At 40.1% G+C, this 288,358-nt stretch overlaps 3 protein-coding genes across 6 annotated transcripts; 2 read left to right on the plus strand and 1 right to left on the minus strand.

Moving 5' to 3' along the window:
• Nucleotides 1-2,303: 2,303 nt before the first annotated feature.
• Nucleotides 2,304-46,555, plus strand: DUSP22 (dual specificity phosphatase 22). 2 transcript variants are annotated; one of them, XM_071553340.1, is made up of 7 exons: nucleotides 2,304-2,492; nucleotides 8,589-8,622; nucleotides 16,555-16,637; nucleotides 32,699-32,748; nucleotides 38,017-38,091; nucleotides 39,590-39,761; nucleotides 42,637-46,555. In XM_071553340.1, exons 1-7 carry the CDS (start codon nucleotides 2,391-2,393, stop codon nucleotides 42,820-42,822), a joined length of 702 nt encoding a protein of 233 aa, XP_071409441.1. In that variant the 5' UTR covers nucleotides 2,304-2,390; the 3' UTR covers nucleotides 42,823-46,555. The 2 variants fall into 2 exon arrangements, with proteins under 2 accessions (XP_071409441.1, XP_071409442.1); XM_071553341.1 differs by lacking the exon at nucleotides 2,304-2,492 and adding an exon at nucleotides 2,636-2,942.
• Nucleotides 46,556-72,363: 25,808 nt separating this feature from the next.
• On the plus strand, nucleotides 72,364-87,795 carry IRF4 (interferon regulatory factor 4). Its single transcript, XM_071552982.1, has 9 exons — nucleotides 72,364-72,472; nucleotides 74,031-74,325; nucleotides 74,800-74,986; nucleotides 75,699-75,787; nucleotides 76,349-76,490; nucleotides 78,266-78,373; nucleotides 79,694-80,047; nucleotides 83,970-84,082; nucleotides 85,982-87,795. Exons 2-9 carry the CDS (start codon nucleotides 74,122-74,124, stop codon nucleotides 86,123-86,125), a joined length of 1,341 nt encoding a protein of 446 aa, XP_071409083.1. The 5' UTR covers nucleotides 72,364-72,472; nucleotides 74,031-74,121; the 3' UTR covers nucleotides 86,126-87,795.
• Nucleotides 87,796-114,829: 27,034 nt separating this feature from the next.
• EXOC2 (exocyst complex component 2) lies at nucleotides 114,830-241,096 on the minus strand. Of its 3 annotated transcripts, none has more exons than XM_071553344.1 (29): nucleotides 240,950-241,096; nucleotides 238,591-238,675; nucleotides 226,309-226,462; nucleotides 221,402-221,578; nucleotides 219,859-219,985; nucleotides 209,194-209,307; nucleotides 204,721-204,845; nucleotides 194,782-194,862; nucleotides 190,813-190,958; nucleotides 190,634-190,715; nucleotides 190,076-190,178; nucleotides 186,975-187,093; nucleotides 175,379-175,504; nucleotides 171,766-171,890; nucleotides 168,470-168,538; nucleotides 168,054-168,211; nucleotides 164,920-165,041; nucleotides 161,304-161,365; nucleotides 158,620-158,700; nucleotides 157,631-157,690; nucleotides 156,745-156,806; nucleotides 155,796-155,862; nucleotides 153,704-153,820; nucleotides 151,263-151,404; nucleotides 125,359-125,414; nucleotides 122,217-122,339; nucleotides 119,948-120,009; nucleotides 118,120-118,179; nucleotides 114,830-116,407 (listed from the first exon to the last, which is right to left on the minus strand). In XM_071553344.1, the coding sequence occupies exons 3-29, from the start codon at nucleotides 226,424-226,426 to the stop codon at nucleotides 116,314-116,316; spliced, it is 2,778 nt and encodes a 925-aa protein (XP_071409445.1). In that variant the 5' UTR covers nucleotides 226,427-226,462; nucleotides 238,591-238,675; nucleotides 240,950-241,096; the 3' UTR covers nucleotides 114,830-116,313. The 3 variants fall into 3 exon arrangements, with proteins under 3 accessions (XP_071409445.1, XP_071409444.1, XP_071409443.1); XM_071553343.1 differs by lacking the exons at nucleotides 238,591-238,675; nucleotides 240,950-241,096 and adding exons at nucleotides 230,002-230,096; nucleotides 230,186-230,300; XM_071553342.1 differs by lacking the exon at nucleotides 238,591-238,675.
• Nucleotides 241,097-288,358: the final 47,262 nt, after the last annotated feature.

Below are 288,358 nucleotides of genomic sequence, written 5' to 3' on the forward strand. Positions count from 1 at the left end.
TTTAATCTTGGTATGTTACACACTTCCACTCTAATCTTTGCTCTTTCACTGTAAAATGTTGCATGCATGCAATAAAAGTCTAACATGGGAAAGGTCTGCGGGCTGAAGTTGGCATCCTGAATTTAAAACAGAGGATCACAATTCCCATAAGGATGTGTAACACTTCCTATTCACAAAAATGTCAGATACTAAGTTAGATATACTTGTATTCCATCTGTTTTACATAATATAAAAATTTCACATGAATTTCCCATGCATGGTACTTTTCAGCACACTATGAAAAGGTCAGAAATATTGTTATTTGCAGTTTACAGATAGTACTGAGTTATGGGGAAATTAATTGATGAGTCAAGACTCATGGACCTCTTAGCACAACACAGATCCCTGCAGTTATTAAGGATATTACTTACTTTTTATCCTTCTTGCCAGTGTTGCTGACAACTTTCACTTTGGGGATACAATGTGTTTAGTAGCTATTATGGCAAGCCATGATTCATACTGTTTGGACCTCTGTCATATTTTGTGTGGCATGAGAATAAAGTAAATTACATTCTGGACAGCTTTACCAATGAAATATTAAAGCCAGTATCTGTAATAAAGCTCACTTCAGCAGCGTGGAGGGGGAAGGGTGGAGAGAAGTGCAGTATATCAAGTCAAGTGGCTATCCTTCCTGCCTTACAGAGAGACTGCTCTGATGTTTCTGAGGGTGATGATGACATGATATAGCCCTGGAAACTTTGTGGAGCCTCAGGGAGGGAGAGGTTCAGGAAAGCTTTAAGTGCAAAATCAATGCCTCCCTAGGGTTCCTGTGAAATTTAAGTATCTGTGGTGATGACATGGCTGTTTCATGGCAAGAGTTTTCTATCATTCTAGGCACTTAAACTGATGGCTTAATCTCTGTTGTCTTTCAAGAGTGTCACTGGATTCTGTGGGAATAGCACCAGTTTCTGAAGACATGACAATCCAGTGACAAGCCACTGCTGAGGTGGCTGGTCCTGGTCTTTGTCTCTGTATTCAATGGTCTGACTCCATGGCGAGTGAGTCATCATTCCCCACCTTTCTGCAGGGTTTCTTCTCTGAGAAAATTCAGTCTTGGATCACACAGGTTTCAAGGGTTGCTTAAACAAAGGGAAACAGGTGCTGGCGAGGGTAGTGTGATGACATGTGAGCACCTCTTTGGCAACAGCTGATGTTTGACTGCAACTGGAGGTTGTGAAATTGCTCCCTTAGAGTTTGTTTGCACAGGTAACTAGTCACTAGGTAAGAATCCTCCATCATCAATCTGTCTTTTGGAGAGTTCATACCTGGCTTTGCTGCTTGTTGGCTTTACCATGCTTTCCATCTTTCACCCTTCCACTGCCTACTTTGAGCTGCAGATGGCCCTGACCTGCAGGACCTACCAAGGCATGCCCAAAAAATGTCATCTTGGGACCACTTTTTATAGGCATCTCACACTGATGCATGTATAAATGCACAGGGAAGCTGATGGTGCTCACACAGCAGCATCCTTCTCTGTTTTGCATTTGAGCCACTAAGAAAAAAACAAGTTTTTTTTTGGCAGTGTTACTCCAGTGGTTAATAGGAGACCTTATGTAGTGGTAACCTGTCCCTGCTTATTTGAACTGTGTGTATCCTTTAGGTCCTTGCCTGTATCCCCTATCACATTAACTCTTGGGAGAAAATTTCCTTCACTAACTACCCAGTCCTCCATCACCACATGTCCCCAAAACACATCCCCTTGGCTAGAGGGATGTGGCTCTAATACCTCATGTTTAACTGTGCATTAGGGAGCAAAGCATAGGGTGGAAGTACTGAGGGTGGTTTTGAAACCATGCCTGCCAAGGCTCAGCAATGACCATCTTTTCCTTCTTGGACCAGGAAACGTCCAGAGCTGTCAACCAGTATGATCCTGCTATGTTTGCTTCAAACTATCTCCGTTTGTCTCAGTTAGGACACCAATGTCCTTTGTGTACCTGCCGAACCACCTTGCCTGCAGCGTGCCATGCCAGGGCACAGGCCGCTGTGCGAGGCTCTGCTCCCGGTGCCGCCCGACCCTCGCACGCCTGCATTCCGCATCCTTCATCCCGCATCCTGCATCCTGCATCCTGCATCCCGCATCCCTCATCCCTCCTCCACCCTGCGCGTGGGCACCGCCACGCCGGAGCGGAGCGGAGCGGACTGACAAACGGGAGGCTGTGACAGGCAGCCCTGGCGCCCAAGACCTGGTGCCTCCTGCCAGGGCCCACTCGAGGCCGAAACACAGGTTGCGGGGTTGGCAGAGGGGGGCGAGCGGGCGCGCAACACCTGCCGGCTCCCGCACTGCAGCCCTGCCCTCTCTGGGCGCACCGGCGGCGGGGAGACCATGGTGGAAACTGGTGCTGCGGGGGCCGATGATGATGATGGTGATGGTGATGATGATGATGATGCCGATGCCGACCCTGCCGCTCATCCATCGCTGCCGGACCGCCCGCCGGGTGCCGTGGCCATGGCAGGTGGGGCAGGTCCGCGGCGCGGGGGCCGCTGGGACTCGTAGTCCGGCGGGGCGGACGGCGGGCGGGCGGCGCGGCGGCGCGGACTACAAGCCCCAGGGTGGCCCGCGGGGGCCGTGGGGGCGGTGGCGGCGGCGGGAGGTGGTTCCCGGCGAGGTGGCCCCGCGGCTCCTGCCGCTCCCGGGGGCGGCCGAGCGGAAACCCGCCCCCAGCCGCCCGGCTTCCAGCAGGGAGGGAGGCAGCCCAGACCGGGGCGACAGGGATGCGCCTCGCCGTGTCCGACAGCGGCGAGTAGCCGACCGCCCTTAATTAGCGATTAGCTCACCCCCGTCAGCCCCCCCGCCCCGGCAAGCACTGTCCCATGCACGCCGACCCGCCGCCGGCAGCAGCAGCCGCCGCCCACGGCTCCTCCCGGCGCGGGTCGCTTAAGCCATGGGGAATGGGATGAACAAGGTGAGGCGGCGGTGCCGAGCGCGGTGCATGTGCGCGGTCCCTGCGGGATGCCGCGGCACCCCCGCCTTTGTCTGGCCCCTGCGCGCCGGGCATCCGCTCCCGGAACAAAGGCTGGGGCAGCGGGGGCTTTTCCCGTCCGCCTCGGGGGTGCCCCGGTTCGGGGCGGGGGCGGAGGGAAGGGAGCGGCCGCCTCCTCCCAGCGCAGCGCGGCCCCGGTTTCGGTGGTGCCGCCCGGGCTTCCCCGCCCCGGCCAAGGGAGTTCCCGGCGGGCGCTGCCGGCCCCGTACCCCCCCGAGCCGAACCGCAGCATCCCCTCTGTGTCCCCCTGCCCCGGGGGGGCCGAGGCAGAGCCGGCACCGCCGGCACCCCCGGCACTGGGCTCGGTCGGGTGGCTTCGCCATCGCTGACTGCGCTCCCGGGGCGCAGAGCTGCCCCTGCGGAGGGACTGTCGCTGCAAGCGCTCGGCCCCAGTGGGGATCGCAGCGAGGAAGGAAGATGAATCTGTTTTGGAAAGGGTGTTGGCCTCTTTGGCAGTGGGGGCTTATTGTGCGCACCGATTCCCCTGGTATGGCATGGTGGTTATCAAGGCACGACTGTGATTTTTGTCAGTGTTTCCACCTCTGTATTAAACCCAGGTTTGAAAGTGTGGTGGTAGCTGGCCTTTTATATATAGCTTGCTATGAGGAACAGGAGTTGAGTCATCTCTTCAGTCTTACATCCTGCTTTGAGTGCTTTGGGAGTAGCTTTGCTGTGTGCGTGGCCTGCGACAAAGCGGAGGAGAACAGCTGGAAATAGTGTTGTCCAGGTCTGACATCCTTGCCCCTGGAAGTCAGATTGGTGAATATCCAGAGTCCTGAGTGTGCCACCTGGAAGGTGAAGCCTGTGCATCCTGTAGAGACATTGAAATAGAAACTTTAGGCAGAGGAAATACCTGTCTGAGGTGGGAGTAGGGGATAAAACCTCGTCTTGGTCCTTTTCTCCATTTTTGCTTTCAAAGTATGGGGATAATGTGATATGTAGCCACTACTTGGAGTCATCTAGGAGTGGCCAGTTAGAAAGAAACACAGCTAGAGAGATTCCTTTTAGGCTTCTGGTATGTTTGTAGTATTTTTATGGGAATGTTTGAAATTATCAACACATTTAGAGGGGCAGGGTATGGGATGCTAAAGTTGCAGTCCAGGGAGGAAAAAAAAACAAAATCAAAAGGACAATTCTCAGCCCTTTGAAGCTGCATTAGGTCTTGCTGTGGTACCATGTGGGTAGGAATTGGCAATCTGTGACTGGCCAATTTGGTCATTTTAATGCTGTTAATTTTGCCCTGTCATGTACCAACCAGAGCTTTCAGGACAAGCACAACAATACTTGGATTTTTCTCCCCTTTTTTATGACTGTATCCAAGAGGAGGAGGCATTCAGCATTTGGGAGGAGCTGGCTCCTTTAAGGAGGCTGCAACCATGTTGGGTACTGGCCATCAGGGTTTATTTTTGTAGGGGTCCTGCATGTGGGTCTGATATTTGCCACCTTCAGAATGTGCCCCTGGATTGTCTGTTCCTTTTGATCCTGTGAGTCAGAGAATGCTGGAGGGGCAAGGGGGTCATCAGCATAAATGTTGGGGGGTATTTGCTTGACCCAGTGTAGTCAATCAATATAAATTGCCTTAGTTTCCAACTGAAATGTGTTCTTTGTGGTTATGCTATATATGGATGGTAGGAGAAAATGATCAGCTTATTCAGTGGTGGATTATTTCATTTAAGGAATCTCTTTGTACTGATGCCAAGGGAAGAGGATTTACGGTGACCTGTAATGGGTGTGGTAAGGAAGAGCTCCAGAGACTGCTACAGCCTGTGTGGCTGCTTTTGGATGCTGAACCTTTCTCAGTGGCATGGTTCACTCCTTATTTTTCTGTCTTCTGGTTATTGATGTATTTCATATCACTTGACTTTCTGTGGCCATTAGGGCTAGAAGTCTGTTATTCTTTTTTGGTGGTGTTTGTCTTTTGTTACTAGTTTTCTCTGTAAAATTAGCCCTGCTTAGTTTTTTGCCTTAAGACCACCCCAGCCTTCTGACTTTAGCTAAATTAAACTGAAAACATTGCTTTACACATATCCTTCTTATTCTGCTCAAAGAAGGAGAATTGGCTAGTGAATGTGCTTTGACTTGGCTGGTATTAATTTTCAGTACTTTACTTTTTTTTTCTTACATCTTTTAAGTACAGAATGAGTAATAGGGTCTGACTTAGGAAATTGTCTGGGAGGCCTAATTTGTCTTTGTGTTTAATGTCTAGCTTTGACTTATATTCAAAGTTCAAGTTGAAATCTGTGGTTGAAAAACTACAAAGATGTTTTCCAGGAGCTGAAGTCTAGCAGCTGAGATGGTGACAAGATTTGATTATCTGCAAACAGGATATGCTTAGTGAAGAGTTTTTCCTGGGTTTTAGTTGTTGTTCATTCCTGTTACAGTTAACTGCTGGTTCTTCGTGTAAGGAGGTTTGAGTGCTATCTTTACAAAAAGGGCAGATAAGCCCTGTTCGTTGTAGGAGTGGATTTATAAGAAATTTCAGGCAGTGTGGCTACTTAGAGCTGATTTAGTCACTTTTATGGAAGTCAGAGAAGTAATGCCAGTTCATGTCAGCAACCAGTACCCCTCCCTGATGCATGCCTATACTGCTGGACAAAGGTAGGCTTGTCTGCTCCTTTTACAGTGCCTGGCCTTCTCTGACAAAGCCCCAGGAATTTCTCTGGATCAGCCATCAGTATGAAAGCATCTAGAAGCAGCAAGGAGTTAGATGCTTTATTATAAGCATTTGTATAAACAGCAGTGAAGTAGCTCGTTAAGCCATTTTCCTGAAGAGGTGTGTTATCAGCAAGGACTGATGAGGAGCATGAGCAACTGTTTGGCTATGGCAGGGCTCTGCCTTCATGCAAGGTGGAGGACCTGAACTGCTCTTGTGTGAGGTGCAAACGAAGACAGGCGTTGGTGTCCTTGTCCCTGTGCGTTCTTCTGTTACTTAGTCTGTGGTCATTTGCTCAATGTTTCGGATGTATAAAGAGGCTACTGTTTTTATTCATAAAGCAGTGGTTGAGAAGTTTACAAAAACAACTACCTTATTTTTCTACTCTTCTGACTCCCACCCGTTCTCTCTCACACGCCCCTGGCAGCCATCGACCTTCATTTTGCACAGCCCAGAGTTGCAGTTATTGAAGGCAGTGTGAGATGACACAGCTGAAAGTTCCCAGCCATAGTCGAGTGCTGAAGTATTAGTCAGCATGACATGAAGATTCACTTCTTTCCAGGTAGCTTTCACCCATAGTAATGTTTCTTGCTTCTAGAATGACTAGGACAACAGGGGTAACATCTGTCCTTTGGTTGCACGGTGTCCTCATTTCTTATCTAGCATAAAATGTTGCTTCATGGTGCATAAATGCAGACTTCTGGATTTTTCCTCTTTTGCCAACACAAAACCTCATTTCTTCAACCCCCCAGTGTTTCTCAGCACCTTTAATTTCTAATGTCTAAGCTTAATGACTGTGACTGGAAATTAAGCTTTTATCCTCTCCTGAGAGTGCACACATTTGATGCAGAAATAATGTCCTGGAGTCTAAAATGCTACAGTCTGCTATAGTGGTGGTGTGATTGGAGGTTTGTGCTGCAGATAGGAAGTACCAGACAGCTATTTAAAAATATCAGCAAGGCATTTTTCTTTGTTACGTTTAAGTCGAGGCAGCTCGCTGGGGTGATCTGGTCAGTGAAATTCATTCATAACTTGACTCCCTTTTGCTTTCTAACATGATTTTGTTTGCAGAATTTGGCCTCTTTTGCAATGACTCTGGAGCAGCTATGGGTGTCTGTTTCCTTCTAGCAGAGTCATCAAGTGTGCTTGAATTATTGAATTGCCCCTTGAAACCATGAGTCTTGTGCGTGTGGAAAGGGACAGCAGGATGTTATAAAGGTTCTTTTCCTTACTCGATACCCTGACATTGAAAACTGCCCTAGGCGTTTTTGCTGTCTTTGTAAGAATGCTGAATTTCTACAGATGAAGAGGGAAAGAAAGGGGAGAAAGTTGTCTGGGCTTATGTTTGCAAAATTTACAGGTCCCTGTTTGTACCAGGCTAAGGAACTGTTTTCATGACCAGGTAGTGTTGTCAATCAGCCCTTAGTTTGCAAGGCCAGGTCTGCAAGCCACAAGCTCCAGCAAGGGTCCTGGAAGAGCTGTATTTTAGTACCAGGCGAATTGCCCCCCATGTTTAGAGCTGGTGTGACACAGCAGGCAGAGATCACCCAGCAAAGCCTAGAGAGAGGAATGTTTGCACAAACCGAAGCTGCAGGGAGTACAAGAAGTGCTGCAGCCTTTCTGTTTTCTGCAAGGTGAGATAAATAAGAGCAAACGCAAGGCTTTTATTGGATGAAAGTGCTGGAGTAAGGCAGGTCAGAAGCTATTTTGCAGGCTCTTCTGCTGGCCTGCTAACCTTTGCATGGTGAGCTAGTTCACCTTTCAGCAGGAAGGCTGCAGTGAAACGGAGGCTGTGGTGATAATCCCCGATGAAAAGTCCTTCATGACTTTCGGAACTTCGCAGCTGCCGGATCGAGCAGAATGGGTGGAGTTTTCCCTTTAAATAGCTGTGCCTGAGAAACTGTTGCTGCTGTTGTGGTGACAGTCGGCCGTTGCCAAGGCTTTAGGAAGTCAGCACTGACATATCTGTACTGGTGGTACACTCAGCATGCGCTGAAGAAAAATGGATCATATGGTTTCATCACCACAGTTCTGGTCTCTTCAGAGGATGTGAGTGTGGGTCAGAGACTTCAGGTGGCAGAGAACAAAATTCTTGGCCAGAAAACATGTGTTCAGTGTCTGTGGATTTCTTTTGATGTCCCTACTGCTGTTCCCAAGTTAGGAGGGTTATGAGAGGCTGGGAGGGGTAGCACTACAGTGTCATCTACCTCTGTGTATGTGCATGTGTCCTCAGACTGTACAGGCTGGTCCTTGGGCAGACCTTGAAACTCCCCAGTTAAAGAATGTCCTGTAATTGAGACCTGTGCAGGCTTCTGGGAGTGTTGGGGTGAGTGGGTAGATCTGGAAGAGAAACATGCAACTCATGGACTTTCAGCAGTTCCCTTTCTATGTGAACGCACAAGTTGTTGATTGCAGTGATTTCCTCCAGGAGCCCTACAGTGCTGCAGCCCTGACTTGCATGGCTTTGAGCTTCAAAAGCCTCGAAGGATGTCATTTTGCAGGGCTTTGTCCAGCTTCCTTAGCAACTTTAGGCAAATCACCTTTGCTGTGTGAAGTTTCATCATTAGTTTCATGAGGGTAACTCGTACCCTGCTGGGGGAGGCAGGGGGAAGGGTGTTTGCGAGGCCCACTTCATATTTGTAAACCACATCTGCTGTCCTTGGAGAGCCTCCATTATGTGAGTCCCCACGATTAACATCCCCTGGCTGCCAACAAACACTCTCAAGGCACAGTGTGCCTAGAGCTGTTTAGTTTGAGAAGGTTGCAAAGAAGCATGAAATGTTGTCAGCATGTTTTAGATTGCATTTGACAATAGTCTGCTAAAGTAGTATGTTCCATCCTGTATGCAAATCGAACTTTGTCAAATTGTCTTACCACAAGATATCTATATTTGATACTATATTTCTTTCTCACAGATTCTGCCCGGCTTGTTCATTGGCAACTTTAAAGGTAAGATTAGTTTTATCATTATCTCTAGGGTTACTTTGTAAGGATCTTTAAGATGTTGTTTCACAGGCCCACTGAATTCTCTGGCATCTCTGTGGCTTTTTAACTCCATCTTGGTTCTGGATTCACCTGGTAACACTTAAAGAAACTGATTTTCTCTCTCATCCCTGTGCTGTGCTGCAAGTACTTTGAGAAAAGAAAAATGATCACCATCTCCTTGGAGTGTGCTTGAGCTGGAATTCCTGAATACTGGCCTGCCTTAAATTATTCCCGTGCTTGGCTGGTAAGCCTGTGATCCAGGCAGATTCTTTGTAAGGCTTATTTCAAGCCCTCCTTATAAGTAAAGGCTTACTATGCCTCCCGCTCATTGCTTTCATTATTTTGGTTATTTATAACAACTGCTGAAGGGTTCTGTTATCACCGCTTGTGAGACTGATAGGTCTGCTGGTTGCAGTCTGACCACTGATACTCACACTGTCCCTGTTGCAGCTGTAAGTTTCTCTGGATTTTTTTTCCTTTATGCATGAGGTTTATTTTGCGCGCACAGAAAACCAGTCATATTTAGAAAACAGGAAACTTTGTGTAGCCATCCAAATAAATGGCCTGTTCTCAAAGCATTCTGTTAGCAGCAGTTCCAGCTGACACTCCCAGATCAGAAGTAAACCAGTTGTGCATGTGTAGTTTTCTTTAATAGATGTATACTCCGTATTTCTTATGGTTGGGTAAAATGGCAAAGCAGGGCTCATAGGGCTGCTGTGATATCCTGTCCTTGCTGGTCTGTCTGATACCACAGATGGTCTGTTAGGACTGCCAACATCTGCACTGGATTTAGATGGTGCTGCACCTTCTCTCTGCCTCATGTCCACCCTTCCTGCCTTGCCCACTGTCCCAAAACCTGTGAGTTCAAGTGTTTTTTGCCTGTTTTACCTGCCAGTGGATCTGCCGACCCACGCTGTGGGTCCAGTGCTTGCTGCCCCTGATGCTGATCACCTTGAGAGGCAGCCTGGATGTACATATGAAATTAAAAGCTTCCTTTTGCCACACCACAAACACAAGTACAATGGGTAGCATGTGACAGAGTTAATCATGCCATGGTAAGGAAAATGAGGGGCTGGAGGTGATTTTATACTGGTGGAAGTTGATAATGAAAGGAGAAAAAAGAACCAAGTAGGAAAAAAGGAAAATAAGCCAAAGAAGGTAGTTTTGAAAACAATTTGGAAGGACTGCTGCATGGGTTGATGGCAAAATTAATAGCTTGGTCACAGCTATGTTGCTTCCTCTTTTTTTCTTTTTCTGACACAGAAATAGAATTGGGGGGATCTTTGATAGTGGAGTCCTTTAGGTTTCAAGCAGTTTGGCAAGGTGGGCCCTGGTAACAGAGGTCTCAATCTGCCCTTCTCTCTGAGCCCTTTCTGCTGGTAAGCCCTTGACAGTCCACCCAGGGGAGCAAAGCTAAGCCAGAACATCTGTTTGCTGGTGCAGTTCTGTTTTCAGTGCAAGGGAGTTGGCCAAGGTTGTGGAGTGAGTCAGCAGCTCTGCCCATGGCAGGGCCCATGCCCCTATTGCCTGTGCTGCCCTGGTTGCCCAGCCTTGCACCTTGGAACGGTCCCTAAATGGCACATCAGGTCACTTCTGTGCATGTGAGGGTGGTGTGAGTGGGCAGTGTTTCTGAAAGCCTAGTTGAAAAAAAAGCAGAGGGTGAAATGCTTCAACTACCTCCATAAAAGAGAGTAAAGAGGAGTTGGCTTTAACCTCTGTGTTTGTGTTGTGAAATCTGTTTTCTAAATTGATTAAAAAACACAAACAAAATGTTCATTTATTTACTGCTCTGACCTTTGCTCACATTGTGTTTAATCATTGTGTTCTACCATTAGAAGCATCTGTTAAAATCTCAGATAACCCTCTCTTCCTACCATACCTGGAGAGGAAGAGAGAAGAGATCTGTTACAGCACTTCTCTAATACAAAAGCATACTTTTACAATTACCTTTTTTCTGTATCCCCTGCCCCTCAACAGCTCCCCAGCTTGCTGCTTAGGAGCAGTTGCAACAAGCTATCTGTGCAGTGAAATCATCCCATTTAGGAACAGGTGGTTGATTAATTACCAGTGTTTTTTTCTGGAGGAGTTTGATTACTGTATTCTTGGGGCATGTTCTGATTTGTGGCACTTTTTCAAAAAGTGACTAGTGAGTTTTGAGACTCCCATAAGAAATACTCAGCAGCATATGCAGTTGGGATTGGTCAGAGTATCCTGATGTGGGCGGCTGAAATAATTAGATGACTGTAAAGACACACATTTACAAAATTATTTCCTGTAATGCACTTTTAACCAGTCTCCCATTTCTTCAGCTTCTTAGTAGTTTGAATTGAATAAAGTTGGATTGTGTCAGTAAGAGGAGGAAACACTGAATCCCTGGCATTGTGCATCTCACCTGGACACAGGGCTGAGACTTCGTAGCACCATCTGGGCCTCTGAGCAGGGGATAGAGAGGAGGGAGCTTCTCCAGAAGCTGAGTCAGAGAAATGTCTAAATCGCTCTGATATGCCCTCTGGAGGATACAGCCTTTCCCCACTGGCTCCTCAGGGAGCCTTGTCAGGCACAGCTTGCAGAGCTGGATCAAAATACCATTCAACACACACTCTTGTCTCCCTGCTGGCTGGGAGACCTCTGGGGATACTGACAGACTGGGAAAAGGCACAGTTGTACCAGATAGGTGCCTTCCTGCTGAGAGAAAGCAGGGTGTTAGGGATGCTAAACTAATTCTGGAGAACTGTTGCCTGGAGAAGGCATTCAGCAGTTGTTCCAGTTGGGAAATTATTATTCAATATCCAGAAATATTTCTACTTTTAGGCCTAATCAACTTAAAAATTATCTATGACAGAGCAGTGTAAGATTTTCTGTAGTTGACTGGGACATAAACTGAGGCCCAGGAAAAACTTGTAAAATGAACCTGTGGCAGAAATGGGAGCTGAGCTTGCTGCTTCTGTTTCGTTTGCTGCTGTGCAAACCTCTTAAGAATATAGAATGAGAGAGGCTTTAATAACCACTGTACGGGTCTATAAGGTAGAAAGTTATGTGTAGTCCTGATTATGGAAAGCACTGAAGCACCTCCTGAAATCCCCTGAATCCACAGGGCTGGAACATGTATCTGAAAAACTTTCCTGAGAAAGCACAGATCTTGGCATGTGTTCAAGTGCTTTTTATCTTACAAGCTTATCAGTAGCACATTAAAATTGTGATATGATCCTGAGAGAATGTATGTGAGATCACACAGCTAGAGGGCAGAAAAATTCAAGAAGAACCATAGATGTCCATACAGAACACCAAGACTGAGTTTGGTCTGTAAGCCCAGAGCTCTTGACCTCTTCTGTGAAAGTGAAGGAGGAGTTATTTCTTGGTAAATAGGAGGGTAGGTTGCTAAGAGAGAAAAATGAGGGAAGAGAAAGAGGCAGTTAAACTTTTCTTCCCACCCCTAGTTTTGGGGAAAATTTGCCTTGTTTCAGTTGTACCTTACAGATGAAATGCCTCAAAAGAAAAAGAATTTATTGTGGGACTGCATGCCCATGTGTCTTTTGCACTGGCAACCTGATTTCCCTGAAAAGTCACCTGTCCTTACAGTGAAAATGGGTGCTTTATTCCTTCAGAGACTGAAAGGACAGCCTGTTTTCTCTGCACAAATGGAAAAAATTAGTTTCTTCTGATAAGAGGTTATAAATGGGTGCTCAGTTTGCTCCCAAGCCAAAAGGTGTAGCAGTAGCAAAACCCAGAGACCAGAGAGTGTTTCTACCTTGAATATTAAAGAGCTTGTAATCATTCAAGGTTTTTCCAATGGAATATTTGGGGGCTTTTTAATTTAAAGGGGAAGGCCACAATGTGAGGTTTAATTCCCCCCAAAGAGTCCAGTGTTGTTGTGGATGATCTGAAGAGTCTTGGGAAAGTTTCTGCCCTTCCCATTACTAAGTGTATAAAAAGGTAGTGTCCACCACGTAGTTCTAGTGTTTCTACATTCAATTAATTCCTGTTATCATCTCCTGAATATTGTTTTTAAAGTTCCATTTTCTAAGGCTTTATTTCAGGTACTCAGAAGAGGAGAGGGTGAAGATACCCTTCCCTTTTTCAGGTTCATCTTTTGAAGGAAGATGATTTGTAGGTCCTCTGAGATTAAACAGAGCACTGAACTCATTTCCTCACCTTTCTCATTTCCAAAGGAGTCCTTCTGAGAGGGTGGGTCAAAATACGTACTAGAACACAGTGTGAAGTGGAGAAAGGAGACATGGAGCTTTTGCTCATGTACTTAGTTTGTGTGTGTCTGTAAGTGCAGGTGACTGCACTGGGGAACAAAGCTCTCCTGATGGGAAATGATTTTCAGTAGGAGCTCTTAGTGCTCTGAACCACTAGATTTTGCTTTAGGTGTCCATCTCTAGGTCTCTCCAAAGCAGAAAATAAAGTGTAGACAAAATGTTGCTTTATTAAAAAAAAATACATCTGGTGATGATGAAACTGTAGTCTGTACATCTGCAGATTAAGACTTTAATACTATTGTACCTACTGGGCTGACTTGTCTGCCCTAGGCACTTTACCTCAGTTTTCCAAACTTAACCTAAATTTTACACTGAAAACTTAATGCTGTGTTATAGGAGTATGTCTTTTCAGACTAACAAAGTCAGTTTTGGAGGAAGCTTTGGAGGAGGAAGAAAGGAGGATGTCTTTAGTTTGGGATAAGTTGCTAGCGGGAAGAGGGGTGACAAAATAAACTGAAACTAATCTCACTTACTTTGTGGATATAGTTAAACTTCTAAATTCACAAGTGAGTTACAGTTAAATGTTGCAAATCAGGCCCATATCACTGTAATGCTTTTTTTACCCCCTATTCCTGGCAGCATGGTTTTGTATTTTGTTGTTACTGGTAGAGGTAGAAAAGGCTCCACAGCTGTTTCTTTCCATGTAACTCTACAGAGGGAGAAATATTTACCCCTCACCTTGCACCTCTGTGGAGGCACTAAAATACTGAGGAGAGAATGGTGGTAGATACATTTGAGACTTGACCACTCTAATCTTGGAATCCTTCAGACATTGCTGTGTCTCCACTGAAGTCACTGGAGCAGTGTTGTCTCCCCTTTGCCAAGGGGATTGAAGCACTCTGCACTAGTGATTCGCTCCCCAGCCACACAAAAAGGCTTCTCAGAGCTGCAGGGAAATAAATTTTGACAGCCCCCTGGTCCTGTTTTGATGACTTTGGCGTTGCTTTTGCAACTGAGTGTTTGCAGCTCTCTGCATTTGAGTAGATGTTAAGCTACAATGAAACTGAGGGAAAAACAGGCTAAATGTTGGAGAGGGAGGAAGATTTTCCCAGTGTGAATTGTGTCCTTTTGTGAGAGGAGAGATCTTCCAGAAGCCTTTACTCAGAAGTCTGCATCAGCTGAGAAGCATTTTGATGTATGTAATAGAATATTAGGTAACCTGCTGGGAAGAGTAATACCACATTTGAGAGACCCTTTAGAGGATGCACAAGATGGGCTCTTATAGGGAGGTTTAATCTTAATATTTGAAAATAGGGTGTTTCACACTGTAATTTCAAAATGTGAGCTTGCACGTGCTTGTACTGCAATGTGCTTTAGTAAAGAAGTCAGAATTGCTGTGGTGATGGTGGTTCTTTTGGCTTTTTGGTGGTTCTTTACATATCCCCTCTATTTTTTTTCCGTTATTTATGGTATCAGACCGTGAGTGACAGGATATCTTATTTGTACTGCTGTTTAAATAGCTTTATCTGTAGTATCTGTAGAGACTTATGGCAGGTGCTGGGGAACCAGGGGAATTTCCCCCTCGTAAACTGTTTGAAATTTAGATCCAGATAATACAGACATTGGCTGGGAAGCTTTTTCTTCTCTACTTTAGTGATTTGAATGGTTGTCTTCTAAATATATTGAGGACCTCCTGGTTATCATGGGATGTAGGTCTGGGATGGCCATTTCCAGCTTATTTCTAGGAATGTCTGAAGTCTCACTGTATGGTTTTGATTTGCTTAAATTCATTTAGGCCAAGTCGTAGTTAACTGAAGAACTAAGATCTTTCAGTACTTTTGAGTTGTACCATGACCATTAGGCCTTTCAGACTGGTTTAAAGCAGTCAATATTTAATTTGGGTCACATCTTCTTTCAAAGCAGTTTGCCTTCTGTGGGAAGCTGTTTCTTACCATGTAGGTCATACTGATAATTAAAGATTGAGGTCTCATTGTGCTAGGTATACATTAATGCCATGAGTTCCAGCCAGCAGGCTCTGGAATCTACCCTTAGTCTTTGTAAAACAGAAAACAATGATTTTTAGTGACACTTAAGCTGATTTCTGGACTTCCAAATCCTTGCCTGCTTAGGTGCTCCCTGAGGAATCATGCCCATTCTATAAACTGTTAAGAAATCTGAAGGTCAGGTGGCTTAGAAGACCTCTCCTGGCAAACATTAGTATTTCTTCTTTGAAATGTTTGCTCTGAGATTTTTAGGAAATTTTAATTGTTCTGTGAAGCTAGACCTTAATTCTGTTTCAAGCACAATTTGTGTTAATTCTTTCCTGAAGGATTAGACATCTGTGTTGATCACGCAGGCTTTACCAGTAGTGAGTAAAATCAATGAAGTTTTGACTCTCCAAGGTTTTAGTCAAAGAAAATCTTTAATTAGGATTAGGTTTAAATTTTATTGCCTGTTACTGTGCTCATGTGGATCTTGTCTGTGTAGCAGTATAATTAAATGTCCAGTTCCTCTTTGTGATGTAGAAAAGGCATTGAAACCTTATAGTAGGTGGATAAGATGACACAAGAGATGTTAATTGAACTCCTGCACGTACATAAAGAATACACAGGTGATGCTATTGTTATTTTTGTACCTAGAGAGAGCCGGTTTGAAACCTTTGTGGTCAGTGCTCTTTTTTTGTGTGCAACCAGGCTGGTGTGAACAGATTGTATGGGCAGATTTCGAAGGCAGGTGTTCACATCACAAAACCACTGCCGTAATTGGCATGGTGTGCTGTGCCATTCTCAAGCAAAAAGGTCAAAAGTAAATGGACACACACTAACTTTTACCTGTATTTGTTGTTCTTTCAGGTCATTTTCTAGCTTGCTGATAGTTTAGTGTGAGGAAAGTTGCTCACTGATGACGGACAGTCAATTTTACCTTTTTCTCTCATAGAAACAACCTTACGCTTTCACAATATCTAGCATCGAATTTTCAGTCGCCCCAGTTTTCTTTCCAGTTTTGAATGTTTGAAACCCCTTGGCTACAGGTCTAGGAACCACCTTTTCACAACTGCACTTCCTTGCTGTAGCATTTCACTTTTTCATACATTTGGTATCTTTATCATCCCGATCTCTTTAGACTCTAAATTATGGTATGTATTGGCTAAATGCACATTTTCCCCTACTAGTCCATAGGAAGTAAGAATCTAGTTATCCTTTTGGCTTGTGCATTAATAACTCCATTGAAGTGATGTGCTTGGCTTCCCTTCTCAGACCTGGATATCACAAGGTCTGTCTCTCAAGTGAAAATGCATCTCCTGAAGAGGGATTTATGGATAGGGAGGAGGCTGTAGTTCTTGTACAGCTCTGACTGCATGCTCAGATAGCCATCACCTGCACACAGGCATGCACAGACTTATATTTCAGATGCAAAATACGTGAAACTTCTGACTTAAGAACACATTCCTCAGTCACTTAAGCTTGTTCTTTATATAGTATATAATTTGTTTTGGAGTTAGAATTGTGTCTTCCTGTTACCCACTGTGATGATGGTGTTCTAGAACAGCTGCATTTGGAGTTTTGCCTTACTTTATGAAGCTTCAAAAAGAAATGTACCAATGATAAGTGTTGTTTCAACATGTGCAATAGAAAGGGGAGTGGGCTATTTCAAGAGATTAAAAAATGTCTCTTCTTTTTCCCCTCTATCACAGATGCACGAGATGTAGAGCAATTGAGTAAGAATAACATTACTCACATTCTTTCCATCCATGACAGTGCCCGCCCTATGCTTGAGGTAAGAGGTGGGGGGGGTAAATCCTTGCTTTGCAGTTGACATATCAGTCAGCTCAGGGTTAATTTCTTGTTCTCTGCAATTGGTGTTTTGAGACTGTAGTTTTGGGATCCAGTCACAGCTTTTGTTATAGCTGCTGTTGTAACAACAAGAAATCTGACTGACAAAGGAAGAGGATCAATCAATATACCACAATAATGTGATTATGTTATTAATTTAATAGTAAAGGTAAGTGTCCTTCTGTTGAAGTTCAAGTGTCACATAAACATCATTCCTTCTCTACTACCAGCCCTCCTTTGTACATGGACCCCTTTCTTGAATCCCTATAGCAGGTGGCTAAGAGGTTTGTAACCCTTTTCCATGTGAAATAGTCTTATTTAGACTTGGAGTGCAGGAGGAACCAGTGATCCCTCATATAATACATCTTATATAGCAGGGCATCTGTAGTCTCCAACACTTCAACATAAAGTATTATTCCCCATTTTGCTGAAGGGAAGCTGGTCCCAAGACCTGTGTTTGCTGCGTTACCTTGAGCTGGGACCAGACTACAGGTCTCCTTTGTTGGACTGTTATTTCTTGTTTACACCAGCTTACCTTGGAAGGAGGGGAGTTTGGCTGGGCTTTGCCACGCCCTAATATCCTGCTATTTGATTTATGTCAGGAACTATTGTCCCCTAAAACTTATTCATTCCTTCCCTGCATTCCAATTCTCATGAAACATGGCAAAATAGTGGGTAAGGCTGTTGCTGGTGTTACCCTTGTATGCTGCTGGGAATCTCTACTTTTCGTTCTCTTAATGTAAAAAGTCTCTAGTGAACTCAGTCCTTGCACCACAGAATTTTCACCTCTCGCAGGCAAGTCAGTAGGTAAGCCAAACAAAAGGTGTCCCCATTATATCACAATTAAAACCAGTATCAAGGTAATGATAAATTAAGGGTTGACCTTGAACTTATAAATGTGCTGGAGCAGAGCTTTAGCTGTTGACTTTGTTATACTGTCCATTTGAATTCTATTGCTCCTGATGCTTGTTAAGTCTGAAATAGACTGAATTTCAAGAGTGCTCTTAGTTGAAGAGGTAAACATTTCTGCTGAGTAAGGGAGATAGAATGTTGTCTCTAGGGTGCTGGTCTTTAAAATGAATAGAAGATTGTTTTGTTTTATCGTGATTAGAAAAGTAGGGAGACTAATTATGGCACAGATCAGCTGCAGCCCCAGACCAGTGTTTCTGGTGGTGGTGATAGTTCTGGCAGCCCACACACCACCTCCTTATGTATGGTGGTGCATCTGTTTGTGAGGCTGCACAGCAAATAGATCTGGGAACTTTTGAGAGTTAAATATAAAATAACCAAATCACTATTTCTTCCTCTAGCTACTACCACAAAAGCCATGAAGGATTATATTTACCCAGATCTGTTCCCAATCTGGTTCACAACAGTGTCTCAAAAGTTACAGTGTCATGGGAGCAGGCAGTGGCTGGTTGAGGGTGGACTTAATTTAATCACTCCTTCTTCCAACAATGCCTTCGATTTTTTTTTCCTTTATGTGATGGTAGTCTGGAAAACAACTGTTGAAACTTCTCCCTAGTTCATAAAGTAGTGGGAGGATTTCAAATTCCATTTGTTTGGGAGTTGAGTTAATTTTAATTGCTTTCTCAGTCATGGTCTTCTTGTGGTGATTGTTTGCAACTGAATCCTTCTGTTTAGGAACAAGAGCCTAGAAAACTTCCCTTTGGTTTTGTTACTTCCGTTGTTGTTTACATCCTTGCCAGGTTGTAGATAGGTTTGTTTCCAGCTTGTGTATCCTCTTTTTGCTTGGGGGTTGTTCTCATGACCACTGCAATCAAATGGGAATGCTTTCCCTATGTATCCCTTATCACCTTTCTCCTCAGATTTCACTCATGGAGTGGTTATATTTGTGTTCAGAAATTCACGTGATGTTATTTGGACCTTTAAACACGTAATTGCAGTGATAAGAGAATATATTTTCCCTGAGATTCCTTATTTTGTTTGTATGTATTTGTGTGAATGCTGATCACCTGTTAAAAGCTGCCTTTTCTTCAACTGTGATAGTCGCCTTTGTCTTTTGCAAACAGTATTTTATCTCAAGTATTCCCTAGTCAGCTGTAGGAAGTGCTACAAATACTTCATTAGACAAAGCTTTCTGAGGAAGTTGAGTGTTTTCAGACATTGAAAAGCCAGTAGTGTTTTTGTAACATGTCAACGAAGAGAATTTGGCCTTTTTTGGCTGCCTGTGGAACAAATAAATAGGGACGCAAAATTTAGCTCTCAGAGGTGACAATTATATATTTTGAAGTTTCTGTTTTGAGGCAATAAAACTTCTGATAGAGCAATTAAAGTGCTGTATCATAAGTGCTGATTCTGTACCCACTGCTGGTGTGTACAGAATGAAAATGACCAATCTGGCTTTGTTGTTCATAATCAAGAATTCAATACTGAAAAATTAAAAACAAATATGGTGAACACCAACTTTCTGCAGATTGTGAAACTATTTTCTGGTGTAGTAACTTTTGGCAGAGCCCCTCTGTGTGATGTTACAGACTGGTTTTACTTGGTTGTTTGAAATGCTCACAGTACCTTTTAAAAAGTGTGTTTCCTATGCGATTTTTGTACTGCAGTCTTTAGGTACAGGTTGCTTTAGTACCTCATAAGTTGGTAAGCTATTAGAAAATGATTGAAGAGTTTCACAAGGAAGTACTGTATTTGTTAAGGGTACACAGTATGTGCCTACTGAGGTATACTTTAAAGGAGTTTTCTTGCAGAAATTTGGTTTTGGACATTATCTCAATAATCATCTTCAAACCCTTATGTCTGATTCATTGGTGGCTCATAATCAAAGTTTGGCCTTAGGAAGTTATTGTGTACTTTTAAGCTGGAATAACAGGAAAAAGTAGGTATAAAAATCAGTTGGATTCTAAGACTTTTTTATAACTTTTCACATGGGCAGTTTGCATTAAGGGCAAGATAGAGAATTGTTTTGTAAGGCTTCAAGTGATTTACACTGGAAGAAATTTGCCAAAATCTGACCTGAACTATTTTGCAAGTTCTTTTTGTATAAACTGTTTCAAAGAAATTTTTCGTGTAATAAAAAACAATTTTGAAATTAATTTATATTTAGAGAGCATTCCAAGGCTATTGTTCCAATGAAGAGCATCGTTGTTATACAGGATGTTAACCACTTAGGTAAGCATTTTGTAGTTTAAAGGTGCAGGTTCCTGTGATATATATATCTATCTCACAAAAACCCCTGTAGGTAACTGGTAACATGTCCAAAAGAAAGGACTGCATGCTTTGTGGAAGGTTTGTTATTTCAGATGTCATGAGTGGTGTCCAGCAGCTCCATGTGTGCTCCCTCAGAGGCAGTAGCCTTAGTGAATCGAGTTGGCTCCTCCACAGCACTTTGGATGGTTGCCCATGGAACACTCACAGCTGGTTTTTACATCCACACAAAAGCTATATAAGAGGAGAATAATTACGTTTCTTGCCACCTGCTTTCTCTTCTATTTCTCAGCTAGTTCAGGTTTTAAAATCTGTGTTCAGAATGCGAGACACTGAAATGTGGATGGGGAAACATGTCTCTGAGTGTGCTTCAAATAATAGTGTGTGTGTATCCATCCAACGGGTTGTCATTTGTCTGGACTTCTGTTTGACCTTTGACATGGTCCCCCACAATATCCTTCTCTAAATTGACCAGATACAGATTTAATGGCTAGACTATGGCAGATGAGGAATTGGTTGGATGGTCACAGACAGAGGGTAGTGGTCAATAGCTCAATGTCCAGACAGAGATGAGTCATGAGTGGTACCTCTCAGGGGTCTGTATTGGAATCAGTAATGCTTAATATCTTCATCAGTGACATAGACAGTAGAATTGAGTGCACCCTTAGCACATTTGCAGATGACACCAATCTGAGTGGTGTGGTTGACACACCTGAGGGATGAGATGCCATCCAGAGAGACCTGGACAAGCTCAAGAAGTGGGCCCATGGGAACCTCATGAGATATAACAAGACGAAGTCCAAGGTGATGCAGCTGGGACAAGGCAACCCCAAGTATCAATACAGGCTGGCGGATGAACAGATGGAGAGCAGCCCTCCTGAGAATGACTTGAGTGTGCTGGTGGATGAGGCTGGACATGACCTGGCAATGTGCACTCACAGCCCAGCAGGCCAAACATATCCTGGACTGCATCCAAAGCAGGGTGGCCAGCAGGGTGAGGGAGATGGTGAGACCCCAGCACAAGAAGAATGTGAACATGTTAGAGCAGGCAGAGGTTGATGTGTGTAGTGAAGGAAGGAGTAGCCTGAGTCCTGGGGGAGGGAGAGGTGCTAGGAGTTCCTATGGTCAGAAGGGTGCTCAGATCCTGTCCCAGAGAGAGATTATCCAGATAGATAGGCATTCCATGGGTTCCCATGGGGAAAACCCACCTCAGAACTGCATGCCATTGTGGCTGGCAAATGATGTCACAGCTTTTAACTGAAAGTAAGCAAGACTTTAACTGTGAGGGTTAGTAATTGCTGAAATATATTTCCAGAGGCAACGGTGGGTTTTCTCACTTGCTCTGTTTTTGCGTAGAAGTTGATTCAGGTAAGGCTGAGTTATAGAAGTCTTTGAGCTTTTCATTCTACAGCCAGATCATTTCACAGCCCTTGGTCTGTCTGAGGCACTTTGAGGTGACAATTGTGATGACTTTTGAGTGCACTGCAGACACCTGTCCATAAGTCAGGAAATGTACTGAAACTACCAGCTTCTTTCACACAGTCCACCACACATTTGTCATTTACCAGTAATTTTACTGCTGCTCTTGACCTGCACCAGAGGGTTCATCTAGTAAATGTGTGAATCCCATTACCAGTCTCCTGTGTTCGTGGACTCCTTTGACATTAATTTTTTTGCAGTATTACCATTGTCAAACTGATTACTTACTGCTGCATTGCAGGAAGCTTTGTATGCTGTACTCATCTGGTAGACATTGTAACAATCACAGTAATGCAGATCTTAAATCAAAAAGAGTTTATGGGGGCCATTCCTGTCCTTTCCCTTCCCACACAAGCTTTCTATTCACTCTGTGACAAACTGCATTAAAAGTAGTTTTTTGCATGTGTGCTGGTTCTGTATGCATGACAGGGTTTTTTTTTCTTTGTTTTCTGTTGCTACAAAATATTTGTTTTGTTTTATTTTCAGTATGTTTATTTTTTCCCACTCTACCACTCTACACAGTTAACCAGAGTACCCTCAGGGCACAGTTATCTGTTTGTTTTTCCTTTGTATTCTGATGCCGTTTGTAATATCATCTTAATCTGGTACATGCTGTCTCCAGAGCAGTGGTTTTCCCCTCTTTTTTCCTGAATTGATGACTGCCTAATTAAAAGTGTTGATATGGTAGGTGGGTGGAGGGATGGGGGAGGAAGAGAAGAGCTAATTTCTGACTAAACTACCATGTACTGTTTTGGGCACTACAGTGTAAAAAAAGACATGAAGCCATGAGAGAGCATCCAAAGGAGGTCCACAAGGAGGGTGAAGGTTTTGGAGGGGAAGCTGTGTGAGGAGCAGCTGAGGTCAGTTGGTTTATTCAGCCTGGACAGAAGACTTAGAGAAGACCTCATTGTGGTCTTCAACAGCCTTATGAGAGGAAGCTGAGGGGCAGGTACTGATCTCTTCACTCCTGTGACCAGTGACAGGACCCAAGGGAAAGGCATGAAGCTGAGTCAGGGGAGGTTTAGGTTAGATATCAGAAGAAAGCGTTTCACTCAGAGTGTGGTTGCGCACTGGAACACACTCCTCGGGGCAGTGGCTGCAGCACCAAGCCTGACAGCATTCAAGAAGCATTTGGACAACACTTTCAGGCACATGGTGTGACTCTTGGGGTGTCTGTGCCAGGCCAGGAGCTGGACTCAATGATCCTGATGGATCCCTTCCAGCTTAACATAATTTATGATTCTATGGTCTTTTCTGTCCAGGCTGTTAGCTTGTGCAGCCAGCACAACTTAAATGAACTGTGTCTTTGGAAATAAAGAACTCCTTAGCTGGATAGTCTTATAAAGAATTTTAGGTACTTTTTTCCCTGCAAATTATGATTTTTTTTCATAGTAGAAATCCTCAGTATCTGAGGAATTGAACTGAAAGGGAAGAGCAGAGTTTAAAAACTTTGTGGTAATCTTTTAGAACAATCTTTCATACTCGCTGAGTAAACAGTCAAATGTAGTAACAGAATACAGGCAATGAAAAGATGCTGTAACTGGAACAAAACCCGTGTGAGGAAGAGAAGTTGTAGAAAAAAAAGGATGCTATGGTGAAGCTGTGTAAGTTTTCTGCACCAGTTTTATCTCTGCTGGATGCTTTGAAGTACCTGTTTTATAAGGTGTTAAGGATCAGAAGCTTGCAGCTGGGAAAATCACAAGAGGAAGTGCTGGATCAAGATTATAAACTAAAAAAAAAAAACAAAAAAGTGTGACTGGCTGGTAGATCCAGACATGTGGAGGAAGTGAACTAAATTACTAAACACCCATAACAAGACTGAGAAATGTTTCTCAGATCAAGTGGTCATAGCCTGCAGACCTACTATAGATAATGCATTCGTATCAGCTTGCATTAAGGTCTGGAATCTTGTTCCATATTTTTCAAGCTTGGCTGTGTGTTATAAATCTTAGTGTAGTTTTAGCTGAGCTTGATAGTCTTGCAAGTTTACAGTTGATCTTTAGACTTTACATGTTCAGATGTTTTAGGAAAGGAAAGCAAACTGAACTATTATAGAAGATCTGGCAGCTGTGGCACAATGCAAGTAATCTGCTTGGCGTAGTTTGTGGGTAGTATTTTTGCAGCTATTTTGCTTTTGACTGTAGAAACCTGTCATATCTATGTTAGCACTTAATGTGATGAGGTTTACTACTGGGGAACTTTTGCCTCATCTTTAAGTTCTCTAATTCTTTCTTTCTATCACCAGTTTGGGGAACTAGTGATAGAAAACTTTCTCTCATGGCTGCACTTTCTGGATTGACTTAATAATTTTTGTGTGTGTTTAATAGATATTAAACTGTGCTAAAACAAAAAGAAAAAACTCATGCTTCCAGCTTCCTCAGCTGATAACTTTGGAAGTGCTGAAAGCTGCATTAGTCCTTCGTTCTGTAGATTCATAGAATGGCTTGGGTTGGAAGGGGACCTTAAAGATCATCTTGTTCTAACCCCCCTGCCATAGGCAGGGACACCTACCACTATCCCACGTTGCTCAGAGCTCCATCCAGCCTGTCCTTGAACAGTTCCAGGGATGAGGCATCCACAACTTCTCTGGGCAACCCGTTCCAGTGCCTCACCATCCTCACAGTAAAGAATTTCTTCCTAATATCTAATCTAAACCTAATCTATCTCAGTCTAAAGTCATTCCCCCTTGTCCTTGTTGCATGCTTTTGTAAAAAGCCCTTCTCTTTTTCTCTTGTAGGCTCACTTCATGTACTGGAAGGCCACAATTAAGGCACTCCGAAGCTTTCTCTTCTTCAGGCTGAACAATCCCAGTTCTCTTAGCCTTTCCTTCTAGGAGAGGTGCTTCATCCATTTAATCATCTAAGTAAGCCCTCCTCTGAAGTGGCTCCAAGAGGGCCATGTCCTTCCTGTTGAGCGCCCCAGAGCTGGATACAAGTGGGGTCTCACCATAGCAGAGTGGAGGGACAAAGTTGCCTCCCTTCACTTGCTGGCCATGCTGCTTTGGATGCAGCCCAGGATGCAACTGGCTTTCTGGGCTGCAAGCACACATTGCTGGGCCATGTTCAGCTTCTAATCCAGCAGCAGCCCCAAGTCCTTCTCTGCAGGGCTGTTTTTAATGTGTTCATCCCTCACTACCTGAGGACTATCCTCACATAGATAGTAGTCCAGAAAGCATTTGTCTGGATTTAAAAGCATCACTGTTCAATACAAAATAACTAAATAGGAAAAAACTGGGAAAACAATCAGCCATACCTTTTTTTTTTAAATGCTTATTCTGGACAGATGCGGGTCAGCAGGTGAGAACAGTGCCTTCAAACTGTGTTACAATATTGGATAGCATACAGAAGAACTGTAGGAGGCCTATCCTATATGCAGATTGCATCTTGCTGAAGTCCCTGCTGGGTTATGACTGGGCAACATGTTCTCTGCAAAGGCTGTGCTGTCATCAGTATCCAACCCAAAGACTTACAGGAACTGTTAAAGAGGGAAATAGCATAACAACCTTCAAAATTAGAGTTGCTAATATCATATAGTAAGGTCATTGCTTTTGTATAAAGATCAGTTCTACAAATTAATAATTTAGTTGTCAGACTGTTATATTTCAATCCATAGCACTAAACTCTTACATCCCCAGTTAGAAGCTGTTGATTGTCAGCCATTGTGCTGAATTCAAGAGAAAGTGTACAAGCACTTCTTCTAACAAAAACCTTAACTTTCTTCTATGATGTTTCACTGCCTTTTCATGGTAAGGGTTTCCCCTTATGAGACGTTTCAGAAGACCATGCTGAGCAAAAAAGCTACCATTTTTCTTTCAGGTGTAGCGGCACCAGACGATTCTAGTTTGAAGTAATGCCCTGTCTGGCATTGGTTCTGCCTGAGAAGTTGGGAGCTCTGACTAATTTTTCAAAAATTACATCGGTAGCCCACTAAGAAGCCACCAACAGACTTCCACAAAGCCCCTTTTAAAGTGTGTCAGGCCAGGCCTTCATCATGGTGTACCCTTTGCAGAGGCTGCTGTGGTGATGCACTGAATTAGTTCACAGTTTGAATTGCTCATCACACGTGAACTGTGTCAAGGGCAGCACGTTCCTGTAGCTGCAGCGAGGAGAGGGTGAGGACTGCTTGAAGCTTTCAGTGGTGAGCTGTTTGCACGAGACATGTCTAGACCAGTAAACACCTGGTGTTTCTTATTGCTTAGGTATGGTGTTAACCAGAACAAGGACAAGTTCTGTGACCTGCCCGTGCAGAGGCCATGATGTGGAGACTGTGTTAACCCATGCTTCCAATCACAGAACCTTGGAATGGTTTGGGTTGAAAGGGACCTTAAAGATGACCTAGTTCCAACACCCCTGCCATGGATGTGCAGGATCACCTTCCACTAGACCATCCAATCTGGTCTTGAACAATTCCAGGGATGGGGCATCCACAGCTTCTCTGGGCAACCCATTCCAGTGTCTCCTCACCCTCACAGTAAAGAATTTCTTTGTATAATATGCAATCTAAACTTGCCCTCTTTCACTTTGAAGCCATTCCCCCTTGTCACTATGTGCCCTTGTAAAAAGTAATGCAAGTGTATTCCAGAGGTGTAGTAATCATGTTTCAGCATTCCCTTAAAGAAACAGGCAGTTGGGATATATTTTATTTTAGTACTCAGAAATCCCCTTGAGGGCTCAGGGATGAAGTGTGATAGGTAGTGCTCAGATGTCAGATATGCCCTGACATGCCTGGGGTCTTGAATAAGTCATGTAGTCAAGGCAGATTAACAAAGTCCTTCCTCTCAGTTGAGGTATGTAGTCCTGTAAATACTCTTGGTGTGATCCAAAGGAGATAAACCACAATTTAATACAAACTCTTTGCCATTTTCTCACACTCTTCATTCCTTCAGATGAGCCAGATTAGAATTGCAATTCAGGGTTAGAATTGGAAAAAACAAGTGCAGCTTTCCATGCAAGTAAAATAAAATCCTTAAGTTTTCAACATTTCCCTCTTTTAATTTTAGACAGGAGAGATGGGGAATGAGGGCTTTACCATGACACTTTAAATTTGTGATTGGCACATTCCAGCCTTAATTATAACAAGCTTTTCAGAAGTGTTTCTGAGATTACTTCCTAAGAAAACCATGAACCAACATTACAAAAAACTGACTTGTAAAAACTACTGTATTATTCCTGGTAACAAACCCCAAATCTATAAATTTGATTGCAGGAGCATCCCATTTGCTGCTGTTCATACTATTCATGTAATTGCAAGTTCATCTATAATATTCTTCATAACCAAACCTAAGCCTGTTGTTCACTAAAGTCGATTAGTGGTTGTTTTTGGCTGAGACACAAATGCATTTTCTGTGAGTCAGTAATAAAATCAGCGCTAATGGTGATTGCTCCAGAAAGTAACTGAAAGGACAAACAAACGGTTGAATGGTTTTCAGTTTAGCAGGTTCAGTTTTGGTGCATTACTGGACAAAACCCTTTATAAACTCTTGTTGGTTTGGCTTGAGGGAGCTTCATGCTGGCTTTTCCTACTTTAGCTTTTTAGCTGAAATGCCCTTAAACAAAAAAAAGTCCTCCTGTCCTCATCTGTTGATGTGGCAACTCAAATTAACACATGGTTTTTGACTAACCTGAAAGAACTTGCCAGGTGCTGGAGGTTTTCTATTTGCATCTCGGTTCACAAATTTAAGTTTAGGGGTTTATGTTAAAAAAGAAATTCTTGGAAGTCGTTGATGGTATCTTTACATAAATTTAAATAGAGACGTTTAATGCCAAAAATACAATCCTGCTCTTTTTATACTCTTTTTTAAAACGGACCCTTCCCCCCCACTCTCTACCCTCAGAGAACAGAAATGTTGTAATTTGAGGTTCTTTCCCCCTCTCCTTGCCTTCTGACATCTGAAATGCTAGATTCAGGCTTCCAGTGCTAACTAGAACCTCAGAAATGTATATACAGCAGTGGAGACAATGTTCTGAAAAACCTCTGTAAAAGCATTACTTGGAAAACTCACTAAACATGAAATAATGAGTAGCATTTTTAGTCCTTCCTATTGTCATGTAGACTGTCTTACTGGACATAAAAATCACTGGACAGTTTTCTTTCACATATAAGCTGTATATTAATATAATTTAGAGTGTCATCAAACTGGGCATCATTCTTAATGGCTTCAGAATATCTCTGATCATTGCAGAGGAGTAACCATCCATGTAAGTGTTGCATTTATCTCACAGTACTTTTTGTACCTTATCCTATTTGGAGCTGAAATTATTCTCGGTATTGTGCAATTAAATCTGTGTGTGCTCTTGAGAGATCCCGTTTTCAGTCACTGACCCATTATCTGACATTTAGCACTTAAGGATAAGTCATTTTGCTACTGCAAAATTCTGTATGTTCTACTGAAAAACCTAAATGAAGTTGGAGGTTTTTTAAATCGATTAAAGGCAAGTAGAATAGAAATAGTGTTCCTTAAACCAGACTGTTATGTTCCTGAGCAGTGATTGAAATACTGGGTTTAATAACAAAGATTTAATTATCTTTTTAAAAAGCTAATGATATTGGGAAAGTCTTGTTCTTTAGTCTACTGACTTTTCCAACTGTGAGATAACAATTCAGTTTCCAACCTTAGTAGATATAAAATAATTAGTAGTTTGAAAATTACTTCAATTCCATGAATACCTTAACTGTAGTGTAAAACCTCTGCCTATATCTGTAAGCACCTAAATCTGGTTTTAATACCTTGATATTCATTGCAGAAGAAAGACTTAATAATTCCAGAATCTGTGATGAAATTGTGCAAGTATTGTTGTTGTTTCTCAAATAACAGTGAATTTTAGAAATTTTACTTAACTCTCGCTTGTTTCAACTTTGACAATCTTGAAATCAGAATCCTTGCTCTAGTTTTGTTAGCTCTCACTGTATCGGTTTAACTGTAGCACTCAGTTTCAGGGCCTAAGAGAGACAGAAGTCTAGTTTTGGTGGTTACTCTGCTGAAACAGAAAACAAAAAAGTAAATTATATTTTATTTTACTTTTTTGGACAATGTCAAAAGGATGAATACATCAAAAGAAATGGGAGTGCTGCTTTTATTTGATGAGGGCATCAGTTAGAATCACCATATGAATAATAGGCAAAAGGTTTGGAGAAGTGTGTGTGTGTGTTGGAAGGTAAGGGTCTTTGGTGGTAAAAGTGATTGATGGAGAAAGGAAAGTGAGCAATGTGTTAAAAGTAACAAGTGGAAAGGAGTAGTGAATGGAGATGAGCAGAAAAAAGCTTCTCATTGCTCACCATCTCATTGACCTAGGAACTTGGATCTGTCCACATTCCATATGTATATAATGTTTTATTACCTGGGAACATACATACATTCTGTGTAATTGAAAATGTTGGCTTGATTTGTTTTTTTTAAATTGGGTAATGTGGGAAAAAGCCTGTTTGGAGAGATAAGATATGACTGACATAGCTGTCAGCTAAAGAAGTGTTTGAATAACAATATATTATCTGCAGTATTCAATAAATAAAGGTGATATATTACTTCAGTATTTAAAATAGTATTTTTCTTTTCATCATTTTCTATGCTTTGCAAGCTTTTTCCTGCACTTTGATTAAATACAAGGTTTGGGAGGAGTAGCTGTTCTATAGCATTTAATTTAATGTGTGTAGGTGAAGTGGTACAATACCTGTTTTCAGTTGTTCTGTACTTCCTTCACTGAATAAATTTTAGAGAATTGTCATTCCTAGGGAATGAAGTATAGTTAATTTATAAAGAAATAAATAAAGACTTCCATATCAGTGACATAAAATTTGTATTTGTTTTTCCATCTTTATTGATATACAGATTTGGTTCAACTTGAGATATTGCATCTGCAACCAAATTCAAGTTTATTTAATGAAACTGCTGACTAGGAACCCATTTGAAGCCTGTTGAAATTTTCCCTGGGAGCTGGTCTGCCTCATTGATTCCTCAACAGTCTTCTGATTTAGCTCTGTTTTAGTCACTGTTTCAGTGATTGTTGCAACTTAACATTTTATGCTTTGCAGTTTCAGAATGGCAAACAAACTTCCAGGTAATAAAATAGTGATGTGTCTTTCTTGCATGCTAGTACCCCACCTAACATGTTGTAGGTAGCTATTTGTTTAGTTGGCATAAACTGTTCTTCTTTGAAAGGTCCCTTTGGGACAGTTCTTCGAATTTATTTGCAGGGTATGTGCACAGGAAAGACAGCAGTGTCTTGGGGCACAAATAAACAAATATTTTGATCCTGGGTAGTTTTTTGAAAAAGAGTCACGGACAGCAGAGTTCAGTAATGAAGTATCTTCCTATTGCTAATATGTTTAAGAAAGAAAGTTTATATAGTGAGTGTGAGGAAAAACTAATTTCAGCAATCAGCATAGGAATAGCTACATGAAAAATCCTAAGTCTCATTTATGAACACCTGGCTCACATAGTCTTGATGGTGTTGTATTTGAGGTATCCAATTATGATGAATTATATTTGATCCCATTATTTTAGTTATTATTTCAACCAAGAAAAGCAAAACTTGATGGTAGGGTGGGATCCTCAGGAGTTACCACCTCTGACCAAACTGTGTTTGGTTTGAAGTCACTGAGAGTTTCACTGTTGATTTTTGTGGGAGCTGGGTTAGGTCACTGCACAGTACTTTTGAAATCCCACCTCTAACTATTTCTGAGTTGAGTGTGTGATTATTTCCTCACAGGGAGGAGTCCATCACCACAGCCTTCCAAAAACACAGGTGACACACATCGGTCAAAATACCAAATTCCAGTAACTTTAATAAAGCTTCTCAGGCAGGAGATTGTTAATAAGGCTAATAGGCTGATGCTGAGCATTTGTGAGCATGGTAGTGAAAAGTGTGCTGTGGGCTTCACTGAAAATTTTAAGTGGTGAAGATGTCCAGGATCAGGCTTTGGATGAGCCATTCAGTACCATGTGTGGTCTCTCATAGGCTGGTTTCATGCTTGCCTGCAGTAGTTGGAACTAGCCAGCCATGACAAAAAAAGAACATTGTGGGTCTTAAGCTTGAGCTGGTGCTACTTCTGCTTTTAAAGTGAACATGATCTGAAAGCCCCTCTGCACTCAGCCTGTGAAAGGCACTCAGCATGTGCCGTAGCTTCTGAAATCTGTGGAAAAACTTGCATCAGTGCGTGCTGGGGGAGCGAACCTTCTGGCACACTGCACTCCAGAGTTAACCTATCCCCTGCCCTCAGTTTTCAATTTTTCAGTGGCATGGAGTTGGGGAAAGAGTAGCATGTAAATTAACTTTCGGGTCACAGGCCCTCATTTTACTGGAGTGACTCACTTGAAGTGATACCAGTGTCCGAGGTAAACCTCTCGAATGTGTCATCCAAGGTCCTTATTATCGTAATTAATCTGTCACAATATAATTCTCATCCTTGGCTCAGCAGTGTATCAATACATGTATTACTGCTACATTGTCTTTCTAAATGAATGTGTCTGTGCAAGCTATTGTGGATCACCTTGTGTCTGTGGAGCCATCCTGGTTTCCCACACCAGGCATCCCTTCTCCTGAGACAAGGCAGGAGAGACTGCTGCTTGCTGATGCTGTTGCTTCCAGCCTCAGGCTGCTTTGGCTTCCAAAGTGACTTAGTTCTTATTCTCTCTCCTTGGCTGCATTTTCCCATGCAGCCCTGTGCAAAATGCCACGTGTGCTGTCCCTGGCTCTGTGCTGTCCTGATGGCACCTTCTGCCTCCTCAGGCGCTGCCACTTCTCCATCTCATGCTAAGTACTCTCTGCAGAGCCTTCCCTGCTCTGCCTCTGCCTGCCCCAAACCAGAAGGCCACAGACAGAAGTAATTCTCCTCTGGCTGTGGCATGCTGGGGATGGATGGACTGTGAGGAAGATTGGAAAGCATGGTGAGAACAGGGCAGGCCCTCAAATCTGTGTGTCTGTGAAGAAGACACTGGCTTGAAGGAGTTCTGCTGGGTTGAGAAAATAACTGGTGCCATGTGTAAGTGGTGATGAAGAGATGGGGGTGAGGTATCACCCCAACCTTCCTGACATAGTGGGAAAGTTCATGCATCTTGCCAAGCATTAACATGATGGTGTCAGGATCTCTTATAGAAGGGATTGCTCCTTATTGTGAGATGGCAAGTGAAGAAACAAAGGGTGTGTAGGGGAAATAAAGAGAGGTTGCTGAGCCAGCAAAGCAAAGGTGTTGGAGGAGATGCTGCCTCAGGTAGCCACGACACTTGAGCAGTGAAAATTCCTCCCCTCCTCCCTGCTGGCAGATGAAATGCCTGGTAGGTACATGTGTTCCCCCTCGTTGGCAAAGGAGCTCTTGTAGATAAATGTGTGACTTTCCATGTGTGGTGTGGACCATGTGGGATTACTACAGGGATGTGCATTGTTACAAAAACATAAAATAAGGTGCATTTTATGGTGACCCTTTTGCTTGAATTGTTATCTTTACAAGTGCATCTGAGAATTCGTAAATCTGCATCTGAGATAATTCAAAAGAGTTCCAGCGAATGATTTAGGTTTTTTTGTGACTGAGCTGCAAGCTGTTTTCTTGGAAGTCCTATTTGAGAAGTCAGCTAAGTATGTTTTCACAAGCATTCTGTTTCTTAACAGTCATAGAAGCGAAGCAAGCTTTGAAAATAAAATGACAGTTACAATGAGCGTTGACAATGCAAAGCAGTAGTGTATGATTATAGTGTTGTTTTAAATATACCCAGTAACTTTTTTTCAATGCATCAGAAATGGTTATCTGACTTCCCTAACTGATCTTATAACTTATTATGATAGCTGACTAAGAAAGACAGGCTACAAATTGTGAAAGAAAAGTATGAGTTTTATGGTTGTCCTTCTTGAAAGTTCCCAAAAACAAAAAGACAAAATCCACACCACAAACTTACTTCTTCTTTGAAATGTATTTTGTTTGGTTTATCAACTTTAAAGAAAAATTATTGCATGGGATCAAAAAAAATTGCATATCATGATTTCAGGCTGTAGATCTATTTAGAGAAAGGGAGGGCAGGAGAAGATGTAACTTCGTTTTACTAGAAATGTAAGAACAATTATGTTTTCAGAAAGAGATTTAGGCGTTTTTAATAAAAATGCTTCTGTTTTAGAAAGCTCACTATTTGGCCATGGAAGAAGAATGACTAAGCTATGTGCTGGTGTCTTAGCAACAGAAGTAATGTTCAAAACAAGTGTTTTAAAATCTGACTGTATAGAGACAATCTCTGAGTGTGTGAATGATAGTGTTCCTTCCTCAAAGTCATTAATATTGAACCAGTCTGGAGCAGGACTTGTCCCTGGGTAGATAAATGTATTTAACCTGAGTCTTTTCTTCTCATTCCTTTTTGCTTCTTTATAGGGAATGAAGTATCTGTGCATTCCTGCTGCTGACTCACCCTCGCAGAACTTGTAAGTATTTAAAAATAAATCACAAAACCCCAGAAATCCCCCAGCACTGTGATGCCTGTTTTACAATTTGCCGAAAGATCTGATTATAATCTCTCATGAGTATTACATAAATGTAGTTTTTAATTGGTTAAGAAAACACAGTAGCAGTTTATTTCACCCTCCTTTTTGTGAGTAAGGTTTGTAGGAGGCTCCGTTTGTAAACACTTTCCATTTGTGGCCTTAAAGTTGAGGAATTCCCTAGTGAGTCTGCTCCTAATTCAGGCTCGATTTATTCTAGCCACTGTTTTTGTTTTACTTGGCTCCTCTTTTGTGTTTGTGCTATCTCCAGCCATTAGCAAAAATATTTTAAAGAGGTGTGAATCACGGTGCTTCAAGGCTTGAAATAAATTCCTCAGTGGGCCTTAAAACAGTCCCAGTGTGCAAACTACCCCTGAAACTGCTCTGGACTTCTTGAACTGCCTCAGAAGTCCCTGCTCCCCTTAGCAGTGAGCTCTCATGGCAGGGAGTTTCTGCCCACACTCTCATCTTGAGGATACATGGACTGCAATTAGGGTGTCCCAGCCTTGCTCTTTCTCATCTCTGCTAATGTTCATGTAACGCTAATTGTCTTGCTCTTGGTTTTAATTGAGCATAGCAAGTCTTGATTGCAAGGAGAAATCAAAACAAGAGAACTTGGATGGTGACCAACCCTTTCTTCTAGAGCTCACTGTTCAGTGTTGGGGAGAGGTGAGAGGGGTTTCAGCTACATCCTGCACCAAGTTTCGTAGAGAAACAAGTACCTGAAAAGGGCCTGGTAGGTACGGAAGGAAATGCAGCACTGCTTTTCTCTCATATCACAGCAATATTCTGGCTCATGCTTTCGGGGGATATTTTTAGAGTATGTGTTTCTCATAATCTAGAAAGATTCCAGTGTGGCATTTATGTGTTATGATTTGCCTTATCATTCTGCATTTCTGTCATGATTTTAGGGGAAGGGGGAAAAAAAAGCACCACACCCTCACCCCCAGAAAAAACACCCAAACCCTTAAATTTCAAGTCAGGTCTTTAGTGAGAGTGAGAGTCATGGACAACTTCCATGGCCTCAATATTTAAAATGAATAAAAATAAATATTTTTTAAAAATCCTTTTGAGAGGGAAAACAAATACGAGATTAATGTAAAGAATTCATGTATCATTTATTGTTGGCATTTTGAGGTCTAGCATTTCTGAAAGCGTTTTGCAAATCTTCTTTGTTAATAGAGATGGATCAGTTGGGAGTGGATACAGAAAAGATGGCATTTATGAGAAACATTAATCAGTGTAAAATTGAGCCCCTCTCTCAGTGTTAAATATCAAGGAGTTACATTGAAAAACCACCTCCTGTGTTTGAGCTGTCTGGCACAGTACCAAGACTCTTAAAGCTTCAGTAAGAAGATAGAATATTTGCATGAGTATTGTTTCTGTTATGCTGCAGGCATCTAAAATACTTGCTTTGGTATCAGGTGGTTTCAAGCAAACGTCATTGCTTCTAATACTGATACATTCTTAATTCTGATACATACTTAAAATAAAACTTGATGAGTAACTGATTTTTCTTTTTTTTTGCTTTATACAGTCCAGGTCTTCAAGTAAAATCAAATTATGATGCTCACAAATAGCAACATTGCTTACTTCGTGCATACAATCTTGTGAAAGCAAGAGGAAGCTGTCTTTGTTCAGCCTGTGAGGACTGGGCACAGCCTTACCTAGGAGTGGTTAACCATACTGCCTGTGCCCACTGTGGAGGGAGGGATAGCTGGGGAACAGGAAAGGGAATTGATCCCTCTGCAACATCTTTACCCTATTCTTTCAAAAGAGCAATTTTGCTGGTGTCAGGAAAAAAATCCAAACAACCAAAGCAGCATCCTTTGCAAGTCTCTTAGCAATGGTTGACAGGCACAACTAACCAGATACACACTGCTGTCATGTCTGTTTGCACCAGCAAGCTTCTCAGAAGCTTTGCTAATATTTTACATGATGAGGTCCAGCTGGAAGCCTTTACCTACTGAATTTTGGGAGTGTGAGCTCTTAATGCACTTGAACTCAGTGCTTGTAAAGGAAACTTCTGGTTTCTTATGTGTATAATGCACATTTACTGCTAATAAGCTAAGTGGAATGCTCTTCCTCAGAGGGATGAATTGCCATGGAAATATAGAAAGGATTCCCCTGTTAGTGTGTGAACATTGACTAAAAGCTTGATTCTACTCCTGTGTTCTGCCCCTACCAAGCATAGGAAGCAAGCAGTTACTTTTGAGACTCAAGATACCTCCTAGATGTTAAATCAGTGTTTTCCCTGGTGTGTGAAAATTTTACCTTGGGCCAGTGACTGCTCCAGAAATGTCACCTTTTATAGGACTTGTCACTAAAAAGTTAATTCTATAGAAATCAAATCTTCCCTTCCTGTCCCAGTCCATTTCATTGTCTTCAGCTACATGTTTCTAAGGAATTAACCTCCCACAGTCAGGCAGTTATTGGTGATAATACAGAAGCCATGACCTATTGAAGGAGGAAATGTTGGTGGATTTTTATTGCATTAATGTTACCAAAGGAAAAAAAACCGAGATGCTTTGTCCTATCTGATTTGGATGCTCTCTTTTTAACCTTTATAAATATTTGTAGAAGTCTGACTAGAGACAGATGAAAATACAGCTCTGGTATTGTAAGGAGGTCTAGTTTTGGATTATGCAGCATGCTAATGTGTAAGTTTAGGTGACTTTTACAACATGCTAATAGGGGCGTTGTACTGGTGGTTCTTCCTGTGGTGTTTTCCCACTGTGAAGATGATGCAGTTCAGGACCCAGCTTTAAGCTGGGAGATGTAAGAGCCAGATACAGTGTAATAAATTGTCCTGAAGTCCAGCAAATAGGCTGCAAATCAACACATTTGTCAAGTGCTTTCCTGTTAGAGATGATAATCAACTGGTTTGTGGTTAATGTAAGACTTGCCATTCTTCTTTGTGTCTGGCATTTGCCACACAGCTAACTGGTCCTCAGTCTTAGTTTTCATGTAAATATGGCTTTACTATTACTTTGAAAATGAATTCAGGCAACTGTGTCTGCCGGCTCCAGGAGAGACCCTGATATAATGGGATTGTGAAAGAGTACATTTCTCCTTTTCTCTGACTCAAGGTGAGGAAGGGGCCATGGATCTACAGAGCAGCACTAATTCTAAATGTGGCCATTTCTCTTCTTGTTTTCAAGAATGCCTGTAAACACTTATATGTGACAGCAGACTGAGCATCAGCAATAAGGAAGGGCAAAGAGAACCAAGTGAATGGAGTTCACTATGTTTAGTACCTTACAAAGGTGTTATGCTCAGTCACAGATGTTTTTCAAATCAGAGCACTGAAGTGTCCAACCAAAACTTGTGCTAATCATTGAAGTGAATTCAGTGGAGCTTGAAGCTGCACTCTTGGCCAGAAATTCTAGAGAGAAAGAGAAAATACGGATGTATGAGAAGATTGGGATGTTGTCAATATAGACCTAACCTAAGTTGAATCTGACTGAATTCTTTCAACTTCAGCTAAACCTCCTTCATTGTGTAATAGGAACACCTCTTGCACACACAGACAAAATCTCATTTGTCCTTTGAGTTTGTTTATGTGAAGTCTTTTGTGCTCCCCTGGCAGACCTGAGTGCTGTGATTTGTTAGAACTCAGCCAGTGAAAGTGTTTTGGAGTGACAGTCTGAGTACAAATGCATTTGTAAGGCATTGTCTGTCTTCACTTATCCCACATACTTCATCAGTTCCTTGAGAAACATAAAGCCCCAAAGCTTGGGATTGCATCGTGCCTTGAGATTTTCCAAGTAAGTTCTCAAGGTTTCTCCAACTGTGCTCTCCATGTTGTATCCAGTGATGCAGGAACTGCCTTGGAGAAGGAGTCCTGGGCTTTGGGATCCTTGTGTTTGGATATTTTAGCTTTACAAGTTCCACAGGCAGTGTCACTCTGTTGCATCAGTGTTGTCCTCCAGGTCTTGAGTGTTTATAGTAGCAGCAGCTGCACTGTTAGGCAGGAAGGGGAGCTTCCTTTTATGTGGGTATTCCTGATTTTTGTGTGGCTGCTGGTGCTGGGCTGAGGTTTTTTTCTTTTACCCTTGTGGTATAGTATTCACCCAGAGAGGGGAAACATCTTGAATACAGGACGTTGTGTTTCATGGGTGTTGAGTGCAATGTGTTTTTGTTCACCTTTGCCTTTGCTAATGAGCCTGGTTGTGACTGCTCCTTAGCAAGCTCTTTCCTCTGTCCATGCTGCCCACTTTGCTACTGCTTGTGAGCTTAAATTGCAGGAGCACTTAAAGGCCATGGTGAGCTCCAGCTCTGTTGAGCTGAGTGCTGCTTGTACCTGTGATAAACTGCAGGCAGCCCCAAAGGCTTTGCAGTCCAAATGACAGGGTGAGCAACTTGAGGCTGGGATGCAAAGAGGCAGTGCTGCATGTTTACTGAGGTGATCACAGCTGCCCAGCTATTATCCTGCAGACTTGCCCCACTTAAAATCAAGGAGCACCTGTAAAGGGTAATTAGATTACAAACCTTAAGGTTTGTAAACTGAGTCTTCTCTAAATTTTCTCTTCTGCTGCTTTAAAAAGGATAGGCTGTTGGAGGGAGTTGGCTGACACCCTGAATAAGGGCAGCCAGAAGTGGTGCTGCTGTCTGAAAGAAGAAGACTGGAAGGACCTTTAGAAAGCAGGGCTTGAATTGAGAATTTTTTCACAGCAGGGACAAAAGGGAGAGATTTCATGTTGCAAGGAAGAAAGTCTTAACATTTGGAGAGATGTTGTAGCACATGGTTTGAAGGAGGAGGTAAAGTCAAAGTTCAGTGTAAGTTTGGGTAGTGAGTAGTCTCTCTTTGTGAGAGACAATATCTCTTGAGAACTGTTTCTGTAGTTGTGCTGAGTTCCATCTGACATCTGAGCATACATGAGGACATGTGAGGCCAAGTCTCTAGTTTAAAGAGAATTAAACCCAAACTAAAATACAGACTTGACAGTCATCAGAGTAAAGAGTTTGTTAATGTTTACCACACTGTAGTGCCTAAAATATTGTTTCTTATTCAGATAGAGTGGAGAATAAGTATGCCAGTGCATTTGGTGTTTCATTGGCAGACACTAACTTTTACTTTGTAGGACTTCTGTGTAGTTCTAAATTCTAGAAACAGGATTAAGTGAGCTTTCAGATATATTTCTCTCTTTCTAAGTAGTGATTTTACTAAATAGATCACTTTCTTTATTCGCCTTCTGCTTTTGTTTTCAGAGCAAGGCATTTCAGAGAGAGCATCAAATTTATCCATGAGTGCCGGCTTACAGGTGAAGGCTGCTTAGTTCATTGGTACGTATACTGCTTGCTACAAAAAATTTTTTGAGGATTTCTCTACTTTGATTTGGATGTTCATAATTTTAGCAAAATCCTCTTGGACTGAAATGCCTCCTTTATTTGCAGAGCCTCAAAAGATTGGCAAATGCTATTAAAACCTCATGCTAAGACTTTTGAGTATCTGGGGTTTGGGCAGCTGCCTGGAGATAAAAGGAACCCAAGAAATTTTTTTTGACCCTGTCTTATTTTTGTAGGATTTATTTGACTAGGAATGTGTTGACTGGAGACATATAATTTATTTTCTGTTATTTTAATCACTGCATTTTAAAATGTGATTTCTATAATTCTAATAATTTGGTTAGTTTTTGTAACAGCTGACTGTTGGAGTGACTTCAGAGTTGTTAAAAAAATTTCCACTGAAGAGAAATTGATTTTTCCTTTTTTTTTTTTCTTTCAACTGCTGAAGCATTCAAATGTTGCATTTGTTAATAGCAAGTCTCTGATTGGAGAGGTGCTCCTGGGACTGTAGAGAATAGAAAAGGAAATCCCACCCTGGGCTTTTTTCTTGCTCTCTGCTATTGGTTGTATTTTCTGTGCAGTATGTCCAAGTGACATATCTGAGTCTATATCTGGAATGAGAGTCATCCTGTGATTTGAACACTGGACTTGTACACAGGCCTTGAGCATAAATCCTCACTTTGCTATTGACTCATGGCAGAGCATGAGCCATTTGGTCAGTCTCGGTGTATGGGAAACAGGAATAGGTAGTCTGAATTCTAATAGAGTTTAAAAAAAACATATATTTAAATTTATGAAGATTTCAGAAACATAAAATGTTCTTGAAAGGCTGAGTGAAAGTCTGGTAACTCTTTCCTTTTATTCTGGTAAAGGTAACTCAAACACATTATTTATACTCTTAATAGTAATAGTTCTGAGTTTGTCCAGTACTGTCCAGGCAGGCATAATGAATGATTCTTACTCTATCCCAGCATTTCATATGAGGAAACTGAAGTTCTGAGAGTTGAAGTTGCACAGTGCAGTGGATTGCAGAAAGAGGAACTCCAGCAACCAGACATGTGCTTTTTAACGGTTCAGTTAAAGTTCATTTTGCCCCCATGAAATTGAAGCCTTTATTCATGATAGAGAGGGAATAGTCTTATTTCACTGCTCTGATCTGTATAAGTAGAAGAAAGAAAGTGGTAGGTGACTTATTTCTGCCTTCTTACAAATCGGATCTAACTTAGAATGTATGCACTGTCTCCTGCTTTTGTGACGACTTCATGTTTATTTCTACCTTTTCAGTCTCTCATGAATTACCACTCAAAACCCACTTGCTCAGTCACATTGTAGATTTGTTCTGCTTTGATTGAAAAAACAGTACCAAAACCATTTAACTCAAATATTGTAATATTTCTTCCTCATGGCAAACAGCACAGCAGTCTGCTGTGATGTTGGGAAGTGACAGGTCAAGTACAGCATTGCTTCAGGGTATTGCACCTCATTTTTTGTGCAGCCTTGCAGGTGTCTCCAGGAGTGTAACACTGGTGGTTGCCTACATCATGACCATCACAGACTTTGGATGGGAAGATGCACTGTCTGTTGTCCGCGCAGCGAGATCCTGTGCCAATCCAAACATGGGCTTCCAGAGACAGCTACAGGAGTTTGAAAAACATGATGTTGATCAGGTAAATGAACTGCAAACAAGAGTTGTGAAACACTGCTCCAAGTCAGATCATGGGCTACTTTTCATTAGTTTGTGGTCTGTGTGGTTTATCTGACTCCCTGTTTTTGCTTTGAGGGAGTGGCTTCTTAGCTCAGCCTGCTCCACTGAGGAGGTACAGATAGAGCTGAAGGTATCGGGGGATGCTCGATTGGAGAAGGGATGAAGCACAGCATCTAAACACCTGCTGCCTGGCTGTGCTCTCAGTCTAGTGATTGCTTCATATGAGCTAAGACACAGTACAAGACCGATGCCTTTAGGGGGGTAAAAACTAAAGGATAAGTTGCTCAGAACACAGCAGAAAGACCAACCTATTAGTACCAGTTGCATAAAAATAGTTGGTTTCCCCACAACATATTCCTTTGGAATAGTAGGCAGGAAAGAAATCAAAATAAGAAATCTTTGCTATCCAGTAGTTAAACTAGGTTCTCTCATTAGGGCTTAGATGTTGTTGCACCATCTACTTCTAAGACTTAATAAATTTTCTAATGTATAGGGCAGTCTCAAATCTGACCCTTTTTTTCTCTTATTAGCCTTGGAAGGCTTTGTAGGACTAGGAGAATTAAGGGAAGAGTAGGACTGCCAAGTGGTTTTCATAAAACAAAAAATAGTTTCTTACTCCGGAAAAGAACTATCCCACGCAAAAGACCATCTCTCTCCCTTGTGGGTGATTGGTGACTTATGTTAACAACCTACTCTTCATTTTCCATTGCTCAGCATGTTGCTGTTCTCTGGGCTTTTGTGACTATAGTACTTATTAAAAATCCACAACAACAACAAAGACAAACCAAAATCGGAAAGCAAAATACATGAAGCAAAGGATGTTGGGTTTTTTATCTCTTCCCTGTCATTCTGCTGCAGAAAGCTCAGAGTTTAGAAATTACCATTTGTTTTGCATGATGCAGTTTGCAACTGTAAATATTTGCGTTTTTTTAATATGTAACTGAATGTTTCCTGGATCGTTTGGAACTGATATAAATGGTAGAATAACTGATTTTTGAGAGACAAAAGTCAGAGAGGGACTTTCCAGGCTTGTCTCCTTCCTCCCTTACAGTCATTTCAACTCTAATTGGTTTGGTCTAACAGCAATGACAATTAGGGCTATATGCAAATAGCCTGATGGAGACAGTAACGTCTCTCTTTTTTCATCCACCATGGACGGCGTATTCTGTCTTTTTTCACTGAGGGGGAGGCAGTAGGTTGCAAAAAGAAGTATCCACCTGTATTCTCTGGCTGGGCTGGAGTTTCTTACTGTCTCTTAACAGCAACCACATCCTTAGCAGGTGTCTGTTTACACACCTGATTTCAGTGGAATAGTGCCATCTGCCAAGGGTGTGAACTTTTTTCAGATTTCAGCAGAATGGCTGTTTTGCTGTGCCACTACAGGGTGATGGTATTCTGTGGGCTCTCTGGAATGGTGTCCTTTAGATCTTGGTCTTACAGGGTGGGGTTTAGTCACTCGGGTCACAACATGGGTAGTACCTGTTCCAAACTTACACATGGTAGCCTGAGACTTCGGATTTGACATGGGACCTTGCAATCTTTTAGGAATGGGCGGGAGTAACTATGATGAGGTCTTGTCTCCCAATGTCCTAGTAAATGCTCTTTATGGATTAAGCTGTTCATGACCCCCAAACAGAACAAAGCTATGAAGGCTAAGGTTTGGAAAATTAATATTATTCCCTCTGGGACAAAAGAACTGGGGTCTGTGTTTACTAACTGCTTCTGCAGAGGAGCACAACAAAATTGTCAGGAATTGGACAGTTCCTCAATTGGAATTCTCCTTAGCTGGATTCAACTTCTCCTTAGATGGATTGAAATTCTTCAGCTGGCAAGGAAGTGACAGACAAGGATATGAATATGAGCAAGGTCTATAAAATTGAGTGGATAGAGAAAGTGAACATGTGAAATTTCCACTCTTTCCTGTGAGCTGTGATTATCAGTTGGCAGGTCCAAAGCATGGAAAAGGAGGGGGAGTGTTATACAATATGTACTTATGGAGCTTGTTGGCATGCAGATATCTTGTGGTAAAAATAATTGTGGGTTTAAAATGTGATCTTGCAACAAAAAATGAATTTGTTGTTATCAAACACAAAGATACTGCCTCAGCCTCTGAGCACCTGAGCTGGAAATTGGTGCAAGCTGAGGAAAAGGCCAGGGAAAAGATCCCAACATTACTGCTGTGCCATTGCTCGATTCTTTTCTTGGCATTTACATCTGGCTACTCTCATACCAAGATGTAGGTCTTGATTGACCTCCAGCTGGACCTGGTACATCTGTTGTCATGTACCATGTTCAGTCATTCATGTCAGTAACAAATAGGGTCCTATTCTGTAGCTTGTAATGCTCCTGGACTTTTTTTTCCTAGCAGGTACCTTTTGGGATATCTACAGTATATTTTTTACTAGTGGTGTTTGTGAGCTCAAGATAAAACATCTGTAGTAGTAGTTAATTTCCTGATCTTGAACCTTCTTGTAGCCTGTTGTGATTTGGGAAAGTTGGCTTATCATATTGGTTTCCACACTAATTCATCTTACTGTTTATGTGTGCAGCAGGAACAGGGAGATGTTAAGTCCAGGATTTCCTTGCCCAGCAGGTTTTCTTACTCCATATTACTCTAGTCAGCCTTGCTGTTCTACAAATATGTCATTTAGGACATGTAAGGCATCTCAGTGATTTCAAATATGTTTTCCTGTGCCTATGTGTTCTGTGCTGCTATTGAAGAACATGCAGTATTTGAAGTGCTTTTCTGCTTATAATCTTAAGGGCGCTTGAAATTCTGTAGGACAGGGAGAAGTTATTGTTTCATCATACTATTTATGTGTGTTCAATTTCTGCAGTTCAGGCAGTGGCTGAAAGAAGAATACGGGGAAAACTCTTCTCAGGATCTGCAAGAAGCCAAAACTCTTCTGAGCAAATATAAAGAGCAGGCAGAGTTGCATCAGACTACTGGAGGAAGACAGTGGAATAACAACTTCTCATCTGTGCCATCGCTCTCATACAGCAACTACACAACAGAGACCTAATCATAGGAGGTCGAATTTTTTCTTTCTACCTTTGCAAAACATCTTGCCATGTTTTCCATCCCATCTTCAAGACTTTCAGCAGTAAACCATGCAAACAATTGATTTATAGAAAGCTTCTTGATGACATTATGTGTGCGTGTGTATGAGTGTGTTTCACACAGTTTTATAATTCGGGCAGGATCAAGCTCTGTTCGTGTCCAGAGACAGGATCCAGTTGCTGTGGCTCAGGCAGTTTGTCCATGAGCCACAGCTCTTACCCCTTGTGCCCACGTTGCCTGGCATTTGCTGTGAGGTTAGCTCAACTCCTCTTGTTGTAGGCTAGCAAAGGGCTTGGAAAGATGAAGTCTGGTGATTCAAACTGTGGCAGTTTGGCATCTCTGCGCTATTAGTGTGGCAAAGATGTTATTGCACCTGAAGAAGGGAACTGAAGTCTGTGTCTGCTGCTCCTGTTCACAGTCCATTGGCAAATAATACTGTGGAGGTGGGCTTGAACTTGAATGCTAGGCTGCAAGCTGGAGCAGGTGAGATGTGGGCACACATACCCTTCTACCAGCAGTAGCTTTTAGGAGAGAAGTGGGACAGACAGCTCTGAGTAATAACACCTTCAGCCACCACAGTCCTACTTGCTTCAGTGCACGTGACACAGAGCTGTTGGTAGAACTGCCACAGACCAAGAGCACCAAGACTGTTACCACAGCTCAGCTGATGTGCAGTGATTTAAGCCGTGGTCCCTTAATTGTGCATCTGGTCTCCTAACATAAGCTGCTCTGGAGAACAGTCTATCAGGTCTCCAGTGCCGCTGAACTTCATTCCCCATGGAACACGTGCCTCTTCCACACACGCCCCTGCGCACATGATAACGTGTCTCCAAAGAGTGGGCTCGGTGTGAGTGCGAGCACTTGTTTCTTTGCTTGTGCTGTGGTTTGCTCTTTGACTTCAGCTACCTCAAAAATGCTGTTCTTGTCATTGTGGTTGTAAATGCAACCTTGAAAATTGCCTTGTGTAATCTTAATCTGACACTGAGTGAAGTAGGTGGGTGCGTGTGTGTGTGTGAGTGTACGTGTGCATGTATATTTCACAAATGTCTGTGTTTGAAAAGTTTATTGTTTTCTTTTTTAAATTGCCCATATTTCTCACTGGTTTGAAGATTGAGTTGTTGGAATTCAACTTTCTTGCCATTTAAACACCACTGTATATTTTGCTGTGATCAGATTTGTAGGAAGGTATTTGTAAATTATATTTTAAACTAGGTTAAAACTAGGGGCCATACTCTGCTCCTGGTAACATTGTGTGTTTCTGGAATGGAGCCATTGCCTCACTCAAGTGTAACTTCAAACACGTCAGCAGGGATGCTGTGCAGCGTATTGATATAATGGTGTAATGAGGGCTGTAACGAGGGGTGGCACTGATGCTAAGATAATGATTTCTTGTCTTTGACTTGGAGAATGGAAGGTCCACTCTTCTTGAAGATTCCAGAAGATAAAACATACCTCCCCAGCAACCAAGATAGAAAACCAAAACCAAACCCCTCATTTGTTCAAATGTGATGTATATCATGCTAAAACCTGAACACTGGGTGAGAAAACCAAAACCAAACCCCTCATTTTTTCAAATGTGATGTATATCATGCTAAAACCTGAACACTGGGTGAGAAGCAGTCAGCATACTGGATAGACTGTTGTCTCTTTTCATTTTCTTCGGTACTCTGACCTCCCATTCTTCACAAGGTTCCTCTACATGTGATTTTCTGCTTGCTTTGGGTGGCAGTGAATTCTTTGGAGGGGAGCAAGGCTTTTGAATCAAGTAAACTCTGGGTGTTAAATGTCTGTTGTAAAATATTTAAAAAACAATATGTTATGGCTTGTGAAATACGGGTCGTGCATATCAACAATTGCCTAAAAGGAAAAAAGGGAATGGGGTGGAACTGGCCTGTATCATCTGAGTTCAAGCCTGCATCAGTGTTCTCATTGCACTGTTGCCTAAAGTACTTTAAGTGCACTGAGTATGATGGGAGCAGGATAATCATAACTGTGTTGCAGTAAGGGGTATTGTTGGATTTGGGAAAAGTGCTGGAATTGACCTTGTTTTCAAGCTTGCAGCTAAATGAACCACTGCCTCTTTGGTATATCCAGCAATTGCTCTGTGTTTGCCTGGTAAGAGAGGTGTTTAGCTGTTCTTGAAGATGCTGATCTGCAAATAATTGACTGCCTAAGAATTCCAGCCCAACAGTGTCCACATTGGCAGTCCCTTCTGTGCTCTGAGAGCAGATGTGGTAATTGGAAAACATTTTTCTCGGTAACAGGGTCTGACACACGATCAGAATGCGGGTCCATTTGTTCAACCCTCTATTCAGAGTAGGATATGTAGGGCAACTTCAGCCCATCCCTGAAGGGCAGCTTTGTCAGAAGAATTCTGCCTATGGTCTTGCAGGCTTCCAGCCAATCCATCCTGTAGATGGCTGCTGACACTGTGTATCCCATAACATTCCTGGCACTCCTGTCTTTTCAGTGTTAATCCTATGAGTGCTGGTAAGTTGGCAGGTTTTTTTGCTGTTCTCGCAAATACAAGGTAGAATGGGAGATACCATACATATGTTGATATTCATGTGTCCAAGATTTAATCTACTGATTATTTTAAAATAGTTTGGTTATCCCCAAAGAGTCAGTCCCACAAATAGGATTTTTTTAGAGCTGAATTTGGCTTTGGGGCCATATAGCCACATCAATGTGCATTATGCTGCATCTGGAAAGCAGATACAGGGTAAATTCGAAGACGGAGGGAATGCCATATTGTCAGCTAGTGAAAGTGCTTCTCTTTTTTTAAAAGATGTAAGAGGTATTTTCTGTAGTCCCTTGCTTCAGCATCTTGTTTAGTGATCTATAAGAACATACTGGATGTAAGAGCAGTATAAGAGCAACAGCAGTCCAAGAAAACTTGTATGTGGTTTGTCCATGTAGCAAGTAGAATTATAGTTTACTCCTTAATTACCACAGGTGCAGAATAGAGAGTAACTACAGTTCTCACCTTTAGCCTTTTAGGGAGGGAGAGAAGCTAACACAGACTGAGAACATGACATGATTTGTCTTCCAACCAGCCTTTCAGTGGCAATTTATAGGACTTTCCAGCCATCTGGAACGTGACTAGACTCAATCCACCTCTTAGTAGTTGGCCTTTGTAGTGTAGATGATGCATTCAGTTATTTTGTTTCTGTACTTCAAAACACTGTCCTCATTTTGATGTTCACTGGAAAACTGTATAAAGTTTATAACACCTTATTGGATATCCAGATATGAAATGTATAATCAATTTTTTTTTGGGGGGGGGGGGCTAAACTTGATATCCATGTGTGATTATAAGCAAATGTCTAGTGTTATAGAATGTAGGTACTGGGTAAATGCATTATTAGTATTTATTACTCTGTTTTTTAACCTGGAAAAAGTTGCTTCCTTGCATTTTGTGGTTGAATGGGAAGATATGGCAAATCGTATCTCTGTTTTTTAAAAAGGACAATAATAACATTGGTTGCTATAATGGCCATCATTTATAAAGATGTCAGTGAAAAATTATAGCAATTACTTCTGCTAGTTTAAAACCTCTAAATCTGGTAAGCTTCTTGATTCTCTGTCTTCCTCTTCCTGGGCATCCTAGCGAAGCCTTGATTGCTTTTTCCAAATGTTTGTATTTAATACGTTCTACAATTTTTTTATAAATAAAATTAAATGTTAACACCTGATTTGGTTTTGTATTTCTTCAAATCAATAATAGTGTCCAGAGGGTTTCTACTCATTGATTGCGTCCCTACAGGTGCAGTAAGAATACAAGACTAACTCATTTTGCTGTTTACATTACTTTTTTCTCCTGCACACAGGCTTCTTGAAATTTCCACTCTATTCACCGAGTTCTTCCAGGTGAGTTCAAGAATTTTCAGAAGAATCTCTTAATAGTCTCTCAAGAGAGTCTTACTTATTTTTGCTGGCTCATCCTTGCAACAGGGTGAATCCAATGTCTTATTATTTTAAATACCTTTTTTTAATACCTTTTTTCTATAGTTTACACTGATTTAGGGCTTAATCAGCTGTAAAACTTAGCTGTTGTTCAGACTGCCAGTGCTTAAGACTCTCAGGAGTGTTCGGTCAGAGGAAGCTGAGGTAAGTGGCAGATGATGATTCTCAGGGGAAAAATATTTTAAAAATTGCAGTGTAAAGGAGGAGAGGCCCCATTCAAATTCCCACAGATAACACAGTGAATGGTTTGACACTGCCTCTGCAAAGAGGGTAATTCTGACTTTTGGGCAATATTAAAAAAAACAAAAAGCCAAACACAAACCAAAAAGGTCACCAGGCTGAAAGTATAATCAGTCATGCCTAAGTATCTCATGGCCAGATGTCATGGCCACTTTAGTCATTGCTGTAGGCTGAACTGTTTGAGCAGTGGGACTCCCTCATCATGAAGGCAACTAGATACTCAGGCACAGTGAGTTTTGGGTCTTTTCTTTTTGCCCTGCCCTCCTCTCCCAGCACTTGTTAGTTTATGTACTACTGGGGATGCGTGGATGGTGTTTCCTAAGGGATATTGGGGATTCCAATTAGTAAAAGCCTCCACTAGAAGAAAGCAAATGTGTCTGTAGGCAGCTTTGAAAGTGATAGATGCACCTTGTTCATAATACATTTCAGTTCATCTTCAGTATAAGTGGGATTTTTTTTAAGGTGTGTTTCAGCATCTTCCTGTCTTTCTGTGAAAAGCCTTTAAATTCAATGCAACCTGCTATGTGACACTTGAATTAGTAGTGTAATTACCTCATTTCTCCCACTATTATCCTTAGCAATCTCTTAGATGTATGTGCTATAGCTTTGATGAGAGAGAAAACATACTTAAGGTATAATCCCTTGTGATTTAGGAAAACCTTGAAGTTTTAGGGGAGGCTTTCCCCTACCCCTAAAAGAAAACAACAGTTTCCAAATGAAATATGCACTGCTGCTTTGTCTTCTTTTTGACTGCTTAGTACTTTTCAAGGGTAATTTTTAGCCAAATCACATGCAAAAATTTTGCTGCAGCCATGGTGCTGTATTACTGTTCCCAACTGTCTGTCTCATTCCCTCCAATGTTGCATGTTGTGAGTTCTAGGAAGTGGCAGTTCTGATCTGATTCCTGTAGTCCTGTCCCACCACACAGTCAATGAGGGAACTAGAGGGCAAACCTGCATGTCCTTAGATGTGTTCATAACCTGATAAGGAGTTTTGACTTTGCCAGCACATATGAGGGTCCTTCCATCTCCTCAAGAAGATTGTACTGGCAGAGGGAAAATGGTGATGGTCCTTAGAAAGCATCACTGCATGAGGAAGAAGATGTTGCACTGTGCACTGTTTCTGTAGATACCCATGGAGACACAAAGCTCGCCATAGAATTTACTGCCTTCACACTTTGTTCCCAGCAGAGCTTTAAATGTGAGTCTTGTTTTCCATGTGCCCCAGCTCATGTGCTTAACTAGTTCATTGCTCCATTTAGCTGCTGTCCAGTATTCCTGCTCTCAGCGAGGGAACAAATTCTTCTTCATACCTATTGGAATGTGTGCTTTGCTCTATTGAACTAAACCAACTGCAGTTTGTGAGTAGCCAGGTGACTTCCTGTAGTTTCCGTGTATTTTCTAGTGTAAATATTAAGAGGGGGCATCTAATGAAGTGTGAGCAGGAGGTGACTTTTTGGCATTGAACAGCTGCATAGCTCAGTCCTTTTAGGAGACTCAGTACTGCATACATGAGCCAAACAGATCTGCAGGAAACTGGCAGTAAAATAATTTTCAAGCAGTCTCAAAAAATAGGATTTTCCAGCGAGACCCGCACCCGGTTTCCATTTCAGTTGAGAAAATTATGAATGGGCAGGTCGGTACCTCCCATTATTTATTGAACCATGAATGGAGAGATCAGAACCAAGACATTGAAGCTACTTGAATTGCAAAGTGTTTTTAAGTTGTTTGCTTGATCGGTTGTTATTCACAGGGCACTGGCAAAGCAGTGATAGCAGTGATGAATTTACAAATGGACTCTTTGAAAGTCTGAGTTCTTATTCTCCTTCTTTTACTTCCCTTCGTTCTCTGAAAGCAAATTAATTTTTATTTCGTTTGTTGGATACAGGAGATGAGATTTTTGTTACAATTTATTGAATTTCTTCCCTTCCTCCCATCCTTTTACCTTTTTTCCTGTGTGTGGGTTTGGTTTTTTGTTTGTTTGTTTTTTAAAGAACTGGTATTTATCCCAGAACTCTTGAGTCAGGGTGTGGCTTGCAAACAATTTGTTTCCTGTTAATGTGTATTTACATTAAAAAAATGCTTATGTTATCAGGCTGCTGATTTCATGAATTGTGTTAACAACTACACTTCTGCTGTTTGTGTATCTGTCCTGTTACGGTTGTGATGGTTGTTTGCCAAGCCTGACATGACTTCTGTTGGATATTGTCATCTTCTGTGGCAGTCTGGCTCCTGCTTTGGATAAGTAACACTGACCCATGACAATGTTGAACCTGATGTTGAAACAATTAAAAAAGGAATATTTAACTTTTATTTGTATGCCAAAAACCAATGTTTCATTGGTGGACCAGCATCTTATGCAGGTTGCTGATTTCAAATATTTTACTTGATTCTCTCTATTCCTTCTATTTTAAGGCAAGGTCTGACTTCACTGAAAGTTTCTAAGTAGGGGAAAACTCTGCCCTGTGTTTTGAGGAAGTATATGTTGAAGGTGTCAGAATTACAACTGTGTGCCTGCATGCTCATTGCATATTTTTCCAAGAATTGTATTTTGGAAATCTTTGCATGTTAAGTCTGCAGCATTGAAGTTTCCCAGAAAAAAAGGGCTTATTAAATCTGTCACTGTGTCAAAAGATAAAAACAAACAAAAAAATTGCATTTCTGCACATCTTGAAGGCTGTGCAAACAAATCTCTGCTGTTTCTGAGCTGGGTAGAGCCATCTGATGCTGAAGGTAACCATGAGTAACAACTTTGGGGGAGAATGGTAAAAGGTATACCCACCAGTGTATATTAATGCAATATAGTAATTCATTGTGAGGGCACTCTGGGCTTTGCTGTCACTGAAAGGATCTTAAATACTCCTTGTCTTCCTTAACTATATTTTCTTTTCTTGTAAAGCTGATTTTCATTTCCCTAGGTTGATCACCTTACATCAATGTTTGGCTTGGTAGATGGGCTTTTTTTCTCCCTTAGAATTATAGCTCCCTGATAATGCACAGAAATTTTGGAAATGGCTTAGAAAGGATTACAGAAACACCTGTAATGCAGTAAGACAGGCTAGAAAGTTCCACAGTCCTCTTGGAGGCAAAGGACTTGTGGTTTTGACTTATCAAGAAAGCAAACTGAGTCAGTCACCTTTGTCCAATCCATAAAACGCTGGACTGAGAAGCATTTGGGATTCTGATACTAAATCTCCTACAATTTGCTGTGTGACTAGGCAAGCTGTTTCTGTCTGGTTTGCTTCATTTGCCTAATGAAAAAAGGGGAAGCAATGTTATGACTTTTCCTGGTACAGCTCTGAGAAGCCCCTGATGAAAACCACTGCACCAAGTGTTGGTTGTGTATTGTTAAACGAAGTACCTGCCCTCCATCTGAGGGTGTTAAAATATTTTTGTAACAGAGAGATTCTGGAGTAGGGCAAGAAGCTGTGGTGGCTTCTTGCTGATTGTCTTCACCTTCATCTCACCTGCATATGAAGTGCTGTGCTAAACAGGGTGGTGGTTGGATGGGAATAGGGAAAATTTGAGGTCTTAATCCTCCGGGTACCCATTGCTGTATCTCAACATGAATCACATGAAGAGCAGACGTCATAATTTCTATATGGAAAAAAATGGACTGAAGGGGAAGAGGCCACGGTAACTCTGGTTGTGGCTGTCCTAGATGAAATTCATTCCCCTGGTGCATTGGTCAAACATAAAATCTCAGGTAAAAATTAGATGGTAGGGATATGTAGTGTGCCTGTGATTTCAGGAATGATGGAGGTGGGGCAGTGGGCAGCAAGTAGAGGAGGAAAATAGCATATGAAAAAAAATTAAAGCATTGGAATACCTAAGGGTAACATGGTTAGAGCTGCTGATGCATGTGCTCAGACACATTCTGTGCACTCCAGGAAAAAATGCAGGAAAAAAAAAAGATTCTTTGCTATCTCCTATGATTTGGATATATGGTTGTGATGATAGAAAAAATTGTCCTGATTTTCCTCTAGACTTGCTCTCGAAAGATAGTGCATATGGTGAATACCATGATGAATACATCTAATAAAAGCTGTTCTGACATATGAGAACTGGAGAAGGAACAGAAATTAGTGCCCCCTTTGCCAAGCTGCTGCTGCTTTTGGACTTTTGTTTCATGGAAGACATGAATTTGATTCATTTCCAAAGACAGCTTGGAAACTCCAGGCAGCAGAGGAAGGGACTCCCCCTTGACTTAGCTGTTTTTCTCTGAATGCATTGCACTTGTGTGAAATGCAGTCAGTGCTGCTTCTCAGGTAATTTCTGAGGGAAGGTCAGTGCATGAGGACTGACCCTCCAATCCTCAGTTTGAGTGTTCTGGGAGTCTCAGTGTCTCAAAACACATTGAACTTCATGCAGGGTCGGGGAAATCGCAGCACCAGCTGTGGGCACCTCAGCTAAAAAGGAAAACCTTTAATTTCCAACCAGAGTAGATGCAAATGGTGTATTGGAGAAGCCTCTGTCTTTCTACTGGTGACCAAAGTCTCCTTGATGTTGCCTCCAGCACTAAGCTGAATGATTGGGATTCCTTTAGTCCCTCCAGGCTTTCTTTCCTCTCTTCAAGACTGAATGGAGACACTTGTTGGACTTGGTGTCAATCACTCATTCAACTAAGTTGAACAGTTTAATCCATTTTTAATTTGAAGCCACATATATTGGGGTGGTTAGAAGCTAATAGACGATCTACCTACTGAAAATAATTCATCTGGGGACCAGGCTGTGGAAATAACACAGGTAAGAGTAGGGAGAGCATGATTTGGTGAGTTCTCAGACTGATTTGCCAGCTCTTATGGGAAGCAATAAAGGGGAGGAAGAGACAGTAATCAGTGAATCAATCCGCACAGCTCGTGTAAAAATACCTCCTTTTTTGTGGCTTTGGTTACAAGAATGCTTTGTGGTCTGTAGAAGAAAGGCATTAGTAGCTGTTTTAAACAAGCCATATTCTAATTTCATATTTCATGAAGTCCTGTGAACCTCTGAGCAAGAGAATTTCCACTTGTGTACTTGTTAGGGGAGGGCAAATGGGCAGTGGATATTTTAACCAAGAGGTTGCATTTTAAGTAAGCAGGTGCCTTCTGCAAGTAGTGCTAGTTTGCAGTTAAGGACCACTTTTTTTGTGAAGGGATGGAACAAGACACTAGAAATAACATTTCAGTAGAAGACACCAAGATGATGCCTGAAGGAAGTAATGAAATGGCCATATTCTCCCAAGAAAACTTAATAAATAGGGTTGTGTGTCTATCACCTAGAGTAAAACCTGCACAGTGACAAGGATTGCCTGCCCTTGCATCCCAGCTGGCTCTGTGCTTTGACATGCCCTGGCTTCCCAGGGATGAGCTGGATCACAGCCATGCCTGAATGCACAGAGCCAGGCTTGGGGTAAGGTAATGACCCTGCCCAGGTCATGCTGAGCTGAGCACAGCCCCATGGCATGGTTTCCTAGTGAACTGGATGAGCTGTACCCCAGACAGCTGGGTGCTGACTGTGCATATTGAATTGGTTCTGTCTGGGAGAGAATCGTCCTGAAAACCTGGAGGGGAAGCTTTAAACATTGAGTGCAATCCTAAGATAAGCCTTGAAGGCACATATTCTGAACTCAGTGGTGCTTATGGCAGTTTTGGATTTTGGTCCCGCTTCGAAGGAAGATGATCAATATTCTTGGTCTGTCTCATGTTGTTGCAGCCTTATGAAACAGCAGCTTCACATTTCAGGGATGATTTTCATCAGGCCCTGCAGATGCAAAGTCAGTCCTGGAGGGAAGTCATAGCAGTCAGAAAAAGGAAGACCTCTGTTATGATATACCTTTCTTTCCACCTGTAAATAATAATTAGATGTGAGAAGATGAAGATCTCCCTCCAGAGAAGTGTATTTTATTTATTTAAACAGGGCTACCAATGGAGTATATCCCAATATTAAGGTTACAAGAGATCTTCCAGCAAGGTGGTGTGTTTTGAAATCCTGGCTTATGATTTAGGAACATTGAAAATGAGAGCTGTTATGCAGATGTCTGCTGCGATTGTCTTTAAAAGCAACACATTTAATGGAAAAGCTCATAATCATCGAATGACTTTGGGTTGTCATTGAATTTTTGGTTTTTTCCTACAGTCTTCTGGAGTTTTGCATCAGTAATTCTCAGTTTCTGGCACAGTTGGTGTGTTGGGCAGTCATGGTGCATGCTTGTGAACAGTCATAACAGATAAGCTGATTTTAATGGAGTTTGTAGCGGTCTGGCTCAGTGAAGGTAAGAGAAAAGCATAATGATAGTTCTAGAGGAAAACCAAGTAAGGTTTTGATTTTGGTCTGTTGGTTTATTGCCACTTTATCACAAGGGAAAAGCTCTGTAAGCAAATAGGAGCACTTGGAAGGAAAAATTGAAGGAACCTTCAGGAACTGTCTAAGTTCCCTGCAAGAGATACAATGAGGTAAAGTTTTTGTTCTGGATTTTCTGAGAGGGCAGAAAAGATGGCTAATACTGTGTGTAATCAGAATGGTGAAAGGAAAAAGATGCTTCTTGGAGACTTACACTGACTATTGTAACTCAATGCACCAAAAAAAATTCCCAAACCCAATAATGAAAACATGATGAGTAACCAAACTGATGGGTTTAGCCATTTGTGTACACACAAACTGGCTGGCAGCGAACTGCACTTGAAAGTGCAATGGCTACAGCACCACTCAGCATTTCTTGTGAGGAGCAGGAATATGAGGGGGAGCATGAATGTATCAGTAGAGAACACTGGAGCCAACAGTGCTCAATATTTTCTTAAGTGATCTGGATGATGGGATCATCTGATGAAATTTGCTGATGATACCAAATTGAGAGAGGCAGGGAGAGCCACCCTGCAGGAAGACCTGGATAGATGGGAAGAGCAGGTAAACAAGAACTTTATGAAGTTCAACAAGTGTAAGGTCTTGCATCTGGGAAAACACGATCCAGGAGTGCATCACAGGCTGGGATCTGCCCAGAAAAGAACCTGGAGGTCCTGATGGACAAGCAACTCAATGTGAGTGAGCAGTGTGCTGCTGTGGCAGGGAAAGCAAATGAGATGCTGGGCTGCATCAACAAGGACATCACCAGCAAAGATACAGAAGTCATTATCCCACAGTAATCAGCACTTGTCAGGCTGCACCTGGAATACTGTGCTTAGTTTTAGTTCCCACAATGCAAAAAAAAGCTGTGGACAGGCTGGAGAGGGTTCAGAGAAGGGCCACAAAAATTACCAAAGGCCTGGGCATCCTCATATGTGACGAAAGGCCGAGAGAACTGGGTTTGTTCAGCCTTGAGAAAAGAAGGGTTAGGGGAGACTTTTTGCCAAGAAAGGCTGGAACAGATGAGACTTGAGGTCCGTTCCAACCTGGTGTTCTATGATTCCAGGATAAGATTTAGAACTTGCAGACTTGCCTACGTGAGCCCATGCTGACTTCTGATGTTCTCATGAGCAGTGGGAAGCAAAATCCATCTTCCACTCTTGGTACTGATCTTTCATGTTTCAGGCTCCTGCCTATGTGGAGAGGTGAAAGGAACCAAAAGATGCAGCTGGAAGATGATGTTGCAGGTAGACAACCTCCCTCAAGCTCTGAGATGCTCCATGAAAGTGCACTGAGCTGAACAGTTTTCCTCAGTTCTACAGGTATAACATCAGGTCCTTTGCTTGTGCAGTTCAGTGGCACCAACAATTATCCTCACACCAAGGCACTGGAGGCACCTACACTGGTTATCAATCCCCTGTGCTGTAACTGCTTTATGTATTTCTGAACTGAAGATGAAGGTGACTCTGTGCTTCTTCTGTGCCACTCTCTACAATTTTTTCATGCTGTGACATCTTATTATGCCTTATGGACCTTCTTTGAATGGCCTCTGTGCTCTGGAAATGTGAGTTAATGTTTTAAGGTGTAAATTCACAGGTTGAGAGTTGCCAAAAGGATCCTTTTTGATCTCTGGTGAGCATCAAAATTATGGCAACTTGGCTCAAGGGGACCTTAGAGAGAAGAGGAAAGAATTGATCCCAAGCAGAGCCCTTGTAATACGGATTCCCAAATGAGCCTTGGGCAGCAATAACAATGTTCTTGAGTACCCTGTCAGATACTTTTTTTTCCTAATGAGGACAGCCTGTACTGCTGCTTCTCCAACAATATGTGCAGTGTTCCTCATTTGCCTTATGAAAAATAAGCACCAGTCCTTGAAGCTTTCCCAGGTTCTATTAGAGAGGACTTTGTCTGACTGCCTGACATGAAAGCTCACACCTACCCCAGACATGGGACAACTGGGCTGTCTAGGCACTGTTCCCTATCATACTGAGTTACATTACACATTCAATGGATATTAGTCTGGGTTTCAGGCTGGAGTTCAGGTGGAATGGGGAACAACAGTACTGAAGCTGTGTCCTGGGACTGCTGTCAGTAATATGATGCTGCCAGCACTGTGGAGACTTGGAAGTAACTGCCAGTAAAGTCCTGACCCCACAGATGTCTCAGAAGCCCAATACGTGTGCCATTTTATGTGTAACTATAACTCAAGACACACTGTGTCAGCAGGGAATTTTGTTTGCATCCCCTCAAATGCTGCTGGCTGTCCTTTTCAAAAAGTCTTTTAAAAAGTCATTGCCTTGCAGCTGGGGAGGGAAACCTCATAATTCACATCTGCCAGGGCAGTGTAGCAGCAGGCAGCCCCTTGCACTGGCAGGACTGGGACTGTCTGTCCCTGTGCAACAGGCAGCTCCCGGCCTCCATGTTTTGCTCCCAGTTAAGCCAGTGGGGAAAATCCTCCCCAGTTCAGTGACAGCAGGATCTGGCTTTTGGTGCTTTCAGTGGCAGTTTAAGGTCACCAAATGGTAATTTCTTTCTTTTATTTTTTTTCTTGTCAAGGCAACCAGCTGCAGCTCCAGAATGGGGGAAAGGCTAATGTACCAATAGAGAGATGTAAAAGGATTTTGTCTTGCATAGAGACACAATGGGATTTCATTTTACTTCTCCTATCACAAATAAGTCCCTCCATCTGCAAGGACTAAATATCTTTGAAAGAAAAGGGTTAGACAAACTTTAAAACAACCTAGCACATTTGACAATATGCCTCTTACAGCAACCAGTGGCAGCAACTTGTGTCTTTCTCAGAAGTAAGAACTGGGGAGCCCTGCAAGGGGATTTCAAAGGCCTTTGTAAGTCTGGTAGGTTTGAATATCCAGAGGTGATAATGAAGGATGAACTGTCTCACCACAGGCTTGAGGTGCTGCAGTAAAACCAGTGGCAAGCTATCCATGCCATCTTGCTCAGACCAGTAGCCCACGATGCCTTCCCACTCAGTCTCAGCCAGAATTGCATTTGCTATAAACAAGCACAACAGACAGTTGTTTGGGTTTTTTTAAGGGTTGCTGTATTTATTGACCCAATCTGCAGCAAAAGGGAAAAAAAAGAATTATGTAATAAAATGAGTAATGTTAAGTGGGTGAGGGAATTTCTTGGTGTTTTCTAGCATACAGTGCCTTCAGCAGAAGTGTGTGTGGCTAAGTTTGCATCACTGACAATGCGAAAAAATTTATTTTGCTTCAAAAGGCAAGCATTCTCCCATGCTAGTAAGTCACCCTTCTGAGCATCCTTCCTGTTCATGCTCACCAGAGGTAGCCATGCATGCAAAGATCTCTTCTTTTTTCACCATTAGAAAAGAGCAACCTGGTACAGAAGTCAATGAAAGAGGCCATCCAGGCTGCATCAGCTGTAACAGTCACTGCAGCTGTTCACTCCTCCTCAGTAGGCACCATGTGCCAGCATCAACTGTCAGGTGAAATTAAGAGAATGTTCAGAATTCTCCTGGGGCAAAGTGAAATAAAGCCATGTGGAAAATGTGGCTAAAAAGGGGAGTATTTCCCATGTCACTAGAAGAAAAGCAGCACTTCACTGCCACGGAAGATTCCCCCCTCTACCCTTGCAAATCTGCCCTTGGTGGTCCCAAATGCTGTTCTTCTGATGAGACAGTTATGGATGCAGCACTACACTTGTGATCTGTAGTGGAGAAAGATGTGAGGACATTTAATAATGCATTGTTACTATAATTTCATATATTCATTGTTCAGAGGGACATTTCAAAAAGCAGCCAAGTCTCTCTTCTGAAGTGGCACAATGTTGTGAAGTTCCCTCCTGTCTTCTGACAACGTTTCAGCTCTTGTGTATTTTCCTTCACATTTAATTTATCCTCCATCACCCACATGTTTACTTGCTTTGTACAGACTATGGTATGCTCTCAGCATCTTTGGAAAAAAGGCTCTGAGCACTGTGCTGATGGAGGAGGAGAAGCATCCCTGAACCTCCCTTTATCAGCCATAGGGGAATGGGATAGAAACACACCGGGCAGGCAGCATAGGAGTGATGCAGCCAATGGCTCCAGCCCCAGCCTGCTGTTTGAGCAGCACCTGTGCCTCTCTATTTCACCTCTTCCCTAGCAGGTTTCCATGCAGCCAGCTCCTGCATGGGGTGGAATGCAAGGTCATGAGCCCTGAGGAGTCCCACCACAACCTCCTTGTTCCACCTGCCCCCGTGTCTGCAGGGGACCAAGGACCAATGAGAAGGAGAAACCTGGTTATGCTGTACTCCTTGGTGCAGAAAACACACACCAAAGCTGCCTTAGGCTGAAAGATGCTGACATTCTAGGACGGATAAGTTACTCTGAGCTTGTCAAGCACTCTCCATGCTTCCATTGCCTCTTGTTTATAAAGGTACCTGGCAAGGAGACTGCAATATAAATATCCCAACTGCCACAGGATTGCGGAAGGATGAATTCCTCCCTGCAAGATGTTCCACCAAAGACAGCTTACACATGTAGTGCTTTGTGGGGCCTCCTGATCCAAGGGCTGGAGCTGAAACTGCTGAGCATCCAGTGGTTCATCTGGTGCTGTGCTGTAAAATGATGTTTGGCTGCATGTGGTGTTGCAGATAATAAATATGTTACATGTTTTTGAAAACTTTTAGGAGGCATTCACCAGTTTATGTACGTGCTAGACTGATCACTGATAGCAGGAGAAATTCTGACTGGACGTACTTGCTATCCCCATTCTCACCCTCCACCGAAATACTTGTTTACAAAGACTTGTTTCCTTTTAAATCATTCTTCTGCACATCTAGTAGGGCTGACAGGCTTCTTTGCAAAGTGAAATAACACTGTACATTCATTTAGGGCTTGCTCACTCCCTCTAGATCACAGCCAAACTCATGCTGTGCCCCTGTGAGGGTTATTTTTGCTGCTGCCTAAGGAAGATCAGTTGATGAGTGAATTTTTTTTAAATACTTTAGAATATAGCCCCTCTTGCTCACTAAATATTTTTCCTTTGAGGCTTTGAGTTCCTCTTTTGTCTATCAAAAAAAGAAGGTAACACAAACTGCTAGACCATCACCACCTCCTTCTCACAACTATCTATGTCTCATCACCATCTGCTCAGTAAGTCTGGATTGAGGATTTACCCCTCACTAATCAAGATACAATGAAAATGAATCCTGTTTGAAATTGTACAGCTCCTTTCAAAGGGTTGTGTGTGCCACTGAAGACCTTCCCAGTTTCTTTAAAGCAGGAAAATCTTAGTGGCAGCCACATCTATAAGTTTTGTGGAACTTCCCAAAGCTCCCTCTCACCTGAGTTCCTTTCTCTTATCATTTAAATTCCTGCTTTGCATTGTTTTTCAGAAAGATGCTCCATTTTAAAAGGAGAGAAAACTCAGAGTGTATTATATTTAATGGAGAATTGTAGTAGGGAGTAGGAGCAGAATGTATGACACATATGCAGTATATATCTTGTGGAATTTTTTTAATGTTCAGTGTTTAGTTTTCAGTGATTTTTCTTGTTGTGGCATCGAAATCCCTTCCCTCTCCAAGTCATTTTCTGATTTAACTGAGCTCCTTGCAGCTCAGTTTCTTTGAAGTGGAACCTCAACCCCAAAATATACAAAACCAAGTCGATCTTTTGAACCCAGGAAATTATGTGGGTTTGAATTTAGATACAAAGAAACCCAAACACACTCCTTACATTTGCTGGTATGAAAGCTGTCAACTACTGGTTAAAAAAAAAGTACTTAAAGTGGTTACAGCAGCAGCCTCCCTTCTCCTGGGCATGGGGCTCTCACAACATCCCTGGGTGTCCAGCACTTGGAGTTTCATCCAGTCACAGACTCTTTGTAAGCTCAAAATGTGCCAGGAATCAAACAATGTGCCAGCCAGTGTTCAGTGCTCTCCAAATCCTTGGAAAGTCACTTCTTCCTTGCTGGGGGAATGGACTCAAGAGAGTGGTCCTGGGGGTGTCTCAGCCCAAGCACCTACGTGGCAGTGCCCCTGTCACCAGCTGTATCCTTGTCCCATTTCCACAACAGCTGGCCTAGCTCTCTCCCTGTGTGTCCCACAGTTTGGAAATGGACTCCAAAGAGGGAGTGTTGCCAAGGGCATGAATTCTTTGCTGTAATAAATCAAGTTCAGATCAGGTACCCCTCCACTAGAGCAATCCCACTTTGCTACAGTGAGAGCTTGGTTTAACTTCTTTGGTGATGAAGATGCAATAATTGGTTTTGTCAGTGCTAGTCACTTTTGGGATGTCTTTGAGTGCAGTTTCTAGACCACATTTATGGGAAATACTCTGAGGACACAACATGGCTAAATAAATTTGGTCAGGTGGGCTCATAGTCTGAAATTTAACCCCAGTATGCACCTCATCATTTTACTGCAAATAAAGGAAGTTGTACATGAAAGAAATAAAAAGAATCCTACAATTAGGATTTACCTCCTCCACTGGGTGAAGGGCAACGTGTCAGGTGGCAGTGAACTGGACCTCTTACTCCAGGGAAAAGGGGACACATGGCCAGGCTGTGCCTCACATTACTGGGAAAGGACCATGTTTCCCTTGCCTTGCTATCAGCAGTCCCAGGCAGACCTCAACAGCTGCCATCCAGAGATGGAGATCTGAAAGTATTTAAGGGAAAGGCTGCTCTCAGCATTCCTTGGCCAGCACCAGAGCTGACTGATTTGTTTACTGGAGACGATTAGAAACTAATTTTTTTTTTTGCACTTAAAACCAAACCAACCAGAAAGCACAAAAATAAAGGTTGATAAAATATTTTGCCTATGATAGGCAAATAAAAACATAGATGTCAGAGTAGACCAGGAATTTATACAATGGCAGAAATACTACAAAAGATGGGTTGATGAGGACGCTGAAACACAAGATCCTGGCACCCCGAATATGGAAGCCCTGCGAGGAATTTACAAGGACTCTAATAGTTTTACACCCTATAGTGATGTTTCTTCTGTTTAAATTTTATACAGTCATCATGTCTACCCTATGTATTTCCCCTTAGTCATCCTGTCCAGGTTTTTTCTTCCCACAAACCCTTAGGGCATTTTCCCACCAACCCATTCCTGATTGGCCCCAGTTTGGTGCAATGCACCACAGTTACATATTTGGTTATGTTCTAATCCCCATTCCCCATTGGTCCTTTCCCTGCTCCTCCCCTCTATTTGCATATGGCCCAATGGGATGCTTTGCCCCGCCCTATTGCCTCCCCTTTCTCCTCCCAAGTTCCAGAAAGTTCCACCGCTCCCTATATAAGGCCAGGCCCACCCAATAAACTTGCTTCTCCTCATTGCCTCTCATCCTGCATGGTCGTCTTCTTTCAGGAGTTCAGCGCCGGGACGGGAGTGGGAGGAGCCTACCTGAGCTTTGAGGGGTTTTCCTAAAAGAGCTGCTCTTTTGAGAGCTTGATATCACTTCCCCTCGAGGCTGAAGAACTCCTCCACTGTATCGGTGGCGCATTAATCCACCGATATTGGCACCCAATGGTGGTTGGCTCAACCACAAGCGGCGAGTTTTCACCCATGGGGATGGGAGGAGTCCCCCGGACAGCGGTGGACCCCGGAGTCAGTGGATCTGTACCGGCACCCTCAGCATTTCCAGCAGCGCGCTGAGCATCCCAGACTTCGTGGGACCAAGGACCAGCTGTCACCCTGCCGCGGGAATTTTCGGTAGGTGGCACTCTGGGAAGCCCTTACCCTTCACCCTCATACTCTACGATCCATTTGTTTAAAAATGGGAGGGATTCTCTCGAAGAGAGAGAAGGCTGACTACCGCACACTTAAGGCCATCATTGCCCAAGCAAATCATCCCGTGGATAAGACGGCAGTGCGATCTCTCACCAAATGTATGTCAAGAAATTTTTTCCTGCTATTTAACCTTACATCTACTGAATGGGACTGCCTGGGACGTAAACTGTGGGAAGCAGCAAATAAAAGTGATCTCAATGCCATGCACGCAATGGTGGCATGGACATTAATCCAGAGTATCCTCGAGGTAGATCAGGAGGTGGGGAACCAGGGGGCCCCAGGCTCTGAGGTGCAGAAAGGGAGCTCTGGTTGAAGCGCGGGTGAAGCGTCGGAAAAGGCTGCCCAACTCCCACTACTTCTGAGGGCTCCACATCACGGAACATCTACTCCCAGCTCAACACTACACAAAATGGCGCTGCAGGGGCTGTGGGTGGACCTCTGCAACATGGTGGTCAAAGGAAGGAGGGGGAGGCTTTTCCAGCCACACCTTGGCCGGTGACGTCAGGAGGGGAGGAGTCAGCCCTCTGTCAGTGGGGCAGCTCCCGGGATCCCCTACGTCATGCCCCGCCCCCTTATGCAAAGGGTGGGCCCCATGATGTCCCTCCTCAAGCCCCGCCCCTTCCGGGGAACCTCAGCAACAGTTGTCAACTTCTGGCCCAAGATGGTGGCGCCCTTACTCCTGGCCTACCATCGCCGCCCAACGCGGCATCACATATCTCTCCAAAGAATCCGTTTCATCCAAATTATATGGCATCAGGTCAGAACAACACCTTCACCTCGGTTGTTCACCAGCCAACCCACCTGACTAGGATGGATGGTTGTGCCAGTAAAGCTAGTGATTTTAATGACTTACATGTGATCAAAGCATTTCTGGTGTTTATTAACGAAGAAAGAGGACCTACATGGGAGGCGATTCCTGTGCCGCTACTAAACGATGCAAAGAAGACAATCGCAGACTACGGCCTGGGATCTGCATACGCCATGGGTGTTTTAAATGCTTTGTTTCAGGCCTTTTTATTTACACCTAATGACCTTAAAGATATTGCCTGCACCCTTTTAAATAACATGGAGATTACCATGTTTTTAGATCAGTGGCTGGCTAATTTCCAGAAATATGCACATGAGACTGTGGCCAATACAGGGTGACCAGTGCCAGAAACAATAGTTATACTCTTTGGTACAGGCCATTAGCCAATATGCCTTCAACGCGGTACAGATGTATATTCCGGCACCAGATCTTATACTTACAAAGACCTTGGCATTCCAGGCCCTGCAAACAATCGCGGAGGCCTCACAGGTAACACCTTTCAGTCTGTTTTCCAGGGGCCTGATGAACCATTCCTGCAATTCGCAGAAAGGCTGAAAGAGGCAATTGCCCGCGAAACAAAAGAAAAAACTGTGCAGGACATCTTATTTAGACAATTGGCAATATCGAATGCTAATGCGCAGTGCCAGCCTGTGCTCCGTGTCCTAAAAGACCCAACCCCCCTGGAGATGGTCAAGGCCTGTAAAGACACTATGTCCATGGATAAGCTGGATAACACCCTTGCGCAGGCACAGGTTTCCAAGGGTAACCAGTTGGGATCACAACTTCCCAAAACAAATAAACAATTGGTTAAGGATGTGACCAAAGGAGTTACGCAGGCACTAACAGCGGCCCTCCAGCTTTCACAGGCAAAGTGTTTCGGTTGTGGGGAGATGGGACATTTTAAAACCCAATGTCCTAAGCTGCAAGCCCAAAAGGAGGGGCAGAAGTCCAATCCTCCTGGTTGGTGCCCTAAGTTCTGGAAGGGCAAGCACTGGGCTTCTGAGTGCCGGTCACAATTTGATCAGCAGGGGTGTTCCCTCACGCCGGTTCCAACTAGGAAAGAACAGCCTTTGGGAAACCACCAACGGAGCGCTCCGGGCGGTGCGATGACACAAAATGCCTACAATAGCGAGTCACGTTGCCTGCTGCTGGCTGTACCAGAGGGGGAACCCTCCCAGGTCGGCATCAGTTGGGGCTGGCGACTGCCAACTCCAAGTGCCTGAGTAAAGATGTTTTTGACACTGTTTTGATGACTGTGCCCAATAATGCACCTGCTCTGCAAGGACAATTTTTGGTTACCGGAACAGCACAAACAGCAGACATGGGTCTTGTCATCGCCCCAACTATTGCTACAGTAACTAATACTACTATCTTTCTGGTTTTTATTAAACCTTCCTTTGTTCCTGTTGAACTTATGCCTGAGGATAAGGTCCCACAATTGCTTTCATTACAGGATGGGCAGCCCAACATGGGCTCACCACAGATTGCATGGACACAAACTGTAACCACAGAGAGGTCGATGCTTAACTGTTCCCTTGTCTTTCCTAACTTAGATCAGCGAATCAACATCAACGGCCTACTGGACACTGGAGCTGATGTAACAATCATCGCAAATAAGGACTGGCCAAGGGGATGGCCCACCCTGACCCCCTCAATCGACATTCGAGGGGTGGAAGGGGTTCAAATCCCAAAACAAAGCACATTTCCACTTCTCATCCATGGACCAGAAGGTAAATCTGTGTCATCGTGCCCGTTTGTTTTGGACAACCTGGTCACCCTGTGGGGCAGAGACGTTATCTCACAGTAGGGCCTATCCAAATTTCAAATTTGTAATGAGGGCCATTGGGGCGTCGCAGGCCCCTCCCCTCACCTGGACCACTAACACCCTGGTCTGGGTGAACCAGTGGCCCCTAAGGGGAGAGAAACTGCGGCAGTTACATCATTTAATTGGTGAACAATTGGAGAAAAGGAGATTAGTTCCCACGGACAGCCCGTGGAACTTCCCTATATTTACAATCCAAAAAACATTGGGGAAGTGGAGGCTCCTCCATGACTTACGGGAGGCCAACGCTTTGATCGAGCCTACAGGAGCATTGCAGATGGGGCTACTGTCCCCTGCCATGCTCCCAGAGGACTGGCTGATTGTCATCATGGATATTAAAGACTACTTCTTTAACCTCTATTTGCATCCTGATGATGCCCGTAGGTTTACCTTTACTGTTCCCTCGGTGAATGCGGCGGAGCCCTTCAAAAGATGCCACTGGGCTGTCCTCCCCCAGGGGATGAAAAACAGTCCAACGATTTGCCAGACTGTGGTGTCCAGAATCCTGGACCCAGTGAGGCAGAAATACCCAGAGGATGTCATTTACCATTATATGGACAATATCCTCATCTCCGCGCCTGATTCCACCAAATTACAGCTAGTTCACAATTCAGTAGTGGAGGCTCTAACGCTCCGTGGATTGGAAGTGGCCCCAGAAAAAACACAGGTCACCGCCCTGTGGCGGTATCTTGGGTTGCTTCTTTCTAATAAGGCCTTTCAGCCACAGAGAATCGTCTTGTCCACCAAGATCAAAACTCTCAATCAGCTCCAGACACTGTTAGGAAATATTAACTGAGTCAGGAATTACCTGGGATTATCAACAGACTTTTTGGCTCCTCTATTCCAACTTCTTAGGGGTGACTGCGACCTTTCATCTCCTCGCCATTGAATGCCGGAGGCTGAGAAGGTCCTTGATATTATTAATCATCGGATTTTCGCCCAACAGGTCTGGCAGCAATGCCCGGATTGACGACTGCATTGGTCATTTTTAGAGGACTACGTCAGCCCTATGCTACAATGAGCCAAATGGATCTGGCCAAAAAGGAGTTTCTGCTATGGGAATGGGTTTCCTAAGCTTTCAGTTTAATAAGATGACTTCTACCTGCCCGGAGATGTTAGCCAAGGTTTGCCATAAAGGTCGACTGCGTTTTTGGGAAATCTCCAGGCAGGATCCTGATTTTCTTTATGTTCCCCTGACAAAATCTCAGTTACGATATTATGAAATTCATATGTTTGATTTCCAACTGGTTGTGTTGGATTATACGGGTCAAGTCATTTATCATTTGCCTTCCATTCCCTTTTTACAGTTTTTATCACTTTCGCAGCCTCAGTTAAAGTTGTTATTTTCTGTTACTCCTTTACCGGCGGCATGCACTGTCTTTACTGATGGCTTGGGAAGGACCGGAACTGCCGTGGTGGCCTGGCAAGATCGAAACAGATGGCACACTGATGTTCACCATGTACAAGGGTCTTCCCAATTAGTAGAGCTCTCAGCGGTATTGCGTGCATTTCAGTTATTTTCAGAGCTGTTAAATATTAACTGAGTCCTCTTACGTATTTGGTGTGGTGGCCAGAATAGAGAACAGTTACCTTAAAGAGTTGACTAATAAACAATTATTTCAAATGTTTTCCTCTCTCTTAAAGGTCATTCAACAGCGGGAGCATCCGTATTACATTCAGCACATTAGATCACACACAGATCTGCCTGGTCCACTGGTGGAGGGAAACAGAGTGACTGACGCCGCAGCAAATTCAGAAGTGATGGTAAATTTGGCGCCAATTCCAAACAACTTTGAGAAGGCTAAAATTTCACATAAATTTTTCCACCAAAATGCCCAAGTGCTGCGAAAGCAATTTTCCTTGTCGGCTTCTCAGGCTAAGGCTATTGTGTCCACTTGCGCTGACTGCCAAAGGGTGAACCCAGTACCATCTGAGGGTGTTAACCCCAGGGGTTTGAGCCTCCTGGACCTTTGCCAGACAGATGTAACACATGTACAACAATTTGGCCGCCTTCGCTATGTATATGTGTCAGTGGACACCTGTTTCGGGCTTATTCATGCCACGGCCCAGGCCAGGGAGAAGACTAAGGATGTCAAATGTCATCTCTCCTCAGCATTTGCTGTTATGGGCATCCCAAGACAGAATTAAGACCGATAACGGCCCAGCCTATGTTTCCTCCTTGGTGAAGGACTTTCTAAACCTTTGGGGAATTCAACATCTTACAGGAATACCGCATTCGCCCCAAGGCCAGGCAATAGTGGAGAGATGCCATTTAACGCTAAAAAATATGTTTACAAAGCAAAACCCATCGGCTTTAGGGCTCTCTCCACAGGAATGATTACACAAAGCTCTGTATGTTTTAAATTTCCTAAAGAGGCTACATGAGGACGCTCCCCCTGTTGAGCGGCATTTCAGAGTAGAAAAGTTAAAAAAGGGGGAGGCAAAGGTATGGTTTAGGGATGTCACCACGGGAGAATGGGTCGGCCCTGTACCCATACTAACATGGGGAAGAGGATATGTTTGTGTTTCTACAGGGTCCGGCCCCTGATAGATTCCATCAAGATGTGTGTGATTTCATCACAGCGACACTCTTGCAGGATGGGCAATGTTCAAGGAAGAGGATGACTAGGGGGTTGCCTCCCTCTTCGACTAATGATATGGTGGATGGTTTTCCAACCGGGCTTAAAGGAAGTTGTGGCACAGAAGGACCAGAGGGTGCCAGCAACTATGACTCCTGAGGTTGAAGCTCAGGCAGCACCAACGTGGGCTCTCACATCTTCAAAGAATATGTGGTTGAGCCTGGCCCAATCCCTTGGAATGGATTTGATTTGTTTGTCCACCCTGAATCCTTCCAATCCCTTTAAAACATGCTTGGTTGGCATTCCGTGGTCAGTAGGACAATGGGGAAATATTGTGGAGAAGCAGAATCATAGTCAGTGCGGGAACTCAGGTCATTCCAAGAATTCGGTCATTGATTGCATTATCGAGGCAGAGGATAGATTATATGATCGTATTAGAGTTCAATACCAATGGGAAAACCCGGAAGAATTAGAAATTTTAGGGAGTCTAACTTCCCCATTATGTTTTTATTTTAGACCTAATAACCAAGAGGACTCCTTACCTTGGGTTAATGTCACTTCTTCCAGGGTGTTTTCAAACTTCAGTTTTTGGTGTCAGGAAGAGCTGCCCTTTTCTATGATTTCAGTTTCCGTTTCTGTTTTGCTGCCCAAAGGTATTTTTCTAATTTGCGGAACAAAGGTATGGAAAGCAATCCCTGCATTTGCAGTAGGGGGCCCATGTACCACTGGAAGAGTGACCCTATATAATCCCATCACTTTTATACAGCCCTCTGCTGGGGGCATAACTAAAATTCAGATCAAAGATAAGGTAAATGTTTCCGAATTAGCATCTCATGTTCACAAAAGGGCCATTGGATCCCACCAGTATGTGGGATTCGACCACCCAGTAAGAAAACCACTACCCCCAGGAGAGGAGGAGAAAGAATTTCTCCCAAGACCAGTCCTGCCAGCAGTATTGACGAACCCTACTCCCCATGAGGCTCGCTCCCCTCAAGGAGGAGACAGCTGCCACAGATTTACAAAGGTTGACCATAAGGAGGCCCGTTCCCCTATAAAAGGAACAGCGGTACATGAATTTACTGAGGACTGTGACTCTGACCTCAGGCTTTGGTCCCGGGGCAGGGGTGTTGCTGGCAGTATCCTCTTCCCTCAAATTTCAACCGCCCAGGCTCTTCCTAACCTGAACCAATTAGGGTGCTGGTTGGCAAAAGAGTCCAATGCCACCAGTCAGGCATTAGAAGAATTGCTCCTAGACACTCAGGCTAATAAAAAGGCACTTCTCCAAAACAGGGCAGCCACTGATTTCCTCCTCCTTGTAAATGGCCATGGATGTCAGGAATTCGATGGTCTGTGCTGCTTGAATTTCTCTGACCATTCTAAATCCATCCATGACCATATTATGGAATTGAAGGACTTGGCACACCAGATTAAACAGGAAGGTTTCGATTTTAATGACTTTTTCAACTGGTTGCCATTCGGGGGCCTATCTAAGACAATCAAGTTATTGTTATCGCTTTCATTGTTTTGATTGCATTAGCTTTGTTTCTGTGTGTTATTCCCTGTATGTTACAGTGTTCTCAGGCTTGCAGGGCAGCCATGTCAGGTAGTTACTGTGAATAATGAGTATGCAATGGCTGCATGTAAATGAAATAATAATTTCAAAATGAAGCAAATGTACTCACAAATTTATTTATATGTTCAGAAATTTTCAGAAATTCACTTTGTTAAATGGTGGCAACCAGGCTTTCCTTATTTTTTAATTTGAAAATTGCTTACAATTTTTTTTCTTTTCCCATAATTTTTCTCTTTTCCTTTAGATGCATGACTGCTGCTTGCTGATGAAAGTCACTGGACTAGCATAGGTTAAATTGCTTTGGGGAGGTGGGGAGGCTGCTCAGCCAGGAGGTGAGGAGCCTCCTTTCCTGAGGAGTGGGAAGTCCATAAAAATTTTCCTGTTGGTTTGCAGATGTGAAGGTGTCAGCTCAGGGTTTCCAAGCTCCTGGCATGGTGACACAGCATCAGGGAAGGGCACTTTGTTGCTTGTGTGCAACACTAGTTGGATGTGCATGCCAACCTTTTCCCTTCACAGGAAAGGCACAGAAAAGCAGTTTCATTTTTTGTGATGTACAGAGACATGAAAGCAGCCTAATGAGTACTGGCTTGAACTATGCTTGGCCACAAAGCAGAGGGAAGTACAGGAAAAGAAAAAAAAACATACACCAGATCCATCCAAAATAATATCAACTGGGCTGTGAGACTTCTCTGCTTAAAAGATATAGCTATGCTTGCCAGTTTGCTTTATTTCTAATAGCTTAAAATGTCTCTGCAATTAGTATTATGGAAAATATATGACAGACTAATACTGGCTAAGGAGTCACTATTTTAAATGGAGGAACTGTAAATACCCTCCTAAAATGGGAAGAGAGCTCTTATGGCACCAGAAATTGAAGTTACTGCAACAGAAGATGTCTAAAATTGCTGTTGTGGCTCGTGTTAGACTGCTCACAGAACAGGTGCTTTGCTGGCATCAATCAAAATAATTGGGAGTCTGTCCTGAATCTCCTCAGTATCTCTGAATTCATTCAATTACATCCACAGAGGTATTTCTGATGTATAAATTACTTTTGAACTCAACCCCATGCCTCAGAGCTGTTGACTGAACTGTGGCATTGGGAGGCTTTACTAGTGCCCCTGTTTAGGGTTCAAGTTGTGCTGGTGCTCTGGGCAGTGGGCACGGGGACTTGCAACCAGGGATTGGCAAGGACTTCTGAGGGAAGAAGACCCCCTGGTAGAAACCTGTGCCAACAGCAAGATGTTGAGTCCTTGTAACACCTCCATCTCAGGAAAGGGGTTTGGGGGCAGCTAAAGACATAGACAGGTTTTCCAAAGCCACTTTTAGGGGCTTAATCCACTTTTGAAAATGCATTTACTGATGTCATTGGTCAAGAGCTTCAGCACAAGCTTTGCTGGGTTCCTGGTTAGGGTCTTCACTCGAGAGGAGAGCTGGACTGGTGGGGAAGGAGCTCACTTGCTGTGCTCCTGCTCACTGGTGGGTCTGCTCTGGGTTTCAGTAGGAGTGCAGGGGCCAGACTTTCACTGACCACTGGGACCTGCCACCACAGGCACACTCCTACCAGAGCCATAGGCAGATGGATGGCCTGTGTAACCAGTGCAGCCACCCCACCCCAGGGAACAGCGTGAGGGAATAGGCACCCTTCACTCCCCTCAGCAGCTTCCTCTTCTGCACCAGGGAACTCCCCCTGTGCTGGTGCCCAAGGGGATTTCATGGTCTCTAGTGCAGACAGAGCCCCTGAATGCTCATTCACAGTCCTCAAAAACCCTCTGCTAACAGACACATTGCCTCCAGCCTATTTCTAATATGTGCCTCTGGTTTAGAGACTGAGTCAGCCCAGTGGTATTTTAGGGAGGCAGGAGAGTCTTTGTACCCAGAGAGGAAGAGTAACCTTCCTTAAGGAAAGGAGGAGTAAACAAACTCCTGGGTGCAAGAGCATTTAATATGTGTGCCCTTTGGCTCAGCACTGCCCCTTTCCACAGGGACCCCTTTCAGAGAGCCCCCAGCAGCTGCTCTGAGCTGACATGTGTCTTTGCTTTTCTGCCTTGGGTGCAATTCCCAGGTGAGTCAGCTGGGACTTCAGAGGGGTTTGGTGAAAGCAGAACCCAACTTTCTTTGTGCTGAGGGCTTGTGAGCGACTGTTGAGAAGAAACAGTCACTTTTCCTGGTATGCCTTTAGTCAGTGTGACCTTAAGAGTGTGAAAAACAGGGGGCCCAGTGGTGACTGTCGTGGTTAAACAGCAGCAAGAGCATTTTCACAAGAGGACTTCAATTCAGTCATTAACTCAGAAAACTTCCATAAAGAAGGCACCAGGGCCTTTGGGTAAGGTCTGAAGAGTCAGGCACTCACAATGGTGTGGAAAACACTAGAAACAGATGAATAGGCTGGGAGGTGCTGAAGTATTCATATCACTAGTGCGGTTTGGGAGGAATTGTCTCAGTGTATGCAAAAAGCACCCAACAAAAGTTTACCAGAGCACTGCTGCAGCATTTAATGGAGGTACTGCATTTGAGTTATTGATCAGAGTTTTCTACTGGTGGTCCTACATATTTTTGCCATGTTAAATGGAAATGGTTGATGTCCAGAAACCCCAGGTAACAAAGTCAGCAAAGGTAATGAGATTAGCATGTCTTACTCACAAGAAGACTGATTTGAAAAGGCCGAGTGTGCATGTAGGGGTCTGGCTTTAATCATCTCCTCTAACATTTAGGCAACTGGAGATAGTTTTGTAATAGAGTTCTTGCTGCATAAAGACAGCAACCAACCAACCAGCCAGCCAGGTAATTTACTACATATGTACTCTCTGGGGTTTTTATGATTGACTTCATCTTCTTTTAATGTGCAACTCACCTACCTCACTATCTATGCATGGATTTCTTTGGACAAAACTAACTCCCCCCCCCCCTTTTTTTTTTAAGTATTTTCCACCATTTGAGAAAAAACATTTTTATTTTTCTTCTGGAGGGTTTGACCTAATGCAGATCCGATCTGAATGTTTCACACTGGTTCAGAATTTGGTGGTTTAAAAACTGCAAAACAGACTTTAGAAGTGTTCCTTTTACAGAGATGTATTTCAAGATGGTTTTATACTTAGTGAAATTACGGCTGACACCCTGAGTACTACACAATCTTACCTCTAGAAATTGAAATTTTTATTTAGAAAGTCTTTTGGTAAAGCTGTGGTTATTCATCTTGATTTATGGTGGCAATCAACTCCAATCTCAAAGATGTATTTTAATATTTCAAAGGTGCCTTAACTCCAGCCTGAAAAGATTTCAGATGGGCACTGCCAATTCTTTTTTTGGAGGATGGATGGTGTGTTATAAACCCAATACCTAAAACCGGCTCTACTTCTCACTTCTCCCTCAAAACGTGGCGATAATTACATTTAAATTTCAGAAGATGGCGTTGAAGATTTGCAATTAATATCCTAAACTCTGCGTGTACCCTCGGCACCGGCAGCCTGCCAGAGCAGAGCGCGATGACTGGTTTTTTGATCTGATACGTTACAGCAGAAAGGATGTGGATGTGTGTTGGAGACGTTAGAACAGAACAACAACAAGACAAAGTGTCGTAGCATGAAACACGTGTTTGAAACCTGAAAGGCGGTAAGAGAGACTTTCATGCACGTCTGGACCTCGCTCCTTCATCTGCCAGCTTCCACCACGTTAGGGCAGGGGGCTTTGAAGGCAGGCGAGCGAGTGGGTTTCAGCCCCGGTGCCTTAAGATGGGCTTTCCAGGGACAGCATCCCCTGAACTCAGCAGGGATGAGAATCGCTCCCGGCCGGGGATAGCGGCTCCCCCTGCTCCGGCTGCTGCCGCCCCGTCCGCGTCCGCTGCCTGCGGGGTCCGGCCGCTGCTCCTCCCCACTTTGTCCCCATTACACACCTTGTGGAATGCAAAACACGGTATAGGCTGGATGGGGAGAGCCCGAGCCCCGAGGGAACGGGGGGTGGGAGTGTGTCTCATCCCCTTCCACGATGCCGGGTCTGTGGCCCAGGCAAAGCAGGGTTGGGTCGAAGAGAGTGCGAGTAGAGGGTACCGACCCCGGACATGGCCTAAGGTGGGTGGGCGGGCGGATGCCCCCGCCGTCTTCCTGGGCATCCCGGGGGCCCGGCCGGCGCCGTCTAGGACGTTTCTGGTGGGTGTAGCGAGCTGGGTCTTTACAGTAAAAGCCGCCCGGCCCTCACAGGTAGGAGTTTCCCCGGACTATTTATGTATGTGTGTCTGTCTGTATAAATTTAAAAAAACCCAACCCAGCGGGGACGCAGAGAGGGCGCCGGGTTGCACGCCCTCCCGCCCGCAGAGCGTGTTTACCAGCAACGGGTATGTGTCACTGCCTCAGATGTTTTCCAGCTCGCCAAGTCCCCGCTCCCCTCCGCCGGCTCCACCTCCGGGCCCGGGCCCGCCTCCCCCAGCCCGGGCACGACGCCCTCCATCATATAAAGAAACTTCCCGGTGCCGCTGGCCCAGTCGCTGTGCGCCCCGTCTGAGCAGCCAGCGCGGCAGCGGCGGCCCCTGCCCGCTCCCGACGCCGCGACACAGGTAAACGGAGGCGGCGGAGCCACGCGGACCCCCGAGCCCTCCGTCCGCCCCTCGGGCACGGCGGACCCGCCGCGGGGCCGGCGGGCCGGGCAGGGAGGTGGGATGGGCGGTGCGGGCGCGCCGGCTTCCCCCCGTCGGGGCTTCTGCTGTGGCTGTGGGCACCTGAGCAAGCCCTTTGGCTTTTTAAAATTTTCTTTATTTTTTTCTTTTTAAATTAATTTTTAATTTTTAATTTTATTTTTCTCTAATTTAAAGCAAAAAACTAAAACCCGCCTGTTATTTACTCCCGAGGTGAAGGCGCGCACCCGGTCCCCGGCCGAGCCAGTTCTCCCTGCGCTCGGGAGGCTCCCGGGAATGTGTGGGAGGGACCCGTTTCGTGCTCAGCCAAACAGTTAAAAACTACTTTTTGGGAGTCTTCGCGCGGGCTCCGGCGGGTCCCGCCGGGGGACCCGCGGCCCCGGAGGCCCCTGAGACGCACCATGTGCAATGGAGGTGCTGAGGGACCGGGTTTGGTGTCCGGGGGGATGCTGCCCTTGCGGAGGGGTGTAAGGGATACGGAGCGGAGCTACCCATGTGCCCATAGTAGTGTGCACCTGTCTAGCGAGGGGCTCCGAAAGGCACATCGTGTGAAGTGGCAAAGATTCCTGGGTGAGGAATTACCTTTTTTGTTGGACGTAATAGGCGAGGGAAGCGTGGGTAGGAAGGAGAACCCATGAAACTCAGCTTTCTGGCGTTCAAGCACTTTCTCTGATCAATGAGAAAAACCTGACGCCAGGTCTCCATCCCTGGTGTCGGTGTGCTGACATTAACACCTGTCCAGCAGATGCCCGTCACTGCTCCCTGTGCGTGTGGGCACCTCTGCGTGCAGCCAGGACTCTGTGTGGTGGGCTGTAAGCTCCCACGTCTCTGGGGACAGTGCTCTTGTGCCAGGCTCAGTGGGTTGCCGTCTTTCTACTTTTAGGTCTAAGCAATGTATAGATTTGAATGTTGCTATGTATGAGTGCTGGGAGAAGTTGGAGGGGTAGATATGAATAGGACATCATGTGTTCGAATGTGTCTTGCTGAAGGGAGCTTGTGAAAACTACTTCGATGTTATAGATAGATGCCATATAAATCATAACTGCACGGGAAACCCTCCGAATTGTGTGTGTGTGTCTAGTATTACATATATACACTGTCATATGCAAAAAAAATTTTATGCAATTTTTCCCTCTTTTGGTCGAAAAGTAAACCTCCAGTGGACCTCTGAGCAGGACAAGGGATTTGTGCCTTAAGTCACTTGCTATGAGAATTTCAGCAACCGATGTGTATTCATGCAAAACAGTGTCGGGACAGGGGGAAGTCTGTCAAAGTCTGCAGCACTAGCAGTGCCTGGGGAGGGCTGTGGGGGGCTGTGCCCGGTTTCCTGAGGCTCTGTACCGTGTTTCCCGGGCTCCCCAGGGCCCCCTGCATGCACTACCTACTGTTTGGTGTGGTGTGTGCAGTGGGGACCTTGCTCAGCACTTGACCTGTGGATTTTTCTCTCCCCCCATCCTATCCATTTCCCTCCTCTCCCCAGCCCCATAGAGAGCCGGTGCTTGGACGTGAGTGGAGAGGTCAGCTTGGTGGGGCAGCCCAAAACCCCCCACCCAACCTCTGACACGAGTGGCATGAACTTGGAGCCGGGCGAGTGCGGGATGAACTCAGTGAGCTGTGGCAACGGTAAACTCCGCCAGTGGCTGATCGACCAGATAGACAGTGGCAAGTACCCTGGGCTGGTGTGGGAGAATGATGAGAAGAGCATCTTCCGCATCCCCTGGAAGCATGCTGGCAAGCAGGACTACAATCGTGAGGAGGATGCTGCCCTCTTCAAGGTAAGGCTCAGCCTGGGGTTGGGACTGTGGAACATAGGCAGGGCTGGAGAGATTCGTGGAGGCTCTGCGATGTCCCTCACCATCCTGTCCTTGTCACCCACCTCTGCAGGCTGGTTCTGCTGGTTGGCTGCTGCTACCAGCTGCCTGGCCATGCCCTGGTGTCCCCTGTGTTTGTGGGACAACCCTCCGTCTTCCACTTCTCTGTGTGGAGCTAAATGCTGGTGGGACTGCAGCACATCTGTTTCCACATTCATCTTGGATTGTTTTCTCCCCTTTCTTGTGCCTGCTATACTGTTTTTCCTACCTTACCATGCTACTTTGTTTTTAAGCCTAAACCTGTAGGGAGTAAATTCATGCACATACGAACACACACATATGTGCTGTTTCAAGCATTGTACCTTGTAGTTGATTCTTTTTTGTGTTTTTCTTTTTTTTTCTTTTTCTTGCTCTTTTGATTATCTGAAATGTTTCCAGGCTTGGGCTCTTTTTAAAGGAAAGTTCAGAGAGGGCATTGATAAACCAGATCCCCCTACCTGGAAGACAAGATTAAGGTGTGCTTTGAACAAGAGCAATGACTTTGAAGAATTGGTGGAGAGAAGCCAGCTGGACATCTCAGATCCCTATAAAGTGTACAGAATAGTGCCAGAAGGAGCTAAAAAAGGTAAAGCATCTCAAATTCCCTATGTAACAGAGTGTGAATACGTCTCATTGTAAGCATATGAGGACTGAAGTGTGCTTTTCTGGAATGGCCCTGCAGTCTTTTTAAGTCTTTTAAGGAGCCAGAATGAGGGCTCAAGTGCAGCTTGTTCTGATGACTTTAGAGGCTGCGTCTGCGGGAGGACTGCTGGCATTTAAGTCGGAGCACTGAAAGGGAGCCCTTGCAAGAAGATGCAGACAGGCACCCTGCACATCACTGGAGGAATTGCTCTTTTAGCTGGAGCCTCCCTGCCAGTTCTGTGTAGTGAGAGCCAAGCAGGCAGCCCAAGGGACAGGCAAAAAAAAAATTGCTTGCTGGATCTAGGTTCTGAATACAGGGAAGAGTTTTTTGAGGCAGTCAGTAAATACTGTGGGGAAAAGAGCTGGGAGAGAAGAGTGCCCAGTCTGCAGTCTCCAGGGCAGAGGCAGGGGCAGTGCCTGCTCTCCAGAAAGTCCTTGGTGCCAGGCAGGGCTTGTGGGAGGCAAAGGCTTGGCATTACTGGAGAACTCAGTGGGACAGATAGCATCCTGGAGCTGCCTGCAAAAGGGGGCTGGGAAGCTGATCCCAAAGGCATTTTGGTCCTCTCTTTGTTCAATGGCAGGTTGTATGGATTTGTCTTCAATGTACTGATTTCATATTTCCTTAAGATTTATTTTCATCCCTCTGTTGAACATAGGTGCAAAACAGATCAGCATGGAGGAGCAGCCATTAATGATGAACCATCCCTTTCCAATAACATCTCCTTACACTGCACTACCATCCCAGGTATGGCATTAATTAAGCATTTTTCTTGGCGCTTCTACATTGAGCAACATAACTTCTGTGCTATGTGCTATGTCTGTCCTTGCTCGTGGGGGTCTCTAGTTGCCTCTGTGAAGAAACTTTATTATGGAAACTGAGAAATTGAGAAGCAACTTTTCTAATGTCAGATGAGGCCACAGGGCAGTTGATGTCCCTTGGTGTCGTTAATCCCAGAGTAATAGCTCTTTTTTGTTGGATGATAGATACTAGTACACTGCCATTCTATTGGTGCCAGAATGTAAGCACCCAATGAAGCCTTGCTCTTTCAAGCAGACATTTACCAGCAGTGCTTTGACTGCCTTTTGTTATTCCACTCCACTTATTATTTACACCAGTGGTGGGAAACTCATTTGAAAGCCTCATTGGTGGTGGTGGCGAAATGCCATTCGTGTGGCCTGGGCAAAGCTTAGACCTCCACGAGTTTGGCAGAGTAAATCAAGGAGCTCAGATGTGAAAGCTGATGCAGTGCATTCCATTAGTTTTGACAGCTGCCTGCTAAAGAAAATATCTCGTTAAATTGAATAGGTACCGAACTACATGGTCCCCCATGAACGGAACTGGAGGGAGTTTGCCCCGGAGCAGCCACATCCTGACATTCCCTACCAGTGTGCCAGCGTCCCCTTCCCAGCCCGCAGCCATCACTGGCAAGGGCCCGGCTGTGAAAATGGTAAGGAACTCCTGTTCAGGGCTGCTTGTTGAGGAACCTCAGATTGCAGGTTTATTGTTTGTGGCTTTGATTGGAATTAACAGAAGTGGACGGAGGGCAATGTTGGGTTCTCTTAGAAGAGAGCCACAGGTCTGTGGCAAGAGCCTTTGTCGTGGCTCTTGCATTCCCTGCCACCATGTGTGTGGTGTATGGGCTGTGCAGTCTCTGAATTGGTAAAAGTCAGCCCCCAAAGTCCTCCAGAGCCTTGAGCAATAAAGAAGGCAACCAACCACGGATGAAACCCAAATGGGAACATGTGTTCTTTAGCTTTTCTTTCTGATTTTGGGCTTTTTGAGGCACATGTCACTGAGGTTTTCCCTCCAGCCTTGGTTAGACTAGCATTATTCTACTGAGAGGAAAGCTGGAATTACTACTTTATTTTAGTGCTGCAGCAGTGGGACAACTTGTCATAGGTTGAGACTCTCTTGGGGCTGGTACAGCAGAAGCGGAATAAAGGGATGTTCCCTTCCCTGAAGATCTCACAGTACCAGAGCTTAACATAATCGTGACTTTCCAAGCTCTGCATCCTTAGGAAAAAGCCTGAATTGTGAAAGCTGGCAATGCTGAAGCCTGCAGGGAATAAAGCATAAGAGAAAGAGAATCATGTGCTTTAGACCCCTCCAGGAAAACTCACCTGAGGATGCAGGCATTTACTTTGTGAGGAGAAGCAGCTGTTTCAGACGAGTGGGAAAAGATGGGAAGCAAAAGAATTCTTAGAGAGTTGCTACATTTTCAGTGGACAGTTCTCTAGGGGTTTTGGTGCAGAGAAATCTTTTGAGTCTGCTAAAAAGTAAATTCTCAGTGCACGGGAACTTTTGCTGGCAGTACATTGGAATTATTAGGCAGAATCCTTTGCTTTTAGTTGAGCAATCTGCTAATAAAAATATCAGTGTAGCAAGCAGAATGAACTCTACCCTGAAGTACATCCTCTGCAGAATGAACTCTGCCCTGAAGTGCATCCTCTGCAGAAGTTAAACATGTTTGGATGCTTTGCCGAATTTGGAGTCAGTTGTTTGTGGCTGGTATTTGGTTTCTCATTGGGCTCTAAAACATATTAGGAGATGTGTGTGTTTTTTATCTGCATCACTCCAGCTCCTGATAGTATTGGGTTCTACCACTGGGAAAGGTAGCATTTGCTGGTCTGCAGTTCACTTGCATCATCCTTCAAAGACTTTTACTGACATTAAGAAACAAGGAAAACATCACTTGCCCATGGTACAATCCACTTACTGAAAGGCATCTGTTGGAACAGTTTAATAGTAGTCCTGCTAATAAAAACCCTAATAATCTCCTGCTACACAGTTTTCTTTAACTACATTTAAAATAGTGTTAATCCCAACTTTATTGTTATACACGTCATTAGTAAAATTCCCTTATATAAAGTGGATTGTTTTATGCAGGTGACTTTTAAGAGCACTGTAGTCTAGTTAAAAATGTAAATTATTTCTCTAATAGAATGGCATGATAGCTAAGGAAGAGGACTGAGGGGAAGACTGAAATGCTAAAGGAATATTTCATACAGACCCAAATAAAAACACAGTCCAAGTAACATCTGGAGTGGTTGCTAACGTTGGCATACCTGGAAAAATTGGGAAATAGGACCTTTTTAAGAAGTGGAAAGAGAGACAGTTCCTGTTGGGGCCCAGAAAGACTCACTTTTGCATTGCTCTGATCTCTGCCCTAGCTTTTCTTTTAGGATTTAAGCTGCTGTCACTGACTTTTGTTTGTGAAAACAGGTTGTCAGGTGACAGGAACATTTTATGCTTGTGCTCCTCCTGAGTCGCAGACTCCTGGCATCCCGATAGAGCCAAGCATAAGGTCCGGTGAAGCCCTCGCCCTGTCAGGTAAGGTCTGGAACTCACAGGCTTCCTGGGAAGCTTGGCAAGAGACTCCCAGTTTTGACTTGCCTAGGAACCATCTCACTTTTTTGATGAAAGGAAAAAAGAAAAACAAACAAACAAAAAAGAAACCTCTTTAATGAAAGAATTTGGTGTATGGTCTTAAGCCTCTGATTTCCAGGATACTGAAAAAATTCCAGCCCCAGCTTCAAGGAATGGAGGTGGTTAAACTTAATGGAAGCACTTCACTGGCTCCACAGTATTAGTGCTGGGTTGCTTTGGTGGGACACCAAATCAGGCCTTCCCAGGAGAGTTTGAAAACTTTTGGGAGTTGGTGACTTCAGGCTCAGTTTTCCCTCTGGGAGGAGCCCCCAGAAAATTGGTGTTACCTGGGTACCTTTTTGTGGTCCTGCTGATGCTGTCTGGCTTCACTCTTATTTCGTTATTCCTGGTGAAAAAAAAGACATTTGGGAAAGAAAAGGGAAGTAATTTCAGCCAGGTTTGCAGGTGTCTGGATGCTGGGGGACTTTGGGAATAACTCTGGGGAAAGGTGTGTGGGAATGAGCTTTTCATGGAAATAATGGATAAAACCTGTAATGTGGTTCTTGGTGGGTTTCTTGAGCAGGATTGTTTCCCTGAATCAGGGTCAATATATATGTATGTATGTATGTGTGTGTTTGTGCATATATATAATCATATATTGTACACACACAAAGGTATATATATATTTTTTCAGTGCTCTGTGAATTCTTAGGAGTCATCCAAGTTGACCAAATGGCCACTTGAAAGTAAGGCTGGGAATTTTGAGTCCAGCCCTGTTGGAGCTGGAACCAGGAGTCGCTTCTCTTCAGGCAGCTGAGTGCAAGTTTGCAGGTCCCCTATGCAGAAGCCTCTTTTCTGCAAAATCTGGGGGGAAACACAGCTACTTCCTTATTAAATCTGAGGAAGTGCACTGAGCCAGTGGGTTTAATTGTGACGTGAACTTGGAAAATGTGACAAACATCAAATTTTATTTGTGCAGTTTTTTTCTTTTTAAATGGAAATGTGAAGTTCTTGAGATTTTAGGTCCTACCAAATTCCTGCACATAAGTGGCCTTTTTAGTACAATGCCAAATCATTAATGCTACCATGCCCAACAAGTTTTAGTATTTATATTCTTTATATTTTTTTTTGCCTAATGTGAGCTTCTGAGTGGTGCTGACCACCAGGTTGAGAAATCTTATGCAGACTTGTCTCTTAGCCTTGGTAAAGATCTGGATCATAAAACATCCATACTAATTTATCACAGTGATTGTTTTTTGTTTGTTTGTTTGTTTCTCCTTGTAGACTGTCGACTCCACATCTGCTTATATTACCGTGAAATACTGGTGAAGGAGGTGACAACTTCTAGTCCTGAAGGTTGTAGGATATCCCATGGCCAAAGTTATGAGGTCAGCAGCCTGGACCAAGTTATCTTCCCTTATCCAGAGGATAACAGCCAGAGGAAGAACATAGAAAAACTACTGAGCCACCTGGAACGAGGAGTAATACTCTGGATGGCACCTGATGGCCTCTACGCTAAGAGACTTTGCCAAAGCAGGATCTACTGGGATGGGCCTCTGGCACTCTGCAGTGACCGACCCAACAAGCTGGAGCGAGACCAAACATGCAAGCTCTTTGACACTCAGCAGTTTTTAGCAGGTAATTCCCACTATGGCTTTGATATGGTTTCTGGAGATGTCACCTGGCTGCTGTCCACATCAGCTTTATGGGGAAGCTCTTTTCATGCTACCTTATGAATTACCATAAGAATTGTCCCTCAGTTCTTCTGGTCAAGTACAGTCAAGGGCTAGTTGAATCCTGAATAGTCCTGTTAATTTCTGCATTTTGTGCACATTCAGTGCCTCTGCACAGACCAGCAGGAGTGAACTGATGCTTAGCTGGTGACACCCAATCCCCTACATTTCTACAAGAAGGAAGCATAGGGAGGAAAAATTGAGTGACGTGGAAAAGTGGATCCTGCTCTTGGATCTGCTAGTCTAAGTCCTGGGTAGGTCTGTGATCTGCACTCACACTGCTCTCAACTTGACCCAGAGCGAGCCTGAGGTCTTGCCCAGAGTATACAAATTTCGGTAGAAAGCCTTCTTTTCAGACTGTGCCAGTGTTTAAAAGATATCTTGGAAGTAAAAAGGATTTCACAAGATCTGGAATTTCAGGATTGCCTAATATTCTGAGCAAGGAAATGCATTACCTTGCCAGAGCTCTGTGGAAAGGTCTTGTTTTGCACAGACCAGTACAGAAGGACAAGGGCATGCTTCCAGTCCATGAAGGGAAGGGGCAAAGCCTTAACTCCACTTCCTAGCACAGCTGAGCAGTTAGGGAGGAGAGCTGTCCACCCAGACAAACTGGTGGGAGATGGTTACTGTCCTAGAGGACAGCTTACAAGTAGAAATGCACACTGTTCCTCTTTTGATATTTCTGGCATCATCTAGAGGTGAACTATGTGCCTGTCATTTGCTGTGTTTTCTAACTAGAAGAGAGCATCAGCACAGGCATGACACTCTCAGGGGAATAATGCCTTGCAGAATTAAAAAATACCCCAACAAACTAAACCCAAACCAGGAGCTTTAGCATACTTAATGTCCCAGAGTTGATGCACTGGCTTAGAAAAAACATCAAGAAAAAATGCATTTAAAGAGAATAAACTAGTATGAATGTGAGAATTGGCAGTTAGAAAGGGGAATTTGAGGTCAGGGTATTGGCTTGGGCTTCAATCACATGCTAATTTAAAGATGTATAATTCTGCCCCTGATGATGGTTTTGGAAATCCCTTTCCCTTTTATTCAGGTGGTTTTTTAGATCTACTCTGGGTTCTTCCAAACGGTTGACAGGACATCTCTTTTTAGACACCTAACCCCAAAGAGAAGCCCAAGCAATAGTTATTTTGCACCCCTCCTGAATTACTCATGCACCAGTGCCTGTGCAAACCCAAGCATGTGGTTGCAGTCACAGTCTGTGGTGTGTGCAAAGTGAGTTTTTGCATGTGATGATGCTCGGCTGCGTTTGTAAGTGACTTGCCATGAGTTTGTAAGTGACTTGCCATGAGTTTGTAAGTGACTTGCCATGGGTGGATCACATCTCCACGTTAATTGAATGTGCTGAGGTTCCAGACTGCAAGCAAGCTTAAGGATTCCCCCACCTTAGGAAACTGGGGCTCTGCTGGAAAGAAAGGCAAGAGGTCTTTGCCAAGAGAGGGAATCTTGAACAGCAAAGAAAGGGACAGAGGCAGAAGTATTATGGACCAGAGATGTTAGGAAACCATTGAGGAGCTGGATCCTGCAGTGCAAACTGCACTGGATCACTGGAGCCTATGTTGAGAAACCTCTACTACTGAGAAAGCTAAAATGGCATTAAATCAGACACCAGGGGAATGATCTCTTGGGAGAGAGATAAATGCATCATAAATGCAGTAAATTGGGCTGGGTGGAGAGTAAGAGGACAGAGGAAGAGAACTTGCAGTGTGAGGGTGGCAGCCAGAGACAGGTTGGATTGGCAGAAGGAGAGGTGGATCGAGCTGGAGTATCAGGAGATGGGAAAGGTTTGTGAGGCACATGGGGAGCCCTTTGGTGTTGGAGGATGTGCTTGGGCCTGGAAAGGGAGAGAGAACCAGTGGAGGGTTTTGGAGAAGTGCAGGGCTGGCCTCAAGCCATGATTATCCTGGTAGTGGGAAAGAAAGGGCTTTCCTCCCTAGGTCCATGTCCTGGGCATTCCCATAGGTATTCAGGATTTGAAGAATTGCTGAGGCCAAGTAAAATGGGGAACAGTAAAAAGTTCCCCATTAGCAGTGTGGCTGGACTCACCTTGGGTGGATCATCCTTCCCTGTCCCATGGCAGCACAGAGAGAAGCAGTGTCCCATGAAAAATATCTCTTCTCTCTTAACATACCCCCAGGAAGTTCATGGCACTTTTTATGGATTCTAGGGGAGACTTTGGGGAAAACTATGTTTTACTCCATGTTTTACGTGAGCTGCCCATTGTTTTACTGGTATAGCTGACCCTCCCAGTAACACCAGTAGTCCAAGCCAGTGTTAGGATGCTGTTGTGGTAGCCACTGAATTCACACCTTGGTCTGAAAAGTTTGCAGTTAAAGTAGAAATGGCAGGGGTGTATTTTGGGAACAGGTGCATTTGTCATGTCAAGTTCAAAGACTCTCCTTTCCCTCTAGCAGGGAGGGTGCTTCATGATAATACATTGGTTTTAATATTAATTTCAACTTTTTCCAGAAAGCATGAACAGTGTTATAAATTAAAATGAAATCTTTATCAATCAAGTATGTAGAAATACAGCAGAGTTTAGCAAGAATGTTGCTTTAGAAGGAATTTTTTCTTTACTGGATGGAAATGCAGTGTCTAAAACACAACTTTTGGTCCACAACATTGGTGATTTTGTTCCAAGTGGAAGTACCATATAAAGGCAAGGTACACACCTTTCATGGAGGACACTGACTATTGGAATAATAATACAATTTGACAATTTCACCTTGCACAAGGCTATGGGTTAGTGAAGAGAGTGCAGGAACACAGAACACACTGACTCTTTTGCTGGCTCAGTACATGGCTTAAGTACAGTCCTTTCCCTTTCCTTATCTCCATGTCCCACACTAGGCACATGTGGCTCTGTGACTGTCTGGCTGTGGCTGAATTTCATGCCTGGCAGTACTTTGAGTCTCTGGTTTTACTAAGCCATTGGTTTCAGTGCTGCTGTTGGTTCAGTGCTGCTTGAATGATTCCTGGCCACTGCCAGTGTCTGCTCCTGAGGTTCTGCTGTTGGGGTTGAATAGGATTACCAATTAAAAGATGTGTGCATATGAAATGAATTGTGAGACAAGGCAAACAGAAAAATTGCAGTGTTGTAACTAGCTCCCCCTTGGTCTGTGGGGAAGTCTCCAAACTCAGTGTCTTCTTTGTACCTCTTGTCTTTCCTGACCTCTCTCATCCTCCACTGGAGTTATATTATCTTCTCCCATTGTGATCCAGGGTCATCTACAAAGTCTATCTTAACAGCCTATAATGGGTTTGGCTGGAATAGAGTTAATTTTCTTCATAGTAGTCCATGTGGTTCTATGGTTTGGATTTGTGACCAAAACAGTGATAACACAGGGACGTTTAGGTAATGTTGAACAGTGCAAGTGCAATGTCAGGGCTTTCTCTGTTTCTTATTCTGCCCTCACAGCACGCAGTCTGGGGTGGACAATACTGGGAAGGGACACAGCCAGGATAGCTGACCCAAGCTGAGGGATATTCCTTGCCATATGACCTTGTTTTCTACAGTAAAATAGGGCATGGGGGAATTTGCCAGAGGTTGCTGTAGCTTGGGGTCCAGCTGTGCATCAGTCCACTAGTCTTGACTGACTGCTTTTTCCATCACTTGTTTTCCTTTGTTTTGTCTTTTTTCTATCTCTTCTTTTCACCCATTAAGCTGTCTTTGTCTCAACCCACAAGTTTTTTACTTTTGCCCCTCTATTTTTCTCCCCCATGCTGGTGGCAGGAGTGAGTGAGCAGCTGCAGGGTGCTTGCCTGCCTGCCATGGTTATTCCACAACACAGTGCTTTCTCTCTTCCCAGAGCTGCAAGCCTTTGCTCACCATGGACGTCCACTGCCAAGATACCAGGTCGCTCTCTGCTTTGGGGAGGAATTTCCAGATCCACAGAGGCAGAGGAAACTAATTACAGCCCATGTAAGTAGGATTTCTGCCTTACCTAAAGGAAGCATATTCCTTGGAGGATATGAATCTGCCAGTCAGGCTTTTGAGGTTGTGAGGGAGGTAATAAATTCTTGAAGATGTGGCACCATCCAGAGCAAGGTTTAATCCTCAGATCTGCCAGAGACTGACTGGTGGCCCTCAGCAGGGCAGAGCTCCTGATTTTCCCTCTGTGTAGGGCATAAGTGTCATTCATGATCTTTGGAAAATCCCATCGAAAGCTAAAGCTGAAATGCACCCTGAAACTGCTGGGCTGTGTTGTTATCATCAGACCAGTTGAACTAGTGCAGGATGTGGTACTTTTACATCCACTGCACCTGAAGGTGCTCCAGAATCCCAGTTTGCATCTCAGGGATCTCAGCCCTTAATGAGATGCAGGCACTGCCTGTGCAGCTTCAGGGTTCAGGTAGCTGGCAAGGCTCATGGGCTAACTGACCACAGTTCACACACACTCAAAGCTAGTGTTTCGGGATGCTCTCTGAGAGAGGGTGATGACGGAGACTGAGACTAGGTACTTTCTGAATTGGCTGTTTTGGCCCATAAAACCACAAGAGAGGTGATAATGCACACATTAGAGGCAGGGCTCAGCTTATGCCACCATTGGGTAGAAAACTGGTGTCTCTTAATTTTTCGAAATCCCCTTCAGTAGCAGCACAGGACCCAAGTCAGACTTTTGTCTTAAGCTGTGTGGCTCCCCTTAGCTTGTGTGGCTTTCGTGCTGCCACACTGCTGCTTGGCAAGTCTCTGGAGTGGAAGTTAGGAAACTCACAAATCCATCCTGAGCTGTGCAATGGCTGGTTAGAGATAGCTGGTCATCTCTGACTCTCCCTAAACTATTTTCCATTCCTATTTTAGCTTTCCAGCTTTTCATTTCTCCTTCCTCTTGTCAGCCCTCTTATCCATCTCCTGTTCTGGCATCTTCTCTGTGAGCCAGTACCTCCTGCTCTTTCTAGAGCTTTGCTTCCCCCTTATCAATTGCTCAACCTGCTCAACCTTCTAGTCTGTTCCGACCTGTGGGCTCATCCCATGGGAGCTGTCTGGTTCATCTGCCCTACTGCCTTCTCCCATCTCCCTTATGTCATATTTTCCCTCCTAAACCATGCTTATGTCTTAATGTGGAGGGACTGGCTGACCAGCAGGAGAGGGTTGTGAATTATCATCCTGCCTGTCCATCCCCTGAGAGTAAGGAGAGCTTCAGATGTTTGTTCTCTGTGTACAGCTTAAATATTTGTAGTCTGAGCCCAAAGCTGTGAGAGGCAATGATGGTTTCTGAAGAGGCAAAAGTGAAGGCAGTGTTAAATAATACAAATCCCACTTGGTGGTTGAACAGATTCCTTATCAGAGCTTGAATGAAGAGAAATAAGAGTAACCCTGGTGATAGGTTGAAGTCTAATTTCAAACTCAGTAATTTGGCGATATATCTCAGTCTACTTGAGGGCTCCAGCATTTCAATTTAAGTCCTGAAAGTGCTTTGCAGTGCAGGCAAGACTTGGCATGTTGCATATGTGTTTAAACACCTTGAGTGGCCATGGGCATGTGTGTCCTGTGGGCATCACTCACACTCTGAGTCTGTCTAAATGGCTGCAATGTTTTTTACATCATTTGTGTCACTGGTATGTTTCCTTCTAAATGAAGGCTGTGGAGGTAAGGAGTGTGTTCAGGTAGTAAGGCACTTGACAGCCTAGCTAGTCTAGGCTAGGCAAGACCTATCTTAAAACAGAGATTAGTGAGACCACTGAAATCGTTCTCCCATTCTGGCAAGCAGAACTGTTCTGTACCTTAACCTTGTTTTTAACTTAAACCCACAGTAAATAACCAAGGTGAGGAGGATGAAGTTTTCTCACATGTCTGATTAACATTTTGTCTGTTCTTAAGGTTGAACCAATGTTTGCCAGGCAGCTGTATTACTTTGCTCAACAAAACAGTGGACATCTGCTGAGAGGCTATGATTTACCAGAACTTGTGACTAGTCCAGAGGATTATCACAGATCTATTCGCCATTCCTCTATTCAAGAATGAGATCCTCAGAAAGAGTGTCTTTAAAGGCACTGTAAAGATTGTACAGAGTGGGGGAGCAGATCTGGGTCACGATTTGGAGATCCACATCACAACTGGATATGTTCAGGGGTTCAATGATAGGAAAGTGAACTAGGACAACTGTATTGTACAATAGAAATGACGTGTCTTCAGCACTGGATGCTACGTCTCACATAGGGTTCCACTGTTACTGAGAATAACTCAAAACTGACGAAATGATTGCTATGTTTACGTTTGCTTAATGTTCTCCTTGGGTTTTGTGGACTGATACTTATGGAAGACTTAAATCCAGAGTTTACACTGTTACCTTTGCAGGGCTATTTATTTTGGATTACTGATCTCAGGGAAAGTACATAAATTTGTGGTGTTCCCAATTTGAAACTGTAGCTACTGTAAGTGGGTAGCAAATGTAGATGGTTTCTTGAGAATAGCTAATACATGTAAGTGGTTATAATTTAGGTTCCTAAGTGTGATGCCTATATTCTTGTATAGAATATTGCAGTGTATTTTTGAAAACAGTATAATTCTTCAGAGACATATTTTTTTAATGCCTGACTGACATTTGTCCTGACAATGAATTTTGTTGTTGCCATTGTTGTTATTGGATTTGCCTCCATGATAGCAGTTACTAAAGTGATGCATTTATGGTACTATGTTAAGAGAAGTTGACCATTCAACTCCTATTACCTGTGAATTTAGTGGATTAACCACTAAAATTCTAGAGTCCCAAAGAGCAGATTTAAGCATAAATTCCATTTTTCTTATAATTGTAAGCTACTACTCATTATACATATACATATATGTATATTTGCATTAGAGTGAAGTTGGCAGACCTTGCAAATAGCACAGAAATGGTCCAGCTACTCCTTTTTTGGTGTCACATGCATGAGCCACCTCTGACATCCACAGAGCCACCTCTGCTCTTTGTGTGCACTTGCAGCTTTCTTCCAGCAGTACTAAAATGAATGTGAAGGGAGAGCTCAAGGAGAGCAGCATTTGGCCTCCTGTATTAAGATAGTCAGGGAAATACTTATTTGAACATTTGTAAAATTTGATGCAATTTTCAACTTTTAATGATAAGATGCCATTATAAAGACAAAGAGAAGAGGTCTGTTGGGTATGTGTGTCGATGAAATTTCCTCGCTGGTGACCAGACTGTGTAGTCTTAGCAGCTTTAACTCCAGAATATGATCCCCCTATGCTTAACAGACATAGTTCACTTGACTTCCTAAATGAGGAAGAAAAAACGGTACTTGGTCTGGCAGCAGACTTGTGTTCTAGGGACTTTGAATTTATACATCTTAAAGATGCATACTCTTCTGGGATATATTATCCCCCTCCTTCTCCACAGTGCCAAGCAGAATTAACAGATCATTCCAGCTTTGTTACTTGAAAGTTTTTTTCCTGGCTTAAAGATTTCCATGAGGGACACCTCTTTCTTAGACATTAAATGCAGTGCTCTAGGTGACCTTCAGAGCTCCACACGTGCTTTTGTCCTGTGCATCCATTTTACAGAAAGGGACTTTTGTGTTCAAACTTAACTGGTACAATACAAATATTTCATGGGTTTTTCAATTTTTTCTTGTGGTCGTTGCTTCATATGCTCATTGCTTCAGCTGATGTCTTAGAATAAAGTTCTATTTCCCTACCAACTGGATTTGTCTGTGTTGTTTTCAGTAGAGGGACAAATCTAACATGTGCAGTTCTGCACTGTGAGCCTGGGCAGCACTGCTGGCTGTCTATGGGGAAATCTGTTCTAAGCCAAAAGTGCAGAGAAAGGTCAAAAGGTAAGGATTTTTGCTTACAGACATGTCTGTGATATTAACCACAGGTGGTAGAAAAAGGGAAAATAGGAAGGTTACCCTTCAGCTCTTGGTTTCCAGGCCCATGGACGATGAAAGGGCGAAAAGGAGGATGGTAAACTGAACCTAAAATAGTAAAGTTACAAGTAGGAGTGAATTCACCAGGAAGCTCCTCTACTGGAAATCAAGGTCCTGAGAGGAGTCCTTGGGTGCAGAGGCTTACAGAGCAAGCAAGGTGTGAAATATATACGAGATTTGTGAAGTGTCTGAAAATAGGGGGTGGGGGCTATTTTCTCTTTTTGTGGAGACTTCCATATAGTATCAAGATGCATTATAATTTTTTGCTTTGGAATGAGCTTTTAACTGTTTTCCTTGAAGTAGTATAATTTAAAGCCAGTTGCTGTGAAGAGAGAGGGGGAAGAGCACCATCCAAGTTCTGGCCAAACACAATGTGCAGAGTTTGAGTGCAGAGAGATGCAAGTGAAAGGCTATTTTAACTGAGCAAAGAGGCTGAGATATTTCTCCTGGGGGTGTGCCTCAGAGGGAAGAGTAGAAGGAAAATCAAACTGTCATGTATTGTATGTACCATAAATTGTTTTGCATGTGAGGGCTTTAAAGCTGCATTTACTTTTGTGACCATTTCTTGCTGTTCAAAGTAACTACGGATACCTGAAGAGGGGAGGAAACAAAAAGCAAACCAGAAGAAAACCTGGAAACATTTTCTCTGTTTAGTATCTTTTTTAGAGTCACTACACGAAAGCATTTGAAGTACTTCCTACCTCTGTTAAATTCTGTTTATAGTTTCTGAGGTCTGCTTCCTTCCTGTTATGATTTCAGTGGCATTGTAAATGACACGTTTTACTCCTGTCAACACCAAAGGCATAGCAGTTTGTTTTGTTTCTTTTTTCCAAACAATATTAATGTCAGTATTGGTTTTTCTGATTTTAATATGGTTACAGTTACAACTGTTTCTTGAAAGGATTTCATCCCAGAAGAACACCTATATTCAAAATTTAGTTCTGCTAAGTAGTTCTGCCTGTTGCTGTAAACTGTGTTAGCCTTGTGGGTTAACCAGAAACGAGGAGATATATTTTAGGCTGAGATACAGCGTAATGGGGTTTGTGGAAAAAACACAGGATTCACGTGAAAACCCCTGTGGCCTTTTAGATGGGCATATGCATGGTGTTTACATCAGCGTTTGTCAGCAGCGTGGAGGTGGGGAAACACCACCCTCAGCAGAGGGCTTTCAGGAAAAAGTAAAGCATTTTCTCTTGCACACTCTCAGATCACTGTCTGTGTTTGTGGGTCGGGGGAGGGGAGGGAAGAGAGAAAGAGAAAGAGTACTCACTGGGGAAGCCAAGTAGTTCGAAACAATCCTATCTCCTTTCCCAGGCAGAACTGTCTGTCAAATTTAGATGAATTTGGACAGCAAGAGGTTAAAGTTTTTATCTGAACTCTGATCTGGCTAGTAGGAGGCTAAGAGTTACATATTTGAGACTGAGTGTTTGTGACTTTGGTGTGCTCTGAAGAGAAGTTGACAGGTCTCTGTGACGTGGGACAATTGGGAAGCAGCTGGTGTGCAGCTCATTCAAGCCCTGAACTTTCGGTGTGTAGTCAGGTAAGCACATCCTCTTTGCATCCCAGTGGAGTGGTTACATCCACTGCAACCCACAACCACTGCTGAGCTCCAGGAGCCATCTGGCCAAATGCCTGCAAAATGCCCAGTGGCCTGACTGTGCTGAAATGACAGTCAAGGAAGGAGCTCACTTAGGTGTTTCAGAATAAGACTCTGAATGTTGCCCTTTTGGCAATCGGCAAGAGGAAAAAGTACTCACCTGTGCTTGAGTGGAAACTGAAAAACAGGCCAGATACTTTAGTTCTGGACTGGGATTTGTTTTCCACTTGGCACTGGCAGAGACTGACTGCAAAGCTGATGCCTGAGTGGCTCTGCACAGGGTGATGCTCTGCAAAAAGCCAGTTGTAACAAACAGGTAGTGCCTAGTCCAGGTTTTCAGTTCTTAGACAGAAGTAGCTTCATGCCCTGATAAACAATGACAATGAAACTGAGGGATTCATTTTGCAAATGCATTTTTATTGTTTCCACACAGCACGGCTGCCATGAATGTCTCTGCAGGCAGCTGGCAGCCTCTGCCACTCCAGCTTACAGTGCTGCCAGCTGAGGCCAGACCTGGGATCGTATGCTGGGCACTTCTCTCAAATCAGTTTCCCAGGCTTCAGCTATCACTTCCTGATCCCTTCAAAAGACAGAACATGAATTATGAAAAAGTTCTGTCTTTTAAGCTAAGAGAACAGACAGACTCAGGTGACTTCTTTTCACAAGGCACAGCTAATGTGTGCCCTCCACATTCCTGGGAAGTGTTTTCATCTTTGACCCTTGTGCTCACTCTATTTTGGTTTCAAGACCAGTTTCTGAATTCTTTCTCTAGAAATGTGTGAAGTTAAAAAACTTAGAAACTCTGGTTGTCCTGTCTTTACACCACAGATTTTAATCCCTTTCCTGGCCAGGCAGAAATTATGTCTGACAAATTACCTACCAGCAGTTCTACAAATGTCCACACAAACCTGGTGAGGTTAGAGAAGATACTTCCATCTTCTCTGAAATATGCTTTCCAAGCTCTCTGAACTATGTCATTGCTAATACAATGTGTACATCCCCACGTGCATGAAGCACATTTCATTGCATCCTCACCATGTTGTTTGTTTTGTTCCTTCTCACTTCCTTCGTAAAGAGCAAATGTTTAAACCTGGATCAAGCAGCCAGATGAAAGCTCTGATTTCTTCAGTTCTGCAAGATGCAGGTTCTGTCTCTCTCAGCTGGGGATGGCCAGTGCAGCACAGCCAACAGTCAGAAAATTTCAGGTTCAAGCACTTCTGCTGTTTGTCTCCAAAATGCCTTAGCCTGTCTCCGATCATGGATAACTCCTACTCATTTATCAAGGACCATTTATTTCATACAGTCTTATGCCTTCTCCTGGTCCTATATAAGCACTGGCCTTGGCATGTGGCCATGAAGAAATTTCCTTTTTACCTGGTGGTTGCAGCTATCTAGTAATGTGCATTGCTAAATACCTTGCTGTTGGTCTGGCTACTTTTTGGCTCTCTCCTGAGTCCTGTCTCAGTTTTCCTTTACACTGACCACAAGATCTAAAGGCAGACAGGACCTCTTACTATTTGTGCAGTGTGGAGCATGATGGGGCTCAACTTTTGAAGCTTAGCCTCTAGACAACACCACAATTGCTATAATTGTGAGTAGGATGTCCTTGCATTTTGCCAGTTGTGACTCTCACCCTCAAAACCATGACCTACTCAGCAAAATACAATCATGGCAATCATTTATGCCAGGCTTTCCCATAGTAAGCTGATGTGTCGCTTCTCTCAGCTCAAGCCACCACATTCAAATTTTTCTCAGAGAGATGATAGAATCAATTGTTTCTCACACTCCTGTCACAGCCATTCATAACTCTCTCATAAAAGCAAAGGCTGAGCATTTAGTTTCTAGCACAGAGCATCTAACCTCATATAAAATTGCTCTTAGAACTTAGGTGTCCTACTTTTTTCCTTTCAAACTTCTGTGTTTCACAATTTTTATATCCTCAGAAACTGAAGTTATGGGTCAGGTCTTGTTTCATCTCCAATAGCTCATTTTCATTTCCTTTTTTCACACATGATCAAGAGGTTTAGCCCTCTTCATGACTGTCCCCTCCCACAGAAAAAACCCATGCAACGAGTAGTGAGAGAGAAAGACTTCAAAAACAGGGTGAGTGACCTCATCATGTATCTACTGTAGAGACGTCAGTCTCCAAGAAATAGGAAAGGTCAGAGCTGCTTAGAGCAACGGGGTTTTCGCAACACAGCTGAAAAACCCAGACTGGGTCTGAAGAGTTCTTGCTGTCCTTACCCTTTATCTCATTGTTTCCCAAACTTTTTGGTGACCCTCTGTCCAGAGAAGTGGCTGCTGTGTGGTTTTTAACATAGGTTACTGTCCTGTGCACCGTTGCCAGACATGGACTTTCCAAAAGAAAATGGTGAAATAAATGACAGATGTTTGCATAGGAAGAGTGCAATATTTTTTTTCCTTTTAAATGAAACAAATTTTTTCTTCCAGAGATTCTGCCACTCCTGATATAACTTAATCTTGGATGTTTGAATTGCACCATCTTTAAAATTTTATTATTTGAACTCATTAGCCTGTATGGTTGCTGAGCCTTGTGCAGCTGATGGTAGAGAGGCAGGACAAGCCTTCTCTGTGGTGGTGGTGGTGGTGGCAGGAAGGTGGAGGAGCTGGGAGCTGTCTGTGTCCCGTGGGCTGGGGAGGGAGTTTGGTGTCACTGGGTGTGGATGCAGGTCACCCATTCCCACAGACAGCCCCAGACTGAGGGGTGAGTCTAAAGTCTCACTTTCCTTTAAAACCATCACTTGACAAATAAAATGGCTTACCTACAATCCCCACACAGTTACAGGCACTGTTTAAATATAGCAAACTTCGATGTCTATCTGTAAATTACAAGGAAATGAATAAATCGAGGCGACATAAACCGCAAAAAGGAAGTTTGAAATCAGCCTGGAGCTGTGATAGGTCGGCGTCTGCTGAGGGACCCTGTCAAACCTCCACCATCCACTACAGTGGTGACACAGCTGCCAAAAATGCCCAGCCTGTCCTGGCTCCCCAGCACACAAATCCACATGGTCTAGATCTGTGCTGTGAGGGCACCTGTGCCCACACAAAAGCCAAAGGCACCCCAGGGTGTCTGGGGTCCCTACCACAGGGAGGGGACAGTGTGATGTTTTCTGGAAATGAATGAGTTCATTTCTGGGAGGCAGTGGTGGGGCTGCTTCAGCACTCAGGGGCATGCAGGGAGGATTAATGCAGGAAGTTGAAGCATGATTTCTATGCTGCATCCCACCCTGCAGCCTGCTAGGTGCACATATTTGGCAAGGTTATTTGGCCTGGCTTCATCTTTTTATTATGAGGGTTGACTACTTTTTTCTTTGAAAAATTTGTGTCAAAGCCAGAGCCATTAAGTAAAACATGAAGGTTTTGCAGTCAGAGTGGATGTGTGTGTGCATTTGTGTGTGCACAGCTGGCAAGCCATCCTCAACCCTCTGTAATGATGTTTTACGCAACTGGCAAGGTTCCTTCCCATGTGAGTGAGGTGCTAATGATACCCTAGAAGCTTCATGAAAATATTGGGCAGGGGAGAGGAGATAAAGAAGGATCAAATGATAATCTGCATCTGCTACAGGCTCCCAACACATACCAAGAACTTAATTTTTCAGACTCCACCTGGGGAAGAATGCCCATTGATGCCTTGTACCTTATTAAATCCCAGAGACTGCACTGTAGAACATGACCAGCTAATTCTACTGGTCCAAAACTCCATCTTACCTGCAAGGTCTTGTGCAAAAAAACCCACACACTCCAGGGGCTCAGTAAACCCATTTCCAATAAACTCCTTCTGCATACTTGGTGTTCCCAAGATGAAGACTTGGCACCAACAACCCCTTCCCATCGGTCACCAGGCTGGGGAGGTGGGTTGACTTTGGGCAGGGGAAGGTCAGTGCTTGTGTACAGCCTCTCCTTCCAGTTCCTCTGGCACACCCAGACGGGCTAGTACTGAAATTAGTCTGGCAGGATGCAAGGATTATCAGCATTGCTCTTTACCATTTCTGCCAAACTATTTCTTCCCCTGGAAAAACTCTCCGTCTTTGGATGGAAGAGACAGAGGAGGGTGGCTGCAGGCGTGAACCCAGTGGATGCAAAGAGAAAGTGTGGAGTGGGACAGTGGGTGGAGGACGGTTCAGTTACCAGGTATAGCTGGGGATCATTAGCGTCATTTAGTATGTGCTATTAAGGTAGATTAGATTTGCCTGTCACAAGGGAAGAGGTGAGTGGGTCTGGAGTGGAGAAGTGGGTTTTGGTCAGGAGCAGAAGTCAGCTAGTTCTCAGAAATAAGGCAGCACGTGCAGACCTGGGGAGAGGAAAGCAAGAAAAAAAATCAAAAATTAATGCATAAAAACAGCTCTCCCCCACAACTTAAAAAAAAAAAAAAGGAAGAAGAGAAGCTAAAATTGGCTGAAAAAGAGGTGGAAAGGTATGAGCTGATACTTGTGGCTGCACAGGGAATGTCAGTTATGGGGGTGGGTGGAATGGGAGCTGTGATAGGGTCTGGAAGAGTGATGAATGAGAGAGGGATACCATAAGAGAGTGGGCCAGGAACAAGCCTGGAGACCATCCAAGGGGAGGATCAGAGAGAGAACAAGGAGTGAAAGGGCTCCCCAATGGACAGCAGTGAGGCCTTGGCCGTGAGGGAAGGTGACAGGGTGGCTGCTAAGTGCAGTTTTAAATAGAGGACAAGGAAAGGCTTGAGGAATACAGGGTAGGGAGTTGTGCTTGGAATAGGGGAGAAAGTTTGAGGAAGAGCTTGGAGGGAGAAAAGGAGCAGAAGAAGGTACAGTGAGAGAGATGGAAGGTACAGTGAGATGGTGCTCTGGCAAGCAGGAGAAAGGGAGGCCAGGAAAGAGGAAGAGGATGGAGGATGGTGATGGTCAGAAGCAAGGCGCTGGTTGTGTTTAGAGTCATTGTTACATGTGGGACTAGGTCTAGAGGAGCTGGAGGAAAGAGTTATTGGACAAGCTTACCAGGAGACTTTTATCCATACTTGGAGAATGGGAAAAAGCAACTCATGAGCTGGAATAGGGCGAGCCAGAATGAACCCAATGCTTCAGAGAAAGTCAGGAATCTCAGAGCTGTTGGAGAGGCCCTGAAGGAACTGTGTTCAGAAGTACAACGGGAGACTGAAAAAAGCAGCAAAGCCATGGCCACTGATATAGCCGAGGTCATGGCAAGGCCAGGTGAAGAGACACGAAGATGATGCTGGGGGAGAGGTGAAGGTGGCCATAGAGAAGGAACTGAGAGCCCAGAGATCAGATAAGGAGCAGAGCATAGCCTGAAGAACGTTTTTAAGAGGAGTGAAAGTTAACAAGTGGTCCTGATGTGGTGAAGCCTTAGTGAAAGTGGGATGTTGAATATTTCCTCAGTTCCTCAACAAAATCAAGTAAAGCTTCCTTGGCTTCAGGTAAGCATATCCCTACAGACACCCATGTGCTCCTGCTCCTGCCCACCCATCTCCAGCTCCATGTTTGGAGGTAGAAAATGAAGAGTAATACTTTGGGAAAAAAGACAGCAATTCCTGTGCAGTCCACCAGGGAATCTCCTCATGACTGCCAAGGGTTTAATGGGCAAAGAGGGCTGATCTTAAGTAGTGAACAGTTCAATTAATGATTGATTTTATTGTCAATGATAGAAAAGTAACAACTGCCAGTTCTTTTCTGTAAAGTCCAGCTCTTTGGACTGGCAATGCCATGACCATGATCCCAGCAGTAGGCATAGCTGTGAGCTGCATGGGTGCAGGGCTGGGCATGTGTGGGATTGCTCTGAATGAGACAGTCCAGCAGAAACGGCCCTTCCTTTTCCATGACCATGCTGCCAACCCTGCACATCGACCGACTCCATCTCCCTATGAGCCTCTTGCAGTCATTCTCTGGGCTGGTCTGGGGGAACCACCACTTCTCTCCTCCATCCCATGGGTGGAGGGGAGAGGTTAAATGCACCAGGCAAAGGTCATCTACCTGATGCTTGATAAGGATTCATGCTGATGGCAATGGCTGTAATACTGATGCAAACTCACAGTCCTTGTGCTTTGAGTCATGTGCTAACATGAGGCAAACCTGGCAAGAGGATGGTAACCTGCCCCCAGTGTGTGGGGCAAACACCTGGTGAGGTTTGCTAAGGAGCAGGTAAAAGTCTAGGGTAGGTCCAGAGTAAAGGCGACCCAAAGCCACCTATCCACCCCTGAAATAATCCTGTGCTTATTTGTGAGAAATCATGTAGATTTGCTTTTAAACGCACTGGAAGCAGGTGAGTTTTAAGATAAGTACACAAAGCAAACGTGCCATTTGTCACTTCTTTTGCTGATGATTAAAGCAAAGGTTTTCTTTTCTCTCTAAGGAATATTGTGAGCTGTGTTCAGTCCTGTTAATGACAGCAGAATAAGTATTATTTGAGTGGAAACAGAGGTGTTGGGTGAAACACTTACAGTCTAACAAGCTGGAGTGCAGCAAGACTGGGGTAGAGGTTTGAAATCCTGATTCCATTGACTTTGTGAGCTGAGATGTCACTTGAGATAGTAAAAAGTCTGGGTTTTTTAAAAACCAGACTTTCAGTTATTTGGGAGTGGGTCTGTGATGTTGCCTAAATGCCAAGGACATCCCATGAACCTCACAGCTGCCCGTGTTTTGATGGCCAATTTGGAACTGAAGCAACTGATGCAGTGGAAATAATTATCTCACTGTCTGATTTAGTCACTCCAGCAAGGTGTTTGCAGAAGGTAGCTGCTTTGTATAGGATAACAAAAAAGCAATGGGCTGCCTAATTCAATTAAAAGCAAATAGCTACAGTCTAGGCACTGACAGCATGTGGGAGGAAGTGGTGTTGTTTCCACTGTGACTGGCAGCAAGTGACTAGCAAAAACAAGGTGGTTTGAGGAAGGCTTGCGTGTTAATGGCATTTCCCTGTTCTGTTTGTCAAGCAAAGGTGGGAATATAGAGTCAGAATTTACTTGAATTCATTCCTTTACAAGAATAGAAGAGGGGCCTCCATGGGAACAATGCTGAATTGCCGTGGCATGCAGGCAGCACCCTGAGCTTGCCTGCAAAGCGCCGCGTGTGTGAGTGGCAGCTACTCAAAGTCGCTGTGGGTGAAACAGAGAAAAAAATACCTCTGTGCACAGGGCAGGCTGGGGATGGCGGTTTGTCTGCTGGGAGTGCTGAGCTGCTTTCGTTCTCTCTCCCTGTGGCAGTCGGGCTCCCACTGCCTGCTGTCAGCTGGAGTCTTGTACCTAGAAAAAGTCTGCCCGTGGCGTGGCTGATTCACTTCGCACTTGCAGCAGTTGCAGGCCCACGTTGCAGCCATGGGCTCAGCAGTCTGGCTGCAGGCTTGGACCAGAGTGTTTCCAGAAGTGAATCAGACTCTACCCGATGGCTGTAGCAGGCGTGGTAACCCCAAAGTATCTAATACCACCTGACTCCGTCACTGCCTGTCTGTGTTCGTCTTTCCCTCATTATTCCCTCATAAAAAGGCTACCTGTGTTGGTTCTGGGTGCCTCATCCTATAGGACAGGTTATAGAATATTAATTCCCTTCTGACCAGCTCAGATAACTTTTCATAAGGGGAAAATATTTTTTTATCAAAGCTCATTTTAAAACAAAATTGTCAATAAGTATTAATTCCAGCCATTCAGTGGCTTAATCTTTCAGTCAGCATCTTGAGGGAGAGACAGAACTGAGGTGCAGCTCAGAGAGGAATAGTTCCCAGGCTCTACTCATCCCTTGTGGAGGGGTGGCAGTAAGCAGGGATGGCAGTTCTTGCCCATCACAGGAGTGTCTTGGATTCCTGGTGTGCTCCTCTTCTGGAAATGCTGGCTTCCTGATTTTTGAGCCTGGAGGAATCCTGGCCAGTACCATTGTTTTGGCAGGAGCATGGTTTGTTGATGCATGGGGGTTGTGTGGCAGCAAGAGGTGATGGAGAAGAGCATGATGTACATGGGAGGGAGCACTAGACAATGGCCTGAAGACTGAGCCTTCCTCATTGCTACCTGCAGAAGTGAGGGGACAGCAAAGAGAGAGCAGCAAGTCCATCACTCACTCCATGGGGCCCTGTGGAAGCAGCACAGAGAGCAGTCAGACCTGTAGCTGCCTCTGCTTTGTATCTGCAGAGAACTGAGAATGTGTGTAGAGGAGGGGGCAGGAGCTTCTCAGCACAGAAATTTGGCTGTATTGGATAAGGCACCAGCTGAGAAGTATGTGATGCCTCTTGCACCGGAGCAGGGATTCCTCTGCAGCACTACGGTCCTATTTATGGCTCTCATTGCAGTCTGAAATCTGCCACCCCTGTCTGGTACCAAACTCCTTGCTGTAGGTCAGGCTCAGAGATCTAATAGGTCTTGTTTCTCCTCAGATGTGTAACAGCAAAAATAAAATAAAATTATAGATGCTTCCCCTCCCACACCATCTATTATATTTTGGCAATTTAAGCAGAGGGGATACACTCTGGACTTACCTCTGTCATTCCAGTACAGAGTGGGGTAAATCTGGAAAAGCTCAGGCTTGAACAGGCATTACCTCTGTTTTCCCCCCTGCCCATCCTGATCTTCCCATATTGGTTTTGCTGGTTTTTTGTCTGTGTGTTGTCTCAGTTCAAATTAGACCACAATCTCTTTGGCACAGTGCATGGGCATTTCTGTGTCATGGAGCACCAGGAAACAAGAGGCTCATCTGGGAGCTCTGCATGGAGCCACACTACAAGGACTAGAAGAAGGTGGCAGGGTGAATATAACACAGGCAGTGAAGAACTAGCATCTCTATAGCACATGTTACAACGCATAAAGCACCTGCATACACTTGCTGGCATAGAGCAGAGCACGATCATCCTGGCCATGCTGGGTGTCTGGGAAGACAGAGCTTGCAAGTGTGTCCTGCAACATCCTCTACCACCAGCTGCTGAGGCATCTGCAGGAAAACAGTGAGAGGAGAGGCAGAGAGTCTCCTGTGCAATCAGAGATGCCTTAATTCTGCTAAATGAGTGTCAAAATCTGTTGAGAATGTTAAAAAAACTCCCACAACAGCATAACCCAAGGATGTGCCCAAAGCAAAATTAACAAGAACATTGCCACGTGGTGCACATGGCTGTACTCCACAGCCCGAGCTGTTCCAGGGCTTTGAAGTCCTGTGTTCTCAAACAATGTCCACAGCTGAGGTAGTGGCTGTTTTGGTTGTCTGAAATGGTTTCCATTTCCAGCTGACTCTGGGGAGGGCAACTCCTGCTGCTCAGCAGTGGGGATTGCATGATTGGGCACAGCTGGGAGGGACCAGGATGCTTCACCTCTAGGTAAAACCCTTATAGCTGTTGTGAGCCAGCCATACAGAGACAGAAGCTACTTGATCACATTTACTTTCATAAAAGGGCAGTTCCTTTTGTTCTGTGGCTGGCACCAGGAACTTCACACCAGTGATTTTTATTTTTTTAAAAATTTGTTGTTTTCTCTTACCCATTTTGCTCTTATTTCCCTGCACTCCCACTGGTCTTTTATTCTCACTTACTGCTTTAGCCCCCTTTGAATTCAGCAGCACTGGCTGAGGAGGCAAGGTGGCTTGCTAGTTTTCATTTGTTTGCAGCAGCTTCACTGTCACTGCCTGTGCTGGCTGGGCTCTGACAGACAGTGAAACAAATTCCCTGGAGTTTCCATGGCCCTACCCCATGTTAAACCCCTCTCTGGCTGCACAGAATATGGAAATCCCTTGTCCTGGGTGATGTGAAAGTTCCTGGTCCCACAGTCCCCACCACCTCATGGCTCCACAGCCCAAGCCATGCTCACAGCAGCAGCACCTCGGAAATTGAGCTGCATCCCCAGTGGGAGTGTTTGTGTTTTTTCTTTCTTGTTTGCTTTCTTTTTAATTTCCCACTGCCGTCATGGGTCTGTCTGCTTTGCCTCTGCTTGTCAGTAAGTTGGGGCTGCTGGACAATAAAATTTCTGTTTTGCAGAAGAAGCAATGAGTCAATGAGTTTTGTGACATTTGGGGTTTGGGCTTTTGTTTGTTTCTTTCTTTTTTTTTTCTTTTCAATTCAGTGAGAGATGGGAGGAAAGCAGTTGCATTAAGACTTTTCTTGGTGAAAAAAGCCTCTAACAAACAGAAACAACAGTAAGAAAGCTGGAAATCAGGATTGGGGTGTCCTGGCCCAGTCCAGTCTCCCCAGTCTCCTGCCTGGGGACACCTGTGCCATGCATGGGTGCAGCTGACTCAGCAGAGACATTGAGATACCCAGACACCTCTGTCCCAGGAGGTGGCAGCCAGGGCTGAGCAAAGCAGGCTTGAACTCAATGGAGAAGAGACTCAGTGGTGTGGAGGACACCCCTTCCCCACTGCCAAGACAGTGATTTTGAGACTTGGCTCTTTGTCCACTGGCAGTATCCCTGTAGCTGCCCAGAGGGAAGCTCAGCAGAGGGGATGCCTTACCAGGAGCAAGGCTTGGTCCTGAATGATTCAGCTGGAGTGTGGTTTTGGGTGCTTGGGCAGTGAGGCAGGGACTGGAGGGAAAACTGTACCTTGCAAGCTGGGGCCCCTGGCAGCCCTGCAGCAGGCACTCATGGCAGCACAGCAAGGCTGAGTCGGCTCAGGGGCTGTGTGCAATGCTCAGCTTCTTCTAAAAACAGAAGACTTACTCAGAAGCAGAATTGAGGTGCCACTTGCCTTTACTCCAGCTCTTTTATATATAGTCCCCATTTCTCCTGATTTTACTTAAGCAGTCACTGTATGAATCGCAGCTCAGAAGTGTGTGTGTGGGGGAGTGCAAGGACAACTGAGAGCTGCTGGCCAGGCTGGAGCTGCTGGTTTGCTGTTGGATGTGGGAGTTCCTGCTGCCGGGGGCTGTCTTGGAGAGCAGGCTTCATCTACCAGATGGCTGTTGGGGGTGTGGGGGGGCTAAAGTCACCTTAAATGAAACACTGGCCTCTTCTTTTTTCCCAAGGGATAGACTTTTCATTAGTGTTCTCCTTCCTGTGCTGTTTTGCCCTAGCATTCTTTTAAGAAACAGCCAAGCTGCAAAACTAAGGGGTTTGTTTCCCTGCAACACTGGACAATGCAGAACACTTGGAATATTCCTCTAGTCTTTTGAAGGAAGGCACCCAATGCCACCTCCAAGAAGCACGTTAGCTCAAAACCTGTGCTCAAAGGGAAGGAAAAGGAGCAATGGTGGTTTGACCTTACCTTCAGGCACCTTGATGTTGGAGGCAGCAATAGGCTGGCTTTCATCTGAAACTCAGAAGACCCCCAGATCCACCAATCAAATGTCTGAAGGAGCCTGCAGTGTTCCTGTTGCCCTTTGCCAGCACATGCCATGATGATGTAAGTTGGTGCTGCTTTTACTTCAAGGATTCCCAAACTGATGAATCAAGGCCTCTGTTTATGACACAATTCAGAACACACTTAAATGGGGGGCCACTTGCTTTCTCTTTTGGCATTTTCACAGAGCTATGGCAACATAAACAGACTCATAACATCAGAAGAGAGATCACTGGAGCAGTCTGAAGTATTTTGCTAGAAAAGATTCATGCAGACACGAGTCTTTAGCCCACATAGTTATACGCAGAGACAAGCAGAAATGTCTCTTTTTAAGCACTGAGGCTACTTTACTCAAAGTCAGGGAATTTAAAAGCAAGAGACATCTTTCCATACTGGTCACTTTATAGAACCAACCTGACTCTTCTTTTTTTCCAGCAGTAACAGTGTAACTTCTGAAAAAGCAGCACGTCCTGTCTGAAGTTTCCTACTCTGATTAACAGAAGCAGGGCACGACCAGCACACACGTGTATGCAGACAGACACACACAAATCAGGTCATCTTCATGTCAAAGTTAAAACAGGCCCAAAAAAACCCCAAACCCAACACAAACCCTTGAAAAACTCAGACGTTTGACTGCAGCTTGTGTGAAGGTGAGCTTGAGACTGTCAAACAAGAACTTTCAGGCATTTGGGTGCTCAGTTTTTATTAATGGTCTCCTCTGTCTCACTGTCTAGACACCAAACCCAAATGAGGGTGGCAGCTGCAGTGGCATCTAATAAGGGACATTTCTTGTTCTCAAAAACTTCCTATCTAAATCAATGGGGCAAGTGGCAGGAGAATGGAAACACTACTAACCAGATCCTTCCTCTACCAGAACTTTTGAAAAAATTATATAATGAAAAGGCTAATAATAAAAATATTAAGGTTCTGATAATTAAAAATAAATTAAAAAAATTACTCAGCACATGGACAGCATTTTTTGAAAGGAGTCACATGCCTAGAGGACCTGGAAATCACACCATGGACTCCTTTGCAGTCTTAAGCACCAGACCTGCATCTTCCCAGGGCAGTCAGAGCTGCTGTAACCAGCCCTGCAGATGCCCAGCCCCAGGAAGGCCCCATAACTCCCCGTTGTGAACACACAACCTCAGATATTGCCCTCCTGCCTGAGTAGGGCTGTTCTAGCTGGTGGTGAAGGGACAATTTCCGGGAGCCGGTCTCAGTGCTGTTCCCTGCTTGTCCATGCTCACAGGCATCCTAAAATTGAAGGATCAGGCACACAGATAGCTGCAGGCAGTGCTGGCAGGATACATTTCCAGCTCTATATTGACAGCTGAGGTCTCAACAGAGTGTGCAGAGATGTGTTAATGGGGAGCTTGCGGCATCAATTTACCTGTGACTTCTCATGGACTCCAAGGTGCCGGCTGGAATGGTGGTGGGATGGGGTCTCGTGGTTGTGTGGGGGCAGTGAGAGGCAGGTGTAGGCTGATGGTTGTGCTAAAAGCTGCTTAGGAATGGACTGAGCAACTTGATAATGATCATGGGGGAAACCTGGCAGCCTCGGAACTGAAGTAAGCTCCCTTGCATTTCTTCAGCACCTTAAGCGGGAGGTTTCTCCACCATGCCTTGGAAAGATGAGCCCATAGAGCCCACAGGATAGTGGTGGTGATGAAAACAGACCTATCAAAAGTAAGTCAACCAAATCCAAAAACCTATTTTCATAAGCAATTGCATCCTAATTGAGAAGGAAAATTGCAGAATTCTGGGCATGGATTGGGGTTGACTGAAGTGATTACTCACTGTCTCATTGAGGCAGGTACCTCAGTGGGTGCAAAAGGAGGGTAAAGAAGTTGAAAAATGAAAGTGTAGCACATGAAAGGTTCTAGGATAAAAGAGCAGAGATAAGGAATGGTTTTGTCACAGGCTTCAGAATATAAAAAGACCTCTTGGCCCTTCATTCAGAGGTACTGGTCACCACTGCAGCTCTGTCTGAAGTGGTGGATGTTCAGCTTCTCAGAAGGTCAACCCTTTATTTACAAACTCACTCATTATTTATTAGCCCATTTATTTACAAAGCCTGTTGATGAAAATGCCTTCCCTTGAATTCTTATAGGAGTCTCTTTATCACAGAAGCTTCACATCACTTACTTGCTTTGGGTTGGTTTTTCTTTAATTCTTATTTTGCACTTCACTTACAGTACTGTAGGGAGAGAAGAGAAAATTATGAAGGCCACATGGGCAAAAATTAAGGAATACCAGCATTTGACTTGTCTGTGCAGTGTTTGTGTGCCTGAGTATGTGATTCCCTTAGCTTAAGGAGACAGAAATGAAAGGGAGACCAAACTTAAGCAGCAAGATGAGATTCCATTTTATTGGATGCTTTTGGCTGCTGCTGCACTTCCTAGAGGTACTCCAAATTGCCATCCTTATGATTAGTCCCCACCCAGTATGCCCTGACATGCTCCAGACACTTGCTCCTTCACTGCTTCCCCTTCCCATCACAACCAGCTCTAAGGCACAATTTCTCCCTCCATCCTTCATCCCACATCTCACCCCAAGCCATGCTTGCCCTCCCCTCCAGCTCCTTCTGCTTTGTCACCAGCAGCTCCAGGGGTCAGGCTGCTGTGGCCATCACCATTGGAGCTTGCAGTAGTGAGACCTTCCTCTAACAGGACCCATCCCTCCCAGGGCTGCAACACTAAGTTTCATGCTGGGGAGCTCTGGTGCAGACCTCAGGGGATTCACAGGAAGCCCTGAGTCTGGAATAAAGCTAGAGAGGATTTTTTTAGCTGTCCAGATTTAGTGAGTGCTTGTGAGCCAGATGATTTATCTCTTCAGAGACTTATAACTTGACAAAATTTGGATGGAGGTTTTTCACAGGCAAATGGTGCATTCCTGGCACACAAGCCAAAATCCTGCCACATTTCAAGTCCTTTTTCCAAAGCCAAGAAACATGAGGAAAAGGTCACCAAGTTTCTTGAAGCATGGGCAGGGGGAAAGAGTATATTTTCTTCCAACTAAATGATCAGCAACCACTTAAAATTTCCAGGTGGAGAAAATGTACTGCAGCAGCCCCCAGCCTAAAATATTTTAGCCTAAAATTGCAAGCAACTTCAATTAGGAAACAAGAGGTAACTACTGTATTTGCTTGTGCCCCACTTTTACATTTTTCAAAGAATGAAAGCTGCTGTGCAGGTGTAATTGCTATGGTTGGGAAGAAGCAGCACTCCACTTTTCTTCTCCCCCCACCTCCCTTTTTCTGAATGAAAGTGTTTTACAAATGAAAAATGAGGTTTCCTGAAATGAAGGGCTGCCTTTTATTCTGAGTTGGCTTCCATGAAATGTACTTGTGAGCCTTTTGCCCTTATCTCTGAACTTGCTGTGGGGTGACAAGCAACGATACTGTCCTGGTCAGCTCGGCCAGGCAGAGTTCAAAGAGGCTGGGAGGAGGTTCTGAGTAGCCCCACAAAAAGGCTTGTCATCAATTTATTGGCTGACCTCATGTTCAGAGTCAAACCCCAGGCACCTCTGCTTCTCCTTGGGGCCTGTGGGACACTTGGGGAGGCACAGGCTGCAGGAGGGCTGCCTCTGTGTCATACCACAGCGATACAAGCCCAGCCAGCACACTCTTGATGACATCTTGGGGAAAGACTTGGCTGCCTGGGCAGCATTCCCCACCCTCCTTGGGCACCAAAGGGTTCTCTTTCCCCAGACTGGAGCGGGGAAGGTGTCCGTGGACTGCTCACCAGGTATGACCTGCACCTGCCCTGAGGACAGCTAGCTAACTCGCTCTGCCTTATGCTTTCTGACTCATCTCCATCACTTTCCTGCACATCTTTCTCTCCTTCTCTTCCATGAGCTGCCTTTGTGTACTTGTTCCTATTTTCCCCTTAATTGCTACTGCCTGGACTGCCACTGGGAAGGGTGAGAAACAGTAAGGAGTCCCATTCCCTGGAATGAGAAAGCACAAGTGCCTCCAGAAATGCAACCTGACCAGCACAGCCCTCATAGGCAAGTGAGAGAGTGAGAAGACATTGGATATGTATTGGAGACTGTGGGCCCAGGCCACTGGGACTGTACCTGGGAGCAGCCAATGCTCATCAGGGAAGGTTCCAACACGGGAATGGCAGCACCTCAGTATCCTCAGAGGTACTCAATAATACAGTGAGCACCAAAACTCTCCCTCACAAGGAAAAAGTGATGCAACTATATATGATAAACTGTTGCACACAGTCCTTTACATCGGTCAGGATAATAGTCTAAATGGCACACAAGCACACCAGGTAAAACTAGCAACTCTTCACTCTCTAACATCAATCTGCAGACTCACTGCCACAAAGTGTTGCTGAGGCAATAACTCCCTCTCTATATGGCTGATGGGAAGGGTGTAGAGGTACAACAAGAGGAAAAACCATCTTAATGCAATCTTGGGCAGGTTGTAAGAGCTGCAGGGAAGCTGAAACAGAATCTTCCACAAGGTAGGCAGGAAGGACAGATGATGATCCATAAAACTTACTCCTCCTCATACTCAGGAAGGCATCATGCTTTTTTAGAGCTTGAGTTTTCATGCTGTGGGACAAACATAAAAACAAAAGGCTGTGTGTTTTTGTCTGTGAGAAGGGATAGATCTACTGAGGGACAGGTTTGAAGCAACTGAGTCTTTGTGCCCCCCTATCCCTTGCTGGCATTGTGCTCACCACACATCCTCTTCTTTCCCAGGGTCAAAATGACACAGTTTCAAAAGTCACATAACAGAGTGTGTAAAACAGATTCCGTTTTGCCAGAGAGAAAACCTGTCTTATGCTGAAGCTGTGATTGAAATGATGTATTGGTGAGAAGTGCAATTTTTTTTTTTTTTAAAGAGAAGACATTGTCACTGCAAAAACCCCATGTAACGCCCCCTACAATAAATCAAATAGATTAAAAAACCCCTTCTCAATAAAAAAGCAAGCAGGACACATGAAGCACAGAACCCAAAAGGACCAACCAATCTCAAATCTCTGATAAAAGGACAGCAACTGGGTTTTAGTGGAACATGGTGAACTGAGTAGATGAAAACCTAAACAAAATGCAGATATGGGAAGCATGAAAAAAACACACAAAAACCCCAAGATGAAGAATCGGAGGAAATTAGCACTTGGAGAGATCATTCCAAAAAGCCCAACATTTTGTGGTGTTGCAAGTCTCTTCAGGTGATGCCCCACCAGCCCAGTGTGTCTTTGTTCCCCTTCCTGCCCTCTGCAGCATGACAAAAGCACAGGAAGGATGCTCAATGGCAAATTGGCCATCGGCCACTTTCAAAGGGGAGTCATTTAGTGACACTCACTCATATTTGTATAAGTTGAAACAAAAAAAAAATTCACAACATTGGTAAAACAACAGACTTATCTTGAAAACACACTTCATCTTAGACCTGGCTGATGGGAAAAACACCCTGTTACAGAGAATGTGACATTATGAATACTGATAACAGCTCCCAGCAAGCCTCAAACATCTATTTCTAGATGAGTGTTGACCACCATGTGGTCAGTCGTGGTGACCATATCAGGTACAAGTCTAATTATTACAGTCCTAGTGTTGCATTAGTTTTACTTTCCTTAAACATAGGCATGTATGGGGGGAGGGGATGTGTATTCGACTCACCTCTCATTTCTGTAGCACAATGGAGACCAAAGCTGAGACCAAAATCTGTGAACTGTTCAACCCAAAGTGGTCAACCTGATAAAAAGGCTCCCCAGAAAGGCGGAACCCTTTTTGTCAGTGAGTGTTTATCACTCTCCGTCATTGGTAAAAGCCAGCTAGTCAGACTTAAGGTCATAAGAAACAGAGGAAACCCACAGGATTTCTTCAGTTATTCGAGTGACATGCTGCTCCCCGAAAGGCTGAGAAAGCTTCTGAAGACTGAATAGCTTTTCATTCATGAGAACTGGGTTGGTTTCTTGTTTGTTTGTTTGCTTGTATTTGGGGGCATTTTTTTCTTTCTTTTTTTTTCCTTTTTAACCCGTCTTGCAGATAAAACTCGACACAATTCACCGCAGGCAGGAAACCTTGGAGGGTGCGGTCTGCTGGGTAGAGCAGAGGCCCAGGGCTTTGAGTATCTCACTTCCAACCCTGCCATGGGTACTGACTCACTGCTGGAGGTGAGTCACCTCCCTGCTCTGCATCTCCTGGGGAGATAGATGGGACAACTCTTCTCTTAAAGATAGTTAATGCCAGGCACATGATTTTGGAACTGTCAAAGCTGATGGGCGGTGTCTCTTGGCTTTCACAAGTTCTGGTGTTCATCCATGCAAAATACATTAGAAGTCAGAGATCAAAGGTCCAGTGATACTAGAAGCTACACTTGATTTGTAAAATGAGTTTTCAGTATGCACATGGATTGCACATGAGGCTGGCAGTGGAGTGAGAGCAATGCTGCCTTCACTGTAGCATCAAGCATGGCTTGTCATGTATCAGCCAACCAGGTGCACCATGACAAGGCTCAAGAAAGACTTTCAGGTTCATGTCTATGCTCTTGCATGAATGTATGTGACCACAGTGGAGGCACCAAGGATGATCACATGCCAGGAGGGGAGCCTTGGGCACTTTGTCCCACCTCAGGCAGGGCTGCTCTTGACCCATCCAGCTCTAGACCACATGTTCCTTGTCCCTACCCTCTTCCTAGCACCTTGTATTTTGCAACCATTTGCTCAGTGATTTGGTGCAACTGATGATGAATTTGAGGCAAAGGTGGAAGCCTGGGCCAGGGTGGCAATGCAGCAGTCTCAGAGTGATGAATTGAAGTGTTTCCAGCTTTGCAATGCCTCAGTCATGCAGCAGAATCCATTATGAACACTGTAAGCACATTCTGCACCTTAACAAGGTCAAGAGCACATAAGCTGCATGAAGAGGCACCAACACAAGTTGTTGGGAGAAGTCAGAAGCTCATCTTTAAACAATCCTCAGCCACAACACTTCATCAGTCTTCGAAATTGAAATGATCTTTACTTGTTCTCAGTTCTCACTCTAGGCAATGGAACACCACTTTGCTCCTTTCTTCTGACCAAAGAAATCTTGAATTCATAGATTCAGTGAGAATCATAGAATGAAAGGCACCTTAAAAATCATTTAGTTCCAACATCCCTGCCATGGGCAGGGACACTTTCCATTAGACCAGGATGGTCAAAGCCCCATCCAGCTTGACCTTGAACTCTTCTAGGGATGGAGCATCCAAAATCTCTCTGTTCCACTGCCTCACCATCCTCATGGTAAATAATTTCTTCCCAGTATCTCATCTAAACCTACCCTCTTTCAGTTTAAAGCCATTTGCCCTTGTCCTATCACTACACGCCCTTGGTAAGAAGTCCCTCTCCAGCTCTCCTGCAGGGCCCCTTTAGGTACCGCAATGTGCTACGGAATCTCTCTGGGGCCTTGCCTTCTCCAGGCTGAATGACCCAACTCTCTCAGACCATCTTCACAGGAGAGGTGCTCTCAGAGGAGCGCTCTGATCATCTTTGTGGCCCTCTGGATGTGCTCCAACAGGTCCATGTTTTTCTTATGTTGGGGACCCAAGAGATTAACACAGCACACCAGGTGGGGCCCCATGAAAGCAGAGCAACACCCCTCACCCTGCTGCCTACGCTGCTTTTGGTGCAGCCCAAGATGCAGTTGGGTTTCTGGGCTGCAAGTGCACGTTGCTGGAGCTTCTTGCCCACCAATTCCTTTCTCCACAGCGTAAGTCATGGGAATCAGGACTCCCTACCCTAGCACAACCTACAGCAGATGGGCTGAGACATGGCTGCAAAAGGCAAGAGAGGACACACAAAATGCAGGGTCCTCTTCCTGCACATATACTCTACCCAGCATTTTGTCTTAAGACCCACACTGTGGGGCTTCTGGCTTGTAGGAGGGCACCAGAGTTGCTCAGCTTTAGGGCTGTAGTTATGTTTCAGGTGGGAGCTGGATGCCTGTACCTCATCATCAGCACTCAACTGTGGGCAGAGTCAGGCAGGCAGAGTCCCACCTCCCCCTGCCCCTGCCAACACTACAGGAAACAGGCACTGTGTTGAGGAACTGCAGGCACAGGCAAGGAGAAGCCATGTGGCACTCCTGCTCTTCAACTGCTGCTTTTTGCCTACATTCCATCTTGGGTGTCAAAATCTGCTTGTGGAGCGGAGTGTAGAAAATGTTAGGATTGGTACTGGAACAGTAAATACACAAGTTCTGATGTGCTATGAAATGGGTCCCCAGTTACATTCAGGAGACTGGACCAAAGTACGGATTAACACAATTCAGATGGGGCTGTGTAATGAGCACTCTCAGGAGGAGAAATGCACATACACAGAGAATGTCTAGTGCTGGCACACAAGGCCCCAAGGGAGCCGAGTGTATCAAGGTTTATAAAGACATTTAACATTCACATATGTGGGACCATAAGAAAAATTGTGTATTTTGCTCATGAGCTAATCCATGAGCCACCTGGGTTTGTAAAGCTGTCACTGACTACATGAGCTAAAAATCAGTTTTCCTGTTTGACTAAACACTAATAATAACCCCAAAAGGTCAACCTGGGCAATGCTGCAGCACAAGGGCAAAATGTGCTTGTGAGAGATGTCTTCTTCAGAGACTGTACCAGAACTAGTCCAGCTTTGTGGGTGATTTTGGAAATTTCAAAATGTAGAATGGATTTTATTTCTTGTGAGACCGAACATTTTGCTGGCATTTGTTTTTACTCAGTTTTGTAGCACTTTTAATTACTACAGAGAATCATCTCACCTTCTGCACCCAGGTATCACCTTCTGCTCCCCAGCACGGATAGATGGAGCTGTCTGAAGAGGCAGTGATGGAGATTCCCTTCCCTGCACACGCTGCATGAAAGAGAGTTACAAGAGGTGTCTACCAACATTTTCTATCCCAATGGCTCAGAGCATTCTGGTCTCTCAATTTATTTTCAAACCTATGCCTGCCCATACCTATGTCAGGGTCTAAAAATAAGCAGCACCGTTAACATTTTGAATTTTAATTATCTACTGAATATCTAAAAAGATAAGCTGGAACGGGAAGCCCCTCTGTGAACAGAAGTACAATCTAGTTACATGAGTGAAATTTATCAGAAAAAATGAGTAATGAGGAGTGAGAAAGACTGTCTCATTTTGCTAATTTTACTTTATAAATTATCTGATTTGACATTCTGTGCTGAAAAATCTGCTTATGAACCAAGAAAAGTGAGGCATGTGCTCCTCTTGATTGAAGCAGAATCTGTAGCCACAAAAATTTTGCTGCATTAGTACTGCAGCACGAAAACCCGTGCCACCAAAATGAAGACTCTTGTGGCTGTTTCTGGATCACCATGTATTCTGAAATAACTGGGTGTACTGGGATTCAGGTTTAGTCTAGAAGGGCCTCTGGTTATCTGCAGTCACATCAGACCTGCAGTAGTTTCACCACACAGGTGTCATCAAGGCACAGAAGCATTAAACATAAGTTCTCCTCTACTCTACTTGCAAGCCCAAGCCCATTTAAGGAATGAAGGAAAAGACAATTCTGAATCCCCACCTTGTATTTAATGCATTTTTCATTAACTATATTGAGACTATCAGCCCGTTTTATTTGTGTGCTTTTGCCTGGGACTGGCAATGAACTTTTACTATTAAAGTTATTTCAGAAGAAAGGGTGCCAGAATAGGCTATAAAACTAAGCATGTGTTAATAGCATCTGTTACAAATAAGGCTGGATTCAACTTTCCATTGTCTTACTCCTTTTTCCTCAAGTTGCTTAAATTTTCCAATTCAAATCAAATTTGGCTGAAAATTTCCCTTACTTGGTCTTGATCTCAAGGAGGGCTGCTTGCAGGAGTCATACAAAACCTATTACAAGCCTTTAAATAGTGAGACTATAAGAGAAAAGGAACTCAGATATCTTCTTGGATGTTCAGACTAGGAGTAATTAGGGGCAAAAAGTACTGCCATTTGATCCCCTCAGATTCCCAGAGCAGATCTGTTAGTGCTGCTGCTCCAAAAGCAGCACTTCCCTTGCTGTTCCGTGCAGCGATAAGTGTTGCAAACTCTACTTAAGTTACTCACCAAGACACATTATTTTGAAGGACTTCAAGGTCACATTGATAACTCTCCAAAGGAAAGCCCCCTTGGGTTGTCCAGTAATACTGAAAGGAGTATGTAATTTACATGATAAACACCTTATTCTGAAATAAATAAACCATTTGGAACATGTTCTCTTAGTATCTTCATTAAAGACAAGCTTCTAGAGCTCTGAAGCGCAAACAGCACAAGAGAAATGGAGCTGAATTGCCCAAATCTCCTTTTTTTTAACCCTTGGCAGCACTATATAAAAACAGAACTTAAAAAAGGTAACGACAGAAATGGCTATCATGTTCTCTTAAGAAACTGTGTTTCCTGTTACTCCCAGTTTTCCCTTTCATTTCATGCCAAAAAACTCTAGTAAGTGATGTAAAGTCAGAAAACAGGCTATCAACCACAGGAAGCCAAAATACTCTTAACACTTAACACAGCTTGTGCAAAGTTAATTGTGCTTATAATTAACCATCTAGCCTTTTTATGGCTTTAAGAATGTTGAAAGAAACAAGTGCCCTGTGCTAGCACTGCAGCAGCAGTCCTAACTACAACCAACCTAAATGTGTGCACACTCCATACTAACATTTTATACAGAAGAACAGCAGAACTGCTAATAAAGACACAGCAGGTAAATTGACCCATCTCTTCATCACTATATAGACAGGTTGGAATGTAACTAGGGACAAATGTTCAAGCAGGATTTTTTGCTATTTATCTTTTTATCCTTGAACTATAAACACACTAGATTCTCTTCTAAAAATTTCTGAAGTGAATTTACAATAACTTTTACTTTCAGATGAGGGTAGTCACCCAGAACTCCTACAGTTGGAAGGCTAGATGAGAAATGCTAAAATGCCAAAATTCTATTTGAAGTCTATCATCACATTTAAAGAATTCCCAAATACTTCAACCTACTGCAAGCCGAATTAAAATCATATTTGTGTCTTACCAGTTAAATAATGCTGTTGCCTGTAGACAGTAGTCAGATTATTAGTAACTCCTGACTGATGCTAAAATTTTTAGTGCCATGCAGGAACTACAATTCCTAACAATCAGACTGCAGATGCTATATATCCTCAGAGGTCCCTCCTTCTGTCCCTGGATAAGATGCACATGATCAGTGAGATCCAGAGAGCCAAAGGTTGACTGTGTTAAAGATCCAGATATGATTTATGAATCTCTGGCTTCAGCAGGAGCACTGCATTCAATGTCCAGTTTCAATGTGTTCTGATGAGGTTAAGGATCTTTTCCTTCTAATTTTTAATAGATATTATAGAATGAAGAAAGCAAAATAGCAGTTATGTTTACAGTGTATAAAACATGTAAACCCCCTCATTGCTAGTGAGTCCAGACACCTGTTTGGAAACAAAGACCAGTACTTGCACCCATTGGTACAATCAATATTGTACCCCTTAATATCCTCAGGAAAAGCACAGCATTTCAGGAGTATTTTAGCTGGACACATCCAACGATGCTGGCTGGAGCTGACGTCAATATTGTCTGGCAGCAGGTTTGAAAGTATAAATCCCCTGTTGTAGCACTGTCTCTGATGATTGTGTGTAACCAGGGCAAAAGATTCTTGAAGTTGTCTTCTTCACAAGGCCAAAATTCTATCTAGGAAACTTCAATCTTCTACCTTCTCTTGGATTAGAAACAGCAAATGTCTATCAGTACATTCAATGTTAAAAAGGAGTTGAATTTCAGTACCTTCAATGTTAAAAAGGAGTTGAATTTCAGTACACTCTATGTTAAAAAGGAGGTGAATGGGTGAATTTTTTTATGATACATTTATATCCTAGGGCTTTGTATAGCTGTGTTAGACTTTTCCAAGTGAGGGACTTTCTGCATGTCTTTTAGTAGGTTCAGCAGTCAAAGATCTTCATGAAATTATTCTGTTGTGATTTTTTTAAACATTAGTTGCCATTACACCTTCCTTTATATCAACAATCAGTTCTTATTCTTGGTTTCCTTGGGTTTTTTTCTGAACATATATGAGTACTTTTAACTAAAGCAGAATCAGAATAAGCAATAATTATGTTTACCTTTTCTTTTCAGCCTCGTGCTCTGTGCAGTGTTATGCTAGTTTTCATGGGCCTATTCTACCTGCATCTCACTACTTACCAAGAGAGGAGGGAAACATGCAATTACTTCAGAAGTGTTTCCTTAGTTCTGGATGGCAACAATGGGTAGAAAACAATCTCACCTTCAGCATAAAATACTTTCTTCAGGGAGATGCAATAGCTTTGGCACAGTTTGAGAGACTGGACCTATTCTACATGGCAATAGTCACACGTTACTGCTGCAGCCAAACTGCTGCTGCAAAGCAAAACTCTACACCACAGATTTTGTATGTCCCTCTCTGTTGCCATACAGTGACATTTAACTGGTCAGAGTCCTGGTCTTTTTATGGAACCAGAGGAAGATGAAAGGGGGTTAGCACACAGAATACAACCTGCTCGATCCTCAAGCCATCTCAGGTCTACTCTTACCCTTGAAATTCAGCACAGGCAGGCCATGTGGGGGGACTATGGTTCTTTTTATATTATTAAACTAAGTGGCTTTTAATAAGTTCGAGGAAGGTGTTTGACAATGATGCACTAAGAGCACATCTCATTAAGATTTTCTCAAGAATATCAATTTAAAAAACATTTGGTGAGAATGAGCGGGATTTCTTCATGCTTCATTGGTTCATGTTACTTATTTGATATATTTCATTAACACCCAGATAGGTAATGACTTTTCCCTATTTTCTTCTGTAATTTTACTGAGGGATTTAAATACTTTTTCTGTGTTGTTCCCCAATTACATTGATGCTGCATTTGTGTTTTATTTCCTCTTTGCCTACCTCTTGGACTACTCATGACTATCAAAGCAAATGTCAAAATATAGTAATATCTCCAGAGGCTGAGTGTCTCATCACAGCATAATATGGTTGAATTTTCCTGTAAGTCTTTACGTACTTCTAGTAAGATAAGTTTTACAGCCTTATTGCTTCCTAAATTCTTCTTTTACATGAGAAACAAAGTTCTATAGATTATTTCAACGACAATATTTTTTCCAGTTTGTATGCATTTTAGATTTTTCTAGAGGTTCAAAGGTCATATAATAATTCAAGCTATTTTCTCTTGTACTGTTCTCAGCATTTACCTTGCTTTAAATGTCAGAGCCCTTCACTTCTGTTACTTTGATTTCCTTGCTGTCTCCCTTCTCTACAAGCCATAACTGACTCTGTATTTTCATGTGGTCTCCCCATCTTTTTCCACTTCTGATAATATTTTTTAAACTTAATTGTACCTTTCAACAGTTGTTTTTTTTTTTTTTTTGCAAACCCCACACTGACCACTTCTTGATTTTTGTAATCTTCTTTGCAGAGGAACAGCAGCCTGCTGTACACTGATTACAAAGTCTCAGCAGTCCCAACTCTCCTTCCACGCACAGGGATTCCACTACATCCTGTTGCAGCATGATGGTCACTGACCTCCTTAATCCACCAAGTGGATTTATTGAAATACAGTGCTCTGACTTGGTTGTGAACACTTATTTCATATCAGTTTTGGCATTTGGAATTCAAGGAATATTCTGATTGCTTACACATTATTCTTGGTTGCTTCCAATGAGATGTTCTGAAACGTAAGTTACTTTAGAGAGAGGCAACAAAACAAAACTTTGACTTCAGGTTTTAACGACAAGCAACAAGGGGTTGTAATAAAACATGAGTAAGAGAATGATATTGCAATAAATTACTCTGCCTGAATATATGTTAGTTCAGTACAGATGACAGAATATGTTTTCAATACTTAGAACAGGTGTAATATGAATGTAGAAATTGTACACTGTCAAAATTCGAAGAAATCACATTTCTTGGAAAGTGAAGAATTCAAGAAGAGCTTATGACCATATTTCTTAATATTTTATTATTGTGAAGTGAAATCTTTTACAGAATAACTTGATGACTATTTCAGTTAATATCAGCAAGTGAGACTATAACCAGCTTGGAATGGACAACATTTAACAAAACAACGTTGCTCCAGGTATTTAATGATAATGACATACATTGAAGCTTCAAACATCCATTCAACATGCTGTTACTACTTACAGTGTTTTTTAATAAGTAACTACACGTCCATCAAACTGTCTTCCATATTTCATATTACAGGAGCTGTATGCTGTATTTCTAAAGCATGTAATTGAAGAGGCAAAAACTGAACTTGGCAAAAGAAACATCTGACATCAAAAAATTGTTTGAAAACTGTGCACAGTTTCTAAAATATCTTACTCAAAATGACTGTAAATACTGAAAGAATATATTATTACTGCATTATTTACTTCCAAGCCATAATTTCAGTTATAAAATCAAACCCACTTGTTACCCCCCCAAAACAATGGCAAAAAATTTCTTTTCTCCTGAATCCCTACTCTCCCCCATCCAAATTTGGTAACTGGTGGTAAAAGAGGAAAAGAGGACTGACTAACAAGAGGAAGACAGTGGTAGTAAGATTGTAAGAACAAGAAAAAACAAGAAGGAAGAAGCAAAATAAATGACATCTTGTGATCCTCGTTACTATGTGAAAGGCTACTAACTATTCTACTCCTTAACACCAAAGAATATTTTACTTGAACATTTTTTTCTACTAATCTTATACACTTAGAGTGCTTTTCTGTTGATTGCCAATGAAAGCAGAGCTTATTTCAGATGTGAAGGTTATCATCAATATTCCAAAAGAAAGAAGAAACATGAGAGGCAGTGACAAGTTTAACTTAAACAGAAGCAAGAAAATAAAAGCCTCACAAGAAATCAGACTTCCAAACACTAAAACCATAGATGATAACAGAAAGAAAAAAAAAGTGATAATTTTTAAATGCAAAAGAAGCAATGTACTTAATATGGTATCTGGACAGTTATTAGTCAGCTCTGGGGCAAGGCTTATTACATACTACTCAACACTTTATAGAAGTTGAGCATTCCAGTCACTTCAGTATCACTCTACATCTAGAAATTAACAGATTGATACACTGAACAACATGAGTAATACTCAAATTTAAGGTGACATTTGCTAAAAATACCTTTTTAATGTATTTTTAACAAATGAAACTGAGACTACAGAACACCAATGAGTATTTCTTCATGAACAAATGTATGTAAACAAAACCGACTTAATTCCCTCCACAGAATGAAATACAGTAGACAGAAAACAATTTAACTGAAGTACAAGAGAACAGAAGTCTCACTCTGCAGGACACCCCATACCATTACTGTAAGAGTTGTATCTCAATCGATTTTTCAGTGAAACTCATTTTGTTTTCTTCAGTCTTCAAAGGAATTGAAGCAGTGCAGAAAAAGAAGAGTGATGTTTAAGCACATTTGTCTGCATTGTGTTGTCTATGTTTTCATCATGGCTGAGGAGGAAGCTTGAAAACAGGTCAGCTGCAAGTGCATGCTGCTTTTGAATTTGTTAAGTAACTCTTCCAGTAACCTATAAAAGAAAAATAATTACAGCTTTGGGAGATTTTGAAAAGTTTTGGCTATTCTGTCTGTGGCTTCAAGTACATTGTCTGCTTAAATAAAAAAGGCCTAAAATTGGATCTGTTAAAATATCTGAAGAGTATAGATATTTAGAACTACACTAAGTGTGTCAGGGTCATCTGTGGCCACAGGAGGACTTAGACACAGAGATTTTATCAAGATCATAAAATTGCCCTTTATAGGCTTTCCTTCCAGATAAAGATCATCATCTTCAGAGGTGTAGGAGCAATGGTATTGTTCAGCCTGTTGTATAAAATATTTAATGTAACAGATGCACCAAGATGTTTTACAGTCCTGGCTGTGTGTTTTATTTTCTTCAGATTCTAGGGAATACTGTGATCTCTGAACTTTCTGCACTATTTCAAAAACAAGCTGTATAGGGTAGACATGTATCACCTGAACTTTTTGGCAAGCTGCGGTTATTGAACAGCCAGTAACAGAAAAAAAACCCCCAAACTAGCCCAAGAATGCCAATTTAAACCACAAAAATCAGTATCTGCTTCCTCAGCAGGTCCTCTGGAAGATGATAATGTCGTCATTTAGCATTATAATGATGATTGTTAATGAACAGACATAAACAGCTCTCAGTCAGTGCACAAATACATGTAGATTACAATGAGCTGCCTGGAACAATGACAACTGTTGTGTAATGATCTGGGAAACAGAACAAGTTTTGCACTGTTGAGGGCTCAGAACTCTAAGGCAGATGTAAAAATTACACAGCTCTTGATTCTCACTTGTCTCATGAAGCTCAGAGGCTTGTGACTAAGTGAAAAAAAAAATTCTACAGGTGTTTTGGAAATTCTGAGTTGAAAGAACTCTCCTTACTCAAAACTGATTTCTAACTTCAGCAAAGCATAAGAGCTAAGCAATACAAGGAGATATCTCCAGACTTCTTGTGGCTGGTGAAGAGTAGGTTTGCATAAACAGACAGCAGACACCTGGAAGAAGGCACAGGCCACAGACCATGGGCTGCACAAACTGTCTCTTTATATGTCTACAGAATATTCTAAATTCTGACTGCTAAGTGTGAACTGATTTGATGCAGGAAAGTACAACAAAACCAACCTCAAGTTCAAACCATCTATACTTATACTACTATACTCCTTACAAATATGTCCTTACAAATACTACTCTTTATTAAGCTAGGCTTACAAAACAGACTACCAAAGACTAGGCTGCATGCAGCAAAGCAGCTTAGTTGTCAAAGGTGGCTAAGGGGGAGAAGGAAGAACCCAAAACTCCTCCTCCTGATGTTAAGAAAGAATCGCAGACCATTATTTGTTTTTAAAATGAAACAGACCAGTTGAGTGTTCCCCATGTTTCAGCTGGCAAGAGCCTGGACTTTGTTCTTGGTCATTTTTTATTGCTGCTAAATTCATAATGAACCTCACAGAAACTTTAACAAGAAATGCTAAAACAGACTGAAATTACAAGATAAAGACACAGCTACATTGAACTGATAAGACTAGGATGGGCAAGCAGCGTATTCCACAAAGCCACCGGCTCTTCTATGTAATTTAATAGGCCACAAACAAGGACTTGGCTTATTCTTAACTATGTCCAAAAAGGCTTCTCTGCAGTTCCAAAGTTCTCTTACAAGAGTAAAAAGCAATGTCTCCAGAAACAGAAAAGGAGACAAGAAGGTGTGACTGTACTCACTTTCTGTCAGTCCCACTAGAGAGTTGAGGCAAGGCTTCCAAAGCTTGCTTAAAGCTGGATCTGCAAGGAAAACAAAAATACTCGTATTCTACTGGTACAAGTCTCAGCATTCACAGTTTATCTCTATAAATCCTATGGAGAGATGCTGTATTTTATCCATTTTTTTCAATAAATTGACAAAATATTTACCTGAGACCTGATATTTACATGCAAATTGAACAAAAAGTAGTTCTTCTGACATTCCTAATGTGATGCAAATCATACATCAACAGGAAATGTTAAATCAGCAGCTGATTTAAGACTGTGCCTCACATCCTGGGCTCTTCAAGAATTAACAGATAGTTGTCAGCCTGCCTTCGGCCTCAAACTGAGTGGCCATAAGTGTATGAAGAACAGATAAAACACTGATTTTAGCTTTCTGTGCTCAATAGACAGGTCACAGTATTCTCCATTACAGAAGGGAGCCGACAAAGAGAATTACAGTAGGTTTGCACTAAGGTAATGTAGATTATAGAATAATTTAGGTTGGAAGAAACACCTGGAGGTCTTCAGGTCCAACCCTGCCCTCAAAGTAGGCCCAGTTTCAAAGTTAGAGAAGGTTTCTTTGGGGCATTATCCAGTCAAGTTTTGAGTAGCTCCAAAGATGGGGTTCCCAGCCCTTCTCTGGGAAACAGATGTGGAACAGAAATGCAGGGAATGATGCAGAACCCGCACATAGGTACAATCTTGTCAGCAAAGATTATGGTGACTGCTGGCAACTACTACTAGTGACATGTCCAGGAATGTAAAGGTCTCTATGAAGCTCCAGTTTTCATGGTTCACTGTTCTTTGCCCCATGATGATTAGAGACAATGTAATTTACATTTTATCCAACCAGCCAGTGACAAGTAGGTTTTTTTTAGAGGCCAGACCTTCACGATAGGGAAGTATTTTGAAATGGAATGCAGTGACACCACAGGACACTATCTCTGACACTATGAAGGCACATTAGACCCTCAAGCCCTGCAATGTCTCCTACAAACTGCTTCTTAGGTATGATGGCTAAATGTCAATCTGCAGTGCCATGCAATGCTAATCCCCAGAGAAGTGTAGGTAAATAAAATAATGAATGAACCCGTCCATATCCAGTCCCCAACACAATCACCTAGAAATGTCAGTCAACCAAAACTGCTGACAGCTACCATAGCCTGTTCTTACATGCCTTGACTGCATCAATCACTGATGCTGCTCATGCTTTTTCTTCTCCCGTGTGAGCATGTCCCACGCTACTCATCTTTGGTCCTGCACCTCAATGAGATACGATAAATTGCTCAAAGGCCTTTTGAAGGCTTTGATTCGAAGAAACAGTGTGAAGCTGAATTCCCTTTCCTTGATTAGGTGTGTGGAGAAGGCATGGGGTATTGTATAAGCCTGTGGAGAGCCCTAATTCTCCATGCCCCTATAAGGGGACCCTGCCAGTGTCTGGTTTGTAACCTCTCTCATGCCTCTGGCAGGTTATTTCTTAGATGCCTTATGAGATTACTCTGAAAAAATGGATAAAACTCAGTGACATCTGCTTGTGTCTTGCTTTAGCAGCTGTACTGCTGTTAAGAAGTGCTACTTTTTTGAGTGGCAAATACCGTCTGAAAATTCAAGTAAAAACCCAACAAACTATTTCCTCTGAACTGACAAAACCTTGCTAGTCATCTGTTTTTCCTATATTTACCTAGTAGATCACAAATTCTATTTGAAGCAAAATTTCTTAATTCTTAACTTACATTGTGTGTTTTTGCATGTTTACCAAAGATTCAATGACATTGAAAAAAAAAGACAATACAGCACATCTTACTTGCTTTCAGGTGTTAGGTATATGGCCACGGTGTCTCTCAATGCACAGATTTCAAGTTTTGCCTAAAGACAGAAATACAAACACTGAAACAATGACACAGTGCCCTTTCATCAAGCATATACCAGTATACCAAAGGTTCACCTTTCTGAGAGGCAAATACTATTGCATGCTGGAGTTGTAAGCAGCCTGAGCTTTTAACAGTTTATTTCCTGTATTTTTTGTTGCCACGCTGCTATGCCAGAAGATGCTAAAAGGAACAATTTCAGACTTTTGATTCAAGTCAAACTGTTTGCACGGTCGCTATGTAGCAGTCTGAAAACACTGGTTTGTCCCTCAGTAACAGCAATAAATCTTCAGTTCTGTTCCATCTGTACTGTGATAGAAAGATACAGGGATGCAACCTTAATTTTTTTTTGGTGATAATTAAATACAGTGACCTTAACTTCTTACAGCATTGCCTGGCCAGGGAAGAAGGAAACACAAGAGCATAAAAATCTGTCAAAACACATTTTATTCTTGGTTCTTCTGTTGAATTTATTTTTTTCCATCTGATGAGGAAGTAGAATGATTGTACTCTGTTTCTTGTCTGTCACCTGGTGGGCACACAAGCTTGAAGATTTTACCCCTGCACAGTTACTGTGTTTAGGTATTAATTTTCACTTAGGCAAACTATGGTGGAGAATGAATTCCAATATTAAACAAATTTTGCAGATCATCGTTTAGTCTCATCACAACTTTATGCAAAATAGAAACATTCGGCAAATGATCATTAAACAATCTCATTAAAAAAATCAAGTGAACTTCATAAAAATTCACATTCTGTTCTTGTTTATCATAAAGATAAAATTTAATCCAGCTAGACATTACAGTAACTGATCTACATTTAGACACAACTAATATGATACTAATCATCCAAACCAAAACTTTTAAAAATACAACACAGGCATCTAATTCCAATTCTAATGAAAGGTTTTGGCTTTTAGGTATTTCCCTTATCTCTCCCCTGGGTAGAAAGTCAGCTAAGATTTATGCTTTTTAAGAGCCAAAACCAAACACAATACACCCATCAATCTTACACTTTTTCTCACCATAGAATATTTCACCTCTTTTTGCATAGTGCTCAAAGTTCAGCATTCTTGGAGTTTTTGAAGTCCTACATGTAAGATTTTGGAGTCTTTGCTACATATTAGGAGATAGCAGTACCACAGGAAAGCGTCACATTCTCAGGTACTGCAGCCTCAATAAACCTGGTGGAAGGGTGAAACCTGCAAAACTGTGGGTCATGAGGTGTGGGAATACAGACTGAGACTTGATGAGTATTTTTGATAAGCCTGATGAGGCTCAGATCACTCCTGCACTGTCAGATAGGATTTTCTGTGTTCAGAGGAACAGAAAACGACCATGAGTGACAAATTTACAGTAAGGAGAGAAAATCCTTTCAATTAGGAGTTTAGGCAGCAAGGTCTTCCAGTGGGTTGCTTAGTCAAAAGAGATACATGGATATCTTTGTTGCTAGTCATTGATTTGGTTTTAGATAGAGTCAATCTTATTTGGCTGTGATCTTCCTACATTAATTGTCTATCCAATGCCATTACTACCAGGACCTGGAAAACAAGGCTTGCAACTGGATAATTACTTTCCCATCATGATTCAAGAATGCTGTAATGTACAATGAAATAGGGAGCTTGCTCTTCTGTTACAGCCATAGCAATCATTGATTTGAAGGGATTTTTTTAAAAAAGTGTTTTTCTTAAGAGTCCTTTAAAGCTTAGCCAGTAGCAAGTACATCTACGAATCCAGCTGTAAATGAAGAAAGTGGTATAAGAGAATCTGTTCTACCCACGCTACAACTAATGTAGAAATAGCACAGCAGACAAGTGGCCAGTTCTGCAATGACTTACAAGATCCAACTGCATGTTTTCAAGATCTTTAAATCTCAAAATATAAAAACTCTGGTTTTTTCTTTTAAAGTAATTTTTTATGTCAGGCCAAAGACAGTATTCAAACAGATATATTATGATGCTTTTTATCTCACAGGATAAAGGTAAGCCTTTTGTGCTGTCTGACATAAAGACAACACTAAAAGGTAATCAAACCCATGAACCAGTATCCCAAAGGGTATTTATCCATAAATATGAAATAGGTTGTATACTTAATCCTTTTTATCTCCTTGCTTTCCCTGCTACAATGAATCAAACAAATATACAGATTATACCTCTGTCTGTTACCTCTAGATTCAGATGTGTGACTGTACAAAGTATTCAGGTACCTGTAAAGCTCCATTTTTGCTGAAGGATGAAACACATTGCATCAGGCGACTCAGCTCTTCAGAAACAGCTTCTACAACCCTTGACATTACACGAGGAACTAAGTCTTTGGAAATGGTAAACACCTGATTTTTATGAAAGAAGAACTGTGAGCACCATAGCTACATTAACAGAAATATTTTCTATAGTAACATTTCAATAAAAAACATTAAACATTTTGACTGAGAAGACCTCTTCATTTTATTAATGGTCAAAAAACCCCAAAAGCAACTAGAATATGAAGGATGTCTTGTGATGCTTGCCTTGCACTTTGACCAATCAACTCTGTTAATAGCAAAGTTAGCTCTGTGGTATGTGATGACAACAACCTTCTTGCAATGCCAAAAAGCAGCTAGACTTCAAAATATGTGCTTCTGGCTGATGGATGCAGATAAGTCAAGTGCTTGTTGTGTGGCTGACTGACACAATTATACATTCAGCTACTTTTACCCATATATTTTGCTATTTCTTCTAGTTTCCCTTGTTTTTACCACTCTCAAATGTCTTCACGCTTTGTGGCAGAGAAAAGCATTTGAAAGGCTTTGGGAGTATGAGGCATCAATGGATTTTCATTTAGATTCTGTCACTGCCACCATTTACTGGATTCCTGGTAAAAACATTATACCTTACTGGTCTTCCCATGGATCAAGACCATCTTTTTAACTGCTTATTTATATAACTTTTCAAAGTGGTACTTGGATCCTCCTTTTGAGGTTTAGAATAGCAATTACAACACAAAATAAAATACTAAATCTATGCTTGAAGGAAAGCATGAAGAAACTAATTTTTATTTAAGGGAACTTTAAGGAAGCGAGAAATTGTTGGGGAATTAAAAAAAAAAGTATGATTTTTCTACAGAGAATTGGGGAAAAGGCAGGCCAAGAGGCTGGAATATAGGAGGAAGTGAAATTATAGGTTAGACACACCAAACTTGTGTCAAAACTTACAGGTGATGATAAAGTAGCACTAAAACTGCATAGGGCTGGGAGAGGGGGTGACACAAGGAGCTGAAGATGAGTGCAAGAAGGAAAATGAACTGCATGAAGTTTTCAAACACTTTCCTGATTTTTCTTTAAAATGGTATAAAGAATTAAGTAGTGGAATGATTTTTTTGCTAGAATATTTTTGCTCTACGCAAGGTTTAGATCTAATGTCTGATAAGGAAATGTAATGGACAGAAGATGCTAATACACGTGTGTAAAAATAAATTAAAGGAGTGAAAAAAAAGAAAGCAAGATTCCTATGCAGTTTTCAGTGATTAAATAAGGAATTATGTCTCAGGGATTTCACAAGACTGACTATTCCAAAAGGCAAGTGTCTGCAATAGGTGAAGTAAAAAGATGAAATATATGTCACCCATCAGCTGTCACCAGTGCTGGTTCCAACAGGCAGGTTGTTTTCACTTTTTTGGGTCAAAACAGCTAAATAAGTAACATACTTAGCTAAACAGTAAGAAAAAAATCAACCAGTAACGATCTGGAAGGGTGTTATCTTATTCAGCACCAAACATTGCTGAGCAATTCAGCACAAACATACCAGGAATGTGCCCAAAGATCTTCTACTGAGAAGAGAATATTTGTGCCTGCAACGAGCACTCTTGAAGTTACTTTACAAGATCCAGGAAAAATAATTCTCAGCAAGGATGAATCATCACAAATGTGCAATAAGAAGTCCTTATTTTGATTTCAGCTAAATTTAAATTCAAAGATAGAGAAACAATTTTCTTTCCACCTCAGTCTATCCTCACTGTTCATCTGATGGTTAATTTTTGCTGTTTCAAACTACAGAAACTTGCAGCTTTGCTAACTAAACCTAACCCAGACCCAGCTTACAGATTTTCACCAGTGGAAATGGGAGTTTCATCTTGACACACATTTTCGAATTTCTGTAATATTTCACATCTAGAAATTCATGAAGCAATGCTATTTGGGCCAGAATCAGTATCGGTCTCAATGAAGACAGCGAGGCAGTGCTGCAGCATTTTAATGACTATTCATGTTTACAAGACTAGCTCAGTAAGTCACAAATGCCTTTGAATGTTTTAAAGCAAAACCTCTAATTTTCCTTTTAATTGATTTCCACTGCACTGAAAAACAACATTAAAAATGATTATCATGTTGGAATATATTTTTGGTGCTGCTTATTCCCTCATCTGGAAGCATTTGGTGCGATACTTCCATGAAAGTGCTTCTGCAATATTTTACTCCTGAAATTGTATCAAAAATACTGCAAGTCGTATTTGAAGTTTCCTGAAAATATTTTAATTTATAAGAATCTTTGTAATTTAAGAAGAAATAAAATAAGTAGAAGTCTCAAGTGAATCTCATCAGATTTTAATCAAATGGGAAAGGCAGAGTAGCTGTACTTGTAGCATTTTGAAAGGCAAGAGTGATATTACTACCAAAGCTTTTGCCAGGAGCAACAGTAATCTATTGACACTTGATTAGAAGAAAGGAGCATGTAAAACAGGCTCTAATTTAAAGTACCATAGAAAATACCTCCATATTATCACAAAAGGCTAAATAACTGCAGCTCCTCCAAGTTTACTATGTTAAAAATATTATTTTAATATGCACTTCCTATTCTAAGCTGTTACCTAAGTGTTTCAAACACTATTTGTGTTGTACAGACACTATAAAACTTTTCTGGGTTTCTGTTTTCATTGTATGTGCAAGACTGACATATATTTGCTTTTCATTCTGAGTGGCATGTGTTGAACATTTCTTTCAAGGTGAAATATAAGTTCATTTACATATGTTGTGGAAAATAAAGTTAATCAGAGAAAGTGAACATCATAACCAGCTCTATATCTATATATTATCTGCATGAAAAGGGAAGAATTAAGCTCTAGAATTTTGCTTTCCTCTTTATCAGATAATGGAAACAAAAAGGTGTAATGGAGTGTTAGTGAGGATAAACAGGAACTGCTCATCTCCTGCCCGTAAAACAAGTTAGCAGTTGTGTAACTGGTTGGCTAAACCTAATCCAAAACACTTATACCTATAATAAAGACACTTCAATAGAAGGGTGAAAAACCCTGGTGAAAGCCAAAATCCATGAAATCATATGAATGTAAGCATGAAGCAATCTAAAGTTTTTCCTCACCTCTGCATGCACAGCAATGATATTCACTAATGCTTCTTTCATATAGTTTCTGACACCTGAAACAAAACATACAAAACAACTGATTACTTTTATTCTGTTGTCTCAACAACACCATGACATTCTACTGTTCAATACTGTACTTTTTATTTTCATTTTTTACTACCACTTTTGCAATCAGAAAGAGAAAGTTCCATAGCCACACCACCAGTCTATTTCCTTTTTCAAATCAAATGGAGAAAGGCACATTTCCTTACAGCAAAAGGTTAAAAAAAGCCAGTAGGTTCCTGTTTCAGTATTCTTCTTCTCTGGCAACCTAAGTTCACCAAATTTGCAATTTAATCAAAACCTAGCATTATTAAAAAATATATTCTGGATGTGTTGCTAGAATACACCTATCATGGCACAGTTTAGAAAGTTCTATAAAACAGGGAAGAGATTATGTTTGTGTAACATTCTTCAAGAAGACGTCACTACTTTATCAGCTTTTCTATCTGTAAATTATGATTATGGATAGAAATAGTAAGGACCCTTTTTTCTCTGAAAGTGGTTCAGAAGGTATTACTCATGGCAGCTTATAGGAGATGTCATGCCTTAGTAGAAATTTCCTTTTGGGGAGGGTGGAGAAGTCAAATAAGCATTTTATCTGTTAAGCATATGAAATGCTGTCAATTTATACTAAAAGTAAATTCTAAACAGAACATCCAGCAGGGTGTGCTTTAGTTGGGACAGGCTCTTAGTCCCCCTATGCTGCTGTAATTCTGATGTAACTTTCCAGACTTGCAATCCAGTTGTCTTAGATCCGAAGAAGGTAAAAATCTAGAATTGCCTCATTTGTTTTTCTGGCTACTTCACTTTGTAGGTGAAGGAAAATCAGAAAGCATTAAACTCATTAATGTATATATAAATGCTGGAAGTGCAAACAAAGCAATGAGAAAGGGTCAGTGATCCACATGACCTCAACTTCTGATTTTGATTACAAGAGAAAGTGCAATGACCCCTTCAATATATTCAATTGGCAGTAAAACACCAGAATCATGGACAAAGACTGGTGACACCACACAGCTGAGAGATCACAGTGTGCTGCTATAAAAATTACAAAGTGAACCTTTAATCAGTTCATCTTACTTACTCCACCTTTCCTCAGATAACCCTGATGCAGCTACTTAATCCTGCTATAAAAGACAGCTTAAAAGGAGTTACCAGAGAGCATCAAAATGAGTTATTTGTGGGAGAATGGAGTGTTGTCTCAGAACTACCATCTCAGTCATGCTCATTTTTTTAACCATTGGTCCCATAACTTGCCTCAAGACCCAGGTTAGAGGCACTTCCTGGAGGGCATTATGAGTCTCCTGTTGGAAGCAAGGGAGCTTGGGGAAAGTGGAGGGAGAGATGCCAAACAGCAGCTCGTGTTTCAATGCACAGTCAGGACACAGCTGAGCTCTGCACCCAGGCCTGTGTATCAAGGCAGTGTCTGTGTCAAAAGTTCATAGTGAAGAGGCAAACGTCAAGGATGACTTTACTGCTCTCACTAAAAGCAATTTAATCTCTGAACACATAGAAGAATTAGGACCTTTTTAGAAGAAATGTTCTACTTTCACTCTGGAAGAGGTTCAAATAAATGAGAAAGGTAAAGAAAAATACAAGCCCCACACGTTCTGAAACATCTCTAGTGGGTTTTTTGCTATCTTTATTCTTTGCCTTGAAAAATCTCAGTAATTTTTTCCATTTAAATTAACTATCAAGTCCAACAGGATTGTATACTAGGCTGCAAACTTAAATTTTCTTTTTATCTTTGTGATTTTTTGCAGCAAGAAAGTGAGAGAGTTATAAAGCAATACCGGATTTTTAATGAAACTAAATTTCTTTGTCGTGCCCTGTAACCTTGCAAAACAAAGCAAGAATGTTACACACCAATACTTGAACCACACCAAAAGATCACAGGTGTATGTGGAAATGCAACACCCCCTTTCTTCTTCCTCTTCTACCGCCATCCTTATTTTACTTCACTCTGCCCCAGTTTAAGTTAATGCAGGCTTCATATCACAGAAGACAAAATTTGTATCACATCCCAGAAGCAAATACAATTTGACCAGACATTGAACACTGATCTGCAAATCACATCAAGAGGTGCATTTGGGAGCTGGTTTGCAGTTAACCTCAGGGTGTAAAGTGTTGCTTTAGGTCTGCAAATCTGTGCAGTATTCAGCTTCTGGCTGCCTACCAGCCTCATCTTGTGACAGTAGATCTTTCATGTGGAAACCGTGATTTTACTTTTGCACAAATGCCACACAAGAGCAGGACTTTGATGGTCTCCCTTCCCTACGTATACCTGAGCACCGACAAGGCACATTCCTTAGTTAATCAGAATCTCACTTGTGAGCCAAGGAGCATCTCTTTGTCCCAGCTGACTGTTCCCTAATGAAGCATTTTGCTCAAATTCTGCTACCACTGGGGAGCCATAAGGAAAGCACAGAGAGGGGCCCACTATGTCAAACTGAGAGGGCACTATGTCTCCTGCAGAGAGCCAGCCAGCAGGCTGAGCTGGGAAAAGTGTTACCAAGGAGGTGAGTGGAAAGCTGGAATGGATAAAGACTGAAGTGGGTGGGTTGTGTAAGAGGGTGATGTGGTTCCAAGGAAGAATACTCATTTCCCACCCATCCCACCAAAACTCCTGAGGTAGCGTGCCTCTTCTCATGCATTCATGCAACTTGGCTCAGGATAGGAGTTGCTAATTCTGTCTGCTGCTGCAAGCACCCAGATTAAACAACTTGACTGTGCTAGTACAAGTTGCCTATCAACGTTGTCTGCAGAAGCCTTCCATAACATATTTCTTAAAGAGTTAGTCACTGAGATGCCACAATTAAGTGCAGTCAATTCCTAAAAAGCCATGAAAAACTAGTGTCAGCAACCTTAACTCCAGGGGTTGAACACCATTGTCTGGTGGTGCACAGCTACGATGAAATGGTTATTCAAGTCTTCTAACTAAAGAGCTCAGAATGAATCGACTGAATGGAACTGAGATGGAACCTATAGTAAAAATGAAGTGAGATTAGCTTAGTATTGTGCATCACTAGCCAATCCCAGCTGTATAATAAAATTGTTAACTTAAACCTCAGTGGAAGGGCACAAGCAGACTATTTTATATTCCATCCATGGACCACATACAAGGACAAATGGGTGAACTGGGAGCTTATTTCTTGCAATCCAGTAGCACTAATTAGGTGTTCCTGACCTTTCATAGCAGGTTCAGTCCTGCTGTGATTGTTAGGATCAGGGAGCTCATCACCAGCACAAATATTTTCTCAGTTTCTTGGACAGGTTTTTCAATTTAAAAGCAGATAATTCAGCACAAACTGTGCAAAACTAAGCAGCTTAGAGACAGTTCATATATATGAAACTGTAGCTGCATTAATTGCAGCACCTACTAACCTGAAAGACCTTGTCTTGGTAAGCTAAACAAACGAAAGACAGAAAGAAGACACAATTGCACTCTGAAAATGCCAAGTTAGTGGAACCAGACAGGGAAAGAAGGGAGCACTATCTCAGCTGAAGAACAATACAAGTACAAGAAAGAAAGAAAGGTATAAATGAATTGAGCATCAGTAAATTTAGTCTGGGAATTATAGGTCACTGTGTAACAGGTTTGCTCTAACTATGCTATGAACTATGTGTTTTTGTGACAACCATTGCTGTCAGGGAGTCAGTTTCCTACCATCTAAAGAACATAAGTAAAAAGGGTATTTCCCCCCAGCCCTTCTTTTTGTCTTATTTGTGAAGGATTTTAATTTTTGGATGTGGAGACAAAGTCAAACATATCTGAATGTCAGGACCTGCAGGCACAGTTAATAACTGCACTATATTTTGAAAAATTACAATAAAAATATCCAATTTCTGATTTATATCACTGCATTGTTTGTGGCAGGCTTTGTTGAAGCAAAGTATTACTTTTCTGGAGTATGATTCACTGGAACTACAAGCAGTGGCATCCAACTGTGAATTTGTTGTGAAATTCATTTAAAAATGAAAAAATTCTGTCTAGAATAGAATTTTTGTGCAGCTTTCTCTACAACTGTTCAGCAGCCCACGCAATCACAGTTTTTGGGACACCATGCTGCCAGTCCTATTATATAGCACTGAAAGCTAATGCACCATATAACTGTAGGTTGCAACTATTAGGCTAATCAACTGAAACATAACATTCTTAAATCTAAAATACCTCTTATTTAGAATATTGAAGCACAAATACAATGCCTTTCCAGAGCTTCTGACAGAAATGTGTTAAAAAAGTCTCAACAAGCCCTTGCAATTTCTCTGAGGAAAATGTTATTATTCTGTTACAGCATAAATGTGTTCCACTCCCACTCTATTCTTAATACCAAAGACTAACTTGCTGGAATTCTAGCTGCTACCAACAAAGCCCCAGTATTGCTCTAAAGAAAAATGGATGGGAAGACTTAAAACATAAAAACGAAGGACAATTTCAGCCATCAACCATCACAATGGCAGACATTTAAATTTTAAAATAGCATCTTCCAATTTTGGACCCTTCACCGTATTTTTTACTGGAGAAATCTCTAACAAAACTATCCATTAATCTCCAGTTTATATCATCTATTAATTTTTTTTTACAACTTAAATGTGCCAGGTAGTCTACATTTACGAGCAATTTTAGCCAGACCGTAAAGCTGTAGCAAGGATGACTGTGTGAACGATGGGAAAAGCAGAAGGGAAAAAGATTTGTGGTTCCTAGGAGTAACAGAAATCAAGCTTTTAGCTTGCCCATAGAGGAGTCATTCATGAGATCTTCAGATAGTGCAGCACTTACTACCAGTTGTCCCACTTGTAGTTCTCAGAGATATGTTCCCCCAAGTACTTATATGACAGCGTTATGCTGTGAAACCTCCCAAGTGACTGAACAAGCATGCGAGAGCAGGAACTCCAATCCTAAAACACAGAGAGGCTACAAAAACTTGCAGGCACAAATAGAGCAAAGGTTGAACACACAGTAAAACTGAACCCACTGGGCTCCTTTTTCTGTGCCATTAGCTAACATAGGTCTTCAAATGTTCCCAGTCCCCCTACAGTGACTTAATAGAGAGAGTACTTGAGATTCAAACATTTTTAAGCCTTCTGCAGACACAAGGGTTCAAAGAATGAGCTGAAGTTCAGCTAGGACAACTAAAACACACAGGAAATTTTAACCCAGGCAGCCCAGGTTTGACACACTTTAACTCTTGTGAGACTGGAACCCCATTTGAGACAGACAACTGGGAAGGTAACCCTGCTGCCACCTGTCACTGAACAAGCTTTTCAGCTTACCTGTTGTGCAAAATAGAGAAGGGGGAGGTAAGTGCACAGAACTGTTTAGAGAAAGCAGATCATGTCAGCAGGTACCTCTGCTTATCAGTAGTAAACTAGACAAGAGGATGAGAGGCGATGAAGGGTGAAAAGGAAAGAAAAAAGTTTGTGCCAGATTCAGTCAAAGAGAACACAGTTTGACAGCGGCCACTCAATTTTATTTATTTATTTAAAAATAAAGCAAAGAAGACTGAATGGTTCTTAATATATTGACCAAGCTACAAGTCCTGTTTCAAGACTGAGTTGACTGACTTATTAGAAACTAAGACTCTGAACGACTGAAACAGAAGTGAGTGTTGGGCAGGCACAGAGTCACCAATTTAAGGAACAACAGAGATCATTCTGGACTCTGTAGGATGTCAGCACTTAACTGGGCAAGCAACTCCTGCTGGTGGAAGCAATGTTGCTTAGTGTTTCTGAAAAGAGAGTACTAAATTTCTTGGCCTTGAGGCTTGACCATGACTTGGTAAAGCTAGGAAAACTGATGTCTCGGAGTCTGAAATTTTGAATTTTAAAACACATGCAATTGTATGCAATATTTTTTACAATTTATTGTTCTGTTTGGTGGGTTATGCCAGTAACAGTCTGAAACATCTTTTTTTCCTGATTATTTTTTAATAAAAACTTTCCTGAAAAAATAATAACAAACAGAATTTGGTGATCCAAAGAGATTAATATTTTTCATACCTAGTTGCATAATATGGATTCTTGCCAGCTCCTAGACATTTCATTTGCTATGCTGATAGTAAATTCAGAGGAGGGCAAATGGAAAGAAAAGTATTTCATCTTCCCTGCTCTAAGGAGGGCACTGGCTTTTAAAATTTTTTGATATATATTCCTTACAGTTACATGACATCCTATGGCCAGATTTAACTGAATCAATATTGGGAATGTTAATCTCCAAGCTTCAGATATATCCTACCAAACATTACAGCAAGTCACACACAAAGTGTTTTGAACTGAGTCAGTTAAGCTCCTGCAGCTCTTCTGCAAGTTTTTAATCTGCTATATGAAACTGCTGGAAAAAAAAGCTGCACACATGATACTGCAGGTCGTTAATCAGTGCTGGGTAGTGCACATTAAAAAAGAAACTAATGAATGGTATCCACAAAGCCATGTAACTTCTTTAAACAGTCTGATTTTAACTGCTAAGTTTCCTCCAGGTTCAGGCTGCATTGCAGCTGCAATAATAGTATTTAATGCCTGATTTAAGTACAATTATCCTAGCACAATTTCCAGTGTGGTCACATTTTTTTCCTCCTTGCAACTCCTGTTACAATAGCAGTACTACAGGTCTGCAGGATACCTTGTTGAATGGTGGGTGATTATCTGCATGTCTGCAGCTCTTGAGAAGCCAGACTGTGCTCTACAACACACCAAGTGAGAACTGTCCTGCCCTATGCAGTCCACTTGGGAATTTCAAGATTAGATGGATGCCTCCTGACTAACCAAACTGCACAACACACCCCACAGAATTTCACTTTTCAATCTAACCTAAACGATAACTTCCGACTAAAATCAAGTGATCTCTTTCCGAAAACTAAAAATATAAACATGTAAGGCAGAATGGGTAGGAGGGGGAAGAGGTACTACAGAGTAAAACACTGTCTGAGGTCACAGCAGGTCAGCAGAGCAGTCAGCACTGTCTCCATGAAGGAGCTGCTAGAAGAATTTAAAAAAAGGTTATCTGTCCAGATGTGTCTTGGTACAAAAATTTTAATTTAATAGATCTACAAATAGCCCCAGGCTTCATGTGCTTATGGGTGACTGCCTGACACCTCCAATGCCTGGCAAAGCTCTATTATTTTATCCCAAGAAATGAACAAGAACCAGCACAGACTAAAACTGAAAATTCAAATGAACACCAAAATATTTTATGGCCTTCCAAATAATGTAACTTACAATCTACCTTGCATGTAAAATACTTCAGAGACTTGGCTACAGAATTGAGAATTACGTATAGCAAAAAACAGTTTACATTATGTTGGTATTGTGAAGTTATTTGGAATAAATTTATTACTTGACTTTTTCAGAGCACTTTGGATTTTGAGAAAAATATACAAGCAATTTGGATTTAGAATTAAGTGCCCAGGATGACATGAAAAAGGGTGACATCTGCTATCCACAAGGACCAACAGCACACCTGAGGCTACATTAAATGCACTTGAATGAAGGTATTGGCCACTGAAACTATTCAGAAATTTAACATTTAGAATCAGGGAAAGTTTAATGTGACTGACAGTGTGTTGAATTTTGTATGTTTCCAGAACAACAACTGTATTTGCCTCATTAGAAAATGCCCTCAATTATTTAACATTTCTGGAAAATTATTTTAAAAGGTCACTAGTATTTGCAATTACTACAGTAAAAGCAATACCTCATTCAGAAAAGTAGTTTTCCAATTTCCAAGAAGCCTATACCTTTCAAGACACTTGCTTAACTGTGGAATAGACAGAAACCCAACTTGTTTGCAGACATGAGCCTTTCATGAACTACAGCACTGGTACAAGGGTATGTCATGCTATTTTACTGAAGTGCCCCCACCCACACAGTGATATCATCTACCCTGACACCCCGCAGATGTTAAAAAAATATTAAAAAAAAAAGTAGAGATGTGACTTGGAATTTCCCCATGGACATAACAAAGCAGCTCACCTCTGCTCTTTACAACAGCACACAGGTTTCTCCCTTCAAAGGCAGTTGATAGGAAATCAGCTTTAGATAAGGGTACTACCAGGGACCTGTTTTCTAAGTTAAGGTAGCTAGAGAAATCTGTTTGTTTCTTCTTAATTACCAAAAATGTATTTGCTGTCATGCTTTGTTGTTTGCCCTGGATAAAAACATTTTTAGAAAACTGTTTGTAGGATGCTAAGAGTAGAACATTTATATCTGCCAGTAGCTCTAAAAATAGAGAAGCTCCACCAGGTTATTACCTTTACCACCACTTAAGTGGCTTTATTAATTTATTATATTCCCTCCTCATTTTGACTCACAAATAATTTTCAAATTTATTTTTAAAAGCTAATAATTAGTAGCTGTCGAAAAACAAAAAATAAGGAATACAAATAATGGCTTTCATTTACTTACTGCTTCTGCTTTGCCGAAGGAAATATCTAATAGATGCCACCTCTGAGACAATTAAATGGACATTATCATGTTTAGTAAACTCCTTCCTTCACAGTAAGATTTATGTAGTCTGATCATTAACACTATTTTTACAACCTTCAAACATGATTGTATATATTTTTAAAAATTTGTCCATAGCATATTAACAAATAAATACAGCTCCATGTACAAGAAAAGGGAAAGTTGGAGGAAAGTAATTATTTTAAACCAATCTAGAACAGAAGACACAATAGCAGCATTTACAGACTTTTCTGGATTCATAAAATACACCTGAACCACCTTAAATGTCATACAACTGCTCCACTGCTATTAAAGCAGAAAAACCCACTTAAAAATAGGGATTTCAGAACCTCATTTGAATTTAACCAAGAATGTAAAATTTCTCACTAGGCCACTTCCTGCTATTGCTGGAAACATTCCCTCCTTTAAACGGAGATGGATTTCAAGGTACTGTACTTAATGTTGTTTTGAAAGTACATTAAGAAGAAAATGTGAACGTGTAGGCAAACTGGAAACTCTCTGGAGAGATTACCCACTTATTTAACCACATTTCCTGTTTTTTAACCCATTTGTCCTAAGTCAGTCCTTAGACGACTGACAAAAATAGATACAAATGTGCTATAAATAGTTCATTAGCAGGTCTTTCTCGGTAAAACTGAAAATGTTTTGATAAATCTATTGTTCTTACTAGCTCCATACTAATTAAACTGTGAATCAGGTTAATGTTTTCTTGAAATTCTTGTCTGCACAGCTCATGGTAATTATAAATGTAAAGTGCCTTAGGAACCTGAGAAAAAGTCCCAAGCACTAACAGTGACCTAGAAAATAGTTATTGATAGTTGAAATTTAATGAAGAAGTTACTGGCAATCTGTGTGGGAAAGTACTTTTAAAAGAACAGTTCTGAAGCAAGGGAGGACAGAGGTTGAGCACTGAGAATCAGAACCATCCTAAACATTTTGACATACGAAGGCCAGAGCGCTACATCTTGAATTAGTTGCCCTGCACTTATTTTCAGCCATGGCACTACACTGATCTAACACAGTGAATGCCATTTGAGGAACCTGACATTAAGTAGCCTCAAAACTACTTTTAAAAAACATTAAACATGAAGACTTTCCAGACTTACATTCCTGTAGTTTCTGAACTATTTTAATTCAAGCAACAGAAATTAAGTCATAATGTTCAAAGAACCAGAAAGTTTCTGTGTTTCAGCCCCCTTGGAGAAGCAACATCTCTAAAGACTGCCAATACTGTGATTAATACCTTTGTCTGTGAATGAACTTCAATCTACAAGAGGAAAACAACATGAGAATAATACTGGTTCTGCGTCTTTTTGCATAGCCCAAACTAAGATATCTTTAAAATAGAAGCTGCTGAGGCTTCTTTGAACTTTCTGCTACTCCGTTCAAACCACAGAATGATGGCTAGTTGAAGAGATCTACCCAATATTGCTTTCTGTTCCTTAATACACACATTTAACCCCACTGCTTCCTGGATAGAATATAATTTGTTGTATTATTAGGAAGAAGAAGAGCAAAATCTGTAATGATGAGAGACTACAACAGAAAATGTGAAGCTCAGCTGTGCTTCATTTGGGAAGGAGAGACGTTTGCTGGCCTCAAATACTTAAAAGGGGTGCAGGCAGCTGAAGGCCAATCTGATATGTACGGATGTTCTCGGGGGGGGGGGGGGGTGTGTTCAAAGATGGATTTACTTTCCTTTCTTCCAATGAACATAGTCACAAAGCATAAAGGCATTTTACCAATCCAGACATGAAGGTCATGAGCAAAGGATGACACATCCTTAGAACTGAACCATAAAGACTCTCAAATTACTCAAATTATTGCAGAATTAGCCAAATTTCAACCCATTAATCTGGTAACAAGAAAGGTAAATGGTGAAAGAAAAAACAAAAAAAAGAATGCCAAAACTGTTTAAACCCAAATCCCCAATAAGCTAATGTAAAAAAACCCAAACTACTTCAGAGCTTATACCCACTTCATCTAAGCATGCACAGGTGTCAGCTCACCCAAATCACCACTTGTACACAAATGCATCAACAACCCTCAGCTCAGCCCAGTATTTGAGATACACAACCCTTTTTGTTGTTGTTTGAGTAATAATAACACTGTCTGGCAGAGTGACAGCCACTACACCATGTTCTACCTGCACAGTGGGCCCACCAGTGTGTGGCTGTAACCCATAGACACAAAATTCTGACAGAACAGGAATACAAACACCTCACAGCCAACTGTATTGCCCCCATAAATTTAGTACCACTGAAAAATATCTTACCATTTCTGCTTCAGCATTAACTGTGTTAGGGCTGTTGAGGTGTGATTTTCTTGTTGTTGTTGAATTAAAATGCCGATACGTTTGACATAAGGGGAAATCCAACAGTAAATTAATTGGAACTATTAGATATTAAAAGAGATGGTTTGAGATAGATGAGAAAAAAATTGCACTACAAGAAAAGACATTTCACCCAGCTAAAACATCCAAACCAAACCCATTTTTCTTCCTGAGTGGAAAAAAATAGGTTCTGAAGAAGAAAATTTATGCATAAGACTCAGATATAACAGACCCTCCTTTCTGACATGAAAATGAATACATCTAAAGATGACTCAGTGCTACCCAAACTTTTTCTACCAGCAATCCATTAGCTATAGGATGCTGCTTCATCTTCCAAGAAAAATCTTTAACAAACTCCCTCCCTCTGTCCCCTTAATTTTCAGCAAATAGCAGTCATAGCACTATGTATGTAAGTTCTACTACTGTTAGACTTCCACTATAATTCTAATGCTGAAGGATTTTCTTTTGATAAAGCAGAGACGGTTAATGGCCAACATGTGAGGTGCTGAAAACCAGGCTCACATCCCTGGTATGACTGGGTTCTCACCAATTTTAGCAGTTTTTACTACAGGACTGTGGTCCTTCTGTGTGTATCCAGGAAATGTGGTAGAGTGGGAACTTAACAGCTCTTTTCTGGCCACAGAACATTCTTTAGTTTCCAGAGTCTGTGAGCAAGAGAAACACTGAGGCAAGACACAATACTGCATGAAAGAGGGAAGAGACTACTTAGTGCATATAAATATTGATATATATTGGGCATCTTTTCAAAAACCCATGTGCATCAAACTGCTCTGCTGTTTAAAAACTCTGATTTTTTTTTTTCAGGATTTGAGAAAAATTAAGAAACCATGCAACAGATCAGCTGGTGGGTGATAGACAAACTAAGAGCATCATTATCTTATAAAACTAGTACCTACATTCTTCTGAAGGCTGGCACTCATCTTTTTTCCAGTACTGTAACGTGTTTGTCATTATTTTCCAAATTCTTCACAAGTGAGCCTCTTAAGAAAAAAGCAACCAGTTGTACCCCTTGACAACTTTGACATAGGCTTCCAAAAGCCTGAGTGTGGTAAGTCATCATACTCAGCTGTCCTTGCCACTCCCAGACACCTCCCTCATTGTACAGAAGTGCAGTCACATGTCCAGTGGTGTCAGTGGGGACCAAAGACAGCAACACAGACTGACCTTCAGACTGTCCCAGATATCCCCACACAGGAGGATTTATGTAATAGCAAGAAATGCCAACTTAAAAAGATGTGTTTCACAGACAAAAGAGTGTACCTATATGCACCAGAAAGATATGGGATGACCAATTTAAAGGGAAAAGCAAGTAACTTTTTTAATATTAAGGTATACTAAAAATCAACATCTCTATCAAAACTGAGAACAGTTGAATCCAAAAATCTCAAGCAGTATTTCCTTTCATTAACACAAACGAAGCATAGTCTGCAAGAATATTCATTTATTTCTTTCAAACACATCATTTTTAAGGCACCCTGAAGGTGTCCTTTCATGATTTTATAAAACCTAAAATTATTAAAACCTTTCAAAACACAGACTCACTCAGGAAACTGTGTGTTGTTCTTGTAATTCCTGAAGCCACTGGTACTGTAATAATAGCCTGCCAAATGCAAAATGACAGCAATTTCATAAATGAAGAATGGGCTTAGAGATATACTATGTTTCTGAATTTACTTTGGTTGTCACTCAAATATTATTATTATAAGAAATGAGAAAACTGAACTCAACCATCCAAAAGAGACTAATTTCACAAATAAAGTATTTGGAACAATACAGACACTAATAATTTTAGTGTCCAGTTTTGGTTTGTATCTCTCTGACCTTCAAGGTACAGGAAAAATCTCAGTCACCAGTGAAACAAGTCCTGTGTTTGTTCAGTGACTTAAGACACATATACTTGGGTAATTAAAAAAAAAAGCAAATATGAAAAGATGAAGCAGAGTATGGCCCTTTTCAAAAGTAGTGCTTTGTGCAAAAAGATTATAAGCAGCCTTAAGATACACAATTTTCACATTTTTTTACATATAATTTTGTTAGTAGCATTAATGGTTTTTTTAAGTTGCTATTTCTATTGAATTATACCAATATACAAGGACAATGAGCAGGAGGCACATGCATAATATAAAAAGCCCAATACTTTTGGAACCTGATTCTGCAAAGATCTGTGAATCTCTCTACCTTGAAAAAAATGCAAACAGTCACCACACTGAAAGAAACAACAGACCTGATACTTAATATTTTACATACTTTCTTCCAAATTGCTTTGTGTACTATTTGTGTATACATGGAATTTTTATTTGTCCTTAGTAACTAAATTCAGCAAATTGGCAACCAAATCAAAGCCAGGTATTAACTTACAGGCAAATATTAACAAGTAGCAGTATTTTGTAGGCATGGTGGAAGTATCAAGTCATGGGAAAAAGCTGACCAAAGAAAGAGACCTTGGTTACAAATATAGTGGACTCTTTGGAAGATGTAGTAGGAGGTTGTGCTCTGCCTCATCTCTCCAAATTCTAAAATTTGAGTTATATGGTAAAATCTAGTTGTTCTTTACTTTTCCCTTCTGCAGATTTGGCAACCTGGGATGACCTTAAAGAGCCAGGCATCATTTTGACTTTCAGCCAGTCCTTCCACCAATGTCAGTATTTAAATCTGCAACATGTACTGCAGTTAAATGCATGTAGATCAGCAAATCAGAAGTATACCTTAAATTTATGGCAAAAAATGCCATAAATTCAATTTCATATACATTTTATTTATCTGTTTAAATACCCAATGAGTTGAAACCAGGTTAATGCAGCTTTTAGATGTTACTGTAGTACAAAACAAAACAACACAAAAACTCAACAAAAAAGCCACCCAACCAAAATCCATTAACTAAAACAAAACCAAACCAAACTCCCTCACCTTACTGTCTTTTATTCTGTTAGGAAAAAGTTAAAAATGACAGAAAATTCTTGCAAGACATGAACAGTATCCAGTGAAACCACATACTAATCCTACTTAATAAAAGTGAAGGTGAGAACTTGCACTGATTTTCAATGTTACTATTTCATTGTTTTTCACTTCTAAGCTTCACTGAACCTCTACAGCATTTTGAAAAGAGAACAGATTTAAAATCAAGAATGTCTTTGCATGACCTAAACAACAGATTCTTAAGAATTGTTTAGTCCAAAATCAACATTTGGAAGCTATCTTGACTCAGGAGTGACCCACAATAACTGGAAAGCTTAAGATTTTTCACTGTTCAAAGTAAAGGCTTTTATTAATTTTGAATTACTTCAACTGCTGAACAAGTCCAACACTATAATTTCATCCACACATCAATAAAGTTTAAGTGTTTCATTAAATTTAAATTGCTATTCGTTGTGTAAAGAAATTTTAAGCTAATGAAATGCTTTTTATTACATTGGATCTGCTGCACTGTGAGAAGTTGATCATATTTTCCCACTTAAAGAGTTCAAGGGCTTGATAACTTGGCTACTGAGAGAATATGCTCCAGGCTGAATTTTGTATAGAAATTCTGTACAGAAAGCTGAGGCTTTCTGTTACACTAAAATTTTTACCTTAAAAAAACACACACAACCCCTGGGTCTGCCCAGTGTTACTGAGGTACTGAGGAGACAGCTGTTTTCCCACTCTGCTAGTAAGACTCTGTTAGTCTGTCCTGTGGCAAGGTATATCTTCAGACTGCATTTTCATTACTGTTTTTAAAATGTTACAAACAACAGCATCCTTAACTACTGCATACATTTAGGGCTTAGAAAATAATAGTGTTTACTACTCCTCTTTCATCTTGAAATCAGTATTGTTTTATGCTCGACCATAAACCCCTCGTGCAACACTTTAAACTACAATCAAGTGGACTGGCCAGTGGGTTCACTAAGGACATGGAGACTTTTGGACCTTCCCTGCTGAGTTGTCTGGGGCAAATTCCAGATGTTTTAGGATGATTCTCTGCATCTGCACAGGAGGTACTAAATTTTGTATGGCCTTTGGAGAATCTTCACAAGACCTAAGCACCTTTATCAGGGGAGAATCTGTTAAGGATTGTTTCTACCTAGTATTTACATGCTAAAGGTTAATAAGACAAAACCATTCTCTAAGCCCAACAGTGTGAATTATAGGAATGATACAGGCAGCTCCATGCACAGAAAAGTCTGGCAATTTTGATAGAGTTGAGTTCACTTGATGTTTACTGATGTTACTGACCAATAGCACAGTTTTAATGTGGGACTGCCCATCTAAATGTCACACACATATCCCTGATCCTTTATAATTCGAGCTAGAGGACTATGATTTAGCTACTTTAAACAGGAGCAGACAAACCTCTACTACAGATCAACCTTAAAGGAGAGCTACATTCACGTATGAATAGGTAACAACACCACAATAAAGTTTCCCAAATATTAATCATGACCTGTAAATGCTTCTTGACCTCACAGTGCTCCCATGCACACTGTCTTCAGAAAGTGTGACAATGACTCCAGTAGGAGCTAATAAACTCTTCCCCAGTATAAAGTTCCACAGTTTCCATAGATTATTGGTTTGCCTTGAAATCAACTTTTAAAATGGATGCCTTGCTTTCCATGGAATCTTCCCTGCAGCACTGACAACCTCAAAACAGGAAATGAAATTGTATGTATCAGCCAAAACAATATGAAAAATGCAACTTCTTCAGGAGAACAAATGCATTTAAATATAAAATAAAAAAATAACCATGTAAACACAACCCCTCAGCAGACAAATTAGTTCCATCAACACAGAAGGCCAAATCCTTTACATTAATTAACAGCCACCCAACAGCACTGGATGCAGAATGCTCATGGAAACTGGCTAAGGACTGGCAAAGGAAGTTTAAAACAGTTCTGGATACAAGAAGAGAGCAGTCCCAAGATCTTTTAGCAGCTAGCGCTGCCCAATCTGATAATCTGAGGGAAGCGGCAGAGCATCTACAGTTAGCACACCTGTGGAAACAAATCTTTGTAAGAGGATAATAAATGCAAGCTAAAAAGCCTAACTAAGGACTCTGGAACAGACCTGATATCACAGGTTGGGACTACATGTAATTTTACTTTTCATATGACTTTCTTTCCCTACTCCACCTGTTTCATGCCACCTCAGTTTGTTGAATATTATCACAGAACTACCTTGAGCACTACTAAGGGAATAGAAATCTTGTTTCTAAGGGTAACAATTGAAGGAGCAGACGTACCCTAAGCCTACTCAAACACCTCATTCACAACCAAAGTTTTCATTTATTTTGGCTTATAATACAATTCGTAATCAAATAAAATCAAATAGTAGTAACAATTGACTTAGAATTCCAAGTTTTTTGGCTTGTGATCTTACCACACCTCCCTCAGCTTCCTGGTCTTCAGTTCTGGCTTCCAAAAACCCATCTAAACCAACCCCCCTGGGTTCTTCCTCTCCCACACTTTCATCCATTCATTTCTGCTCACTTATCCAACCTGCAAACGCAACAAGCCAGTGCACCAAAACTCCTCCCTGCATTGTTCTATAACATTGGGGCACCCAAAAGGATTACTAAGCCAGACAGGAAACATTAAGATGCCATTTGTGCCTATCAAACATCAAAACATGCACTATGTCAACATTCTAGACCACCAAGCACTGTTTTGATGACAAAACTTCTTACTACTTATGTTGTATTGAAGGAATTGAGGCAATACAAAACTTGTGTGGATATACCCTCATTCATTCTTGTTAAAAGGGGTGCTATAAGAGCAGGAAAAACAATGCTTGCCCTTTCTCCCCTATGCATTACCATTGATTCCAAGCCCCAATTAATTTTCTGCTTTGAGCAATGCAGAGGTCAGATCCTATTATCAAATGCAGTCATACATATAATAATATTAAATGATCCTAAGTGTTTCTCAAGGAGTGTGCTTGATGAGGGATTAAAAAAAAAATTAGGCCTCCTTGTAACAAAACCAAAACGAAACTGAAAAAAAGGTTGTTGACATGAACACATGTCTACCTGGAGATGGACTGTGAACAAGGCTGGTGAAGGGACTGGAGCACAAGTCCTATGGGGAGAGGCTGAGGGAGCTGGAGTTGTTTAGCCTGGAGAAGAGGAGGCTCAGAGGTGACCTCAGCACTGTCTAGAACTACCTGAAGGGAAGTTATAGCCAGGTGGGGGTTGGTCTCTTCTCCCAGGCACTCAGCAATAGGACAAGGGGGCACGGGCTCAAGCTCTGCCAGGGGAAATTTAAGTTGGAGATCAGAAAAAAATTCTTTCCAGAGAGAGTAATCAGGCATTGGAATGGGCTGCCCAGAGAGGTGGTGGATTCACCATCCCTAGAGATTTTTAAACACAGATTGGACGTGGCGCTGGGTGCCATGATCTAGTAAATGGACTAGAGTTGGACCAAGGGTTGGACTCGATGATCTTGGAGGTCTTTTCCAACCCAATCGATTCTATGATTCTATGATTCTAACACTACATGAACTAAAAAGTGATGAACTGATGACAAGTATCCCAGGTAAAGATCAAACTGGTCTTTGAAATGCCAAACTGCAGAGAAGTATGATGCAACTGCCTACAACGGGCTAGACAACAGAAGAGACTTCTGAGATTTCAGACATGGCTGATAATCCTCTGAAGTTGCAATAGTTATCATCTCATTTAGGTATTTGAGTGACTTGTAATACCATCAGTTAGAAAAGATCCATGAGTAGACACAGCCCTCAAGCTACAACACCACTAGGATGCAGTTTGACCAAGGAATCTTTTCTTTTTAGAGACACAAGGCTTTTGCCCTCATGCTGTTTCCAACCCTCAAGCAATATAAATGAAGTCTTTTAGGTCTTCAAACTTTTCAAATTAGAGACTCTTTTACCAATCACATTATTTGTTTTTTTTTAAAATACACCCTGCTTTAACAGGCATTTGCTGACCACTTCATTTTGTAGTTTGAGAAGGATGCAGGTTTTGCAACTTTTAATGAAAAAATACCGAAGATAAAATTTTTGGGTTTTAATTCATGGAACTTAATTGTCTTTAGCAAAGCACAGACAGGTAAAGGCAAAGAGAAGCTGGAAGGAAGATGGATTAGGCCCAACTACTGGTGGGCTTAATAGCAGAAAATGCTATAAAGCAGAACTGTGAGGGAAGGCAGACAGGTACAAAGCAGGAGGAAACCTAAAAAATAAACCAGTTAAGTTGAAGTTGAACTTCTACTGAATGCTCGCACATTGTGAAGTCCAGACTCTGACTCTGCTGAGATCAGCCAATAAAACCTCAAATCAAACTAGTAGCAGAAAATCTTGCAAGCAAGTAGTGTGGAGAAGCACAAGAAGATATCCAATAAAGTCTACATGCAAGTGCAACTCAGTATGTGGCAGGAAGGAACTAGAAAATGCCCCTCTGGGGTGGGTTTCCGTAATACTCAGAAATTAAAAACAACCTGTTGCCAGAAACTACAAGAAGGTGGAGGACCAGTTCCTTCTCCTGATCTCATCTGTTGCAACTCTTTCCAAGGACAGAGAAGGTATGATGTCCATTCCATTTCAAGAGCTAGAATGATCCTTAAAATTTGTAATTCAGACAACAATATAATACAACAACTCAATGTTGTCAGAAGTGAGAAATGTAATAAAACCTGAATGTATGAAAGTGAAATTGAAGAAAAACATGAGCTTAAAATGAAATTACATAAATGGAGGTATTTTGAAACATGCAGTGAAATTCATGCTTAGATTTCAAGCAGCAAATTATTTTTTTTACAAAATTAATTGAAAGGCTACTATAGGATGGCCTCTGACTTTCATATTTTAGCAAGATTCTACTCTGTGAAGTAAACCAAATGAAGGAACTGTAATCATGTAACTCATAATTTTTTACTTGTTGATTGAACAAGTAATTGAAAGATGCTGAATCCAGCTCATTCTAATAAACAATCTGATTGTTACGTAGTTAATATTGAATTTCTAGAATAACAAAATATCAATTTACTAATGTATGTTGCAAGTGCAGTTAGGCTTGAATGAAAAACAGCCCATAAGAACACTGTTGTGTCATAAACTGATGGCATTGTGCAATAAAACCCCCACACTGATAAGTCCTTGAGCAACTTCATTTGCCAGTGCAGAACATTTTTTTTAATGTAACATTATGTGCAATGTATCATCTCCTTCCTGTTCACATACATGGCACATCAAAGTAACAATCAAATGTAACAGAATTTGGCCTTATTAAAGCACAAAAGGGCAGACAATTTCTAAACACAGGACATCAATAGTTTTGGACTGTTGGAGTTTCAAATCATCTACCTCTATTAACATAAATTTGAAGCCACACATTTGAACAGTTAGGAGAAATCTAAAGGGTTACAGAGATTTCAAACAAACCAGTTTTGCACATTTCAGTCAAAAAGTAATTGCCTATTTCTAAAATAAAAAAAAAGGAAAAAGGAAAGACATTTGTACTATATCCAAATGTTTTTAAGATGCAAATGCACTTGTCATCTTTCATGTAAGCAGGGTGCTGGTGCCCCAAATTAAACAAAAGAAGAAAAGTTAGGGTTGACAAGTATGTTGCTGTGTAACTACAAATTAAATTTGCCTTTTGATATTTCATTTTTAACTGTTGAGTACCTTTTTATTAGGCTATTGCCAATAGAAGTTTTTTTTATTAGATTTTTAAATTAGACAAATAACAGATGAGAGATGTGACAAGTATAACAAATCAGATTTATCAGATCTGATGCACTTAATCGTTTACTGCAGTAACAGCATTTGATGTATTTGAAATGTTTCACACAATGGTCCCTTAACATGCCAAAGAAGAAGAAATTCAGATTTAATTCTACTAATTCAATTTATGCCAAGTACAAAATGAATATATAAAACCCACAAACAATCAACTTTCAGGTGAAAGTGTGAAATGACCTAAAACTTTCAAAGAAATGTGAAATTTTAAATATGGCAACCCCCCCACACCTGCCAACACTAGAGAAACACAAAAGATACACGTTTTAAAAAGATTGTTAGAATAGCATCTGGAACCCTGTGTGCTGGGAACTTTGAGTGAATGCTGGCTAGACTGAACAGCAGCCAGCATTTCACCAATCACTTATGAAGAGAGATCACCGTATCTGAATTCCTCAGAAAAAAAAAGGACATCAACTTTCTGTGTGGTAAAGAAATCCACACTTAGTACAGTCTCAATGAAGTCTTTATGTACTAAATATAGTGCAACTTGCCACATTATGAAAATTGACATTTGCATCCAAAAGCTCACATTAATAACCCAAGACTGGATGTTCACACACAGCTACTTCCACTGGTACTGCACAAACTTCCGTACACAGAAATCTTTTCTATCCAAATTCAGAGCAACACAACCACCTCATTCACTCTCCAAAGGCTGTAGGCTTGCATTCAGAAAAGATCACAAAGCCTCAATTTTTCATGTCACTGAGATGTATAATATACATTTTAAAACAGAATTAAAAAACCCACAACAAAACACAACATACTACCAAAAAAAAGAGAAGAATGAACAGGAACAAAAAAACCCCAACTTGTACACTGAACTATCAGATTGACCATGATACACAAAAAATAATCTAAAACCATACATGGCAACTGATTAACACTGTTGTTTCCTATTGTTCCTTTCATCTCTTTTAATTCTGTTAATACTGTGGAATAAATTAGAACAATGTTTCAAGTAAGAAAAAGGAACTAAACTCCATTTCAATGTTGCTGCACATTAAAATTGAAGCCTTTGTTGTAAATACTCAGAAGTCTACACTGAAGTTAAAATGAAAATTTCAATGAGTTATTTATTAACAATAAATATAATTAAGTTCATAAAACTGCCTTCTAACACCAGCAGTCACACCTTAGATCAAAATAAAGGGCCAAATGTAAAATTACTTTGAGCACAAGTTCTTTCTGGCATTCAAAACATTCATATTGAAAAGAACATGCATGTTGAAAAACTAAACAATAAAAGTTTTAGTACATAGGCTAAATGAAAATTTGCCCCATGCAAACTATTTATCCTTTTTATGTTTAAAACTGTAACAAAAAGCATATGTATAGGGAAATATCTGATAATTACAGGACAATTGCCAGAGCAAGGTATATGCTTCTTCCACACTGACAAAGACACGGTACAAGACTTGAGCATTCTGTTTTTTTCAATGCTTGCTCAAAAGGAAAGCTACTTAATTTAATTCTGAATTATTCTTCTGAACTGTTAATTTGATACAGTTCTTCTCATTCATCTGTTTTCCCATGAATTTCATGGTGCAAGGAAGTGTTTTTGGTACTCACAGCCAGACACCTGTAGAGCTGCCCATGATAAACAGAGAGTCAGTTTTGGGATAAGATTTTTCTGAATAATCTATACCTTACAAGACTTCAGTTGGTCAAATGAAACATGAATATTCAAACTGACAAAAAACCCCAAACCTGAGTCAAAGAAGGTATTTTAAAGATAAAGACAGACATGCTTAAGTGAGCTATTGACATGACACAACAAACACTGTGGACAGAAACCTGCCTCTCTTTATTCTCCCTCCCAGATGATATTTCACTCACTTCTCAAATTCTCCAATAGCTAAGGATATCAGAAAAAAATTCTTTCCAGAAAGAGTAATCAGGCATTGGAATGTCCTGCCAGAGAGGTGGTGGATTCACCATCCCTGGAGGTTTTTAAACTGAGATTGGCCGTGGCACTGAGTGCCATGATCTGGTAAAGGGACTGGAGTTGGACCAAAGGTTGGACTTGATGACCTTGGAGGTAATTTCCAACCCAATCGATTCTATGATTCTATGACAGATTTTTTGCCTGTACCAGTTCCACTTAATACAAAACTCAGTTGAATCTCCAAAAGAGCAATTTCATGAAGTCAGTCAAGTGCAGTCATGTGAGAAAAAAATACTATTAAATCACAATTATACATGATTGTGCAGTTTCTCTTTGTACATAATTTTTTACTGATATGGACAAGAAAGCAAGTCAAAAACCAGCATGGAAACCAGAAAACTCCCTTACTACATGGGCCTATTTGGCCAGAACAGAATTGGTAATAAATAAATGTAATTTCTGAACAGTAAATTCATATGGATTTGATTCACTTGGCTGATGATGCAGACCTGGACTTTTGTAGCCTTGATTCTAAAACAGAAATGCTGATAGCACTGGCAAGGCAAAACACTGAGGCTATTGCTGTGGTACTCAGTGGAATTGCCTACATACAACATGTGGCATTGCCTGCAGTGTAGGTTAAGTATACAGTAATGGATACATAACTTCTGTAAGCTGTGCAAAGAAAGTGATCAGTAATATTAATAGGCTGTTACCCCAAGAGGAAAAAAGTGCAAAATTGAGGGGATTTCTTCAATTACACAGCAGGTTCTGGAAAGCTCACTTATCCAGTGAGTATCAGATTTATCTGTCCTTCTATTTGCACTTCAAGTCTGTCTCTTGTCGGAAGAATCCCTTGCAATCCATTTAGACTTCTAAACAAATGGATTAATTAGCTGTAACTTCATTTCTAAATCGTACCCTACATTTTTACTTCGTTCATCTATGCCTGGTTTCCTTGATACCAGGCTTCATCACAAGCGTTTTGTTCCAGTCTGTTCCCTCTCTTTATTTCCTCCCCAAGAACAATTATTGTATCCTCCCCAAGAACAATTCTATCTTCCCCAGAGCATTATCTTCCCAGTAGTGCAGATCAGGTGTTCTTTGCAGAGAACTCTTCAGAAACAGCTGTCTTGAAGCTCTGGACTGGACTAGCAACACAGGAAACTCACCATCAGAAAATTCTTAATGCTATTCCTAACCAATTCACAAGTATTTTCATACTCACATTTTAAAATATGCCCTTTGCAAAAAACATACCATAGCATCAATATGCCCCTACTCTGGTCAAATTTTCACTTGCCAGATGGAATGAAAGAAAGGTTCAGACTGCCTTTTACCTTATCTTTTAAATGCGTGCAAACTCATGTCTTGGACCTTTTCTTTCCCTTCAAAACAAAACAAAAAAGACTCCAAACAAACAGAAAAAGAACTGTTCTTGCCAAAATTTGCCTCTTAACTATCATTAGTACTATTTGAAAGCTATTGCAGAAACAGCCCATAAATGAAAAGCTTCATGCCAAAATATAATGTTCTGGCAATCATCCAGTAAGGAGCATTGAGTACCTTCAGTTATGCAACACTACACATCACAGAGTGCACCACTCAGAACACAAGTGGGGTCTAAATAGTTTGCCTTGTCAATGCCATCAACACTTTTTTCTTTTTAAAATTAAGGCTACAAAAGTCAAGATCTCAACCAGGGAAATTAATCACATAAAATCGCTAAATTTTGCAGTCATAAAGATTACTGAAGAAGAGATAATCATGTCTAATACACAGATTTTTTTTTACCCCTCAAAAAATCAATGTGTCAATTTTTAACAAATCCTTGAGTGATTGGTGTGTTTGACTCAGTGGGATCCACTCCCAGTGGATGCTATTTCAGTTTAATGAAGTAGCTATTTTTCATTCTGTACTATAATATAGAGCTTTGTTTGTTTGTTTGGGGTTTTTCTAAGAGGAAAATAGAACAATAGCATGTCTACTGCAGTACTAACTGCATCGTTTAGATTTTGTAAGGGCATATTTTCTCAACTAAAATCTTATTGTACAATTTAAAATTGTTTGTGAATACCAGTTTATTGAAAAAGAAAACCAATTATATGACCTTTTTTTTTTTCAGTGAATACTGGAAAAAGTCAGATTCTCAGATGCTCCACAAAGAGGCTTTTTTTGCACCCCCAGGTCCTTTTCAATAATGAAGTTTCCTCTACCTTGTCCAAGTGGTTACATACTAATCACTTACTGATTTTATTGTCAGAGCACCAAATATTTCCAGGATCAATGAACCACTGCTATAAGCAGACAAACTTAAGGTACTCAAAGTTACTCTCTGTCCTGGTTTTGGCTGGGATGGAGTCAATTTTCTTCCTAGTAGCTGGTATATTGGTATGATTTATGTGCAGCTGAGCAATGCTTACTCTAAGTCAAGGACTTTGCATCTTCTCATGCTGCTCTGCCAAGCAGTGGACTGGGGCTCCACAAGAATCTGGGAAGGAACACAGCTGGGCAGCTGTCCCTGACTGGCCACAGGGATATTCCATGCATATGATGTCATATGATGTCATGTTCAGTAGATAAACCAGGGTGAAAGCTGGCACAGGGTTGTGCTCCTTGGGCACAGGCTGGGCATCAGTAAGTTGGTGGTGACATTTTCATTTGCATCACTTTTTTTTTTTAACCTTGGAGTTTATTTCTTTCTTCATTATTGTCATTTCCTCTAAAATGTATTATTATTATTATTCTTTTATTGCAATTATTGAACTGTCCTTATCTCAGCAGACAAGTTTTTTTACCCTTCTGATTTTCTCTCCCATCCCACAAGGGCAGTGGAGGAGAGACTGAGCAGTTGTGTGGTTCTTAGCTGATAGATGATGTTAACCCACAATAGTCTCTTATACTAATAGTCAACAGGGTGCATTTGATAGAAGAATATTAATAAGAATGATAGTTCATCAAGGTGGAGAAACTCAAGAGTGACTATATTTTCCTTTTTAATACTGTCTAGCTTGGGGATTAAGGAAAAAAAACCCCACACAACTTCTCTACTACTTCAAATTGGCCAACAGTATGATATGTAATCCTAAAGAGGAGTCTTTAATATACGTAGCTTCCACTTTGTTTTTTGCCAAGAAGTTGGAGAAGAGGAATGTAAAACCAACAAAAAATTGGATAACAAGCAGGCTAAGACCCACCTCTATTAGAAATTCAGTATTACCTTTAAACAAAGAAATACTACAGAATAATCCTAAAGGCAATGCGAGACTAGTAAGTAGATGGCAATGCACGAGATCAAGAAATGTGCATATAAAAAGCTGACATGACATTTTTGTCCTGGTTAGCTGGTAAGAAACCAAACATGCCAAGTGAAAACATACTTCAAATATGATGAGAAATTGAGTATTGTTCAGATACAAATTTGAATGTGCAAGATGAATATCTAAGTTATTTCCGCTATACGTTGTATTACAGCACATATTCTGAGCACAAAAGCAGTACCAAGAGATAGAAGAGACACTTTTCTCCAAAGTAATAAACCCTGAGATCCTTGTGCTTATAAGTGACCAAGCACTGCAGCTCTTCATTCACAGATTACCAGTCGGCTTTTTATAATTACCTGTGCATCCAATTTTTAAGCGCCACAAAATTTCTACTAAGCCTGGCACATATAAGTCTATGAAAAATTCAAAACAAGAAAGTACAAATGGATTTAGACAAGATCACCTTCAAAATGCCATCTACTATGTCACTGCAGCTGATTAATTTCTGCTTGGTATTAACCAGGCATTTATGTGGTAAGTGATTTAGATATATCAGTTTTAGATATGACAAAATACACGTTCAAAGGACCTAAGTGTGCACAGTATTCACTACTGTGGAAAAACCACTCATTTATTTAATGCATCCTTAAGACACACGCTCTTAAAGCACGTAAATAATGACGAGCATCTCTGTCATTTTAAACACGTTTACCTGCCCTTCGGTGGTTTAACATTCTTTGCTGAACTACTCTTATAATACTCATTTTTGCATAATTTTACCTTTTCAGCACTATAATTACATCTATTACCAAAGTAGCCAGATTGTCCTGGAAACAAATCCCAAACTACCTCAACGAATTTCATAAGAAAGTAGCAAAGATGGCTTTTATAATTCTTCCTATTATATATAAGCAATGAAGCAAAATAATCATAAAAAACAAGTATTAAAGAGATTATCAATAATGAAAGCAGCTTTAATCATTTGAGGGTATTTGAAAAATGATTTAGGAATTAAGTAAAGTCTGTGAGAAAGAACTTATAATGAAAACTGTCAAAAGTTAAAAACATAGATTAGAAAAAAGTTTTTAATTGCACAGTATATTTTAGCTCCTATCAATCACTGTTAAATAATTTCATAGTTTAATAAGCAGATATTTACCTGTTGGAACAAGACAATCTTTCCAATCAAAATATCCTGCATAAATGCCAGGTTCTAAAGACCCTACTATTGGATCTGCCTTGAATTCAATGTACATTTCAAACAGTCTTTGATCCAGTTCTTTCAAGGATTCCATACTAACCTAAAAAAAAAAAAAAGGCAAGAAAGAACATAATAAATAGTCATTAACTACAAGAATTAAATCACAAATGCAAAAAATTTCCTCGTCTTCTTTAATTTTCAGTAAAAAGTAGCAATTACTGACATGGGTCAATTCATAATTACATATATAAAAACCTAAGAACTTCCATATTATCTGTGCATTCTACCCAGACTATTTTTTTTGATAGTACGCAGCAAAGACATTTTTGTGAGAAGTCCAAGGAAGTTGGCAGATCATACTGTCTGCTGGCATGACTTTTTCCCCTGCATATCAAGGTCTTTATCTTACAAAGTAAACAACTGAATTTTGTCAGTGCTTTAAAATATGCTGATAATAATTTCCATCATGATACATGAAGATTTTTGTATGATAACTCATATTTATCAATTGTGATTTTACAATTTCTCATTATCCACTCTATATTTGAAAAATCCATGATTTATTTGGGAGTCTCTGCCTTCTGAAACTGAACAAATGGACTTTCCCTCTCTACTTGAAGGTAACTGTAGAGCAGAAGCAGAAGCTGCAGCTCACCAACATCTGCAGAATTTTTTGCATTAACAGCTCTCCATGCATTTTTAGTAATTCACACAAGTTAGCCATACTGAAAGCTAAAGGAATATGCACCATTTGTTCACTGTATCTGAACAACTTTAAATTTACACAAGACTTTCTATTAAATATAGGTACCCCCTGTAATTATAGCTTCTACAACAATTGTAGAACACAATGCATATCATAAAATGTTGAAGTGGAATGTCAGTACCTAAACACAGTAATGGATGTTAAATGAAAATAAAATGAAATGAAAATGAAAATTAAGATGAAAATATCATGTGACTTCAAGTTAAATGTATTTACCTTTATGAATGACAGCTTAAGCAATACCAAAGTAAAGCTTTTAAACCAATTTTCATTTTCCTCAACAACTAGCAAAAAAAACCCCCACAAAAATATATGTAAATGATAATTTCCAAAAGCAAAGGGGTTTAAATGTGAGGAAGAGGGCAGGTCTGTAGATCAGACAGGGAATTCAGAAAAGAATACCAACACCTGATTATTCCCTTCTAACCATTTAATGCTGCAAACTACTGAATAAGGAATGAAGCTTATTAACTGAAACAACCAACTCCCCACTCTAAACATCTGAGCTTCTATCCTCTTTTAAAATTAATGAAGGGCTCAAAAACTGCCCTCTTATCTAATTACCCAAATCTTCCCAGCCAGCATTACCAAGTGGTGTCCCATATATGCAGTATTGCATCAGTCAGCACTTTCAAAGGGTTAATGAAGATTTGAAATTAATCTGCCACTTCAACATTTGAATTTAGTAATTTATAGACCTACCAAACTTTTAGTGGCAATACTTTCATGTGGCTGTACCAGGCAGGGTGTTGAATACATACATAGCAGATGTCTTAGTTGCTTATACAGATAACACAAAATGTACCTTGCTCAGCTCTCAGTAGCAAAAAATGGCAAAATATCCAGAGCAATTTTCTGTATTGTACTAACCATACAAATCTTAGCAAGCCCATTTAAATCCTATTCAAAATTACTTCAGTCACAGAAATTTAAACAACATTCAGGCATAATGGGACTAAGGATGTACCATATAGTGGAACAATCAGTTTGAGTGAAATACTGTACTCTGTACTGGAAAAGGTAACATTTTACTTCCAATCAACAAATATTTCTGGAAATAAACTAGCTTTATGGTCTTAAGGATTAAGTCACAACATTTCTCATAAGAAGTGATTAATCTTTACAAAAAGGCAGGAAAATGAGACAGCTACTGCCACCCACTTTGACATTTTCGTTCTTTGAAAAACAAAAAACAACAAAAAACACCCCCCAAACACAACAAAAACCTGTGAACTAGTTTATGAACAACAGCTATCAGTAATGCAGACTGCCAGATGAAATAATTTATCAAGAGTATTTCTGAGATAACAATCTTTTACTCTCTGCATTGAAAGACCACAGTGTCATTAAACAGCTTTACTAAGAAATCTGATAAGCTTTGCCATTGAACACACAGGTCCTGAGCAAGAGGTCACATTTTCTAAACTGTTATTTAAGCCTTTTATGAACACATACAGCCAAATCCTTGTTGCAGTTGTGTCCAACTGATGCTTGGAGTCCTACTCATTTGTGGAAGGCTCAGCTCAGAGTCCTTTTGGCTACTTGACACTTGCACTTACTTTCCACAGAACGTAAACCAAACAGAAATCTGTTTCCTTCAAGCAATGATACTTATTCCAGCACTCTCACTTACTTGAGTTATTTTATCAACACCTTGAAAGCCATGTTTCTCAAAATGTTCAGCTATATTTAGGAAGGTATGACGTTCCAGGTAACGGCAGTTACTGAGTGCAATTAAAAGTCTCTGTTCCTAAAAATTTGTTTTAAGAGAAGAAAGAGTATAATAGTTAGAAAAAAAGAAACATCAGCATAACCAATAATGTAAATGTACATAAAGGGTTTTATTGACTCTCTGTGCTTGATAAACGTGCTCATAAATAAAGTGAAGTTTACAAATACTTTTGTCCATAAACCACCAAGAACTGAGTGATTATCAGGTATGATGACTGAACATGTGTGCTTTTTCTTATAGGATCTGGAGCATTCACTGGAATAGTTGTGACTAATACAGGATCGCGGTTAAGACTTCTTTACAAAAATTGGGTCTGGACAGCTTTCCAGGAAGCTGTTTCTGGCTTTTACCTTGTTTCAAGAAACATGCTAAGAATTACGACCACTGTAAAATCAACTGAAGATCATCTTCACTTTCACATGAAGTTGGCTAAGCAAGGAAAGCAAAACAAGTACTGAACAAATGCACTCACTCTAAAATACTAGGAGGTTCAGGAGCACATAACACAATTTCAGCAGTTTGAAAAAATTCTAGGTGGTTATAAATTATCTCGATTCTTCAATGACTTTTTTTTAATTACAAGGGAGACAAATATATTCTGGAGTTGAGATACCACAAATGCCCTTCCCTGACCTTGATGTAAGAAGATGTAGTTTTCAAACAAAGAACCAAACAAGACAGAACCACTATTTAAATAGATTGGGCCTTCTCTCTTCCCCTCTCCTTTCTCCAATGGCAAAATGTTTTTCTACCTCAGATGGAAGTTAAAAGTCAACCCAGAAAAAATTTTGAAAACAAAATTATTTGACAAGGAAGTCATCATAGTAGCACTGATATGATTGAAAATGGTATTGGTTTTCAGACCCACAACTCCTGGCAGTTCTGCATTTCGGTAATATGATGACTAGAATTGAGATGTGCAGTTGTCTATTACTTTAAGTTATAATCAATTAGCACACAAACTATTCAAAAAATGAGAATTTAAAAACTACAGTGACCAATCTTACTATGATCACTCACTTTTTCTGTTTTCATTCAGGAAAGACAAAATGTTCTGTGATTTATACAAAAAAATAACAATACCATGGAAGCCAAACATTATCTAAAATTCTTGATTTCTTATTTTTTATTTAAACATTCTTACCTATGAGATATGGAAGTCCCAGTCATAAAAATGTTAACTTTGTCAACAACTGATATAAAAATTTATTTGCTGCAATAATAAAATGATCTAAAGATCTAATTGTTATACTCTACAAGACAGAAACTTGCCCTAATTTGGCAATCTGTGATTTTTTACCCTGGCAGAAATCCTTATTTCTCTTGTAAATGAGGCAAAGCTGGGCTTCTGACATTTAAAACCTGTATTAAGGAATATTAACTTCACAACAAGAGGTTCTCACTAGGTTTCTTGCGGGTAAAAAACTACATTTTTTTCATCAGCTGCTGAACTAGAAGAAAGAACATTAAACCAATGTTTCAAGAGTATCAAAAACCTTTTTTCTAATTCCCTAAAAACCCAAAACCAAACAAGCCAAACAAATAATCAATACTTACTCTCAGTACATTTTCTGGGGAAAATTATGTTACTGAATATCTGTATCTTCATGGATTTTAAAAAGTAACTAATAATCAGACTGGTTCTAATTTAAAACAAGGTCAAAATGTCAAATCCTCAACTGACATAACACCAGCCCTGTTTTCGCTCTTTTCTCTGATACCATTTTAGTTCCTGAGGAGGATTTGCTTTCAAAAATCATTAGTCACTTTAAGATGGTAGACTAAGACATCACAAAAACCAGTGCTTTTAAAAAGAGTCTTATATTCAAAGCTTATGTCCTTATATTTTCTCATTTTTGTATCTAGGAAATGCCTCTAGAATACAAAATTGTTCTCTACAAAATAAACAATATTTACAATATTGCAGCAATAAAAAAGAACCACATTCCTGTACCTTTTCACATCAGCTTTTAGAAATAGAAGCCAAACTTACAGAAGAAAGACTTGAGTCTTCATGAATGCTTCCAAACAAGTCTGGAGATGAAACATCAACTGAAAGACTAAGAATATTGTTTAAAAAGTGAGTAGTGCTTTTGATTATTTGATATATGATGGATTTAAATGAACAGGAATTTAATGGAATCTCGTTTCAAACCCCCTCACACCAGATAATGAAGCAGCCCATGTTGTTCAGTTTTTCCAAGGTTTCCCCAAAGCCTCCAGGAGCCTGGTAGACTGACAGTGCTATTCTAGCTACAGGCATTTCCTTCTTTAAGCATTTAACTTTTCCTTCTATAATTTCTATTTTGCCACAAATTTTATTTCATTTTTACACCTACCCATCCAATGGTCATCCATATAGGAACAAAAAAAGCCCAAGTTAATTTGGCTTTTTCTAATGCATATTGCAATACTTGCCAAGTATCTGGCTTTTCACATGAGTCTTTTTAAAATTTTAGAAAGTCAGGCTACTCAGACATGTTTTGGTCTGTAAAATAAGTGGCTCATGAGTAATTATTAACATAACAAACTTTCATGAATTTAGCAGAAATATCAATAGCATCAGTAAAACAACAGAACGGAAGAAAAGGAAGTCAGGGGATGTTTCACCACGACTAGACATTACTTAGTTACAAGTACAAATCATTCCATGTACAGTCATGTCAAAAACAACATATCTGCTTCAAAAGCACACAACTTGTGTCGCTAAATAAAATGGTATAAGCAATATCTTATTATCATGTACAATCTTTATTACATGTCATGCAATTGTTTGGTATAAAAACTATCTGCTCTTATTTCAAAGCATTACTATTCAGAGGCAAAACTACTCACAAGAAATATGAAATACAGAAGACAAAAAGCCAAACCCCCACTGAAATGTAAGACTTGCACTCCCAATTTCAGAATACTACACCTAAATGTTATTTCTTTTTACTTACTGTGATGTATCTATGTCACCATCAGGTTTGGTGCTCAGTTGTTCCAAACAGTCAATAAAGACCTAGGAAATAATAAAGCAAGATCTATATTTTCTGTTAGAATTAAAAAAAAAAATCTTAAATTCACTTTTACTACAGTCAATAGAAGCAGAACAATCATCATCACCTTTCTTTGTCTTAAGCTTTACATAAATACAGTAAAATTTTAGCTATAACTTCTGAATGCATATTTTCTATTTTGTATGCATCATAGTTTACTTGCAGCAAAACAGAGGAATTTTTAATACTGGTAAGTCATTTTCATCATGCATGTCTAAAATTATGAAGTGATAATCTGCTGATTTGCAAAGAAAGCAGTTAATAGTTTTCATGTGTTCAGTCTGAACACTGAATCCCAAGTGAAAACTGCAGAAGCCTCACTGAAATTAATTTTTCGCTTTGGCTTATGATTTCTTATTGGAAGAGACTATAGAAGTAGAAAGAATGCCATTAAAGAATTTCAAATGATTTTAAAAAAAACCACAGATTTTGTTACAAAGAATATTGGTTTCTGATGAAAATCATCACTGGCTCCTTTTACTGCAGTGTACAGACATTAGATGGCACCAGCTCAGTAAGTGTCAATTGTCAGTAAAATCCTGAACACTCACAATCAGTAGAATACTGAACATGTCACTTACCCTCTGAGGATCTGACATCATTAGATTTAGTTGGTAAGCTCTACATGCTTTTAAAGTTAAATATTTCTCAGTATCCCAGAGTGAACCAGAGGAACAAGACAGTCATCAACTCAAGCTACCTTGTGGGAGGTAGGCAGGGTACAAAGTACACATTTTGGATGGTCACTTGCATTCCCTATTTCAGTACTTCAAAGTCCTCCAGTTACCTGCATGATCCCAATGCTCAGCTGGCACACATCCTCCTGAGTTTTCTGCTGCTGGAAAACCTGAGGAAGAAAGCATATTATTTCAGCAGAACAGCTTCACGTGGCTTTATTCTCAAGGAAGGTCTGAGTAAACCTATCCCAAAAGACATGACACAATTAGAGGAATGACTGATGGGACACAGTGTTTTCTTACGGATCAATTTCAATTTTTCCTCATCCTAAAAATGGGTGAGAGAATACACATACAAACAAATAGTTTGATAACCATGAGGAGATAACACACCAAAAGGAAGGAAGTCCTAGTACATGTGATATGTATCATTGTGGGCTAATGGAATTGCAGCAAAAGCTCCCAGGATATTCAAAGATCTTTATATCCAGGATTCATCATGCAAGTCATTTCACTGCAGGTTCTTTCGAATAATATTCATTAAGAAATTAGACAAGCTAGCCATAAAGATTTAAATAATGGAGGAGAGAGAAACAATACCTATACAGAGGGGTCCAAGGGAGTTTGGAAAAGTATTAAACTCGCTCAGAACAATGAAAGTTGAAATAAAACATCAGAATCACAACCAATCAGGGCCTCAAGGTACTGAATGGATGGGGACAGAAAGCTGAATTTATGTTCTGCAAGTAGTTTGGATTTAAGTTCTGCAACACTGAGTGAAGAGTAATCCCTAGGAATGGCTCTCCTTTCCTTTTTTTTTTTAAGATCTAACATCATACTGCTATCTGAAACTTATATTAGTAGCATATTTTTTCAAAAGAACAGCTTAAAAGATTTAAATATAGGCAATCTGCCCCATAGACAAATTACCTCTAATAAAGGAAGCACAAACAGAATTCTACAAGCTTGCAGAAATGTACATGGAAAAAAGTAAAGAGGGAAGTTATACCCTTGAATCATTCTCTGAAAATTGTTTTTATGTAAATAACTCCTGGGGTTTCAGAAAAAGAAAAAAATAGAAGCATAAATCAAAACTTACACTGGCCTCTCCAGGTTTGCAGTCCAGCACAGTTTTAAGAGATTGCAAGGAATGAATAATGCACTGTTCAAACTGGGATGGCTGAAAGTCAAATGAGTTGTTAGCTTTAGATAAGCTTGTCAAAGATATACTACACAAATATACAAAAACTTCCAGGGTATACGGTAAGTTTTTATTTCCAAATTATCCCTAATAAGGGGCAAAAAAATAATCATAATTCATATATAGCCAGAGGACCCTTTTGTAGTGATGCACTTTTCTATGTAAGTTATCTACAGAATTATTACCAAAGCATTGTGTACATTGTTTTATCTGAATGAGAGACTTTTACATCAAACAGACTCCTATTAAAGGGTCATTAAAGGCTTTTACAGCTGTTTGTGGTAGCATTACAGATGCCCCTGACACACTCCCTCCTCACCTCCTTGATCCAAGGTGGGACAGAATTTTACCTGAGATATCCAATATTTTTCTACATTCTATTTCAGCAAAAGATTTCTAAGAAAATTGGACTGCAACTGCTTTTACATGGACGAAAAAAAACTTCACTGGTTTGAGGGGGGCTTTTTTTTTACCTTCGGGTTTCCAAACGTATCAATTTCACTATGAAAGTGCAAACAAATTCACAACAGAGTCATTAGTCATTTTCCCCTTGTCTTACTCTCTTGTAAGTCACTTTATTTTTTTTAATGCACCTGCCTGTGAGTATTGGGCAGGAAGCTGTTGTGCAGGGCAACGTGAAGCACTCACTGCTCCAGATCATCCTAGTGGATTGAGGTCAAAGTGGACAAAAAAGTCTGTAAGCCATGTAAACCTGCTCTTCATTCAGCAGACAGTCTATGGCACGTCACCAGCTGGCTTAGGAGTAACTTTTATTTCTGTAAATGGTGGAGGTGGATTGTGAAACTGATGCCCACGTGGCAAAATGACAACTGTGAAAAAAAGCCAGTAAGAAAATCTGTATTTATTAATTTTGGATCCCTTGAAAGAAAAAGGCCAGCAGTAAAGTGCTGCTCTTGGGTTTTTGGTTCCACACAATAAAACATCACACCTCAGGAGAGGAAAGCTTTTCAGATATGTGATTCTCTGGATATTATGAAGGTGAGAAAAGCTAGTTCTGTGTTTCACTGCATCTTTGACCTGGAATATAAATGCTGAAGTGGTTATCCACCAGTATTTCCTGCAAACTTAAAATACAGTTTCTATCTCCAGCCTAAAATGTCCCTCAGGAGACTGCCTGGCCCTTTTTCCAAGGATTAATTTTTGCTAGCTTTTGCTGTAATATTACCACTATGATTTCTACTTCAGTAGATAAATAATGCTATCAAAAAACATAGTCAACTTCCACCACTAAAATTTGGCATATCTCAGACATGGCCTCAAAAATTACCTAGGAAAGTGAAGTATACAAGGAATTAAGAGGTGATTTCTAAATGCAAAAAAAGATTTAATCAGTTTCATAATAAAGATAAGTTAGGATACAGAACAAGCCTAAAGAAACAATGCTTTTGTGGAAGACCCTTTCCCCTGCCTCTGTTTTATAGATGAATATAGTGAAAAACAGAAAAGTTAAGGGACTTGCCCAAGCCAATGGCAACTGAAGCCAGGACCAGAAGCTGTAAATCTGGTTATAGTACAACTACCCAACAACACTCCTTCCTACAATATGTATATTGTGACTGCTTAATGCCCTCCTACTCAACTTCAAACACGTATTTATAGAAGCAAATAAGAACTACAAAAGTCTGTGGAGCATTTTCTCTTAGATAACACACACAGAGCAACTCTCCCTCCCACAGGCCTTTTCTGCTTTCGCAGATTGTTTTTAAGTCACTCCTACAACGTGCTTGCTGTGTTTTAGGCATTACTCATTACTGTTTATTTCCAGAAAGCATCTTGCTAATTTATCTGAATTTGGTTTCAAGGCAGTGGTTGTTTGCATGTAGGCACTCTCCTGAATTAGTTGCTTTTCAGTTAAATTTCTCATTGTAACATATAAGTGACCTATTTATTTTTAGCTACAGACCCATTCCATGGTAAGTGTGCCTACTAAGTTATGAAGCATTTTGATATGAACTGAACTTGTGACCTCAAACATGATTTTTTGCTTCAGTAAGCCATCCCTAAAAAAAGGTACTTAATAATTAAAGTTATTATTGTTTATCTCACCAAAAGGATGCTAGAGGTCAGTAGCAATTATACTGATACATTTAAATAACCCTATTTAAGGCAGAAAGCCACGGCACATATCAAGGTGCCAAATTCTTATTTATTTTTGCCTCTTAAAACACAGTAAAAATCTGCAAAACTCTTATTTATGCTGGGTTTTATTTTGTTTTGCTTTGTACCTTCAAAAATAGCGCTGTTCAGTAGATCTATTATCACTTAAAGTTACTTCACACGTAGTAGTTTACAAAGTATAAACAAAAACTTTGGAAAAGGAAGCAACAAATAAATTTGTGTTTGGTGATGGCATCTGTTAAGATTGTTGTAAAAACACAACCATTCAATTTTTCAAAAAATTGTTCTTCTTACTATATTTGCATAAAAATTATAGACACCAGTATGAGCACACATAAAGTTCAAACTAATTAAGTTTTTAGACAATATAGAAACCAGTTTTGATACACATAAAAAAAAAAATCCAGCAAAGGAAGTGCCTATCAGACACCAAGTATACCCACCAACGATGTCAAACCTTCATTGTCAACAACCCAGTCTTCCTTTTCAGCTAATCTCTTTATATCTGCAAGACAGAGTAAGAGGGGAAAGGGGGGTGTGGGGAGAGAAGGTATTCATTTACATTATTAAAAACTCCTTGAACTTGAAAAGATAAACCACAGACACTGGGACTGCAATGACTAGGCATACAGGCAAATAGCACTAAAAGCTTCAAAGCTTTCAACACTCTCAAATGACTCAGAATGGAACTCATACATGGTATGCTGGTGACACCACACAGAGAAACATATCTATGATACATGGCAAGAGTTGCATGAAGTACATTGTCTACTGGAAAGCTTAAAATTAAAGGATGAGGGCTTTGGGTTTGTTTTTAATTTGTAATTTTTTAATCATAACATAAAATACTGCGTTTAAGAACCCAAGCCTCTGGTCTATTATATTGCAGTTCTTAATTGAAAATGAAAGAACAATTCCATAGAATTTTAGCACAGACAGAAAGGACAGCATATAGTTCATATTCAGAACTACAAAAGAAGCACAAAGTCCCCCATCCAGGGTGAAGGATCCACAGTGCTAGACTTTAGTCAAAAATCCAGGAAGGCATATGCAAAATGCACTCTCTTCCACTAGTCTGAAGGTGTCAAGTTCTGCTGGCTTACTAAAGCTAAGAGGAGCTAAGTTGGGATGTGAATCCAAAGCTCATGCACTATGAACAATTCTCCTATGGACACGTGCATTATGCACCATCACTGTGTTTTGGGCTTAGTTGAGCTATAAACAGAACAAAGGAACTGTGTGCAGTTCATGGGGCTTTGACCCACAATCTTCCCACGCACAAACTGCTCATCAGAACTTCTGTACATCATGAAACATCCTTTTAAATGAGTAAAAATTTCAGTGAATTACCATCTCTCCTTAAAATCCCAGAAAAGAGGATAACTAATGCATGCTGAAAGGTATCTTTGCTATCTTGGGGGTTTAATGAGCTAAATTAAGAAGCTTGGTTATAGCTTCTGCAATTCTGCATCTCATGGAAGTATAGACTCAGTGAGGATAAAAAGCATTAAGGGGTTGTGCAGAATAATTACTCTGTTCATCTTCCTACTTAATAAACCTCTCAATTCAGCTGATACTCTTGTGAGGGTTTAGATTACACTGGTCAGTCTTTGCGTGTTTTTGTGGCTGCTCACTGTTGCATTCTGTTCTTAGCTAATGCAAACATAAAAACCCCCAAACTTCTTTCCCACATTTCACTGCTCATCAAATTCCAGTCAAACACATTCATGTAAACCCCCTGTCTACTCTGGCATTCACATAAGTTGTCTTTCATGACCTTTATGACCAGTGATCACATATGTGAGGGGAAGAACACAGTCTGCCTCTCAGGGTCAGTTTATCATAAGGCAAGAAAACCCTGTGCGTGGGCTGAAGTGCTCTATTGAACATTTTAACTACATCTGAATGCCTTTACCAGCTTACAACACGCAGCAAGAAATGAGACTGGACTTGATATCAGCACCTTATGCATCTTACGTTTCAAAGATATTAGAGAGGTGGAATTCAAGTCCAGGAGGAGCCTTTTGGACTTCTGTATTACAGATATAGCTATGTCTGAGATACATTTACATAGTTCCATGAGAATATCCATTACTTGTTCTTTCACTCATTCCCTAATAACGACTTCTCCAAGGGCCCAAATAACCTGGTTGTGTGCAGAAAAAAAATCCCACTATCTAAATACATTCAAGAGTTACAATTTTGCTTTAGCTGGCAAAGAACAAAAAAAAGGGTCCCACAGACAAGGCACAGAGTGCAGCAGTACAGAATGAGAGTTATGATGCATGCAGAGATCTTTTCTCCGGTTTGAAGCTACAGCCAACACATAAAACAGCTTCACTGACAGGGGATGGGAGCAGCATTGAGAGGGCTGTGGTTATGGCTGCACAAAAGAGAGATACATTCTCCAGCCAACACCATACACTGAAATCTTTAGGGATCCGATTTCTTTTGATTAAAGGAAAAATAGTATGAATAAAGATGTTCAGATCAAACAGAGAATCATTCCCACACAGACTTGTAAATCTGCTTTTATAAAAATCTAAAGGTACAGACTACCACAAGATATTTTCCTGTACTGAATGTGTATGGCCAGCAATCAGAACATATGGGGCAGAAGCTCTGTATCCGAACAAAGAGCCGGGCTATTGCCATGATGCAACAAGTAGGGAAAACTAGTAAGACAGAAGACTTTTTTCATCATTGATCACATGGAGGTCTCTGGACTATGATAGAGAAGCTACACAGGTAGCTCGATTTGATAAGCTGACTGTCAGCAAAATGGTTCAGAGCTAGATGTTTCCTTCCTTTGAAACAGCAGGACAGATGTTGTGAGAATCACTCACAATTCCTAGACAGAGGAATAAGTCGGCACAATAAGACCATCCTCATGTCACAATTAAAAGAAAAAAAAATCTTTTTCACCTACTATTAAGAAAAAATAATTCATTTCAATTGTGCTAAGCAAAAAAAAGTAAAAAAGACTTTCTTATACTTTAAGTGAAATCTGAAATAGTGGGAACACAGAGTTTTAGAGAGATAAGACAACGCATGTACTTGTTGGCCAGCTAGCTTGATATTAATATGGAAAAAAGAATGTTAATAGAGAAATGGGATTAAATAATTAAGAGCCAAGAATACAAATAATATCAATATTATATCAAATAAACCAGAGGCGTAATGATTTGTTGTCACCAAAAGTTTAAAAATTTGCTTAATATAGCCACCTATGCTGGCCTTCAGTAAAACTCTTGGCTTCATGTCAGCCTACAAAACAATCACATCAAAGATTAAAAAGTCCTCAAATAGTAAGATTAAAAAAGGCTTAATTTTTTAACATTGAGAGTAGTTGGTCTTTTTGAAAAAAGAACCCTGCCAAGTGACTTATTGGATTAATCTGCTCTGATTTTAAGAGACATTTATTTCTGAAAGATTTTCTTCATTTACATGTAAATAATTTAAGTTTCAGAGCTGAATACAAGATGGCAAGATGAATGGCCTCTGATGGCATAGAGTCACATTAGATTTAGCGAATGTGTTACTGGCATTCACAATCCAGACATTTATGGCAGAAGTTGTGTACAGAGCAGGAAGTCCAGGGGATTACAATGTTAGTAAAAAGCCTTGGAAAACACACAACTAAAATACTTTTTAAAGGGGTGTGGATTGTTTGGATTTTGTTTTTGGTTTTTTTTTGTCCTTGAGAGTGGGACACTGCTTATTTAATTCTTCATGTTACAGAACAACCCAAAATGGAAAATATATTTCCAGTATGGAACAGCTGCATCATGAGCTAAATTACCTGCACCATAAAACTGTTTCAACCCAAAGGAAACAAGTCTAACCTACTCTATTCGTGAGACTAAGGGGAGAAAAGACTCGCATTTCTGGCAGAAAAGTGAAATATGTGAGTAACTCTTGTGAGACATTACAGAACTCAGAGGAATCCACTGCCACTACAATATCTGTAACAAACAGTTATTTTTCAGAACATGGCTTGGCCTAATCAGAGGCAAAAAAGAACCAGAGTAAGCAAAGAGACCTGCAGCCTTCTATTACCTTCAGCTGTGTGTTGTAAGGTCACTATAATGCAACGTACACGAAGGTCCAAAATAAGATCCTGGATGATCTGCAGCATATCATTGGGTATCTCGAGCGCAGTAAGAGACTCAGAACTAAGCCTGAAAGCAAATACAGTTAGACAGGAGTGTAAATCTGCAGGGATTTTAAAGCTGATATAACTAACGTCATTAAATTTTTTAGACATTTTCTGTGTATGTAAATAAAACAGTTCCATTCTCAGTGAATCTTTGTAAACCAACTACGCCATTATGAGAAGATTAATTATTTACTTAATTCAGCAGATCGCAAATGCAGATTTATTTTTCTCTACTATTACAATAATGTCATCACATGAACATGCCAACTTTTTCTACAGTTTTCTTCCACTTCTCAGCCTACCTTTCTGCATCCATCTCTTTTCCTATGATCCAAAAATAATCTTTTTGGAGAAGTAGCTTTTTTGCTGTTTACAGGTTAATGCATAGATCAAATACAAGATCCACAATGGGGTTCTTGAGATATTTTTTACCTGCATGGCAACAGTAGCAGTGATTAAGCTGCTATAAACGGTGATATGTCTGTGCATCAGATTAAGAGTATACACATTTAAGGAGCCAAAATGTAGCTACTGCATCATGTGCAGAGTGATTTAATTCACAGTTTTGTTTCCAACTCTGACCAGGCACAAGATCACTGGCTACTACAGGTGAGGATGGAGACATTAATTTCTGTTTTTTCCTTTAGAAATAGTAACACACCAAGTGCTTTCAAGAAATAGTATTTCAGCTTTCAGCTAACAGGCTGCAACTGTACTCAGAGTTAGGGGCATAAAGTAAGGTTCACTGCTTCTATCCAATTCAAAGGCCAATTCAAAGGCAGTCATTGCCATTTGCCCTACTGGTAATACCGAGCAAAGCACAGGTGATAGAAAGTGCCGAAGAGGAGGAACAGGAAGGCACAAACAAACAAGTGGCATAAACTATCAAAACTCCATCATTAAGGAGACTGCTCTCCACTCAACACAACCACTGAAATAGCAGATTACAAAACTCTGTACTATGTCAGCCAGTCAGGAAAGACAGAGTGTAAATACCCATCTATGAGCAATTTAAGCTACCTTAGACTGCACAGAAGCCCTGTAGAGTTGAGTCCATTTCTTAGGGAGCACCCAGCTGTCAAACCCCTAAGATCATCTTTTTCCTCATGTAATTCACCCAAACAAATACATACCTTTTACATTTTTATAATAAGGCAAAAGTATTGCCAATTATGGTTCGCTTGATCGCATACTTCTAATTCATTCTCTGGAACCTATTCATGCTGGGTGATGAGACAATGGGGTACAAGAGAAGGTCTGTGCTACCACCCCACTTCAAGGTGTCTGATACATATAAACCATCAGATAACTTAAGATCACACAGATATAACAACAATTCCTTGTTAAGGAACACTGTGAATCTTATCATTATTAAATACAAGCAGAAACAATAAAAAAGACTTAAGCTATTACATAACTCAGCAACAATCAGAGGTTTTATGCAATGTGCAGATACTTCTTGGGAACAGCCCACCTTCATCACTGGTGTGAGTCACAAGAATTTACTAGATTGCCAAAGCATGGGGGCTTGAAAACAAAAGTACTTGAAGCGCTTGTATAAACTCCTGACCTGGCCACCACTGGTCAGTACCCTCTTTGATATGTTCAGTTCCTCTTCTCCAGACTGTCCCTTTTCTTCTATGCTTTTGACTGCTTTGCAGTGAAGTCTAGTTCACTTCACTAAAGTGCTACCACAGGCATTGATAAGAACATGAGGTGGGGAAAAGAGTGGGAGGCAAAGAGGATTTCCCCAGCTCTCAGTTCAGTTGTTCATTACCACGGCAGTGCCCGGAAAGCAAAAGGATATTCTCTGAAAAAGCACCTCCATATATCCTATAACCTCAGCCTGGATCTTATCTCAGATGGCAGGAGCACAACTAACCTTTAGAGAATCTATTGGTTATATTTCCAAGCCAGTATTACAGATGTGCAAGTGCTAAATTCTAGAATTTTATAATTTGAGTAAAACTTGATTGCTTCCCATAAAAGGGCAACAGTGCTGTCTCTTTACATCTTTTTTTATGAAATATCAAGTCAGCTCTTTTTTAAATTGGAAGCTTTCCATAAAATTCAGCCAGAATACTGAACCTCTCATGGGAACTGTTTTCTAAAAGGGTACAGGACAGATAATGTAAGTGACAACAGACTTCAAGAAAGTGTTAAACAGACTTGACAACAGGTATGTATCACTGTGAGCTCCATCTGCACTAAGTATGTATCTGTAAGTGATTATGCCACTCTCTTTTCTTCATCTGTGCTTTGCTTGCTACCTGCTTTGAAAATTCTAAAGCACAGTATCATATCTAGATATTACTCAAGTTTCCAAAGGATAACAATTCTTGTAGCCCCCTAAGACACATGGAAGCAAATTCTCTGTATTAGTGAGATGTTTTCTAATTTATGAGATGCACATTACTAATTTGATAAACAAATATAATTATAAGCAGAATGACATTCTAAGCAGAAGCATCACCTTCCATAAAGTAACTGTAACAGTAAATTATGATCTAAGAATGATACGGTCATCAGAAACATGGTATTTTCACCCATCTTGGCAGACATGGGAAGACATAGCTAAGGAAGCAAATAATTGCTTTCTACCCTAAAGAATCAAATCCTGATTCATTCATTCAGTGTCTATGCTGTGCAAGGCAAATATTTTACTCTAACATTTTCATAAGATGCTATGGGGAAAAAGGAATATATTATTACGTAATAAGGCTGCATCATAGAGGATTTCACAGATTATTCTGAGTTGGAAGGGACCCACAAGGATCATTGAGTCCATCTCTTCTGTGAATGGCCCATACAGGGATAGAACCCACAACCTTGGTGGGATCATGAGGATCATTAATTACACCTGCACAAAGAATCTGAAATTTGCCATAAGCAGCTATTTGCAATGCTATTTTTGAAAATGTTCACATTCTCACAGCATTTAATGCAGTATTTAATGCAATGAACAACACATGTTCTCCTAAAGCACAGACATTCCAGGGACAGCAGGACTTTGTAGGTCCACAGATCCGTTTACCTTACAGTCTGGATAACGTGTGTTAGCCACTGGCCAGAAAGTTCAGCCTTCATCTCCCAGCCACCGTACTGTCTTAATTCTCCTTCTCTGAGGCTGAATGGAAGCAAGGCTCCACGGATGAGTTTGACCAGAGAGTGCATGACTTCCTGAATCATTTTCTGCATCAGAAGAAGGCGAAGAAAAATCAAGCAAAAAGCTCTACCGATATGCTTAAGCAGCCATGTACTTTCTATACACAAGAGCTAGGACTGCATGATTTACAGGTGGCTCAACATGATAGAGGAGAAGGATGCATAAGGACACACAAATGATTAAAGAAATCTGATTTTCAAGATAGTGACATTAGAGTACCTTGCTATGAAGGACAACTGATAGAAAGTAAGATTTTCCCTGCCACATCTCCCCCAACTACTTACCTTGAAATCATTTTGTCTTTGCCTAGCGTTTTTCTTTGATCTTTCCATTTGGCCAGATTTTTCAGCAGTCTTGTGAAAATGAGAAAATTGAAAAGTGTAAGTACCTTATAACCACTGTTAAAATAATTCTGTAAAAGGGGGTTTCGAAGTGAAGAAGTGAAAACTTGATGAGTTTATGATGCAATTATAAAAACCAACTCATGGCATTTCAATAAGCAAAGACTATTTTTAACTCAATAAACTCTATTTACTGTAGGTTAGTAAGCTAAACTTTAATTCTAAGGAATAACATGCATTTAAAACTAAGAGACAAGGATAAGAGTAGCTCAAGCAATACAAACTTTCTGAGGTCACAGTTTTCTCATGGCATGTTAGTGAGAGCTAAAACATGTAAAGCCCAATTGTGCATCAAGTTTGTTGGAAAAAACTCTGTTTTTCAGCATGGAAGATGATCACAGAAAGACATCAATGAAGTGGGAGACAACTTTTGCAACGAGGACAATTTGGAATTGCAAGATATGAGGGAGATGGTTGCAGGACTTTTGTTTGGTTTTAGTAACAGTATTTTGTTGACAATGCTCTTTAAATAATTCAACTAATTGTAAAAGAGACTCTGCAAAGTAAGCAACATCTTCATTGTCAGTTCTTTGAAAACTGAGGAATGTGAGTACATTTTGCATGAGACAGTTACAGTTGAAGAAAAACATGGTTTGACTGAGTCTTCCTGTTTGTAGTGCTAGCCTTCTGTGCAGTCTACTAAGAACACAGTAAATTACACTGCAAAAGTTATTTCAAATACTAGGTTAGGTGTAGATACTGTAGAATTTTAGTTAGACAATCTCCTGGTTTATGTTTGTACAGCAACATCTACTGGACAAGAAGTGCAATAACATGACAAGAGTCTTCTCAAAGAGAAACAGTTTACTTTCAAGTAATTAATTTGAAATGCTGTATTTTTAAAATCCATCTTTAGTTAAAGCATCTAAGATTTTAAGGTAAAATACATAATTTCAAGTGAGCAAAAATTAGAGAGAAATCAAACTGCTTAACAGTTTTGGAAAATACATAGCTATGAAACTCTTGCACTTTAAAGATCTGAATTATACTGTTTCAGACAAGCAGAACAACACTCAAGTTACTGTTGCATATAATTCCCACTTCTCTCTTCTAAAGCCTTAAAAAGAAAATAAATCGTATTCCTTGAAACCTCAGAGAGCAATTTGAAGTTCACAGTGTGTTAAGAGATGGATGAAATAGAACAATTAATAGATCTTTGATGTATTTTTTTTTCCTTAGTGGTTTTGCTGAAGACCAATCTTAAACCTTTCCTGCACAGACAGACCAAAACTATCTTGTGGTAAGATCAACGGTTACTACTCACATATGTGACTTCACCTAGAGGGATTCACAGAACTCAACTTTTCAAACTGTTGAAATACCACATACATTTTTAACTGACAGTATTTTAAGTCATATTGCTAATCTTTTAAACCTAAAAAAAAAACCAGTCCCCTCCCTAAAAAACCCTACAAACTGAACAAAACAAAATACATCTTGAAATGCATTTGATGACATTTTTTTCTACATTTTTAAAATGTCTTGCATACTTGAGTAAGCAAACTGAAATAACCCTGTCTACCATTTTTCACAGGACATTTCTTAAAAAAAAAAGTAGCAATCCCCTTGCTTCCTGTAACACAAAAACCAGCAAGAAACAGAGTAAAAGAAATTCCTTAATGGATAATTAAAATCTCTGTTGTTTCTTATAGTCTTGAATACAATGTAATCATAGATAGTCTTAGGTGTTCTGGAAGAAGTCTTTTAGCCTATGACACTCTCTTATCTCACTCATCCTCAACTTACTGTGGGATGCAGAGCACACAGGAGGAATGGAGGATACCATCCCTCCACCCTTCCCAAGAACTTGTGGCTCTTCCGTAAGGATCGCAGGAGTAGAAGAAATCAAATTTCTGATCAGCTCAGAATTCAGACCAAAAGAAGAAGAGCATGTACCTTACAGACTAACAGGAAAACTACTTCTCTTGGGTTTTTCAGTACATCAAAACAATGTTTTGCTCAGGGATGACATAAGATCACTACATTTTCCACTTGCAGTCATTTTCATGAGCAGAATTTCTCAACCTTGTTTACAGTTCAAGTCTCTGTTTTTCTAGAAATTGTTTTCTTTTTCATCATACACAGTAACAAAAAAAAGTCACAGTAATTTAACAGGTGAATTTGTAAAGTTTAATTTTTAACTGCCTGTCAAATATAAAAGTTGCCATTTCACTTATAAGATTAATTATTTTTGTGAAAGTCAACAGTACCAAGGTTTATTCTTGATTCTACTTCCTTCACTGAACGTTTGGTGTAAATGTCATACCTTTCTTTTGATTTTATCGTGTAAAATGAGGATCACAAGAAGAATCTATTTCACTAGAGCTATACTCTTCTGTATAGTGTGTTCAACATATAAAGGGCTATAAAACCTATTAGCATCACCATATGAAAACAGTATATTGATTTATAAACAGTGGCATTAAATAGAACAAATGCTTGATAAATGAATTCTTTAGTTAGAGAAATGGAAAATGAGAACACAAGCTTCCAAATGTCCTTTTTCCAAGGCTTGTGTTTATTTTTGTACTAAAGCTGCAAAGAACAGTAGATATTATGGCTGCAGTTCATTTGTAGTGGAATACTGCACACAGGATAACTAAAGAATTTAAATAGTGTGCATATACAAATGGCTTGTGTCATGAATCATTACTTTTGGTTTTCCCCTGCTTCTTGGATTATCAAGATTATATTTATGTGATTTAGAGATCAGAACCAGATAACCTGAGAAAGAGGGACTAGAAGCACAGGTGGTTGCAGTTCATGGCCCTTCCTGACGGTACTCCCTATAGTTTGTCTGTGAATACTACTCTGAGCCTTGGTCATTTTGCAACTCTGGTCTTGAACCTAACCCAACTTCCAAACACTTAAAACTCAAGAAATGAGTACTCCTTTTCCAAAGAAAGGAAACAATATTTTTCTGTATGACTCTGTCTTTTACGTATCTCTATCCTTCATGCAATGTGCTATTTCTCCAGATCACCACTGAAGGGCCAACTATGAGTAAGAGGTGGAAGCACAGATATTGAGTCCAGCAACTGGAACACAGACACAAAGACACACACACATCCCCCCCGTGCTCATTAAGTCTTCATTTCTCCCAGTGAAATGTAATACTTGAAATGTAATTATTACAGACCTTTGTTATTTACAGTTCATTTATGTAAAAGAATCCATACCTCACTGAATAAACTTCCGTTCACGTAAGAAATCCAGAGCTTCCAGAAGTTGGGCAGCTGACTTACAACAAGTTTTGTCAACTTCTCAACAAATACAACTTGCTGAGGAGCTTTGTATCGCCAGGCTAAAAGAGGTGAAGGAAATGGAAAAAGCTACATTAAAATTGTTAATTTTTTAAAAATAACAGTAAGAATATACTACTAGCTTGCTGCTGGTTTGTATTACACATGTGACTATGCAGTATATGTGAAACCTTTCAGATGGAAATGAAAACATTTAAAGCCCAGTCCATATATCAGTCCATATATGGGTATGCAACTTGTATATACACAAGCTCTTTCTTCTCATATTTAGTTTTTAGCACCATGACAGTATATGTAGAATAGGTCCCTCTGCAGGGGTATCTAAGGCAATCCACCTAACAATCCATTCAGACAGTCTTCTGTCTTCTAACCACTCTAAAAAAGTAAGGTTACATGAAAGCAATCAAGGCATTAGAAAAGTTTCACAAGAAATGTTGGCAGCAGGTAACTTTTCCCAGTTTTTTATCCAATGGGGCAAATGGAGGTTGCTGGGGAAGGGGTAAGGAGAAAGTTGAACAGGGGCAGAAGAAAAACACTAATTATATTTAAAAATTAAGGAAACTTTGTGAAATATTCTTCTATAACCATCTGGAACTTTTGTGATTACAATGGTTTAACAAAACAGGCTATCAGCATAACAGTGATAAGAGACTTTTACTTCCCCTCAAGATTAAGAGTCCACTTTAGAACACTTGGACAAAGAAATCATATACATTGGAAAAAAACAACAGAAACAAATGGCCAAACCTTCCACAAAACCAAAAAACCCATTTTAAAATGCTGTGGTTATTTGTGTGAGGTTTTTTGGTGTAAAAACTCAGGTCTTCGAATAATGATAAATTTTAAAATATGGTCTTATCCTATATAACTCTGAGGAAATGCAGAAAATTGTTGCATGAAAGAGCACTTTCTGTATCCACTTTGTTAGCAAATATTGCCTGAACAGAACAGGAATTCACAAGTTAGGAAAAAACAGCTGTCTATTAGCACATTCTGTAACTATTAGGCTTCACTAGAGCCTTGCTATTTTATTGTTTTGGTAGAGTCTTGAAGCACCTTTCAGTACAGCAAGTCTTGAGCAGCGTCCATTGGTCAGGGTGCAGATCAAATATTGGTCCATTTCTTTACCAAAGAAATAAACATCTGCACTACCCTACTACACCTTTTTCTCATGGCCCAAAAGTTTAGGCAGTCTGGAATAGTATTTGAAAATAAAATCCCAACGGAAGCCCAAACTTTGGAAAGAGGCTCTGACGTAAGTGCAGCTGTGGTGATAGAGATGCTTATGTTTAGGAGGCATGAACACTTCAAAGCTCAAATAGAAAAGCTCACAGTGTGGACACAGATATGATACTTTCGCCAGCTTGGTTTATGACTGTCAGAGAACTAGTCTAGACCCAGTGCAAGAAATACTCTTATTAACCTAAGCTGTGACAATGTCAGGAAACTGCCAACACTCCTGTACCAGCAGAGGCTCTGTAATGTGTAAAAACTCCAAGGTTCTAATAAAAAAAATTTCAGTTCCTTCAAGAAACCATTTCATCTTTGCCAAAAGCTCCAGCACCAACCCAAGGTTACAACCAGGGATGTCTGATCATGACTGGAAACATACTGGTAAGATTTACTGCATCTTTGACATTGTTTTCCCCTCTAGGAAGCATACTTCAGGCTTGGTCCTAGGCCTACTGACACTTCCTAGGATAAGCTACTGTACATGATGTCAAAAGATTCTGGCCATAAATTCAGGATTTTTTTACTTTGTTGATAAAGCTCCAATCTATATTAAAGCAAAGATTTGCTTTTATTTCATTTATTCTATATCTTAATCTCTGCTATATCATCCCAAAGATGAAACTAGAGCTGTTGTTCACATATTCTCATGAACATATGCTCAAGAAAGAGCCGAATGTTACTTGAATGCTGCAGTTTTGAATTCATAGTAATTCTTCTAACAATCTCTTAGACAATCACCGTCAAACACACTGGGGAAAAACCCCCAAAACAGCACAGAGATGCCACTCTTTAAATTTACTAAACCCCAAAAAGATCCACATGTGACCCAAAAGCAGAGCACATCATGGCACATTTGGAATGGCAGCTCCTGCATAGGTGTCATAATTGGGTGGTTTGCTTTGTCTCTGCGCTCAGAGAAGAGCAAGGATGGCAGAGCTTTCAACTGTTCCTACACATGGAGCAGTCACGTGCACCCAAGGACCAAAGAATTCAACTTGGAGGCAACTCAGTCTAACTGTGGGGGTTTTGGGGTGGATTATTAACAGTGTTCCAATCCTACAGTTTTCCTTTGAATCTTGGTTTAGACTGGTGGCTACAAAATATGCAAAAGTTGCTGGAAACTTAACCAGTTTGGAAGAGGCAATAGATCCATAACTAAGACAACTGACTGAAGTGGAATTGTCTGCCATACATGCAGTTATTTAAGTCTCTGCTTATGCAAAAGGATTCAAATGAGTTAAAAATAAACTGGATTTTGGATGTTGTTTGCTTCTTTAAGTGTGGCATGTGCATTGTTAGTGGATGGCACACAAAACCAATAATTTATTGATTTGCTTTGTAACACTTGTTTATCAACTTCATGCAAGGCTTTCCTCTGAGAAATGACAAGGGTAAGACAGTAGTGTAATTACTCAGTATAGATTTATATTTTCATTGAAGAGTCTGTGTAATTTACATTTTGAAATACAATCATTCAACCTCAAACTGCAACCCAATTTGTCTTGCACATGGCAACACAATAATAATAATTCTCATTATTCTTCATTCTAAGTTCTTGAAAGATTCCCTTCATTCCTTTTTTTGCTCAAAAATACCCCCACAACCACATTTATATTTGTTTTTTCAAGGAAGTCCACAGAACAGGGAGAAGAGTAATGTCAAAGCAGACGAAATACAGAAATTTCTTCGTAAAAACTTGGTTTATATAAAACAGCATTTCATTAAGAAATTATATATGCTGTGAAAAACATGGTTTTTGTCTTCTGTGATGTCACCATTGAGATAAAGTTGTTTGGGCAAGGATATCGAGGACACTCATGACACACAAGGGTTCAGCTGGTTGTGGACAGACAGACTGCTCAAGCTTAGTCACACATTTTGTTTCCTTTTCCAGACTTAGAAAATTGGAGAGCCAGATATATGAAGTCACAGAAGGTGAAAATGCAAGGAAAACCATGTTAGCAAACACAAAAGGTGTAACAACAGCAAAAGGTGGTAGGTAATAGGTGGCTATGCATATAAAAAAAATCTGGCTTTGTAGAAAGAAGACTTACTACTTCAACTACATTTTAAGAAGCAAGTTTTGACTATGAACTGCTCTTTGCTTGCAAAAAATACAGAGGACCCAATGAGTAAGCAACAGCAAAGTATGAGAAGAAAGAACTGTATTTGGTAACAAACCAAAACAAACACACAGAGTGTGGGTTTCTGGGGCTTTTTGTGGTATTTTTGACTACACCACACACTGCACTCTGGGAGCTGCAGCTTTGGTTTTTCACATAGAACAGATGCCTACCCTCATCACGGCCAGACTGAAAGCTGCTGCCCCTTTTCAGCGAAGCAGTTTGACTGAGATGGCCAACTGGGGATGGACGCACATCACTCTCCAGGTCTAACATGGGGCTGTGGAGCAAAGAATTGCCTAGGGAGAAGGGAAAAACCCAAAAGTTAGAATTATTTTGCACATCAACTGACAGGGAATTGTATGCTGCATGTGGAATTCCAATTTAATTCAGTGATGCAAAAGTTATCTTACAAAAACATTCTTAACCTTGGCTTATTTAGACTGTTTGTTCATCTGTATCAAAGCTATTCAGTAACACCACTATTGACTCCAGTAGTAAACCCAAAACCACAAGTACCATGTGCAAAATACCATTCTTTGGTCTGCATGTTTCTCTGTTTATAATTAAGACCCTACAAGTAGTTTCTTTAAAGCCATGGATAAATATGTATTTATGCCATTAGTGACACAGCCCACACGTTTTTTCTGGTCTAGGTCCTAAATACACTTTTCAACAGCAAAAGTTTCTTTTGTGTCCGGCTGAAGCAGTTCAGGGCAGTGGGTTCAACTCTTACTTATTTAGCTGTTTGACCTCTGCAGAGTTCAGGTAGAAAGAATCCATCCATCATGAAGCAGATGAACTAATGGCATTGTCTGTTTGCCTGTGCCTGTAAAACACCCCTTACTTACACATATCTACAAAACCACAAAATATTTCCCAGTGTATCAAACAATTATTATTTTTCTTTGGGTGCCTGTTCATGTGTAGGTCACTACTCACAAGTCATAAGCAATGATCTAATCTGATTGAGGTGGGTGCCTGGAGTCTAATGTGCTTTTTGAAAACCAGCCACATAAGAATAAGAAGACCATGATGATTTCTTGTTGTACTGTGACACTACCAATAATTTTTTTGAAGTCTAAATTGCTGCTTTATGCATTTCACATAATACATACATTTCTGAAAGTAACCATCAAAAATTATTTCAGCACTGCCCAACTGAGCTGTAACAACTAAACTGAAATTAATCACAATTCACAGTTTTAACAGTCCAGGCAGGAAACAATCCTGGAAGATCATCTGGTCCAACCTTTCATGGGAAAGGGAGCCAAGGTGAGATTATCTAGCGCCCTTGTCACTTTCATCTTGAAAAACTCCAGGGATGGGAACTCCACAATGTCTCTGGGGACATTATTTCAGTGATTGATTGTGCTCACAGCAAAAAAAATCCTTTCTTACACTGAGATGAAACCTCTGGTAATTCACACTGAATTTTGTAGTGAGAATCAGCATGAGTTTTTATTGGTGAATTTTTCCATTGATACCTACATTCATTTAAAATAATAGGAAGGTCACACAGGAAGAGCACCAGCTGTAATACCGCAATACTCAGATTCAAGAGTAACACAAAGTAAAAAGGTCTCAAAGCACATTTATTCTAAATTTGTGCTGGTGTCAGACTAGCAAGGCAGAAAAGATACATCTCATCATTTTATTTCAGCAGCTGGGGCTTAAAGAGCAAGTATTGTGGAACTTATCACAAACTTCCGATAGGTGCCAGTATTGGGTTTTAGTTCATTCTGAAAGAAGTTCTTCCTGCTATAATGCTTTAAAGGCTTTCAAAGACACGTTCTGTGGCTTTTCACCATGGCACTGTCAGTACCAAGATAACTGGCAGTTCCTCCATTCATCTTATTACTGTTCATAGTATAAGACACCTAAGTAAATAGATCCAATTTTCTCCATCATTCACAAATGTGATTGAAACACTGTATTAACTGACTTGTGAACCCATCCTTAGTATCTGTAGGCTGTGTTATGATTCTGTTCATTGTTTAACTCTTATAACACATATTAAAGTCAACTCATATTTATGACATCATTAAAACTGATGAGTTTTCAGCAACATAAAATGTGCTGCAGTGATTTAGGTGTATTAGCCACTGTCACCACAGACAACATCTACAGTGAGTTCTAATAGGGATTTGTGGAAAGATTTTTTCTTTTGCAAGAACTAAAACCACAAAATATCAAAAAAGGAAAAAGCTAAAGCTTTGCAGTACTTAACATCCATTAAAACAATCCAGTATAAACAATTTTTACAGAATAAAGTAAAATCAAACCAATTTGATTCTTCTCCAGAGTAAAAAATCCCACACATTCAGTATCTTACAGAAATTCTATATGGAAAAAAAGAAAATTGTAGAAGACCCTGAAAAATTAAGTGCCTCACCGAGTTCCTGAGCTTCCAAAAGCATCTGACTGAGATTCAACATATCTGCATTTCATGGGGGGGGGGGGGAGAAGACCAAGTCAGAATTGTCGCTGCACTGCTACTTAGAACATACATTATAAAAAACCCAAAACAAACAACAAATACTCAAATCAAGAGTGTAGAAATGTTATTTTCACATAAACTACAACAAAGTAAAAATATTCCTCTCTAATCTCTCTGCATAGAATTTAAGTTCTCAGCTTTTAGACACCTTGTTAACATGAGGAATGTCTTGTAAACAGTTGGTCTCTAAAAATGACAGTGCCAGTTAAACCTCAGAATTAAGAAGAACAGACACACTTACCAATTCTTAATGTGAATCTTAATGGGAATTAGTTCAATTAAAACCATTTGCTCAAGGCAGCTGAAAACTTGAAGACTCTATTGCTGCTGATACACTAACCCCATGCAGCCCAAATGGTTTATATATTCACCAGTAACAGAAAACACATAAAGAATACTCTCTTGTTCCACCAGAAAAACCACATCATCAGTTTGCAGGCGTACCAGGAAAAGAAAGTTTAACATGAACTAATTTCTTAATTGGTTGTCTAGCATTACAAGCAAGTATAACACAGCAGCAGGGAACTACAACAGCTCATATACCCTCAGGACTAATAAACATCTGGAGTACATTAGTGAAGCTGATCTTGCTTCCACCCTACCAGAAGATAGCGCTTGAAGACTGCACACACCAAGGCATAAATCTTGTAAAAAGAGTGAGAGTCAACTTACAAACAATTTTTCTTCTATCCCAACTCGTTCTCTCTCTGGAGCCAGCAGCTTAAATTTAGCAGCATAATGTAATACAATGAATTAACAGTAGTATGGACTGTAGACAATAATATTTACAAACCTAAATAAACTGACCAAATAATAATTTACTGCCCATTCACAATTTGATTTGTGTACTATTTTTACATTCCTAGATCCTGAATACAGGCCAGCAACGACCCATAGTTTCAAGAAATTAACTTTTTACTGTGCTAAAAGGTTTTAAGAAGTATAAACAGCATGAAAAACATATTCCTGGTAGATCTCTACTTTTGAAAAAAACCACACTGCATCTCTGAAATTACAAAAGTATTTTTTTCCAAAATACAGTATCTACATGGAGCTTATCTGTCAGTGACTCCAGTGCCAAGTGTACATTTAACCAAGGAAACACAAGAAAAATAAATGTACTACATTCTCTTCTACCAAACAGTCATCACAAACCAGAAGTATAATTAACATCTTATTTAAAACTGTAAATCATGAGAAGATCAAATAAGAAAAATAAGTTTTAAGGAGCTTAATATTGCTTTAAATTTTCTTTTCAAAAAAGGATTTTACTGGTTTTCAACTTTTTGTGCAGATATTTTGAAGGTGCACATTCAAACACTTTGTGAAAGAAAAATATTTCAGAGGTTTTGCTCACACCTCTTTTGTTCCAGTGCAGTAAGATCTCACCAAAATAAGGATCTAGAGAACACAAAGAAAGCACAATTATTTTTGATGCTATGTATCTAATTTCTATAAACCAAAAGCCACTTGTGCTGACCCTTAATTGCAGGCTCATCAGTATTGGAGTTACTACAGGGCACTTCTGTTGCTACAGTACCTTTGGCTCATGTACAATCCTTGACCACATTTTTCTGGAATGTTCTTTGCGTGCAGCATGTTATAACCATCATTAAAAAGACAACTAATGTGAAATTTGCCTAAAATAGATTTCTCCATGATTTGCAAACCAGACAATGATTTAAACTTTTAAAAACTGCTTTACTTTCATATTGCTAAACTACCACTAACCTGAGTGTAAAAATTGTTCTGTAATATCTGTCGCTCCACAGCTCTGCCTGTTTTCTTTCCCCTTGCAGTCTGGCAGGTGGAAGGTTTCTTGTGGCTCTCTTCTATAACCCAGCCTGAACCACTCTGCAATTCTGCCACTCCAGTGCAACAATTATGTGACATTCAGTAGAGCTTTTTACAAAAGCTGCTGGTGATCAAGGTAGAAAACAGTGCCAGTACTTTTTGCAGAGGCAAAGAAAATTGCTAACCTTTGGCTAAGTAATTTTTCAGTGAGATTTGCCATGTTAAGTCAAATGTCTGTCATTACACAGACACCGGGATATATGTGAGCAAGATTATATTGAAAAAAAAGAGACTCTACAGATGTGCAACCAGGTGAATACAGTTACTGTATTTTCTCATCCATTATGTATCTCACAGTGGATTTTCTCACAGGCTACAATAGCGAGGGAAGGCAGATCTACAGCCCCCGGACTCTCTGAAGGGCGGCAGAACTTCCTCACCAGCCTTAAACACCTTTGAACATTTTTTCCTGTGCACAGCGGGCCCTTGTCCTGTGCTACAGCCTGACCACCCACTGTTGCTTGCTGACCAAACACACCGTGCCCGGAGCCTGCACCGGCACAACCAGGACAAGATTCCTTTCAAGGACACCGCGCTGAGAATTTCAATTTGTCCAAGCAAGAAATTAGGCAAGCAGGAGAAATTACTGAAAAATTAACCTGTTCAACAGATGAATGACCACATTTTATTCTTTTTCTCGAGTACTTTTTCTTTCTAACCTCACGTTTTACAGGGATATGACATTTCTAAGTGATCAAAAAGAAAGTGGGTTATTTTTCTAAAAAAGTGTAGAAACTTAAAAATGATGGGACACAAAGATGTTTTTGGACTACATTTAAAAATAAATGCTTTTTCAAATCTTAAGATTAGTCTTCATTATTGTAAATTTATTTAAAATTAAACTGTTTTTCAGTTTACCACAAAAAGGAAAATTGTTCTAGTGGTGTTCTAAGTATTTCACAACCTAAGGATAACTCTTACTGTCTGTCCTTCAGGCCAAAAAATATTGAAGCAAGAGGCAAACACTTCAAGTTCAGCACATAAATAAAAATTACATCATTTTACTAGCACTAGCTCCAGTGGACATTAGGATTATCAGCACCTTTGGAAACAATTCACTTTAACTTAATTGCCCAAATAAGGACTTAAAAGCCTAGAACAGACACAAAGGTAAAATTCTGACCACTGAAGAGTTTCACTTTATCTTCAGAAGAAGAGTTTCACCTTATGTTCAGTAGTACTAATCTTTTAAATTTTGATTTTAAGCTGCCTGTGCTGCTTTTTAATTGCAGTATTTACTATCTTTATAATACTTTAGTATTATTTAAAGTAATATCTAAAATAAGAATACCCCTGCATTTCTGAACATGGCAGATTCTACTAAAATTTCTAAATAACAACAAAATTATAAATATAGGTGGTAAAAGAGGAAAACAAATCCACTACCAAATTTTGTGTTGATCAATTTTTATTCCCCTTTTTTTTTAATTAATAACCCATTAAGGGTTTGCTTGACATCTGCTGTCAAAAGGGTATTTCTGCTATGGACAGGGGATGTGGTTTAGACATGAAATGGCTCCCAGCTGCAAGAATTTTTCTTCCAGATGTACAGTAAGCAAAGGCAATGGAAGAGAACCAGCTGCTAGGATAACAAATTGAAAAGGCCCTTTTGACACAAGCCTTGCTGGCCTGTCTGATCTAACAAAGATGGATCATTCATTGCAAGGTGAATAGAATCTCAGTGTAGCGCTGAAGAAAGAGCAACACGGTCTAAGCAACCATTTCTCTCCTTCACACCAAGTACAGCTGCTGTTACTCTGGCACAGAAAAACCCTGCACAGGTTTTTACAATATCTGGAGAGTGGTGCATCATATTCAGTAATGCAAAAATTACACTTTTTTCCAGCAATAAGAACTAAAAAAAAAAACAAACAACAAAAAAGACTGAACAGCATACTCCTGTCTCGTGAGTTTGCTTTCATGTTGGGAACTTAAATAGGTTGCATATTACATATTTTGCAACCCAAAAGGCAGTAAAAACATCACACTACAATATCACAGTTTTAATTTAGAGTTTTAGTTTCTAAAGGGCATTAACAGGTAGCTTATTTGCAATAACATTACATAATATCTCAGAAAGACCTGCGGCACCAATGAGTGAATTTAGGTTGCTCAAAGAATCACCATGAAAGGTGTTGGCAAAAGTGATTTTAATATGAATTTGTAAAAGTGGAACTTAAAAGTTCACACCAACCTGTTACATCAAGGCTTTCTCAGCCAGTTTGATGATAACTGGATGGAAGTCCTTATCCATTTTATTTCAAAGGATCATGAAACCTACTAAGCTACTATTTAAGTCTATGCAAACAACCTCTGACCACACAGAAAACAGTCTTAACTTCCATAGCTTCTATCCTTGATACTCACATTAAGAATCCAATTGCTTAACTCATTTTGGCTATCTGCCCAGTGCCCCAGGCAAATTTTAAACTAAACCTTGTTTATTTACATTTATTTTCATGTCATTTTACGTCATTATATTCTCCATGTTTCCTGCACTCAAACAAGTCAGTCTGGAAAGCATAAACCATAGTGAAAAACTACAATTATCCTCTAATGATAAGTGAATTGCAAAATTAAGTTAAAAATTACAAATATGTAAAATCTTAATTGAAGGAAGCCATTTAGTAACAAGGTATGAGGCTTGAAAGTCCCTAGACTCCTATAAATGATAAGTTCAAAGTTTAGAAGCACCAATTCAGACTTTAGCCAATACCAGGCATAAAATATTAGCACAATGCAATTTATAATTCAAGTATCCCTAAATAAATACTGATTTGAGTGAGCATATGCTCTTCCATGCTACACTTTGTATTAACAGCCTGAAAAAATGCTCTTTTTCCAGTCTATTCAGTCTCAAGCATCTCTTTCTAACATATCTACATACTAAGCAAGTTGGTTTTACCCATTTCAGGTCCTTCCAGTAGAGAAAACCTGCAGGATATGACCAGATTAATAAAGGGAATTAATCTATGTTTCAGGAAATAACCTTCATAACCATAAAAAAAAAACTTTCAAAAGGAATAAAAGAGCACAACTGCCTATTCAATGAACAAGGCAGATAAACTTTTAAGTTTTCTATTTAATGTAATAAATCTATATATTTACATCAGTGGATCCTGAGCTGCAGATAGTTGCACACAGGTCCTCACCTTTCATGGAAGAATCTGACCATCAGAGAAGCAGGAGAGTGGTTTAATACATGGGCAGGAGAAAGAAAGCTTTATGGTTTGGATATCTCCCCTCTACTGCCTCAAGCTTTCACTAAGACTTAGGTTATGCTGTTTGATCTCTTTGTCCTGGCTACTTATTCTTCAGAGCAGGAAAAATTTTCATCTGCTGTCATATCTGCATTTTCACCCCCTCCTTAAAACCTGTGGGCTTGGATTCAAAGAGTTTAACATAATATGAACATCACCTGCCTGCACTTTTTTACCTCATAAATGAGGAAAGGTCTGCTATGGCCATAGGGAGCAAGAAATAGTTGGGCTAAAGGCAACGATGGGTGAGTAACAACAGGCACATCTCAGCACAGCACAAAGTGTTAACCTACATAACGCACGAGTAATCAGCAAAGCAACAGGGTTGTTTAGACTGAGGGGAAACAGTACGTTCATATGCACACAGAGTTATTATTCCTCAAGAGAAATAATGCACTCCAAACCACTGCTGTAAAGCTCATGTACACAGGGCTTGAGAGAATTCCCCATTCTACTTGTAGCCACAGAAATAAATGCAACCAATTAATGATCAGATTACTGCACCTATTATGATTAATGTCTATTAAGATCAAAGGAAAGAGCAATTCAACAATTAGCTGTTGGTAGTTGTCAGCTTTTTAAGTCCCACTGCCAAATTATTTGACTAAGCTTAGCACAGCTTGATAGACCTTTTCAGTTTTTGGAAATAATATTACCACAAGTGGGTTAACTGAAAACAGACAGTATTTGAAACACACAGGACTTCTGCTAATCCCTGAAAGAAATTCTGAAAGAGAACTCCAGGATCATTACAACCTTGTGAACCTGCCACAGTCTCTTCTTTCAGGTTGCATCAGAGATTGTACTATGTTAGGGTATTATGATACTTCTAGGACATCATTACAACTGCTGAGTATTTCTACAAAATTGAGTTAATCTGTAGTAACATTCAAATACAGAAGTTTGGTTTTATAAAAAAACTTTTTATGTCATAGTACTACTATCTTAAGGATTCACACTTAAGATAAAAAATAGATATAAACCCAAATGAAACATGTATTTAAATAAATTTCTAATACATAATTTTCTGTTAGTTCCTTCTAGCACCTCAGCATTTAAATTAGCTTACTCTTCTCCTTCAATTAGGAGATCCCTGAAAGTGCACTTATTAATAAGAACACAATCAGATGAAGATGTTACAGAGGATGTAGAAAACTAAATTTACTTTTGTCAATACTGGGGATTTTTCCTGACTGCTATTACTATTGGCCTGGATGGGATGATACATCACCAAATCTTTTACAGGAGACTGGAGAAGATGCCACTTCTATGTAAGAAAATGAAATTATTTCAGTTGTAATGACTAATGAATGGATCAGCCTTCTAATTGTGGAGACAACTGGAACAATTTTTTGGCTTGCCATATTACTGACTGAATTTGGACTAAGTTCTCAGAATGCACGTAGGACTGTTTTTTAGCTTGTTTGCAAGTAATGGCACACTTAACATTCCCTCCCTGAATACATCATGACCAGCAAATAAATTCTTTAAGAATATTTACTATTTGACAATCAATTACAAAGATCCAGAATGCTTAATGGTTTTCACAATAAAAAAACTTACACAGGTAAAAAACCCCAGAGACTTTTGTCTAATTTCAAAGGCATTTCAAGGAGTAAAATTCATGTGTAGTGACTCAGAGTGTATCTCTGAAATGTAACAAAATAGCAGCAAAATCCTTTGGCACAAGCTCAGCTGAAAGTTGAAAAATTGTACACAAATGCAAAAATAGATACAATCTGCTACTGAGGTTTAAGTTTCCTATGCTGACAAGTTTTGATTCAAGTCAATGTGAACCCCCAGATTCAGCTGGCAGAAGAAATAAGGTAAGAATACCCAGGAATAGTTGGGATGCTCAAGGTGGAACTGTAATCACTGCCTGCTTATTCCAGTACATACAAAATGAAACCCTTTTCATTACCCCTGTTGAAAAGGGAAACCTGTTAAAAATGTAATGTCCTTCTCACTGGAGTATCATCTTTATGACCCACCTCCTCTTCCTCCAAAAGTTTGATATACAAAGAAATTTTTTTTAGGAAGCCTCTGTTAAGTGGAGGAATTAAGTGTTTGAAAATTTATTAGTATTTTCTCTCTTAAAAAGAGTCAATGAATTTATGAACATATAAAAAATGCTTGAGACTTGTTGAAGTTGATTAGATCCCCCAAAATCTTGCGTAACCAAATGGATATCCCCGAGTAAAATCCCACAAATTCCCTATTTGAAAAGTGTACATCTGTTAAAGTAGATTAAAATACATTCCATGTTTCTGATCACAATCAGCATTGTTCTACTTGGCAACTAAAACCAATCCTTCTGAGTTTTCTTTTTTCTGTGTCCCATCTGCTGTATGCTAAAATTAAATATCTATGGAAAGGAAAAAAAAATCACACTTATCAACTTTCCTTTGTCCTACCAGATACGAAGTGAGAAGTTCAATTAACTAGGATTGATTCATGAGTATTTTGAAATCTGTACAAAAGTCTACAATCAATAAGGACTACATGGAAGGCTAGAAGAAAACTACTGAAACTGATGAGCTTTTTAATGAAAGTGATAACAGTATTAGCTATTGATACATTTATTTACTGGGCATTCAAGTTAAATACCCTTCTTTTGTGAGCCAAACAAAGCTGTTAACATAACAGCCCCTTTGATATTAAGGCTGATGTAAGCAGATTTGTTGCAAGAAAACCACCAAAAAAGTTAAGATTTTTCAACACAAATCTAGGAATTTAGACACATTTCCCATTCAGCCACTGGAACCTGCATATCAAAATTATATAGACTCCTAAAACAAAAGTATCAAGCACTAAGTATCTTCATGTCCCTGTTTTCCTTGCTCAGAAGCTGAGAGACTGCTATACAATACTTTGCAAGCAAGAGAAGAAAAAGAAAGCTTGGAATTATTAAACATGGCTGTTTTTTTGCTCCTGGTAAGTGCATGCTGTGAGATTGGTGGAGGTGTCTCAGAGTTTTGCAGAGGAGAGAAGATGGGGAGGTTTTGGAAACGTTCTGAATTCTGATGGAGAGGCCAGGAAAACAATTTGGCATTCCAGCTGGTTCCACTGCACTTCACACCATGTAATGGAACAAAGATGGTCTCTGTGCACACTTTTAAGCTAAAACTCACTGACATTGCTGTCATAGGGGATGCACCCTGTGAACTCTGTACCCAATGTCACGACCTCTGCGACAGGGAGTTTATGCCTCCTGCAGCAATTTTACAGTACATTTCTGCAGCAGCTCCAACTCAGTAGAATTTTTGTGCTTTCTGAGAACAGAACACCTTATCTGGTTTGGGATATGCATGCACTAACACGAAACGTGGGAGTTACCTATAAGCCAAGGGATGCCAGGTTCCAATATGCCTATTCACTTCAGAACTAGCAGCAAACTCTAAGACTTCTTGAGAAACAAGGCACTGCTTCTAATTTGAAAATCACTTTTTAGATTTTACTACTAGGAATGTCAGTCCAGCAGCCTTCCAGCTATTCTCTTCTGTATATATGCTAATGTTAACTCATAGCTAAGTTGCTCACACCCGAAAGCAACACCTAAACTTTTCTTTGAGGAGCAATGTTGGCAAAGACAGAATATGACCATCATTCATACAAGTCTTAATATTACATTATCTAAATATCCCATTTGTCCAGCTCTCAGATCTGGGCCCGAACAGTGTAATCTGAATTTTTAAACTGCACACAAACAAAGAGCAAGAGAACAACATATTCACAGCATATCAAGAAATTATGTATTATTCCACTGTGTCCCAATTTCCTGTGTAGCCACATACTAACAGCATAACCTGTGACAAAGAAATCTAACCAGCAGATTCAGAGAACAATCCAAACTTCAAGTGACCTCAAAGAAACATTTCAAGAGGACAGTAAACTACAGATAAGTGATTGAAATTTAATGCTTTTCCCATGTAAAAAGCTTAAAAGTTATAAGTTAAACAAAAGGAAAACTCCAACTGTCGTTTTGTTTTTATAATAGAATAAAGAAAAAATACAAGCCAGCATTTAACTTTGTAAAAAGCTATCAAAATTGATGGGAGAAAACCCCAAATATCATCTGCACTTGTCAAATAAAACGCAATGCCAAACTCCTAAGTGTCAAATATATATATATTTAAAATAAAAATGTATCCTTGCCTTTTTGTTCCTTAACATAGCTCTCCTTACAGTTGTGCATGAGCTGCAGAATCCACTGATGTTGAGCACCAATGCACTGCCAAGCCGGGTCCCCAGGCGCATGGAGATCAGAAAGATATCTGTAAAACCAGTCCAAAAATCACAGCTCTGACTTGACACACTGAAGGCCTCATTAAAACAGACCAAAGACATACTAAGGAATCCTTTTTTTTTTCTTTACATAATTAAAAAAAATCAAGAATAGGTGTAAAGATACACTCATATTCTCCCTTCTTCATTTAGTGAGGTAAAATTCCACCAAAAAACCTTACAGAAATTAACAAAAACTTCTATCTTTAATATATTATTAATATGCATTTTCAGTTGTGGCTCTAGTAAAGCATGTGGCAAACCAAACTATCTGCAAGGTTGAAGTTAAGTGTTTCAGATTTCATTTGGAACCAGTGATGACATCTCAAGCATGTAAAATATGGTATTCTTCCTACTGTATTGTATCACCACCTAATCTTAATAAGTAATTACAGAAAGAATTAATTTCTGGGAGTTCATTAATTTTAGCACATTCATGCACAAACAAATGTAGACCAAGTTCCTGGGTTGCTTTTTTTTTGTTTGTTTGTTTTGGTGTGGTGTTTTTATGTGCACACATGGTCTGGAAAAAAAAGGAAGGGGGTGAGATAACAAAAATGATTGGGGCTTCTAATCTGCAGAAGCAAAACATCGTCTGTCCTTAGGGAGAGAGGAGAATTAGAAGTCAGCTGTTGTGATTTCCAAGAGAACACAGAAGAACACAGGTTAATGTATGGCATTCAAGACTATCTGACCAACAGCACTTTCAAAAGAGCATTTCCAGAAAGTGGTAGCTCATTTACTATTTAAGGCACTCCATTATATTCTGCATTAATGAGGCATAGGACAGGTTAAAAAAATTCAAGATGCTTAAGGTGAAGCACACTGATGTGTGACCTCAAGCAGTGCAGGGGATGTTCAACTCCCTCACAAAAGCTGTATGGCTACAATAATACCTAATGTTAATTACAACTGTGCTGCAAAATTCTGTCTTCTTTGAAAACCATCTGCAGTGCTCGAAGATAAAATAAACTGTCAAAGTAGGATTGTTTGGATGGATGAGAAAATTAGACAACTAACCATTCTGACAGGGTGACATTTATAAATTATGAACTCAAGCCCTTCTTCAGTGTTAAGAAGGATTTTAGTCAATTCTCAGGCAAGAAATAAAATTAAAAATTAGCACTGGTCTTGAAAGAAATATATCTACTTGGTTATTAGTGCTATGGTAAACTATTCCTGAACAGTATAAAATAATTAACAATGTAAATACCATAAGATAATGAGAGGAAAACATGAATTGAAGCCTAATTATAAACATTGAGTATCTGAGGGAGAAAACCACAGTATTTTAGGTCTTGCTCAGCCTTAGACTTCAGAGACATAAAAAAAAATGTATCAAGGAGAAAAAAGAACAATTTTAGAATTGGGATTTTGTTCATTTCTCTGTTTAGCTGAAGTGCTCTGAAGAAAACCTGCTTCACACCTTGCCTCCAGAAAATTCATAATAGTATAGCCACTGTAGCATATCTGGAGTAGTGAAATTAATTTCATAATTTTTTAGGATGGGATTCTGTTAATTCATAAGATCTAAATAATTTCACATTCATCCACTCCCTGCTCTCCTTCATTAAACTCTTCCACATGTGGAATACATTTGGTAGTTACATTAACACAGTCTGCTTTAATGTAGGCTGGGATTTTTTAAAGATTCAATACTTCAAGGTAAGGGGCTAGCAAAAAACAGAAAACCAACCAACTCTAAAGAGAAATGTCCCAAAAACCCAAGCAAGAAACAAAACCAACCAAACAAAAACCAAACAAAACCAAACAAAACACAAAACAAAACAAGCCCTAAACAAACCAGAATCAAACACATGTACAACTATAATTCTTTCAAAAAATTCTTAGAAAAGGTAAAAAGACCTGGCTTAGATAAAGCTGCTGTTTTTCAAAACAGATAAAGAAAACAGCAGTGACTTCTTCACAGACACAGAATGCTATGCTATTCATCTTAAACACAATTGCAATAAATAGGCAATATTTATACAGAATGCAACAGAATGAGAAGCACTCTGCATAAATGAATGTGGGTCACTGCACTCAAACTCACAAAACATAAGGGGACCTAAGATACCACCAAAGCATTTGGTCCTGTGTGACCGGACCTGGTGCACACACAAAACATGGAAAACCTCATGCAAGTGTCAGAATTTTACATATGCTGCCCACACAGCACATTTGGTCCACATCTTTTAAGATAACTGAAAGAAGCAGTGAGACTGTCAAGACACACTAGGAGCCCTAGTAGCATGCAGACCTCAAAAGGTTTCTAAATAAAACTGTAAAATATTTCAGAGCACTCTAAAGTTTGGCACCAAGCACTGTAAGGTTCGACTCTACCAGCACAGAAGGTTCATCCAACTTGTGTCTGTATCCCTACAACACACTTCAATATCAGATTTGTGAAAAGAGAAAATCTAGAAATGTCAATGAAACTTGGGAACCAATTCATGTCCATGAAATATATCATAATTACATTATTTAGCCTGAGCAGTAAAAGAGCCAACATCAAATTCAAATGACATTCTGGATTAAAACTTCCCTGTTATCTGACTCGTGATGATTCCATTGCAACACCAGTCAAGCTAAAGTGTAAGACAAGTTAATAAGGAATCTATTTTGAGGTAAGCAAACTGTGAGGAATCATTTCAAACACAGCTTGCAATATGACAGTTGAGAGAAAGCAACAGAACCTAAACATGCCTTAAAGATTAAGAAAAAAATTAAATTAAAATCTCAATTATGTTTCATTAAATTATTCTTATTCAAGAACTACTTTTCAGTCATTCAACAATCAAGTACCATTCCATTGTCATTATTTATATAATCATAAAATCTCAAAATATTCTACTTACAGCTTTAAAATCAGTATTTAAAACACAGTAAAACTAGTCACTACTCTATTTAGGAACCATTTAAATACACACATAACACCATATGTCTGATGAAGGCACTAGTCAAATGATTACCTTATATAACGTTTCTGATCATGTAACGTTGATGGAGTTTCAAGCAGCTTATCCAGCAAAAGTTCTCGTAAAGCTTCAATTCTGGTTTCAACTTCTGCATAATCTAGGAGTAGGGAGCAGAAATAAATCCAATGTTTTATTCAGCAGTGCTATGAACTGAAAATTATGTTATTTTCCTAGAATATCAGACACTTCTGGAGTTAATGTGGAAATCAATATAACTAATTTTATAACAAGCCACATGTGAAAATTTTGTACATGACAGTTCTACAAAAACAGAAAATTAGACTTTCAAGTCTTTCAGCAGTATGCCAGATACCCAAAGTTTTATTTGAAATTACTGTAACCTTTTTTTATGTCCAGCAATACCAACCCTGAAAAAATAAATAAAATGGGCTGTGATTTCGTGTTCTGTAGGATACACCTAACTCAGAAAATTTGCCAGAAATATTGCGTAGAGTAACTGGTTCTTATAAATCCATAATTTGTATGGATGAAAATCCATTGTCAAGCCCACATAAAGCCCAATCCCTTTAAATAACAGAACCCATAGCTTACATTTTTTGAATACTTGAACCTCTGTCTTTCCAAAGAGGGACTTGGCTTTTTCATAGTCATTAATAACCACATCATAATCGCCCTTAAAAATAAAAATAAGCATTTATATGTGTCCAGAGAAAGTCTGAATTCAACAGAGCCCCTTCAGCAAATAGAAAATTATTTTTAAAGGATTATACCTTCTGGATATTCCTTTCAATATTTAAGGGAAGATTGAAAAGAAATTTAAAACGCTGAAGAACATTGAGCGCATTTCTCGTTGAATCAGCTTTGTCCTTGCGACCCAGCACTTCTTGAAATAAGGTGTCTGCTGTGGTACTGGCTCCTGTTTCAAAAAGGATGACAATAAGAAAAAGTAGAATAAGCAATCAGTTGAACTCACGAACAGATTTTCTTCATTTTAATGAGTTACTCAAGTTTCTTTAGAGCAAATGAGTAATTATTGCTGATTTTCATACTCTTTTTAACTGTGTTAGCATTTTACAACTGCTGAAATACTATTTCAAAGTGAACCACTTAGCATTTTAATGTGGTAAGACCCCTGTGCAATTAAAAACAATCACTCTTTCCTATTTCAAATGCTTAGCTTTGCTGCAGATATTTTATAGTTTGCTTTGGCTCCAGATGCACATTTTACAACCAAATTATGCATCTCAGGATATGGAAGAAGTCATAGAAAGTTTTATTTTTAAAAAAGTGTAATTTCATTATGATAAATAATATCACAGCTTTAAAAGCTAGGTTTTGCAAAGAATTTTTCTGTGTTTTCAAACCTAGTCTTAAAAATTATCAGCAATATTTAAGCAAGTCACTAAAAAGTAGCAACGATTAAGACAAAGACAATGTCATGACTGAAACAAGTCTAACTAGCTGGTCACTGCAACAGAATGAATAGAAATTGTCTTCACACCACATTAAAAGTCTTCATCATACACAGGATCAAGCCTTGGTCAACAATTTCATGCATTTAAGTCTCTATATTACCTGTGTATACTCTTCAATAAATACATTAAATATAGCCCTAAAACCTTTTCTATCCAAACTAAAAACCATTTTATTTCCTAATGAAGATTATTTTTTAACACAGAAAAATAAAATTTCGTTTACAGTAGAAAAGGTTTACATGGCGTGCAAATATTTGCATTTTTCAACTTGTGACCTACTTTTAATTAACCAAAAAAAAAAAAAAAGGAAAAAAATGGAACTGTTTTAGCCTTTTTGATCGTTGCGTGTAGAAGTTTCTACATTATCTGGTCTACTGACTATACTTTAAGCAAAGATGAAAAAAATTACATCAGTCTCACTGGGTGGCTTGCATGCCATTTTCTCTAGTCAACACTGTGGGTGGCCTGCTCATGTTAAAAGTAGTCTTTGTAAAATAATTGTTATATCTAAATAATGTTTAAACTTTGTTGAAATTTTGAAGCCTTGATGTAAAAAAAGTTTTGTCAGGACAGCTATTTCTACCACATACAATTCAGCACAGAATACTTTAATCCATTAAGGAGAAATGCACAATGAAAACAGCTAACTGGACATTTAAATACAGACCTCTGATAAAGTGTGATTTTTCTCAAGGTTATAAAAAATGCTTGCTCTGTAAATTCTTCTAGTAAGTTAACATTTGCTGTGTTTGAATTCATATGTTTCTTGTAACAGCCCAGAAGCAACGCACTGTACCTGGGAACTGAAGTTATAGTCAAAAACTTGCTTGTTTTGGGTTTGTTTTTTGTTTTGTTTTTTTTTTTATTCAATGCAAACCTTTTTAATAGGTAATTGCCAACTGCAGGAAGAGCACAGTGACTTCTGTCTTCATCTCTTTTTGAATTAATTTGCTGTACAAACCCTCAATTCAGGTAAATCATTTTACTTTTTTTCCTAAGAGTACTTTTTCAGTTTTGCAAAGAAATTGAAATATATCAAATTACTTATTAATGTCTTAATGAAATTCAATAATTCATGCAGGTCTATCTTTTTAGAATTAAAATATGGTAAATTTTTCTTTCACAATCCTTTCAACATTAAAAATCTTTATGTCTTGATTACTGATGAACAGTCTAAGCCTAAGCAACCCATGAGTAACGTTTCAGGTCTCATATTGACTATGTTTTCAAAATAGATGATTCACCTACAGTGTGTGAATTTCTTTACTTCAAAATAAATCTCTAGCTATTCAACTGCTGTCTGTCATAAAGTCTGACAAAAACATCACATAATAAAATTTTGACTTCCTTTAATGTGCAATTCTTCTTCGAATTCATTACCTGTGTTTTAAATAATACATATTTAACAGCTTGCTTAGCAATTAAATTTTGCAAAAAACTCCAAACATTTATAATTCCACCAATAACACCAAATTGTGCTTCTACTACCCCTTGCTATTTCAGTTCAGTAATTTGGCACATTTTAACATACATTCAGATGCTGTGGAAAATATCCTTATTTTTAGGAGTTTGCAACCAAGCTCACAACACCAATTTTCTCTCAAAACAGGCACCTATAGTCCATAAAATGTAAAATTCAGCTAAAGAATTGAATCGTTTTTGAAAGCAGGCCCTGTTACTCATGGATTATGGAAGCTTTTCAGTGGTCAGACAAGAAACAAAGCTTTGATCCCAAACTACTTTGCATAATATTATTTACTCTTTTTAAATCCTTGTATTCCTACTTCCCTGCCTCCCACTCATCATGACTTGCAAAGTATCATGAGGAAAAGCAGCCAATTCTTTCAATAGCAGAGCCAAACTTAAAACCACTCTGAAGTGTCTGGCACAAGTTCCTCTACTGATCCAACTTGAAAAAGACAATCTTAATTGTCTACATAGAGTTCAGCCACCATTTATCAAATGAAATAATGATTATATATTATACGTAAATTTGTCAAATATTAGTGGGTATATAGGAAAATATCATACACCAATATTTTTGCTTTTTTATCTAAAACCTTTCACACAATTTTGCAGAAGGGAAAGCGCTCCCCAAGGAATCTGTGCTTGGGGTATGACATGGCATAAACACAGGGCACTGAGAATTGCACTGGAAAATTTCAGCAAATGCTTTTTCCTTCTACCTTAGATGTACCAAATACTCTGCACATACAGACATGCTAGAATCTTCAAACAATATGTGTGTGTGTGTGTGTGTGTGTTTGTGGGGGTTTTTTGGTGATTTTTAAATTTTTCAGTGGGTTTTTCCTTCCAGACAACAAGAGGAGGGAGTAACATCTTCAAACTACACCTTTATTTGGAGTACTAATGAATCTCTACCAAAATGAGCTAGAGCTGTTCACAAACCCCTCTGCTTTCTTTGTGCTCTCCCCATACAAACACACATACAGTCACTGCTTTCTTCATACAAGACAAGAAAAACAGTGAACTTCCATGTCACTTTCTTGATTTCATAAAACACACTCAGACTTTCCAACACTGAGTCAGCTATCTGCATGTCATTCCTGCTTATTGATACAGCACTAAGGGAAACATCCCTTCCTCTGTGAAAAAAATCACAATGAAACAAAGTAAAATTATCTTGGCAGAAGTCCCAGAGTGAAAAAAAAAGTAACTTTTTTGATCTCATGAAACACATACCGACCGAACTGCAGCACATTTAAGGCACCTCTCTCAATGCAACCTTACAGCTAACGCAGAAAACCAGAAAAGTACTGACAGCTTTTCAAGGTTTCTAGAAAGAATGCTCATGTCAAACAGTCTAAATGCCAGCACATTAAGTGGAAACGAACCTGTTAATAGACGTTGTTACTGCAAACAACTTATATTTGGGGTTTTCTCTGCTTTTACTCCAAGTCTTACAATCCTGTATTTAGCTCTGCTCATCCTTCTACAGTTCTATCCATATAATTGCTCTGTCTTCTGTGTCCACTCAAAATTGAGCTGCCACCAAAATTGATTTAAGGCAAATGCTTTAGAACATCTTTATTTTGATATTTATTCTGTTACCACAAACATTGCCGAAAGCAGAAGCTTTTGCCACGACTTATTTCAAAAGGTGTAAAATCACTACCACCAAACAGGGAAGGGCACAAGAGGCTGTAGGGTTCTCTACTTTCTACCATATTCCTAGGAATATATCAAAGCTTGTTAGAAAGTCCAAAGTCCATAAATAGTTGCTTCTGGAAGGACAAAACTTACTGTTCAGTACATTCTCCAGTTTTTGCGTCATGGATCCTTCTACTTTTTCCGTTCCATCCGCTTCCAGTTTTTGATGGATTGCTGAAATAAAGTGTCCAGTTAAAATGCAAAACATTTTAATAGGTGGGAATACATTACATTGAAGAGACACTTTTAAACATTTTTAAAATTAAAAATAACCTGTTATTTTTCTTTTTAGACATGAAAAAATACAAACATGCTTCACAGCAGCAGATTCTGGTGGAGGACAGGGCTTAGAGCCAGACATTGCAGAATTTTAACCATTACTTTGACACAGAATTCCTGTACCTTCTTGAACAAGACAGTAAAGCTTAAGGAAAAACATGTGGACAGAATAATCTATTAGTGATTATAATCTAAATTATCTATCTTGTAGTACAGGTATTAATTCAAATTAGTATTTTGAAAAGTAAGTATCATTTAAGCACAAAATACTTTTGCTTTGTAAATTACTGATCTCGCCAAAAAGAAATTACCAATAATTAAAGGGAAGAAAGAGAGTCATGGGAAATTTGCATGATCCCAAAATCAAGTGCTAGAACATTCCTCCATCTCTTGTTTACATCTATAAAAAGGCACTCTCAAAACACAAGGGTTTCTTGGAGCATTAACCATTACACAGAAACACTGATACTTTTTCTCAAAACAACATGAAACCAGAGGGAAAGGGGATGCATTTTTTAAAAGATGCTACTTTTCTTCTGTCCTAAAATGACAAAATCCCTGATTCTTATTTCTATGTGGTATGGCCAATGGATGTGGCAATGGGTAGTACCAGCATTAATTTGTTCTTTTATTATGATTTGTTTTTCAGGAAGTGAGAGATTTAACAGCACAGCCTGAGGACATTATACTACTCTGAAAATATGAATAGTGAATGCAGTGTAGGTAGTCCTTTCTTGTGCTTCCCCTCTCTCACACAGTCTTACTTCCCCATTCTTCCTTGTTTAATACAACAGGCACAAAACAGTATTACATTTTCTTTTTTTTTTAAGGTAGCATTGCTGTATATATTGAATATATAAAAATAATTATTTCAAAATACAAATTTCCTTTAAAATTTTTAATCTGTTAACATATGTAAAATTTGCTCTATCAAATAGCCATCAGCTCCTATTGTTTTAGATAAATTTTCCATCCCTACTTGCCCACGCTATGTAGACACAAATTAACATGTGGACCAGAACAGAAACTGCCTTCAGTGAAGGCAGCCCTGTGGCCTCAGTCCTACTGCAAGAAGGGAGCCAGGGTGGCTATTCTGAAACAGGACAGACCTTGAGAGTCTCTCCAGCCTCTTTCAAAGAAGAACTTTCATTTGTGGAGGAGAGGTCAGAAATGGGAGTGTGTGATTAAAAAAAATAAGACAGAGAAAATTACATTATTCTCAAACGTCTAAACTTGACTCTTGCATCCCTTGATCCTACATGAAGAATTTCAGGAAGACTTGCTTTCTTGAAAATGCAAGAGCAACTCATTAATTTTGTTCTTAAAGCCAACAGAGGGGAAAAAATAACTCTAATTTAGAACAAACTGTAAAAGTCTAGACCTACTTAAATTACTCTGTGTACACACAATAAATTTGTATTTCCTTCTCCACATTTACTGTGCTACTTTGTCTACTGTAGCTATTTTTGTACATTATAATCCGATTTAGCAGTAAGTACATTCATTGTATTCCAAAGCTGTTACAAAAAAAAAAGTCTTAAGTTTTCACAGAAAAAGATGTTATGAAAAATGCTTTAGCAGAAAGTCTAAGCTTACTTCATTCACATCAAATGATTTTTAAAAAGCTAAATGTATGTTCCTTCCATGGGGTCCAGACAAAAAATCTTTGAGTTAAAAGCTTAGAAAAGCAAAACTACATGCAGTCAAGGAAAACATCTGTAGATCTAATCTGGTTGGAAGGAATCTAGAGATATTCAAGTTACTTTTTCCTCTAAAGAGTACTAAAACCATCTAACAGCAGGATGATACTGTTTGGGATAGCCCCTGTTCTCCTGCATCCACGTGCCTGCTTTTGCTGGATGGAGCAATCCCACAGCTGCAGGGCAGCTGCAGGGAGATGACCTGGTGGAAGACTAACTCACTAAGGAAGAAATGTTTCTTTACTGGTCAGTGAGCTTGTCTAAACCTTGCCCCAGTTGCAGCTCTGCAGTATAAAAAAAGAGAAAAAAGCACATGGCCAAGAGCAGGTGGAAAACCATCCTGTTCTCACTGTAGCCAAACTTCAGGTTATGTTCAAATGCAACTTCATACCCTCCACTCATCACTGGCTGCAGTAAGATGAGCAAGGAGAAAACTTTAGGTATTTCAAGGCTTGAAGGAAAGGATGGATGGGATTTATTCTTGAATTGCCAGTTACACTGGATTTGCCCAACACAAACTACACAAGTTGGAAACCTAGGAGAGTCTGTTCCTCATTTTTGAGGGTCTTTACTGTAAGAAGCATACAATAAATAAAGATGAGGAAAGGCTAGGTCTAGATGCTTTGGCAAAAGCCACAAAATTAACTGTACTTCGTATCACTTTTGCCAATAAGGGCTCAAGATTCCCCACATCCAAGTTTTCCAATATTTAAAGGCTTTCAAACTTCACAGCTGCAGTGAGTTACTAATAATAGTGAAGAGACCAAGTTCAGAGATCACAATCTCTAAGCTGGGACTAAATACACCACAACATATGCAAAGTTCCATCTGGCAAATAAGCCATAATACATGGTGGCTTATTACATTACATAAGGCATTGTAGTAAAATAAACTGCAATTAATTCATGGCTACTTGTGTTGAAAACGATTTTATTTAATCCAAGCAAGGATATGAAGTTTTTTAAGACTTATGGCAACCATAAATCTAACAAATTAAACCACCTCACCAGGACCATGAAGCTTTTGACTTGCACATTTCATTCTTGATTTACTCATTCGATATTTTTAAAACATATTTTGAGATAGGCACCAAGAATGGTATTCTCAAAACTTTCTCAGCCTAACTCAGCTCAAAGCAAGAGAGATGCAAGTTTTCTCTCATTTTCTGATTAAAAGATGGCTAGAAATGCACTTTGTGTATCTGAGAAGCTTATCCATTTCCACAGAAGTGTCATTAAAGAAAAAAGTACCTGAAATAAATCACATCCTTTTACTCAGATGTAGAAAATAGGAAGGGGAAAATAATACAAAAAGTGAAAGACCGACTCAACACTGTATTTCTGAAGATCTGATATGGTAATTGTCTAGAATCTGGCACCAAAGCACAGTAATTGAGGAACAAAGAACATGTGGTAACAAGCCAGCAGAATTCATAACCAATGCATGAATAAAAATGCCTTTGGTTTCCTTTGTCAAAAGATTAACAATTCTCTGTAATTTGAACAAAACATAAAAAAGTTATTGATGAGGACAGTACCCCCATGCAGGATAAAAACTCTTCTGAGTGGACTCAAAAGAAGAGCATAGCTGTAAATAATGGGCAAAGTAATATACAAATGACAGCATGCCATGAACAGAGCTCTTAATACATTATACTATGAAAACCTGAAAGAAAAAAAAAAGGTTTCCTTTGGACATTAGTCAGTAGTGCTAAGTTTAGTTTGGTTTGTCATTCCCTCTCTTCCCCCTGAGATTTCCAGATATTTTTGCTTTGGCATGGTAAACCTGGCTTTGGTTTGGTAATAACAGAAGTAAATGTAGTATTGTCTTTAATAGCCTTTTTGTGGTTTATTTCTCTAGAATTTACTTCCTCAAGCTAGTTTACACAATACAGTGGCAAAAATCAAAGAAAATGGACAAATTCAAGATGGAAATTTAAGGCAGTTAAAACACAGTGTTAGGAGGGCAGGCTTTATGAAAATTAGAGACCAAAACTTATGATCTAACAACATTGTGAGGCCTGATAACTTGTTCTCACATGGACTTAAATATAAGCAAGTCTGATATCTGTACGGAAATGTCTTGGAAATAGACAGGAAAATGTGGTTTATTATTCTACCTATGAATCCACTAAAAATTCCATTACTAGACCCATGCCTTTACCAGAACACTTCAGAATTAAGGAGTATTGAACATGCTATTCTCTTACTGCCACACTGTTAACTTTCTGGATCTGTGAAAGCTAATGGCAGAAATAAAAGCAGCTTTTAAATGCTGCATGCATTTAAAATGTGGTATGGAAATCAAAATTGAATTATGTGTCATGAAATTAAAGCTAGTTTCATAGCTTGCAGATTAAGTTTGGCCCAAATTCAATTATAGATAACTTTTTGTACATTTGCAGTACTTGCTATCTGAAAATTCCAATTGCAAAACTTATCTTCCTTCTTTTTGATTCTTTACTATTTTTGAAATGCAAGCAAAAAAGTTAACTTACCTGAAAAATATAAATTCATAAAATATGACAGCCTCACAGTAGCTATAAGCTGCCATAACTGCATCCTTTTGATAAATTCCTCTAGTAATTAGTTCACATCTCTAAAACAATTACTGATTTAAAAGAAACTGTATGAGCAGGCAGTATAGGAGCAGGTACAGGCCTGAGGACATAATTTTCACTATTGACTGTGACAACTTCTGCTGTTTCACACTTTTTCAAATCAGATCATCTCTTGCTTGAGACAAAAAACACTCCCTAGACAATGCCATGCTAGAACCTGCATGAAAGGGAAGTTTGAGCCTTTTATCAGTCACGATCACACAACTTTTGCTTTTACAGAGTTGCATTAACTGTTGATTTGCCACAGAAATTAATCCTAGGCATTGCATGAAGAGAAAACATTCACCCAAGACTAAACTACCTACCACTCACATATTTTTACTGGCACTCCTTTGTCAGGGAGTGTCTCTCTCAGAGTACATTTCTCATTCCAATGCCTCTCCTTGTTATCTAGTGCTAAAGGATCAGAACACAAGTTTTCAAAAAGCAAACTTAACTTAGCATGCCTACTTTTAGAATGCCTAATTTAGCATGTCTCTTTTTTTCATTGGGCATACATGAGAAGGCCTATCAATTTAAGGACAAAATATGAAGCAATGATAGTGCTTATCCTTCTCACCCAGCTTTGCTCTGTAAGTGTAGCACAAAGATAATTCTTCAAAAGGAGCATCCACTTGGAAAGCTAGACAGCGAGTTGAGAGCACATCAGCCACTGCTTCATGACTACTCTGAGGCATTGTCTTAATTCTTAATCTGAAATAATACAACTTGCACCTACTATGGGACACATACCTGCATTGGAACACTATTCTGAAGTGACTGATATGCTCTTAGATACAGGGATGATACATGAAGCAGCTTACTTTATCCTTGAGAGCTTGTTTCCATGGTCCTGTTTTTTCTTAACCTCTATGGATGACTGTATTTAAAATTACTAGCTATAATACCTAAACTGTTCTTACCCTGCAAAGACAATACCCTGTCAATCAAAGCAGAAAGATAACATTAATGGACACACACCACACAGATGATTAGACACAGAGCTACTCTAGACATTTCAAGTCAGCTGCATAACATGTAGGTAGTAATTATATGTTTGAATTTGATTAATCCAAATCAACATATTTAACAAAAATTCATAGAATCATAGAATCAATTGGGTTGGAAAAGACCTCCAAGATCATCAAGGCCAACCCTTGGTCCAACTCCAGTCCCTTTACCAGATCATGGCACTCAGTGCCACGTCCAATCTCACTTTAAAAACCTCCAGGGATGGTGAATCCACCACCTCTCCGGGCAGCCCATTCCAATGCCTGATTACTCTCTCCGAAAAGAACATTTTTCTGATCTCCAACTTAAATTTCCCCTGGCAGAGCTTGAGCCCGTGCCCCCTTGTCCTATTGCTGAGTGCCTGGGAGAAGAGACCAACCCCCACCTGGCTAGAACTTCCCTTCAGGTAATTATAGACAGTGCTGAGGTCACCTCTGAGCCTCCTCTTCTCCAGGCTAAACACCCCCAGCTCCCTCAGCCTCCCCCCACAGCACTTGTGCTCCAGTCCCTTCACCAGCCTCGTTGCTCTTCTCTGGACCCGCTTCAGCCCCTCAATATCTTTCCTGAACTGAGGGGCCCAGAACTGAACACACCACTCAAGGTGTGGCCTCACCAACGCAGAGTCCAGGGGAAGGGTCACTGCCCTGGGCCTGCTGGCCATGCTATTTTTGATACAGGACAGAATCCCATTGGCCTTCTTGGCCACCTGGGCACACTGTTGGCTCCTGTTGAATTTCCTGTCAACTAGTCCCCCCAGGTCCCTTTCTGCCTGGCTGCTCTCCAGCCACTCTGTGCCCAGCCTGTAGCGCTGCAGGGAGTTGTTGTGGCCAACGTGCAGGACCCAGCACTTGGCCTTATTGAACTTCATCCCACTGGCATCAGCCCAAACTTATACAATTTGGGAAAAACATATACAAGAGTGAAGTAAAGCAAAAGCGTGAATTTCTTACAAAACAGTGATGTGACAACAGCAAAACCAGGTATACCATTCTGATCCTGTGCTACTGAGCAAAACCAGTCATGGACTAGCATTTAATTGGGCAAAAGAAAATCACTACAAAATTAGTCATCAGTCTAGTTTGCAAACAGAATCACTAATGAAAAATTGGCTCTATACAGTCTATTTAAATACAAACATGACAAACCTCCTCAAAAGTCAGAAGCAAAAGGACGTTTATATGACTGACAAGCATCAGTTTTCAGCTTTTCAGATTCCCAGTCTGACTCAGAATTGAATAGATCTCATGTGATTTATTTTGTTTTAGTTTCAGAGAAAATTAATTTAACAAACATAATGGCAGTAGCATGGGCTAATTCAGACTCAATCTGATTCTGGATCTTAATGTGCTCATCCTAGAATGGGCCTTGGGGAATGAAATGAAAATACTCTATAGGAAGTAAAAAAAAGACCACCTGAAATCAAAAACCCAGGCCTTGACCAGATATAGGATCATTTCACTAAGGTAAACACTATCCTGGCTTATGCATTAAGGTAGCAGACAAAAGGCCAACTATAGTCCAAGTTCCTCATCACACAGGTATTCCCAGAGGCCACACATCTGAACAGGAGTGGGAAGATGAGAAAATGAACAGTGCTGTAATAGCCAACAGTGCTTTTGTACAGATTTATTCCTGAAAATCATGTAAAATGAATTTACAGCAGTAATTGCAAAAGAACTGTTGCTATGACAAGTTGGAGAGTCAAACCTAAACCTCTAAACTTGTTCAAGATATCCATGTTTCAAAGACAACACAGTATCTTTGTTACTTGTCCATATAGCTGTCATATTTCCATGCTTTTGCCTAAGTGAGAGACTGAAGTAGTCATTTCCTATTTTTTTCCTTTCACTTAAATAAAAAGAAACTGTGGCCTAAGTTTCCTTTCAAGGAGCATTTCTGAAAAGGTATATTCAAAGAAAATTAATTTGCTAACTTTCCAAATACCTCTGTGTGGGACATGACTTGCTCATGACAATAAAACACGTCTTAGCCACAAACACAAACAGCCATCCTTTTAGGAATGCCACTTTCTAGGTTGCAATGAGAATTACAGGAAATGAATCTGCTGAACATCGTGACGCTGACAAGTGGGTCAAATTGAGGTGAGCCCTGTTCCCCTCAGCTCAGTTTACAGCTCCCTTCAGCTGATGAAACAAACTTCCTGTTGAACATCTCCTCTGCAGCAGAGTCACTGTCAAACTGTCAGCCCAGCCAACAGGCAGAGAGGCACGAGAATCTGATAAGGCACTTCTATTTTCCCAGAAATTAAATAAAACAAGCAAGGGTTCTGGCCTATTTGAGCTCTTATTTTCTTAGTAAACAGTGTCTAAATCACAAAATACTATAAACATCTCAGGACTGCTTTTTATGGTTTCTATTGCCTATTTGTGAAAATATTAATACTCATATAAATGTGCAATACAGTCTGATACCACACTTTAGATCAGGCTGATCTGACTGGGTCCCAACTAATGAAAAAAGCGGCACAATAATCAGTAATTCAGGGTTTTCTAGATCAAGGTAACATTTGAAACAAACACTGTTAAATGTGTATGAGTTTAAAAAGACAAGTATAATAACGATTTTCCCTTGAGACCCCTTTCATCTGTGACAGTTGCATACTTGGCCTCAAGTAATAAGTTTGCAGAACAATGGCTATGCCCCCAAGAGTTCGTCCTGAAACAATCTTTCAGCTTTCAAATATGAACTATTCCTCATGTAGCTTTGTCAAAATGCATACAATTCAATACTGTTGAAATGCATCTTTTTAAAGGAGAAAATAAGACATATGAATTCATCCATATGGGTGTAAGGGCAGGAAAGTGCCACAATATGCACAAACATTGTCTAGTCAGAGTATAATTGGATTTTTAATTTAATGTTCTTCTGTTAAAAAGCTGAAACTTGTATGTAATGAGGGCAGGTTTTTTGACTGAAAAGAAGAAAAACCACATTTGCACATACATTTAATACAAAATTTCAGAGAAAAGTGTATTAAAATGTTACAGAAGGCAGCTGTAATCTGTACTGCATCCTCCTTTGGTTTCAGAATTTAAAAACTAAATATTGTATTGAAAAGTCAGTTGAACTCCAGTGTTAGGAGTTTTGAATTTTATGAGAGATGAAGGCTTAAAGTGTCTAATTTTCTTTTACAACAGCATCAAGGCCGTTCTTTTGTTGTACCATTTTATTTAACTGTGTAACAACACAGGCTACAAGTCTGCTTCTTTTGAGCACTTAGAGGGGATCACTGAGGGGAAGACACAAACAAACTACTTTGGTTAGAGGCAAAAAGTGGCACCAAGAACCACTTGAGTCATCCCAAATTTTCAGTTAATAATTTAGCTAAATTTCTGCACTGATAAACTCTAACTTTAGGTAAAAATGACACTGATAAAGATAAGAGATGCAAAGAGATATTACAGCTATTATACTTTTTTAAATGGATAATACAGTAGTTAATGAAATAAATGAATTTGCTTTCCCTACCTTTATTTTATCCATATTTTTAAATTTCTACTTGCTCTCTGACTTCTTCCTTTATCAGAAAACCAGTTTTCAAAGGCAAAAAGCCTATACTTTAATAGCTGGAAGAAGAGAAAATTACTCTGTTGTGTTCAGTCTTTCTAAAAGCCCCCATTTATGGTTTGCCTCAGCTTTCTGTCAATCCTACTAAGTATTTGCTGATCCAAAAAATAAACTTACAAGAGAACGCATATGTCTGTCAGCACTATTTTTTCTGTGAAGCAGTGCTCCTAAAACAAAGACAAGGGCTACCTTGGCTGAGGCTGTGCCTAGATATATAAGCTTTCTTACTCCATGGTACCTGTAACACAGGATCAATGATAAATCAGCATAGTGGTAAATGACAAACCTACTGGGGACGATTTACTGGGCACTGTTGCTTTCTTATCCAGCACAGAGACTAACTAGACTAAACTACAGCAGTCCACAATGAGCTTTCACCTGAGACATTTTATGCTTTAAGAGTGTGTGTATAAAATAAATAAATTAAGCAATCAAGAAATGAATCGATCAATTGATAGATAACTAAGGCAACTAAGACAATATCACTTCTCTGCTTCATTTTCCTAATATAAAGACTGTCTGATTACCCAAAGTAAGAATGTACTTCATATCCATAAAATCAAGTTTTTCTGTTGCTACAGTTTGCAAGCCATCTTAATATTCAGTTTATCATTTCTTCTCTTTCCTGCATTTGTGGTCTAAGCAGTTTCGCCAAATGCCTCCAATTCCTGTAGGATAGATTTTGTGCCATCTTTTGCAAATATATCACAACAAACATCTAGCCAGTTCCAGTAACACAACACAGAATTTGGGCTCATTAACACTTCTAGCACAGGCTGTGAATATGAAATACAACCATACACGCACACAGTCTTTTCTTTTATTCTGTATTTAGTAAGTGCAAAGTCTCTTTACCTGACAGAGCATCTTGTGCTTCAAAAAAGGTGCTGAGACCTCCTTTCACATAAGCAAGACTCCCCTCATTCTTCTTATTGGCTTGTTTCTTCAAATTCACAACAGCCGTTTTGAGCTGATCAAAACTGAAAACAAACAAGAAAACCTCTGTGACATTCAAACAACAAATAAAGTCAGCCAATGAATAAACAGAACAAACAACTTGCACAATAATACCAGTTACTTTCAGAACAACTATTAAAGACCGAGTAATTGCTAACAAGTGTGCTTTTCAATTGTGAGAGTTTATTCTTAGTACACAAATCTCCTTTTTTTAGTTTCAATCCTAAATGTAGGGCTACTATCACTCGTGATGGAAGAGACCTCTTTATAATTCAAAGTATTCAATAAGTTTCTTCTAAATATGCAATACAGCTCTTAGTGAACTCTCCGTGCTGTATCAAATAGGTGATAGTATAATTCACTCCATTTAGTACACTAGATTATCTACTGAGATACTATTCTTTTTAATAATGACATTTGTTTAACTCAGCACTTTTGGTTTCCCAATTCATTCAATATTTTTATGTTGGCTTGGACATACATTTCAGAATTGAAAGCACTATTAGTGCAGAAATAAAGAAAAGCTAAACCAATTCCTGAAAGCATGGTTTTTACTGAAATAGTTTTCAGAGACACTTCACATGGGAATATTAATTGCCAACTCATCATTGTTGCTTGTATGGTAGTTTTCTTTTTATCTTAGTTTCCAAATATTTTTCAATTATTACCAAGTTTACATTTGATTTCACATTTTTATTTTTTGCAAGAAACATCAGTTATTTGAGAATTCTTATGTCCTGAATAAATTTTCATTAATTGCATTTAATTTTTTTTGTTGTTGATGATGAATATGACCTCAGTAGTTATACTACTGGATTCGTTATAAAAACATCATCATGAACAAGCTCAGAAATACAAATATAGCACATGATTTTCACCCTTAAGGTCTTCCCACCTGCCTGCAGGTCAAACCCATCTCTCTAATACAAAAGAATCAAAGAACTGCACTATACCTCAGTGAGGAGAGGGGAACAATGAAGTAGGAAATTAAGACACAAGACAATTCCATCAATACTGTGCCCATTCCAAAGAGAGTTGGTAGGAAAAGACACACGAAAAGACCAAATCAAAGTTTAGCCCAAGCAGCAAGAAGGCTATCACCACCTGCTGGGAGACACAGCACACTGGTGCACTTAGAGGCATTCTCCTTTTTATACTGATGATGTCAGAATTTTATGCCTTATTTCCTGTTTCCATCTGCTGGACAGAAATCACATTACTCAACAGCTGGATTGGTCTCCTTGGGCATACAAGAAATACTTACCAGCAGCATTTTCAAGCTAACAAAAATACGTACAGTTCTCCTTTTAAACACTGTTTCACGTTACTTGATGATCTAACAGTATGTTTAAACAGTTATTTATATTTGTCAGGATATTGCCAATAGTAAAAACCATTAAATTAAAAAGATGTTATATTGATTTCTTAAGAAGAATGTCCTTCAAGGATAAAACAGACATAAGGAATCCAAAACATCAGTGCATCACACATTTAGCACTCCCAATACCTGAGGTTACATAAAGTACAAGAACTAAACCAGTGCTGTGTGTCTGAAAAAACAGCACAAATTATATGGGACAGATATTTATACAATTCCAGAATAGTTTTAAGATTACGCATTTTCAAGTGGGAAGAGAAAAACATCAACCAAAACAGTTTTGCTGCCTCTTTACTTAAAAAAGATACATGAGATTCAAAACATGACTGGATCCACCCTTCCCTTTGAGCATTTATTCCTTTTGAGTTTCACACACCTTCTGCACCTTCAACACTAAGATTTGAATTTTATAAACTAATATAAACTGAATTAATATGCAAAAGAATTTCATTTAAAAGTAAAAATTAACACTTTTTATTCCACTGGACTGGTGGGGCCATGACTTGAAACTGTTGACATGCAAAGACACAAAATGATGACTTTTTTTCAGTGGGAAAGATGAAGTCCTTAAGCTGATACTAGACAAACTTAATTTTTTTTTTTACTTTTCTGAAAGCATCTAGCTCATTCAAGCTGTATAGCCACCAATATTTATATACTCCTGGGTTTGTGGCTCAAGTTTCTATCTTTCCTTAAGCAATGGCCATAGTTGGGCAGAGCACTTCGACTGCAACTTTAGTAATGCCAAGCAGAATAATTCTTGCCATATCTTACCTAACACATTCTTGATGATACACCCCAGAGGATGATTGCCATTAGACAGTCAACTGGCAATTATGGCATGTTACAAACACTGGATTGTCTTTTTTATGACTGTTGTCCAGTCTCAGGTGTGTACTCTGCTGTTTGCCTTCTCAACATCTTGTTGTACTCAACTATCTCACAACTGCTACAGCCAAGGCTGCCACTGGTTATCACAGTCCCTGCCTTGTCTTCAAGAATCAGATTTAGCAAAGTATCAACCCTGATTGCCCATTTAGCAACTAAGTTAGATCTCATTCCCAGCACTCTCCACAAGCCTCTTGGAATGCTTCCCCTCCAGTAAATATGGCAGACATCATTGAAGTCGTGTACAAGAACCAGGGTCTGCTCTCTGGAAACTTCCTCAAGCTGCCTAAGGAAAATTTTTGTTCACTTCCTCATCCCACTGCAATGTTACCCTTTCCAGCCTCCTAAACAAGCTCTCAGCCATTCTGCTGCATAAGAGGGACCACATATCTATTCAAGGAATTCCTTCACATGAAGGTCAAGTCCTTCTCTTCTTTCCTGGGTATCTTTCTCAGGTGGCCTCTTCCTACCCACCACAGAACAGCAGGCACATGAGCTATCCCACTTTATTCCACTGATACATTTTGTTAATCCCTCCTGTGGAGCTCCATCTCCTCTGACTTGTTTCCCAGACACCACGTGAGTGTGTTAAAGGACTTGAGGTTGGTTAGATGTTTCCAACTGGTTTTGCAACTACCAACAGCACTCTCAATGCCATCACTAAAGCCACTAAACCACTCTGTCCCTTCATTTAACTGCAAGCTGTTATCAACATCCCCTGACATTCTGAATTTGAAGTCTTTGTCACCAAAGTGCAAACCCACTGGCAAGGATACTCCCACTCCACTTTTCAATTAATCCCATTTCTCACTAGCAAGTCTTTATTCTTCAGTTGTGGATCTGGTTACTGAAGTAAAAAAAGCTGCCTTTGAAACCAGTGGTACAATCACCTGTGAGTACAAGGTGAATCCCCTATTACCCGAAGCTCTCCCCTTCAACAGCTCCTGTGTTCTTCAGTTTTGACTCCAGGGCTCTGCAACCACTCTTATCTGTTCTACACCTCTCCTGGCAGTGTCACTGGTGCCCACATGAATGAGCAACAAAATGGCAACAGTCCAAGGGCCAAATGTGGAGAAGTTTTTTTCAAGAACGACTACATCAAAAGCTTTCTCACTCTCAGCTCTTACTGAGATTCTGACAGATTGAATATATCAGATTCTGACAGATTGAATATATTTTTAATCACTCCTCTCAGTTACCTGATTTCAAAAGATGCTGTCACCACATGTGTACAGGTATTAATATTCTCTTGCTGTTGTTCTAGATCTTCAGTGTACCATCATTTTGAGAGGAAACTCAAGTACTTTCCAAGTAGATCAACAGTTATTTACAGAGCTGCTAAAACCAAACATCCCCACTACAGATGGATAATGGTCTATGTACCATCAGATAACAAAAAAGTATGTTAAATAAACTTGAAAAGTGGCATTTCCTTTTAAAATGTTCATCAGAATATCCAGCCAAAAAAAAAAACAAACAAGAAAAGCTCCTCCTCTCTACTAGAAACAACTTTATTATCCGAACACCAACAGATCAAAGTTTCTAAACTCAGTTACAGATAAAAAAATTATGTAATGTATTCATGTAAGTACATATTATGAACTATGTTTAAAATTAAGATTTCATGGTCAAGACTTTAAGGGATTTACCTCAAAGATTCTATTCACTTGTCCAGCACTCCTTATTACAGCGTTTTTCCACAAGTGTCACCTGTTAACTAAAACCAGTTTTAGTCATCTGTTCAGGTCCCTTAACCTGTGCCTCTAGTCATGACTTAACACCTGGAGTTTCCACTCTAGGCCAGGTGCCTAACTTATTGATTCATAAAGGGCTGTATTCTGAAGAAAGAGTTTCCATCTGATATGGGGCAAAGGGGAGGAAAAAATCCCACCATAAATCAGGTGTTGTTCAAATTGAAGTTTTTCTCAGAAGCGCATTGAGCAAACTGGTTGATTCGAGTTTCTAGTCAAGCAGATACACCAGAGCCAACAGTGACTACAGGTCTATTACTGTAAATGCAAACCACCAAGGACACACACACTGTATAATGAAACACCACCAACTGACTTGCTTTAAAAATGTTTACATTTATGATAGCAACAAACCTTGTTGTTGAATGATTCTCAATCAGGTACCAGGCAGCAGAAAAGTTTTCACTTGTGAAATCAGCACTCATCCCAGGAAACAGTGACTCTAAATCTTTTTGAGGGAATCTGCCCCTGAAAAATGAATATTCATTTCTTCAGTGAGACAGTCTCATGAACAGTTTGCAATCAAGAGCCACATAAAAAACCCCAACAAAAACCCCAAATAATTTTCCTGTAAGACCCAAACACAAACTTGCATCTCACCATGAAATTAAATCTGCTATTACAGACACATGTAGTGTGACTTGGAAAGACTGAAATCTAATCTAAGTAAAACTAATTTTACCATTTTGATTTCACCATTACACATATGACAGAAATGCTGTCTGTATAAAATGCTTCTATTTAACTTTAAAATGGCAGGGCATCAATAGGTTAGCAGCTTGTAAGTGATCTCACACCATCACTGTCTCTTGGACCCTGTGCAGAGAAACACGAAGGGAGATACACAGAACATGCTCCCACTATATACAAACACTGATACACATCCTAAGTTAAAATAATTCTCTTGCAAAACAGAATAACACTGATCTGTCTGTTCATAGTACACAAAACACAAGAAAACCAGGCATATTTCAAGTGACAGTGACAGCCATCATGTTTTGTTAGGTTTTTTCACTTTTACAAATGCAAAAAGAAAGCATGTGAGCCAATTCCTCGTGAAAAGAGTCTCTACAACAGCATTTTAAAAACTACAAGTAGTTTCTATGATACTCATACAGAAAATATACTCCAGTTATTTTAAGACTGCATAATAAAAATATTTAAAGCACTTTTTGATGAGAACAGGACAATCTTCATCCCTCAGTCCAGACACACACTCAACACTTGTATGGCCAAACTTCGCAGACGAAGATTTGGGAAGGGCTCTCCCCACGTGCCCTTCCAGCCTGTGCAGTGGATTTTTCAGGTGAGGCACAGCGTGCGCAGAACTGGCCCCACCGTTTAAGTTCTAAGGTCCATCTGCCACAGCTGAGCGAGCTTGGACAGTGACAGTGAAGTCCTCGGGACTGTCACAGCACCCGGTACTGACTGGGGCTGACCCTGCTGAGCGTCCCAGATCTGACGGGATCAGATGATGGCCACATTCATTCCACCATGCCCTGTCAGGACATCACCTGGTGCACTCTGCCTCTATTTTTTATCACCAGCTCCATCCCATCTGCGGAAACTAACTGTGCAGACAAGTTTACTTTTGGTCAGCCTTGAATGGGTCAGTAAGTTAGAATAGGCGGACTTACGTCCCTTCCAACTGAAATATTCTCATCTATTATAAAAGTTTATGATGTCATTTTTGGATCACAATATTCAACTCAAAAGTCAGTTAGATTCCTCTCTGATGCTCCCAAGTTAGGTGAACTTCACTATACAAAGTATGCAAATGCAAATCTGCCACACTTTGCATTTGAGAGCAAACTTGGGTGGCAGTAGCAATCCAGAGTCTGTTATAAGAATTACTTTTACTACATATGAAGAGTTATTTATATGGACACAAAAGCAGCCATTTGTTAGTTTTAGTTTTTCTGTAATCTAAACATGTTTCAAGATAGTTAAAGCTGTTTTTATTATAAAAAGCAAACGAGAGAGTAAGTGAAACAAATCTAAAGGCAGAGGCACCAAAAAGCGCAATTATATAGAGGATGAGTGGTTTTCTGGAAGTTTCTTTTCATATCCAAATGGCCATTAGCACAAGCAGGTACAAAGGACCTACGTACATAATGACATGGCACAGAAGCCTTTCATCAGTAACACCTGATTACAGCAGGGTATGGAACAAAACTTTTTAAAAAAATAGAAAGAAATCAAATGAGATGCAAGGAAAAGTGATGACAGATATGTAAATTAGAGATACAGGGGAAATAGTGTGAAATACAAATGTAACAAATAAAAATGAGGATCCTGACATTTCTCTGTGTTCAATGAAAGACTGATAATGTTAAAACTAAACTTAAAAACTTAAGTAGCAAGATTCAGGATTTCCAATGACCTTAGATTTCATGAATGACACTGAAAGGAAAATGCCAATTTATGTAAGAAGGAGAGGAAAGTTTCAATTTATTCTTCATTTGAAGACAATTTAAGGTACCTTATTTTTCACTCAAATTAGTCTAAAGTGACTAGCAGGCACATGAACGTCAAGGATAGTACTTTACATGTGATACATGGTACAGCTGTATATAAAAGCATTTATATTAGATCCACACATGGTGGTATCTTATTATTGCAAGATTATAAGACATATACATGGCAGTTTAAGCTTATGCATGAGCTATACAATTACTAAGGGAAAAAGCTCCTATTTTTTAATATACATGTATCTCGAGAAAGACCAAACTAGACATGTAATCAATTCCTGTAAATGAATCTTGCCCACAGACAGTGCAACAGTAATGAAGGGATTTTTTTCAGCTTGATGTTTGACTGTCTTGAAAATTATTAGGAGCTTTTTTCCAGCAGATGTATTTGTGTAGAACCATAAATTAACAATGCTTTTATCTCTGCGGACATATTTCAGACATAGTCACAACAGAGTAGAAACATGAATGTGAATGTGTGAGGTATGTTAACAATATGTTATACTCCATGGTGTAGTATCCTTATTTTTATTGTAAATTTTACCAGTAGTTTTTCCACTTTGGGGAGCTTGGAATGACTTGCTACAGCTGTCTTCACAACAAACTGCTTGCTAAAATGCTCAAACTGAAAGCAACTGGATTTCTATAGTGTCTGGCCAGATGCATCTAAAGAGACTGACTGACTCCACACACACACAAGTTTGTTTCATTAACTTCCATTAGTAAATTAAATAAGTCCATTTTTGGAAGTTGTTCTCATGAAAACTTACTTACCGTTTACTTATAAACAAGCCCATATGTGACTTCAGAAAGTATTTTTATTTTATTCTTTTCAACATGTGAAGATGAACTAGAAACAAAAGCTTAAGACTATGCTGACATGCAATTTAACTATTGATCATTTTTCTTTTAATTGGCTCATTATACAAGAATCACTTCAGGAAGCAACTCTGAACACGTCACCATTATTAAAAAGTAAATCACTGTAAAAAGACACTGGGAATCAAAACCGAATGCAGAAAATCTCCGAAAACGAAGTGAGGTTTGCCATCCTTGAAAATTGCAAGTATTTGGCTACCTTTACAGTTTCTGCAAAGGTACACATAGTGGATTTATATAGCAGCACCTTCTGCTAGGCACACTATTTCACCTAAAACAAAACCAGATCTGCTACTAGAGCTATAGTAACATTTTACAATAGTCTTATTTATCACTCAGCCACAATTTAAAACACAGAAGAAACTGACATTTCACATTCTGGTTATATTAATGAGAAGTATAATAAAAATGCATTTGGTTTCAAGCCACTATACTCTTCCACTTCCCTCAAACATATTTTGTGTGCATCTAATACAGTCATACAGCATTAATGTAGTGATTGTTGGTCCATGTAAAGGTCATGCACATCTACTTTGGATTCAAAACATGTAGTGTACAAACAATTCACCTACACCTCATGAGCCCATCAATACAAATCCCTCCTTCCACTACCTCAAACTTCAGGTTTTGTATAGCTTGGTACTCAATAAACCTAATTTAACAACCCTGCATATATTGGCTTTTACAAATTCTACTACAGAACTTGTGCACATAGAGCACATTGATATTCCCCAGAGATTTAAGGTTAGTTGGAATCTCCATGGGTAAATCACTGCCTACAAGCAGTCACAACCAAGTAAGAGCAAGAGGATGCAATGGATAATAATGAACAGAGCCAGACTAAGAATGCAGTTTAGCAAGTTGTAATTTTTCTGTAAAAATTATTTCACTCCCAGAATTTAAGAATTTCATAGTGTGCTTTTCAGCATACGTGACAATATTTGCAGGGTCCCCAAACAGGATACAGCCAACCAAAAGGTTACTTGAACCTCAGTTTCACAAGAGTTTACAGGTCAAAAGGAGCAACTTTAAATAAACACAGATTCTGAACAGCAACAAGCATGAACAAGCTCCCCCCTCTGTCTGGTACCAGTCAGACTCCTTGAAGCTGGCTTTGTACCAGCTGTACTATGTTAATAATGCGTGCAAGAAGACCAGCATAAGGGACATTGGTGTAGACTAAACACGACAAACCAGAAGGTGTTAACAAAGGTCTCTCCAACAGCAACAAGACAAGGATGCTCTCTGGCAATTCCTCTCTAGTTGCAATGAGTTCATTAGAAACATGAAAACAAAGTAGCAATCATATTTCAGAACTGGCAGAATGTGGTAAGAGAAATCTACTAAGAGATTATAGGCTGGTGGCTGTAACTGATGCATCAGCCTAACAAGCAGTAAGTGCTACTTTATTTTTTAATGTCATAAAGCTAGGAATATATACTACAACTCTCCTCTACAGCTTTCACAGTTTTTCTGCATGCATCTCTCTGATCAAGTTTCCATAAGCCCATCACATTCAATCATGAAATTTACTGCATTTCCATACAAGCCATTTAAAAATAAATAAACATCTTAGCCTCCAGAAAGTCCTTTCCTATCTCATGGTAGCAAGCTGATGTTTACCATTAGGTGGCAGCGTAAGATCATCTGTTTCCTTCTCCCAGATGAACTGTTTTGGAAGCTGGCGTGGGAAGAGGGAAGCATCTGTATTGAGTGGGTGAATACAGATGTGGAATGTACTTAGTATGTCAGCATTTGCTTTCATGTTCGAGATGGATCCACCACAGTGACCTCTGCTACATGCAAAACAAAAAACACTATTTAAAAATTTTGTAACCACCACTAGGTCTGACTGCTGTTACTGCTTTGCAGAGAATGGATTTTCTTAGTCTGACAGAGTAATCAGAGGAGTCAGGGAACCTTTGATTAAATAAGGACTTGTGTAGGAGGGGAAAGTTTGTGGTATACATTGGAATATGCAATTCATTCATAAATCTTACGTAGATCTAAATTTTCCACCAACAGATTTCAACCAGTGTCTTTAGGACACAGGCATTACATACTCTCTCCCAGAATTGTTCAAAATTCTGAACAATCCTACGTTGATAGGACATAACCTACCAATCTCTTCTTGTAGCAGCTCTTCTAAATTGCTAAATCCAACCCAAGTACTTCCACATCACTGCTAACGTCTGCATTTACATACAGATTCCACATTTCTCAGGCTGAAATAACTACTCTGTACACTCTTCTTCTTCCTGCAACCTATTTAAGACCTCCTGGAAAAGCTGGCAGCCCATGACTTGAACATGGGCAGTCCTCACTGGGTTAAAAACTGGCAGGATGGCTGGGCCCAGAGAGAGGTGGAGTTACTTCCAGTTATCCGATGGTCATTAGTGGGGTTCCCCAAGGCTCAGTATTTGGGGCCAGTACCATTTAATATCTTTATCAATTATCTGGACAGGGGATCGAGTGCGCCCTCAAAAAGTTTGCAGATGACACCAAGTTGGGTGGGAGTGTTGTTGTGCTGGAAGGTACAAAGATTCTGCAAGTGGGGTCTGGACAGGTTAAATTGATGGACCAAGGCCAACAGTATGAGGTTCAAAGCCAACAGTATGAGGTTCAAAGAGTCTTGCACTTGGGTCACAACTATCCCATGCAATGCTACAGGCTTGGGGAAGAGCGGCTGGAAAACTGCTGAACAGAAAAGAGCCTGGGAATGCTGGTTAACATTGGCTGAACATGAGTCAGCAGTGTGCCCAGGTGGCCAAGAAGGCAAATGGCATCATGGCCTATATCAGCAATAGTGTGCCCAGCAGGACAAAGGAAATGATTGTGCCTCTGTACTTGGCACTGGTGAGGCCACACCTTGAGTACTGTGTTCAGTTTTGGGCCCCTCACTGCAAGAAAGACATTGAGGTGCTGGAGTGTGTCCAGAGAAGGGCAATGGAGCTGGTGGAGAGTCTACAGAGAAAGCCCTGTGAGGAGCGACTGAGGGAGCTGAGGTTGTTTAGCTGGAGAAAAGGAGGCTCAGGGGACACCTTATTGCTCTCTACAGCTACCTGAGAGGAGGCTGTAGTGAGGCAGATGTTGGCCTCTTCTCCCAGGCAGCCAGTGACAGGATAACAGGAAATGGCCTTAAGCTGCAACAGGGGAGGTTCAGGTTGGACATCAGGAAGAATTTCTTCACTGAAAGGGTACTCAGGCATTGGAACAGACTGCTCAGGGAGGAAGTGGAAGTGCTCAATAAACAACTGGACATGGCAGTGGATCAGTTGACAAGATGGTGATCAGTCAAAGGTTGCACTAAATGATATTGGAGATTTTTTCCAATATCAATGACTTTATGATTCTCTGATTCTTTAGGAGTTCCTGACTACATCTGTGTAACGCCACAGCCAGGAAGAGAAAGGTGGCACAGACCTGCATTGCACCTAAAGTCTGCATAAAGATGTTCTATCTGTTTAGTGTTCTATCACTAAAGCTTTATATGAGTCTCTACCCCGTTCTGAAAATTAAAAAACTGGAACTCAGATTAAATACTTTAAATATCTATTTTCTGGTGGGAAATAAATAACTCACAGCACACACATAACAGGCACTAAGTTACAGCAATGCCAAAATGTTCTTATCTGATTGGATCACTTCTGTGTTTTAAAAGATGAATGAAGGAAGGCAGGAGAATGTGTGCAAACACTCTTCTACAAATACATTTGTGACTTAAAGGATCACCACTGAAATGAAATAACCATAACCATACCATGCAAGTTCACATTTCATTACAATGTAAATTATTTTTTTATTTAGCAGCTGAGATTCTTAGTTGCATGACAAAAGAACTGCAATAATTTCTGGAAAATATGAAGAAATTATCAGCCAGAAATTACATATACTCGCTACTTGTCAAACTTGTGGGCTGAAAGATGATGGTGGACACACTGTGAGTACATATAACATTTAAAATACCTTAACTATGTAAAAAACATCCAGAAGGATGAGTGCACATCCACAGTTCTTGCTTTGCATCCTTGCAACGTTTGAATATGAAAAGAGAATTTCATTGCACATTTTAAGCATATGTTACTCCTACAATATATCCAGAGGGAGTATTGTAATTATTAATAGAACGTGTTAGACCCATTATTATCTATTTCCCTTAATTCACAGTTTTGTTCACTTAAATCCCAGTCACGCCCAATTAAACTTCAATCTGAAGTCTACTGAGTCAGAATAATTTTTTTTGTCTCTGTGCATGCCTAATACTTTAAGGAAATGTTGTACTGAAGCACTTCTGCTCATTAAAGGATTTTTTTCACCTATTTCAGGGTCTCATTTGTAACAACCACCTGAATGGTTCAAAAGCGACAATTAACTTTAAAACACATTTTAATTGGATGAAGTACCATAAACAATGTTTTAAAAAGCCACAAAAGGAACTTTTAGAACTAAGTACAATCCATATGAAAAAAAACAAAACCAAAATCCAAAACAACTATTTCTTTCCCAAGCTGCACATTGTCTTTTCTGTATCATTTGTTGATGACTGATAACCACTTTCTACAGGAAGGGCTTCTTTCTCTTTCAGTCTGTAGTCTACCCACTTTCCTGCCTTCTCTTCAGTATGTTCCTATCTAGCTTATTCCTGTCCTGTTTTATCACATCTATTTTTCACTGCCTTTCTCCCTGATCTTCCCTTTAAATGTTTCTTTTGTTTACCAATTTCCCAATACAAGGCACTCCCTTTTCTTCCTTATCAGTTATCAGGCTACAAAGGCTATAAATCCCACTAAATCAGACCAGTGCCAAATGCTTCAGTTTCAAAATTAAAATACATCCCAATTTGCACATGTTTAAAACAAGTTTAAAGAAGCCAAAGGTACAAATAAAAGAGAGATCCCTTATGCTGCAGAGTTCTATCTCCTTGTATACACAATTGTGCTTCATCATATTAGGCTTTCTTTTATTTTAAGGCATCCTAACAATATTTATCATTCCCAGTGACAAATTATTTCCGTGTCTAGTAATGGTTATTGTTAATATCTTGCTTATTCTCTCTCTTTCTAACTGCCTTTTCTCACTACCTTGTACAACTTCTCATTACCCACCCATTCCATAAGTATTTACAAACATGTGAGTTCAGTTAAACTACATGGTATTATAGATTATTTTATAAAAGTAAACATCAGAGTGCTCCAATTTATCAAAAACATTGTGAAAGCTTTTCCATTGAGGAAGCACTTTTTAATTTAACACAGAGAGTTCATCTGTAGCCCCAACAATTAACACTGTGCTGTCACACTCAGCATGAGGGCAGACCAGGTTTTTCATCTCTTTCCCCTCTCCACAACATACCCACTCAAACTCTACATAATTACTTGCTATATTGGTAGCATTCCTCCTCTCAAACTGGTCATCTTCAACACCAGTGTTTGCCATAATCTTCATGCTTCACCTGCAATGAACTTGGAGATGATCAATGAACGAGGCTCGAAATGCTTGCCCAAAGATTCCCCTATTTCCTTCTCCTTCTAAAAGGTTGTTTACGTGTTTCTGATTTATTTTTTTTCACACAAAACCTAAGGTTTTCGCAACATATTTTTAAATGCTTTTAGGCAAAACATTTAAAATATAACATTGCTGGTTTTCTATTTAACAAACATCCCAACAGATGACTCTAAATTAAAAAAAAACGCAAACTGATTCTGTTTAGGTTTCGAGAAAGTAATTCTTAATCTATCATATTGACACTGTCTTAACTCTAAGATCTATTTTTTTTGGTTATGGAGTCAAAAACTATAAGTTTTATTAAAATAAGAACAAATTAGAAGTAATTGTGCCTAAAACTGTATTTAGAGAAAGATGTATGGTGAGAAACTTATGGATCAAGGACTATGAAACAGAACAAGTTATCTTGAAATAAATCTCATAAAATATTAAAAAAGCCATTGTTCAAGAAACACAGAATTAAAATAGAGAAAACCAGTTTTAATGTCAGCCAGTCATAACTGCTTCTTACAATGTTTGAGAACATGTTATATGAGTTTTGAGATTAAGAGCTTCACTGAAAGAAGTAGCCACGCAAAACTAATACATCATCATTTTAAAGGAGACTTGCTACAATAAGATTGATTAAAACTTCGTTTTATGCAATAGAATACATCACATGGGTTAAAGAACTAACTACAAAAAAAAGCAAAACAAAACAAAAAGCAACCAACAAAAAAAATCCATGGAGACGCAAATCTGAGAAGATTTGTAGGTAAAATTTCACTAAAGCTCACATTACTTTTTCATCAGTATTTCACAGGTTTATCATCAATAATGTTTTACAAATATTTGGTAAAATCATTAAGAAGAAAGACTGTCATCTGAACCTAGAAGATAGACTTGCCGAGGAAGCAACAAACATAGGAATATGGTCAAATAGAAGTTCAGCTAGAATAAAAAAATCCAGAGAATTCTTACAGAATAATGAGCAACCATGCCAGCAGCAAAAGTAGCAACTCAAGAGAATCAGCTAACAAACCATTCACTGCTAATTGCCAGTGCAGCATTGTGGTAAAAAGCATTATTGTGGGTTTTTCATTCACAGAAGAGAGAGGGAGAGTTGAGCAGTAACAGAAAGCCTTCTAGTAAGATGTTAGAATACTGTCCACAGTCCTAAGGTCCATATTTAACAGGATTTGGAAAACTGAAGAACATGAAACAAGCACCTGTCAGAAGTTCTATCAGTGGCTAGAGAAAAAAACTTACAAAGAGATAAAAAATCTTCAGCTTATTACAAAGAAGTGGATTAGTAGCTTGAAAAAAAAGAAAAATACATATTCAAACTAAGAAAGAAATGCAAAGCCAGAGGTTGGTGATGATGGATCCACTACAAATCCCATTGAGACTTGGGCAAAGTGCAGATTTCCCACCAGAACAAGGTAGCAATGGACAGTGCAGATTTCCTCCAGTGCACTCCCCCTCACAAACAGTATTCAGCAGATGAGACCTTAGTAATAGTTTAATTTTAAATGGCCTGTGGTTTTGGTAGAACTGGTATTTTCATCAAGATAAATATTATTCCTAATGCTGTTTCTAGGAGTTGGTCAGATTTGGAGCCCTGAGAGTGTCCAATTTAAAGCCCCCTAATTTCATTTATCATTCACTATAAAGTTTCTATATCAGAATAAAAATTACATAACAAAATTAAGAACAAAAGTAAAGAAGGCTGTGGGTTGGAAAACAGTATTAATATTTCAATAAAATAAACTAGCTGATGCAGCATAATAAATCACATTTTACAATTTTAGCAACAGATAGCAATCTAAACCTCCTTAAAAGCCCCGTGAAACTCAAATGCAACAGTAAGTGTTCCATAACTACAACGTATAAATCTGAAGCCTCAGGTTATTTACCAATCCTTAAAATCTAAACATCACTGGTGTTCAATATATCAGGCTTTTAGATTATCTACAGCTCTAATTGATGATCCAAAAGAGGATTATGAAGCAGGATATGTGCACTAACAACTCCTTTCAGTACCAAACAGCATACCAACAGCTAATAGATGTATGCATTTTTAAATCTTTCCCTGCCCTGTAAACCATTAAACTTTCCTGGAATTCAAAAAAGCACATATAGAGAAAACCACTAAAAAAGTGGATTAAAGGCATTTGGTACTCACTTGTCTATCTCAATACCAAGGGGATTAGCTGGACGCAGGGACAAGGGGGGAATCCCTTTGTTCCTGTCAGTGCGCATGTCGTAATAGTTCATTTCATCCACCCAGACAGCAGACTGATCCAAGATACCTTGAGAAAACACAGTGCAGATCCTTAAAACAACAAGGACAGTCCAGCACCATCAATGTCTAACATGCTGAATTAATTTGAAAAATCCTGATAAATATAAAATGCATGCCTAGGTAATATATTGGAGGATAGATGGCAAAACAACCTGGATGCAATTATGCTAAATTATTTTATTACAGCTGCTGAAAAGGTATTCATGGCTGGGCATGGAACATTACCTTCTTGCAAACTGCAGCTTCTAGTACATTGAGCATTTTCCTGATCACAGAGTATTAACATTTTCATTTCTGCAGGTATTTTAGTGTCTGTTCAAACCTTGTCATCTATTACTTTCAAAATTACCTCTTACCTGGAAGTCTTTTTACTTGCATGTTTGAGGGAAGAATCCTTTTTGGCGCCATTCATTGCCCAAAGGTAAGTGAACTTTGGCCACACACCAAACTAGATGACTCAGAAGACACAGAACTAACTTTGTTTCCAAGGCTTAGCACAGGCAAAGCTTAAAGGTGATGCACAATAGGTCTTGGATCTCAGCTGAAAATGGAGCCACTCATACTCTTAGTCTTGCCCTCCTTTCACATATCCATCATAACTCACTCCACTCCATTCCCACACTTACCTGTTTTTTAAGATATAAATTCTCCTCTCCCATCCCAAAAGCTTCACTGTGTAACATTTGCACTTGATTGACCTTTCTACTATTAAGATCTTCAAGCAGCTTGGGAGAAATTATGTGTTATTTAACGGTCACTAAACTGCTGAGAGCAAAAGCCTAAAACAGTTCCTGTGGGAACTCCTGTGTTACAAAAGATAACTATGCAGCTTCATCAGTGAGGGGTTCTGAAAGAAACACTGCCAATCCAGAGGGTATTTAGACTGGAGTCTAGGTTAGGCAGAGGTCCTAGACTGCTTGGCAACACCATTTCAATGTTTAAGCATCTCAGGAGAAATACTTAAGACTTTCCACCTTGCTGGATGGTTTGAATTACAAATAAGAAACAGCACTGATGGCTCAACTTTCTTTAAATGATTAACTTTCAGCTTGGGATTTAGGTGTAAAGCTCATGAGCTGGTTTATACTTTGCATTTATCTAGTACACTTAAGAGTAATTACTGGATCTATTACTAAATTTGTTAAAATTCAGAAATTTAGTGCTTCTCCTTGCAGAAAAATAAAGGGCTATTTTTCATTAGTTACTGAGGATTTTATCATATTGAGAAAGGATTACATTTATATACACCACAACTTCATCTCTACGTATATTTGGACATTTTATTGGTATATCCTGCTTTTCTGGACAACTAAAAATCATCCTGATAAGAATCTATTTCAAACATACATTTTATATAAAAAGGCACTTGGTCATATACTTGTTTAGCAAAGAAAATAGATGTGGATTTGAACAAGAAATGTACCTATTTTCTCAGGCTTAAGCAGTTTGAAGGAAACAGTCGAAGTTCCTTTGCCACCAGACTTGGTAGTAACAATAATGTCTCCCTTGTCATTTTTAGCCTGTCCAACTCGACACACAATTTTACTTGCAGACATCCATTCAGCAGTTAACAGACAGTTGTGCCCACAGATTGTTAAACCTGTGAAAAAGAAAAAAAAAGAAATACCCTCCTGTGAATAAAAGTGTCTTTCAAATTCTATCATGCAAACACATTTATGATGTTTCATGTATTTTACACAGTTATGTGACTCTCCACCAATTCCCAACAGTCAATTACAGTCAAGGAGTCACAAATAAATTTTTCAGATGTACCTTAGGTGACCTCAGGTCTTTTGTCCTAGTGACACTTGTGAGACACATGCATGCTTGAAACTTATTTTAAACTCTGCCACCAGTTGTGGGTTACCATGACTTTTACCTCATGTAGTACAATAGATTTTCCTGTCTCCAAGATACTAAACAACTGCTGTTTAGTATTGTTTTTCTGGGAAACCTGCATTAGAACTCCATGCAACAAATGTTCCATAAGTTCAGGCGATATGAATTTGCACAGAAAAAGACACTAAAATATTCACAATGAACAATGTTTCTTCAACCTCCTTTGTTCAACAGTACTTCTGTGGATACAGAAAGGCTTTTTGGTCAAAGGTGGCCAAAAATTGACAAATACTCTGCCCCAATCTCTCCTGTACAAAATCCATGATGCAACACTGATTCTGATGAATAAACTGTCCTGGTTATATGAAAGAATAACCGTGTAATTTTCACCTACTCCCTCTTCTTTAAAAATGACAAACTATGAAATACAGGAAAGACTTTTCTTGTAGGTAGAGTCTGTGGTATACTAAAACTTGTCAAGTTTTAGTGTTTAACAACACTTCCTAACACTTTTAAGTCAAGGTACTTCTTATAATAAGGTCCAAGGCTTCCTGAGATTTACGTCAAATCAGTCTGGCCAATTCAACTAATCAATCTGACTGGTTCAGGTCAGATCAAGACTCCAGATACTGGAACAGATAGATTGTTTACTCAGACCTGGAACAACAATTTCCGTATTCCTAGTTGGAGTTTTGCTGTTCTGAAGAACTGGCAAGATTCCAATTTCTATAGTATCAATTTGGAGAACAACTTCATTAGGTTCTTCTTAAATAACACCCTTACCTAGAAGCATTTTGCTTTATGTCCAAAAGGACAAAGCTGTACTAGAGTGTTGGCTGCACTAGAGTACAAATTAGTCAGGCACAGCAGTTCCTCCCCTGTTGGCTTGGCTTTTGTTTTTAATTTCTAGAAAGCTCTGACCAATTTAAAAAATACTTAGACAGAAAAGGGGTCAGCCTATGTGGCTCAGTACCAGAGCTTCGCACTTACTTTTTCTCACAATTTAAGCCTCTGACATGACACAGCAGACAAATTTGGCAGTTTTCATGGTTCTCAGACATAAAAATGTCCTACTCCCTGCCAAAAACTATTCTGAAAGTGAAATCCAAAATATATAAAAAAGAGGCATTGAATCTTTTTACAACTGAAATTAATTTTACTTGAGAAAGGACAGTAGATTTGTTTCTTAAAAGACACCTGAATAAAGTAGGGGGTTGGGTTGAAAAAGGACACACGTACACAAAGAGAAGCCTTAAAAGGAAAACATATATTAGTTATTTATTTGCAACATTTAAACCAAGTCAGGTTTTAGTTTTCACAGGGGAAGGAAAAGATGATACATTTATGACGCGTGGGTTTGCACCTTATATTATTACATCTTTTCTGTTTTTATGCCAACATCTTCTCTAAAGGAAAAAGAACTGTGGTAGGAACCAAGACTTTGCCATGAACCATTCATAACAGGGTTTCACTCTAGAATTTCAAAGGTCTGAATTCATGCTTAAATCAACCAGTACTTTAAAATCAAGAACAGAAATATAGCAATTTAGTAGGTTAAAAATTTTTGAACAACTGTTTAGAAGATCTTTGTATCAACTATTTTTTACTCATTGAAGGTTTCAAACACTCTCAAGAGAACAAGATCACAAGATCCAACACCTCTGAAATGGCAGGAAACAGCCTTTGCCTGTATATAAAAAATGCAACAGAAAGTTATGTCTCTATTAACATTTTATATACCATACTAAATATAGTAATGGGATAAATAAAGGGATGTTGGAAGAGAAGTTTTGATGGTTCAGGTACCACATTTCTTTCTCCAAAAAGAGAAAATGTCCCTTTAAATAAAATTTATTTGAACCTGTTGCATGGTACAAAGACCATTGAGAACATCATACCTGGGTTCCAGCTTTCTTGTGCCTTTCAATAAATGGGCATAAGTCATTCTCTTACAGAGACTTTCCAATTTTGGTTAAGCTTTATAGATGGACAGTTTTACAATGCCTACAAAATACAGCTGCCAATGTCTTAAAAGACATCTTGAAAACACAAATGTTACAGCTATCTCCTGGATTTGACTTTCTGTACTATGAGCTATAGAGTTACAAATAAAAGGTTTATTTGGCTTCAAAGATACAAAAAGATTAGTAGATGGGCGCTCTCTGAAATGAAACAAAAAGCCATGTTATAACACGCAATACTCTGTTTATATATAGAAAAGAAGTTTCTTGCTTTTCATTGTACTGTAATGCATCTCAAACATTATAAACTTTATAAAAATCTCACTCAAACTTGCTTAACTCATGCCTACAAAGCCTCTCTTTTGCAAGTATTTCCACTCTCAAGTCACAGGGAATATTCACATGCCTAATTTAACCATTAAAAGAAATCTGTACATGTCTTGGACCTTAGTCATTTGCTGAAGAAAGCTGACAATCCAGCTAATGAAAAAAGTAAGGCAATCCATCATGTATTTTTACCTCTAAGCATAAAACCATTAGCAGTTATGAATAGTGAACATAAGTGATCCCAACATATACCCCATGGAAACTTTCCTCAGTCAGAACACACCATTTAATGTGTCTGTCTTAATGAGCTTTTAATCCATTTGAGGTTCATATCCTAAGTTGCTTAATTTTGATAAGCCTTTTGAGAAGGACTTCTTAAAATCTCCTGAAAATCAAAGTTGCTACTGTTACTCTGAAGACATGCAAGAAATATAAGCAGCTGGTCAGCTGTAATGCTGAGGGCACAGTTCAGGAGGTGTTTTCCTTCCAAGAACCTGATAATTTGTAGAGGATCATAGCAATGAACCAATGAGGTTACTGAAGTACATCAACCACACACATACACAGAAATATACTTACCTCAAACATCATCAGTTATTTGAGGATTTCTCAATAAAGATTCACTAGTGGACTGCAACCTCATCCAGCAGCTCAGGAAAACACCACTGCCCCTTCTGAGAGACAGCACACTGAAGTGAAGTGGAAAACTGTAGTAGCTTATGCTTGGCCATAAAGCTCATTGTGGTGGCCATGAATGGAATTTGTGAATCTTGGTTTATTGCCATGAAACGAAATATTTTTTCTAGCAGAGCCAAACAAAATTCCGATGGACTTGAGAGGAGTCATGATTCCACAACAAATTAGACAAATTGTCTCTGACATGACTACTAAAGTACACATATGCATAACTTACAAAAAAAAAAAAGGGGAAATTCCAGTATTTATGGCTAACTTTAATTTTCAGGAGATTTTAAGAAGTCCTTCTCAAAAGGCTTATGAAAATTAAGCAACTTAGGATATGAACCTCAAATGGATAAACAGCTTGTTAAGACAGACCCAGGGTCACACTAAATGGTGTGTTCTGACTGAGGAAACTTTCCATGGGATATAGGCTGACGTCACTTATGCTCACTATATTCATAACTTACAAGATAAAGAGGTCACAAAGTTTGCTGATGATACAAAAAAAAAAGTGAACAGAAGTTATGAGACTGAGTGGATGCCACTATAATGTCGCTGTTATAACAGCTGAAATTCAATGAACAAAGACATTATGCACCCAGGCAAAACCTTAAATTCACAGATGACAGGCTCAAATTGGCTTCTAACCCTCAAGCATTAAATCATGGAACTACAGTAGACAGAACAACAGAAAATATAAGTTTGATATTTTGTGGAAATTATATAAAATCCAGAACTCTATAGAAAAAATACAAAACAAAAGTGAAACTACAGTGCCACACCACAGTGCATTCACATCCTGCACACTGCATGTAACCAAGATGATGCTCACCCATGACTGGTAGTGAAACCACGAAGGATTCACTGAAGAGCAACAAGAGGGGCCAAAGATACATGGAGAAAATTTATATAAGCTAAGATGTTTCAGCTGGAAAGGAGGCAATAGAGCTGTATTGAACAAGCTCTGTATGGTCAGCAGAATCAGAGAAAACAGCTTGCTCCCTGTTTTAACAATAAAGTTACCACCTTAAAAATCAAAACAGAAACAGAAATGGTTCTTCACATAATGTGTAGCCAAATCACTGAACCCGCTTTGCTCTAACTGTTGCAGATACACAAACCAACTTTACACTAACTCAAGAAAAGGCAACACCCAGAGACTTTCTAAACACATTGAAAACACTTCTGGTAGGAAAGTTTGCATTCAGAAATTCTCAGTGCCTGGGAAAGTAACAAGGTGCATTTCATCACATCTACCCTCATCTAGTACACTCCAATAATCACTCACTTTTAGTGTTCACTCAGCACAGGATGTTGAGTCAGGTTAAAGGTTCATCTAGAAAGTCTCATTAGTTACACATTGGGCAGCATCCCTGACTTCATGGATTCAAGCACATTATTTGTGTAAAGGGCATTCCTCATACCATCCAACATAGATTCTACTACCATGCAAAAAAATTTATCTCTAATCATACCCAAAATGTTACATTTCTCAGTATCAAGAGGTTTCTTTTCAATTTACCAATGAGATCTGTAGGCCCAGTCCCTAAATTCTCTCCTCTGATTGTCACTTTTGTCCATGAGATGCCTTCATTGGGAGAGATGCCAGTTACAAGTGGTGGCTGCCGTGCTCGAGACATGATGTCTGTTCAGTTACTGAAATCTGAGCTTTTTATCTGTTCAGCAAGAGATAAGAAATTTAAAAAAAACAATAGTTATAATATGTAAAATAATTATTAAAATCCTTTCAATGACTTATACAATGGTAGGTAAACAGAGGTGTGAACAAGGAACACCACTCTCAAAGCCCTTTTCTGCCACAGTCATAAAACAACAACCAATAACTACATCTTCTTTGCATTTCCTTTTTTTATAAATTAAATATAGCTCCAGTCCTGAACTTTAAAGTATATTCAGAAAAAATGAAACATTCCAAAATGCTCAATGAAACTGTATATACACACTCCAAATCACTTATGTCAGAATTCAAGTGAGTCTATTCAAATCTCTGCTTGAAAGTATTGTATTCCTTGGAAAGTTTAGAATTGCTAAGCTAAGTTATAGACTGATTACATATTTGGATAAGTTCTCCATCAAATTTAAACTTACATAGAGATTCCCATGTGAAGAAATCCCCAACAATTATTTGTATAATGCATCAACATTTACATAAACTGGGAAAATCGAACATAGTTTATAGACACTAAACTAGCAGAGATCATCAATAAAACAAGTAACATCTCAATAGATTAAAAAAAGTACATGAAATTACTAGAGGAGCATTCCCAGAAGATTATTCCTTTGCACGTGAAATTAGGAGTCAACTCAAACCCGTTCAATTAGTGTTGTCACAAAGACAACAATATTGGAATGCATGTTATGCAGCCTACATTTAGTTTACTATGCAATTTATCACAAATTCTTATGGCTTATTAGCAGTTTCCATTGTGCAGCTCTGCAGTTATGAGCAGTATAACCTGAAGCATGTTAGCTCCCACTAATAAGTGTAAAAATTTAGAAGCTAAATACAATCAGTATTGCAAAACCCCAGTTACACATATAGAACACTTTAGTGTAACCAATTTTAAAAGTTCAAGTTGGTAAAAAAAGTAAAAAATAAACGAACCCTCATGAAGCTTCTCTTATCTATTATTATTTTGAATCGAGATGTATTTTCTATTTTTACTTACAAATGGTCAAGTCCTTGAAACCCAGAAACCTGTAAATTGTAAATCATGCCTAACAATAACCTCCAGCACAGTTGCAGTTGCCAAGCATCTGCAGTTAGAAAATACTAGTCATATTTGTTTCAGCTGCTTCTGCACATACAAAATATATTCATTGGACCAACATACACCACACTTCTACACAAACTTCCCTAATTTTTCCATGTTACCAGCTAGATCTGACATGAGCATCAAAGAAGCTCTCACTGACTGGTTTCCTCCTTCACATTCCAAAGTTGGAATGCACAGTGAAAATGAAGATGGAAATAGAAATGACAGGAATCAAGAGGGAGATTTCATTGTAAAAATATCAAATACTGCCCCTGGAACAGGATCCTGTCTCTGTATGTCTATACCTGAGGTGCATAGCATGTCACAATAAAAATTCATACTTCTTTCTGGTCCAACTTCAAAGTCCACAGCCACAACTGAAGTCAGCGTGAAGTGCACCCTGAATATGGGGAATGCTGCACAGTGCTCTGAAATACTGAGGACCTAAAAAACCACCTCAATTTTGTAGTTACATCTGTCTTTCAATTTCACATATTTACAATAAGAATGCCATCACGCTCAAAAGCTATTTTTGGAGACAAATTCATTAAAATATAGAAGAGGCATTTAGAGACTCTGAACATAACAGAACAGAGCAATAGGACAAGGGGGCACAGGCTCAAGCTCTGCCAGGGGAAATTTAAGTTGGATATCAAAAAAAAATTCTTTGCAGAGAGAGTAATCAGGCATTGGAATGTCCTGCCCAGAGAGGTGGATTCCCCATCCCTGGAGGTTTTTAAACTGAGATTGGCCGTGACACTGAGTGCCATGATCTGGTAAATGGACTGGAGTTGCATCAAGGGTTGGACTTGATGATCTTGGAGGTCTTTTCCAATCCAATCGATTCTGTGATACTATGAATTAATATTTTCAGAGAACTTTTGAAACTACCTTTGCAGACTGTACAATCAATAAGAGATGCAAATTCATGTGGAACAAGCCAGAACATCGTAAGTATGTCAGCCATGCCCAGTACACCAAGGAAGTCTGGTAAGAGCCCATGATAACATACACAATGTAGGTTTGGTTTTGTTTTGTATTTTTAAGTGGCAAATCTTGTCTTTCTTGACTGATTGACTTCACAACGTTACTTCACTACATTATGTGTCTAATAAAACACTAGTTTCTCTGGTTCTTTGTAAACAACAAACTGATGAAAAAGGAATTAAGTTATATGGTATCATATGGATGTTCTTATTGTCTTATATGTAGAATACTGGAACACTTTACACAAACCCAATATGAGGCTGGAGAAGTGAATAGTAAACAGCTGCAGTCATAGAAACATAGAATCAATTGGGTTGGAAAAGACCTCCAAGATCATCAAGTCCAACCGTTGGTCCAACTCCAGTCCCTTTACCAGATCATGGCACTCAGTGCCACGGCCAAGCTCAGTTGAAAAACCTCCAGGGATGGGGAATCCACCACCTCTCTAGGCAGCCCATTCCAATGCCTGATTACTCTCTCTGCAAAAAATGTTTTTCTGATATCCAACTTCAATTTCCCTTTGAGCCCGTGCCCCCTTGTCCTATTGCTGAGTGCCTGGGAGAAGAGACCAACCCCCACCTGGCTAGAACTTCCCTTCAGGTAGTTCTAGACAGTGATGAGGTCACCTCTGAGCCTCCTCTTCTCCAGGCTAAACACTCCCAGCTCCCTCAGCCTCTCCCCGTAGGACTTGTGGTCCAGTCCCTTCACCAACCTTGTTGCTCTTCTCTGGCCTCACTCCAGCCCCTCAATATCTTTCCTGAACTGAAGGGCCCAGAACTGAACACAACACTCAAGATGTGGCGTCACCAACACAGAGTACAGGGGAAGGGTCACTGCCCTTGTCCTGCTAGTCTGTAACACCGTGGGTAGAGCAGCACTGAAGGGAGAACACTGTATTTATCAGCAGATTACAGAGAAATCAGCTGACAGTCATCTCCAGCTATAGAAGAGAAGGTTGTGCTTTGTGCTTGTTTCCTACTCCCATTTCTTTCACAGCACTGGCTTTTCCCAGTTCTTGCACAGAGACAGTCTCTGCTTCACTTCAAAACTGACACCAGGTCCTAATCTTGCAGGCAAACTGTTTCCTGCCCATATCCTGTCAATTCTTCCTGACTTTTTAGGCATAAATTCCAGGAGGGACAGAGAGGGGTGTTACTATTCCATTCTCCTTTCAAATCCAGACACGTTGGTAATTCCTCTTCCTTACCTCCTGTTCCCTGCTCCAAGCCTCCTTCTCCAATACCTCACCTGCACTACCACTGACCCATCTCCTCGCCACAGGTGAAAACTATAGACCCAATATTCTGTCAATATTCCTAATCCTGGCATGACTGGGCTTGCCAAGCTTTCATCTGTGCTGCATTTCGAACCAAATTTTTGCCACATCACCTGACAAAACAATTGGCAGAACAATAGGAATAAGCTTCCCAGTTCTTGTTCCCTAATACCACCTGGAGGAATGAGGAGACAAAATTGCCAGGAGAGTCTTGCTTTTTCCTACACAAGAAGCTCAGACGTTTCAGAATTTGAAGTTTCCTCTGGAATCCTGTGCAAAGAGGATGTTAGAGAAGAATCAGGTGCCTAATTTTATCGAGAGGGAGGAGAGCAAACTCCATCTATTCCTCATGATCTCACCTGTGAAGTTTTTGCAGCTTTTCTCACAGATCCTCAGCAGAGCTTGAAGACACATGAGAGCTGTTAAGGAACAGCTGTCAAGTGGCACTGTGTCCTCACAAACAGACCTAATCCCCTTTTGCAGGAAGCAGCATGTGTCCAGATACCAGTAAATCAATATAAAGCATCTCTTTTACTTTTGAAAAATTTTAGATTAAATTTTATGTACAAGATTAATCAGTAATAGAGACATCAAAAAACATCTTCAGGAACTTCAGGCAATATGCAGAGAAAGAACCCTTGAGGAAAACAAGTAAAATAGGAGCTACTGTTATTATTTGGTTGGTTCTCTGCCTAAACATAAAAAATGTTATAGTTCCCTTACACTGCAGCTATTGTTTCTTTCAAAATACCTAAGCACACAGGTAATTAGTTTGTTTCAAGACCAAAACTCCAAAGTAATATTACAACATATTTTTCTGGATTTCAGAAATTGGCACTAGATCCCCCTTCATGATGAGCTAAATAAATGTAATAAAAATGCTGAGCCTCCTGAGATCTAATATTTCTTCCAAAGTATTTCCATGCTTACTGCAGAATTGCTTTAAAATACCTCACTGGAATGAGAATACCACAGTAAATCTCAACACATTACAAAAGCACTACAGCATTGAGATGCTCTACTATTATTTTTATTTTTAAACAGCACTTTGCTTTCAAAGAGTAAGTAAAGGAAATCCTTAGAATATGTCATTATTATGAATATCAAGCAAATGCTTGGGAGCTTTCAGTTCTTTTAGAATACTTCTCCTTCTTATGATGAAATAGCTCAAATGACTGAAGTGCTTATTGGGAAGTCCAGCCAGTATATTACGACAATGTTTCAAAAGCAAATTTCTAAATTTTTAAAAAAGTATTTAAGGCAAAGCTTTTTCATTTCATGAAACGATACAACCACCTATTTACAAGCTCTCATTGCAATTCTATAAATTGCCTTAAACATAAAATCCATTTTTACAAATATTTATTATCCATAAAACAATATTAAAAAAGCAGACTGCTTCTTATACAGACCAGGGGAGATTGCACAAAGACAGTTTTCCATACAAGGTGTTTCCTCTGAGGGGCCAGGCTCACTGAAGAAGTCGTCAACAGGACTATTTTTTGGCGATGGACAATCTTCCTCTACACTAACCAAGGTCTCTTTCCCTCTTTATTCCTCCCCACCCTTCTTTTTGAGACTTCATTTCCTCACAGTATCTCCCCAACAGTTTAACATTGATGACATCTGTTTGACTGCTCCCATGATCCTGCCTTATTATTCTGTTATTCTGTCATAATTCTTGCTATGAAAGCACAAGGAGTTAGAAAGCCTCTGCAAAGACCACCTACTACAAAGCCATCTCGAAAAATGCCTTTCATAAACATCATCTTTGCCTTTACATGAGCTTCTCAAATAAACTGTCCTCCCATAAAGGTTTGGTTAAAAAAAAATCCAGACAATTCTGAGGGTTACAAGTTTGCCAAAGAGAGAACAATGTCTATCCTAAGAAAAGCCACTTTAAAAACAAATAATGAAGCAACAAAACATGGGCCAGCGTAAGGGAAAGCACAACTCTAGATTTTTTACTTTCTTTTTTTTACTTTTGTAAGCCTTCAGTTTAAAGTTGTTTAAAATGAGAGTTCTTAAATAGGTTGCCACATTCAACAGAGAAGAAACACAAAGTAAAATGCCAATAGCCACCATTTCTGTTCTGTAAAGCAAAGTACTGCTTACCCCTCTGGAACCATCACTGGAATATGAAATAAATTAAAAAACAAGAATTCAGGATTGAAGCGAGTTAAATTGGCTGGTAAGTTCAAACACAAAAGAAAAACTGCAAACATCATGAAGGCACAGAACTTTGGAAGGTGAGTAACAATCTGATGCAACCTTATAAATTTCACCAGGGAAATTTTAGGGAAAATTAGCAGTTGATGTGTTTTAAAAAGGAGTTTCTGACTTCTGAAACAAAATAGCAAGATAGTTCCAGTGACCAAATATTCAGTAAAGTTTTCATGGTACTTTGTCACAGACAATGAGCTTGAAAGATTCTCTCAGAGGAAGAGAGACTCAAAGTCAGTGCAAGTGCCGTGGTCATCCAGCAAAAGCACTCAGAGCTGTCAAGAACGGAGGGAAGAAAAGACCCATTTGTCATCACTGGGAAAGTCTAAGATACAACCAAGCACACAAGTCTTCATGTATCAAATATTTATTTGTTCTCAGTCACATATACATAAAAAATAAAATTAAAAAAATTTTGAGGCAGCAACAGCAAAGCATCAACCACGTACAAATCAGAGTATGCCTCAGGTGTTGTTTAATTTTAAAAGAAAACAAACCCAATCTGAAACCAATAGGTGAGTTACTCTCTATCACACTAACATCACAGCATTAAATAATTTCCAAATGAAAAGATTTATTAAATGCCTTTTTAAACAAGCAATAAATACTCAGATTCCAGAACACAGGTGATGGACTTTTCACCTTAAACTACACAAACTTGTGCTTCTACTAAATCTGATAATTTGTTCTCACTAGAAAACCCTGAGAGTCCCTCGAGAACACACTCTGACAGTCAGTGAAGGGACCCCACAAATGACCCCAAGAAGGAGGACAAAGCAAAATGTTCCCTATATGTTTGTACTCAAAACCATTACAAAATGAAGAAAAACACTTATTGCAATCTTGTCTGTGCTTTATCTTCCCAACAATATAAATTCAGGCAGACAATCAACATAAACTAAGAATTAAAAGCATCCAAAAAGCAGCACAGTGAAAATAACTGACATTTATTAACCCCTCTGGAGATCCTCCGTGCCCTCGAATTTCCACAGCCTTCAACACTGCATTAATAATATAAAGTCCATTCCTGCGAGCCTGCCAGAAAAGACTGGGAAGTGAATAAGCTAAACAATGCTGAAATTCCAAGTGATATTAAGAATCTATGCATGTTTATTTAAATAATAAAAGACTTGTCAATTTAAACAAGAAGTGCTCATGAATCTTACATTTGGGGGGAAAGAAACTCTTCAAAACATTGCTAAGCTACTTATAATGAAAAGATGAACAAACATTAAAAAGTGGATAATTTCACCGTCACACAGGAAAAACAAAGCCTCATTTGTCTTGCCCTGTCACATCCGGCGTGTTGATTCAAGCCAATATTAACAGTGACAAACATGTCAACCTACAGGACAACATTACACGCCAAAAATCAGTTTCGATTTGGGAAGATGCGCAAGTCTTGCAACAGAGAGGGCAAACAACAAAAAATAAAAGACTTGGGAGTATTAAATGACATAATATGATACCCTCTGCTTTTTGAAACGGCTCCTGAATACTCGACAGCCACAGAGGGTGTACTAGAGATTGTAGTTTTAGGGTAGCCAAGGCAGTTTTGCTTTCACAACAGCCACACTCGCATATTCCCTCAGCATCTCAGAGGTGCCGCTTTCCTTAAGCCAGCCAGGTACAACTTCATGGCGATGTATCTCGACAGAATGAAAACAAAACAATCACAGCACTCAGCGATGCCATTAACATTTCTGAGCCTCAAGGGATTAAAAGGCTTGGACCCCAGGCAGATGCTGCGAGAGCCCCGGGCAGAGGAGTTCAGCCCGGGCTGCAGCTGCGAGGGATTGACACCGCTCACGGTGCAACCCGGCTCGGGAGAAACTCCGGGCACAGTTCCGGCATCCGAAATAAATTAAAGTAAACAGCGTTGCTCTCTCTCATCCACCCTGTTAGCAGCCTCTCGGCTGAGCTGAAGACCACACACCCAGACCACACAGCACCAGCTGAACTCACTCGCACGCAACATCTCGGGGCTGTCACTGCCGAGGTCTGGGGAGGAAAGGAAGGGGGGCTGAGTGTGTGAGAGGGTGTTTGGAGAAGCCGCTCGCTCTCTCCTCCCATCATTACAGCTGGTTATGTTTTGTGGGGTTGGGAAGGAGGGAAAGAAGGGAGGGATAAAAAAAGGACCTATAAACCTCACTAAGAAAACACACTGGTCTTGGCCTTTTGTAGTAATGATTTGCACTCCTCCTACACTGGTATAGTAGCTGATGAAGGGCCAACAAAGCATCCATTTAACATCAATTAACCTTCTATCTATCATATGTCAAAAAAAATCTAGATTAGCATAAATCCGTTTCCTTGTACATATTAAATGGCAGCATCCTGTCAGTCAAAATTTACAACATACCTATAAATTGATCTATTTTAGCACCAGGAATTTTGAGATGTTGTTTATTTGGAGCGGGGAGAGATTCCCCACAAGGAACAATCAACTACACAAATGCACTTAGGACACCAAAACGCTGAATTTTTTCCACCAACATTCCATTGTAAAATGAAGTTTGGTTCATTAGTATCATACAGCATAAAGAACCTGAAGGAAGTTAATGAGTCAACATGTAACACTGAGTTTGTAACTCATCAGCTAAAAGTAAAAATAGCAAACCACTAAAAATAGGTTAAAAAGAACAATAACCTATTACTGCAGATGAACAGAGACTTTTAAAACAGGGGGTTTCTTTGTTTCTTTTAGTTCAGAAAATCATTTTATCTGCCAATTATATCACTTGTTCAAACAGAAAAAGCTGAATAAAATGTTTGAAGACTTATAAAATCTATTTTAGTTAGTCTACTTCAAAAAATACTTCCTTCCTCCTGCTCTGCTACCGTGAACACACACACACCTCCTCCACCAAACCCACCAGCACACAAATTTAATTTAAGTCTGGGCAGCCCAAAACCACAATCACATTTTCACCTCAGTTCAAAACCTTTTTGCCTAAGTGACAATGACAATCTCCAAGTGCCACTATTAAACAAAACCATCAATATTATAATAACCCCCATGTCAATAACAGCCCTATAAACTTGGGTTAAGACTTTTTTGTTTGGGAAAACCTTAAGAAAAAAATTCCAAAAAATATTTCACCTTATCAAATACATTTAAAAAAAGTTAAACTTCACACTGAAAATAAATTATTCCCCTAATTTATTAATTAGGTCAAGGTGCTGGTTTGTACCAGTTTTGCTGGTATATTCAATGTTACAGCACCTATTCAATACAAAGACTCAAATCAATTTAAGTTTTCTGAATGTCTGTTTTGGTCATACTGAATAGGCTAGAAAAGGGTAATAGCATAGAAGAAAATATAATTAAAGAAAATCTGAACACAGATGTTTCTCCACAAAATTTCCGCTACTTTCATTATAAATTACATTACAAATCCTCAGAAATTAATTCATCTACTTGGTTAAAAGCTTCTGTATTTATTATGTGACACATCACTATAATCTAGCAACGTTGTGAGGAAAAGCCCTAAACATCTATATATAAACATGTATGCAAAAAAAGTCAACTCAGCTTTATACAAAACCGTGTCACAGATGGCCATAAATCTCCCATTAATTTCTAAATTCTCACAAAGCACATCTTCCTACATCTGCTTCTACCTCCAACATTCAGCAAAGTTTGTTTCATCCAGAGGTCATTATCCTCACTGTCCTCCACTTAAGCCGTTCATCCCTCTTTTGTTCTAAAGTTATTCATAATTTCTGTACATCATTTCAGTTAGTAGGAAAATGGTAAAGAATCTTAATACCCTCATCATCCCTCAATTTTATACGATTCACAGGCAGACATTTGAAAACACTATTTCAAGCATCAAAAAGTTTCAAATATGTTTATTCAAATGCATTCAGAAAGATCCAGAAGTTCAGAAAAATAAACTAAATAAATCCCAAAGGGGTGAAACCTTTTTTTCGAGAGAAAAGAAACAAGACACCATAGATTTTTTTCTAAGCCGTGTAACTATTCACAATATTCTTTACAAAAACACTATATAAGCACTGTAATTACACAGTTCACATGGTTGAAGTCTTGGCTTGGGTGACTGCAGGTAGGACTGCAGCACTAAATTTAACATTTGCCGTGGGGCTTTTTTGGCTGTTCCTTTTGTGATAAGAGATGCACTTGTGCTACTGAGAGTCCTGTATTTTTCATGTTCTCTCCCAAGCACCTCTTTCTGACTCAGGGAAGGACTCAAGCCATACATTATAGCATTTTTCTCAACTCCCGTGGTCAAACACACACTCAAGTCTTTCCCTGACAAGGTGTGTGCGTGGGTATTTTTCTACCCAAAACCTGCCTTTGCCTGACATACTCTAAGTCTTCATTTCCACTCATCTGCCTGAAATTCCTTCTCCTGTATGGAACTATCACGCTCTCAGAGTAGTCAAGTTGTCTTGTCAGAAACAGAAGCTGCTGTGCCTTCTCTGCTAATGAAAAGGGAACACGAGAAACTCATCAGCTACATACACAGCTACTTAATTTTTTGCCAAAATCTAATGTGCAGTTTTCCAGTGAGAAGCAAAGTACACCTGTTAAAACCAGAGTGAAATTCAAAATGTCACAAACCTCACAGTATTCTTAAACATAAAACTGAAAGTAATTGTTTTTTAAATTGAGACATTTTACAAGTATCTCAAAAAAATCACTTTAGTTTATCCTCAATACAAAAGCAGGCATTTAAAAAGGAATTTTTGCTCAGCATAGCCCTAAATCTTTAAGTAATACAGACTTTTTGATGAACTTCCAAATACAGGGTACATTACTTTCAGGTTATCCACAAAGTCAAAGAAAAAAAATACAAGTCTAAATATACCTAAAACCTCCTGATTTATATTGTAACCTGATCCACAGACACTTCTACACTGCCAGAGACCCCACTGGTTTCTGCACAATATACCCTAAGGTCTGCCTTTGAGAATTAAACTAAAATCCTGGGAATCTGCAGTTCTCTTAAGGTCAAGTGAAAACCAGACCCATTAAGGACTTGGCGTTTCAGAAATTTTGTTTTCCTTAAAAACAAAGCAAACAAAATGAGAAAGGAAACACAGACTTTCACACTCATCACCAGGTGCAATCACAGTATTTTCTAATGAAAATGCTGAACACACTGTCTGCAGAATAACAATGCCTGTTGTTAAAGAAAAGCTACAATTTACCAAAGGCCCAATTTATTTTTGGAGAAAAAGCACTAAATGCTTCCAAAATAATATAAAAACTACCATGCCAAAGAATTACTCCATAGGAGGGAGGAGAGGTGTTTGACTGGGTGTTGTTTAAAATACTAAATACGCAGCTTACTTTTCCCTACGCAAAGCCCATAACGTGGCAATCACACAATTAATTGTTTTTTTCAGGCATTTCTCTCATTACTCAGTTTCTAGGAAAAACACACGCTTCAGGTTCCTTCCCCTTCCAGGAGATCACAAAAATGAGTTCTCCACGCTGCCTTTCCCTTCTCTTCTAACTCTTGACACTGGCAGAATAATCCAACAGCTTTTGCACTGAAATGCTGAGTGAAATTCAAGAAAATAATTTGCAGGGTAAGGTACAAAAATTTCAGTCAGCTGGATTTTTGAACTCGTGCTCTGCAAGCTGCAAACACAGACCGTGGCTTTCATGTTCAGCACAAGAGATGAAACATCAATCTGACAGGACCGCACTGTGCATGTGCTGTGTGATCATCCCTCATCCCCCAAGCACCTTTACAAACAAGATTCCCTCCATTACCAAACACCATATTTCTCCCCTAGGAAAAGCAATTTGAAAGACAATGTTGCACAGCCCAGATTTACAGAACGTAGGTGGTCCAAGACAGAAGGTCAAAGCTAAGCTGAAGAGCCAACATCTGACTTCTGCTCGAAGATACGACTTGGCTGTTTTCAGATTTTGAACCTTTAGCTTACTTTTAAAAGTAGAGCAGTGGATTTCACTCTGTCTGAAAAGCTCACATAGACAATAAAGTCACTGTAAATTTACACTCTACCGAGCACTATTTTCCAGTCCGTAATTGCGGAATCAAGTCCCACTCATTTCTCCTGTGCAAGGGTTTCTTTGCCTGTTTGCATTAGTAAATTGAGATCTACAGGCATTTAAAACAATCTGTGTTTTTAAGGACACCTTTTATATTCAGTTTTCTGTCACCATCCTATTTAGACAACTACATCTTTCTTTTCATCTTCTTTTTGTTTTGTTTTGTTTTAAATGAAGTAGGAAAGCAGAAAAGCACAGAATAAACAGAATTAAAATAAAACTGATGTTTACTTTCAAATACAGTGCTTAAGACTTACCGAATTTACAGCGATCATATCAGTACATTTAAAGAAATTAATTATGGTTTAACATAATATATCTAGAAGTTTTCATGACTAAAAGAGGTCAATGGCCTCTGCCTTTCTACTCAGCCTACTTATTTTGCTGTAGTCCAGCTTCTCTGGGAAGAGCAATATAATAAAGAACGGACTGTATCAGTGGGTAGAGTTTCTTTCTAACAGGACCTCAGGAAAACAATTGGTAGATTACCTGTTTTTCTGTCTTTAATGTCTGTTTTTTCCTCAAATAATCTCAACAGCTAGCAAAACCCCCTTGTTCATATTCACAAGAAATCCTAGAATTAAAAAGAAAACACGAATACTACAGATTAAAAAATACTTAGTGAACAGTACCTCTTGTACTGAAGATGGAATATTTTCTTCACATAGCAATATCCACTGCTCAAAGGGCAAGGTGATAAAGAATTTGCTTTAAAGACTTTATTTTTTAATTTTTTTTAATGTTTCTGACTTTGAACTTTACATGGTTGGGTTTTGTAGAATCCATTTGAAATATTCATTACCTTAGACCACTATCCAGCTCTAAAACATGATAAAGCAATTACAGGAGTAAAAAAATCCACAACTATCAAGTCTGTAAAAATACTGTAATTTATTGAACGAAGGCCATAAAACACAAGACAACTTTAGATTTTGTTTAAAAAAACCCCCAGCATAAGTTTGATGGATAACATGCTTTTAATTAAATAGTTCCACCTCTGCCATATCCTAGAAAAGTTATGTTTTCCATAGAAAACTCCCTTACCATTACAACTAAAAATGATTTTCACTGAGTAGTGTCCTACCAGTACAAGGAAAATAATTGTATCTGTTTAAAATGATGTTTCAGACAACAGAAATCCATCCAAGTAAAAACATTGTTGTTGAAGGAGTGGGCATAAATGACAAAAACTGTAAACTAAGCTGTCCATGGTAAAGAAATCAGCAGCAGGACATGCCTTTTGCTGCATCTTGCTGGGTCAGTGCAAGCTGTGATAAGATACTATCAAAATAGGGAAGCAAGAATTGCAGAGCTTGCCTTGTTCAGCTGAGCAAAACGTAAAGGAAGAAAACAGACCTGTTCTCCTAAGCCGTAAGTTTGTTTATTTGAAATCCTTTGACTGTTTTGACAACTTTAGCAAAAGCAAAAACAAAACACAGTTTGTAGTAATGAAAGGCACAGAACTCACTAAAGGAGAAAAGAGACTTGACTCGTTTTAAGAGTCAGAAAGCCTGGAAAGCTGAAGTGAGACTACAGTTTTAAACTAAACTTTAAATAATGAGTATTTGGAGTTTAGATTTAATCTGATGTTCAGTCACATCTAGGATGGCTTGATATTTCACTGGCTTTCAATTCAAAACTTTTGAGTCCGTGCCTAGAAGCTGCTAACCTGCAATGAGCAAGCAAAGTGCAGGAAATAAGGAGAGGAAAGAAAATAAAGCAAGGGAACACTGACAGTGTAGAAGGAAGACTATTTTGAAAACGAAAAACTCCCTTTTGGAAAAAGGATCATCCCACATTTCAGACATCTACCCTTTGCTAGGAGATCATTTTCAGGTTCCTAATTAGGACACAGAAGAGGCAAGGAGGAAAGATGGGTCATCCAGCTCATGGACCCGTCTGGACTGCAAGGCAAAAGAGTGAGAAATGTAGAACTGGGAAGGAAATAAAAAAAGAAAAATTAAGTCACAGAGAAGTGCAACACTTCCAGACAGGTATGAATGAAAGCAACCACCTCTCAACCTATATATGTTATTTCAACTCCTTCCGTATTCCTTACCCTGGTACTTTCTTACTATACTTGCCCAAGTACCCACTCATTTTTGGGGAGCTGTGTCTGAAACTTGACAGTACTACTAAATGCGAAGTTAAAGAAAAAAGAAAGAAAAATTAAAAACCAACCAGTCCTGCAATTAACCAGCTTTTCATAGGTCAGAGCTCACCTCTCCCCCTCCCCTGCCTGTTTCCCCTCCTCCCTCCCCCGGCACACCCACGCCTTGCTGAGCAGAACGACGACTCCCATCATCTCAGAGAGGTGGGACTCCATGACCTCACGGGTCTTTTACAACCTCATGGATTCTGTGCCTTCAGACAGCTCCACACCAGCCCCGTGTCCCTGCGCGGCCGGGCGGGCCCCGGAGCTCTGCCCAGGCCGCTGCCAGCGATGAGAAGCAGCGGCAAAACCCGCGGAGCTCCCGCAGGCCCCGTCACCCAGCGGGGCCACCGAGCGCCTCCCGGGGGGCCGCAGGTGATGGGGACTCCCCTCCCTTGCCCTGCCCTGCCCGAGGACGGAGAAGCTGCTGCAGCAGCCGGAAAGTCACCGAGAGGGGGGACAGACGGACACCAGAGACGCCCCAGCGCCCCAAGAGCCACCGCCGGCAGCGCCGTCCCAGTCGGGAGCCGGGACGGGGGCGCGACAGGGCAGGGGGAGGCAGGGAGGGGATGGCAGGGGGAGAAGGGGAGGGGCAGAAGGGGAGGGGGAGGAAGGCAAGAGAAGGGGGAGAGGGGGCGGGAAGGGGGCCGGGGGTGAGGAAGGAGCGCGGGGCGGGGGCCGGGGCCGGTCACTCACCGCCGCCGCCACCGCCACCGCGTCCGGCACCTGCGGCCGCCCCGCGTCCGACACGGGCAGGCACCGCCAGCCGCCGCCACAGCACATCGATGGAGCACCGAGCGATCGAGGCGGGGAAGCCGCCCCCGCCCCCTTCAGAGCCTCTGGAATCCCGCCCCTTGGAAGCCTTCGCATCCCGCCCCCTCCGAGGCCTTCGCAATCCCGCCCCTTGGAAGCCTCTGCATCCCGCCCCTCGGAGGCTTCCGCATCCCGACCTCTCGGAGACTGCCTCAATCCCGCCCCTTGGAAGCCTCCGCATCCCGCCCCTTGTAGGCCCTGCCTCCATGGAAATCCGCCCCTTCGCGCTTCTCTTCTCCTTGCTTGTGTCCCTACGTGTTTCTCTCCCCGATTCCTTCCCAGAAATGTCCTGAGGGCCGCGGGTTGGTTCCCCCGTGGATAAGGAGCGAGGGGAAAAATAAAATCGTAATAGTGACAGCTTTGGCGGCAGCGAGAGGGATAATGACACCAAGGCCCCGGGGGATCGCCTGGGGGTGTGGCAGGGGAGGTTTAGGTTGGACTTTAGGGAAAGGTTCGTCACGCAGAGGGTGTTTGGGCACTGAACAGGCTCCGCAGGGCACAGCACAAACCCGACAGATCAAGGAGCATTTGGACAGTGCTCTCGGGCATGTGGTGTGATTCTTGGGAATGTCCTCTGCAGGGTGAAGGGTTGGACTTGGTGACCCTTGTGGGTCCCCTCCAGCTCAGGATATTCTGTGATTCTGTGAACAACAAAGACGGATGATAAACCCACCCCTGGGCACGGTCCCCGGGGGCAGAAACTCGCCCATCACCCAGGGATGCAAGGGAGGCTGTCCAAGGAGGTCCTGGAGTCTCCCTTTCCAGACACATTCCAAACCCACCTTGGAGGCATTCCTGTGTCACCTGCTCCAGGTGACCCTGCCCTGGGAGTGCAGCCGCTGTGGGTGGCAGAGGCAGAGCAGGTGGGCCGTGCTGTTGGCACAAAGAAAGGCAAATCCATCCCCCTTTTCCCGTAAAACAGGAAAAATGTGTCAACAAATCTGCTGCCTGCCTGGGGGGTGTCTGTAAACACAGGTTCTTTTCGTTATGGAAAGGGTCAGGTGATTTCCTCTTTCACTTTTTGCTGGTCTTGTTTGATACTCAGCTGTAAAAGCCAAGTTCAGACATAATCTGAACTTCGGGGAGAGGGAAGGAGAGGGAAAGTCATGAGAAAAAAAACATGGAAGAATCCATTCCTCAGTTTTGCCAAACCTAACCCAAACCAGAACAGCAGTGGGAAAACAAATTACCTTTCATAAAACCTTAAAGAACTTATGTGCCATAAAACCACATTTTTTCTCACTTTTTTTTTCATAGGCTAAACCCACCCAGGTTAAATTAGTAATCTGTAATATTTCATCACATGAATAAACAACCCTTTTCTGACTCTTTCCTCTAGGTTCTCTCAAACATTACACAGCATCTCTCTGGGGAAAACCACATCAGCTGGTACCTATCTTTTCTCTAATTATCTCCAAAGCTTGTGACAAAGCAACTCTGTAGTTTTCTGCCAATATCCAGGGCAGAAAATGAACTCCTCAGTTCTCCAAGAAAAGTTGGCATCACATTAGAAAATGAAACTATTTGCCACCCATTTCAAAATTACAATTTTTCGCCATGGCAGCTTGTTTGCATTTTCTCATCAAAAGCCTGTCATCGGATGTGCCAAATAAAACCTTGCTTTGAAAGGTTTGGTTGATGCAGAAGGCCCTACATAGCACACCACATATAGAATCATAGAATCACTTGGGTTGGAAAAGACCTCCGAGATCATCCAGTCCAACCCTTGGTCCAATTCCAGTCCCTTTACCAGATCATGGCACTCAGTGCCACGGCCAATCTCAGTTTAAAAACCTCCAGGGATGGGGAATCCACTCCCTCTCTGGGCAGCCCATTCCAATCCCTGAGTACTCTCTCTGCAAAGAATTTTTTTCTGATCTCCAAGTTAAATTTCCCCTGGCAGAGCTTGAGCCCCTGCCCCCTTGTCCTCTTGCTGAGTGCCTGGGAGAAGAGACCAACCCCCACCTGGCTAGAACTTCCCTTCAGGTAGGTCCCAGCCATGCCTGATGCCGTCCTGAGTATCTGAGAGTAGATACCCGTGCCCAAAAACCCACTGACCTTAGTCAGAGTCCTTAAAGGGAACTGTATATGCAGAAGGTTTTGTAATAAACAACCATAAATTTAGATTCAGTTCAAGTGACAATCTTCTATACCAGACTGACTACAAATTTACCTTTGTTGTTAGTGCAAAGACTCTAAAGAGATGAACGGTGAAAAAGAGGGAGCCTGAATTCAGAAAAGACAATGCCCTCAAGTGAGGAAAAGCTGCAAGGCCTTTTGCTTCTGAAAATGCCACCTAGTCTCCACTTTTGGAGGTTTTTAACTGCTATTTCTAAAAGGCTGCTCAGCAGTTTTCACCCAGATTGTGGGCCTGAGGAACCTGGCAGAACAGCACAACCAGGCTAAAAACTCTGCAGCAACAGAAGCCTTATAAATGCCGTATGTAGTTTCATCACAGGCATCCCCTCAGGCAAATCCTCTTGTTTCCAAGACCAGCATCCAGGAATCTTATGATCTATAGGGGCCCTGGATAATACTGTCAAGGAAGAACTTCCTGTGTGATGCACTTTGTTGAGTCTGCTGTGGGTGGTTTTCCCAGTTGATGTGTGGTGACCATCACCTACCCCTTTGGTGACTGCAGAACAAAGCTGACAGTGACTGACTGCAGATGTGACCCAGTGGAGAAAAGAAACACCACCCCACATATCTCTTTAGAACAAAAGGAGGAAAACAAGCACAGGGAAAATATATATATCTGTCACATATATATAACTTATGATGTATATACCATAATATATAGTATATATTTGCTGTCATATATAGTGTTGCTAATATAAATACATTACTCCATGGAACTCCAGATGCTGTTAAAGAGATTAATCCATGCAGTTAAAACTGAGGAAAGAAGTGACAATTTGTAATATAATGACCTGGTTAATAGTAAGTGTTATACCTCATAGGGGTCACAAGAGTAATTGCTCATTCATGCCTTTTTCTAATCCATTTATGCAGATTTGACAGTGATCTGTAAACATCACATCTCTCTACAAAGTTGGGTAAACAGATTTAAAAGCCAGAGAGATTATTATGAGCATCTTGTCTAACCTAAATATTGAAAGCTGTAGAATTTCCTGCAGCCATTCCCACACCTAGGTCTTTCTGTCATTGTTTCTTAGCAAGACATCTTCATTTTACTTTAAAGAGTTGGAGAAATGGCAAATTAATCATTGCACTTTTGAAGATTTCTCAGTGGTTACCCTAAAATGTACCACAGTGCCTTAACTTGTAAAAAATAACTGATAGAAATGTAAATGTTGTTTGAAAAGGTAAATTCATCTAGCTGCAGCATCTGTCCATTGCAAGCCTGCTTCTTGTTAGCAGAAATATCTTCCTTTTGAAGATGTTTATAAAATGCAGCAGATTTACTCCTTCACCTTCTCATGACAAACTGTATGGATTAACTTTGATTCTGCACTTTATAACTGGCTTGCCAGAACTGTTCTCTTTTGTGAATGCCTTCAAGCTTACAGATATTCCTGAATTTTTTTACATTTGGACATCCAAACCAGACCTCTCCCTACTTCTGTTTGAATTTGTGAGGTGAATATTATAACCAGGAAACTCTAAGGAACATAAAAAAAGCCAAGAAGAATGAAGCTGAAAATAACCTTAAGAAATCACCCTTTCTAGTACTTTCCCTTGCCCCAAGACAGGATCAACTACTCTTTTGTTTTAACATAACTGTTTTTTCAGTCTTGTTCTTACAGGCTTCCCAGTATGGTGCTTTTGCCATCTCCTCAGGCAATCTTTCCCAGTGTTTCTCTACCCTTATAACTAAAGGCTATATTTTCTAATGTATACTCTGAATATAACCCTACTGCCATTTCAGTCCATTAGTGAAAGGTCTGTCTTTGCTGACCCAGAGAACAGACTCTTTGCTTCCTTCTTGTAAGAGTCTTTTCCATATTTAAAGGCCCTGTATCTTCTTTTCCTTATTATTACAAACAGTCACATTACTATCCTGATATTTAATGTTTTCTGGCTGTTAATCAAGTTTGATCTCCACTGCATTCTTCTGCAGATACCATGTCATTCTGGAAGCACAGTACCCCAAGCCAAGGATGATCCATGTGGAAAACATTTGGAAAAAACCCCCAAAACACTAAAATTGAAGCGGGACCAAGGGTTAGCAGAGCAAAATAATTGCTTTGCCTATTTTGCAGGCTGTTTTCCTCTTTCTGCTCCACTCGTATGGCATTTTCCTTTTTACTACAGCATAACAGTGGTGCCTCGTGCTTAGCCTGTGATTCACTCAACATTTTTTCTATGCAACAGTAATCCTGTTTACTTTTCCCCTTCCTGTATCTGGGGAACTGATGATGCTGTGTCTATTGCACCTATTGAATACCATCTTTTGTGTTTTTCTTAAAAAAAACCCTCATCACCAATTTGACAAATTCCCTTGTAATTCTAATTCTGTTCTCTAACATTCTTTTCTCTGCTCTCTTCTTCATGTCGTCTCCAAATATCACAAGCTTAGTCTCTATTCTCTTCTTCAGATGTTTTATAAGCAGTAACAGATACGGGGCAGACCCTTGAAAAACCTCTCTCAATACATCATTTCATAGCAACCCCATTTTGCTAACCCTTCCTCAGTCTTTTCTGACACCTTGGGATTTTCGATCTGGACCATATTGTCTTTGCCTATTCATAAGAAATATTGCTGAAAGCTTTACTAATATGAAGATACATGACTTTTTAACTGGAGATCAGAGACATGCCAAAGCCATGGCAGTAGAACCAGGAGCAGAAACAAGAAGCCAAATCCATCCTTACCTGCTCTAACAAATCTACAATCACTGCACAACCTTTCTTTACCTCATTGGTTCCACTTCCCTTTAAGTTCTTGATCTCTCAATGGAACATTTCTGTAGGTGTTGGCCTCTAGCAGTTAACAAGATTTGATGAAAAATTCTTACAGATATTTCAATTTTCAAGCAGATTTCCTGTGTTGTATTTTGCTCCCAAGACCAGCTACTTTCTGCCGCCTCCTAAACTGAAAATCTCCTGAATCTGTGTTGTCAAACCAACATCCAGGAACTGATCTACTTAAATCATATGGTTTTATTTCTTTTTTTAATAGTTAAGTACAGAAATAACTTATTTGACCTTGACAGCCTTTTGACCATAATCCGGGAGTTTGAGCCAGAAACTTTCATTATGAAGTGAAATATATTTATCTTCACTGACAGGCATGAGGGAAAGAAACAATTTACTGATCAGTGTTTTCCCCCAGATGATTTCTGGTATGCTTCAAGAGAAACAAGATATAAATTAATTCACACAATATTTTGAGTTTTTTTCCAGAACACGTACAGTCAGTTTTTCCACATCAAACAAAAAATACAGTCTTTGCACTTTAAACCATTTCCAACAGTACACAAAATTCTCTCACTCTTTTACTTTCTTGGCTAACACCACCCTAATTCTTCCCTTTCAAGGCTCATCCAAGGAATCTGCACACTACTGACCCAGAGGCATTGTTTCTTTAAACAGCACCAAAGAAACAAATTACTAAATTACTTTGTTCAGCTAAAAATAGAGGATGTTATACACTACAGCTCTGTCAAGGGTGTCACTAGTAAGTTGCATCAGTTTCAATACTTCTTGGGACAAACCTTTATCTATTGTATGTATTTTAAAACAGTAGATGGGGGGAGGCTGAAATCTAAACCAACATAAAATGTTGCCACACTTTTTTTCTCAAAGGGTTAAAAAAATACCCCACTTCAAAGACTGCTTGACAGGTTTTGTTGCTCAAATTTCACGTTACATTGTGTTCCTCTTTTCCACAAGAGCAAACTCTGGCACAACTGCCTTAATTTCCATACTTTGGGGAATAAGTAGGGAAAAGCTTTTCATCAGATATTTTTTCAGACTTTTGAAGTCATGTTGAGTGAGGGCAGAGATCAGATCTCCTGTTCTGAATTGAACTGTACCCGTGGGACAGCTCAGTGCTGCCTGAGCACCTTGGTTCCCCTCCACTGGCAGCAGCCAGCACTTCCCAATGTGTCCTAGTGAAAATGAACTAGAGTAACAAAGAACTAATATCTAATCATCAGTTGGGAACATTTTGATGGAAACAAGTTGTTTCAAAACCTCACTTGCCCAATTCGGTGCCTCTTCAAAACCGTATTTATTTTAAAGGAAATGATACAGGAATTTTTGTGTTTAATATTACAAATAAATATTTCATCTATTACTAAATCCCTTCTTGTTTGTTTGTTTTTCTGTCTTCATAGGCTTCCCTAGGTCTGTCTCTCTTCTTCCTCACAACCCCCTGATCTCTAATTCTCCTATGAAGTTACAAAATAGGGCTGGGGAAAAGGGAATGAGAATGGCAAAAAGCAGTTAGATAAACTATGCAATCTGGTCCAAGTATAAGTGTTCTTTCAAAACTTAAATTTTTAGACAATTTACATTCAAATTAGTATCACAACTGTATGCTGTTCATAAGAGGTTACATTTTACATCAATTAGATAATTATGAAGCTCTCCTTTTAGAGACAAAACTTACTCTAGTATATCAGACAAGCAATTAACATTAAAATGTAGATCTTGGTCTGTGCCTTAAATGTACCACCAGAGGTGCCAGATCATAGGCCTTAATCTGAAACCTGTCAAACACATGACATTATTTGATTTTAATGAACAACAGTTCTAGTCTTTAATGTTTCTTACTGACATTTATTCTCAGATGCAGAAGTCTAAGAGGTGTTTGGCCTTAACTTCAGAACTACAGCAATTTCCACAGAGATTTCTGAGAAGAATGTTGGTCAGTGTTTTAAAACATAGGGGCCTAAATTTAGACTGTTAAATCTGTATTTAGCCCTGCAATGTGCTGAGCTCCTGGGCCATGATCCAAGAAAGCACTTATGAGTTCCCATTAACTTGAAAACACTTTCAGGTCTATTATTCACTTTACCAAAAGTACTGAACTCAAATACTTAAAATGAAGCATGCACATTAAGCAGCCTGTTGGACTCAGCATTATACAGTCCCCAGTCCTGTTCTGCCCATAGCTGAGACCCTGACTCTCTTCATTCGCGTGACTTGGCTATTGTGGGAGCAGGACTGGCAGTAACAGTAAAATGACTCAAACACATTACAGACTTCAGGGCTTTTATTTCCAAAAGAACCAAGTGACCATCAGACACACTTTCAGAACCTACTTTGAGGCACATGTTTTAAAATATGATCAATATCTCAATAGATTTATAACTGATATTCTGACCTGTTTCTATGTATTGTTTTTATTGTTTCTATTATTATCATCATCATCATCATCATCATCAGGGTTTTGCACATCCAAATCCAGCTTGTGGGCAGTGTTCACCTACTACTAAAGGCTTGATACAAGTCCCACAGTAGTGGTTAAGAGTCAGCTTTCCATATCTGGGAGGGACTGGATGATGAATAGGAGACACTGCAGCAAAGAGCATTAGAAAGAAGTGTAACACTGATGACAGTGGAACATTGGTATAGGTTGTTGAGGAAATCAACTGAACTTTGTTCACGGGAAGCCTTTAAGAAGTGGCTAAAGCACCGACAGGATCAATGCTATTCTTGAAGCTATAGTCAGTCCTTCCTTAAGAGTCAGGATGTACTAAGCAAGTTCATAAGGTGCCTTATAACTCTGCAATTTTTAAGTTTCAGCTTCAGGCTTGTGTTTTACTCTTGTTATGTACTGGCTAGTCTTCTGTAGTGATATCCTTACATTTACCCACTTAGGACCTGCATCATGATTCAGTTATGGGCAAGTGGCAGGATTAGACAACTTTTTTTTGATTGTATAAGTATTTCTAGCAACAGAAAAAAAGATGACATGTGAAGTCTAGCTAGAACAATTTCCATTCCACTTTTCCATTTCGCAAATGGAGTGAGAGACAGCTGCAGTGAAAGACAATATCTGTGATGATCTGACAGAAATCATGTTTTACTTAAAGGCATTTGCAGAAAAAAGCCCTAAATAAAATTTAGAAAAATTAGTACACTGATGGCCATTTTTGAATGAGACAATCACTAGTTATTGTTGAGCATTGTAAGAGATCTAACCTGTAGCTAAAGTATCTGCTCTCTCCTCCAGAGCATAATCACCAAACCCCAACATTCCTTGGTTCTGTCTCTACTATAGGAAAAGGAAAAAACCTAGAGGAAGGATCTTCTAAGGTGCATTATGCTCCAGGGATTGTACAACAAGAATTTCCTATGTGTGCAGTAAACCCAGTTTTAAAACTGCCCCTTGTACCCACCACAAGGTCCTTCCCATTACGAGCTGTGTCTCAGCTGGGCCAAATACCAAGCTGCTGGTGTGGTTGTATCCTCAGCAAGGTAGAGAAACCCTTGTGGCAGAGAGACAGGGCTGGGGGAAGCACTGCCTTCCTCCATTTTAACCCATCTTTCACAATTGATTACTGCTCTCATTTACAAGGCAGAATTAACCAGCCACAAGTATACAGGGAAGAGCTCATTAACTCACTTGTGTTACACTTCACAGAATCATGGAATGGTTTGGCTTGAAAGGGGGACCTTGCAGATCATCTAGTTCCAACCCTCCCTTCCACTATTCCAGGTTACTCAAAGCCCCATCTAGGCTGCCCTTGAATACCATCCAGGGATGGAGCATCAGCAACTTCCCTGGACAACCTGTTCCTGTGCCTCACCACCCTCACAATAAAGAATTTTTTTCCTACTATCTAATCTGTGCCTGCTTTCTTTCAATTGGAACCCTTTCCTCCTCATCCTGTCACTATATTCTCTTGTAAATTGTCTTGTCCCATCTTTTCTGTAAATTCCCTTTAGTACAGGAAGGCTGTAATTAGCCCCACCCTGAAGCCTTCACTTTTCCACGCTGAACAATCACAATTCTCTCAGCCTTTCACTTTAGGGAATTTATAATATCCAGCTGAACGAGAATTCAGTCTTAATTGTAATGAGACACAATATGCACATGTGATATACACTTTGATCGATTGCTACACTATCCTTAGCTCAGGGCACTTTTTAACTGCCACAGTCAACCTTCTTACTGGGAAATGTATAGTGAGGGAGTTTGGAAATAGGATTTGGAACAGGCTGGAGAGGTCCAGTTAAAATCTGAACTTCCCCACTGGGAAGATCTAGACTTTGCAAAGAAGGAAATGGAAATATGGAGGAATGCTAGGGCTGACATTTTCATTTGATATTGTCCCTTTAGAAAAAACAAAAACAACAACAAAAACAAACAAAAAACCCAACACCCCTTAACCCCCCCAAACAACAAGAAACCCCTACAATAAAAATCCATTACAAACCAACCAACCAAAACGCACCATACAGCACATTTTATTACTTTACTCAATTACAAGGAATGTGTGGTGCTTGACTAAAAAGTCTCCAGTTGTCAGAGTTATAGATAAAACCCCAAAATGGCATCCTGAAAACTCAGAAATAGGAGCACACATTTTGTTTTTTAAAACTCCTTTTCCTTTCAGCATCCAGTTTTATCTGCATTCTGAAACATCTATAAATTCAAATAGTTGTGGAATGCTAAAGGTGTGTGCCTGTAGGTAAAAATAGACTCCATCTTCAGTTCACTCTTCCTCCAAATAATTTCTGAGATACAGATCAGCATCTTAATTGCATATTTATTGTTAAACATATCCTTATGCCTACATTCTGGAGAACAAAGCATGATCCAAAAAGACTTCAATAGTTGCACTTAGTGCATTAGTAAAAAAGCAAACAGGATAGTGCCAACCTTTAATTTTTGCACGCACAATAAAAAATTGCTATAAAACAAAATAATTAGGTCAGAAGAGAAAAAAACCTATGTAGGTTTGAAATTTTGTCAAGAGATTGGTGAAATCTTTTGATCAAAACTTGAAAACTAACACAGATACTCATGCCCGAGCACATGCACCTCCAAGCACAGTGGTAACAGTGACATACTAACCCTATCTGCTGTGGAATTACATTACTGCAGAATTCCAGGGAGGCAAAGCACAGCCCCAGTGCCAATGGCACATCCAGACATAGCTGGAATTTTCCTAGAGAGTGCAGCAGGCCTGCTCTCTTCCTTCCACATGCATTATGTAGCTATTGAACTCTGTAAGACTTGCAAAGAACACACTTTATATTATCTTTTCATTTCCATGGCATCTGGACACTTAAAGTTTCATGCCTCATTGTGTCTGCATGTGATCATCTTGTACATGTATTTAAATTGCTTCTCTTGCCTCTGATCTTGAGAGACAAAGGCAACACTGAATTCTTTTTCCATTATATATTTTCACAAAAGAACTACTGTAAAAATTAATCAAAGATATGCTGCTTTTTATTGTTATTTTTTTAATTTTGGGGGGTACTTTTCCTCATATTGCAGTGGTTTTGAAATTGAAACGTTGCACTGCTGAGAAAGTGCCATGAAAATATAACCCACTACATTCCAGGAAAATAAATAAGCAAGGCCACCCAAATTTTCAATTAGTGCTAGTGCAGTATGCAGGAAATGGCTGGAGAACCGTCAAAGGCAGCCTTAGGCTGGGTCGTGGATACGGAACAGTGACAGGAAGGTTTGAAGCAGGAATACAGGCTCAGTGTGAAGATGGCTCTTCTCCAAGGAAAACTGCATACTAATAGGTTAATACTGATTTCCTGAAACATACAGCCTGGGTATTACATGCTGGAATTTACATTCTGACAAAGGCAATTGCTGAGCCTCAAGACTTTGCTTTTTTGGTGATGAAATAACACTAGAAAGTTCAAACTGCATTATATATTTCATGTTTTAAGCTTATTAAACATTCAAAGTACAAACTGTGCACATATTTTTAAGCCACCTGAAATAGCAACAGCCTCACTAGTTTGGGAAACTAGTATGAGAAACATTACATTTCAACAGGTCAAGCTTGTTTGGAGTAATCCCAGCAAAAGATACTGACCAAGGTGGAGTGATGGCACTTTCAGAGTAAATATGCCCAGATTACAGAAATATTGCCCACACAAGCAGATACACACAGTAGCAGGAATGAAACACTTTTCCTTTAGCACAGCCTTTGTAGACAAAGTAGTATTTGGAAGATATCTGAAGACTGAGTAGGACAAAGCACATCAGAAATTAAAAAACTAAGAATCACAAATGAAAACACGGTATCTCTTTCTGCAAGTCAAAGAGAGGGCTCCTACTGATGACAGAGTGCTGTGCCAGACCTTCCTCCTGAAAGTAGATGCCTAAAACAAGACCAAAACGAATAAAGAACGAGAAAGACCAGCCTAGCCAACCTTTCCCTACAAATGTCCTTCTGTTTCATGCTATCCAACTGATGTCGCAATTGTCAGCTGAGGGTGGCGCTGAAGCATCGCAGGAGACCCTCATCCCCTCTGCCAGACCATGTACTACCTGGTCTGTCTTTATAGAGGGTAGCTGGCAGAAGAGCACAAAACCCATGTGCAGCCACGAGTGGAGTGGGGAAGAGATGATGGGTTTTCCACCAGCATCTGGAGGGCCTAGATTTTTCTGTGTATCCATCTTAATACCCCCAGGAAGGATTTTTTTCAATCATGTTTTCATGATATTTTCAATCATGTTTTCATGATATTTTCAATCATGTTTTTACAATGCTGCTAGTGTGGACAGGATCCCATGCCACAGCAAGCAGCCAGTGGTACCCAGCTGTGCTGCCCTGACCTCAGGCACCCATTTAAATAACAGGCTATGCCTGTACTGGTGAATCATATTTATGTATGAGGTACACACCATTTTCATTGTCTTTCACTGTTCAGAGAACTGGAAGCCATCCTGCAAGTCTTTTTAATGCTCCAAATTGCACTAAAGTCACTGGGAATTCTGCCCAGATAGAGCCTGGAAAAACTGGGCCACAAAAAGAGACCCTAATTACTTGCAGTAGGAGGCAGAAAAAATCCCCTTTCAGTTCCAGCCTCTCCCTAGGAAAGTTTCTGTGGGATTGAATTTGCTGAAAACTACTTGGGGTCCATTGAGTGATGCACTTTTCATTTCTTCTCCAGGAAGCTGTTTTAAATAAGCTGTGTAAAAATTTTAATCAGCACAGAGTATTTTAAGTTCTGAGTACCATGCCTCCCCTGGAACCATTTTAGTTTAAATTCAATAATTGTGTCACTTGCCTATAAAAGAGAAATTAACAGAGCAAGGAAGTAAAGGGAATTTGGGGAGTTTAAATTTGTGTTCACACATAATGGTACTTTTTTGGTCATATGTGATAATTATTTAATCAAATGGAATTTGCCCGGTGGTGTTTCACATGACACCACTGCCAATCACCCAAAAGCAAACAAATCTTTCAGGTGGTGAAGGGAGCGTTTACTCATCTGTCTTCTGGAGAGCGGCATGCTGTGAATGCCATATGGCACATCTAATATTGTTGAAGTGATCTGTGGGCAGCTAACTGGAATAGGCACCAACTCAGGGCAGCATTTTTGCATTTTGGGGAGTCTAAACAACCTCTAGAGTAACTTGGACGTGGGTGTAAGGCTGGGTATATGCTCGTTGTCCTGTATCAAGGTGCTCTGCCACAGCTTTTATGAAAAGGTACTCCTTCCCCATAGGAAGAAAGTGCCTCATTTCTTTACCATGTGAGCACTTGATCCGTGATAAATGTTTATAAAGTTCCCCTTCACCAAGTTTCTTAACTGCTGAAGAATAAATATTTAAAAAATCACAAATGCTAAAATCAAAACCACGTAAGATGCTGCAACAGTATTCCCTTTTGTATGAAAAAAATAGAGGAGCTGAAGCTTGCAGAAAGCTTCATTTTCCTGGTTTGAAATCTGACCTACTGTATGATAAAGCATGTATTATCTTTGTGCAGTATTTTTAAAACAATACCTTAAATGCCATTGGCTTAATTCTTACCATATTACTATAACAAAACTATGGAAGCTCTGCAGAAAACCAATGAAGAGGATGTTTGGGGATCACATCTGCAGGGTACTGAGGTCTTTAGCTTCTATTTGGTGAAGTCCTGGGGATTAGACCCATGTTTAATATCAAGGATATGCCTAAGTGTCTTGCTCAATGGGAATCAGAGTGTTGAGCACCTTGCAGGAACAAGTCCTCTGCTGGCACTCAGGACAGCAAATTCTTTAGAGGGAATAAAAGTTATTATTAATAAAAATAAATAAATAAACCCCTCACATTTCATGATTATAATATATAAATAAAACCTGTAACATCTTCAGGAGCAGGGGGTCACCTGATGGAATCTACCACCTGGTTTCAGAAATATAGGTATATATATACATAAAACTGAACTTTTAGTTAAGTCATTTGGGTAAAAGTTCTGGTTCCAGGGAAACAAATGGGACCATTACTATTTTTGACATGGGGCCAGGATTTTTCTCATCCCTTTTACATGACACAGGCTGATTTAGAACCTTCTTCTGACTCTGAATTTGGGTCTAATATTAAGTTAAATGGCAGTTTCCTATGGCCAGTGATGAAATTATCCAATATCATCTGCCTAATACAATCAAAATAAAAAGGTGGAAGTCATGTTATTTTAATGCAAATGATTTTTTCTCGAATTTTAATCAAAAGGAACAGAAGGATCAAGATAATCAACTGAAAATTTACAGTAATTCAGAGGTATTTGGAACACAACCATGTACCTCTGCCCAGGTAAAATTGTTTCTCAATTCTAATTCTTCTTCCCTTCCCTTCAAGTATTGGGGGGGGGGGGGGGGGGGAAGGGGGGAGGGGAGAGGGGGGAAGAGAAAAGTAAAGCTTTTGTACTTAGGAAGGCAGGAAAATCTATGGGAAGTTTAACCACAATGCCTCTGGACTCCTGGAGATCAAAGATGGTTTCCTGCTTTCCTCTCCAGACCATCATACAACTGCTTTGGAAAAAAAAAAAAAAGGAAAAAGGAAAGTGTACATAGCAAGAGGTAAGAGGACTGTTCCAGGGACATTCCTGGGCCCCTGCAGTCACCTGACTGCCCAACTGCTTCTGTAGCAGTCACTCAGCAGATGCACAACCAGCATCTAAGCATCCCAACTGAAGTTTGGGCTTCAGCCCCCATGCATACACCTACACTGAAATTCTAGCCCACTGCAGACTGCCTGCAAAACAGAGCTGTCTTCAGCAGAAGCAGAACATGATAAGAAGCAGTTTTCACCTTGCATGTTCTGTACATTTGCTATCAGCTGTGACGTTATGTGGAACATTCCTATACAAGTTCTCTTTTCACCACCAAAAGGCATATCCATGTGTCTGAGCCTGGGGAGAAAGAGAAACCAGTGGTTGAGGTCAATGTTTTATTTATTTTTGGTTTGACTTCCAGCCTCCAGGCATAAACACTACATTGAGAAAATGACTGTTTCAGAGTGTGGTGTGAGTCCCTATTTATGTTGTCCCTAATTTTCACAGTATATATTAAGAATAAAATAAATTAACAATATTTTTCCACAGTAAATAGCTATGGATTAATTTCAAGTCCAATGCAGGAGCTGAAGAACTAGTACAAGAAAGGAGGTGAAAAACCAACATACCCATGCAAGTCTTGTTCATGAATCCACTAACAAGAGCACATCCCCTTAGCAGAATTACCTACCTTGTTGCACTCTGACATATCATTATGCATTTCTCCTTTCTCAAGATACATCACCACAGTAAAAGACTTCTATAAAAAACTAGCTCAGCTTAAAAATACATGTGGTAACAGATAGAGGAGGAATTAGGCATACAACCAATAACTCTTATTCAAGAACTATTGTGGGTTTATGTTCTGTTCAAGTTTTCTGGTTTTCCAAAACCACCAGAGGGAGCCCTAAACCTCTCATAAATATAAGAAAAGGCATGTTGGGGTCGGCAATGAAAAAAATGGAGTGAGAATTAAGCCGTCTTTGGGTTTCAAATAAATACACTAATTGCTCATTCACCAAGATCTGCATAGATGCAAACGTTCTGGGCAGTGATACTTAAATCACATAGAAATGTATTAGAAGAGTCTTTGAAATTTAGTCCTGACAATTATTAATACAACTCAGAATTGAGCATGACAAAACATACACATTAGTAGGGAGGATGAAATGATGTAGGCAGCCATATGCCACACAATACATAATCATACAGGAACATACTTTTGAGCTCTCCTGCTGCATCTGTGTAACATGATGGGGTACATAAAGCATAAGTGAATTTTTATACAAGGTGGCCCAAGGGGCTGCTTCTTATCGTTCCCGGTGTTTTCTCCATTATAAGTGCTGATGGCTAAGGTAATCACGGGGCAAAAGCTGATTGTTTGGATGAGGAGCACAGTGTCATGAAGCCCTGATTGTGTGACCATCACAGAGAAGCACTTCAGAATCTGGACTGACATCCTGTATGACTTGCTACTGATTTGGCTCTCCATCAGCTGGTCACTGATTGATCTAACTAAGTGTTATCCTGACTAGAAAATAAAATCAGTAATGAACTATGTGTATGGTCCAACTGGATTTAACAAACTTCTTTTACTGCAGAAGGCTAAAAAGGTCAAGTGTAAGTCATGATTTCTCACTACAATTACCTTATGGGAAGGTTCTTCCAGAAGATTCAATAGGGTTTGACTAAAACAAGAGTAGATCCTAGAAAAGACCCAAAAGAAGTTTGGCATGATGATACAGCAAATGGCATATAATTTGTCTGCCTTTTCCATGTCAGTATCTTCAGGATGGATGTCCTATAGATACAGGAAAAAAATTAAAAGCTCAAAGTGCAGAAGAGCATGAGAGGAAGATGAGCAAAAGTAACCTCTTATAGCTGAACATGACACATGGAAACACTGTTTCTTTGAACGACCAAGTAAAATTAATGGAGATTAGATGAGCTCCATTTGCTGGAGCCAAGAACTGATTCTTAACCTTTATTAACTCGCAGGCAAGACTTTACAACACATTCCATTTTTTTTCTGGGTGTAGAAGAAAAAGCATTTTTGAGAAACCCGAGCTAGTGGAAAGTGTCCCTGCCCATGGAAGCAGGATTGACACTAGATGATCTTTGAGGTCCCTTCCAAGTCAAACCATCCTATGATACTGTATACATCTTTGCCTTGATGCATCTTTGCCTTAATTGCAATTTTTCAAATCATCCTTCAACTCTGGTGCTGGAGGTGCACACAGAAAGTAATTACCTATATCTTTAAAAAATATAGTTGTAGAACATTATTTTCAGTTCTTACAGCAAACTCTTGCCGTTTGTTTTAATTCCATTTCTGTGACCTCAGCAGGGGAGGAAATAGTTCTTTCCCAGTTTTGGGGAAGAAGATGGTTTAAATGATGCCTGAAGTGCTCGACTAATATGCAGTTCTGTTTACACACACATTACAAATAGATTAGTCAATGCCACAAAGCAAAAATCAGTAAAACTTGGACTGGTAATATTTCTGCAGTGCGCGTCTCAACTGCAGCTGTGACCTCTGCAACACTACTGATCTCAGCAAAAATAAGGGTCTAATTCAACAGTAAAAATGAGCACTCTATCTGATCTACCTTATTTGATCCATAGGATAACTCATTAAAGATACTTAAATAAATAAAAGGAACAAAAGGTAACATCATGTTATCTCTGGCTCACTTCCTTTCTAGGAGACACAGCACAGAATTGCAGCCAGTTTATTATTTGACTACTCCCCACATGAGGGATCAAGTAGAGATCAGTTAATTAAAAAAAAGAGGATATTATTAGAACACCATCATTAAGGGGGGAAATTGTTTGAAAGCCAGGAAATTCCTCGTTTAGTGTTCATAAGTCCTGACTGTTAGAGCTTCCTCATTAGGAGAGAAAACTCGTTCTACCAAAGGATGCGAATATTGCAAGGTGCAGAAGAGGGTGCAGGAAAAGTTCTCGTGCCTCCATCAGGTAAAAAAAGGGCATCCCATCAGTGGAGCTAAGTCCACCTTGACAAAGTTTTGCAAGGGACCAGAGTAAAACCCCGAAACACCACTCTCATATCACGTCTCTCATGAACCACATAAACTGCAATCCATGTCTGCTCTTACTGCTTTAAAGTGACGAAAGATAGCTATTTGCAACATGTAAAATGGGTGCAAGAATCTCTTGTTCTTCCCTGAGATTGCAGACACCCTTTCTCCCCTTGGACCATCCCTGGAAGGGCTGCAGCCAGGGCTGGAGTGCTGCAGTGGGTGATGGTGTGCCCACGCAGAGAGGGAAGGCAGAATGGCCATGCCAGGGGTGCTGCACTATTGGCACAGTGTCCGGCGCCCCATGGGGCCTGCCAGGGCTCTCCTATCTGGGACAGCAGCTGGAGTCACCTCCAAACCACACACACAGTCAGCCAAGCACTCTGGTTAGCCTGGGAGCTGGCTGTGGTGGGATGCATTAAAAATCTATGCCTGAGAGGCAAGCGTAGGACTGTAGCTGTTCCTGAAACAGCTTCCCCAGCCTTAGGCTCCTTCCTCACCCCCATTCCCACGACTCGACACAGTTGGGGATCGCTTCTGGTGCCTTGGCCGGCTGTCACTCCCTGCCCATCTCTCTTTGAGCCCATGAGTCACTTCCTCTCCTCAGATCCCACCTTTCAAAACTTCCTTTTTCCTTTTTGGGGGTACATCTGAAAGCCTTTTCTGAAAGCGGGCATTGGGCTTACTTATCCATGGACAAAAGTGCCTCTGGAGAGCAGCATGTTCTCATGTCTGATGACACACAGCCAAGACCCTAAGCCACATTTCGTGGTCCCCATCATGCTGGTATGCACAGTTCCACAATGACCTCCTCCAGTCTTGTGCCCTGACACCCTGCAGCTGTGAGGTGGAGCCAGAGGGCTTCTTGTCCTGTACCCTGACTGCAGGTGTGGGATAGACAGAGGGGAAAGGAGAGAAAGAAGAGGCGCAGCTCACCCCAGTTTCCCTCGCTGGGCCCAGCTGCTGCCTCTTGTTCAGAGAGCAGCAGCCCTGGGGTGCAGTCACAGCTGGAGAGAAAGCAAGAAAGTAAAATCAAAGGAACTTTGACTTGAAACATGGAGTTCCTTTCTTTTATCCTTTGGTTTTTGAGCTGTTTGGAATTCAGTTTTAAGGTTTTTCTCTACAGCCTCGAGGGTTAAAGATCTGTTTCTTGGAGAGTAATAGTGAAGCCCCCTGAAATCAGTGACAATGTCAGGAGCTCCTCTAGCAAGCCACTAATGCGATCCCCTGAGAAGTTCCCAGCTCTTCATGATACTCCCTCATATGAGATGGAGAGTTCGTGTATTCCTACCCCTCACAGGCAATGAATATAAGGAAAGTTAAAGGTGGAGGAGAGTGTGGATGTGAGAGGAGAGGTGTGTGGGGGGAACCTGTCAGGGTTTGAGTGGTGGTTCAGGCACAACTTGTTCCCTGGGAGATTTCTGTGTTATCAGCAAGATAATCATATTGGCTAACAACCTAATCTGCAGGTACAGAAGCCAAATCTGCCTGCACTTAGTAATTCAGAATGAAGCTGCTAGTTAACTCTCCTATTTGTCACTGTAGTTTCAGGATTCTGCTGTTGAATGAGTGTGCTTTGACTTCTCCAGCCTTCAAACTTGTTTGTAAGGCTGTTTCTTCTGCTCTAGGACCTGTGAGACTGTTGTTTTGCCTACATATAAGGTTGCTGTCACTTCTTTACCTTGCAGCACTATCAGGACAGGAAGAATAAAGTTATTTGTGCCAGATTCTCAGCTGCAAAGCCACATCTGGAATGGGGGCTATACAGGTTCATCCTGGCTAAGAATTTAGGCTACACTATAGTGAGTATTTGCTTGTGGAAGAGGTCATATATTGGAGTTGTTTTACAGCAGAAACTTGCAGTTTTCATGCTATTTTCATGCCAATTTCATGCCACGCTATTTAAGTCACTGAGCAGACAATTGCAGTATTTAAATTGAGCATGCAAATGAATGTAGTGTTGAAAGATACTGTTTCGTTAGCATCTTCCATTCTCAAACATTACAATGATTTCACGGCCAAATACACCCACACAACTGAGAGGGAGCATGGAGAAAATAAACTGTGTGTGTAGATTCCCATGTGTTGCCATACTGCTGTCACAGAGCTGAATCACTTCTGGTCAGTGGGTCTTGGTCCAGCCTGCCATGTCTCTGCTGTCCCAGCCTGGTACTGTGACATAAGCCCTACTTTGTGCTCTGGGAACACAGATCAAAAGCCATTGGTTAAAGAACATCATCTGTATCCTCTCCAAAGTATGCCTGTTGTCAACAGTATAAAGGCAATGCAAGTCTGTTTTAAAATCTGTTTTACTCACTTTCCGCAGCTGGTGTGAGAAGCAGACTGTGCCCCATAGCCCCTCATTTCTCAAAGCCCACCCAAACTGCCATGATGCTTAGAAAGTACGAATATAGGCAGCTCTGGAATGTACAGTGTGGTGTAATCACTGAAGGCATGTCCTCCACTGCTCAGTGGAACACCACAGCAATCAGATTAGTTCCTGCTCTCAGTTATCCCCAGTGGAAAGGAGCCCAGAAGCCAAACTAGTCAGAGGGGATGAATTAGTAACACAGGATTCCCACTGAAGGCTTGTATGCCATAACACCTAAAATCTCATTTTATCACAGAACACATTTCCCTGGATCCTGATGTAGGACAAGCTGGTAAATTTATTTTTGCCATCTGAGAAAATCCCCAAATTGCTGAATTTAGGGAGATTACCTATTGGTAGTAATACATTCTTGCCTTGCTGAAAATTTAGCACCATGCATTCAGGTCACTATATGCAGTTTTCTAAAACAGTAAATTAATCTCTCAGAAATTAGAGAAGTCTGTGGGCCTTCCTAGGCAGGAATAAAAAAGTAGGAATATCCAGTGCTTGCTAGTAGCATTGGGTGGGCAACACTAATACAGATGGGGGCAATATTTTCCAGGGCAAAAAGTGCCAATTTTACATAAAATGATTAATAAATGACCACAAAGGCCAAATGGGAACACACCCCTTCCCCCCAAACTTTTAAAGGTTTTTATATTCACACGGTTTTATATAACTGACAAACCCCACAAAATTCTTCTTAGTACTAAATCTAAGGAAGGATTTATTTTTCAGATGCAATTTTTTCCCAACATTGCGTTACTGTAAATTCCTTATCAAGAATTAAGAAAGAAATGGATTTCTCTTTTCAGAACAAGAGAGCAGCTTTTGGGAATGCCTATATTCATTTGGCTTTTCATTCCAAACATCATCCATCATGCTTTACATCCCTTACACCAGGCTGCAGAAAACATACCAAAAATTCTACTTGAACAAAGCTGACTAAACTCAAAATTAAGTTTTCAACAACTGCATGTAAAAAAGAAAATCAATGAAAGAAAAACAACGAGCTCTACTGAACAAATATCCCGCAGTTAAAAAAAAACATGTTTTGATTGATGAAGGCAAAAGCCATGACATTTTAGGTGGCTTAAAAGAAGTTTCAAGGATCATATTAAAAAGAAAGTTGGCATTGTATTAAAATACAGTTATCCCAAGAGAAAACTGGAATATACCAGAAAACAAGGACATAGACTGGCTTTTCCCATTTCTCAAAGCAGTTCATTAAATCTTCCTTTCTTCATCTCATGTCCCCAACTGAGGGAGTTTACCTTTAGGATCATCAACTTTCTTGGTTGTGAAGCAGCTCTAATCCACTTACTTGATCCTCCTGCAATCAATTAATGCCATGATAATCCTGTCCTGGCCAGGCACAAGATGGAAAACTTAATATATCACATCATCTGCAAGAAAAGTTTTCAGGAATCTAGATCCAAATCCAAGACACTTTTACCTCTACAGAAAGGTCAGGACAAAACACTCAATAAGATTTATGATATCTACAAAAACAGCAAGGTAAGCTCTGAGGAGAAGCAATATCTTTCATCAGATCAGCTGATACAGCTGGAAAAAGCAGACAACCTTTCAGGCACAGAGAACCAGTACAGCTATGGGCAACATCTGAAGTTTAGTTTAGATTAACCTGGCAGTGAAAACAAGTCTTTTGGCACTGGACGTTTACAGAAATAACCCTTATGAAGGTCATTTTTAAATCCTCTTTATGAAAAACCTTTTCATGGTGTAATTAGAAATAAATTTCTAGCTTTTATTTTTATGACAGCAAAGCCCTAGATATTTCCATAGGACTTTGTATGCTAGAAGTAATAATGCAAATGCATTTGTCAAAAATAGTTATATTTTTAGTATTGGAATCCTCTGTCCAGTCTCACAGATTATTGAACTGAGTATATCGATTCCAGATAATTGATGGTTCTTTTCCAATGGCTTAATTTCTGTCTTCACAGACAACATGAATCACATACTTTCATGAGAAAGTGTAGGTCAGTGGAATTACTGTGCAAAATGCAAATTTTCTTGAGTGAACTTGCCAAAGGAATGCCTTCATGTACAGCACTTTGGATGCTACTCTGAATGGCCTCCTTGCAAAGCAGTACTGCTTTGAGAGAAGCAACCTGCTGCTATTCTTTCTTGTGTGTGCCTGGGCTTGTTTATCTACTTCCAGTCAGTTATGGAGGTACCAAGATGGCACCATAGGCATGAGAGTCATCTTTGTGTGGCCAAACTGATCTGAGAACAGAATTGCCTGAATTTTTTCCTGAATTTCCATTACTTGTGTGCATTATCAATGGGATTCTCGAATATTTGTGAAATTCCAGTTGGCTACAGATGTGCAAACCCATGGCAAGTTTCTCTTTCTTGGGAGCTGCCATTGTTTTATTATATCCTATTTTATTTCTCTTTCAGATACAGAAACAGAAGTGCAATGTAAAATCATGGAAAAAAGCACAAAAGAAAAAGCCCCCATGAAAAAACTGAGCAGCTCACAATAGTATTGTTTTGTTCACAGACAGCCTTGCTGCCACAAAGGAAATAAGATGTACTCACGCTGAAAAGAAACAGGCCCTTTCTGCATGGTCAGGGCCCCTGGGCTTCCACTGGTGAGGCTGCTGTGCTCCTGGCTTGGGCTCTGGAATAAAACTGCTGGGAGCTTCTTGCTTTACCTCCCTTGTGGGTGGTCTTTCCAGCAATGGAGGTCTTGTCCTCCTGCTCCTGGTGTGACCCAGGAGTGAACTGAGCTCATTAAATGTACTTGCCTTTCCTTTGGGAAAAAAAAAGAAAAAAGAGTGGAAATAGATAGATTCAAGAAATGATACTACATTTATATTTAAAAAAAATAAAAGACAGTGTACTTGTTTGTAGAAATTAACAGCATTTCACCCATGTAATGCTTCTTTCTTGAGAGACCAGAGCAACTGTCAGATCAAGCATTTCAAGACACATCATTTCCAGAAGAGAGGAGTTAGACACACTCTTGATCGTGTGCTTCTGTTTATTCTGCGTAAGGGATCTAGGACACCTGTGTTAGTTTTAAAGCTACTACATGTACAGCACTTGACTGCTATATTTTGGCAAGTCCCAGCTGTTATTTCACATGTGTGAACTAAGAAAATACCCAAGGTAAACACAGACTTAGAAGAAGTACCAAAAACATTTACAATAAAGTGCAAGTATAGCCCAGTATGTTAACTTGCTAATATATACAGTGTGTTGGCCCTGATCTATTTCCCTTTAGAGAAGCAAAGGAAAAGAGATGTAACGAAGCCCGTATGAAACACCACAACTGGTTACCAGTTATTTCTCCTAAAGAAGCAGAACCAATACAAACTGCTTTTATTCTTTATTTCTTTACTTACAGTTGTTACCAGCCAAGCTTACCCAAATGCAGCCAGTGCAGAATAGAAACTTTTTTCCTGTTCATTTTGTGCATCTGACAGCATTTAATTTAAAAATCAGTTTAAATCCAGATTACTTACATGTGTGCACATGCTTATTCTCCCCCTCTACACACACAATGTTAAAAGGACATTACTGATGATCATTTATTTTTCTCTGCTCTTGCTGTATTTCATAATATCCCTTCTCTCTTGAAATACTGCCAGAGAAGATTGTCTTTAATAGACTTCAATGGTGTCAAAAGAATCTCAGGAAATGAGGACTGAGTTGAACCTAAGGTCCACTGTATGCCACCAGTACTCTGATTATATATACTGCTTTGTACAGGAGGTAAAGATCTGCACCCCTGATGTCTTGCCTTCAGAAACCAATATTCTGTCCACTTTCCATCTCCTCTTAATTAAAGCCAACTACTTTGACCTGCTTGGTTTCTCCTCCAGAAGTGACGTTTTATTATAACCACTTCTTGCCCGTACTCAGCTTTGAGTTATGCCTCAGAAACTCTTAGATTTCACTGGAAATGAGTTTTACTAGAGAAACAGGGGTATTTTATCTCCATGATTTCCTGTATATGGGTCACATCCTTTTAAGTACAATCACCAGCTCTCTAAGTAGTATCCTTAGAGGTAAGTTTTCCAGCTGCCTCCTGACATACCCTGACGTAACACCTTGTAATCTGGAAACCATATATTCTACAGGGCAAACAAATGAAAAAGTGAGCTATTGATTCAAATTAAAGGAGTTAAATAATGAATTTCCAGGCAGCAACCTGATTCCAGAGTAGTGTTTTCTCAGTTATTTCAGGAGCTTAGCAAGTATGAGAAGATGGAGAAAAAAAAGTTACTTCTTTATTAGTGACAAGACTAATATTCTGTAAAGGGATGGCAGCACTTTGTGTATCCAGGGTCAGCTCAAGTTCCAAAGGAACATTTCCCAGTGTTTTAGCTCTCACAAGCTAAATTCTGTCCTGATGTCAATAAGACCTATCCTGCTGAAGTTATGCAAGGGGTGACTTAGCTTGCTGTGTAAGAACCACAGACCATTTTGTAATTAACTAATTTCTTGCTCGAAAGCTTTCAGGACTAAAAGACAAGTGTCATATTTGTCCCATGTTTGACATGGCAATGTTCAATTGAAATATCATATCCCTTTAATTATAGGGTGCTTCAAACTCAGTAATGTTTTGTTTACATCAGTCACTGATCATTCACTACTTCCATTGATCATAATCCTGGATTGTTCTAGTTCACTCAGCAGTAATTCTAGCAGGCTTTCATCATTGCATAGAAAACATATATGAACAATTAAATCTCTCAGCAGAAGGGATCAACCTCATTTGGAGATTTATAAAAACATTGCAGAAAAAAGACCATGTATATATTTATGTGAGCAATAGCAATGAATAACTATGTAAATATCTGATAACAATACAGCTCATTTTGTGGCAAAGTACTAATTTGATTTGGCTCTTGAGAGCTTCCTGGATAACTTGAAAAGATGGGAGGGGGCAGGAAGACACCGAAATGGTACATGCAGTTATCTACAGTTCACAGAAAGTAGATTGCAGTGCAATCTAGAAAATACTCATTTACTATTTGATATAGTTAAATACAATATTTAAAACCAAGAAAGTATATCCAATTACTTTAAGGCAAGGAGAGCATGTGGCCCAGAAAGGGAAAACTTTGCCTCACTCATTTGTGACCTTGCAGGTTTGTTCATAGTGAACTCTGATCGACTGTCCATTCAGTCCCACCTGCTCTGATGACTTCTTTGAAGGCCTCCAGAAAATCTGTCTGAGAGTGGGGAATGAAGAAAGGTCTTCTTGCCCCATGCTGCAACCATGAGACCACCCTCCTACGTAAGAGCTGGAAGACATCACAATCTCAGGTTAAAGGCACTTCTATAGCTTTCCATATGTTTTGGTGAAAATAGCTTTGCAATACTAGAGAATAAGCAGTGAGTATAATGGTTTGCAGGCTGATAGTTCTGTCATGAAATGTTTACATCAGGTTGATACTGGCTTAATATTGTCCTTAGAAGCTCCCATTTGTGATGATTTATATGTCCTTCCAAGCCTTGAGAAAAAAATGAGGCTTAGCATTAGCTGTCTAAAGACTAAATTGTATTTCTGGAAAGAAGGAACATAACTGGTGCTATCTATGTGCAAATAAAGTCAGTAATAAAGAATTGTAAGTGGTACTCATTTTGTGTATGCATATACAGCATGTAGTAAAAGGAACAAGAGAAAAGAGGAAATGCAAAGCTGCAGAAAAATACTGGCTTGGTTGCAAGACTTAAGAAAACACTCTGCAATAGGGAGCATGCACAATAAAATAGCAAAATAGGATTTGATGAAGCTAGTCCACAGGCTATATATGCTGAACAAAAACAATTCCTCATGATTTAGATTTGCCTCATGATGGAAATTTTTGTAAGTCATCAGGAAAAAAACACTGGTGTAAAAAGATCATGCTTAGAATCACAGAATGAGTTAAACCTTCAGAGGCAGGCGTAATGTTAGGTCAGATTTAGTTTTCATATCTGAAGTTCCTAAACCAAGGAAGTCAGATTTTTTTTTTTTAAATTCTATCCTCACATTATCAGTCAGTACTTTAACTACAGCACAAACCTAGCCCAAGAGAGAGACATCTCATTTACTCTTGCAGGTTTGGTTTGCTAGTGCTGCATCCAAACCAGAGACAGTTTCAGGGATCGGTTTCTTTACTGACCTGATTTCATTGCCTTCAAAAAAATCTCTTTACTTCCAGCTCTTGTGTTCCTCAAAGAAACATCCTAAAGCTCTACCAACATCCAGTTACTTCCACCATGGACCAGAAAAAGTGAATTGCTTTAGCCTTCCCAGCAAATGCTACGGTCCTGGAGAGAGCTACCCTTATTCCAAAGATCTTACATGTGGACTTTTAGCAGGACATTTTCCCATAACCATCTTTGGTAGCTGGAAGAGTTGTTTCCATCAGCATTTCTCATTACATGTCTCCTTTGTATTTATTCTGTGTGCTGCATTTCATTTCAGATGCAAACTTGCCTCTGTCCCAGTGCCTACAAACCAACTGAAAATGGATAAACAGCTTGGATTTCATTGGACTTCCAGTGGTCCTTTTGTTGACTTCAAGGATTGTGCATCATTTGCTCCTTCTAAGGCTTCAATGTTAATATATTGATAATGCATCATGCATGCCTTGATCCTTCTCGCTCACAGACATAATGACTGAGAGTGCTAAGAGAAATAGACTTTAATTTTCTGCTTTGCACAACATAGCAAAAAAAGGTTTTCCCCCAAAAAAGTAGGTCCTAAGAGAAAGCTGTTTGGGAGATACAAAGCCTTATAAGGACTTTTTCAAGGAGTTAGACCCATGCAGAACTATCAGTGCTATGAGAGATTAGCACCAAGTAGAGCAGAGTGGAGATTATGATTTAGGAAAAGAAAGTGACTACAGTGCCTTAAAAGAAACAATCTATCTTTATTGCCTTTTAAATCAATTAGGGATCAGACCACCAGCGTTTCTACATCCTGCTTTTGCTCATGGTACTCATAGATTATAAAAATGTTGACATTTCACTTGCACTTGATAACAACTTTTCTTCTGCAAAAAAGGGACATATTGTTTTTTAGATGCATTATTTTTCAGATGTTATAACTATGATGGTTTAAGGGTATAACCAAGGCCAGATGTGTAGACAGAGGTATGATCTTTCATTGGAACTAAAATAGTAGAAAAAGTAGACAATATTTAGAACTTGCAATCACTCCTCATGTAAAAGGAATGAAACATTCTCAATTGCATCTAGCTAAACTGTGGAAAGAGCTGAACTACAAAGTTACAATCAATGACCTTCTTGCACAGACTCACTGGCAGCAAGAGCCATGAAACCTGCCTGTCACACCCACTGTCCACCTTTGGGATTCCTGAAGAAGTTTGGGGATTGCTGTCCCCAGAGACTGTAGGGGACAGGACTCTTTTTTTTCTCTTCTCTGAATGTCATTCATGACAAGCTGCTTTTGACAGGAGTTTTATATCAGCAGTGGGAAATTAGGAGGCAGACAGACATCTTGCTGGTCAATCCACATTTGCATGGCACACTGTATCTGTGTAATGCATTTGTTGACAAAGGATGGCAACCAGGGGCTTTTCACTGCAACCTCACTGCTTTCCTTCTTGACTGGTTGGTAGCACTGTTGAAATCAATGGGACCAAACTCAAAGTGTAACATTCAAGGGAGGATTTAAGCCTTTGAAGAAAGGAGACCTGAAAGAACAAAATCACTGTCTTTATAAAGCCTGCAGATGGCATTGCTCAAGCAAGTATGTTTGAATTCTTCAGGAAAAGAAAAACATCTCTGAATAAAAAATATCCAAGAAAAAAAACCCCCTCCTAAGAGTTGGTGCCTTCTAGTTGCTAGTATATTTTCCCTTGGAATCAACTCCACTTAGTAACTGTGTATAAAAGTTTTGTGTCCTCAAGCCTGACTTTGTATCCTTGCTCTGTAGAAGTAAATAAATAAATAGGAACACTAATAAAATATTGGAATTTGAATGAGGAGGCAGAGATTTAATAAATGCTACTAGAGTCTTGTAAAAATAAATGCACACCTTTTGGAGACAATTCTGTTTCCATTATAGTGTGATTAACAGAGATGTGATCACAAGTACTTCCCAAGAACACTAATCCAGCCAGGCAATAGAAGCAGTGCTCTCAATGGGCCAGCAGCAATGGCAATGAGTGGAAAAAGAAGGTAGTAACAAATGCTGTGCATTAGAAAACTCTGCACAAATATATGAAGTTCTGAAAAATGACATGCCAACCATGATCAGCCCGGAAATACATGGGGAAAAAAGGGGCTAAAACTATGAAGAAATTAATAATTTCAAAATTTTCCCATGGATTCATATAGTGCTAATTTTCTGGAATGCCTACCTCCAGAAAAGATGGCATTTTACAGATTATGAAAATAATGATTATGTCCATAGCTTTTAACATTGTTTAGCATTTGTCACAATTGCAGACAATTGCAGAGTATCCTGCTCCAGGACAGGAGATAAGAACAAACACTCCCCTCTGGTTCTGGGACACATTCCATGAGAAGCAAACAGCCACATCGAAATGACAATATATGCCTGTGGTTTTCCATACAATGAATGGGAAAGAGTGAACAGCCCTTGGGAAGGGCTCCTTTAGGAACTCTGGGAAACTGTCAGATTTGTTTCACATCCTGGGAAATATCTTAATTCTTTGGCTCATAGAGTAGCTAGTCAGTAACAACTTGGCTGGTTAAGAAGTTTTTGAGAGCTTTTTTAAAAGTTCACACCATAACATCTCCACAGAGAAATGGACATTTGCTCCAGGGAGTTGGAAATGCTCAGAAACAACAAACATTTTTTTTTCTCAAGGAGTACACTTAGGTAACTAGATTTTTTTTCCCCATTTTTTTCTTTAAACCTTTTTACATAGATAATATTAGCAAGATTTTTCTGCTTGTCTTTCTGTAAAATATATACACACATTTTTGGTGTACATCTATGTGCATGTATATTCATATATCTATGAATATAACTATAATATAAGGTATAAATGTGATTATAAAACAGTAACTGTTATGATATTTAGTAATGGTAATGTCAAAATACAACATATTATAATACAACTTATATGAAGATAATTGACTGAGATATTTGCATCAAGATAAAAATCCATCAAGAAGTTGTGGAAATGTATAAGTTATACCTACATATGTGTTTGTCACATGCCATTGAAATTAGAGGAATATTTTCAGTGAGGCATTCTAGAGAAATGAAACTTCTGGGATGAGCTATCTGGTCAGACTTCCTTCCCTCTCTCCCAGTAACTCCCAAGCCAGTTGCAATCCAATTCAACAGTTCACAAACAGTGGTATTCCTATAATTCTCTAGGAACTTAGTAGTTCTATTCCCTGGTGAATAAACACAAAGGTTTGCAGTAGCTCAGAAATTATTTTTGTCATGAAGATTATTCAATCCTAGGTGCCTGTCAAAACCTCCCAAGTAAGACCTCAGCATCACAAATTTCAGTTTACAAGCCACATTTTACATTCCACTACAAACCCAGGAAAAACATTGTGCAGCATCAGTGCTGATGGACACCTACTTGCAAAGAAAGGGATGGCATCTTTCCAAACCTCTTATCTTCCCATACCCTGTTAGAGCTGCAGAAGTACAGTATAAAGTGTTAAATTAATGCCAGTATTTAATTTTCTCCCAAGATAGAAAAAATAATCTACAAAGAACAAACATGTCAGGCCTCTTGCTATTGGTGGTACCTCAAGACAAACTTTGAAATTTCTGAGGCTGATGCCTTTTCCAGAAGCCAGCAAGAGACTCACACTGAGCTTGTCAGGACACCTTGTAACTTCAGGGAAAGCTCATCTGCCCCATTCACTACTCTGCCACCAGGGCAGCCTCAGATGAAACCCTACAACCCTGAAAGAGAATGTGGAGCCACACAGTGAGTGATTGAGATGAACTTCAGTCTTCACTGGCTGCTCCCTTTTCTCTGGAATCCATTTGTCTGGGTCATTTACATTAGCTTTAAGTGATGGCAGTATGTATAAAACACTAAAGAATAAACCACAACTCTCTGGCATCCTGAATTTAAGGGCCAGGCTTAAACTCCACCTATCCACATACCTGAAATTAATGTGGGTATTTGGTTGCCTGCAATGCAAGTTCTATCTTCAATTTGAGTAGCAAGAATCCCTTGCAGTGAAAATACATGTGCTAGCTAGTCATGGTGTTGTTCTGGGGGAACTGGAGAATCTGAAAACAAAAATATCTTTTGCAAGCTAGTAATGATTCAATTGTTAGATAAAATTATCTCAGTGTTGATTTGTCATTCTGTGAGTTTGGCATAATATTTGCTGAGTCTAAATACATTTTTATCATATGCTACTGAAATGATTTATTTTCTGGATGTCACAGTGTCATTAGCAAGTTAATGCTGGAGGTGGCCAAAAAAGGGCTCATAATGTGCTCTCCTAATTAATTGCCTCCTCCTCAAAACCTTCTCAAGTCTGGCAAAGTCCCAGGATTGCAAGGAGAAAGGTATATCCAGTGAGGCAAGGGAATATGTCCAGCCCCAGGGCAGGAGTGTGCACATTCATTCTGTATCACATGAGTCTGGGAGGGAACAGTGCCAGACCCTCAAGTCATTCTGCACTACAACAGGCAGATTACTCTAATACAAAAAATGTAAACCACGATAAATGGGAGCAGATTTTAGCTATGATAGTCCATGTAACCTTCAATGCATGAATTAATTCTTTGTTGGAAGTCAGAGTTATTTTCATTGTTGACAGATACATTTCTGTTCATATGGGTGGTTTTATTAAAAGTGGTGATAAAAAGAAAAACATCTAATTTTAAAAGATTGTCCTTTTTTTCCTCTAACTTAGATTCCTCTAAATGAAATATGTCATTTTAACAGGTCAAAATATTGCATTCTGCTCTAAAAATGTTTCTACATTCAGTTCCAGCTAAAAAAGTAGCTCAGGTCTGAGATGTTTATAATATATGAGCTTTATTCTATTTACTTATTCTTTAAAAAACATAAAGCAAAAGAAAACTCAAGTACCCCAAGTAAGAAAAATCCAAAAACTTAGCCAAAAGAAATGTATCTGTCCACTTTTTAGTGAATTAATGCATTGTCCAAAGAGCATGTCCTTTGTACATACACAGGTCTTTCTTGCAGTGGTTCCAGCTGTGCAGTGTAGGACCACCTGGAATAACAATGGAGTCACTAGAATTACTTTTTATGCATATACAGCAGCCAGGATTGGGTCCTATCTACATACAAGGAAACTTTGTTTTTGAAGATGTTCCCAGCCAGCAACACCTTTACGAACAGCACAAGTTGCAATTTAAATACTTGAGCTGTGTCTCACATCTGTTTGGCCCAAGCATAATGTAATTGACTGGTTCTCTTGATTAAATCCACTGCATGAGAGAGAAACCCTATGAAAGAAAGTCTGTCTTTAACATTCCAGTTAGATGGTAGAGTTTTATACATATTCCTTACTCTAGCCTCCAGTAGAAATCACATTCTTTGAGTTATGGATAGGTCCCAAGGCTGAATGGAGCCAAGTTTCTGTCTTCCATTACCCAATAGGAAATGGGAAAAATTAAATGTACACTGAGTGGTGCAGTTAGCCAACATCACATCTGAACCCTTCCCAGTAATTCGATAGAAAGCGTTAGGAGAGCAAATGAATAGGGAAAATACTATGATACAAAGCATTTTGCAAGTGTGGTCCACTAAATGATGATAAGAAACTTGAAGGACACCTGGCAGGAATACTAAATGCATATACTAATACCTATATACTTCTAAAATATTCCAAACCCCAGTCCCAATATTTCCCTCCTTACACTCCCTATGGTGACAAAGCCACCTTTTATATAAAAAAAAAAAAAGAAAAGTCTTTAAAACGTCTGTTTCATGCATTCCAGATTCAGACTTTTTTTCTACTTTTTAATATGATTAATAACTCTAACAGGTATTCTCAAAGCCAAACAGCTGGGTTATTGCTCAAGAAACAGCTGTTTCATTGCTAAATATATCCTTATTTTCACCAGCCATCAGCTTGCTGAAGCTTTGCTGGTTACTTGCCTTCAAACATTTGCTGATAGTGAAAAAGTCCTGGTACTTAATCATAGCTGGTGCTACAAAAGCCGGAGCTACTTTGAAAAAATAATACACAGAGAAAAACATTGGCAGAAGGCTTTTTTCTTTGAGGGTGGGGAGATTTTTTTTGTTTCAATGCCACACATTAGGTTGCAACCAGATGTTCACGCTATAGAGCCTGCCTGGATTAAAAAAACCCCGAAAAAAACACAAACCCCCCTCTTTTTATTCAAAAATGTCAATATCATTTAACAGTAAATGTAATATAATTACAGTATTCAATAAACATTTAACAAGACACAGACATTTTCTGCAAGAAGGTATTACTGGAGTGAGCCTTTTAGCAGTTTAGCAGTTAAATTAGTAATTTCTTTTATAACATCTGGTAAGCAGTCTCTAATTTCTAAAGTTTTGGAACAAAGAGACATCAGGCAGATTTTGAGTTATGAATAATTTGCCAGTTGTTTACCTTCATGCCAATCTAATTCTCCACTGTACAGATGCAATTGAATACATGACAAATGTGTTTTCCATAAAAATCCCTAAAATGCAGGAGGGTGAAGGCAGAGAACGAGTTTAAGGAACTCTGGCCCTTCCTGTGTCACTGTCCTTACCTCTCTCGAGACACATATAGAGGCACAGGACCCCAGTGTGAAATCCCAAAATTCAAGAGTGCCTCTGTGCAGTGACTCAAACCAAAGCAGTTGACCTTAGTAGGAACCTTTCCATAAACTGTGTGGATTTGGGATCAAGTCCAACAAGAAGTCCTCATGGCAAAAGGAGTCTCTCAGGAAGTGAGAAAGCATCAAGGGACCATCTGGGTGGAGGAGAAAAGCCCCAGCCACCTGCTGATGTGCTTCTGGCCAGCCTGGGGACATGACCCGGGGAGTAGGAAAGCTTCTTCCACAAGGAGGTGTTGCCAACCCACTAAACCCCTTTCCTGTGCTGAGATCTTTCCCTGGGCATAGTTACTCCCTAGTATCCCACCACTTCTTGCTCTGTGTTTTTCCTTACTTGGCTGAAAATCTTGGGTGTGTTTGTGGTGATTACCCTTCTCCATGCAGTTCAGGCACTTGCCTGCACCAAGGGCAGGGCTGCAGCAGTTACAATGGTAACCTCCTCTGCAGGAGTTATGTCAGTCCACCACACCTACTTTACTTTACTCACTTCTGTCTACCACAGGGGTTAGATCCATCCTGCATTACAGCCACTGCAGTCCTGTGAGTTGGGAGAAGACCACTAGCAGGTAATTGATGTACACCCAGAGCTCTACAAACCACATGTTGGAAGTGGTGTGATAAATCTTTCTTTAAGTTGCTGATTTCCAGAACACAGGTAATTTATTGCCCCTTATCTTGAATGGGATATAATTTTAATGTTAATAAAAATCACCTTTGTCATCATGTCATCTATCAAATATACAAGAGTTTTGTATATTTTAGATGAAAGTTTTAATTATGAGTATTTCTAAATACCTATTTCTTGAATCCCCCAAATTAAAACTGCAATATTTTTCATATATTCCTAACACTATATATTCCATACATGCTTATAAAACTCCAAAAATTGTGACCTATCCATAAAAATGGATTTTCAAAAATATGCCTCATGTTTTTCAAAGTATCAATGTTGAAAGCCCTTTTTTAATACCCAGTAAGAAATAGTTGACTAAAAATCATCATGGCCTCACTACACAGAAGAAAATTTCTTCTTGTGTGTGCTTTTGTTGTACACTGTGGCAAAGCACTGCCGGATCTCATCCACCGTGTGTTCTCCATTCAATGAAACCAGCTGAGACTGGTGCAAATATAGGCCAGAATGTTATCTGATGTAAAGTACAATAGTGAATTTTTAACCCATCAGATCCCTTCCTTTCTCTGACTGCTTTTCTTTTTTCCCAAAAAAGTTCAGAGGAGGCCCAAATAAAGCACACATACTTGCAGAGGTTTTGTGTCTTGCTGGATCAGCTAGTGCACTTCCAGTTCCCCTGCAGGTCATGCAAACATAAACAGTCCTAAAAGAGGAAAGCTAGAGAAAAGAAGAAACAGAAGCTTAAGCTAAGTTTTGTTTTGCTCCCAATAGCTCACTTCCACATGTGGGAAGTGAGTAAGCTAGATGATTTCTTTTATAGCCTACAATTCTAGTACCAGCTACATACCAGAAAGAAATAACATGTTGGTGAACAAGCAGCATCAGAAATCAGAGGTTGTTCAAAATGCTTTCTCTTCAGTGAACAAAAGCACTTCAGATCAGTAGGAAAGGGCACCCAGAATCCAAAATCTGCTAAGGCACAGTGAGACTGAAGGGCAGTTTATGCCTTTTATGGTAAAGGATCAGTTATTTGCAATGTGCAATTTCTGTGCTGCCTTCACTGCAGATGGTTCTTGCTCTAATGAGTGAACAGCCCTTGTGACCATGGCAAGTAGTGGGATTCAGCCTTCTCCTGTCTGTAGGAATGTACCTCATTGCTACCTGCTAGGCAGTCCAAAAAATAGGAATGTGAATGGAAAGAGATAGAAGTTAGGATAAGTAATTCAGTGAGATGAAAGACATTTTAATGGAGGAGGTGATTTTTTGAGGGGTTGAGGGTTGTGTGAGGTTCCTTTTTTTTTTCCTTCATTATTTGGCATTTCTCTGCTGCAGAGCAGCAGAGCATGTCTGGGACGTGACGCTCTATGGTAAGTGCTTCATCCAGCTGCAATATAAACAGAGCTTTCTGTGGCACATTCTAAAGCTGTAACATTAAGGAGAATAATGGACGATGCCTTTTGATATCTTTGTGTAAACGATGAATTTTATTACAGTGAAATTACCATGTTAATTTATGAAAAGTAAACAAAACCAAGTGCAAAACTGATTCAATGTATAACCTAACTTTCCTGGTGCCTAATGAGGTGACAGTGATGGAATCAAAACAAATATCTTTATGTTTCATAAATGTAGGGAAAAATACTTCTGTGTTTAATCACTGCCTGAGTCACTGACAATGCTGGCACACCAACACCACAGGTTTTAAAGTAAATAAAAGTCACTTTGTCTAGTGGCTGAGGATACAGGCAAGCTCACTGTGGACCACCATGGATTGTAGGATAACAAGGACACAAGGAAACAGCAGATAAGGTTTAGAAGCAGTCAGACCATTCTGCACTTAAGCAATGTTCTTTTCCCCTGCCATAGTTCCACCACTCATCTAAAAACTATTGCAGAAGCAAAACTGAGCAAAACACCTCACAGACAGTATCTCCCTTGAGCCAAAAAATTCCTTTCACTTCCAAGTTTTTTTTTCTGGAAGAAGACATTGAAACCTGGGCCCATGGAAGACAAAGTGCTACCACTACCCCTAACACATTATCCATCTTGAGCTGGCAAGTTTCTTCCTGTGATGGTATGAAGTAGGTGCAGGTCCTCCCAGGATGCCAGTTCTCCAGAAAACTGTGGTCATAGGAAAACTTGTAAGCCAGGGTGATTTTTCAATGGGAATATTGTCCAGACCTCTTTGGGACAATTTGGATGGATCTTTTTGCTCTTTACAAGTATTCTCTTACATGCTCAAGAGGTGTATACATGTTTGCTGTTTGCAGACATTTGGAGTGTAAGTGTGGACAGAAGTGCCATGGACAGGTTATTTCGTGCTGATATATTCCCTGCTAAGAGTGCCTGAGGATGAGACTCCATCACATCTGCACACTGAAGAGTGTTTCAGTGCACAGATAGGAGCTGGCAAACCTGGTTCTCCACAACCAGTTCCAGTCCAAGTCACACTAACAAGAGTAATGCAATGTAATAGGAAATTCAATACCATACCAATGGGTAAACTACATCTGGCTAAATTTATCATGGATCCAAGAGATGTGACATGAAACTAGTTTAACTTTTGTGTCTGTGGATTGGATCTTTATATTCTTAAAAACTGGAGAGCAGCCATTTGTGTCCTCTACATCTTACAAGCTCTTCCTGGGAAAAAAGACAGAAGGCACATCCTCCCTTAGAAACACTCCTTTTCCCTCTCTTATTTCACAATAGAAATATTTGCAGTGAAAGTAACTTTTTTTTTATATGGAAACTTAACAGAGAAACTTGGGGATCCCTGGCAGAGTTGAGTATGGCAATTCCAGTTGCCTTCTACACAGCCAAAGATTACTATTATACCAAGAGCTGTCAGTTGACAACGACAAATATAAAGCTGTAGAAGAGTCCACTTGTCACTGTCCATACATTTCCTAGCCTGATGAAGGGAATTCATGGTGTTGGCGAGATGCTAACAAACAGTCAGACCCTTGGACTCAGCCTCTTCTGGTGCTGCCAAGACATAATCACTCTTACATCCTGGACAGCCTAACCCTGCCACCTTTTTAATAAGTTCCTATATAGAAAACCATTTATAGATAAAATAAAGTAAAATTATTGTGCTCACTTCATATTCCTGAAGAAGGAAAAAGAAGCAAAATAAATTAAGTCCAATTTGCATGGACTTTTGAACACGCACAGCTTTGGATATAAGCTACAGAACAGACACAGAATGTTGTAGCCTTTACAGTCAATATTTTATTAAACTTTTCCTTGTAAATTTTGCTCTGTCTTTATTGCATTCATTCAATAATGGGAAAACTTTCCTGTAGCTAATTCTATGCCTTGAATTTTCCCTTCTTGTTAACCTGTGACTTCAGTCTAATGCATAGACTGTCTGCCATACAATACAATAAGGGTAGATAGACTCATGTACCAAGGTGACTGTATTTTTTATTACAAATGCCATTTTATATGCTCAGTTTCAAACTGATGACTGCATTTGCAACACCTAATTGCCACCAGTGTCTACAAATAGTTTGCATTTAATGAAAATATCCAGCTAAGGTCCCTTATTTCAATTGAAACAACAGGTTGCATTATGCAGCGTAAAATCCCATTTTATGAAATTTCATAGAAATACAGATATAACTTTGTGCTCTCCCTTCTTGTTTGAACTTTATACTCTTTATAGTGCAGGGCTTTATTAATTTTTTCATAGTAAGTCTCAAAATATTTCTGTTGCATCAGGGAACTAGGCAGTTCCATTGTGGCTAATTTAACACCTGTAAATTGCCATGGCTACCAACAAAACACTTTCTAGCTTTATAAGGTAAGTATCTATTTCATATTTTTAAATAGTGGTGGATTTGGATCCAGTGGTTGTATCTTTTATTGAAAATTCTATTAACATTATTCATCAACACACCATCAGGGATCACTAGCAGCATACAACTTTAAGGCCAGAAGGTAATCACTTCAGCCAGCCAAGGCTGACCTTCTTCATACTCTACTACATGGATCCTTACCTAATAATGGCTGAATTGTCTGGGTTTTTTTTAAGATCCAAACTACTTTTGCTACTTAAGAGAGCAAAGAAATAAAAACAGTTGAGTTATTTGAAGACTTGGTTAAAACAAAGAGCAGAGAGAACTGTGTCATCTTTGGTTCTGTCTGTCACTCCACAGCTTCATCAGATGTGGGTTTTGGTAAAACTTAGCAAGGATCTGAAGGCCATCTTACTTATGTGCAGCCACATTCTCTACCACTAAACTATACTGCAAATGCAGTTTTGGACTTGTTTAAGGCAAAGAGCTTCGTCTGCATCAGGTATGAAATGGCAGGTTATTTACAGCCATTTCGTTCAGACTGCAGCCTAAGGAAAGCCATTACTCATGGATTTTAGCTCACCTTATAAAACAAAATCAATCCATGGCAACACAAATCAAAGACTTCAAAATCCAAAGGACAGGAAGAGACCATAAAACTAGAATTTTTAGTGCCCAAATATATTTTTTATATCTCTGCAATGCGATCGTGATGTTCCATAAGCGATGTCTGAAACAAGAGCCTATCCAGTTTACAGAGACCAGGCTGAAACTCACCATCTGGGAGACCTGGCAGAGGTGAACCCAAATGGTGTCAGTTTCATCCTATTCAGCATGAATTATACCACAGGATGATGAGGAAGCTCCATAACTTGCAGGGACAGAGAGTCTGCCTCCATCTCTTATGCAAACGGTTAAAAAAATAATGGTATAACTGCCAATAGGTTTCCTAATTTAGTAATTTAAATAATTTTGAGCCAAATTCTGGATTACATCTAGGTAACACTACTAGTTAACTTAATTACCGAAGAGGCACCTGGTACGAAGACCAAGTTGAGAGGGCTGTTGAGGGGGCACAAAGAATGACTGGAAAGGCAAAACAACTGTGTCAAAACCCCAACATCTGCTCTGTGCTTTGGCTGCTTTTCTTGGACAGTTTTACAACTCTGTGAGTACCTATACACTGTCCAGCTTCTTCTCCTTTCAAAGGCCAGTAGTCTCACTCTAGAGCCAACTATCGTGCTGTACCTGACAGTGGCACTTGCAGGGTATGGACAAAGCATCGCAGAGCACCTTGGCCAGGGAACGAGAAACCACGCAAGAAGCAGATAGCAATCTACACAGGAACGTGTGCCAAATGCTTTAAGTTTTCCAGAGGCACCAGAAAAGGGGTGGAAACCTGACTTGAACTTACATGGGCTGGGAGAACATGGCTCTGTATCAGTCCCTAGCCCATCGTGCTTGGTTTTGTGGATTCTCTGTCAGACAAGCAACATTGGCAGTGTGGAAACTGCATGGGTATTGGGTAAATTTGGTACTACGGTTTTAACACAGCTAGAAGTTTCATATGGAAAATGCTAAAGTTTTGCAAATGACCTGCTAGAGGAAGGCTCTAACATAGCCAGATATGTTCACTTCACTCTTCTGATTTAGGGGAATTGGCCAGAAAGGTCTCATGAGCAACATACAACACTTTCAGTCTGGAGGGAAAAAAAAAAAAAGAGAAAAAGAAAAAAAAAGAGAGGTTGGAATACATTGAAAGGAGAAATGAGAATGTGGAAATACAACTACACTGGTCTTTGATCATGAATCCAGTGGGAATGTTACTTAACTTTATATTTGTGACAAGATTGTGGGATTTCCTTTTAATCAAGTCCCTTCAAAAGTAGAAAGAGACTGCGATGTAACAAATTGGTGCTGCTAATTCAGATGAGGAAGGCTTCCTTACATGTACTCTATCTATCTTGGCAATCCTGAATGGAAATTCAAAGAATGGAGAGATGCTTTTTGCAGGACACATAAATGCAAGTCCACCATTATTCCACTGGTTTCAGTTTAGTTCTACAGATTTTTTATATTAAAACCAAAACCAAATCAAAGACCTAATTCTTCTTTCATTTATACACACATCATATAAGTCATACAGCAAACCCACTGAAACCAGCATATGTGAGCCTAAACCCAAGTGTTATACACAAGTAAGATGTGAACAGGTCCCATGTACCAAACCAACACTGGATCTAGAAGCACTTGTATAATATCAGCTCTATGTAACACCCAGGGTAATTCCATTCATTCCCACCTTACTCATAAAGAAAGAAAAAAACTCCCAAAACGACCAACCGGCAAACTCCTTCCTTCCTGCCAAAAGACAGAATAAGATCCTTTATTTAGGAACGCTCAGAATACATCCATAGAACAAATCTTCATATCAAAGTGTTTTAATCATCTCACTTCTTTCTACATTTCCTCTCTTCTTTTTTATTTCTTCTTCCTTGCCTTAACTGTTACTCTCTCTCCTCCTTTTTCTGGGCACCAAATGTGTCTCTGATTCAAGGAACTTGCAGAGAGTTCAACTTCTCACAAATCAGTCTCTTTTGAAAAATTTGCACTGACAAAATTTCTTTTGTGTTCTTAGAAAAGACAAACTCAATATCTGTTGGAAATCTGAGAAGCTTTTGGTTTGGAGTGTCAAAAAGGTTAGGTGTGCTGAAAGGCAATAAATATGCATTTTTGCCCTATTTTTTTCAATGAAAATCTGAAAGAAGGTGATGATAGACTTTATGCAATAGGAATTCTTAAGAGCAGACACGTCATTGCATTGCTACCTTCTCTGCCACAGTCTGGATACACTAGTGTCTTATAAATTGTAAATATTTTTTCTTTGCGTATATAGAAACTTTTTCTTTATGTATATGAAAAAACCCCAACCACAAAAATTCCAGCAGCACAACAAAAAGCTGCGCAAGGATTCTAAGCTACCTTTCGTGAAGAGTGGAGCCAGAGATCTAAAACTGCTTATGATGGAGCTGGGAAGTGGAAGCCGATCCCAGAGGGAATGAAGGCAGGGAGGGGAGGGGAGAAGAGGGCAGGAGGGGCGGCCCCGCAGCCACCAGGGGTCAGTCAAGACCTCCCCAAATTGCCGCATGCCCGGGAATGGCTGGGATAAACTATCCCTCAAACCTGGAAATGTGGGAAACGTTTCCGACAGGTTATTATTTCTCAGACTGTTACGGGTATGGAGAACTGACGCGTCCTTTTTATTCCCCCTGTATTTATGGAGCGATTAATGAGCCGAGTGTCCCCCCGGCAAGGTTTGTGCTCGACGTTACTGCAACGTGATACAGAGAGCGCTGCAAGGTTTACTTTTTAATCTCTGTAACTCCCACGACAGATGTATTTTAGGCTGCCTCTTCGAACAAAACAATCCCACCAGCCAGCAAAACTGATTGTGTCTTTATGCCCAAAAACTTATCCAGAAACTATGGATATAGCGCACCAAAAGGTTATCCAGAAATTACGGATATAGTGATACCAGGTGCCAAATTCGTGCTTTTTAAAAATTCAGTTCACATATAGCTCACTTTGTTTCAGATCAAATGCTTCACTGAACTAAAACTAAAAAAGAAACACAGCTAGCCAAACACCCCGAGATCACAACCCTACAATAACAACCCAGGACACACACAATAGAAAAGAAAAGCTTCTGCGGCAGCAAGGAAACAGACTTCAGTCTCAAGCTTCCAGGGGGGTTAAAACAACAGTGAGTTAAACGTGCAACTTTGCATAATAGGAAAATATCTCGGTCTTTTATTCCATGAGTGAAGAGTTGCAGAAGCAGAGTACAGGAATTGTGTACAGTAACTGAAGCTGCATTAAAACTTTGGGTTTCTTTGCATATGGAGACAAGAGTTTGCAATTCTAATTCAAGGAGAGGACCTGAAATTGGGAAGAATGCTCATGTACACACACTAGAACCTAGGAAAGTCCCTGAGACTGAAAAAAATAAACGTGCATGTATTTAAACACTTTCCTGAATGAGAGCCAGTGTCTGTGGTAATAATTAAAGCATTTTAATAATCAGGGTAGTTTAATTAATATTCAGCTGGTTTTGTTTTCGTGGAAAGAAAATATAAGCTTATAAACATATCCCTAAATAAACTTTTTTGCCTTACATAAATAACTGGTTTTGAGGATGGATTTCTTTCCTAACAATTTTTTATCAGAACAAGTGATAAAATGATACAAATAATGTTTGTTATAATCAAGCAAATTGAAACAAAAATAAATAAAATGCAAAAAAAAATTTAAAAAAAGATTTTTTTCCCAATTTTCTAACCAGCTCTAGAATTGTTTGTGCTTGGAAAAAACAATTAACTTACACATTTTACCACAATTTAGAACATTTATATGTTCCCTCCTGCTGTGATACAAACTGTTCTTATTATTAAATACAACAGTGCTGTAAATATAACAAGACATTTGCAAGATAATGAACTTTCCCATATTCAACCTTTTTTCCTGCTCTCAGTTATAATGACTACTTATTTTAAATAGAATATTTCTTGCTATACAGCTTGTTTGTACAAGATGAAGTAATATCAAATCTGTCTAAAACACAGTTATAGCTTTATTCTGTCTCAACTAGAAAACTAGTCATGTAATTGTTGTAGAACCATTTACTTCAATCCTGGAGACAACAAAAGATGACCTCCAGATTACGAAGTTCTGTTTTGTTTGTAACTGCTCATAAAATGGCTATAATTCAGAAACATTTCTGCCTCTTCCTGAGGAGTGATGGTTGTGATCTAAGCTTGAGTCACACCATGCCATATCCAGAATTTCTCAATGAAGAAGACTGGAAAAATTCATAGCTGTAATTCTATCAATGTAGCAATTGGCAATATAAAGATGGGCTTAGATGGATCAGGTACTCACCTGCCAAGATTAGGCATAAATTCAAAACTAACAACACTAAGTAGATTGAAGAGTTGAGAAACATCACTTGTCAAAAGTTGCAGTCAGTTCTCTGTAATATTTGCAAATTCAGACTTTTTCCAATAGCCATTCTCCATTTGGCATATACATATGTGTGTGTATATGTTTATCTGCTACATAGTTATAGAAAGAAAGGCAGTGAATACCTTCTTCCAAATTTCCAGAAGAACACAACTGTCAGCTTTCTTGACCCCTGCAGAAAATGTGGGCATTTCAAATTCTAGCAGGCAAGACTTGGAAACATTACTCGATTTCTCTAATGGATCACTGCTATAAATCTCTCATTCTAGTGGCTACATTAAGGAACCAAGTTCTAGGTTGTGTTTTCCTAGAAGAGGCTAAGTCAGTTCAATACAGTTGTGCTGACCAATACCAGCATGTGGGGACTCAACTATGTTCCCAATCAGACTGCTATTTTTTTATACAGACATAGCCTTTTTCCATCAAAGGCAAGGGACATGAGCAGAATACTTTTAGAAGGACATGTTTCATGGGAAGTTTCAAGACTTTATTGGGAATCATTGTTTGCATAAGAAATTGTTCAAAACTGGGGAACTTTTCAAATAAAATTAAGCAGATTTTGTATTTTGGAGGACTGGAGCCAGAGTAGAAACTTGCGTCAGAACAAGATTTCAACAAGGCTGCTGTGCACAGGGTTTGTAACAGGCTTCAGAAGCACTGAACGGTTGAAGAAGAAAGTTTGTTTTTCTTGTTTTAACTGCTTGGTCACAGCAGTACTGTGAGGGTAGAGCACGTCCTATCTGCTGCCTGCTATGTGCCTCTATTCCCAAACACAGTACAAGACATGTCAGTCATTACTGGCAAAAATTATGAGATTTTTCTTCTACTGGAGAACTCCGTTGGCTCTTCTCCACCCTGCTCTGCTTCCAACTCCCTTACACCTTCTCTCTCAGATCTCAGCTCTCTTAACTCTTTCTTCTACACCCAGAACTGCTCCTGTTCCTTGTACTATTCCCGTCTGTTTCAAACAGGAGGTGGTGAGGAAAGAGGAGCTGCAAATGCACTTCTGAAGCTTTCAAAGATTAAAAAATTCAGTCAAAGTCTGAAGTAGAAAATTTCAGACAATTCTACTTTTTTGCTCAAGGCAGCAGCTCAGCTGACCAAAAGCTTTCAGGTCAGAGAAGAGCACAGGTAGACAATAGCAATGCATGTACACACAAATATAAAGATATATACATGTGTGTGTCTATTTCTAAGAAAAGATTCTTCCTTACTTCCCTCCCTCCCTTTGCTGCTCTCAGTGCTTCTAGTAGCGTTCTGCTGACAAGCTGTTTCAGGCTGACCTCTGCTTTCCATCATCCCAACAAATACACCCTCCCTCTGAGGCTACAGTAAGGAGTTGTGCCTCTATCCAGACACTCTGGATGTTAGGAAAGAAAGTTGGCAGTGTTTAAAGATGCCATGAAGAGGGTTGATGCATGGGTCCCAGCATATATGAAGTTATTGCTGGCATGTTTCTTGCATTACAATTGCTGCCTAAGATTTCCAACAAGAAATCTATACTTCTACAGCCAACCAGAAAATTACCAAGAGCTAAACTATGGGGATCAAAGGCATACAACATCCATGTGAGCAGGGTTGTTCTGACACACAGCAAAGCCATGCTGCTACTGGAGCATGAAGCAGCTCCAGGGGACTTAGCAGCTGTCAGTGCAACAGGTTGGGAAGCTCAGCCAGGCAGCCAGATGTTGTTGGGGAAATATACCCAGTACAGCTCAGCATCTGGGACCCATGATTGCCACTGAAATGGTGGAAAGCACTGGCATACAGTGGACAAAAGGCTTTTGGGACTCTACCCTACCCTTCTTTACAATTAATTGAGAAACATTCTTGGAAAGTTAGGGTGCTAGAAAAGACTAGTCTTGTAACACAACTGAAGAATAACTGAAGCATGTTATTTATATATTTACAAAAACATATGTCTCTTGTTAGGACTTTTTATTACGAGTGCATTGTTTGAGACCTGGGAAATATATACTGAAATTAAACCACTCACTACTATTTATATTGTATTTATAATATGATGTATATGGGCATGGGGGAGTTTTCCTATAGGTGACAAGTCTGTGTCTGAACCTACTTCCAGTTACAACTCTAGGCAAAACTCCCGTTAACATTATTTGGAGGAGAATCTGACCTGGTGAGAGTCAGTAAGACTTCCCCTGAGCTCAGCAGACCCTGAGTAAAGTCCAAAGGATGACTCAGCTCATGGAATCTCCTTCAAATCCAATTTTTCTGGAAAAGGTCTGATTTTTAAAACTGTTCTGCCTTTGCTGTTACTATTGAATTTTCCTGCAAGGAGTTCTCAGGAGCTCAAAGTCCCTCAGGCTCAAACTGAACAGAGAAAGTATATAGAAAACAAAAATCTGATTAGAAAAAGTCCATAACCCCATCTCAAATCTTAATATTCCTTCTCTGTTCACCCAAGTGCCTCACCACATGCTGAAGTGCTTTGCTGGGAATTGGATGTGTCTAATGCCAAGTATGTCTCACTGCTTTGGTGGTGGATGCTCAAGCTGAAGGTGGAGACCACATATCCAAGGTGGGCATAGTACCACAGGTAGTGTCCCAGCCTCAGTTCTGAATGATGTTGCAAAGACTGCTGGAACCATATGAACCCAGACAAAGTTCAACAATACCAAAATGCCCTCTCCTCCTCTGCTGTGCACTTTGAATAGATATCTGCCTTACTGCTATACAGATGAGTAGCATTATTCACTGCAACAGGAGAGAACTGTGCTGTGCTGGCATTTCCAAGGCTTTCTTATGTGTGGGGCATTATGGCACAGCATGCAGCACTTTATACCGAGCTCAGATTTGTAATGGAGAAGGGAAGGCAGAAGGAAAGAGCCTCTGCCCTGTTCAGGTGCAGTTAGTCAGAGCAAAGTTCACACTATACAATGCAGTTTTCTGCCCAGCCCCTGTTAAAATGGGAAACCCAAGCCTGCAAGTGCCACTGCAGGGAGCTCTGCAGCACAAGAATGGAGCAGCAAATTGTCTGCCCTGCAACAACTTGATTTTGTACTAAACAAAACAGAGGGGTATGTATAAGTAAATAAATAAACAAATAAAGAGTGTGTGAGGGTAGGAAAATTGTCAGTTTTTTATTAAGTTTTGCCAAGTTTGTAATAATTTAAATAACCTGGATCTTTTTTATTTGAGAACTGAAATTAACACAAGCATACCCTAAGAATGATTTCAGAGGATTGGTACCTTAAACAGGAAATAGGTAAATAGCATTAGACTAAGATATTTGCCATGAATATTTAGACAGCAGCTGACTAACCATAGGCTGATAAAAATTCTTGCTGGCAGAAATAGGGAACACTGAGACTCATCAACCTCAAATTTTTCTGTTATAGCTCCTGAACTTCTAAGTTTTTATGAAGCCCAGTGGGTTCTAAGAGGTGTTCCAGGATGAAATACTAGTGTTTCATGAAGAGATGTCTGAAATGTTAAAGTTAGACTAGAGACTATCAACAGGATGCATATTTCACCTGCATAGCCTTGGACATGGTAGAGACCCTCAACCCATCCTCCTTTGTAAGTGTAACTAGAAAGGCACTCACTAATCAAAATTATAAATAATTATTATTGAAAAACCAATATTAGTTTCCATTCATTATTTCAACAATTTTATCAAACTGGCACCTTGAAAATTTCTGTCTTATGTCTTATTTAAGCTAGCAACATGTTTTACATGGCCATTCGTCCAGATCTTGTGATTACATTTCCAGACTCTACAGAATTACTCTTCTGACTCATAAGTTTCAAGGAAAGCTTGAGTAGCAAGAAAAAGAAATTTAGAATAGTCCCCTTTAGAGACATTCAAATATATTAGAATTGTAAAAAAATAAAATAAAATAGCAGTGAGTTTTCCAAGTTGTGCCTCTAGACCTTGATGTATTTCAGGACCTCAGATGGTTTCTACAAAATGCTTGTCAAGTTTTCAAATTATTAGAATCTGAATTGAGAGCAACTTTAAATTATGGTGTATAATAGGCTCTATAAAGTAAGTTAGCCTTCTTTTTTTAAACCTGAAACTGCTTTGGTCTCCATAATCTTTGAATGCTTGGAAAACATTCTGGGCAAGATGCAGTTGGCTCATGCTATAGCCACGTATTGTACAAGCAGACATCACACAAGCCAGTCGTGTATAACCAGAACTCCTAATAGCCTTCAGCTTTCAAAACACTAACCTCTACTGAGGGAGCAAAAGTAGCTGCCCTGCTTGTGTGGAGTCAACTTAACATAAACACTCAGGAATAGCTTTGATGCTTTCTGGTTTATGGACACTGACAGCATGGATGAAAAAAAAAAGCATTGAAACTTTATTCACAAGGTAGCCCTGATTTTGAGATCTTTATTGATGAGGATGGAAGGTAGTATATGAACTTCTGCTTTCCTTTCTGGGAATGGAGAATGAACACTGAAGTCTGGTTTTGGTAAATGGGGTATAGCACTTCTGCTACTCAGGAGTGATGTTTGTACTAGAACCTCATGATGTTTGAGTTCCAGCACAGGCTTAGTGACCCACACTCACTTTTTAGAAAACTGAGTGTATATCCCAATCAAGCAGCCAGCCTTGGTGGTTGCCTACCCCCTCTGTTCACTGGCGTTATGTTTGAAGACACACAAATATTGCTTTTGTTCCTGTTTTCAAACACTTCCAAGGGGTCCAGACACACAGCAAGACCATGCAGGCACCAAGATGAGGGCATGGAGTACAACAAACCATGTAACTGGGCAATGACTTCGGAAAAAGCTTTGTTTACATAGGCAGTAGCCATTATTCCATAGGTTCTTAACAAAAAAACCCCAACCCCTAAACAAAGTAATGGAGTTGGTATATTACTTTCTGTTTTGAAGTACCACAGAATATCCCACAAAATAAGCAGCCTTTAGACAGCTGACAGGCAACTCAAAGTATGACAGCCAGTTCTGATCAAAAGCAGGAAGGTTAGACCTGTTACAGAAAACAGCTACTGCTTTAAGGTTAGTCCCTCAGAAACCCTCTCTGTTGACCTAATTGTTCTGCTTCCACTGAAGCTGATGGGAGTCAGATGGATTTCAGATTCACCAGAATAAAGCTAAACATGATTTTGCCCTCTGAAAATCCCATCCATTGTGAACACATTTCTCCAAAAGGGTTTTGCTCTTTATGCCAAGGCATCTGCACAGGGCTAAGGGACTCCAATACTGGACAAGCTGAAACACGTTTACTTTATTTTCATTAAATCTACTATATAACATATGGTCTTAATGTCAAAGCACATCACAGCAGGCAAAAACGCTGAAATCAGAAAATGACCCCTAATCTAACCTAACACCTTTCTTACACATATATAAATTCACCATTTACAAAAGGGCCAGGTTAGAGAAATGAATATAAATGTCCTAGGTTGTGTTTTTCAAGGCAAAACTACTCAAGCCTTTGAGAATTTGTGGCCAGAAGGCAACACTAAGATCAGCCACGGTGCTTTTCTGCAAAACACCAACCCTAGGATTTCACTCCGCAATTTTTATAGGAAATGTAATCACTTGTGGTAGAAATAGGGAGTTTAAGACTTCACAGTGAGTAATTGCACTGTAACAAAAATATTTGTGTTTGTCTTGAAATGAAGCTACAGAGCAAAGAACTTCTGCATTACAGATTGTAAGGAGCCTTAACACTCTTTTTTTCAACTTGCCACCTTTATGACTGACCCATTCAAA

This window comes from Pithys albifrons, chromosome 4, assembly GCF_047495875.1.
Source record: "Pithys albifrons albifrons isolate INPA30051 chromosome 4, PitAlb_v1, whole genome shotgun sequence".
In the NCBI taxonomy this organism is placed as follows: domain Eukaryota; kingdom Metazoa; phylum Chordata; class Aves; order Passeriformes; family Thamnophilidae; genus Pithys; species Pithys albifrons.

Coding starts and splice junctions, on each gene's coding strand:
- DUSP22 (XM_071553340.1), top strand. CDS start 2,391: ATGATGATGATGGTGATGGTGATGATGATGATGATGCCGATGCCGACC. Junction 2,493..8,588: donor GGGTGCCGTGGCCATGGCAG/GTGGGGCAGGTC, acceptor TCTTTCTCACAG/ATTCTGCCCGGCTTGTTCAT. Junction 16,638..32,698: donor GTGCCCGCCCTATGCTTGAG/GTAAGAGGTGGG, acceptor GCTTCTTTATAG/GGAATGAAGTATCTGTGCAT.
- IRF4 (XM_071552982.1), top strand. CDS start 74,122: ATGAACTTGGAGCCGGGCGAGTGCGGGATGAACTCAGTGAGCTGTGGC. Junction 74,987..75,698: donor GCCAGAAGGAGCTAAAAAAG/GTAAAGCATCTC, acceptor TGTTGAACATAG/GTGCAAAACAGATCAGCATG. Junction 84,083..85,981: donor GGAAACTAATTACAGCCCAT/GTAAGTAGGATT, acceptor TCTGTTCTTAAG/GTTGAACCAATGTTTGCCAG.
- EXOC2 (XM_071553342.1), bottom strand. CDS start 226,426: ATGTCTCGAGCACGGCAGCCACCACTTGTAACTGGCATCTCTCCCAAT. Junction 219,986..221,401: donor GCTTAAGCCTGAGAAAATAG/GTACATTTCTTG, acceptor TGTTTTCTCAAG/GTATCTTGGATCAGTCTGCT. Junction 175,505..186,974: donor CTATGTTAAGGAACAAAAAG/GCAAGGATACAT, acceptor CCTTCTCCCTAG/GCAATTCTTTGCTCCACAGC.